This window comes from Juglans regia, chromosome 6 (genome assembly GCF_001411555.2).
Source record: "Juglans regia cultivar Chandler chromosome 6, Walnut 2.0, whole genome shotgun sequence".
Taxonomy (NCBI): Eukaryota; Viridiplantae; Streptophyta; class Magnoliopsida; order Fagales; family Juglandaceae; genus Juglans; species Juglans regia.
In genome coordinates, this window is record NC_049906.1 from 1,713,874 (window position 1) to 1,969,859 (window position 255,986).

The window sequence follows — 255,986 nt, forward strand, 5'->3', positions numbered from 1 at the left end:
TGAACCAAGTATCCTAAATAGAGACAAGAAAATGATTAGTTGTCTTTTTCGTTGAAGTATTGGGAGGTTGTTTGGAATTTTCTCTACCAAACCCACTGTGTGCCATCCCTTAATTTCTTCTACAATGTGTCAACCATTAATTGCATGGGGTTCCAAATAATTGAAGGTTCTCGTTATACGAAGAAACCAACTTCCATGAGCTCTCATAAACAAGGAGGGAAAAAAACTACGTTTGAGAGAGAGAGGGAGGTTTGGACAAAAACAAGGGAGAACAGATCTTCATCGTGAAGAAGATGAAATTCGACGGGAAACAAGGAAGAGGAAAAAACTACATTTTTATGATAGAGGGAGACTTGGACGGAAACAAGGGAGAGCAGATCTTCATCGTGAAGGAGATGAAATTCGACGGAAGAGAGGGAAAAGCTACGTTTTCGGCTTCTTCAAACTTCAGAGAGGCTTTTTCAAGTTTTTTCACGTTTTCAAGAGGGAGGTTTGGATTCAAGAATCACTTCCTCCCATCTCATTATTATCCAAATATAATAAATAATTTAATTTTTTTAAGTACCAAAATAATAATAATATTAAAAAATAATATTCTAATAATATTTTATTTAAATTTAACATTTCATCTAAAATCATCTTATCTGATTTTACTATCCAATAGGCTGTCACGTCAAACGGGATGGTGAAGTGGTGAGCGTAGCTTTTTCCTTGATTGTAACTCTGTCCCAGCATACCAAGAATCACATCGAATTTGAATGTATTTCTAATTATTATTTTGTAATTCTAAATTACAAATGAGGTGGTATTCTCATTTTATCGCAGACCATTAAAATTACCAGAATTTTTCAGTGGGGTGAAGAAGGGGATGACCATTTAGAAACGATACCAAACCAACTTCAAAAGAAATACTCTGAAATCCAAAGATAGTTTAGGCACTCAATAAATCACCACTCTCACTTCTTATTCTCCCTTCGCTGTGTTTAAGCTCCATCAAGCTCATGCTTGATACAGTTCTCAAATTATTGATGGACGGTATGCCATTTCAACCCTTTCTCCATTGCAATGAAACATTCACAAACTGTGTGGGTGAGAGAGCGAGAGAGCGAGAGAGAGAGAGAGAGGAGGACGAAGAATAAGATAGGAGGAGAAGAGGAAACGCCTTATACCTCAAATGGGAGACAAGCAAAGAACATATATCAATCTTTCACACAGAGAAGCGGATGAAGGAGAAGGAGAAAAGGAGAAGGGAGAAGGGAGAAGGGGATAGTTTCAAGAAGTTTCTCATAAATCAATTGACAGGAAATAAAAAAGGGTGTTGATTAAGATACAACAGAGATGGCCCGATTAGCCTGAATTACAAGACATACAACCAAGATACATAGGAGGTCCCTCTCCCTGAAAAGGCAAAATATCTTCCCCCTCTTTCTTCCTCCTGTCCTTCAAAACTGTGCCCATCCGCAATCATAAATCTACCCCAACTAATAAAGAAACCTCAATAAGAAAGAATTGATGCAAGCAATTGAGATAAGAAAGATAAGAGTTAGAGAAATCGAAACAGAAGATCCCACCAGTAAAAAAAGCAATCAAAAGCACATTGTCAGAAAAGAGTGTAGAAGACCATCAGCTGCATAAAAATATCCCTCCCAATTTTAATCCTTACACCTAGTATCCTTAGGGATGCTTACCCTGGTTATCCTTCTACAATAACGCCACTTAAATAGACTGTAACTGGGAAAAAGAAATCCGGATTATTGATCCAGCAAGCGAAGTAGCATGCTTGCACACTAGGGCTTCAGTAGCCTGCTCCTCAGTTTCAAACATAACTAGGGCCTGCTTCTTCCCATTCATCTCAAAAAGCTTAGTGTTGAGAATGGTGCCATGTTCTTCCAAGTGGCTCACAATCTCCTCTTCAGTGATTTCCAGGGGAAGTGTTGACAGGTGGATCATTTTTGTAGGGGAGCAGCAGTAGCGGTAATTCTTAGCAGCATTACGGTTGAAGCGGTTGAGATTTGAGTTTATGTACTCGTGTGTCTCAGCACCTTGGGTTATGTTTGGATGCTTTGAGAAGTTGACCTCTAACTGCTTCCCAAATATCAGTGCTCCCTATATCTCAAATGAGAAAAGGTTTTAGTGTGTCCAGATCCAATATAGTTTCCACTCACATTTTATCAGTTCGCTCATCATTCCAATATTGCAGGGTCTAATACTCTAAATCATAACCTGATTACCTCATCAGGCCTAATAAATTGACATGCCATTACAATTCAATGAAAAAGAGACAACTGACTCAGCATAACGAACATGGCTTGATAAGTTAATGCAAAAACAAACCTTCAAAAAGTGTACTGCCAGTTCGGCCTGGAAACCATCCCCCATCTGAATAAGCGCATGATCTGGTTTGTTGCGGAGAAGTTTAATTCTCACAATGTTTCCGTATATGGAGAAAAGGTTGAAGAGCTTATCCTCATCTATTCTCTGAAACAAAGTATGGTATGTGAAAACAAGAATTGAACAAAGCCTTTGAATTATAAATAAGAAAGTTTCTCTTACATCAGGATTTAGATTGGAGACAAGGACTGTACACCTGTCATTTGTCCCACTTATTCCAGGAGGCAGACCTCCTCCAAAGGCAGCTGCAATTGCTTCTGCATTGGCCATCTAGATTGCCAGAGGAAACAAAATTCATCAATCATGGGCATGTTTAGAGCCAAACTAATACAACTGTGGAGAAGTGCAATGTACACTAAAGATGATATGACTGTCATGAAGTTAAACAAGTTGAGTAATTGTCTTGACAAGAGCCAACCATCAACAGACCCTTACAATATAATCTCTTGGCAGGACATATGCTCCAAGAGAAGATAATATTGCAATAAAGACTTTAACACCCCACCCCAGATACACCCAATCAATGACCCACCCCCCCACACATCAACACAAAAAGATTAAATTGAAAGATAGATCTCCCTAATCGCAAGTTTAGGGAAAATGACCACTTGCAAGCTAGGAGATAAGAAGATGGAATTCTTAGGCAATCATGGTATACTTATAACATATTCACTTGCAAAGAGAGACTTGGAAGTTCCATATAATCCACCACGAGATACAAATAAATGCAGCCTCCAACACTGTTATAATTAACTTGTATACAAGACATCACGGCCTGAGCAATACTGACCTGTGGAAATGCAACTGGAAGGAAAAGAAAAACATACACATCAGTAAATGATAGAAAATCACATAATTACAATAAACTTATTATAACAATTTGCAAATGCCTAATTAAGCACCTCCCCGTCCAGTAGCTTGAAGGCCATACGTGCCCCCTGCCTCGCCATACCCTGGCTGTCAAAACAAAAAGAATTACTTAAATTAAAAGGCAAGGGACAGCAATTTCATAAATGTTCATATTATTAACATCAAAGGACGAGTACATACTTGTGAAGATCTGCCTTTCTGTTCTGTGGGCAGATTTGGGTTCGTGAAATCCCTAATTTAATGATGGAATAAATAACTAAATTCAGCAACAAGGGAGAGTTAATTTCAAAACGTAAAGGAGTGACAGAAGTCAGAGCCCATATGCGACCAGCCCACCTAGAACGCTCATTATTGTAGTTTACTTGCAACTCGTCAAGGCTGGATTACAGAAAAAAGAAAAATAAATCAACATAGAAAGCAGATGATTTAAAGGACCAAACATACACCCAAAGACAAAAATGTGGACACTCAGCTGCGTGCAACCAAGTACATGGAAAGTAAAATAAAAATTCTAAAATGTTTCAAAACCTACTTTGAGAACTGAATGTCCAGTTGACAGCAACCGTCATAAATATTACGTCCCTAAAACATAACAAGAATAAGTGTTAAACCTCGTTTTGGAAATCAAACCAGACTGTAGACATCAACAAAGTCTCCAGTTCAAACTAACTAGAAAAACAGAGGATGTAATACTACCTGAAGTGCAGTTCTAGCAACAACAGCATTCTGGCGTGATTGATACTGAATAAGTGCTTGAAAACCTACGTAAATTGTAAATACAAGACGAAAACACCATTAAGGGAAAAAGGATATGCATGCATTTATAGTGAATATCTTCTTCTAGATTAAAAGGCATATGAATATGCACACAAAAAGACACCAGGACATTTTAAGATATTGAAAATACAGCATTTCTCATCTAAAGCCAACTTATAGGAAATTCTGGTGCCCAACCATAAGAAATTCGTTGAAATTAAATTCTCTCCAAAAAACAATACTGATCTATTCAGCCAATGCTTAATAGCTGAAGAAAGAAATTTTCAATTATAAACAGAGACAGAGAAAGAAAGAGAGAGAAAACTAGAAGAAGCTGACCAGCTGACTTTTGAAAAGTTACGATCTTCTCTACAAATCCATGAGGAGAAAACACTTGATGCAGCACGTCCACCGTTATTGGATATAGCATGTGATGAATAGTAACTAGGAGAATTCGATTTGGCTGAGTATCCAGAAAGTGCAGACAGCGGAATAGCATAGAGACAAGAGGGAGAAGACAATAAATAGAGGGATATGGATAGAGAAATGATCCTTAGAAATAAAATCTACTACTCCAAAGCCCAGATAATTTAAAAAGTCATGAAGATGAAGAAAAAAATAAAGAAGAGTAAACTAAGGTGAGATTTCATGAGAATCACGAAAAAAAATATTAAGAAAATCAAGTGAAAAAAGAACGATATATTATTCATTTTAATCGAGCCACACAATAATCCTCACCAAAAAGTATCATTTTCCTCTTTTCCTTTGGAGACAAACCCACCGAGAGCTCTCATAGAATGTAACACAATGATGGAAGCCCAGTAGCTTTACAGAGTATGCAATAATATCACTGGTTATGTAAACTACACAATAATTTTCTAAATTACAGTCAAGAATGATATTGAAAACTATAAATGACAATCTATCCGTGTTGGATGTTCAATGAGAAGCTCAGCAGGAACCTTTTTTATTTGTTAGTGAAGTTTTTTTTTTTTTTTTTTTTTACTTGAAGGAGAATAGCAGTAACTGTGAGCATAAAGCATATTAATACTATTTTCTTACATAGCCTTTAAAAAGGCATCTCAGCAAGTAATTGATTAAGCAGTATGTAATCAAGTCAACATTCAAGAAACAGTTATTTTAGCCATAAAAAAGAATTCCTCCATTCATTGCTTTATTCCATAGAAATCAACAAGATAAATTGATTACAATGATCAAATCTCATTTAAGAATATACCAACCTCATCTCCTCTTCCTTGAGTATTTTGATCCATTGTTGTTAGTTCCTGATGTGATGAGAATTGGACATAAACATTCCTCCCCCTGGGGCAAAATGTAAAGACATACATATCATATATGAAATCTTAAAATAATGTCTGCCAATTAAGGTGATATTGAAAATTAGAAATGCCTTACTTCCGCAGAAAATTTAAATTAGAAAAAGTAAACAATCTGTTCATACCTTATGCTTGGCTGAACATTTGCATAGAATTGCAGAGCATTGACTGCGGTAGGAATATCTTGCATTTGGATCAGAGCCTGCATGCATGGAAAACATAACAAAATGTGTCACATCCAAGGTTTTACTTTTTTTTATAAGTAAAAAGCAAGTTATTAAACATCCAAGGTTTTACTTAAGTTCACAACGAAAACAAATGCCTCTACATAGTGGCAAAGTCAAGACCTGATTTTTTGCACGAAGCATCACAAGCTTAGTAATGACTCCAAATGGCTGGAATAGCTGAAGCAAATCATTCTGGCATGAAAAGTATTACCGGTGTCAAAGGATATATGAGATAGAAATAGGAGAGAACACTAAAAAAAATATAAATATAACTGGCAAAAAGCATAATGAAACACAATATAGAACTCTACTTAAAATAGAAAAGAAATACAATATACATTTATGTTCATTTTAAACAAAGGCACTTTCCAAAGGTCATAAAAAATATATGAATTTTTTTTTTTTTATAAGTACAAAAATATATGAATTTGTGATGACATGGAACCTCAACAAGGCAGATCCATCCTTGGGGAGTAAACCCCGGAAACAAGACTCTGCCCGTTAGAACTGTGTATTAGGTAATTTAGGGGAATTCGTACTTTGGAATCATTTTTTTTTTACAAGTAATCAAGTTGTATTAATAAAAGAATAGGCAAAGCCATGTGTAGTACAAAAATAACAAACTTTGGAATCATACCTAGGTTGTCTGAGTCTACAACTCATCTCAAGTCCACCCTTTGATCACTGGGCTGCACCCTGACAGGTCTTATTTGTAACAGATTTATGAATGCTCTCACAATGTGGGTGGCGATGAAGAGAATGAAGTTTTAAAGGTTCTTATTGAACATATATACCAAAGATTAATCTTATATATGGATTAATTTCGAAATGGATAATAAAGGTCATAGTTTCTCATTTCATTTGGGTTCATAGTTGTGCTTCTTCCTGATGATAGCATCAATCTTCAATCATAAGCAGTGACGTGAGTAGAAAATTGTTGTGCCATGGAGGGGATGTTGAGACGGCATTATTTCATACCATGGATTTTATAGACTGCATACTATTTCTATGCAGGGATACATTAAAGAGGTGATTCAAGAGGGTAACCCTTCTTAAGAACGAATGGATTTCATAGTATTATCTTAACATTTCTCACCTATTATTTGCTGATGACACTCTAATTTTTTGCGGTGCACATATTGGTCAAATCCAAGCCTTGAAGGCGCTACTCCTTTGCTTTGAAGCTACATCAGACTTGAGTATTAACCTTTCAAAGTCTTAATTAGTGCCAGTGGGGGCCGTTCATGAAGCAGAATCATTAGCTACACTCTTGGGATGCAAGGTATCTTCACTGCCTCTAAAATACCTTGGTTTACCATTGGGTGCCTATTTTAAATCTGAAAAGATCTAGGATGGAGTGGTCGAAAGGGTGGAGCGCAGGTTGGCTTCTTGGAAGAGATTATATTTGTCGAAAGGTGGTAGGTTGACTTTGATTAAAAGCACTCTTTCAAACTTACCCACGTATTTTTTGTCTTTGTTTCCGCTTCCCATAAAGGTAGCTAATTGTATTGAAAAATTACAAAGGGATTTCTTGTGGAGTGGTTTGGGGGATGAGTTTAAATTTCATCTGGTCAATTGGTCAACAGTTTGTACACCTATTTGTGGGGGAGGGTTGGGAATTCGTCAATTGACAAAATTCAATCAAGCTCTTTTGGGAAAATGGTTGTAGAGGTACCAACTTGAAAGGGAGGCTTTATGGAAGTCGGTTATAGACTCTAAATTTGGAAAGGCTTGGGGAGGTTTGTGCTCGAATGAAGTACGAGGCACATATGGAGTGGGGTTATGGAAATATATAAAGGGACATTGGGAGACATTTAGAGGACATGAACATTTGGTGGTGGGTGATGGTTCTTGCGTCAGTTTTTGGTATGATAAATGGTGTGGTGATCATAGCCTTCAAGTCACATTCCCTGCTATTTTTGAGCTAGCAATACAAAAGGATGCAACGATTGCTGATCTTTTGGTCCTTTCAAGTGGCCCCCCTCAATGGAATATTGATTTCATTAGGGCAGCCCAAGATTGGGAGGTCAAAATTATTTTAGAGTTCTTTGCGACATTGTATTCAGTAAGTATACCAGGGGATACCGGGGACAAGATGCATTGGAGTCATTCTAAGAAAGGCAACTTCACTGTTAGATTATTTTACCAAGCTCTAACGAGTCCTGGTTTGACCATGTTCTCATGGAAGAGTATATGGCAGACAAAAGCTCCTTCAAAAGCGGCTTTTTTTGTTTGGACAGCAACACTGGACAAAGTTCCTAACTACAGATAACTTGAGGAAGCGCCGGGTAATTGTGACTAATTGGTGTTGTATGTGTATGAAGCAGGGGGAATTAGTAGATCATTTGCTTCTACATTGCGAGGTGGCCAGGGTTGTGGGATGATTTTTTCACGAGAGTCGGTTTGTCTTGGGTCATGCCTCTTAGATTGGTGGATTTCCTTGTAAGTTGGAGAGGCATTCAGGGTAACTCTCAGGTGGTGGTCATTTGGCGTATGGTTCCTGTTTGTATGTGTTGGTGTATCTGGAGGGAAAGAAATGCAAGAAGCTTTGACGACTTTGAGAGAACAACGGAGGAACTTAAACTTTTCTTCTTTAAGTCTTTGCTTTTATGGGCAGGAAACATTGTTTGTAATGGACTAAATATTCATGACTTGCTTCTTTCGATCGTAAACCCTAACTAGGTGTTTCTCATGTATATTACCTGTGTACCTGGGCTTTGCCTATTTCTATTACTAAAATTCCTATGATTACCTATCAAAAAAAAAAAAAAAAAAGATTTCATAGTATATTAGACTTGAACTGCTCAAGGCACAAGAAAGGACTACTGTAAATTTAATTTTCACATTTCACTTTCATGTCTCCACTTAAATGATCAATTCTTCCTTGCTTCCTAATTTCCATGTCTACAAAAATATGCCATGAACATGTCAAATAAACTTGAATAGCATATTAGTTTTCTTTTATTGGCATCGGGTATTCGGAACAAATCCTTGACTAATCTCAAGGGTGCAGCACAAGTCGTTCGCAAGGAGTTTTCAGTAACTGCATCTCGGTTAATTCAAGGATATTTTCACGTAAGGGCTCAAACCCTAGATTTAAAGGGAGCATACCACCAAGACCAACGTTCTTACCACTAGAGCCAACCCCTAGGGGTTCGGGTAAGTAAAAATAATTGTTAAGCATTTTGTTTTAATAAGTATTTATATTTATGCAGAGATACATTAATGTCATTTGCTCATTTTCAACTTTAAGGTTGCAATATATTTAAACAGTGGTGGCTATCCAAGTAAGGCCACAACCTCATTTATTTTCTTCATTTCTATCTCTTCAAAATAGATGCGATTAATAAAATATTTTTTCCTCCTACCGTCAGTATTTTTTACTGTATAATCTAATATCAGAGAAAATAAACAGGAAGAGAGAGAAGAAAATATAGTGAGAGTATACTTCAGATATCTCATGGCCCACATTGCGAACGTGAATGACCTTAGAAGGGTCTGTCATTGTGAACCAACCTGTAACAAAACCCAAACATAATTTTAGCTTTTCTTAGAATTTAGGTCCACTATCACTCCCAACACTCTTCTATTTCAAAATGCCAACAAATAAAATTATTTTCTTCTGCCGGTATGTATACCAATGCACTCTGTATAGCCCAATAGCAATGCTAAGTACATAGCACACTTAATACCATTGTTCAAGTGCCTTCAGAAATCCAATTCCTTTTAAAGAAAAAGTTAAATGAATCTGAAATCTAGCATTGAATTTAGTTCCGCAATCAATGTGATATAAGAATGCCTAAATAATTATTTCTTTAAATATTTCTTTTAATAAATAATTATTTCTTTAATTATTTCTTTTAAAGCAAAACAGAGAGAATAGTGTCCCCAGGTCAAACCCTAAAGTTCCGTTTGGTCGCAAAGAAATCCCAGGGACAAAAAAAAAAAAGATAAAAAAGAAACTCGAATGTTTTCTCATAGAGCTAAAGCAAACACGGTCAGTTGAAGATTCCGAATTCGAAAGTTCTCAGCTTTACTTTTTCCAGAGAGATTTCTCGGAAACCAAACGGATCGCACGTTGAAAGTAGTATAAATTAAACCAAAAAAGAAGCCAAAGGGAGGGCTTGGCATACCTGTGAGAGAGAGAGAGAGAGAGAGAGAGAGAGAGAGAGAGGACTATGAGAGCTACAATCGCGAATATCCCCTGCTTCGCTTTTTTACTGCCCTTGCCTCCTCCTCCCTGTTTGGCACTTCCTCTCTATCTCACGGATTATATATACGGCCTTTCACATTTATATGATTTTTTTATTTAAAAAAAAAAGGAGCAAATTAAAAATTAATTTTATTTACTTATATAATATAATTGTATTTTGCTAAAAATTGTCTTGCAATGGAGATATACCTATAACTAAATTTTTTTAGATATGTTTTGTAGGAATTTTGAAAAAAAAAAAAATGCATCATTTGGGATTATATGGCTTCAAACATAGTGAAATTATAAGTTTGATGTAGTTTTATCATAGAAATAAATTTTATTCCCGTTAACTTTAATGCAAGATTATTAGATAGTTTCATAATAGAATTGGCTATTAATAAATTTTGTTGTAATAAAGAATTAAACAAAAATATCGAATACGTCGAATAAATAAATTAAAATGTCATTTGGATAGTGAATTGAGATGATATTAGTTGAGATAAAAGTTAAATAAAATATTATGATTGTTTTAAGATTTAAAAATATTAAATTATTTATTATATATTACGTAAGAATTTAAAAATTTTATAATAATAAAATAAGAAAAAATGAAATGAGTTGAAATCACTTTTCAATCAAAATGAGACCTTAACAATCGATCATAATAAATGTATAAATAAATATTATTTAGTATTTTATTAATAAGATAGTTGTTGAAGATAATAAAATTAAGATAAAAAATATTATTTTTTATAATTAAGAACCCTATTTGAATAACAATGATTTAAAATATTTACGTAATTAAGATAACAACAATTATTTCTATATATATCCGTGGACCCCAGCCACGTCATCAGCCAATATCCCTTTGTCAGTTTTTACAAGGCGGTCTTCACGGCGCCACGACCGCTCTCGTAAGCCCTATTAATCTCTCTCTCTCTCGCTCTCCTACTCTTTTTCAGATTGAAATCGGCTCTATCTGTCTGCAACAAGAAGTAACTCCGAAATCTCGTAGTGTTCATTGCTCCCCGCGACCGAACAAAATTACTGAGAAAAAGAGAGATATCAAGGCAAACGCGGGCTTCTCTCTAGCTTCGTTCAGCTGGTTTTTTTTTTAATTCTGTTACTCTTTCTTTGCTGAACAACTTAACAGTATCTAGAACCCTACGGTTTTGTGGGTTTTCTGAATTTTTTTCTTTTTAGTTATTGTTTCATATATTTGGATCTATAAACTTGAAAATTTGGTGGTTTTTATTTTCGGTTTTTAGCAAATGGATCGGTACCAGAGGGTGGAGAAGCCGAGGCCAGAGACGTCTATTAACGAGAATGAGATTCGCATTACCACTCAGGGAAGGATGAGGAACTACATTACCTATGCCACCACTCTACTTCAGGTCGAAACCCTCTATCTCTCTCTCTCCACCTCTCTATACGCCTTTATTTAGTATATGTATGATTCATATGCTCCTACATTACTTATGGATGTTTCTATCTCCGGATATAGTGTGTATGTGCTTATGGATGCGTGTTTATATGTATTGCATGTACTTATTATTTTAGCAATGCTGGTGTGTTTCTATGCTTATGGGTAAGATTACATTTTGCACACTCGGAATTAGCACCTTTTTTCATTTCCATTTGCAACATAAACTTCCGAGATTGGCAAATTGAATGCCAAGCTACCAAATTTTGGCAATTGTAACTTCAATTAAGATTTGATTGTTAAGGTAGATGAAAAAATAGGGCACATGACAGAGTCCTAAGGTTTAATCTTAACTAAATGTGTAAATTGATCAAATTTCATACTTTAGGGTGCAGATTGCCAGTTTAGTTTAAGGCACGTTCAGTAAAAAAGAATAGTAGTTTAAGGTACATATTGCAGAAGCGGCGGTAGTTTTAAGAGTTTAAAGTGTAATTTCCCTAATTTATACCCCTCTTCTGCTGTTAGGCCAGTTAACTTTAGGGTTTTTTTTGCTGAAATTTTCTGTAATGAACCAAACTCGTGGTGTTGGCTTCCTTTTGTGTAGGTAGGCATTATTTGGAAAAGAAAGTTATGTTTGCATAAATTATTTGGTAGCATTTATTTTTTCACCTCATCTTACCCATTATGCATTCTGTGATTTTTATTTTGTAAAAAACAAAAGAACATTTTGTTTTATATAGTAGTTAGTTATATTCTGACTTCTATGGTAGGTATGTTCGTACATACTTCTTATCTTACTGTTTGTTTTGCTCTATTTTTTATATAGGAAAAGGGATCTAATGAAATCGCTCTTAAAGCCATGGGCAGAGCGATCAGCAAGACTGTGATGATTGCTGAATTGATTAAGGTAGTTCGCTAGAATATCGCTCCTTTTTTCCACTCTTCCCCTGTTCAGTCTACGTAAAAGATTGTTGTTCTAATAGTACTTTATCAGTATTGATGTTACTGTTTGTGCCTGCTTGCAATGTATATTATTTACCTGCCATAATTTGTTTTCTTTGGTAGAGAAGGATAGCTGGTCTTCATCAGAACACAGCAGTTGGTTCTACTGATATTACTGACTTGTGGGAGCCTCTAGAAGAGGGACTTCTTCCGTAAGGATATTATAAAAGGAATCTTTCACTTACAGAACATAATCATTTTGATCCCTTTTGAGCTGGTTGTTTCCGATGATGCAGCCTGGAAACTACTCGCCACGTATCGGTTATAACAATTACTTTGTCCAAGAATGAACTAGATACATCATCCTCAGGGTACCTCTCTTGTCCCATTGTATGACCAGCAGACAACTTTCATTCTTTGTTTTGTAATTTTTTTTATTAATACTCTGTTATTTGCTTTTTATGGGAAATATCTATTGTGGGTGTATAGTCATTCCTTATTAAAAATAATGATTAATTGAGACTATGACTCAGTTGTCTAATGAAATACCTGCCATTTTCCTGGATTCTTATGATTCTGGGTCACAAGTATTTATATTATATATTTAATGGTGGATATCGCGTGTCAAAATGAATTTTTTTTATGGTGGAGTTCTCATTCTTTTATGAATAGAAGCTTTGCTCTTCTTTCTCGAATGTTTTGTGTTGGTCCATTGGTGCGTTGTTAGAAACTTATGGGCACAGTTGCACTGATCATTCACGTGACCATCCTTTGAGCTTTTCAAGTAGGAACTTATGGAACTTCAAAAGAACCAAAGATAGTTGATTATGTGAATATGGTGCAGTATGAGTTTCTATATTTCTTGGTCAACCGTCTCTCTATTTCTCTCTATACACATTCAACACACATGAACACATTCTGTGAGTCTTTGTATTTGTATGGGTGATTGGTAGTCATAGTATCATACGCAAAAGGTAACTGATAACTATGTTGGATTTCTTTTTGGTGTATTCTTCCTTGGCCTCTTTCGTTATCGTTAATGCTTGTACTATGATGTAGTTACCAACCACCTATTCCAGCTGATCAAGTGAAGCCCTGGACTGAATATGATTATGACGGAGGTAAAGCGATAAACTTTATGTATTTTAATCCTTCTAAAGCATATTAGTCAATGTTGCTTTGTTTCTCGTGGAAATAGAGGGCTCTCCTAGAATGCGTGGTAGAGGCCGTGGTGGTCGAGGAAGGGGCAGAGGAAGAGGTAATACTCTTGAAATTGATATTTTATTTTGATTCCTCTTTATTGCTAGTATTTAATTTTTACACTTAAATTTTTACCAAGTTGTGTGGGGATTTCTGGTTTGAGTTTTGAATCCCCCCTTAAGCACCTTATACCCTGTGGATTTTGCATGCCAGTGGGTGATTGGGACTTTATTCTGTTTTTCTTAAGTAATGTTGGTAAAAGCACACTTAAGCACTAAGCTTCAAGACCGAAGTGCTTTGCTTACCAAAAGTAAAGCTCATTTATAAGAGCGCGTTCCTTTTTGGCAACACCAATTGCAGCACCAACAATTGTGATTTACTGTATTTACAGGGAGTTATAATAATGGAGTTGTAGAGTACAATGGAGATAATGGCCTGGATGGTGGACGATATTATGGAGGCAGGGGTCGAGGTCGTGGAAGAAGCCATGGCTACCGTGGGCGCGGAAGGGGGTACGGTGGTGGGAGCACGCAGCAGGAATTCAGTGATTATAATAACTATGGGAATAACTATGGGGGAGGGCCGACTCCTGCACAAGGTCGTGGTAACCTTTATTTGCTTTTATACCATCTTACGTGTAACAAATGATGACATTTACGTGAAAAACCATTTCCTTACATATTCCATACTCTTCCTTGTTTAGAGGCTTTCTTAATATTTGTACTCATGCATAATATTTGTAAGTGAGACTGCTATATGTCATCTAGAATTGTTATGATTAACTTTTATAATATTAGCAACATGATTAGTCTTATTTTGAAATTTTCTTTTTGTTTGCCAAGTAAAATTACTGTATCAATATTGTACTTTGTAAAACCTCCTCTTAGATGCATGGCTTTAGATAATAGAAATTTGGAAGGAGAAAATAGGAAAAGGTTTTAGGCCTCTCATACTTGTGGTTGGTGTTTTCATTTATTTTGGTCATTGGATTTGTTGCCGCAAAAAGACATGGCGGCAAATTTGCAGTGATGGAATTTTTCTATTTTTGTGTGTATTGGGTGAGTTTCCATTTCAAAATACAAGTGATAGTTTCTAAATAATAATAAATAAAAAATCTCATGTCTTGCAGGACGAGGACGAGGACAAGGACGTGGACGTGGACGTGGACGTGGACGTGGACGTGGCTGGGGCAGGGGTCGTGGGCGTGGTCGGGGTTTCATGTTAGATGGCCAGGCAAATGTGAGAGCCCTAGACACGGTATAAAGTGTGGTTTAGGTTTCTGAGAGTTCTGGATGCCAGCTCTTCTGATTTCTTTTCCCGGGGGAAGAAGAGAGAAAAGGCAAAAGAAGGAAAATTTGGATTTTCACTTCTTAATATATCTAAACATTTTAGCTATAGTGAGTTGCCACATGTAATGTGGTGGGGCATGTTTTGTAGTTTGAAATAGGATTTTAGCCATAGCACATGATCTCGTAAAACCGTACCAAGTAAGGTAGGCTAATTTTTATTTAAGCGCTTACAAAACTTTGGAACGTTTTTACACCCTCATCTTTTTCTTTTAGATAAATAATATAGTACGGAAGTGCATTACATTCTTTAATTTGTAATTAGTACATTTCTTTGTTTCCTTCAATGGGGAGGGACATCACAAGATTTTCAGTGTATCATTATCGTTCTTTGGTGTTTTGAGCTTTGTATCCAAAGTTCTAAGACTTTCATGTGCAATGAAATTTCAGGTTCACTTAAAATGACAAGGGTCTTTTTACATACCCTTGAGCTAAGATATTTCTTTATAAGTAAACAAGATAATAATAGACAAATACACGGACATTCGACCTTGAACTAATATGTAAACGGTAAACTCCTCACAATTTCCACTTCGGAGTGGAAAAGCTCAAAAAAGAAGAAAATGGGGAACAGAAAACCAAAACCATGACGATGCCCCAACTCATGAAATAGCAGATTGGCCAAAATTTTGAAGCAATACTAATTATTTAAGATGAAAAAGATATCCTCGTCAAAATAAAACTTGACAAAATACCGTCCAAAATCCTCAAACAAACCACATAAATTTCGATGACGCAATTGTCCTGAAGAAAAAATTGCATTGCATAAAAACGACATTAACTTGATGGCCAAAAACATCTGACATGCTTGCATAATTATGCCTTGACCCGTCCATAAAACTTCTGTTTCTCTTGAGTTGTCTGGAATCGGCCATGCCCAAACTTTGAGGAGGTGTCGATGAACTTGAGCTTGATCTCCTCGAGAGCAAGACGCGATGTTTGCTTGAGCAGAGACTGGCGAAGCGTAACAACCCTCTTCTTTGGACCAACACAGCAACCCTTGATCATGAGATAATCATCCTTCACTATACCATAATGAGGGAAGCCACCCATTGGAGTAATGTCCTTCTCAGTCCTAAACCATCAAAACAAAGCCATAAATTGTTAGCCAACAACATCAAGTATTACTAACACCAGAATGAAAAATGAAACATTCAAAATCGCCTCCTGGTGTGTAGGCTGACTCCCCTCAAATATTACTTAAGGCCAAAATATTCTTACTACTGAAACCAGAGAATGGAGTGTCTATCTTTTGCTTTATAAAAAGATTTCACAAGTCATTCAACCAACAAACCTGTCAAACTCAGTGAGAGCAGCATGTGACTCCACCCCATTCTTGCCGAGCTTGTAGATCTTCTTGTTCATCTCGGTACGGTGGTGGTATCCATTCTGACCAGCCCTTGCAACTGTGAATGAGACTCTAGCAGGATGCCAAGCACCAATACATGCCACCTTCCTTAGACCCCTGTGAGTCTTCCGGGGAAGGCGGGTGACACCCCAACGAGTGACAACACCTTCATAACCTTTACCCTTCGTTACACCAATGATGTCAATCATCTCATCCTTCTGGAAAACAGCATCCACAGGAATCTGTTTCTCAAAGAAGCCATATGCATAGTCTACTTTCTGAGCCACAGTTCCTCCATTGACCTGGATCTCCATCAGGTGTGCTTTCTTCTGCTTCAATCCCTTCATTTTCCTAATCTGCAGCAGATCAGCCAGAAGCACTCGTGTATTAGACTAAGACCATTTAGAAGTAAAAAAGGAACAAAACACACAGTTAATGAAACCATGTCAAACTGAAGTTCAGGAACCATGACATATACAGGTGTATTTATTTATTTTTTATCGGTAAACAAGATTTTATTGATCATAAGAATCGACAAGAGCCCATGTCTATGGGATACAGGTATATTTATTATATATGCAAGACTACATTCTTTTTTATGAGTAACTACATTCTTTTTTTTTATCAGTACATGTAAGAGTACATTATTAATTGATAAATGAAGTGTTGGTACCTGAGTGTGAGCCAAAACACGAATAACAGTAGCATATTTTTTCATTTTCTCCAGCTGTGATTGGATATTTTTCTTCCCTTCTTCAGATTCATACTGCTTTGAGTATTTTGTGAAAGCCTTCTTCTTGGACTTACACCAATTCTTGTAGAACCTCCGCTTCACCTCTTCACTCAAATGCTGAGCCCAAACGGTGTTCAAAGTGCGAAGTCCACGTGGTGTCCTCACATAGCCCACAACTCCGACAACAACCATAGGAGGAGTCTCAATAACGGTAACAGCCTCACAAGTCTCCTTCTTGTGAAGTTCTAAAAAATTAAAATAAAAAAGATTAAATAAAGCCCACAAAAATTAAAGGCCAGAAAAATTCCATGGCACAAGGAATCAGATAGGACATACAAGTACTAATTCGAAAAAAGAAAATAATTTAATGTCATAACAAACAATTCTGTTAAAAACTTGAATAATTATGTTAAAATATAACTGGATGCTATATTTATTATTCAATTAGTTATATGCCTTCACAAACTTATAAGGAACATCATGGTTGAAAAATATAGAGCAACAAAATGTGCAAGAGACATATCTGAATAGAAAATGAAAGCTCAAGACCTTGTAAAGCATATAAAATGTATCGATGACCAAACAAATTTGGCTTTTGGGCTATATAAAAGATAAGAAACTTTCATAGCCACCCCATCATTTAAAGCAACTATCTGTTATTGTGTTTCCCTTTCCCTCTTTTTACTGAATATAAACTCAAGAATGCTTCACTACTTCAGCATGGTGTGATGGTTAAAAAATATAGGACTAAGAAATGCTTATAAAAAAAATATAGGACTAAGAAATGAACTCACTTGATCCAGGTTTTTCAACCTCCCTGACAATGTGAGTCATCCCAGCCTTGTAGCCCAAAAATGCAGTAAGTCTGCATGGCTTGGTTGGGTCATCCTTAGGAAAAGCCTTCACTGCATGGGTCAAAGCCACCAATAATCATTAGATGGAAAAAAAAAAAAACATTAATTTCAGGATGAAACACCTTTCTTTCTATGAAAGATCGATCAAGATTACACTCCATACCAGATAATGAAGAATCTAATCACATACCCTTTCCCCTGTGACGAGCAGCTCGCTTCCTTGGAAGAAACCCAAGGGACCCGTGCCTAGGGTGCTCAAACTTCCTGTGAGACATTCTCCTCCTTCAATCACAGAAAACATCAAGCCATTAATAAACCATATAAAATGCGTCAAGTTTGATCAGTATAGCTCTATACGGACGAGTTGTAGAAGCACCAGATGAATAACACGTGAACCCACTCGAGCAGGTTAAACTTGATCTACCGCTCACTGACATATCTCAAACTTGATATATTCTTGGTTTAACATATATAAACAAAAACACCATTATATCACTAAACTAATATAACTACAAAAATCATTTTAAATAAAAGCATTTCGAAACAATAATTATGCTTTGAATACGAATTTAAATTTAGTGTCAATCTAGCGAAAAAAGCTTACACATTTAAAACAACGTATTTTTAAAATTGAAAAAAATTACCAATATAAGTTGAAAACTTCATCAATAAATGCAAACACGGACAGACAATTATATAATACATCAGATTCATGCAAATGATTAAAGAACCAGATCTTGTAAGAGAGACAAAATCCTGACAGCAACACGAATCTAATACGCGAACTGAGACTATGGTAACAAAAAACTACAAATGCTATATAATTGCCAAGGAAATGAACGTTAAAAACAGAACAAAGCCAAAATAATGAAGATAAAAAGAATCCGTTTCTCTTCATTTTCTCCAGTTTCTCAGCAACCAAACAAGAGAGGGAGAAAGAAATAGAGAGAATGGAGATAGAAAGCGAGAGAGATACCTGAGCCTCGGCTTACGGCGACTGCACCCGCAACAGAGTTCGTAATAAACCCTAGGTTGTGTTTTTATAACAAAAGGATTTACATAAACCGCCCCCTGTGGTTTTGTCGAATTATAAATTTATAATAGGGGCCTTGCTCTTAAATTTCAATCCACTTAAAAAAGTGGCCCAAATCTAACTAAATGTGGGCCGTGGATATCCAACTTTGTGGGCTTTTTTTGATAGTCTCGAATTATTGAGACAGCCCACCAACGCAAGTCTCCGAAAACAATTCAAATTAGGGCTACGTCAGGTCATCACCCGTACGGCTGCTGCTTATATATATGTATATAAAGACCTGCTCGGCCTTGAAGATCTCTTTCATGGACGAGTTACGAGGTTAGGTTTTTCCGGTTACATCCGAGATTATTTTGTTTTCAAATTTAAAGATAATTTTAGTTGTTGAAGAGAATGATGAAAATCTCTGTTCCGTGCTAACGCAGCACCGTCGTAGAGGTGCTATGAGCGGCACTTTTCCACACGAGATTTCTGACTCTACCTTTAACTATTGTTTGGTTGCCTAGAAAAAAGAAAAAAAGATGGGAAAACGATAATCGGCGGGAGAGAATACCTGACTCGTTATTTTTCATTTTCCCTCTCATTGGTTTCAGTGGGTACAAGCTCATATTTACAATGTTAGATCTAAAAAGAATTAGCATTTTCTTATCGCTGTGATGAAAGTTTGTTATTTTGTTCGTGCTTACCTTGGCTGAGAATTTTAGATTTATCTGCATATTCGTATCAGTCTATTTTGACTGATGTATCGGACATCGTTTTAATGGCTTCAACATCAAGATTTTCGTTTTAGGGCCCAAACATTTTTCAGACATAAGCTGCAAACAATATAAATTATGAGAACGTGTTTTCTTGAAGTGTTAAAGATTTTAATCCACTCGCTTAATGATTTATCTTTAGTTTGGTTATCATATATTGTAGTGCCACTTCCCCCACGAAGTTTCTGACTGTCCGTCTACAGTTATTGTAGTGTTGGGTTCCATATAAAGAGCTTGGAAATAGATATCGAAAAGGATATAAAATATTTGGCTCTTTTCAAGTTTGCGTGTAATCTATTCATCCTGTTCTTTTAATATGTGAGGATGTAGAATTTGAACTAAGAACTCAGTTCCTTTTAGCAAGACTAATCCATTAGATGCTGTTGAGTAGATTCAAAAGTATATTTTTTCTAGTGTCCAAATGAGATTTTATTAGTACTGTTGGGTGATGGGGATATCAATGCATAAGTCCTGCTATCAATCTGGCTTTTTCAAAGAAAATGAAAAGAAAGAAGGAATGTAGTTTCTTTTGGTTAATGATATCCAAACTTTGTTGCTTCTTTAATTGGCGCACCCTGTGTTGATGGGTTGGAGACATATGGGTAGAGGCTTTTGTTAGCATGTTGGTTTGAAATACTTGTTATTTGATGAATTTTCTGCTCATATGGGTAGACATTTGATGAATGTTGGTTTGTTAGCATTCACACAAGCTCACACACATATGGTCTTGATATACAATACTCTTATTTAAATCATATTTGGATTGCTGGGAGTTCATATACTTCGGATTATCCATGTATGTGGGTCTCACTTTCAAGAGTCCACTTGCATGAATGGTATTAGACTCAGGTACTTGAAAGCGGTATAGATTGTAGAAGATATGATCCTTTTTCTTTGGAATTAGGCTTTGTGAAAACATGTCCCGTATAAGTGTCTTTTGATCTTTGTTCGATTCAAATCCTTGGAGACTCTGATGTTTAATCCAAAGTATGGTGCTACCCATGATTCAAGTAGGCATTTCATCTTGGAAGTGCTTTTGTTGATACTCACTTGCACGCATACTTTCTTAGCTAGGCCCTTAAAAGCCTTGGATATGTTAATACAGATGGTTACGTTGGTCATTTGGCTTGGTTAGAAAGCTTCTCATAAGCCTACAGGTCTCTCCTTGCATTGCCGATGGGCATCTTTGGAGAAATTTATATTTTTTGTGCTTAAAATACAGGTATAATCCAGTTATTTATTTGTATCAATGCTGATATGATGCATGCGTCTGTGGCAAGTCCTCTTTATGACTCGTTTCATCCTCACACACCTTGTCCCACACAATTGAGGCCCTTTTACCTCGTGCTGCTTGCATCCTTATTGTAGTATAATTTGGTTATTCAAAGAATAATAGCCGTGTGGTTTTCATAATGGGAAAGCAAAGGCAACTTGCAAGGTATGGATGCAGAAGAGCTTTTGTGAGGCTGATAAGTTTTAGCTACTTAGATTTAGGCTGCAGCAGTCCGAATTCTTGATTCCGCAACAGATCACATCGAACAAGATGTCTTTTGATGTTGAATAATTTCAAAGTTTTCCACTGGTGTTAGAATTTTCATTTTTGGGAACACTTGTAATTTTAAAAAGGAAATATTTACATTTTCTTGGAGTTCCTGAGTGATGGTATGTAACTGTTGATGGCAATATTTGGTTATATTTTTCATGTAGTGTACTAATTCTGCTTATATTTTGATTGTTATATTGGACACAATGACTGTTCGTAGTTGTAACTGTCCAAGCTTCTTTTTCTTTCTTCAACAAGCGATTGAAGACTAGGTCTGGTTTGTTTTCACTAGATGAGATGAAACATTTTCAACGGGGTCCCAGGCATGTTTGGCAGTAGGGCTGCAACCCAACCAACCCGATCCATGTTTGGGTCCGATCCGACCCGATCCGCATCAAGGACAAGCCAACCCAATATGGGCCGACCTGACCCGAGATTGGAAGCAGCCAAACGAATCAACTCCAGATCAATGCAAAACCCAAATCTCTCTCGTTCTCGCATTCCATTTGCCTTTGGTTTCACTTCAAAAATTCGATTCAAAAGCTCGATAACAATGCACATGCAGCTAAAGATGTAAAGATAACAAAGGAAAGAAATAAAGAAAGGAAAATAGTATTAAAAATCAATGCTTTACATAGGAAATGGTGCACTATGATCTTCATCATCACCGGTGGAGAAAAGGTGAGAAAAATATTGAAGAAGATGAGGAGTAGATCGGAATCCAAAAGAAAAGTCTGGGTCAAGCAAAAATGGCTGCAGCCGCCCAACAGACTAGACCCTCTTCTTCCACTAGACCACTCCAACCACCTCCTCCTCTTCAGTCCAGGGCTCCACCGCCACTTCCTACTTGCCCTTGCTTTGAACTCGTCGAAGGTGGAAAACTCGTCGATGGTGGAAAAACTCACTCGTCGATGGTCGAAAAACTCGTCGATGGTGGAAAGGTCTCCTTCTCCGAGTTCTCTCCCACTCCCCTTCTCTGTCGGCTTCCTCTAGGGTTTGTTTACCACAGAGCATTTTAAATTCACCTGTGAACAGATTAATATGTATTTCCAATTTAAAACGTCAATATGCGGTTTCAGCGGGTTCGACCCGCATGTTTCCTCAACCCGTTTTTTTGATCGGGTCGGGTCGGTTCGTACGGACGGATCGGGTTATAGAATTTTCTGCACAGCCCTATTTGGCAGATATGGGAGAAATCTTCAGAACTTCTGATAATTTCTTTTTCAAACATCATTTAAACACAAACCGACTTTATATGAAAAGTCTTGGGAGGGGAGAACAAATGTGGATCAAATTAAACTTTTATTATCATCTTTCGGGATTACATAGAGATCATCAGAATACAATCAACCCTCCAACCCACAATCATGCAATATATTCTTCTACGATCAGAAAATAACTTTGCCTACCATTGCTGTCGGCATAGAACTCTTTAACTTCAATTTTCTTTGTTGTGCATCTTAGTCACAATCCAAACCGCAAACTTCTAGTACAATGCCGCCTTTCGACAGAAACGGGTTGATTCGGACCCATAAAAGGGAGAAGATTGATGCTAGGAGGATTGCCCAGACCACAACAATGGTGGGAACCCTGTCCTGCTTCCCCATCAACCCCTTAAGGAATGGGTAAAGATGGACAATGACCCATAGTGCGAAAAACAGCTTACCAAATAGTGCACCCCATGAATCATAACCATTAATGATGGCATCTAAGACCCCAACTGCAACTCCGATTATGTTTATGATCAGCAAGGACATTGGAGGGATCAACAAAGATGTCCACTTGAAGAGGTAGAGTTCAGAAAACTCTCCATCGTCTGCAGCTTTAGATGTAATGGTGAGGTTTGTTTCAACCCCAGCCAAAACCTTAAGCAAGCCTTGGAAAAGAGCAAATAGGTGTGATGAGACACCGCCAATAACCCAGAATTGTTCATTCCTCCACCAGTCGTGTATGCCGACCCTTCCCCACTGCATCTCAAGGATACTAGTTGCAGCTATGGATATGAAGAGGGCCACGAAAATAAGACTAGCATGGTTGCTTATCTGTTAACAAAATGAAAAATATCATAGTTTAAAAGCCTTGCAGATTTTGAATACTTTTTAAGTTTAAAGATATCACATATATTTAGGAGTCTAAAGCACGTATTACCTCCGGAACCATGAACTTTCCAGTAAGGAGGCAGACAGCCGGCAAGGTATAATAAGCAAGCAAAGGAATCGATGTCAAAGGATAAACCACTGAATTGATATAAGAAAAGCGCTCCAACCCTTTCAAGCCACACCCATATCCATACCATATCGGACAATGCCTGCTGAAGAAAATCTCAACGGATCCTAGGGCCCACCTTAGAACCTGGTGTAGTCGATCTGAAAGGTTTATAGGAGCTGAACCCTTAAATGCGGGCCTTTTTGGCATGCAATACACTGATCTCCAGCCATGACAGTGCATCTTGAAGCCTGTCAGTACATCCTCAGTAATCGAGCCATATATCCAGCCAACCTGAAACATTAGTGGAATTTAGCCAACATGACATTATAATCTTTCATATAGAGCTAAAGAAAGAGAGGGAAAAGAAAAAGACTTGTTAAACTTAAAAAGCAAAATTCCAGCATACCTCTTTTCCCCATTCTGTTTTATCTTCATAACCACAGCTAATGACATGGATTGCTTCTTTCAACAGAGATGCAGAACTTGCTCCATTTGGAACCCCTCCATCTTCCATTAGTGTAGAAGCTATGAAGACAGGCGATTGTCCAAATTTTTTCACAAATTTCATTAGGGGCATTAGGTAGGATTTTTCATTATCTATTCTTGCAGTGTAGGGTACAGTAGAAGCATATGTGATATTAGTTTACTGCAATCTACAACGAGTGAACAGGGGACCAAACCCCATACTGAAAGATTTGGGACTAATTTGGTTAGTAGAAAAGATTTGCAACTCATTGCGAATCTGAAGTCACTTCTTACCTTCAATTCCCTCCTCAATATTCTCTAGTGCATGTATATGACTTGAAGCCTCCCTGTTTTTCAACATCTTTTTGTCATTGGACTTCTTTTTCTTGTTCTTCTTTCTAGATCCACAGCAGAAGCAGCACCATTTTGGCCAACAATTACATGTCTTCCCAGGAGGTTTCTTCTTGATTGGGGCATCATATCCATAGAGTGCCAGCCTACTGAAAACACACCCAGTTCCAACATAAATTGGTCCTTGGATCCCATCTAATCCTTTCATATTGATCTAGATTCAGTTAAAATAATTAGCTCTTGCATAGTAAACAATTGTTAATAGAAAACGGGTATGCATGTATGTGATACACCAGAACCAAGTTATTCTACTTACATCAAAGAATACAACGTTCCGATTGGAGTATCTATCATGACGATCAACCCCATCAAATCTTTGAGGAAATTGTACATAACAGATTTTCTTTCCAGATGTAGGGTCCATCAGGAAGCACATAGCTTCACGAAGTGCCTTGCTGTTGTTTATATAGTGATCACAATCGACATTCAGGAGGTAAGGAGCATTTGATATGATTGCTGAGACCCTCACCTTGATTTATCAGCCAAAACGATTATTAATACTAAGAGAAATGGCAAACCAACAAATATGCCTGAAACACAACTTAAGAGAAGAAAGTGAGAGAGACCTACCAGAGCATTCATGGCCCCAGCCTTTTTGTGGTGATCAAATCCTGGTCTCTTCTCCCGAGATACATAAATCAGGCGAGGTAGTTCATTTCCTTCTACATCAAGAACACCATTTTGACCAAGGAAAACCTGTATAAGACCATTAAGATTAAAATCCATACATTTTAATTGTCTGAATGCACATAAAGGCCAGCTAGATGAACATTCCATGGAAGTTTTAAGAAAATATCTCACCTGGATCATTCCAGGATGATCCCTGACATTGTTCCCAGGCCATGGATTCCCATCCTGCATTGTCCACCCCTCCTCAGGAACCTTTTGTGCTATGGTTACCAACCCATTAATCTGAATTTTGAACTCTTCATATTCCCTCTATAACAACAAATGAGAATAGCCATGTTCTCAGTAGAGGTAATTGTACATTATTGAAGATGAAAACATTCATTAAGAAAAAAAAAATTAACTTTTTACTAAATGCCTAAATGGGGCCCTCTGCCTGCCATCAGAACCACTATTTGCTTATGGAGCTGAAATTCCAGATAATGGAGAGAAGGAAGCCAACAAACAAAGGGAGAGGTGAAAACCTTCATTGCATGCCGTTCTCTTATAAATTTTGGATCCAATTTGTCTTTCAAATAGTCAACTCTCTGATAAAAATACCATTCTGGGGCCCGTGGCTCAATGTTGAACCTCTTACAAAATGGGACCCACTTACGTGCAAACTCTGATGTCTCAGAGAGGGCTTCAAAAGTAAGCATGGCAGCACCATCATCCGAGACATAGCATGTAACTTTGTCGACCGGATAGTCTACAGCAAGGATGGACAAAACCGTATTTGCAGTGATAAGTGGTGGTTCTTTCATCGGATCTACCGTACTTACAAATATGTCTATATTAGCCAGTTCAGATGGCTTCCCTTCTTTCTCATACCTGAGATGAAATATCACAAGCATGTTACTTAGGAATGGAAAATTGCGCATGCCCCTACACACAAGAAATATTACAGCATGTTGCATACGAATAGATCAGAATCACGTACACAGACATACTACACATACACACATGAGGGTACGTACCTGAGGGACAATCGATCAAGGTATGTCTCTCGCACAATCGGGGACCATTTCGGGAACTGATCCAATATCCAAGATACAGCAAACCATATTTCACAAATCACTAATGTTAACCACAATCCATACGCATCATTGACTGGATGGCTAATTCTATACTGGAAAAAGAAGCCAAGAATCACAATTCGGAGAAGAATTATCATTTGGTATGGATTTATCTTGCTTGAAGGAATTGATAATTTCCTCGAAAGCGGCTGCCTGCCTTCATCTATCCTATAAAAGAGAATAATAATGGAAATAATCCTTGAGTCTTGTTGTCGAGGAAAGAGAATTGTAGATATAGCAGGGCTGAACCATTTATTTCCAAAGAGTATAATAATGGAAATATAGGCTACTACACTTCAAAACCTAGAAGTCCCAGTGTCAGTTAAGTACAGTAATCAGCAATCATTTCTATACTTTAGGTTTATTTCCTCTCTCCCTAGTTCAAGGAATGAACAGACTCAGAAAATTTAGTCTATCATGTGAAAATGCAATATTTTAGGAATAAAATCATAAGGATGAATAAAATCATAAGGACAAACCCAGCAATATGTTTTTTTTTTTTTTGTAAAGGAGGTTAAAACAAATACACCTACATGGGCAAATCAAGATCATCCAACACTTCTCCGGCATTGTTTCCAAGGCCACCACCTCCTCCTTGGTGCTTAACCACCAGAACTTTTTCATTCCGCTTCTTTTTCCACTCTTCCACACGCTCTTTCCATGCAACAGTCCCATATCCATATACGGCTAAGTCTTTATTGGGATCCATAGGTCTGGGCTGAACTGCGTAATCAACACCAGTTATTACACCATAAATTGTCAGAACAACAATAAGAATCACTTAGGACAAAAAAATAGCCATTAGCATCATTATAGAGTTCACAAATATTAGAGCTGATCAATCTAACAAACTGGTCATGTAGTGAATTTTTTTTGCTCGGTATGCAGAAAATAGCCATGCAAGCAATTTGCTGCTTCCATAGCTGATCAATCCACATCTCTAATATTATAGCAATCTCTATAATCGATTAGCTCATTTATATCAGCGACTGCATGACGCTTACGCAGTCTACAACTTTACGTAGCATTACTCTGCTCTGGCAGTGTGGCAATCGCTGAACCATTGACTTGGGAACCTCGGCCGACATTAAGGCGAGCAGAGAGCATGGCAACTGCAATTTGGTGAGCATTGCCTCCAATATCAAATTCGTTCTCCAAATCATCAGTGTCATCTTCTTCTTCATCGCCTTCAACTCTAGCACTCCCTGGAATTGCTTGCATTAATTGTTAGTCAAAATTATCACCAAGTTCGCAATAAAAACACGATGAGCCGATTGAAAGTAATAAATTCCCACCTTTGATGCGCTTGTATCTCGTTTTGCACTGAGGGCAGGCCTGATTGCCTTATCTTCTTTCATACTCGTAGCAATGTCTGCACACAGGGAAGGCACATTCGTTGCAAGCGACAAATGGCTCCCCATCAACTGTGATCTCTATCTCATCCCCACATATCTGGCAAATTTGCCCACTCAATACTTTAACTGATGTCACCTGCAACTCACAATAGCCATAGCAATGTTAACCTCCACCAGGGAATCAGACATTCCCAATACACCCAATAGAAATTTATGCTGCTTAAAAAATATAATTATTTATAACGGCATGAAGTTGGTTAAAACTATTATTATAGAATAAATATAAATATAGATAGAAGTTATTATTGGGAGCATCCATTTTGCACACATGATGTGGCATGATGTGGCATCATGTAGACTACACATCTCTCTTAGTGAGTATTGAGAACAATCAACTAGAAGCAACCACGCAGTGAATGTAAAGTGTGCACTGCTATAATGACTTCTCTCTAGCATTACTCGTCTAAAAACCTAGAGAAAAAACAAGAACCAATAAATACAGGCATAAATACAGTTTCTGTTTCTCTTGGAATTTTTGAAAAGAAGAAATTAGAAGTACTACGATAAGCTTGAGAAAAACGCTGAAAAAATACTCACAAAAAATACGCAGATAAGCAATTTCAGCTTAAAGAGCTACATGAAGATCGGAGGAGGTCGAAACTTGATGAAAACTCACCATCAAAAGAACATAGAAAAAGGAACTCATACCCACTACCCAGAACAAAACGGCAAAAAATAGGAGGTGAAGAAGTTTAGGAAGTAGAAAGAAATAGCCAATGTATATTGCTCGGGAACAGACCCATGTAAGAAAATCCCAAGACGATAAGTACTTGTCTTTAAATTCCACAGAAGGGTGTAGATAAATGAGTTTAAATACAGTAAGGGAAGAAAAAATTTCTTCAAAGAAGTTTAAAGAGGCAATGAGAAAATTAATCACGAACAAAAGGACTTACTCGGGCAACCTCATCAGCATTGATAAGAACAAACTCATTTCTGTTGTGAGAACCCGCAACAAGTCTTCCTTTGGTATCCATCAGAGCCTTAGAGCATTCAGAATCAAAGACACCCACCACACCAAACCTCTGTCTAAGCCTCTAGCACCAGTACTCAAAAGCCCAAAAATAACGCAGGTTTGACTTGACGTTTTCCTTCTCTTCCTCTACCTTCTTCATCTGCCATTAGCCCACTCTCTTAAGGCACCCATTACAGGCAACTCCCACCACAGGCTACTGTCTGTTACAATTAGAGAAGAAGAAAACTTTGTATTTCTGGTAAACGTAATTCGTTCAACTTATTACAGACAAGAAATGAGCTCTGCTATTTATAGAGCTCCAAACTTTACCAAGAAAACTGACTTTTAAGAACGAGTCTTGCTAACCTATCATGTATTAACACGTGTGTGTGCTGACATGTGTTTATTTCTAATACTGTCTACGTTATAAAAGGGACTAATGAAAACCAGGCTAGAAGAGAGTGAGAAACAAATATAGAAATGGTTAAAGGGTTAAGGATTGAAAAGAGAATGATAAAATAATTCTGTGCAGTCACAATTTTGTGTATAGATAGAGGAAGAAAAGGAAACAGAGTGATCACCGATGGTGGCGGCCACAGCAGTATAGGTTTACATATCTATTTAATATTCGATGAGATAGGAAACAGAGTTATGGAGGCATGAGAAAGTGGACGAGAAGAGATCAGATGGTACGTATGCATGCATGCATGTATGCATGTACGTTCGTACCTAGCCATGTACATTTTATGTAGTTTTGACTGAAAGTACTAGAACGGAAAGAACTGCACGCACGCATAGGGATGAGACAGAGTTGTGCATGATCTTTCGCTACGTACCGATCAGTTATCTGTGATTCTGTCTAAAAGGGGTCGTCTCCTGCCAACCAATTTATCCTTACCAACACAACTTTTATGGCTTTTCGATCATTAATCGAGGAGTTTACCCAAAAAAAATCAACTGCTTTAATAGTTTTTTTTCAAAATAATGTCACCATTTTGTTTTATCATTTTACACACCATTTATGGTGGATTTGGATAACGATTCAGATGACATCATTTAAATAATAGTGAGATTTTTTTAAGTTAAGATGAGATTAGATAATTTGTAAAAAAATATATGTTTAAATAGTGAGATGAGATGAGATAATTTTTAATTTTTGAGATTTGAAAAAGACGTGGGTCCCATTGTTTTATAAAGTACTTGAATTGTACACTGCTCATATCAATTTTTATTGTTTATTTAAATGGATGTTTTCAAAACTTAAGAGATAAAATATTGTGTTTGAATAGTCAAAACTATTATACAATACTAATCCAGATGATATGTTTTCATTTGAACTGCATATCCAAACCCACCCTAAATAGTTCTATGTATATTATTTAATGAATTATTTATTTATCAAGAAAAAATCAAATTTCACCATAACTTATTAATTAAATAATAGACCATATATATGGTATATTATAAGTCACGATTGTTTTCTAAAAAATGACTTTATTCATTATATATTTTATGGTAAGACGACTTAAAAAAAAAAAAAAAAAAATTTACTACTTATCATCCCTACATACTATACTTATTTTTTATTTTTTCAAAAAAATTAGTTTTATTCTTCTTAAACTAATTAAATTTATATATTCATCCATCCATACATCACACATTTAGTAAGAGAAAAATAAAAAATTTTATGCACCACACTATCATCTAATTTTTATTTTATTATATAAGATATGACACATTAATTATTATTGGATGATCTTCTATAGAATGATTTTTTATCATCTAATGGCGATAAATATATCACATCTTATATATAGTGAGATGATTGTATAGTATATAGCATTACTCATCTCTGTGACAAATGATAATGATTGGATGAGGAGAATATTTACAAGCCTGCGTAGGATAATTCCAGAGGAATTTGAAGATATTACTCCAATTAAGAATTTTGTTTCCAAATAAAATTAAGGTATGTTTGGGTGTTGAGCTAATTATCTCTATCTATCTCAAACCAATCATTGATAATGCTTATTACTTTTTTAACTTCTCATAAAAATTTAAAACATATCTCAACTCATTTCATACATCCAAACACATCTCAATGAAATCACAAAATCCACTCAAACATTTTAATCTACTATTATTCACATATCAACTCAGATCAATTGAGATCACCTCAACACTTAAATACAGCCTAACATGATTTCTTTTTAAAGAGATGACGTTATTTCAATTTTATTGATAAATCCTCACTTACAATAGAGAAATTATAATTTTTACAAAAAGGAACAAAGAAGATTACAACATCTGAAATCTTAAAAGAACTTTTATAAGGAAAAAAAAACATCATTAAGAACGAACAAGAATGAAAAATAATATAATTTAAATGGATGAGTATTTAGAAAAATACAAACGCTAAAATGAGGCGCGCTTAGAATTAAAAATAAAAAATAAAAGCTCATGCAGATCAAGTTGTTTATAGCATTGTTTAGTCGGTCAAAGTATTTTGTTTTGTTTTCATATATTTTTTTAATCACCTTTAACATTTTTTAAAAAAATAAAAAACTTACAACATCATTAAAAAATAATTTTTTAATTACTAAATTAAAAAAATTAAAATTTTTTATCAAGACCCACCTGGAGATCATAAAGCATTTTCCTTGTTTTAGAGATGAGATTGTGACATGTGACATCTCTAAAAAATGTACAGTGCTAGGGAGCCGCCTAGTTGTTACCACTGGATGTGACCCCTAGTGTATTTCAATTTTTTTTTCATTTTTTTAAGTATTTTTTTTACATCCTTAAGCATTAAGAAAAAATTAAAATATATATAATTTTACTAATAGTCACTTTCTTAATTATTAAATAAAAAACACAAAATTAAAATACTTGAGCGATAACATTGAGTGAGTTAAATAGCATTTTCCCTTAAAAATTAGGGCAAGGCACTTCTTGTGGATGATGGTCTTCATCTAGATGCTTCTATTCTTGGTAGCTAGCATGTCCTCTCATTACGATACAGATTTTCTAAGCTATTTTTTATATCAGAAAATTATTTATAAGAATAATACTTCTATGCCGCCACATTTTGTCCATTTATTTTGACTGTTCATACATTTATTTTTTTTTCTTTTTCTTATTGATTAAAAAAGTGACTATTAAGAAAGTGACTATTAGTGTTTTGGTGTATTTTTTTTATTTTTTAAAAATATTTAAATATGTTAAAAAATGTAAATAAAAAAATAAAAAGAAAAATTTGTACTAATGGGCACGCCCAACGGCCAAAGCTGGTCGGCACACTAGCACTACCCCACAATCAATTGGCCTCTTGGTTCTAGGGCATTCTCAATGTTTGGACTTTGAACATCCAATCAAAAAACATAACTTAACTTGATGGGTTTTCTCCGTTTCAAAGCTAGTCGATCTCCAACATGACAAACTTAGTGCTATACGATTATTAACCAAACTACTAGCTAGTCCTTTTGATGATCATTTCCCATATAAAATTAGCTTGATCTAAAAGAAAATGTAATTAAAGTGAAAGTAGGGAGGGAAAAAAAAAAGAATGAATAATTGCATGCAAATTAAAAAGTTGGAATGGTGAATTGAGTAGCTTTTATATTTCTTTCTTGCAACCCAAACCCTAGGCAAGGGTGGAACTAGGATTTGATGTCGCCGGGGGAGGGGGGGATCGGCAAAGTGTCCGTATGTATCAGCATAAGTAATATGTACTTTTTGCAAATGATTATATAAAAAAATAATCATACGTCATTAAATTATACAATTTTTCTTGACTTACTCATATTTTTCTAAACTTTAAGAAAAATTTATAGATCAAGAATAAACCTAAAAAACTATCTAATAATATAAAAGTCGTTATATTTTTATTGTATAATTGTATTACTATTAATAAGTGAACAAGAAAAAACATGTGAATAACTAATAAATTCTTCACAAAAGAAAATAAATTCTTCACATACTCTCTATCTCTCTATCTCTCTTGAAATTTCTAGCTAGTTAATTGATTAATATGTGCTTAAAAACATCTCAAAGGTTGTAAAGAAAGATTATGTACAGGTGATAGGCAAGAAACTCAATGAAGTCGAGAATGATCCAGATGAAAAAAAATAAATCGCGTAACTATGTAAGCTCAAAAAGACAAGAAAAACTTATATGATATCATTGATATGAAACTAAACAAAACTTATATGATATCATTGATATGAAATTAAACAAACTAAACAAACTTATAGAGATGTCAAATCAAGGCTATTATATTAATGGACTTAAAGATATTTGAGTGATATGTTGTGTGTTTGAGTGTTGGGGGGCAATCTTAAATATTTTAAGAATATTTATACTTAAAATTGTAATTATACAATATCTAAGACTAATTACACGCCCCAACCTACAACATAGTTCAGCCCCTGACCCTAGACGCTACTAGTAGTACTTGTCCATGAATTGCTGCAATATGCTAGACTTCTTTTTTGGAGTATTAGAGATTGAGCAAAGCCTATCACATGTCCATAAAATGGGTTACCTTCCAATTTAAGGGAAATTTCATTCCCCCCTAATATTGGAGGATGGGCATTTTACGTAGTATTATGGTTGGCAGGGGCTAGCTTTTGATGATCATGGTTAAAAAGAAAATGGAGTTGCATAATTTTCATTCTATTTGTCATGAACATTAATCAATTAGTGCCTGCATGCCTTTGCACCAAACTCCATGTTGCAATTCTAAATCATTGGGTAATGCTTTGATCATCTCAACGAAAAACTATCAATTAAGCAAGAAAACGACAAAAAATAAAAAAGCACTTATTTGCAACAACTACTATATATAGATATTTGCAAATTCCTTGTCGGCTCTCCATAGTTGGATGGCCAATTGGAAAGTCATGATCAATCCAAGTGTGGGCACGTGGAGACTATTTAATGTGTGCCTATATGCTCGTCGACGTGGATTTCTTTTAAAAAATAATATAATATTATAGTGTCTATAATTTAAAAGTTAATTTTTTATATGAATTAAATATTTATCTATTTTTAAAAATTAATTTGATTAATAATTATTTTCTTAATCATTAAATAAATAATAAAAATTAAAATTAAAATATTTGAGCAATTACATTGAGAGAATTAAATAATATTTTTCCTTAAAAATTAGGGCATAGCCCTTCTTGTAGATGATGGTCTACATCTAGATGCTTCTTTTCTTTGTAGCTAGCCTGTACACTCATTACGACACAAATTTTCTAAGCCATTTTCTATGTCAGGAAATTATTGACAAGAATAATATTGCTAGTACTATATATGCTGTCTTATTTTGATCCCTAATATATTTATTTATTTTTTAATTTTTTTTATTTACTGATTAAAAAAGTAATTATTAATGTATTAGTTTATTTTTTCATTTTCTAAAAATATTTAAATATGTTTAAAAAATATAAAAAAAATAAGAAGAAAAAATTAAAAAGTAAAATTTGTACTAGTGGGCATGCCCAACAGTCAAAGTTGGGCGGCACACTAGCACTACCCTATTGACAAACTCTAAAATCAATTTTTTATATAGATTTTGTCTAAAAATAAAAATTAATTTATAGATGAAGGCTCGCAATTAATTGGCCTCTTGGTTCTATGTCATTCTATGTTTGGAGTTTTAACATCCAATCAAAAAACATAACTTAACTTGATGGGTTTTCTCCTGTTTCAAAGCTAGCTAGTCTCCAACATATAGCTTGATCTAAAAGAAAATGTAATTAAAGTGAAAGGGAGGGGAAAAAAAAAGGAATGAAGAATTGCATGCAAATTAAGAAGGTGGCCGAATGGTGAATTGAGTAGCTTTCATATTTCTTTCCTGCAACTCAAAGCTCAAACCCTAGCTAGTACTTGTCCATGAATTGCCGCGTGCTAGAGTTTTAGAGATTGAGCAAAGTCTAACACATGTCCATGAAATGGCATTTTACGTAAAAGTACTATGGTTGGCAGGGGCTGCTAGCTTTTGATGATCATGGCTGGCCAAAAAGAAAACGGATGGAGTTGCATAATTTTCATTCTTTTTGTCATTAACATTAATCAATTAGTGCCTGCGCGCATCATGCCTTTGCACCAAACTCCTGCATGTTGCAATTCTAAGTCATTGGGTAATGTACGTTTTGATCATCTCAACCAAAAACTATCAATTAAGTAAGAAATCGACAAAAAAAAAAAAAAATTTTAAAAAGCACTTATTTGTACGTAACAACTACTATATATAGATATATGCAAATTCCTTGTCGGCTGCCATTGTTGGCTGGCCAATTGGAAAGTCATGAATCCAAGAGTGGACACGTGGAGACTATCTAATCATGTGTGCCTATTATATATATATTATGCAGATTTACAATCATGACTCCCTATGGAAAGGAGTTTCGGCGTCCATCATCGATCGATTACATCCACATTGCTTGCTTCCTTTGAAAGCTGAAACAACCAAATAAATATAGTACCCTACCTAGATTGAGGGTGTGTTTGGTTACCAAACTTATCTCAACTCATCTCAACTCATCATTATAATTTTTTCAAATTCTAATACAAAATATAATAAATAATTCAAATTTTTCAAATCTCAAAATAATAATAATATTAAAAAATAATATTCTAACAATATTTTATCATCTCAACTCAACTCACTTCAACATCCAAACACAACCTTAACGTAATTCATCATAGATTTACTGCTGCATCTACAGCTGTAGTCACCGAGTTGAGCCAAACCGGTTTTTGAGTTGTCGAGCTTGATTCGATTTAAAATACTAAAACTCGAATTTGAATTTGAGATTTTTATTTATTCTTTATTCGATCTCAACTCGGTAAGTTAAATTCTCAATTCGAGCTCGAGCTCGTCCAAAAAAGTTCGGTTCATCCAAAAACGAGCTTGAGTTTAGCTCGAATTGTTTATTTTTTTTTATTTTTTAAATAAGATTTTATACTTAATAAATTAGATGAATAAAAAATCTAATATTAAATTTATACAACTAACAAGTAAAACCTCTATCGAATTATAAGATTTTAAAATTTTAAAAATAATTAGTATCTAACTAGTTGATATTTATTCATAATAAAAATATATTATATGCCTACGGTTTTATTAATAGATATACATAATATGATAGTATATATCTATTTCTTATATGGTTTCTACATACTAGTATACCAAATTATTAAATGTTATCGACTAATTATTATACAAATTATAAAATATAGCTATCAAATATATTTAATATATAGACATAAGTAATTAGGTTATATATTATATATTTAATTATAAAAATGCTATGTTTATATTATTATAAGCTAATACACATATAAATACATAGGTGTATGTATATATTTATCAATATATGAATGAGCTTTAATCAAGTCAAACTAACGAGTTGACTCGAGCATAAACGAGCAGGCCTTAACGAGCTTTAATCGAATTGAGTTTTGTTGAGTATGTATCATTTACTAATCAAACGGGTATCTGCTTTCACATGCAAAATTCTTTTTGTTTTCACGAGTCGAGTTCGATTTGAGTTTAACTGAACAAGTATCGAGCATATTATCGAACATACTGGTTCATTTATAAACCTAACTACATCTAACAAAATTTTTGCATAAATTGCATGTTTTTCTTAATCTAAATTTTTATCAAATATTTATTTGAGTAGAGCTAGATTGTACTTACAATTTTATTTATGATTTTACATACACGCTGACTCATTTTCTCAATTTTCTTTTAAACTTCAAATTTCATAATTTTTAACATATCAATAACTGACACGTAGATAAATAAATTTTTTTTATAAGATTTTCTTAAGTACAATTAACATTTTTTACAGTTAGCATTCCTAAATTTTTATCAATGACTGTTGAATAATTTGTTAAGAGTTAATTATTTCTATATTGAGGCGGGTGTCTATTTTTCATTTCATCGTGCTATTGTAGATCCATCATATTTGCAAGGTCGAGCCATATATATATATATATAGAAGCCTACATGATATGGCCCACTTCAATACATTTAAGTCCAAACTCAGCTCGCCAAAGGCCTATGGCCTGATTTGCATAAATTCTCAGCCTCCAAAGTAGAGTTCTAGAGTTCGAAACTCCCCTCCCTAAATGTATCACAAAAACAAAAAAAGTCCAAACTCAGCTGAAACTCAATTCATTGTATCCAAATTAGGCTTCAAACTTAAAACTCAGTGAAATAAAATACTATTTATTGCTGTGAAACTCAAGTTCAATTCTATTATTCTATTGTGGTAAAGTCCTTGTTATTGCATGAATTTGAAAAAAAAAATTGAGGGAGTGATTACTACAAAAAAAAATGCTTTAGGCATAAAGAAATTCTACAAAGGTAAATTCGTAAAATGACGTGGCTTGATGTGTTATGTTTGATTGTAAAATACTACAAGAAAAAGTGGTATTTGTAGCTAAATTTATTTCCAGCGATTGAAATTTAGCCGTAAAAAATTATTTTTACTGTAGCGGGTTTTCCTTTCCAATGAAAGAGGAAAAAGGGCAGAAATTTGACTTTTTGCGACAACCTTTTGTCGCCGCAAAAAAACTCGTTGAGAATGTGACGAATATCATGAATTTTGTGGCGAGAAAATTTTTCTGAAACTTATTGCAGCGATTATTGTCATTTTACGGCGACACTTGACTGCCACTAAAGCTTTTATTGCAAATTAGGAATATTTGTGGCACTAAATAGTCACTGGAAAAAGTCAAGATTTCAAAATTCTGCCTTATATTTTTTTCCCGCATTTTCTTTCTTCCATTTCTCTCCTTTCCCTCCAGCCGACTGACTCCTCTCTTTCTCTCCCGTGGGTTTGCCTTATATTCGTGGTCTTAGTAAGCTGCAGTTGGTTACTCTGTGTTTATTATTGTTTGGTTTTGGTTTTTATTATTTGGTCATTCCTTTCAAGGATTGGTATGTTCATAATGTTTTAATAAGTCTTCTTTGAAAATTCATATAACCACAATATTCCTTTGCAAAAAATGAGGGATATTCAATAAAGATTGGAGATTTCGTCAAAAAAATAAAAAGGTCTGAAGCTCCTTCAAAAAGAGTAATAGAGGTCTGTGTGCAGTCTCTAGAGGCACGGGTAACAAGTAGCATGAATGCTTAAGTTGGAGAAAAACTTCACTAGAGAGGAATTCGAGGTAGCTCTGAAAGAAATGAGGCCTTACAAATCTCCTAGACCTGATAGCTACAGTGCATGTTTCTACCTAACTTTCTGAAGCATAATAGGTGATGATATAAGCGAGGCAGCTCTAAATTTTTTAAATGGAGGTATGTTGGAAGAGTCTTTGAATTTCACCTATGTGGCTCTGATCCCAAAGTTAGCAGATCCAAAAAGGTAGGGGACTTTAGACCTATAAATTTGTGTAATGTGTTATACAAGCTTATAGTTAAGGCCCTTGCAAATAGAATGAAGAAGGTGCTAAATGAAATTGTCTCCCATAATCAAAATGCTTTAATTTTATATCGGAAAGATTGATCTCAGACAACATTGTTGCAGCATATGAGGCATTACATTCTATGAAAACAAGGCTGAAGGAAAGAGTGGGAAGTATGGCCTAAAAGTTAGACATTTCTAAAGCTTATGACATAGTTAAGTAGTCCTATCTGGAAGCTGTGATGGAAAAGTTAGGCTTTGGAGATAGATGGATTAAATTGATAATGGCTTCAAATACTTCAGTTACTTATTCTGTACTTATAAATGAGAAGCCAGGTGAGGTGATATGTCCCTCGAGAGGATTAAGGCAGGGGAATCTTCTCTGCCCATACCTGTTTTTTTTATGTGCTGAAGGTTTGAGCAACTTAGTTAATGGGACAGGAAAAAAAAAAAAAAAGGGGGTGTGGCAATGTCAAGGGGAGGGGTAAAACTTACTCACCTCCTCTTTACAAACGATTGCATAATATTTAGGAGAGCATGTTGTAATGAATGACAGAAAATCAGTAGTATTTTAAAGTTGTATGAGCAGGCATCAGGCTAGTGCTTGAATAAGCAAAAGACTATCATAATGTTTAGCTCAAATGGCATAAATAAAGACTGTGATATAATTATGCAAGAGCTTGGAGCTAGAGTGCAAAATAACTATCAAAAGTATATGGGTCTACCTACAATGGTGGGAAAGTCAAAGTATAATACCTTTCAAGGTATCAAAGATAGAGTCTGGCTTAAGATAAACAATTGGAAGAACTAGTTTCTATCACCTGCTAGGAATGAGGTCTTGTTAAAAGTTGTTATCCAATATATCGCTACCTACTACATGAGTGTGTTTTCTCTACCAAAGAGGTTGTGTAAGGAACTTGCAGCTTTAACGGCAAAGTTCTGGTGGGGTCACAGAGACAATGATAAGAAGATAAAGTAGATGAGATGGGGGAAGATGGGGGCCTTGAAAAGTATTGGAGGACTAGGCTTCAGAGAGTTAGAGAGCTTCAATAAAGCTCTTCCAGCTAAGCAATGCTGGAGAGTTCTAACTAATCCTAGATCCATTGCTACAAGGGTGCTCAAAGACAAATATTTTAAGCAGACTAATGTGCTAGAAGCAAAGATAGGCAATGGACCTTCACTGATTTAGAGAAGCATGTGGGGGATCCCTAGAGTTTTTGAAGGAAGGGCTTGTTTGGAGGGTGGGAAATGGGCAGAGCATAAAAATATGGGGGATAAATGAATCTCCAAACTATCCTATTAGAAAATTCAATCCCCAATAAAGAAGCTCACAACAAATGCTAAGGTGGTCCAGTTGGTTGATGGGAGTTGGCCAATGGGTATGGAATGGTCAGAAAATAGAAGACATTAGAGGAATTCTAGCTAATAGACCTCATTGGAAAGTTCAACATACTTACGAGGAAGGAAATAAGGTTGCTCATTTCTTAGCAAAATTTGCTCATAGTATAAATGAAGAAAAAGTTTGGATAGAAGATAGCCCAAAGGGTTACTATAGTTTTATTTTACAAGACAATACATGATGTATTGATTAATTCTTGATGAATACAGAAGTTATGGTTTTATTAAAAAAAAAAACAGAAGTGATAGATCCATATAATTATTAAGCCGCTGTTTTATTTAGTTATATAATTACAAGACGGAAAAGTTTGATAAGAAAAATTTATAAAAGCTTAAATTAATAATGCAAATATTAATACTAAAATTTTATTACGAATTATAAAATGGTGAAACATAATTAAAATAGAAAGTTAACATGCTCTAGCTACCTATACTATATAATTCATACTGTGCCTACATATATTAAAAGTATAAAGAACATATTTAAATATAAAAAATATAAAGGATGTTTATTACAATTTGACAATTAAAGTTAATATTAATGATAATTTTGTTAGGTTTCTATATAAAAAAAAAAAAAGGAAGGGGTAAATTCATATGGTTACGGGAGAAAACGTTTTTAAATTATGGATTATACTCACAGATTATTGAAAAACTTTTTTGTTTTAATTTTATCTTCTTTATGAGAAGGTAATTTGTTAGTAATTATTAAACATTTATTCATAAATATGTAAAAAAAAATTCCAACATTATATAAACTTTCAGAGAAGGAAAAAATTAAAAATGTTCTAATATATATATATATATATAATATTAACACATTACCATATTATTCAGCACTATAAATAATGATTTAATCATTGCATTACTCCAAAGGCAGTTTAGCTCATAGTTTAAGAATATAAACCAGATCATGATCTTAATTTACTTTAAAAATTTTCATAACCTTTTTTAAATATTACTAAAGCAGAAGCACTTTTTTATTCCAAAGTTCTAACAATTCACATGTAAAACAATCAAAACTAAAAAATATATAATGTCTGTTAGATTAACGGAAAAAAGTGTTATTAATTAATATAATTTAATTTTTCAAAGACACTATAAGAAATAATATATAACAATGAAGAGAACATTAATTTATTTAACATTTTCACACTTGGCAAAATAAAATAGTAATAAAGACATATTATATTTTTAAATTATTAAGAAATTATAAGTTATTTCCTTATGAAAATTGATAATTACACTAACCAACCTACTATTATCACTCTTAACAGTTATAGTTGAATGCGTATGTTGTATGTTTGTTATTTCCAGAATAAATGTATAATGTGTTAATTTTAAAATTCAAAACTAAAGTAGTAAGTATTAAACAATTTAATCATATATTTATAATATAAAGTCTCATCCTTTACATTCCAAAAAAAAAAAATTAAACAAACTATAGTACATTATAAACTCATGTAAATCTACCTCAAATAGTGTAATTAATTTCAGGTTAATTAACAAACTATTCAATTTATCCGGAAATGAAAAAAAAACCCTAAAATCGTTTTCCTTCTTTCTCTCTCTCTCTCGCTCTCTCTCTATTTCCCTTCTGCGGCCATTTAATTGCGACGAAAATATTATTTGTGACTAAAATAGACTCATTTTAACTGTAAATAGTCATTTCGCTGAAATTAACTGACTACAAATAAACAATTTTCTTGTAGTGATCTACCTCAAATAGTGTAATTGATTTCAAGTAAATTAACAAACTATTCAATTTATCCGGAAATGAAAAAAATATTTAAGTTTGAAATTTATATATCTTAATAAATCATTAAACAAAAATATTAATAAAAGGGAAAAAAATTAGATTTATAATAAAATGTAACAATTCAATTCAATATTTACAGAGTTCAAAATTAAAGGAAATAAAATGCTGCACAAAAATAAAGTTTAGTTTTTCAAGATTTTGTTTTTTTATTAGAATTTTATGAAGAGTTAATGGTATCAATTTGTTAAAAAAAAAAATACTATAGGCCAATTGTACAGCTCAAACTGACTGATTTGTAAGATTACCCATTTTTCACATCTAAAGCCCAAAAAGTCAAAAGAACCCTAAAATCGTTTTCCTTCTTTTTGATCTCCCTCTCTATTTCCCTTCTGCGTCGACAGCCTCATCATTTTCTCAAAAATCTCTCTCCTAACATTAACGTCGTGCCTTCCATGTTTCTGTCTTTCTCTTCGTTACTGAACAACGGTGCCTCTTCGATCTCTACTTGCCTCGCCGTCTCGTAATTATTTAAAAAAATAAATAAATAAATACGAAATTTACATAAAAAAAAAAATTAATTTTAAATTTTATTATTTTTCAAAACGAATATTACTGCATGACACTTATACATTCTATAATTGTACGTACGTAGCATTACTCTAACTTTTTATCTTCAAAATTATAATCAAGCACGCCGCTAGCTTCTGTTTTTACGTTCCAAAACTTGTCTTAATTGTCGCCTTGGATGGACCGATTAGCTTGCTAGCTAACTAGCTATGAACATATATTAAGCAGCATGCATGCAGTACTAGTACTCCGAAGGCCATCAACACGTAAGACCAAAAAAGGTGTAGGGCTTATCATGACTTATGGCTCGATCGACCCAATCAAAGAGTTTTCCATTAATCTAAATTAAGGAGGATTATTCAAAGGTATATTAATTCGATCGCTTATAATGATGAACGTACGTAGTACTCCCATTAATTAATTAATGCGATTAATCCAATTAACTGTTTGGATTTCCTTTTATGATATGATTAATGCAATTAGCTTTATAATGATCAAATGTGCACATGATCATAGGTATTACTTATGCATCTATATATAGATCATGATTGATCCCGATCCATCTTGATGTAGAGTACTGATAATCTCCAAACCATATTTTCAAGCTGATCAGTTAATTAATCATTGCCGTAAATATCGGATTACAATATTTACTACAAGAAAATTTTTTATTTATAGTTAATTATATTTTACGAAAAATGATCATTTTTTTATTAAAATAAATTTATTCTCATCACAAATAACTATTTATAAATATTCATTTTTCTTATAGGATAATATTAATCTCACCGCTCTATTCTACCGCTCCATTTTACAGCTATGATTTTTATTTTTTATTTTTATTTTTTTACTTAATGATTAAGGAAATATTTTTTAATAATATTATGATTTTTTTATTTTTTCAAAAAAATATTTAAGAGTATTAAAAAATACATATATGAAAAAGGAAAAAAAAAATAACAAATCTTAGCTCCTAACACTAGCTGGGAGGGGTGATCGTAGTCTGGTCCTTTCTTATAATAATAGTTTATTTCCGTCCTCTATATATATATGGAATTACCCACAAAAGAAAGGATAACGGACCACTTGGATTCTCAGTGTGTATTAATCTTTGCTTAGAGAGACATGACCATGACACCTGATAATATTTTCAAAATTCAACCACCTTTCCAAATAGTACCTGCCATTCCAACTTTCCATTCATCATGATGATGATCGATCTGCTAGATGTACGTGAATTTATAAGGCATAAATTAGTTAGCTTGCTGCTGCAGGACGCTTGAATTGAAAGTATAAAGTGCATGAAGGTTGAACCCAAGGGCGCTAGCTAGCTAGGGTCTGTCAGAGAGAAAAAAAATTAATAGTGTTCATGTCATTCGGCTCCCAGGCGGACTGTGAGGCACCTGATGTTAGCCAGGAGTACTCCCAGAGGAAAATCATCATCGGCTCAATGGTCTCTTTGATGTTCTCTCTTCGGCAGGATCGTACAAAAAGTTACAGGGCAAGATCATCAGACTCATGTATGATTTAATATGACAGACAGATCATAAACACGTTAAGTACTGATCAACCGGCCTATATATAGTATTTAGCAAGCATTATTAAATGCTGGTTGAAAAATTTATCCGGGCAACGACTCTCAGAATGCTTAATTAAAATTCACGTTATGTTTGAGTTTATCTCTCTAAACTCCAAATAAAACTCTAGCTAGCTAGAGTTTGATGATCAATACCAACTTTAGATAATTTGAATCTGAAGTATAACATGGCTGGTTTCGTACGTATGATCAGCTTTACTCTCGCTTGTGGCAGTGGGGGTTTGCTGAGATTTTGCGGTACTGTACGTAGATATCGATGTGAATAACATGGATCATAGAGGTTGATCCATGGCTGGGTCCCTCTTTTTGCCAACATGGCAATCATCATGTGGAAACATGCTTGAATCTCATTGTAAGAAAGGGTACCCGGACATAGTGGACACTTATTTCCTTTCTCTTAGAGATTATATATGAATTGGCTCTTAATTAAGCTATTTCATGAGTTTTGATGATTGGTTTTTAATGGCCAATCGGGGGTTACACTTAGAGAGACTATACATAATGAGGTAGCTAGTCCTGACATCTAGGCTGTAGAATATATGGATGTTGCTCTGGTATATTATAAATATCACGTAGTACACTCCACCATCTCTGAGAAGATTTTGGATGAACAACAACGACGACGGAGAATATGTTGAATATGAACTGCACTAGATCTATGATTTGCCAACTAGGTATAATATCAAATTTCGCTGTGTAATTTGATTTAGTTTTTCTAACACTCATGAACAAGGTTGTTTAATGGAGATGCGGTGACTTATTGAGTCTATAATATATATGATTTTTTAGATTAACACAAAAACTTATAACCTAATCCAAAAAATAATATGATCAGTAGCCTTATCCTGCAAGTAATGAGTAGCATCTCATGGCTAAATTAAAGGCTACAGGTAATATATATTTGAATTTTCCACATAATTGTTGTGGCTTTTGCAGATGATCAGAAGCTTAGAGAAAGAAGATCGACGACTCATGATAGTAAGTACGTACTTTTACAACTTCTCAAATTATATCACACAACATATTTAATTTATTATGAACATTGACAAGATCATTATATTTCACACAGCAAGAGATCATCATGAACAGCTGATTGCCTCTCAGGAAACAAGAAAGAAAAAGGACATTAATTTAATTCCCTCCCAGAAGATCGATCAATCATATTCAGATACTGATCACTCAGAAATATTATTTGAGATATTCTTTTTCTGGCCTGGATCGATCGATTAACATGACGCACGCAAGAACAGACATAGATATTAATTAATTAAGACACACTTAGAAGAGATGGTGGTGCTTCTTTCCATGAGCCTCTTCTTCTTCTTCCTTTGCCTCTTTCTTCTCATGATGCTCATGGAACACATAGCCGCCTGCTCCTATCGCGGCCGCTGCTCCAATCTCCTCCTCTACCTTGTGCTTGTGCGCATGCTCTGGGTCTTTCTTTGCCTCATGCTTCTCATGCTGATTTCAATCAATATTGAAACAAAAGCACACACAATTTTAAGAAGACTAGGCCAAAACAACCATATATATATATATATATATATGCACAAGGAAAATATGAAGGCTAGCTAGCTGCCTGTGATCTGAAATTGATGGCAGATGGAAAACACTATGATCTATCGATCGACAGGAAAACTTTAAGAAAACACAAAGTAAAAATGGTATGATTTTAATCTTAAAAGGCGCATATATATATATATATATATATATATATATATCGATCATGATTAGAGTTTATACCAAGGCATAAGCTCCTGCAGCAGCAGCACCAAGCTCGCCTAGGTGCTCGAGATGCTTATGGTGCTTCTCTTCCTTCTCATAATCGACAGGTTTTTGTTCTGATCCATCTTTGCCGTGGGAAAAGAGGTGGTGGTGGTGGTGCTCCTCAGCCATGGCGATCGATCTTCAGGAAAAAAAATATATATATATATATATATTACAGGATGAATTATTATGCCAAAATTGTGTGAGAATTCAAATGGCTTTGTGGGGTTATTTATAATCGGTACTGCAGGTAGTCATGACCAAATATTGCAAAAGACCAAACGCTCCTGCCTAATTCGTGGCCACTCATATATACATGCATGCATGATTGTTCTAATCTACGGTCTTGGGTGTGCACTTAATTCAACCGATACAGAAATATTTTAACCACAAAAAAAATTTTATAAAAATAAATCTATAAATTAAGAAGATTTGATGTGATATGATATATTATAAAACTATTTTTATTATAAAATAAATATAACATACCACATTAAATCACGTTAATTTATAATATTATTTTTATGAAATCTCATTGTGACTACAGTACTTCTCTTTACATAAATAAATTTATTTGCAACAACTTAATTTATTAACACATAGAGTCATTTGGATTTAAAGATGAGTTGAGATGATTCGTAAATAATAAAAATAGATTAAGATGGTTTGTGTAAAAATTTAAAAAAATTATAACGATAAAATGAGATGAGTTGAAATGTATTACAGCTAGGCTTATAATATAGAATTTGTATGAAAATTATTCAAATAATGATGTAATGATGATGGTGATGATATACTTTTTAATTAATGTTTTCTTTATATACTGTAGACGCTTGTACTATTATAGATATACACGCACACGCACTTCACCTATCATAATGTACAAATTCAAGGACGAATTTAAAGCCGTGGCCCTACAAATTAAGTTTGACAAGATAAAATATTTATGTATTTTCTCCTAAAAGAAATTGAAATAAAATAGTGATTGTACTATATATTTGCGGCTACAATTAATCGGTCGAAACTCGAAATTAGCTTTTGCTTTAACGTTCAAACGTACGTGCCCTTCATTAATTAATTAATATTTGTGTGAAGTTACGAAAGTAGGGTAATTTTCTGAGCCTCTGACTCTTATATTAATGTGTGGCAGTGTGCGGATCCAGCTTCTTTTATATAATATATATATATATATATATGTATATATATATATTTGAAACTAGTAAAATTACGTGCAGTTATAAAATGTATAAATATCGTATAATCATTTTAAAAAAAAATAAAATTTATTATTATATAACTATAACTATCATTTCTCATATATTTATAATGATCAATATATATTGAGTAGTAGTACTACTGATGTTTTACTCAAAGAAATATTTAAAGTAGTACCATATTTAGATCATATTGAAAATGTTTAATCTCATATCATCTTATCATTATAATTTTCTCAAATTTTCATATAAAATATAATAAATAATTCAATTTTTTAATTATTAAAATAATAATAATAATATAAAAAAATAATATTTTATTTAACTTTCATCTCAACTCATTATCCAAATGGGACCTAGCTAAATCATGTTCCTCTCCAACCATATACTTATATCCCATCTGCCGGCCACTACCCAATTATTCATTATTTTAGGACCGGCCATGTGCTAGCTCTTTATGATTAATCTCTGTCCACTTTATAAAGTACTACTCCTTTCGACTAATATATATCCTGGCCTGGATTTTTATCATGGAAATATCAGTACTGTGCAACCATTTTTCATCATCAAATTCAGTGTGTTTTACACGTACGATAGCTAGCTGGGGATCAATTAAATTTGAGTTTTTCTTAACCTGAAAATAATCAGATCATATCTCTGCTGTTATGCTTTACCAATCACAAGAGCAATAACTATCTTGATCTTTATATTTCGATCAGTTTTTCTGACTGTACGTTTATGATCTTTAGAAGATATAAACAGAAATTGATGATCTTCATTTCCATATCATATATATATATATATATATATATAGACGACGAACCAATTGACAATTAATGTTTGAGAAGTGCTACGTGCAGTCATAAAGAGATTTCACACACAATAAACTCACAAAATGACGTGGCTTGATGTGGTACATTATATCTACTTTATAATAAAAGTAATTTTATAATTATCACATCAAGTCATGTGAGTTTGTGTATTTACTTTTATGAGATCTCTTTATAGTTAAAGCATTTCTCTTAATGTATATATAATAATGTCCCTTATAATGATGATCATGATGCATCTTCTAAACCTACTGCAAATATATGATGACATTAATATTATGTAATCATCAAATTATCTCAAGATCGAAGTGAACTTTATAGAAAATTAAAAAAAAAGAATAATGATTTGTAAGTTCTGTGTAATTCCTTTGTAAAAAAGCGGACACTACTATGAAAAAATGTAAAAAAAAAAATTAAAAATTAAAAATTAAAAAAAAAAAAATCTGTTCTTTTTAAGTGAGACTTAGTACTTTTATACAAAAGGTTTGGGTACACTTTAAATTTATATATAGTATTACTCTAAAAAAAACATTATAAATAGCAATATGGACAAGTTCTTTAGATAACATAAACATATCATTATTGACATGATCAATATATATATATATATATATATATATATAGGTCTTGGAATTTCCCAAGCACCCAACGAAACACTACTAGTTAATTAGACTCGGGTTCAGTGAAAAACACATGCACGTACGGATTAAAATGAAAGTGTTTTCTTTTAAAGCCTAAAGATTTGATGATCTGCCTGCAGTTTATAAGCCGGCATGCACAAGGACATGCATGCAATGATTCTCATTGCCTTTATTCAGATAGCTTGTATGTTGGGACTGTAATTAATTAATGGCCTTTGTTTTGAGAAGATATAAGCAAAAAGCGATCTCCATTATTTCCACATGAGCTTGAGCCGGCCACCAATATTTGATTACATCATGTAAATCTCATATCGCCATAGAAGTCAAGTAACCCTAGCATGCATGATCGATGTATCTTCTAAGCCAAACTCCAACAATGTACACTAGTGTGATATCACAGCAAAGAAAAAGATGTCCACGCGTATACGATGGTGATCTTGATCTACTTATAATTAATTAATTAGGATTATATTACAGAAAGAAAGAAAAAAGAAAGACAAACATGATGTCCAATAAAGTAAGTTGTAGTAATTCTAAAAGTATAAAGATATACCTAAAGAGTTATTTTATTCTCAAGTCGGTGCATACAACACACAATCTACATCACTTAATGGTAAAATTTAATTTTTAAATCAAATTATGTCACGTAAAACAGTGTGTTGTGTATAAGTACTAAGACTTAGAATAACAGTACTCCACATGATAAGAAATTACAATATCTAATTAATTTTAGAGCACATTAATATATAATTCATCCGACTCTACCATCAATTTGAGTGACTTAAAATACAGCTAGGCTCAATGATAACAATTGGGAAACTTAACTAGAAATCGAGCCAATTATATAAACTCTATATGTAAGTAGTCGACATGATCTCCTTGAACACCCAACTTTCTTGATGTACACCCAATTAAGAACCATCTAGAGAAGTAATCGTGATGCAATCTTAATCCAAGTCGACAGCAGGATCCATCCAGCTTTTACTACATATACAAGTCACTCGATCGATCTCCATGCAGTACTAGAGGAGCTAGCGAGCTAGCCTAGCTAAATGAGAAAGATACACATGAAGCAACGTGCTAACGTTCTCATGAAACTATCACATATATATAGGGGCCTATTTATCGAAGCATTGGTGCAATTACTTCGATGCTACTATATCCCGGCCCTGATGTTTATTTCAAGTTTACTGTTCTATGAAAGTAATTTATTTTTGTCACTTTAAAGTAATTAGAATGGTATTTTGAATTGTGCATTAAGATGTAGGTCGGTCTCTAATTAATGCTAGCAGCTTTAATTGTTTGTGTTCTAATTAAGAAAGTAAGTTATCTCGGATAGGGGGTTAGTTGTTATGCTACATATGTACAGTTGTAGAATGTATAAGTGTTATGTAGTAGTATTTATTTTAAAAAAGAGTAGAGTCTATTATTAATTTTTTTTTTTTTTTTTATGTAGATTTTGTATTTATTTATTTTTTTTCAAAATGATTGCGAGACAGCGAGGCGAGTAGAAATCGAAGAGGCACCGTTGTTCAGTAATGAAGAGAGAAAGACAGAAACATGGAAGACACGTTGTTAGGAGAGTGATTTTTGAGAAAATGGTGAGGCTGTCGACGCAAAAGGGAAATAGAGACTGGTCCCGATAATTTTTTTTCATTCATTTTTTTTATATTCTTAAATATTTTTTAAAAAAATTCAAAACATCACTAAAAAATATTTTCTTAATCACTAAGTAAAAAAATAAAAAAATTATCGGGACCGACTCTAGCATTTTTCATTTGTCTTAACACTGCCCCCATCATTTATTTTATAAATTTGATGAAAAGAGATAGATTTAACCATTTCTATTTGTCTTAACACTCCCCCATCATTTATATTTGATTTAACACTCTCTTTAATGAGTAGGCATAATATATGGAATATTTAACTAAATTAAGTAAAATATAAGGCTAGGATTCAAACTCAGGATCACCTGATCTACTTTGATATTATGTGAAATTTCTATTTATCTCAAAAATTTAGCTAATGAAAATAGATAGATTTAATCATTTATATTTTTCAGAATTTCGTGACTCTAATACTTGAACTGAGTTTCATTTGTATATATCAGATCCTCCATCGCTCTATATGTATACTTTTTTAACCAGGGCCTTCTCACTCCTGACCAGAAAAAGTGGGGTTTCTAACGTACGAATTAGATATATATCATTTATATTAATGTCACAATTTTCATGTTCATGATCTGGAAAAAAATAATAATAATGAAAATAATAACAGATCAGACAAGTTCTTTAGATAATAAACATGTCATTATTAACATTAATTAGATAATATGAAAACCAGATGAAACCCACTTACAAAAAGAAACAGATGACACCCACACATAATTCATGAAAAGGAAACGTACATATACCAACCAAGGAAGCATTCACAGACTCACCCTCTCTCACAGGTATTATTTAGGGTAGTTGCTCACTGGTGCTATATCCCCCCTTCTTCTTCTTTTTTTTTTTTTTTGATAGATAGATAGATAGTACTGGTTGGCATATCTAAATGCAAGACAAAATAATTAAAAACACGCATATATAGTTCATGAAGACACTAGGAACAGATCGATCATGAAGGATCCTTTCTTCTTCTATTTTTTCAACCAAAAAGGTGGTGGTGCTTCTTTCCTTGAGCCTCTTCCTCCTCTTCCTTAGCCTCCTTCTTCTCATGGTGCTCATGGAAGGCAAATCCACCAGATCCAACTGCAGCCACTGCTGCAACCTCCTCTGCTATCTTATGCCTGTGTGCATTCTCTGGGTCTTTCTTTGCCTCATGCTTCTCATACTGATGTAAAAAAAAGAGCAAAAACCAATGGAATTAGTTCGTCAAGATTCTCAAGCTTTAACCACAACAAATTAGATGTAAAAACCTAAAAAAATTTCACGTTTTCCAACAAAACAAAGAACTTCTTTTAACTTTCTACCCATGACAAGTAAAAGGTTTGGATCCATGGATGTTTGCGGGCCGGTGAGTCGTGCATATATATTTTCAATATGGCTCCATACTATAAGCAAAATATCTAGAACATACTTTATAAAAAGAACGAGATGCTGCATGGTAAAAGCAGAAGTAGATAATTAAATATATACTTACCAAGGCATAAGCACCAGCGGCGGCAGCACCGAGCCCGCCAAGCTCCTCGAGATGCTTGTGGTGCTTCTTTTCCTTGTCGTAGTCAACGTCTTCCTCGTTGGTGTCCTTGTACCCAGCCGGGCGATCAGAATCGGGATAGTCAGTGGTGTCCTTGTACCCACCCGGGCGATCAGAATCGGTGTAAGCAGTGGTCTCACTGTAGCCACCTGGACGATCGCCGGAGTAAGCATTGGTCTCGTTGAAGCCACCAGGGCGATCACCAGAGTAAGCATTGGTCTCGTTGAAGCCACCAGGGCGATCACCAGAGTAAGCATTGGTCTCGTTGAAGCCACCAGGGCGATCACCAGAGTAAGCAGTGGTGTCGGAGTAGCCACCGGGGCGGTCAGAACCGGAGTAATCAGTGGTCTCAGGACGGTTATAGCCACCAGGGCCATCAGTGGAGTAATTACCAGTCTCGGAGTAGACATTATCAACGGGCTTCTCTTCATCATCCTTGTGGTGGTGGAAGAGGCCATGGTGGCGCTTCTCTTCAGCCATATGGATATCTGGTGGTGGTGTTTGAGTGTATGTTTTGAAACGAGTGTGCAGAAAGTGAGGTAAAGGAAAGGATTGAGGAGGTGTTTGATGGGTGGTGGGAGAGGTGTATGTGGGGTTGCTATTTATAGGGGGATGGTGACCAAATGCCATAGATTGAGTTGCTCTTTCTTCATCGTGGGTGGCATAATGTTGCTATGGACGGTCAGGATGTAATCTGTTGGGTTCACTCATCTTCTTTATTATGTCCACCATTTTTTTGATAATGTTTTTTTAAAATTTTTTTTTTAATCTCTCTCTCTCTCTCTCTCTCTCTCTCTCATGCTTTGTTTTCCATGTTTATAAGGAATTCGGTCGATCTTTAATTATTTGCTTTTAATAATTAAAGGGGTTCTTAATTAGATCAATTAAAAACCAACATGCATTAAGTAATTAAAGACCATATATATCTCAATAATCTTAATTTGTAAAAGCTTATTTCATCATGATCACTAGTAAACTTATAATCTCATTTTAATATACAAAGAGCTAGCTAGCTATGCACTGCTAATTATGATCGTGATCATAAAAATCTCACACTAATTATTAAATATAATCATAAAAATAATTATCGTACAATTTTTATTTTTAGTAGATATTATTTGATAATTATCTTGAATTTTTTGGGTATAAAATGAATATTAATATATACTGCTTAATTAATTCATTTGTTTATCTACAAAAAACTGCTTAATTAATTTCTGAAAATCGATCAAGAGCCGTGTGGGAAATGGTACTGCACAAAATCTTGTCTATGAATGCATGGGTTGTTTTATACAAGCAGCTTTACTACTCATCATTTTTATATAATATTACATATTTTTTATTTTTTTTTAAAAAAATTTTATTCTTTTTAAACTAATTAAATTTTTATACTTATCATCTATACATTATATATTTGATAAGAAAAAAAATTAAAAATTAAAAAATAAAAAATTATATATAATATATAATATATGATGTGCGTAGAAATGAAGAATATAATTTTACTTGTACAAATCGATTGTTTGCCTGTCCTCTTCAATCTTCATGTTGATCACGTCCTTTCCCCGTGTGATTAACCCTAGCTGCTAGTACTTCAAGTTTAGGGCACTAGGATTGATGCATGGTTAATGCATGGTTAATGCATGTATGCTTGATAAAAGTGAATTCAAATCATGCTTTTCCGGTGGCCACCGAATTATTTTTATTTTTATTTTTACTTAATGATTAATTAATAATTAAATAAGTATTTTTAAAAGAATATATAATTTTTTCTTATTTTTAAGAATATCTAAATAGTTTAAAAAAATAGTAGAAGTAAAAGTAAAAAAAAAATCAAAAAAAATTTTTAACTGATTGGTAGAAGATTTTGGTATGTGGACATAGCAACGTTCATTCTTATATGAATAGCGCTAGTATAGTTTTGGAATGTATAAGTGTTGTGTAATCTTTTTACAAAATAGTAGGGTTTACTATTAAAATCAATTTTTTATCATATGAGTTTCGTATTTACTCACTTTTTTAAAGAAATTGTTCGGTGCTTACGCATTTCAAGACTACAAATATTATTTCTCTTCTTATATCTGATCTGCATTCGAAAATATTATATATATATTGATATTGAAGTACATATATGAGATCTAATATTTATATACATGCATGTAAACTAAATATTCGAGATTGAAGATTATTCATGTAATTTTATGTTCTAATTAACATATATTCACCATCTTATGATCACATGATCTCTCATGCTGATGGGTTTGAAGGTTTCACATTAACAAGAATGGAAAACCCTAGAGCCGTGGTCATCGAACGAGACCAAGTGTGATAATTGTCGACAAGGAGGAGTTGTGTGACTAGAACAATCCTAAGGTTATCGGTGGGGTGAAGGAAGAAAGGATTCGCAAGATCAGGGGAGGAAGAGGAAAGAGGCGGAGGAGCAGGTGGATTTGTCGGCGCCATGAGAAGAGAAGAAGAATTTCAAGAAACTTCTGATACCATAACAAGAATGAAAAATCCTAGAAGGCAATCGCATTCAAGAAGCCGTTTGGGATTGAACAAAAAATTAACCTAAAAATAAATAGTACAAGTATTTATACAAGGAGGAAAAAGACTAGTTTGCCCTTGCTAAGAACTAAAGACTAAAATGCCCTAACGAAAACTATACAATATAAAATACCATATAAACATAACTGTACACGTGTAAAAAGAATAATTTTACAACTTAATACACATCATGATCCATTGGCCTTTAAAATGGAACATAAGTACTACTCTCGCTTGAGTTAATAACCCCATGATGTTAAGGAATTGTTAGTGCATTAGACACCATGCAAGCACGTACACATTCTTAACTTAAAACACACATAGATCAGTACTTTATATACTACTTATAACTATAAGCCGTCTGTAGATTAATGTGTAAAACATACCACTTACTGTGAAATCTGTTACAAATTTTTAAAATTAGAAAGACATGTTTTATATTATTAGCTGATGCGGCACGCTTGTTCATAATTAGTAATATATGTATTTTATGTGTCACTAAACGAGTATGTAAATAGATTTTTTTCATAATTAATTTAATGATGATCTTATGACTCACATTAAAGTTGACATGAATGACAATCGACCTCTCTCTATCTCTTATGAAACAAAGACGTTATCGTTTGGTTACATATATGAACTAAGATAAGATGATATGAAAATTAAATAAAATATTATTAGAATATAATTTTTTTAATATTATTTTTATTTTAAAAATTAAATTATTTATTATATTTTATATAAAAATTTTAAAACATTATAATAATTAAATGAGATGATTTATCTCACGAGATTATTACATGGCCGGCTACACGTGAATGAAGTTAGATACGACTTTGATGTATGTACGCCCTAGCAAACTAGTACTCTAGTTTATATATATATATATATATATATATATATATATATATATATATATCTATATATTAATGCTCGTAATTGGTCGTTAAGTGTCAGCCTCCTGATCCACCATCTTCTTGCCTTTCACACCTACTCTATATATATATATAATCATAAAAAAATAAAAAATAAAAATTGAAACGGTCCAAATTGAAATAAATTGGAACTATTATGGCAGATCAATGTAGTAAAACCCTACCCCAAAAAAAAAAAAAAATGTAGTAAAACCCTCCACATGTCGCTTACGTGGCTCGAACGTATGTAGATTTTTTCCAAGCAAACCATATAGACGCTGATCATCATCTCTTCCAAAAATATTGTAGTAATAATTATATTTATAATGCTAAATATAGTTTAAGATGTGTAAGTCTCGTATTCTTTTTAAAATTATAAATATTATTTTTTTATTTTTTTATAAATAATTGTATTTTCTCAAATTGAGGATGCCGACTATATATAGTTTGGACCCTTCTAGAGTCACCGCAGGGGGCTCCCGCTGGGAGCTCCCGCTAGTGTATTTGAATTTTTTTTTTTTTTTCATTTTTTACATGTATTTTTTTAATATTTTTAAATATTTTAAAAAAATTAAAAAAAAATCTCATCACTATTAAAAAACATTTTTTAATAAAAAATTAAAATAAAATAAAAAAAATCCCAGCGGGAGCTCCAAGCGGGAGCTCCCATCGGGAAAACTAGCATTTTCCATATAGTTTACTATGTACGCGGAATAACGGATGTCGGCTTAAGCCTCAAGGGGTGTCCCCCTTTTTGTATTTTGTACCTTTTAATATATTTTTCCTCACCAAAAAAAAAAAAAAAAAAAAAGAAAAGAAAAAGAAAAAAGAAATAGGATGTCGGCTAGCTCAATCCAAAGACTTGTAATATATAGCTTTCTTACAAGTGTTTTATTGGACTTGTATTATCAATTATCTTTAATTTATAAAAAAAAAAAAAATTAAAAAAGAAAAAAAAAAATCTCCAAACTTCACTCTACAAACGTGATATACGCGGACTTTTGACTAATTAAAAGGACCTAGTTGTTAGGCATTTTCTTTCTTACTTATTTTTTAATTTTTGGGATCAAATTTAATTTAAAATAATATCATAAAGTGAGTTTAAATAATGGATAAGGCTAGGGGGGACCGGGATATTAATTTTAAAAAAAAAAAGTACTATACTGCAAGCTAGCTAGCTGCTTGATGACCTTTTTTTCGCCCAATAATTTATTATTGTTTGTGACACTTCAACGTCAAGAACTTTCTATTCAAACAGACATTTTCCCGGGAAAAAAAAAGAGGTGGGGGGCCAAGAAAATTAAGGCTGAAGTTGTTTCATTGCTCATGGGTAATAGATGATGGCCGGTGGAGTGGCCCCAATTGAATTGGTTTTTGTGTCGGCAAAGGGTATATTCACCCTTGATACTCATGTCTACTGTTTCTTTCCCTCAAAACTTGGTCATTTTCAATTAATATATATATATATATATCTTGTGGTCTCTCTTTCTCCACACACACCTCCAAAAACAAATACCCAAAAATAAAAAAATAAAAACTATATAATAATTTTCACTTTATAATTATAGTTTAATAAAAAAATAATCATGTATTTCGTTCTTGATATTGAACTGATGATTGTGTCTCAATAGGTAATAGATTATTGAATTTACCACATTTTCTTTGGATTTATTGCCATAGTTAATTAGTTACTTTTTATCCTTTAAATTCACAATTTGCATGCATTTTATACTATTATAATTAATAATTTCTATTAAATAAACATTAATACAATAATCTAATCACTCATATACATGAAATGAATTAAGGGTGTTTGTTTATGGGAGTCATATTCCTCCTGATCCCATTTTACAACACGCCATGGAAAAATTTTATTTATAAGTTGGTATAGATAACACATCTAGCTGTGATGTGCTTACATGGTATAATTTAATTTAAAAGATAAATTTTAAAATTTAAATCTTATAATTTAATTAATATGAATAGTATATTTTATATACCGAGATTTTGAGAATAGAATAATGAACTATTTCCCCTATGTTGTACAGTACTTTACAACATTAATCCCATTTAATTTACAAAAGTGATCATATAAATATTTATATATGGTGTAAATTATAAAAGAAATTATAATAAAATACAAATTAAATGCAAGTAGCTGTGCCGTATCGTGTTATAATCTGATCATTTGGCTTGTTTTGATTGCGATGCACATGAGATGACTCGTTAATTATTATAAAGGCCTAGCTAGCTGCAATATTAGATCATGAATGCACGTACGTACGTGTAATGCCAACTCATCATGTCTGTATTTCCCACATTTTTGAGGCCATTACACGCACACGCATTACACTCGTCGCGGTACTATGGATAGCTATATATGATGAATCAGTGAGAGTGAACATGAGACACATGAATCACATGATGATACATGATCATGACTATTTATCGATCGTTTATGTCCACAGAAAAAAATTATCACAATACATATATATATATATATATATATATATATATTATGGATTACATGAAATTAGATACGAAAAATGTAAGATTTATAAAAATAGATTTTTAAAATAATTATATATATAATATATGATATGTTAGATTTATTTTATATAAAAAAAATTCTTTATAATCTAATATACAATATCGATGCATATTAATTATTTTTTGACAAGATATTTCCTGTCATTTTCCGGCCCAACTCCCTAATTCCTACTGTCTATCTTGAAAACTATATATATTATATACTTTGCATCCTCAAATTGTTGAGTACTTTGTATATTAAATTTTATAAAATTGACATATATATATTATACAGCTTGATTATTAAAAGTTGATCACATTTTTCACTCTTGATCAATTATATATGGCTGTTAAAATGAATGAAAAATAGGCAATATCAAAGAAATATTGCAAATTAAGGAATTAATGAATAGCATTTATTTTTCTTAAATCCTCTTATATATATATATATATATAGGAATTATATATTTGAGAATTGTATAAATCATTAACTACTCTATTTATTTTTTTTATAAGAAACTGGTTAAGTTATATATGGTTAAAGCAGTCACCTATATATACAACCACTTGGATATTTTTATATTTTAAGAAGGAAATTATTATACCATTCAATTTATATATAATAGTAGTTAATAATATAATAATAACAAATAAATCATTCAAGAGAGTGTGTTTTCAAAATCCGATAATAAATTTTTAGAAAATCTAGTCTTTGGTAGTACTCTAAAAAATTGTGATTCCAAGCATGCCTTAAAGACGAACTTCGACCAAGGAGTTGTGAATTTTTTTGATGCACTGATGATGCATATGAGACATGTGATCATGCATGTGATCATGCAAAAAGCTACGCACTCGTATTTAAATCCTATTACATATAATTACTTTTACATATAATTTATATATTTTATTAATATGATTGATTAAAATAATTATTTTATATTTAAAAAAAGTAATGCAACGAATTATATTAATTGAGTACGTAAAAAATAAATAAAAATGACTATACATAAAATTTTTGATATTATTTTGTGATATATGATGCATAAGGATCCAAATAATCTTTAATAATTGAATGTATAATCTTTATTAATATCTAATCATATAAAAAACATTTATTTTAAATCAATATAAAAAGAATAACAATTATTCTGTGGCTCTATTTTTTTTATTTTAAATATTTAAACTTTGTATAAAATAAATTTAAAAAACAAATGTCTATGTCGACAGTTGTATGAATGAGTCAGGATAGTATGGATATGGATTAGGTCAACGGGTCCCATTTGCAATCACGTTCGTGTGGCCACGTTTGCTTCGTTAATACTTCAAACGAAGGAGAGATTGACGGATGGGGCTGGGGGCCACTTTATCTTTAACCACGTGGCTACACCGCTGGAAACTTCAGTAGCTTTCATTGGCCTTCAACGTAACCTACTAGTCTTTACTGTTTCTTTTGTAATCTACTCGTCAGACATTGAAGTCACTTGTCTTGCCACCGTGGGCAGATGACTGACTATTGGACCACGTCGGAAAATAGGCTTGTGACCACGATGGACTTATTGAACAGGTTGGTTTCGAATTGTCGACAATCGTGTGTGTATCTAAGATGCCTATCCAAGTATTGTTTGGATTGAGTGTATTTCTCAATTTTTTTTCAATTCATTTTATTTTATATAATTTTTATAATTTTTTTAAATTTTTACATAAAATATAATAAATAATTCAAATTTTTTAAATTTTAAAATAAAAATAATATTCTAATAATATTTAATTTAACTTTCAACTTTTATCTCATCTCATTTTAATTCACATTCCAAACCTAACCAAAATGGTAATTTCTCCCTTAAATTTCTCAAAATGCTATGGGAGTAATTCCTATAAAAATATTACAATATTGTGAATAATGCTAATATGCCTCATCATTTTGTCCTCTCGTTTTGATCGTTTATATATTTATTTATTTTTTTAAAAAAAAAAAACTTCTTCTTAATGGTTAAGGAAGTGACTATTAATGTATTGGTATTTTTTTTAATTTTTTAAAAATGTTTAAAAATATTAAAAATATATTGGAAAAGAAAAAGAAAAAGAAAATACATTTTACACGAGACAGCATACCGAGTGAGCACATAGAGACAGCAGAGTAGCACTATTGTTTTAAACTTTATCATACATCAAAGTAATTATAAAGGAAAAACCCAGTGATCATAATATATACTCTGAGGGAAAACCAAGAGTAGTTTACCGTCATAGATGATTATATATATATATATATGTATGTATGTATATTCAGCTCGTTCTACCCTCTTTGATCTAAGTCCAAGGCAAGGGAATGCGACTTTTATTTTTATATACAACGGGATTTGACTTTGAAACTAACTTAAAAGAGTTTGACTGTAATCTTGGAATTAAGATCTTATAAAGTAATAGAGAAATAGATATATAAATACATGGTTAGTCTTACAATATTTATTTCGATTTGTATGCTTTTTTTTAGTAATATTACAAACTCAATAAATATATATAATAAAACTCAATTCACCTGTTTATCTTTCTCCCACTTTAGATCTTAAAATTTAGACCAAGAATTTAGAGAATCTTGATTTACTTATTTCACTATTCTTATAATGGAAATTGCTTTAAAACTTATTTTAAATCCTAAATTATCTATCATAGTTAACTGAATTTTTAATAGATTATATATGGTAATAAATTAAACTCATTGCAAAGTCTTGGCCATATCATATAGGTCTTAGATTTAGTTCATGGAGGAACTAACATATGAAGAAAGGGTTGCTTCTATCACCCTTGAACTCCAAAGTCAGAAGTGATATTTTGAATTAGTTAGGCTGCTAAGCTGGGTTGGCAGCTTGAAAGAAGAAACAAGCCCCGCATCTAGGGCCTCGTTTGTTTTCACAACCATTCTAATCTAATCATTACAAGTTTTTCAAATTTCCATACAAAATAAGATAAACAATTCTATTTTTTCAAATCTCAAAACAAAAATAATATTAATAAAATATATTCTAATAATATTTTATTCAACTTTTAACTTTTATCTCAACTTATCTCATTTCATCTCACTGCGAAAACAAATGAGGCCCAAGACTGCATGATAGAATTGGCTGCAAAGAACTTAGGCATCGTTTGGTAACACAGATGAGATGAGATGAAAGTTGAATAAAATATTATTAAAATATATTTTTTTAATATTAGTTTTGTTTTTAAGATTTAAAAAAAATGAATTATTTTTTGTATCTCGATTATGTGTTTGGAAAAGTTGTAATGACTAGATGAGATGAGAGGCCCAAGTAAACTATTGATACAAAGTAAAAGATTTTCTCCAAATTGGGTGATAAGAAGTTTCATTATGCCAGGAAACTCTGCTTGGTGGACTCATTAGCTTACACCAACCAATCTACAATTATATAAAGTTATCACATCCAAGACCTAATAGCAAGGAACCTGAGATCATTAACCATATTGGAATGTAAGATACATAAAATGTTCACTGCCATCAAAAAGGAAGTTCTGGTTTTTTTCCTGGTCAAAATTTCAATGGAGACAATTTTTGTGCAGATCTACAAAAGTCCAAGCAATCTGTCACCAAAGTTTGTTTGGCTTGGCTTATTAACATAATCCAAGGTAACATGGCAGAAATAAACCATTTTTTTGGTACAACATCAGTTTATAAAAAAAGAAAAAAGAAAAAGTGAAGGCAGCGCTGAAAGAAAGATAAGAGCAATCTAATGTGCAATCTTCATTTACGAAATCCAGTTTGCCAATCTAAAAGCTTGATTTCGCTGCTGAACTGATACAATGAACAGAAAATAAGATAGGCGGGGGTCTGAGCGACAGAAAGAAGACGGAAGAAAAGCAAGACAAAAAGAAAAGATAATTGCGTAGTGTCACTTTGAATTCAAGCTAGATATAGGAAAACTTCATAAAAGAGGAAAATAAGAGGCTTACCTTATCTATTGCTTAACTTTCAGAGAGTTTTCAATTCGTTGGATGAGCTGATCTGCAGTCAAAGCACCCTCCTGAAAATGATTAAACCAATACTCTTAGATCAAAAGCATAATAGTATTTCTCAAGAACTTAACATAGAACAAAGGAATGAAACGGTTACTAAGCAGCAGACCTCAATTTTTCCAGATCGGACCATTAAAAGGAATTACACACTTGCACAAAAATATTTCAAAATGAAACTAGTCACTGTCATATTTTGACCCAGATTAAAGAGTGTAAATAATTAGACAAATCATGTAACTGAAGGTAACACAGTCTCAGGCATCAGTGTGATCTATTGAACCTTGAAGAAGTGTAAGATGAGACTTCAATGCACTTTCATAAGTTAAAAAACAAACATCCAAAAGATGTTCAAAGTTCAACTTTGATATGAGAGCAAGACAGATGAAAATTCAACTTACAAAGCGATCATAAGGTTCTCCGTCCTTAAACATGATGAAAGTAGGCAATGCTTCTATTCTGTACTTATCAGCGATGCTAGGGTACTTCTCGGTGTCTATTTTCACCACTTGGATCTTATCTTTCAACCGAGCACTGACTTCACTGAGGACAGGAGCCATGAATTGACAAGGACCACACCTGGAAACCAGAGATTGGGTTACTCATTCTTCAGTTTTAATTTCAAATCCTCCAGCTGCTAGCCTAAAGGTTACTCAAAATAAAGAATTCATGAAGTTAGATCTTCACCCCACTCAGTAGCCTATTGGGTGAAAAATTACCACATTCATTTGAAGTAACGATTTATTCACAAGGCAACCAAATTCTACGAAGTTTCTGAAATAAGTTAACATTTTTCCACTTTATCACTTCAGGTGATAAGACGGGTTAACAACATGTCCAGAGACCATCTCAGCCTATGTGCATTTTTCTCCAAAATTTGAAAAGCAAAAGAAGGGAATAATATACAAAAGCAGGGATAACGCACCAGGTAGCATAGAAGTCAACCAATACAGGTTTGTCAGTATTAGCCAGCAAATCGTCAAAGGAGGAGAATGTTTGCTTAGCGGCTTTGACCTACAGGAAAAGTTTGTAGGACATACATATTGACTGTTATATCAGAAGAGTAGTTCAAACTTAGAAGTTCATAGCACAGAAATATTTAAGAAAAGCCAATTTTTAGCTCCAGATAGCCACAATACAGTCAAATTCGATAACCGCTTTGTTGCATCCAATTTACTGATATTTATAAAATTTCTTTGAAAGGTATAAAGACAAAGGTGAACTCTTTTAATTAACAAGAAATAAGAATTAGAAGAGAGAGAGAGAGCAAGAGAGAGAGAGAGAGAGAGAGAGAGCATCATCCTCAATAGAACCTTCACTTATAACGTATCAGAGGGGACACCAAATGATGGATATGCCATAGCTTACATACAAATATGAATTCCATTTAGGTCAGGTGATAAAGAATTGTACTAAAAGCACGAGTTTCCAATGGGCGTTCAAATCAAAAGTTAAATATCTTTTCAGAAACCTTTCTAGGTGTAATACACATAAAGAACAGGAAACAAAGACAGAGAATACTGCCATCCACTTCATACCAGAACTCACGTCATGAAACATCGAAAGAACTCCTAATTCCTGACTTTTGACCACTGATTACCACTTGAATGATCCCCCTACCCTATGGCTATGTGATTTAGAGAAGTTAATCAGAGCTCCCTACAAACCGAAAATTGAGAATTAATAAGGAAATGTAGATTATAATTCAATGAAGATCTAGTTGCCAGACAGAAAGCTCAAGATTATTGGATTATCCCGTCACTTAAAATACAGATATAACCAGGGGCAGAACTGTGTTGTAGATTTTGGGGGGGGGGGGGGGGGTTTAAAGTTTTAAAAATTAAGCTTATATACTGTATAATTACAATTTTAAGTTATATTCTTAAAATATTTAAGATTCCTCCACCCTAACACTCAAACACATGGTGTATCAGTCAAATATTCTTAAGTCCATTAACATAATTGCTTTGATTTGATGTACTAAAAAATCTAACTCACTTTTAGGTCACACATGACACGATGTGCTTTCAGCTTTCCCCATTTGAGCCTGAGAGGGTAGCACTGACACAGCCAAACAAATTTGAGAGTAGCACTGACACAACCTGAGAGAGTAGCATTGACATGACATGCTAAAAAGCATACTTGACTACCTATATGCCATGTACCCAGCCAAATGCCATTCCTTTTACCAGACCAAACGGATTTGAGAGAGAGCAGAAACAATTCTTTTCTCAGATTTGAGATTTAGAGGAAGCAAAGCAAGAACAAAATCCACAGAATTTGAAAGTCTACCCCAACACCATAGACATGAAAAGATTGAGAGGAAGCAAAGCAAGAACAAAATCCACAGAATTCGAAACTCTACCCCAACACCATAGACACGAAAAGTAGAAACGGTAAAATATTTTATCTCTCTCTTTATTTGTCTTTGGTGTGCGCTATGTGAGTTGTTTAGTTTCATATCAATGATATCATATAAGTTTTTCTTGTCTTTTTGAGCTTACATAGTTACATGATTTTTTATTTTTTTTTCTCGTCTGGATTATTCCAAGATGACATTTCAGTTTGAAGGGAAAATCCTTAGATGACATTTCAGTTTCTTTTCTTTTTGTAAAGTTCTTTAGCAAACTAAGGAAATCCTGAAGAAAATTATCTTATAAGATAATTTATAGATAAGAAGACAGGGCAGGGACCAACTATGTTGGAGTCAAACAGCCTCTAAAAAATTTACAGTTCGGTCATTTTATAAGGTGATACTAAATCAGCACCATATTGGCTTTCCTTGGAAGAGGATTTGGAAGGCTCATGTTCCGTCAAGGGTGGCTTTTTTTTGTATGGACAGCAGCAATAGGGAATATTCAGACTATAGATAACTTGAGGAAGCGCGGAATGATTGTTGTGGATTGTTGCTTTATGTGCAAGAAAGAAGTGGAATCAGTGAACCACCTACTACTTCATTGTGAAATGGCTAAAGTGCTATGGGATGGTGTGTTTGGAAGGGTTGGGCTATGCTGGGTTATGCCAGAAGCAGTGGTCGATTTCCTAACATGCTGGACCAACTTTCAAATACATACTTGTTCCCAAGTGGCAACTGCATGGAAAATGATGCCTTTGTGTATTATGTGGTGTATTTGGTTGGAGAGAAATGAGAGGTGCTTTAATGATCAGGAACGCAATAGAGATGCATTTTGGAAGTTTTTTATAAGCACTCTACTTAGCTGGCTCTCTGCTATTGTACTGAAGGGTGGGGCTGTAAACGAGTTCTTGTCTTCGTTTTTCTAAGTTCTAGAATGTACTAGGTGTTTCTTGTGTATACGACCTGTGTACTCGGGCTTTGCCTATTACATTGTGCTTAATAAAGCTTTTACTTATAAAAAAAAAAAAAAAACATAATTTATAGACATTTTTTATATACAATTTTGAGATGTATGATTTTTTTTTTTTATAATCACATGTAAAAAAATACATATTACTTATGCTGACACATACCACACACTTTGCCAATCGCCCTCCAGACACCAAATCCTAGTTCCGCCCCTAGATATAACATCTCCAATCACAAAGTACCAACCTGTTATCGCTCATTTGTTTCCCACACAAAAGAAACTCGCTGATGTATCAGTCTACTCTCCTCTTTCCAAATACAGCCATACATTGCTCTTTTTGTTTCCGAAGACATCATCTTGAACTAGTGCAGTTATTTGGCTTGCGTTTCTTAAAACCACGGAAACAATCCTAAATGACTCTTTAAGGACCTCGGAGCATAACTTAGTTTTTTCTATTGCGTATGGTCTACTATATGATGACAATAATAAATTGGTGATTGTTTATACCATTACAATGTTCCATCGATAGAGCAGCCAATGTGACATATTTTCGTAGCAAAATCTGAGGATATTAAGCTCGAGAATAATATTATAACAGTAAAAAAATACAAATTTGCAGCCAAATAAGTTTAAAAGATCAGGAATTTAAAAGCAAATACAAAAGAAAAACAAAACAAAACTTTCTTTTATTCTTCCCAATTTTCTAGGCAAACAAACAGAGCAAGGTCCATGAAATTCGAAACCGTTACCAAAAGGACTCGAGGGCGTGAAGGAGAGCACACCCCCGTGGTTCCGATTCGAACTTGCGGAACCCGTAGAGGGAATTGCAGAGAAGACGACGACGAAGACGGAGCGGCCAAACGATTAGAGCACCCCGAATTCAAAGAAGGAATCGTCGACGTCGAAATTGAAACCGCCATTAGAAGCAGAGCTGCAAAAGAGAGAAACTTGGGCTACTGTTCGGATTATCCGACTCGAAAGGAATGGGAAATATCTGTTTGAGAGGAAACTGAAATCCGAGAAAGAAACAAATCAGGTATCCTTCATCCAAGAGCGAGGAGCAACGAACATTAGAGGTAAGTTGGTGGCCGTTGGATGGCTGAACATTTTAGTATTCAGATCGGACGGGCGGATAAACCCAATCTTTGACTTTCACAGTTCCACTCACGTGTCGGCGAAGAAGATTAGATTCGGTGACCGTAGGTTCTACTCTACCTCCTTGTCTCCTGTCATCCTGGAGACTATTAATCCCACGCGCCTTTGGAAGCTTTGAAGTCCACTTTCTTTTTTTCTTTTCCTTTTTTTTTTCAAAATTCTTTTAAAGATAAAATATAATTTGGAGCTTTTCTACATTCCATTTTTTTTCCCTGCTGGAAACAGCATCTAGTGTTATAAAAGAAAGTCCTCTGCATTAAGCAGCCAAGCCAAATCACAACATAAAAGGTGGGTCTTTCTTTGAAAAGTTGATAAAGAAGGTGGAATTGCAATAAGTGAAGTATTTCCAAACATATTTTTGGAGGCAGCCCATTGTACAATTAAATGCGTGCATCAATTTTCATCTCGATGTATTTTCCTGAGTTCTCATTTCTCAAAATTTTTTAGCACAAGCTTGATATCATGTATTACTGGTTGCACTTTCCAGTCAAGAATATAAGTAGAATTCTTCACCGCTTTGAGGGTATTGAGAGAGTCTCCTACAATCACAATTCTCCCAATCTTTCTTTATTTCTTTGGCTTCTTTCACTCCCATAAGCATTGTTGTTGCTTCCCAATGATTTGAATTTTGACTGTTGATATGCTTTGTAATAAAAAAAAGAATGGATCCTTATGTTGTCTAGTATACAGTTGCCACAATGCTTCCATTTTGTCTGACCGCAACATCAAAGGTGACTAGATAGTGATCCTTTGGCAAAATCCCCCATTGTTTGCTAGAAGCCTTAAGCATCACAATGATCTTTGAAAATCTTTTTAGTGGAAGACATAAAAGCAAATAAGTCAAGTTTGAAATCTTCATGAAGGACTTTATTTCTAAGGAACCACATACTATCCATAGCCACAATTGCAAAAATTTGGAAATGATGTTCTTCCTTTGTGGGAATTCCTAAAGTTCTGGATGGGTCAAGGATGTAGTTAATCCACAAGCTAGTGTCATTTTGAGCACAAGAGGAAATATTTAATGGCCAAGGGGAGTGAAGCCACAAAATTCTAGTGACGCTGCAATTTAAGAAAATATGAGATTGAGTTTCTTCAACAAGACAATCTATGCTTTCAAGATTCACAAAATTCCTAATGCAAGATCGAGTTGGAATGATATTATTAAGAATTTTCCAACAGAGGAATTTAAGCCTATCCTGAATCTTGAGTTTCCAAAGATTTTCCACATGTCAGCTTGAGTGATGCTATTATCCATCCTATTCTGGTCATGAGATAAACTATTGGCAGCATAGGCTGACTTAACACTAAACAAACCATAATTGTGATAAGTCCAGACAGGTTTATCAATGAGAGTATGGAAGCCTTGTTGAGCAAGAGAGATTTTTTCTATCTCATTCACTGAACTTGGATTGAAGAGCGCTTGAAAAAGGATGGTATTCCATCTCCTAAATTCTTTCATCATTAATTCTAACACTCTAAGAATGGGGTCTTTTGGAGTATTTAAGTCTTTTCGAATTGGAGTGAAGTTTGGATTGTTAGGAATCCAAGGATCATTTCATACTCGAGTGTTCACTCCATTGTTGATCTGAGAGTATAATCCTTTCTTCAGAAAATATTTTTGCTTAAAAATTCCTTTTCATATCCACGAATTAGTAGATTTTTTATTGGTATTAAAAAAGGAAGTCATTTTCAAATACTTCCCTGCAAGAACTCTACTCCAAATAGCATTAGCATTGATGATCATCTGCCATCCAATTTTTGAAAGGAAAACTTGATTAAAATCATAGACTAGTCTAACACCCAATCCACCCATAGACTTTGGTTTACAAATGGAATTCCAAGATTTGAGTGTTAGATTGTGAGATTTTTCTTCCGGGAAACCCCACCAAACTCTCATGAAAGTTCGATCAATATTACTAGCAACACTTTTTGGAATCAAGATACAGGACATGATATAGGAAGAGATTGAACTAGAAACTATTCTTATGAGAGTAATGTGTCTTGCTTGAGAAAGAAGTTTTGTTTTCCAACCCGCCAATTTTTGGGAGATTTTTTGCTGAATTTCTTAGAAATAGATTTTCTTTGAGCCATTGAAAGACAGAGGAAGACCTAAGTACTTAATTGTAGGAGAAGCATCCTTTAAGTCGAAAACTTCCTTGACTCTTTGTTTTTTTCTAGGCTAAGTGTTTTCACTGAACTTTATAGAGGATTTCCTAGCATGAACTTTTTGTCCTGACCATGAGGAATACTTCTCCAAGCAATTGTTAAAACTATTTGCAGTGGTATTATTGGTCTTCCCAAAAAGAATAAGATCATCGGCAAAAAGAAGATGAGAGATGGAGAGATTGTTTCGACTAATGGCAATCCCATAAATGTTTCCCAGATTTTCCTCACGAGTAATGAGCCTAGTAAGAACTTATGTACCCAGAATAAAAAGGAATGACAAAAGGGGATTACCCTGTCTCAACCCTCTACTAGGCGTAATAAAACCTCTTGAAGTACCATTAATAATGACAGAATAAGAGACCGTAGTGATACATTTTTTTATCCAGTTAACCCATTTTTCACTGAAACCCAGATTATCCATTATCCTCATAATAAACCCCCATTCCATGAAATCGAACGCCTTTTCCATATCAATCTTAATCACCATGATTCCATCCTTTCATTTTTTCCTTTTCAAGAAATGGAAAAGTTCTTGGGCCAGAATAGTGTTCTCCTGAATAGTTCTACCAGGGACAAAAACTGTTTGTTAAAGGGAGATGATTTTTGGGAGGATTTTCTTTAATCTATTCCCCATAATTCTTGCAATCACTTTGTAGTAAATATTAGAAAGACTAATAGGTCTAAAGTGATGAACAGTATTAGGATTATTAGTCTTTGGAATTAAAGCAATGTGGGTATGATTTAACTCTTTGAGAAGATTACCACTATGGAAAAAATTCTGAACCATTTTAATGAAATCATTTTTGACAATATCCCAATAATGCTTATAAAAGAGGTCAGTGAAACCATCTAGCCCAGGGGCTTTTCTGGAGGGGTTTGCCTAAGAATATGAAGAATCTCTACCTCGGAAGAAATTTCACAAAGCATGATATTTTCTTGATCAGTAACCTTTTCAAAAAATAGGGACTTTAATACCGAACCTATACTTGGATTAGAAGTTGTGTAGACCATTTTAAAATGGTCCAAGAAAGAGTTCTGGATGACATGTTGGTCCTCAGTCCAAATCTGACCTAATTTGAGACTATCAATGGAATTATGACGTCTCCTCACAATGGTAGAAAGATGGAAGAATTTAGTATTCAAGTTCGTTGTGGTTAACCATTGGACTCTGGATTTTTGTCTCCAAAGTATTTCTTCTCTCCTTAACAATTCATTCAAATTGGCTTTTAGGTCAGCCTCCATGATCATAGAAGCATGCTTAGGGTCATTAGCTTGAATATTCGAGAGAGCTCTGGTGGTGTCTCTGATGGAAGATTGAATGTGCCTTTAATGTGACCTATTCCAATATTTTAAGTCTCTCTGAACCACTTTGAGTTTTCTTTGGAGGATGTAGCTCGAGTTATCAAAGAATTCACTTTTCCAATTATTTTGAACGACCATTTGACTAGTTTGATCTCTAATCCAAAATTCTTCAAACTTGAAGTTAGGACTATGTTTTCTTCTTCCCATAGTATCAAGCACAATGGATGAATGGTCAGAAGCACTTATGGGTAGATGCTGAAGAGATGAGTTTGGAAACAATTCCATCCAAGGTTGATTTGCTACACCTCTATCAAGGATCTCTCTAATTTGACCCATTCCATGCCTATTATTGGTCCAAGTGTATTTGGGCCCATGATAACCTAGGTCAATCATTCCATTCCTATTCTTGTACAAGCTCATACCATTCGAATTAGAGGAATTAACATAGGGTCAACTACCAAATTTTTCATTCTAGCTACAGATAGAGTTGAAATCCCTTATAATAAGTCTTGGTCCCTCAAAATCAGTTCCACTCAGCATTAAGTTGTTCCAAAAATTTTCTTTTTTACTGTTGTGCAGGGCAATAAACTAAATTAAGCAACCAAGGGGTGTGCATAGGATCCGAATACACAAGCATAGTGATTATATTACAGTGAACACTTATTGGTTCCACCTTTAGTCCATCCATCCAAAGTACCAAACCAAAAGCCCCCCCCCCCCCCAAAAAAAAAAAAAAAATCATTGGAAGGAGCATACACAAAATTTACAGTAGAAAACCCTAGCCTATGTACAATACTAGACATATTCGAATTAACCAAGAAGACTAAATCAAGTTTATGATTCCTGATTATGGCCCTTAAGCTTCTGATTGCACGGGGTCGAGCCATACCCCTACAATTCCATGAAATTATTTTCATTTCTTCCTTGGTGGCAATATCGACTCTACCACGATAGCCTCATCATCAAAAGTAAGAGAGTTGAAAGGCTGGGTACGAGTTTCATTACCAGTTGTGATCTCAGATTTTTTGTATGGTGTAAACCTGATTCTCGTTGACCTCCTGCAAACCACGTCATTCCTTTTCGTTTTGGCTAATTTCGTTGGAATTTCAAGAGCTAATGCACCTTCTGCTTGTGAAGAATGTTGGTATTCCTCTCCTATCACAGAGTTTCCCCCATCTCCCATAGGAATAAAATCAAAACTGAGTGGAGTCTTTGGAGTCTTTCCTAATTTAATCGAAGCTTGATGAAGGGAGGTCAGGGTTTGGACATTTTCAGCAAAGGGTAAATTATGGAAAGAGGAAATGTGTTTGCTTGGCTCCCTGAGGTGAATGGGGATGAATATTCAACTGACTTGGATTGTTGAGTTGGGCTTGATGGGTGCTTCATGGGAGAAAGACTTTCATGAGAAGGGCCTGTCATCTTAAGAGAAGAATAGGTATCTGATGGATTATTGATCAGCTGGGGTGGGCTAGCTATTATGACATTGTAAATAGTAGATGGGCTAGACGATTTGCTTACAGACATTGAGCTTTTGAGCTGGATTTCATTTGTTTGGCCTAATTGCCAAAACTAACTTCCCTAATGGGCTTACAAGAAGCATTTGGGCTCTGTAGATTCTTAAACTGGACTAGTATTTGCTGAAAAAGTCTTTTATCTACCTCCTAGTTTTTGTAGTATTCAGACAAAGCCTCACTATTGTTTGAACTGATGTGCATTAAAAAATCTTGGCTGCTTGTAAATGAAGAGGGTGCTGTCAGTTTAGATGGACAAAACCCTACGGTCAAGATTTTCTCTACATTTGGTATTAACTTCTCGAAGGATGACGGTAGAAAATGAGCAGATGTACTTTCATTAAGTGATCCTGTCAGCTTTGTCTCCTTAGTTGAAACGTTGCCACCTGTCCCTTCCTTCATCTCGTCTAGACGCTTGCATGACAAGCTTCCATGAATAACTGGAAAATTATTGTTGAGACCACCTGAGAGGAGCTGAACCACCTGAGAATTTATCTTACACTGGTCTTCCTGCTGGTATTTCACTTCCTTTCCTTTACTTGACACCAATGGGAAAAAATTCCTTGTTTCATTTGAAGAGGAGAGGTCCTCCTACTGTTGAACATTAATATGTTTTAGGTCTAAAGGGAATGACTAAGAATCATAATAAGTGGTCCTTTTACTGGCTTGTGTTTCTGTGCGCATCCAGGGCCCATAGTTTGATACTTCAGTTTTGGTTTGAAGATATGGACACTTATTGAAGATGACCTAAACATCCACAGCAGTAGCAGAACTCCGATAATTGCTCATACTTAAAACTAATCCATGTAGCTGGCTTACTTTTGCGGATCAGTGGGAAACCTTCAGGCAATAGTTTTTCTACATTTATTTCAACTTGTATGCGCATGTATCGTCGAAAAAGTATACATGGGCCTGCAGCTTTCTCAACTTGTATGAAATTTCCAAGCTTGGAAGCGATCTTCTCTGCATTTACGTTAGTCATGAACTCCAGAGGAAGCCCATGAATCTGTACCCAAAATACAGACATTTTTGTATTAACTTCGAGGAGCCTTAAACCAGGTGGCCAACCGCAGATGACCATATGGAATCCTTTAACATTCCATGGCCTTTGGTCCAAAACCCTTTGCTTTTCATTCTCATTTAAAAAAGTAAACAAAAACATGTTGACATCCAAGTTTTCTATGTTAGGCCCTGTCGAGAAACTCCATGCCCATTTAATGGTTGCATGAAGAGCATGCTTATTGAGAGGGCGAGATGATATTACCCTGCCAATAAGGACATGCAATGATAATTGCGATGCTATGTCTATTTCAGGCTCAAGATTAAGATCATTCCAGTTTACTGGGATAGCACTCTCAGTTGACGACCCTGCCATGCTTTCCTTAAGGAAAAGAGAAAGGATTCATGATATTCTAAAAATAGAGTTGAAAGTACGGAGGGAACAAAGATTTAATGGTTTTGTGGGTGGGGAGTTAATGCTAGAAAAAGAGGGAGTTAATGATGGAAGAGAGAGTTGGTTGGATTTCAAGCTAAATTCAGAAGACTCCATTTAGGAAGGATTCAACTCACTAGAGAGATGGGGAGAACTCATCGTGGAGCTGGAACAAATCATCTTCTAGATTTCATTGTTAACACTTCACTTGTAAACTTTCTCTCTATATATATATATATATATATTTCATTTTTACTCTTCTATTTAAACACATATTTTTTTTATAGATAAAACACACACATATTTAAACATTAACATAAAATGACAAAAATGATAAATCACGTGTTGATTAGGTGGATGTGTGTGGTGTAAGGCTTCCATTTAAAATTTTTCAAAATCGAAATATTACCCTTATATTTACAAAATTTAGCTTATATCTTATGAAAAAATTATTAGATATATTATATATCTCATTATGAAAATGAGAAACGAGATTGATTGAGATGAATAAGGAATAAATCTTATATGTTAATAGCTCTTTGTGGTCCGATGAATATCATTAGATCTATAGGTGACACAAGGAAGGTTAGTCCTCTAGAGGTGCCTTTATAATTTACTTACTGAAAAGTACAAAATAAATAAATAAATAAATTTATTAGCTTGAAAGATCTTTTGTATTGGGGAAGGATCGATCACCAAGAGATGAACCTTAAAAACAATCCACAGATGACAGAAGACCAGTACTTCAGCAAAGTAACATCCACGGAATGCAATCAAATTGGGATGTTTACCAGTCTTTTAGCTTTTTCTGCAAGCATATATTGCAATTAACTGCTGAATATTGGTCGACAAAACAGGGGCCAAATCCCCCTTTGAACTTTTGAAAAAACATTCATACAACAGTTAAAAATCTAGACATGTCAAAAGAATAGTCTCCATTGAAAATTTAATCAAGGAACAACAAAGCAGCCATGTCTTTGAATGGCAACCCCCATGCACTTGCTGTCTGGTCTTATATATATATATATATAATTCAGTTGCTTACAGAAGAGAACTCACCATATTTGTTGCAGAGTGATCAGGATATTACATTAATTGCAATGAAAACTTCAGTCTACTGCAGCATTCTAGTCGTGCTAATTCTTGCGAGCTTTTTGGAAAATGGCCACCTTTGTGTTGCAGATCCTACTGATGGATTCACCCCTGTGCCTCTAACTGATGCCAACTTTAAACTGCAGAAACCATATGACATACCACTTGAGGATCGTTACACTTATAAAGATGGTGTTCATAGATTTTGGGTCTACAACAAAGACAAGCCTTTCAAGCCTGATAGCACCACCAGACCACGCACTGAAATTCGCATCTCTGTAAATTCCCTCTCTCTCTCTCTCTCTCTCTCTCTCTCTCTGCATGCACGCACTATTTTCAATTAGAAGTATATCTCTAATTCTGCATGATTTGCAGAACCTGACACAACTTCAAACTGTTTCATTTTAAATTGTCATTTTCAGACATACCATGTGTGACTGATGATAAGAAAATATAGAATAAAGGGTAGCATTACTGGCTTCTAATAGCTGTTCGATTAGTTTTAGTTAATATATTGTTAACTCTCCCGGGGTTGTATATGATCTAGGGACATGACTACTCATCAGGAGTTTGGCAATTCGAAGGCTACACTTTTGTGCCGAGTGGAACCTCCGGCGTGACGATAATGCAGATTCATGGCGCAACCGTGGGAGCCACAACGCTGCAGCTAAGGATGTACAAGCCTGGAGACATAAGGTATTATCGGTACAACTTGGTGGCTGCTGATCTCTACGATAGGTGGGTCAGAGTGAATGTAATCCACGATGTGGATAAGGGAAAAGTTACAGTTTTCATCGATGGAGTCAAGAAGTTTGTGGTGAAAGATCAAGGGCCAGGGGACCTGTATTTCAAATGTGGAGTTTATGCTGCGCCATTTGGTTCCAGCAATTACATGGAATCAAGGTGGAAAGGGATCAAACTTTTCAAAAAATGACTTGAATAAACGTTTCAACTATATCTACGAGACCTAAAAGAGTTTATCATATATGGTGTGAGAGAGTGAAAGATGTAGAGTTTGTAATCTGCTTGTATATTTGGGTTCCTACGTTATGAAATATAAACCAGTGATTTGATGAGGTTTCTTTCCCTCTTCTTTGTATTGGTGTTGGGTAGGTTGATCATATGCATCCAGAAGTTGAAAAAAATCAGACCGTTAATAAGCTGTGTAGAGTTATCTTCTAATGGGTACTCACCTACACTTGTTCCAACGATACAGTAGGAAACCAATTCCCGTTTGCAGCAAACTTATCTAAACAACACCAATATCTATAAGCACGTTACCAAACCACATAAATCTCGTATGTTACATGTGATTGATTCCCTTTTTGCTTTACTTTTTCGCTTATCGTTCCTCGCAAAGTGGTGGAGTGGACTACATATCTATAAGCACGTCATTAGCTCTATATGCCTATAACAATTTGAGGAGGAAAATGAAAAGAAAAGAATATATTGCTGATGAATAGAGAATCAATATCATATAAAGAAAATGATAAGAGACAAGCGCAACCCATAAAAAGGTCTGAAATGAAGAAACTCAACTCCTATAACTCTACCCTCATTATGTGTTACAAATCAAGAAAGAAACCAAACACTCTTAGACAAGCAGGGAGAAAAACCTATGCTAACTTGTAATATCACTTTTTATCTAAACTATGTTGAGTCTAGCCCTTAAAGAGGCCCTTGAATGAAATGAATGGAATGAGAGGTAAAATGATATATTAAAAAAAAAAAAAAAAAAAAGAACAGGACTATACAAACACGACAATATGACAATGACTCTACAAACCACAAGGCAGGCAGCACCACTTCTCAATTTGAATAAAAATCCACTGCAGGGGATTTGGTTGCTCATCTTCCTCCAAAGATGCAGTGGGCAAGGGTAGCTCTGGAGGTAATTGCCGATGAAAAGCATCAACCGCAGCAGCAACACCATCTTCATTCTCTATCAACCTTGCCAGTTCCATTGCTCGAGACTTAACCTGGAAGTGTTTAAACTCATCAAGGACCAAAATATGTCTGAGTAGGCCTGGTAACTTCCCATGAAAGTTTATACATAGGACTATAATTGAGGGACAAACTGGAGAGACTCGTGACATATGCCAACAAGGGATGAGCAAATTGCTTAAAAGCAAGATTTCTTCCCTGATTTTTCATTTTTCTGGTTCTTGTCTCTCCCTAACGAAAAGTAACTAATGGACAACAATAAAGACTAACTTGAGATGACAAACAAAGACTGCTGTATGACTTTATAATCATACACGTGATCCTTCAGTATAGTATGCAAATGTAGTCATCTCTTATAAAAAAAAAAAAAAAAAAGTATGCAAATGTAGTCATCAGATGTACCTCAGGCTGAAGCATGAAATTTATCGCATTTGAAAGGCTCTCAACACTGAACTGAGATATTGGGATTGGGGCAGGTCCAAGCCCTTTTTGATGCACTCTATCACCCCAGAAGAACTGATCTCCAAAGAACGGAACTATGGTTGTTGGGCACTGTAATTCATAAGCTGGGAATTAGATTCGCCTAGAAATGAGAAAGTACTTTGACTCTACTTGAAGTTGAATCATGTTACTCCAAAATAGCAAGCAACCATATTACTTAAATTCATTCCCCATGACATCATATAATAATACGACCCATTCACACTTCTTTCAAGATCTTAATCACTAATATCTAAAAGATATGTTGAAACATTCATATCATTTCAATCTCAGACTATCAGAGATATTAGTGAAACAGAACTTAATAAGTATATTACCGCAGCTTTTAGCCCTGTAGCCGTTGTTCCAGCACCACCGTGATGAACCTGCACGTTTGTGGCAATTCAAGTTCCAGTTATGGTCCCTACTAAAGACATAAACTTCATGATAAAGAAGATTGCATCAACAACTCTGTCATTATACTAAATCTATAAGGTTTGGGGACGCAATAACAAATTTTTAAATGATTGACAACTTATAATCCCAAAAGCTTAGGCTGATGCTTTGTACCCCTTATCCTGATACCAATATAATTTACACTTTATCCCAAACTTTAGACTAACCAAAAATGATAAATTAAATTTTTTTTTTGATAGAGGTAATAATCAAAGCAGCACTTGCCCAGTTGCTCTGCATGTAGTAGTTATGGAATGAGAGTGTTTTTGCATGGAGCCATATGCTAAAGAAGGGTGTAAATTTCTTAATCTACATAATCAGAGCACAACAATTACATTTACCCACATCCAAAAGTTTTCTTATTGGAACATAAAGTGAAACTCACCACAGCAGAACACTGGGGAAACAACCAATCGTGAGGGCATTCCTCTAAGAGGAAAATATTGTCAGGAATCTCTGTAACTGCAAGAGACATAATTGTTAGAATATTGATGCACGTTTATCACTTAAAAAAGAAATCAAACGAAACTATTTTGTGAGGAATATTAGTGGTAGGCATTTGAAATGTCACTACTTTTAACAGTGGGAGAGTGTTATCTATGGATGAGAGGAAGAGAGAAGCTACAAATTATTTTGAAGAAAATGTGCAGTAGGTTTCAAATGAGATTATAGATACACTATAAGGGGGATTAACAAAACTATCTCGCAACTAATTTAAAATATTGGCACGTATTGTCCCTTCATAAAAGATGCATGGTATAATCCTTCATTACAAGTATATATAAATATATGTATATATATAGACACCCAAACACAACAAAGAAAAAAGAACCTTTCAGTGGCAGGGATAGAATCTTTGAGGCTCTCAAAAGCTCCACAGGACCACAATGCCAAGTAGAGCAAGGAAGGTGATAAGCTGAATTCTCGTATTGTCAATACATCTTTTACAGCAGTTCACCTTTTATTATATCCTACTGATATGGGGTGGTTCATGGCATTAGGTGGTAGAGTCCCATCCTTTCGATGTTTAGTTTGCTAGCAGACGTCTTGGGATAATACCATAGAGTGACTAAAGTGACTAAAGGGCAAGTGGTAGGCAACCATGGAGTTCACATTTTCTACCTAGAACAAGAGACAACTTGAGTCTTTCCTCTTCCACTATGGCTGATAGAATTAGCAAAACTGATTCTTTGTTTCTTTCAAACTAAATCATTTAAGCTTTGGAATATGGTCCAGTCCAGTATATTATCTAGTAAAACTAAATATTCATGATATTGCTCAAGGAAGTTAAAATCTAAGGTATGCTTCAATAGACAGGCCACTCTGATATTAGTCTTCTGTCTTACATATTAACCCATGACCAAAAAGGTTTCAACTTGGTTGTGAAAACAATAAAAGGTGCTTCACTCTAGGTCTTAGAATTATTTGTAGTCCATAACCAAAAGTGAGAATTTGGAGGAAATCCACAGATGAGAAACATAAAAAAATTCAACCAAAAGTGAATTACTTACGATGCCCAAGACCTCCCCAGCCTCGGTCAATTATTCCTCTTTGTCCTGTGTCTTTTAAAGCCTCCAACACGGTATCCGTTATTTTCTTGGGATCTTCGAGAGGCTTAAACAAACAGATAAAAGCACTATCAATTATTGTCTCTCCAAAAGTTCCTTAAGAAAAGCACATTCTCCAAAGTCAATTAGAAGTGTAGAAGAAGACTGATAGAGTATTGACAGATGGGTTTCCCTTTCCCCTCTATTTTTCTTTTCTTTTTTCTTTTTCTAAATATTTTCCCGTCATACTACCCTTGAATGAATTTTTCCTGTCAAACATACCACCTTGACACCAAACAGTTATGAGCACAAACGATAGGATGATCACAATGGACTATTCAGGGTAAGGTATACAGAGAAACGATGGAAGACAATTTAAGATTTCAGTCCAAGAAAAGGCAGAAAGATAACTAACAACAACAAACAAGAATATGTAATAATGAAAATTCGTTTCATATCAAATAATTTCATGAAGTTATATATTTTGATAAGTATTCCATTAAGTTATATATGTAACAATGAAACTACTTTTAATGTATCAGGAGTTCTGCTAATATGAACCACATCAGGGATCTTGGGTTATTAGGTTAACACAATATGGGGAAGTATTTGTCAACTATTTTTTCTCTGTACAATTATCTTCAGTTACTAACAGAAGAAGTGGTCTAAAAATATAAGTATTGACCTTGCGAAGTTATATAACCAATTCATATCTGATTTCTTCCAACATCCAATTGGCCAAATTAAAAAATAACTGTGGACACGTACTAAAACTGAGATTGGTTGAAAAGTGAACTCGATCCTATGTTTTTATTGCAAAAATCATCCATTAATTTCAGTCCTTTTCAGCCCCTGTAACCAACTATGGGGCAAATGTACTCCTATGCATAAGATACAAAATATAATGCATGAAAGTAAAACATAAAGACCCAGGAAAGGTCAAACCCTGCCACGACTTGTTCAAGATCCACAAGCGAAGTCACATAATTAGAAATTAATAAGAACATTAAAAGTAATAATATGTAGATATATAAGTGGCAAGCATATAAAATCACTGATTTGGCTAAGGAATATCAGGCGATAAGATACTATTCTTCATCAATCTATGAAAGACATAATCCTAAAGGGTCAAGGTGAAAAATACATGAAAATCTAAATAAATTCTCCAAAAGTTTTAGTGAGTTCACCATACCATGCTCCCAAACCCGATATATATAGGTTCAGGTCCTTTTTGAATCCACTGAACAAATTCTTCTTGAGGCTGATACTTTGACCCAAGGTTTAAGAAACAAAATCCAACAACATCAACTAAAGTTCCCCAATCTGCAAAATAGTCAGTGAGGTCAGCCTCTAGCATATTTGTCATATATAAAGCATGGACATTAGTGCTGGGCATTCCAGATGAATATTATTAAGACCATAAATATGAATAAACTTGAGAACTTATAATTAACAAATATCATGAGTATGTGCAATTGAGAGTTTTCTATACGATTGTGTAGTGGGAAGTACTTGCCCTAAAAAAAAGTAAAAAATAGGATTTCGGGTTAAAACGTTTTATAGACAATGAGTGCACATGGTAGTTTCAGTTTTATAGCTAAATGAGACTAATCAAATGCATGCCCCTATTCCTTGGTTCAAGTGTTGAAGAGGGTGGTGGGGAGAGGAAGGAGGTAGGAAGCAATAGTAGGAGTATTGGCTTAGGACCCATCACAAAATGGTATAATTTATAAATTAACCAGTGAATGTGAATAGTTAAAGTTTCATCGTCATTCTCAAAACACTTTGAAGTTGTCAACCAGGTACTTAATAAAGACAACACCATTCTAGCATCAAACTTGATGTTTCCTGCTTATATAATGCCCCTGTCATTATTTAGATGTTGCAAGTTTTTGTAATCTTCAGAGGCATCAAACTTAACCTAATTGATGTGATATGTCCATCAATAGAAAAGTATGAACGACATGGCAAGTGATCAAGCCACCAAAAACTAGGATAAACTACATACAGAGATGTGGAGAAAACGCTGATAAAAGCTTCAATTCATTGAAAATATTGAACAAAAAAGTAGCTAGAAAATACATGTGATGCTTGGAAGAGTTCTCCTTGTTTCAATGAGGTGGAGGGTAACGTGGAAGAAATGTATTTAATTACTGGGCTATTCTAGCTTGATTAGAAGAAAGAACTGATATTTGAGTGGTGCGGAGACAATACCAGCTCTGTCATGTTTAGTTCTTCTATAAACTATGTAATACCCATATGAGGGAACCAACATTGAATATTCTTTTTCTTTTATGGGTAACGAACGATGAATATTCTTCTTTATATTTCTACGGCAATTGCACAAGTATACTAAAGGATACACCAAACTAACAAGAAGAAGAAACAAGTATCTACATTGTTTAAAGCAATGAAATGAGTGAACACTGACCAAAATAGAATCATCGTCTGACTAACATATATTATAGTACAAACAAGATGATCCCTACCATTCGGCTTTGGTACAAGATGGGGACTCCACATATAGCCTGTAGGCAAATGAGATATTGACCCACGGTAAGTGCTGAAATATGCAATAGGAGCAAGCTTCAATTTCCGTTTCCTGAAGTTGTTAATATATGACCTTATGCCCCACCATATCAGTAAATCCACGACTATATATGAAAGCTGGATACAGTAAGCACAAATGGAAACAAAATTGTTGGTGAAATCAATCCAATGATTCATTCAATAAAATTAAATGTATGTATGATGAGGGACTCTAAGGGAGACTTATATCTTAAAATTCAAGTACAAATTCTAAACACAACCTAAATGAGATTGTGGAAGGCAACCAGGAAACATACCCAATAACCAGCACTTTGAGGTACACGCGCCAATGGATGAGGGAATTCATAAGTGGGCCTGCCTATTAAAAACAGGTTTAAGAAGGTATAACTTAAAATATAAATTAAAATAAAAAACAGTAGCCATGAGCATAAGATGCTTTTGAAGTTCAAAATCACTCTTTGATTCAGTATGGTGTTTTCATTCATGTCAATCCCAAATTACCAACACAACCTAATGTAACTAAGAACCTTGCGTCAATTACTTCCCCCATGTTATGTGTGCCAGACATGGCAAGCCACCTTCCCCATACAAATTAGGAACTCCTATTATCAAAAGTTGCCATGTATAATGCTTTCATAATGTCATTGTTCTTGACAAATAATTCCATATGTTTCTTAAACACAAGATATACCACTTATTTTCCAACTGAATTGTTATTCATGAATGTAATACATTATACACTCCAGAAAAAACTTGTCTGTATAAGTAAAAGTGGAATCTGTTATAATGAATTAAATGACGAAGGTTGTTATCCTATCAGAACAGGAAGAGGATGCCCTTTTGTGGTACTGTCAGGAAGGGGATGCCCTTTGGCGGACTGTTATTGATGTCAAATATGGGAGTATTTGGGGAGATTGGTGCTCAAACGAAGTAAGAGGGGCGTATGATGTAGAAGTGTGGAAATTTATTCAGAATGGATGGGGGGATTTCTTCAGAAATTTCAAATTTGAGGTGGGTAGGGGTACTCAGATCAGATTTTGGCCTGATTTATGGTGTGGAGAGGATGCTCTGAAGAATGTCTTCCCTTCTCTTTTCAGGATTGCTTTGGATAAAGGTGCTTCTGTGGGTATTATATGGATAATTCTACCAGTTTCCTTCAGAGATCTGTGAGGTTCATTAGAGCTGTCCAGGATTGGGAAGTGGGGGATATCGTTGATTTTTACAGCTTGTTATATGCACCTAATATAAAGTCAGGAGGGGAGGATAGGTTGCTTAGGATTCATCCTGGAAATAAGAATTTTTCAGTCAGATCTTGTACAAGGTTATGTCAATCCATTCTCGTATTGATTTTCCTTGGAAATGTATTTGGAGAAGCAAAGTGCCTCTCAAGGTTGTTTTTTTGGCTGGTTGGCTTCTCATGGGAAAATTCTAATTATTGATAAGCTAAGAAAGCACGGTATTGTTATAATGGATTGGTTCTTTATGTGCAAAAGGAATGGAGAATTGGCGGATCACCTTCTCCTCCATTGTGATGTGGTTAAGGTTTTATGGGATGAGATTTTTGTTAGGCTTGGCGTTGCTTGGATCATGCCCAGGAGGGTGGTGAATCTTTTGGCTTGTTGGAGAGGAATTTAGGGCAATTGACAAATTGTGGCTGTTTGGAAGATGGTGCAATTATGCCTTATGTGGTATATTTGGAATGAGAGGAATGGTCGCTGTTTTAATATAGAGAACGTTCAGTGGGAGGGATTAGAGATTTTTTCTTTCATACGTTGTTATTTAGGCCTCGGCTATTCTATTGGATGGGACCAGTTTAATGACTTTTACGCAGTTTTTTTCTAGCTCTTAGCTTGTAATTAGGTGTCTTCCTCTTATATATTCCTTGTGTGCTTGGGCTATGCCTAATTATATGGATTAACAAAATTTTCTTAATTAAAAAAAAAAAAGAACAGGAAAAGCATAATGCTATAACAAGGCCAAGTTGAAAATATTACTGATAAAAAAAAAAAGATAAGTTAAAAATATTAGATATTCAAAATACACTATATTAGATGCAAATAATATGATAAATATAATCAAAACTCACGTCCAAGGCATTGTGAAGAAAATGTGAAGGGGAACACCAAGAGCTTCAGCAACATGTGTGTGTCCTGTAAAGCATAGCTCAAGTTAAAAGTTGATCTCCACTATTGTGGAAAATATATTCTTAACTATGATAACAGTTACAAAGTCGAACGCCGTTATGAAATACTGATCAGACAGCAGTTTATAATTTCACCTATATTATTCAGAATCACACAAAGGTGATTACTGAAAGAATCTTTAATTCTACACAATTAGAGATGAAAGTCATTAAATTTAAGTACCTCCATTTAAGATGTTTTATCAGACTGTTTCTGCCCGTTGCATTTGTTCCTCAATAACTGAAGATGAAAGCTATAATTCTTCAATGTTTCTATAGTTACAAGATCTTTTATCTACAGCATTCTTTTTTTTTTCTTTATGTCCTCATTGTTAAGATTGGCTAACATCCACACTAGCTAGCCATAACCAATTCTAGAGGTACTTAGAAGACATGGACAGGCAGATAAGTTAAAGACAAAAATTGTTAGGCATCAGTAAATAATTGTTACAGTTGGCTTTTATAAAAATGTGATTCAAGGGAAAGATGGTGAAATCAAGTGACAAAATATTAGCTTTGTATGAACTCACCATAAGCAGGAGGGTTTGCAATGATAGCCTGAGCTCTAAAAGGAACACCAGTTTCCAAATCTGCTTCTGTACATGCTGGAAGGAGAGATTCAATAATGGCTTTCAGTTGCTTCCTTTGTATGGATATTTCTCCTGGTCCAGATGGTATGAAACCTTTATTTCTGGCCATATCTGAAGTTAAAAATCACTCATATTTAGTATAAAAACTTTGTGTCGTAAAAGAGAAAAAAGAATTAACTCTACAGTACCAAACAAATGCGAACAAGTTTGAGACAGGAATAGGATTGAAATTAAATTGGAGTTCCAAGAGAAATATGATATTTTTATCAGATCTCTAGAGAAAATGGCCTTTGGACCAAATGGCAACTCCATCTTCTTTGTATGGGGGGGTGGTTGCTGAGGTCAAGCGCTCAAATCCCCTTGGTTGGGTGAGTGAATTACCAAGCAGAGATAATAAGGATGGCCATTTGACAGTCGTAAGAGAAAAAGGATTTTGCCAACAAGGTGTTAATGCATTCTGTTATGGGCCACTAACTGCCACAGAAAACTAGTAAGAAAACAAGGTAAAAAAAAAAAAAAAACAGTGCACAAAGCAGTAAAAATGAGCAACAAAACATTTATATGACAGTATTTTCCACATTAGGGACCTCTTACATCCTGCCAAAACTCGAGGATCACCACCCAAAGGATAGAAGGCCACCCCGGCTGACCTTACGAAGTTGCTGAAGTTAGCATGAGCAGCCAACCTGACACAATGACCAAACTCCTGCAAATAGACAATGAATCGTTTCAACAATTTACAGATTATTAAACATAATGCAGAGCAGAATTTTTTTTTTTTTTTGATAGGTAAAAGTAAGTTTTATTTTTTTTTATTTTTATAAGTAAAAGTAAGTTTTATTGATATAAGAATAGAAACAAAGTACTCCAAAAGTATACAAACAGATCATGAAACCTAATTACATCCAGGTACTAGTGAGAGATACAAGCAGGTCATGGAAAGTATATGTATTATAAATAATGGCCGAAGCCCAAGAAAATAAAGTATTGTAAAAAATCGCTTCAGCTCCTCCAAAGAATGCTCCATGTCTTCAAAGCACCTCTAATTTCTCCCTAGCCACAAGCACCACATAATGCAATGAGGAATCATTCCCCACACAGCAGCTATACGTGAATTTCCCCTAATTCCTGTCCAGCACCCCAGAATATCTCTAACTGTTCTGGGCATAACCCAAGCCACCCTGTCCTATTAAGGATCTCATTCCATAAACACCTTGCCACCTCACAATGTAACATAAGATGATCCATTGATTCCCCATCACTCTTGCACAAGCACCAATCTACTATGATAAGACCATGTTTTCTCAACTTATCCGACATGAGGATCCGCCCAAGAGATGCAGTCCATACGAAGAAAGCAATCTTAGACGGTACTTTACATTGCCAAATGGCCTTCCAAGGAAAGTTATGATCATTAGAAACTCCCAAGAGGGCCTTTATAGAAAGAGTGCACTGAAAATTTGTTATTGCTATTCAAAATCCAGATCAGATTATCCTCCAACTCACTGCCCATCGCTATTGCATGTAGCGAGTCAAAAAATTCAGCAAGCATATCCAGCTCCCAATCATGACCAGCTCTCGAGAAGCTTACATCCCAATGGACAACACCATTAAAAATTACCACTAAGTCAGCCACGGCAGCCTCTTTGTCGCTGGAAATCTGATAAAGCGTGGGAAACACCTGCTTTAGGACCCGTTCACCACACCAAGCATCGTGCCAAAAGAAAACTCTATCACCTCTTCCAATTGCAAATCTAAAGTACTTGGAGAATCTATCCCATCCCGCTCAAATATTTTTTCACAAGCGCACCCCATGTGTTCCCCTAGCTTCCTTAGAACACCAGCCCTCCCTCATACTCCCATATTTAGCATCTATGACTTCTCGCCATAAACCCTCCCCTTCCTTATGGTATCTCCACAACCATTTCCCCAATAGTGCTTTATTGAAAGCCCTCACGTTACACACCACCAACCCACCACATTGAATGGGTAAGCAAACTTTATCCCAACTCGCAAGATGGAACTTCATTTCTTCCCTCATACCTCCCCATAGAAAGTTGCAAAAGATTTTCTCCATACAAGAGGCCACACTTGCCAGTAATGGAAAAAGGGATAAGAAATAAGTAGGAAGATTAGAAAGAATGCTCTTGATAAGAGTCAAACGACCACCTTTGGACAAATATATCTGTTTCCACCCAGTCAATCATCTTTCAATTCTTTCTAACACACCATCCCAGATGGTTTTTGTCTTGAAAGCAGCCCCCAACAGTAGGCCCAAATATTTCAAGGGCAGCGAGGCAACCTTGCAACCCAAAATGTTCGCCAAACCATGGATATTATGTACACTACTCACAGGAACCATTTCAGACTTTGATAGGTTTACCTTTAAGCCTGACACCGCATCGAAACAAAGTAGTACAGCCCTCAAAACAATAGTGTGTCATCAGCAAATAAAAATGAGATATGGAAACCCCATCCATTGAAAATCCAGCAAGAAAGCCTCCATTCAACGCCGCACGCAACATTCGACTCAGTGCTTCCATAACAACCACAAATAGCAAAGGGGAGAGTGGGCCCCCTTGCAAGAGGCCCCTAGAGCTATTAAAAAATCCTTTCGGTACTCCATTTACCAAAACCGAGAATTGAGCCGTAGATATACAATGCCTAATCCATTTAATCCATCTATCACCAAAACCACACCTCCCAAGTAAATAACACAAAAAGTCCCAATTAACATGGTCATAAGCCTTTTCCATGTCTAACTTGCACAAGAGTCCGGGTAAGCCCTCCTTGATTCTACAATCCAAGCATTCATTAGCTATCAATACCGAATCCAGAATTTGTCTCCCCTTCACAAAAACATTTTGAGATTTAGAAATAATGCTACTCATAATTGTGTTCATGCGACTAGCGAGCAACTTTGATGTGATCTTATAAACTCCATTTATAAGACTAATAGGCTGAAAGTCCTTCACATCTACAGCACCAACTTTTTTAGGGATAAGAGGAATAAAAGACACATTAATGCTTTTTTCGAATTTTCCAAAAGTGTATAGTTTCTGAAAAACCTGCATAATATCACCACCCACTACCTCCCAACAATCATGATAAAAAGCCATCGAAAACCCATCCGGACCCGGGACTTTATCCTTGGCCATCCCATGAATCACCTGAAAAACCTCCTCCGACTCAAATGGCCTCTCCAACCACGTAGAGCTTAGCTGGTCAATAGTCTCGAAAGGCATACCATCAAGTTTGGGTTGGGTCTCCAAGCAGCTGTTTCAGCAAGAAGATCTGTATAAAAGTTAACAATTTGATTCTTAACAGCATCATGAATTGAGTAAACCTGACCCTCAACCTGAATCAACTTGATAGCATTATTTCTACGATGAGAATTGGCCACCCGATGAAAGAATTTAGTGCATTTGTCACCTTCTTTTAGCCATAGGGCTTGTGATTTTTGTCTACAAGAGATTTCCTCCATAAGAAGCACCTTCTCCAATTCCAAAGTGATGGCTGCTTTCCTACATGAGTCCTCAACCGAAAGAGGGAGGTACATCGCCCTTTCCTCCAAACCACTTAGAGCCTCCGAGAGGGACAATTTTTTAGTATAAATGTCACCAAAGACTTCAATATTCCACCTTTTCAAGATTCCACCTTTTCAAGTCAGTCTTTAGGGCTTTCAGCTTACCCGCCAAAGTGAAGCTTGGTGATCCCTCAAAGGAGTACGAGGACCACCATGTCCTCACCTTCTCCACAAAGCCCTCAATTTTCATCCACATGTTCTTGAACTTAAAATATCTTTTTCCTTCACGAATACTTCCACAATCCAGAACAAAGGGAAAGTGATCCAAGCATACTCTACACAATCGTTTTTGAAGCAAGGTAGAATAATGTGCCTCCCATGCGGGGACACCAAAAATCTGCCCAAGCAAGACCACACCCAGTTATTGGACCAAGTATGCACACCACCTACATGAGGTAGGTCCACCAAGTCCATCTCGAAAATAAAATCAGCAAACTCCTCCATTGCCTGACTGAACCTAACTTCATCCGATATTTCACTAGGGAACCGAGTAATGTTGAAATCGCCCCCAATGCACCACGGTAAATTCCACCAACTGCCCACACCAACTGCCCAATCCCGCTAGTTCCTCCCATAACAACTTCCTAAGTGTGTCCACATTTGGCCCATATACACCAGCAAAGGCCCAACAAAAACCGTCATCTACATTTTTGAATGAGCGCGCCACTGTATAATTCCCAACACACTCTTCAATGGATTCAATCACCCTTGAATCCCACATGACAAGGATACCCCCTGATGCTCCCTTAGATGACAAGTACGCCCATCTCACAAATGGACAACCCCAAATATTAACGATGATGCTACGATCTATGAACTCCATTTTGGTTTCCTGCAAACACACAATATCCAACTTCCAATGCCGTAGAAGATTCTTCACCCGTAGCCGCTTATTGGGATCATTAAGACCCCGAATATTCCAAGAAAGAATTCTAGGCTTCATGGATCGACACAGCCTTTCCCTTGATTCTACTCTTGTTAATACTCCATTCCCTTCCATCATAGTTAATGGAGCAAGTGAGGTGCCTTAGTTCCCTGTTTTTCCTAAAGACGGATCTAAGAGATTGAACCCAACCTTCTTCGATAGCAATGAGTAATGCCCTGAATTGCCCCTCAAATTCGTCACAAGAAATCCCCACATATTGTTGGAGATCCTTCACTTTTTGAATCACCCACTCTGAAGGCACACCCACTGTAGAGATCAAAGGAGACAAAGTGCGTAACGGTACAGGGTCCACCTCTGCCTCCTCGTTAACCAACTGGTTCAGTTCCTCCTGCCTATCCGAGAGGTTAAGTGGTTTCAATACAGAGTCCTTCCTTGGAGTGGAAAACACTTCCCCACAACCCCTCGAACCAGGAGGTTCCACCACTAACAATGAAGAAGAAGCCTGAGGCCCATTCCCACTACCCATCAACTCTGTCTGTGGCTGTTGTGACTGAGTATCTGATGTCGCTGGCGAGAAAACACTGAGACCCATCGTTGAGTCACCCAACGAAAGCACATAGAGCTCCTCTTGGACCACCTTCGATGTTTCCTCAACCCTTCGCACCCCCACCATCAGTAACCCATCCTCTTTAGACCCTCGCGGCCCCTCGACTTTGACATCTCCAACTCTCGAATCCTCCTTCACTGTCGTTGAGCTTCTCGAGGGGTCCCTTGGGTTCGCCATGCGAGCTCCCGTTGCTATATTTACAGTAGGAGCCCCGGCAACCACCCTTGAACTGGTCTGTGCTGAGCCCATTGCAATAGGATCAAAGGTGGCGCAGGAAAGCTCAAAAAGTGGCTCTGCAGGTGCAACCTCCGGCATTGGAGTTCCCATCAATGGTTCTGCAACCTTCGTCGGCGTCCTCTGTCCCTTCGCTGGTGCAGAAGGTTGCCACCTGACGCTATCAACAATGCCCAACGCAGCTGTGTTCCATTTCCTCCAAACGGGCCCGATAGGTTCCTGAGCCCGCTGGGTGTCCCCTACGAGCATGGGCTCTTTTACTTTGCTAGGCTGCCCATAGGGCCCAATTGCATGTGGCCCAACCCCAGTTTCCTTAACAGTTGCATCCCCTTTATTTTCGAAAGGCCCAACTTCCAGACCCAGGCCCACCCCCACCCCCTTTCCCTCTTCAATGCACTGTTTCAACCAGTTTAAATTAAACTGAAGATCCCCCAGCTGCTTTTTCAGTTCAGACATTGCCCGAAGGATACTTTCATTTTGGAGACAGACCACTCCCCCGTCGCCCCCCTCACTTCCCTATTTTTCTGCATAAACAGCGGCCCTTTCACGCAGCCACTGTGCAACTCCTGTAGAACTGACATCCTGTCTGGCGTGGTGACGAGACAAGTCCGCCCATCTCGGTTGTTGAAGAACTGCCAAGTACGACCAGGAAGAAGACTGAATCGACTCTACCGACGCCGCTATCGGTGCCTCCCCACCCAAACAACCTTCACGTTCAATTTCCCTCAACGCCTTTGCCACTTTCTGCCATCCCCTTCCATCAATACCTTCAAGGATGAAAATGCAATTTTGGCACCCACCACGTCAGTACTCTACTAGTGCCATGAAAACTCCCTGTGAGTTTGAAGCCCTCTATGCAATAGAGCCTCTATCACCTTCTAGATGGCCTGCATAAAACTCCTTCCTCCCACCCTTCACACAATCCTCCAACGCCTTGGTAAACCAACGAGCCGTGACTAACTCCAAACTGATGTTTTTCACAAACTTCCATCCTTTTTCAATAATGTTCAACCATTGGCCTTCCCTTGATACTTCAAACGTCTTAAGTTCTACAACAATGGATTCTAAATGACCCATTTTCCTACCCATACAAGCAAAATCATATACACTCACACACCCATGAACATCAGACTTCCTATCCACCAAAACATGTTTTCGAGAAAAAATCGCACCGTATGGAGAGAAAAAGTTTGCACCACATACTGCATTATACTTAATGTGGGCAAGGTTTGCTGGCTGCAGAGAAGAAATTACCAAGTCTTTTCTTCCTATAAATTATATTTATTATGTCTACCAAAGAGCAATAATATAAGACCAGTTTCAATTTGACAAGGAAAATAGTTGTAACTAAAAAGCTTTCCACTGTGCATTAACCTTAAATTCGAAAAATATGAGATGGAGAATACCGAATTTGCAATTGGGAGAAAAAATGTTATCACACACTCATTTACAGAAAGGGTATAATCATCTGTGGATTACCTTGAATAACTTACAACTGAGAAACCCAGACAACTTAATAAGACAGAGCCCAACTATACAAAAACAAATTTCCCATGGCATGTTTGTATATTGTCACTGTAACCTTGAATTATTTTATCATTAAATTTGAATTTTGTTAGAAGCTGACTCCCCTAGCGGTATGTGCATAATAGAAAATCAGCAAATACCTGAAGTCTCTTTGCTACAGCAAGGAAAGGCTGTACATCTCCTCTTGTGCCAACTACAAGAATGGCAATTTTCAATCTAGGAATTGATTTATTAGATTCAGAAGTAATATCAGCGACTCCGACAGGTGTCATTTCAGCAGTATGAAGCTCCAACAATTCAGAAGCTACAGGTGCACTTTTAGTGATATCAACTTCTACCGTCCCATCCTTTTGTATCTTGACTAGGTTAGCGATTAGCTTTATCTAAAAAACCAACAGAAGAAGTAATCATGAGTAAAAAGAACCGCATACAGGAACCACAAAGACAAGACAGGGGGCAAGTAAAAAGAACAAAAGAGCCAGATGTGCTATGATCTTCTCAACAAAGCCCTCAACAGATACAGGGTCATCAAAATTGCAGGAAGAGTAGTACAGAGAGTAACGGAGCAAGTAAATGGTTCATAATTTCCAACTTTGCAGACAGATAAGGCGGGATGGCTATGTAGCAACCTCAACCATTGCAGCTATTTCATCACTAGATAATATTATTGATGGCGATACTATGCTTTTATTCTTCTTTAAACACCAGGATAGAAATAAATACAATAAGGAATGCCATGATAAAGAGACACAGTACTCAAAAGAAGAAAAGAATAATAAAATAGAGATTGCATTTGAGATGCACCTACTCAGCATGCAACTATGAAGACATAACCATCTGGTTATGCATGTTTTGGATGTGTAAACAATGCACTCTCATCTAGGCACAAATAATAGAAACTTGAATTGCGTATGACTCAGTGTCTACCTTTTCACGCTCTGACAGCCTATCCAACTTTAGGTCATGCCTTGGAACCTCCTTCTTCTCTGTCATGGATCTAGAGAATGTGACTGCATGGTCATCAGTGAGCAGACTTCTGTCAATGCAGACAGGAGCAGTGACACAATGATCCAGGCCTGCAAGAACAGATGCTTTGAAATCAGTGAGTGTATGGAATAACCTTTACAAGAAATAAAATGAGAACATGCGCCCGTGTGGTCCTGCATAGTGGTATGGACTGAATACATTTGTAGAGGGTAGTGGCTGGTATGGCTTCTTGGATTCACTTGTCACAACTAAACCAAATAGATAAATACGTAAATAAAATAGAAACATTCATAATGTGCTGGAACATCTTTATTGTAGCTGATTTGGCTTGGATTTGAAATTGGGAATTTAAGAATAGATGAAACCAAATAATTAGCTTTCCTTCATTAGTGAGTTACAAACGCACACGCACGCACACTCCTGGAGGGCCTTGAACCCACGAATTCAGCCTCACTCATTCCTCCAAGGGGGAAGAGACACTGCTTGAGGAAGAGCGCACTGGAAAACTGTTGTGAATAGCAGTGGTATATACATATCGCTTGATCGAAGGCATAAGCCAAAAGGTGGAATGTGACATGAGATATGAAACCTCCAAATTCTAAGCTGAATGCTGAAGTTTTTTAGTCCCATAATGCAGCTGCTTTTAGGTGAGTGGTGATCTTTGGCCTTTTGGGGGTAGTTTGGGTTATGCCCTCCTGAGTAGCAGATATTCTAGCATGCTGGAAAGGCCAGTTTGGTAGCATCTTGGGGTACGCTCTAGAGACCAAATGCATATGAGGCAGTAAATATAACAGTTTTGTCACTGGTTTGCCCCAGTGATATTTGCAAGGTTACCGTGTTACCAGAAATATAATCTGGAGTAAAAAGGAAGCTTATATGTATTCAGAAACAAAACTCTGACCTTCATTTAATTGAGATTCTTCCTTACCAAATAGCCCATGGATAGAGACTTATAGTGGGAAAACCAGATAAACATTTGCTTCTAGTTAATAGTTATTGTGGTTGGCTTTACTTATTTCCTCTATTCTTGCTGTCTTTTCTCCCATGCAAAACCTAGGGATATCAGAATGCTTTGGGATGTGAGAAACCAAATGTTTGGCACGCTTATTGCAGAAGCTTTATTTATGCCACAGGTTTGCCGCCATCTTAACAAATAGTTTTCTGAAAAAGCATACGGCCCCAGTGCTTAAGCTTTTAGTCTAATGTTCTGCAGGCAGTATTGAGTGCACATTTGGGACAAATGAGTAAAATCAAATGTAAAAGTAAAAGCTATTATAAATGACAGGAGCAGCACAAACCAATCCTTCCTTTGTCAGGTCATTCTAGCTCACTACTTCAATCTGAATGTTTATAAAAAGGATATAACCCCAGGATTAGCTTAATTAAGTAGTTGCTTAGTACAAAACTAAATGTGCAAGATGGACATTTCCAAGTACTACAAATGTAGTCCAGGAATTGAACCTTAGGTCCCCTACAACCAAATGAAGTGTAGGCAAGAGAGAGAACACTTATGTTTCGTGTGGTAAAATTGGACAAATATTACTTACCAAAAAAATTGAACATATATGATGATTTGGTGATGCCCAGTACTTTCAGTAAAATAACTTGGTGATACCCAATGGCCTAAAGTGAAGAAAATTGTATTACTATATTCACTGAAATACTTTCAGGAGGGTAGAAATCAATGAACAGAAGACCCTTTGGGACTATCTACATTGCTCAAATTTTGATTCATAGATGCATAAACAAATACAGGAGAAGAAAAAGTTTCTTTCAAGTAATTAGGATACCATAACTTGAGGTGGTCGCACTAACCTCTTCGAGGTGAAGAACTAACAATCAATTCCTTCGACTGAGAAATCTCTAAACTGGGTGAATTATTCTGATTATCTGCCTTCTCGAAAGAACCTGCATTGCACTGTTCATCGGGGCACTGCTTTTGCGCCACTGACCCATAAACAATGCCACTCTGCCCAACACCTGTATCCACTTCTTGGCTGCTAAGAGCCTCTTCTACTAAATCATTTGACAAATGACCAACCCCGTTACTCTCCATGATACCAAGTGCACAACTTCAACAACTAAATCCCTCCAAACCCGCAACTCCCCGAACCTTTAATATCACGCTCCAATATACAAACTCTTGAATAACCAATAATTAAAGTTGAAAATGTATTGTAGCAGAATCCAGAAGTAAAACCCACCAGCCCCACAACCGTAGAACCATTTAACTACGGTTACCAATCTCTAATTTCTCGTAATCACCACTGACTAGAGTCCAGAAAATGCACAAAAACACCATCAAGAAGCAAACATCAGCATAGTCACAACTTCAAAAACCTGGAACAACAATACCCTGTATCCAAATTAACGAATTTTCCATGACAATTAAAACTTCATGCGCTGAAGAACAAAAGAAGGACGACTAGGCAGTTTTGAAAGTCCAGAAGAAGGCTTTAATTGAGTCCCTTTAATGTTAAATTTACTTCTCGAACACACAAAACCAACCAACAAGTCAATAAAACAAGTTGAACGTTTGTTGAGCTAAAGTATTAAAGTTTAAACTCGCTTTACCGCCGACCCAATACAAGAATCAAGGCAAACTTCAAGTTAAGCACGAGGAGGGGGTGAAACTGAAGGCAAAGAACACGCACACAACTGATAGGTACTTCCCAAACTCCATGAGCAAAGAACAACGTAGCGCACTTCAAATCAAAGAGAACTAAGCAATCAGCGGCTTCAGCAATCCAGGGAGTGGTCCAGCAAGCAAATAGAACTTGATGAAAAATATGGGTAAAAGAACAAGATGACAAATTGAGGGGGTTTAAGGTGGTTGGTGGGGTTGTGTTGAACCATTAGACAGAGGCTTTGGAAGAACTAAGAAAGTTCTCAGTGTCTGGAGTTGAACTATTAGGAGCCCGAAAAATACAGACTTGTAGAGTCTGCTAGAAATTGGGAATTAAATATTTTAATGGCCTTTTGGATCGAAAGTGAGATGGAAAAGGTGAAGAACGTGAGAAGGATACGGTATCTTCGCAGAGAAGTGAAGAGGCGCTGAAGAAATGGGAATATCGTACATGCGTGGCTTTGTTGGCTTAACGGGTCAATCCTAATATTAAAGTATGCATTAATGATCTTCCTAACACCTAATCAAGTCAAAAGTGTGACGTTACTACGTCTTCCTTATTCAATTTTCTTGAGAAGATTATATGAGGTCGAACAATATTAAATTTTGAACAATATTAAATTTATAGATAATTATAAAAATAAATTTAATTTTATATAATAGGTTAGAAAATAAAAGACCTTTGACGAAACCGTTTTGAATCTATGAAATGAAAAGAAACTGTTAGATTCTTCGATATGGTATGGCATCCCCACAAAAGTCCTCCCTTCCTTCTAAAACCTATACAACAGAGTCCACCAACCAATAAGAGGAATGCATTCCACCTAAATCAGTAGCTACAACGTGCATTTCTGACAAAGCTGTTGGCAGATTCACCAAGCTTAGTTTAATGCGTAGCTGGCATTTCATTCCAAAACTACTCATTTTTTCGTACCCTTCTTAATGTATGCAAATGTCTTTTAAGAGTGATTTGAATTTAGAGATGAGTTGAAATGAATTGAGATGATTTATAAATAATAGAATAAAAATTAAATTATTTATTATATTTTATATAAAAATTTGAGAAAATTATTTTAAAATTTAAAAAAATTGAATTGTTTATTATATTTTGTGCAGGAATTTAGAAAAGTTGTTTTGAAATTTGAAAAAGTTGAATTATTTATTATATTTTATGTGAGAATTTGATAAAATTGTAATGATGAGATGAGATGGATTGAGATGGATTACGAATACAAACAAGGCCTTAAGGCTGCGATGTTAAATTAAATTGAATTGAGATGATAAAATATTATTTTTTTAATATTATTAATAATTTAAAATTTAAAAAAATTAAATTATTTATTATATTTTATATTAAAATTTAAAATTTAAAAAATTTATAATAATGAATTTAATAACCAAACGAAACCTAAAGAAACAAGAATCAGTTTGTGATCATTACATACAAAAAAGCTTAAATTTACATAAAAGACAACCAAAAAGCTTCTGAAAATTCATTAATGGCTAATACAATTTTCAAGATATATACAAGATGATGATCTATATACAACTCTGTACAGACCCAAATATGGTAATCAAGAACCCTTTTTCTCTGCACAAGATCATGAGGTCATCTCCTTAATAAACAAGGCTCTAGCCCTATTAATGGTGACAAGGCACAAATATACATGCTCTTCAAGCTCCTGCACTTGCTTCCTGAACCCTACATCACTTTTCTTAATCTCCTTCACTACTTGCAGAGAAAATTTATCGTCTCGCCTCTCCAAAAAGAACTGTATCATTGATTTCTTGTGTTCAACCTCGTCATGAAGTCTAGCCACAAGTCTACTCACTGTGTCCAAACTTCTGTTCAAAATATACGTTCCCTTTGCTGCTACATCAATCTGCTCCCTCACTTTGCTGAGAATCCCACTTCTTAAGAATCCAAAGCTCAACATCTTGATCCTCTTTGAGCGCTTCATGGGGAAGCTGATGAAAAGTGCAGGCCCGGCCAGGAGCAGTGCGGCAAGAATGTGAAATGCCAGAACAATGGCTGCAACTGCTATCAAGCCACTGGCTGCGGTTATGCATATCTCAAATGCCTTCTTGAAATACTTTATCAGCTTGAGTTTTCTTGCCACCTTTTTTCTCATTGTCTTCAGGTGGTTCAGCAGGGATGAGTACTTGTTGTTTATCTGCTTAAAATCATGCTTGTCAGGATTGGAAAACGGGTTGTTTAGGATGATGAACGCCTTTAGCTCTGAAATAATCAGTTTGAGTTGGTCGGGAGAGTAATCATCAAAGGTATCAAGTGCACGTTGGATGAATTGGTAGTTAGATTGGACAGAGTTGATGCTTTTGAGGAGGTGGCTGCAGATGTTTGAAGCCTCAGCACTGATGTCAAAGTACATGAGCATAAGGACTTTTAATTCAGGTATCTTTGAAAGAATTGCAGAATCAAGAACAGTCATTATCGTTTCTTGACCTGGTTCGAGAAGAACTTCAGAGAATTCATGGTGGCAACATGATGGAAAGGATGGCTGGTTTACCACTAATTGAGCTTTAGTGAAGAATTCACCATAGGATTTGGTTCTTAATGCACTAAGGTACTCCTCGTTGACATTTAAGCTCTTGTGGGCATCTCTCAGTTCCTTGCCATCTGATGAAAGTACCCAAAATGTCAAGAACTGTAAAATTATCTAAAAAATAAAGATAGATAACTAATGGAACCCGACTACACATGACATAGCATCTTAAATTATTTGATAAAGCAGCAGTAGTTTAGGATGTTAATCTATGTGTCCAAACACATGACTGCATAGACAAATTAGCATGAAAAATTATTATTCGTCGTCTTTTTAATCATCGTTGTACAATCCTTTGATGTTATATGAGAGGATGATAAAATAATGAAAAATAAAAATTTTCAAGTACTATGAGGGGACATATATATATATATATATATATATATATATATTTATATGGACATGTGGGGCAAAACATGAGATTAACTGATTAAGGGCTGATTTGGATTAAGAGATGAGATAAGATGATTTTAAATTAAAGTTAAAAAAAATATTGTTAGAATATTATTTTTTAATATTATTATTATTTTAAAATTTGAAAAAGTTGAATTGTTTATTATATTTTGTGTGTAAATTTGAAAAGGTTATAATGATGAGATGAAACGGGACCTAATTATCTGACATAGAAAAAGAAAGAGTAATTATAATTAGCAAGAACGAAAGAGGAATGATTTTAAAACAGGAAGAGTTACTTGAAATGCAAACACAAATTGAACAATTCAACCAAAACAAATGCCAGAAGAAATATTGAAAGGAAATTTAAAGTTGAAACTGAAGAAAATATAAAAACATGCCAAACCTTTCTTGATCTTTGAAGCTGCTGATCTAGACTTTGCCCACATCTTGAAGACAATATTTTAAGAACCAACTTATAATTGCAGTATATATGTTCTTGGGCTGAGATCGAAGGACAGCTAAATAGCTCTAATTAATATTCTAAAGTACTGAGTACTAATTTTTGATATCAAACTTGGAAATATTCCTTAAAAAACCTTGAAGTTCGATCGACAGAATGATTAATGAAGGTGGTAATAGCTATTCAACTTCCTTGGCAGTCGGTTGCAATTGGCATGTTTTTTTCTCTCTTTATAAAGCCCTCTATAAAGATGGATTGTTCTTTACGTTATTTTTCTGGGTAACACTAATCTCATCAGAAGAGAGACAGATCATGATCAGAAGATAGATGATCAGAATTTAGTTCTCCAATTTGTTTGCAAACTTTAAGGCTGAATTTGCTGAAGAGCCTCCTCTTTTTGGGGACCTTTATTGCATTTGGTAGTTTATATATTTTGTCCTTACTAAGTAACATAACTTAGAAGCTGCCTCCATGCACATTAACCGTACGTAAACCAAGAGGCCTTAATAAATTACGCCCTATTACTAGTAATGTTAGGTACAAACTTCAAATAGACAAATTTTTTTGTAAAAAAGTGAGTCTGACTAATAAATAATAATTTTTTTTTATATATTTTGTAGGTAGGATTCACTTTTTTACAAAAACTTTTATAAGACTTATCTATTTAGGATTTGTATATATTATTTCTCTAATTTAACAAAAGAGAAATAAATAAATAATGAATATGCCTGCGTGTATTTATAAAAAAAATTATTGTTTATGAAAAATTATTTATGACGAGAATGATTATTTGCAAGTGAAACTTGGTCATCTCACGTTCGTAGAACCATAATTTTTTTGAAAATTGATGATGTAAATGACGTGTTTCACACCACCAACTACTCGGATGACCTGCAACAGATGAGAGGGCAGCACTAGATGCCCAGAGGAGCTCCAATGCCTAAGTTAGAAAGATGTAATCTCAATATAAATATATAAGTAATAATCATGCATTATAAGTTATCTTTATGTGTTATTTATAGAGGTGATAAGGACGTAGATAACCATTAATTATCTTTTAATAAGTCGACAAGATAACCACCCTGATATATTGGCGTTATCATATCACACGGTTGGTGCCATGGGTTCCATGGGCTCTTGGGCTGTGGTCCCCTAGTCGTGGGCTTATTGCCAAGGGACCTAAACATTTCTTCCAGTTACCCCGCTAATTTCCTTTATGCCAGCATATAGGAAATTAATTTATTTTATATCCTTTTAATTCGCATGAAGGCACCTTACTCCACTAGCTTGGGGCAGGTAGGCGGCCACTCAAACTTCCTTTCCTTTTACCTCACTGAGGATCCATGTTAACTAAGATGTGGGTCCAAACTTATCACTGTATCCCAAAAACGTGGCCCACATAACTATTCACGTGCTTTCATTCTCTTCCATTCGAAAGAATGGTAATCGTCGACGCTGTCACCCGTTTGGATTCCCAAGAACCTCCTCATCATTACATTTTCCTCTCTTTCATTTTCGTGATTCATTTCCTCTCCCCCATCAGCGCCAAATTTCTTCTTCTTGCTGTCTACATTTCCTCTCATTTTCCTTCCAGTTTCTCCTTTTTCATTTCTCACATTCTCTTTCATGGCTAACCGCGGCTCATCACGTACTCCTAACCAACCTTCAACCCAGACTCCTGCAAGGGCCTCCTCCCACTTAGCCACGTAGTCTTCTGACGGCCGAGCCCCTCCATTCTTTGAAGGGTTCACTTGGTGTTCCACCCTTACTGAGTGGGACCTGACGAAGCTGAGGTTCACCTATCAAATCCCAGATTCTGTAGAGCTCTCTATTCCAAATGGAGGATGTGTCGATAAGGAAGGGTACGCGGGATCTATTGCCCTTTTTGGTTTGTGTCATAACACCCGGCTTGTGATTCCCTTTCAATCGCCTAGTCCACAATGTCTTGAAATTTCTGGGGTTGGCTCCTGCTCAACTTCATTCACATGCGTGGCGTGTTCTACTATGCTCATGCGTGGTCTTCTGCATGACCTTGGAGCCCTTGGGGGAGACGTACTCAAATTTGACCGCCAAGGAATTCCTATATTTTTATTCCGTAAAGGAATTGCCAAGTAACATATGTAACTTCTGCGTTCGTTCACAACGCTTGGCGGCGTTTAAGCACCACCACTTTAATGCCAAACAATGGCAAAGAAAAAATTTCTTTATTTTTTGTGGAGGTTGGGAATTTCCTGCCTTCAAAAGGCACATTCAAGATTTCCCCGTTCATGTGAATTGGGGCAAAGTCCCCGACGACAAAAGTCTCTTGCTAGAGCTAACTGATAAAGAACACTCCCGCGTTGATATAGTCCTCAACTGGGCTAAAGAAAATGATGGTGGCCTGGGGACAGAGCAACTCCTGACCGCCGCTAACATTGACAGGTTCCTCGTGGTGCCTGATCGTGCCTATGTCAGGGGGCATAAACTTAAGGTCGTGAAGCCTTCGACAAAGAGACATGCTTCTTAGTCTGATGAGCGTCCCCAAAAACGTCCTTGTCATAATGAAGGCGGCGATGGTGAACTATAAATCCCGCTGTGGGAGTGGAGGTGGAATCAGAAGGGGCCATGGCTTCTGGTTCCAAACCTGTTGTTGCGAGTGAGATGCCCGAAGCCTCTCTTTTGAGGGTGTCGCCGCCAACATCACCAGGTCTTGACGACCTCAATGGGCTAATGGGGCAAGTCCTTGTTGACTTGGCGACGACCTTTGACTTGCCCTCTAAGCAGTCCGGTTCAATGGGTACTCCACCTTTCGAGTTCCATTCCCTTCTCTCCTCGACTTTGATTCCCAGTGGCGGCGAGATATTTGAAGACATTTATGACACCTTTTTCCATGGGTGTGTCTAGGATGGCCACGTCTGAAGCTGTTGATGCCTTAGTTGGCGACGCCCAGATCAATGTTGAAGGCGGCGACGTTGAAACCCGTAGGGGCAATATTCCACGCTAAGTTCCCTTTCTGCAACCATCTTAGGGGTGAAACCCCACCGACGGATCAAGAGAGTCTATATTTCCTCCCCTTCTCCCTCTTCCTTCAGCAGTAATGGGGACTTCATGACTTCCAGGGAGGGGGGTGGTTCCTCCTTGGAAGAGGTTAGTGAAGAGGATGTGGTTGGCAACGAGATTCCTGGTAACCATGGGGAATGGGCCAAGGTGGAGGCCACACTGCATTTATATCTGAGTTGGGAGTTCCAGCTGCCCCTTTCTTGCCTTTGGTGCATTCCTCATTAGGGGGAACGCATAAGGCTGCTAGAGCAAGTGGGGTTGAGGGGGCTGCACCCAAGTGTCCTCCTCCTCCCTCCGAGCCAGTAACGAAGATGTCACAACACTTGAAGAATCTCCTGTCCCCGGTATTAACTTGATTTCTACCTGATCTTTTTATCTGATAGTGTGATGTTCTTGCTTGTAATGACCATCTCATTTGGCCTTTTATGTTGTGCAGGGCGTGGATGACTTAGCGGCTTAGATTTTAAATGATCGCGCCCACTTGGAAGATGGGGTGTGAAAGAGGCAGATTTGCGGGTTCTTCGCCAAAAAGGAGATAACTCAACTTCTAGCCGAGAAGACTGAGGAGTGCTAATTGGAACAGGCTGATGGGCACATCGTGCCTTAGAAGCCGACCTTAAGTCTCTCCGCGATGAGTCGTGTAAGCTTCGCGATGAATTGTTTCACGCCCAGTCCCTCCAAACTCGTGACAGTTTTGCTCTACAACTGAAGGATTCGGAACAGGCGTTTGCTAGGGCTTAGGTATCCCACCTAAGTAAGGCACTGGCCTCCTTTCAGCGGTCGTAGGCAGACGCTAAGTAGCGTTGCCGGGAGTCTTCTCAAACAATTACCTTCTTCTGAAGTGGAGTGCAAGAGACTTGCCCTTGAGCTATTAGAGGTGAAAGCATCACATGTAGGGGAACGTAGGCAGTTCAACCTTCAAGTGTTCGAGGTACAAGGAATTTATGAAAGGTTGGAGTTGAGGTTCGCTGCCTATAAGAAGAATAGGGAGGACCCTGATGCCATGCTGGATAAGATGAACAAAACCATGATGTGCTTGGACACTACGATCAAAGAACAGAAGGCGAAGCTACACGAGTTGGAGTCCTAATTGGCTTCTACCAATGATGAGTTGATTCGTTTGCATCCTTAGGTGGTCGCCGCCAGGGCTGTTAGAGACCAGGCCTTTGGGTACAACAAAGGGGCTGGTATGACTTGCTTACGAGACCATTTGCTGGCAAACCCTCGAGCCAACCTAAGGAGGCTGGATCTGAGCGTCTTCAAACTTGACACGGCTTCGTGCCAATTTGTGGACACCCTTGGGTGCAACACCATGTCTGATGCCTTTCCTGCCTCACTTCTTCTTCCAAGCCTAGCGGGACTTCGTCGTCGCAGAAATAGCATCTCCTCGCTGAACGACCTCCTCATTGTTAATGTTGTTTACTTTACTCCTTCTGTTTTCTTTGTTTGACAATGTTGGCCCTCGGTTTGACCCTTTTTGTACATTGGTATAACTTTGGCCCTCGGTTTGGCCCTTTTTATTAATTCAATGTTGATGCGCCGCTTTCTGATGTGAGTCTGTTGGACTTAATAAGGGTCGTGGGGCCTTCTGGCCGTTACCCCCATTCGTTGCACCGCGAGTCTTTGGACTCGACCCTGGTGGCTAAGTGTTAGGGTTGTGGAGTCTTTTGATCTCCATGCCCATTCATTGCACCGTGATTCTTTGAACTCGACATTGGTGGCTAAGTGTGGGGGTTGTGGGGTCTATTGACCTCCACGCCCATTCTTTGCATCGTGAGTCTTTGGACTTTATCTTGGTAGCTAAGTGTGGGGGTCATGGGGTCTTATGACCTCTATACCCATTTGTTGCACCGCGAGTCTTTGGGCTCGACACTGATGGTTAAGTGTGGGGGTTGTGGGGTCTATTGACCTCCACTCTCATTCGTTGCACCACAAGTCTTTGGATTCGACACTGGTGGCTAATTGTGAGGGTTGTGAGGTATATTAAACACATGCTCATTTGTTACACTGCAAGTCTTTAGACTCGACATTGGTGGCTAAGCGTGGGGGTCGTGGGGTCTATTGACCTCCACGACCATTCGTTGCACCGTGAGTCTTTGGACTCGACAATGGTGGATAAATGTGGGGGTCGTGGGGTCTATTGACCTCCACGCCCATTCGTTGCTCCGCGAGTCTTTGGACTCGACACTAGTGGCTAAGTGTGGGGTTGTAGGGTCTTATGACCTTCACTCCCATTTGTTACACTGTGGGTCTTTGGGCTCAACACTGGTGGCTAATTGTGAGCAAACACGTTATCTAAACAACCATTCGCCTTTATTGACTTGTCTCTTATCAACCAAACAAAAATTTTGCAAAAATATAACCAAACACAAATTTTGCAAAAATGTCTAGGGGTAAAACCTATTTAGATGCTCGGTATTCCAAGGATACTGCAACTCCCTTCCCTGACTATCCTTCAGGCAGTAGGAACCTGGTCTATTATTGGCGGCGACCACTTAAGGTCCTTCCCATTGTGGGCCAAGCATTCCCTCATCTTGGGTTATCACTCATGTCCCTTTAAGCACCAAGTCACCCATTTTGAAGGACCTGGGCTTGACCCACTTATTGAAGTAGTGCTCGGCTTTTCTTTTGTTGAGGATGTTTTGGATCTCCGCTTCTTCCCTCTTTTCTTCTAGTAGGCCAAGGTGTTCTTCAAGTGCTTCGTTGTTTTCAACTTGGTTAAAGTGGCTGGGCCAGTATGTAGGGAAGCCGAGTTCTACAGGAGCGACTGCTTCGCTCTCGAAGGCCAGGGTGAATGGTGTCTTGCCTGTTGTGGTCTTCACGGTTGTTCTATATGCCCGCAGAACTCCTAGGATTTCTTCCACCCATTCTCCCTTCTTGTCGCCAAACTTCTTTTTTACGATCCGTAGCAGGGGCTTGTTTGTTGACTCTGCTTGTCTGTTGGCTTGTGGGTGTCCTGGTGACGAGTATTTTACTTAGATGCCCAACTCTCGACACCATTCCTTATAATGTTCTGAGTCAAACTGTTTTCCGTTGTCAGAGACTATACTGCTGGGGACGCCAAACCTATAGAAATCCGGTGATGGTATTTGTTGTTATGGTTGCGAGGGGCTCTGCTTCTGCCCATTTAGTGAAGTAGTCTACTGCGACGACTATGTGCTTTACCTCGTCCTTCCCTGGCGGAAGGGGGCCGACAAGATCAATCCTCCATTAGGCAAACGGCCATGGGGGCAGTGATGGAAAGCAGTTTCTCAAGCGAATAGTGTGGAATAAAGGCGTAGACCTAGTACTGAGTGCACTTTTTCGCAAACTGTTTGGGTCCCTTAAGACATTGGGCCAATAGTAGCCTGCCCTGGGGGCTTTCCTTGCTAAAGCCTTTCTGTCTGCCCGAATGGTTGCCGTAGATGCCTTTGAGTATTTCTGCCAAGACATACTATGCTTCCTCGGGCAAGATGCACCTTAGCAGGGGGCAGCGAAGCTATTCTTGTACAGGATTCCATCAACTTTAATAAACCACGCCGCATTCCTTCTAATCACCCTCGTCGCCTCCTTCCCTTCTGAGAGCCTACCAGTATCTAGGTACTCCTATATTTCTTTAGCCCATTCTGACCCCGAGGGCGCAATTTGGTTCATTTGGACCCCGATTGCTGGAACCTCTATCACCCTTCTTTGAACTTCCCAAGGCAAGTCCATGTCATCTCTTGCAGAGGCTGCTTTGGCTAGCATATCCGCTATTGCGTTATCCTCCCTTGGCACTTGCCCAAGGCTAAAATAAGTGAGCTAGTCGTTGATTTCCAGTACCTGGTTTGATACATTTTCAGTTTTTCCCCTTTCGTGGTATAAACCCCATTTACTTGGTTTACTACTATTTGGGAGTCAGCTCTGGCTTCAATCTCGCTGACGACCAAAGTCTTTGCAACTGAGAGTCCCGCTATTAGGGCCTCATACTCGGCTTCTTTATTGGTGGTTTTGAAAGTAAGTGAAGACATGTAGTAGTACTCCTGACCTGCCTCACTAACGATGTAGATCCCTATACCTCATTCCTTATGGCAGATGAATCCATCCACAAACACTACCCAGGGTTGACTGGGATGCGCAATTTCAATATCTGTCAAAAAATTGATGAATTCTGCAACAAAGTCTGCTAGGGCTTGCCCCTTCACTGCACTTCTGGGTGCATAGTCGATATCAAACTCGTTGAGCTCCATCGACCATGCGACCAATCTTCCTGAACTATTCGGCTTCTGTAGTATTCTACCGAGGGGTTGCGCTATTAGTACTTTTATTGGGTGGGCCTAAAAATACAGTCATAACCTCCTGACAGCTGTCACCAATGCAAATGTCAACATTTCCATCCACGGGTACCTGATCTCAATGACTCTTAGCGCACGACTTGTGTAGTATTCCGGCACTTGTGTTGCTTCTTGTTCTTTGATTAAAATCACTGAGACGACATGGGGGGATGCTGCTAGGTACACATATAAAATGTCCCTTTGATTGGGTTGTTTTTAATAAAGGCAGGTTGGCCAAATATTGCTTCAGCTCCTGGAAGGCTCTGTCGCATTCCTCATTCCATGGGTGTGCTTTTCACAGGACCCTAAAGAAAGGAAGGCACTTGTCTGTAGACCTCGATACGAATCTATTCAAGGCAGCTACTCCACCTGCCCACCATTGGGCATTGTTAATACTTTTTGCAGCGCCATCTTTAAGATGGCGTCGATCTTTTCTGTGTTTGCCTCAATATCTCTCTCCGGGACAATAAAGCCCAAAAGCTTTCTCGAGTTGACCTCGAAGGCGCACTTAGCTGGGTTTAACTTCTTCTTGTATTTGCGTAGCACCGTGAAGGATTCTTTGAGGTATGCTAGGTGCTGGGCAGGTTCCTTACTCTTCACCATGAAGGATTCTCTATAGTCTTCTCAATTTGATGCTTGAACATCCGATTGACTAGCCTTTGATAGGTCGTCCCAGCGTTCTTCAACCTGAAGGGCATCACTCGATAACAATAAAGACATCTGTCAGTGATGAATATCGTTTTCTCCTCATCTGCCTTATTCATTCAGATTTGATTGTACCCCAAATATGCGTCCATAAAGCTTAAAACTTTGTGTCCAGTCGTGCGTCTACAATGATATCGATTCGTGGCAGTGGAAAACTGTTTTTGGGGCAGGCTTGTTAGGTCAGTGAAGTCTACACACATTCTCCACTTCCTGTTAGCTTTCTTAACTAGTACTACATTGGAGAACCACTTTGGGCAGTACGTTTCTTTTATAAATCCCGCCGCCAAGAGACAGTCTATCTCCTCAGCTATGGTCGTGCACTTCTCAATATTGAACGACCTTCTCTTTTGGCGCACCTTTTTGGATTCTGAGTTGAGGATAACTTGTGCTCTATGATGGCGTTGTCAATCCCTGGCATATCTTCGTGTCTCCAGGCGAACACATCTCAGTATTCGATCAGCAATTGTTTCAACGCCTCTCTGTGTTCTGACGGGAGCCTTGTCCCGACCCTTGTCATGGTATTTGGGCACTTTGGATGTAAGGCTACTATTTCTAGTGGTTCATTTGCCTCTGCCTGAATCAAGTTATTCTCCTTTCTCGATTCTATGTTCTGGCTTACTTTTACTAAGGGCGGGGGTTGTAGCCTTTTGTTCAGACCATCCACGGCACACACGCTAGGCGCCCCTACTTTCAGCTCCTGAACATAACATTCCCGCGCAAGAATTTGCTCTCCACGAACCTCGTCGACGCCTTTTTTCTTTGAAAATTTCATCTTTAAGTGGTAGGTAGAGTTGACTATCTTTAAGTCTTTCAGGGTTGGTCTCCCCAATATGGCCTTGTAAGACGACGGAGCCTTGACCACCAAGAAATCCGTCGTTGTGGTATCTATGTGGGAGCCTTGGCCAGCTGGGACTGGCAGCGCAATGGCACCCATGGGTTGGACAACTTCTCTTGAGAACCCCTTCAGAGGAGATGGCGAAAGGCGTAGCCTATCAGGGCTAATGCCCATTTTGATGAAAGCATCCCAAAATAAGATGTTGGCTAAGCTCCTGTTGTCAACTAGAATCCGCCTAATTGTGTAGTTGGCTATCAGGAGGGTGAAGACCAAGATGTGGTCGTGGGGGTACAGGGCCCTTTGGCAGTCTTTATCTCCGAATGAGATGGTATGAGTGGTATTTAGTCTGGGGTGTTTAAGAGGCTTATTCGCCATATACACCTCGTGATACATTGCTATAAGGGTGTGAGCCTTTTTGTTGGACGTTGTTGCACCCCTGCCGGTGAACCCTCCCGTTATGGTGCAGATCTCCCCAAAAAGAGCTTGGTCTCTATCACATGGCTGCCAAAGGTTGTTGTGTCTCTGTTCCCTCTCCTGTTTTTGTCATTTGGGACTTATGCTTCATCTGGGTTCATGCTCACGACCTTCTTCTCTCATAAGCTTGAGATATTCGGCCAACATTCGTTCAAGCTCCCTGCTTCCTGCCAGGCTGGCAACCCTCTTTTTCAACATCAAATAGTCTTATGTCCAATGAATGTCCGACTAGTGGTACTTGCAATAGCACTGCCCTCTCACCGACGGGCGCTCTTTCTTCTTTGCCACCTAGTTGTTTTCTTGCATACTTAGATTATTGTGGATAAGGAGGTGCCCCTGCTCTCGTTGATTGGAGTATCTTTCATGCCTCTCATCTTGATGACCTTGCCCTGTCTTTTTGTCTTTGGTGCCTTTTGAGTTTCTAGTCTCTGACTTTACTTTATGTTTCCTGGGCTCCAAAAGAGCCTGCAACGTGTCCTCAGCATTAATGAAGTCGTCTGTCCTGTCCATGAACTCCCTCGAGGTGGAGTGGATCCTCTTGGCCAGCTCAACCATAGAAGGGCTCCGAGACCATATGCCCCCAAGAGGGCGGCTAGTGTGATCTTTTTGTCTTGATCATCCGTGGTCAACTTCTCCCTGTTGAAGCTGGTTAGATATGCTTTCAGGTTCTCTCATTCTCTTTGTTTGATGGTGAGCAGATAGGTGGATGTTCTTCGGTGCCTCCTACTTGCCATGAACTGCGTTAGGAACTGCTTGGCTAATTCATTGAAACTGCTAATGGATCCTAGACGCAAAGTCTCGAACCAACCCTGTACTATTCCCTTTAACGTTAACGGGAAAGCCTGGCAAGCCACCTCTCTAGAAAAGTTATGGATAGTCATGTGCGCTTTGAAGTTCTCCAGGTGATTTATAGGGTCCCGCGACCCATCATACATGTTGATCCGAGGAATCTTAAACTTGGGTGGGAGGGGCACTCCCATTACTTCCTCGCTATAAGGAAGGCCGATTTGGTTAAGTAGTTGTTCAACGGAAGAGGACCCTCCCATCCTTTTTGTCATCTCCTTATATTTGTCAATGAGGCTACACAATTCGTCATGTAACTTCTTCCTTTCCAGCTCTTTACCGTTCATTTCTCATGTACTATGTGCATCTCCTTCCACTTGCCCATTCTAGACAGGTGGTGTAGCGGCGTTCTACCGCTTCAACTCTTCATTCTCATTCTGTAACTGCTCCATTACTGCCACAGTCTTTCTCAACTTCTCATCGGCTTTTGCCAACCTTGCTTCTACCTCTGCCATATTCATCTTTTGATCGCTGGTTGCTTGAGATCACGTAATAGTTGGCATATGAAAATCACGTTGAAGTCTATAAAGATCCCACAGATGGTGCCACTATAAACGATGTGTTTCATTCCACCAATTACTCGGATGACTTGCAACAGATGAGAGAGCGGCATTAGATGCCCAAATGAGCTCTGATGCCTAAGTTAGAGAGATGTAATCTCGATATAAATATATAAGTAATAATCATGCATTATTTATTATATTTAGGTGTTATTTATAGAGGTGTTGAGAACGTAGATAACTATTAATTATCTCTTAATAAGTGGATGAGATAATCACCCCGATCTATCAGCGTTATCATATCACACAGTTGGTGCCATAATTTCCATGGGCTCTTGGGCTGTAAGTCTCCCAGTCTTGGGCTCATAGGTTGAACATGTCCTCTAGTCATGCGCTTATTGCTAAAGGACCTAAACATCCCTTCCAGATGGTGATGGCCCGATCATGATCATCAATTTGTCATCGTAGTTTCGAGTCAAACATGTTCACGTACGTCATTAACTCACTCTTGCTGATCATGATAGCTAGCTAGTGCCATTTTTATTGAGAGAGTACTCGTCATCTTTCGGCAGGATCATGATGATCTGCATGCATGGATTATATATGGATATCATGCATGCATGTGGTTGAACTTTAATTTTTATCATTATTATTCTTATTATTTTGTTGTTATCATCATCAATAATAATAATAATAATAATAATAATAATAAAACCTTCGCTATTATTGATCTAGATTAATATATATTGCAGCAGCATCAAATATCTTAGAAAAATAAAAACAAAAAGATAAAGATCAGAAAGAGAAGACAAACGCTAGTTTACAAATGATAAAGATCGAGAATATTAATCAGCAATATAATATATATATATATATATATATATGTGGAATTATACGTAATCAAGTTGCTAGCCCAGAGAGAGAGAGAGAGAGAGAGAGAGTTGCATGTATATGAATTCAACTACTTTTGATTGAGGAGTATGCATGTACATTTATATATTTGTCTTTCATTTGAATTTCTGCGCGTAGGTTGCTTCGGGTATGAGTTTTACTTGTGGACCGAGTACTCTATATAGGCCCATTGACTCTTTTTAAGAGAGGGTCGTTGGCCCCGAATGCCTTTGAGATTCATGATATCACTTAGAACACAGGAAAGTTTGGGGGTAGATTTATATAGCTGTTGAAGCAAAGGAAAGGTTGGTCCCAGCTTATACGTTATGTCAATTACAGTTACAACTAATTTTATTTTATGGTATTCGATTTCGACCGTATTTGTTTCGTATTAAACTTGTTTAACGTACCAGATTTTTCATGAAATGGCATGCATACTGTTTATAGCTCTTTTGACGTGACATGCTTTATTAAAAAAATAAAAAAAACATAAACATAAAAGTGATATAAGGAATCTAGATTTCAATTTTTTTCTTTCTGTGTATTCATAACCATAAGTTTCAAATGATCCCGTTGCAGTATTCATCTCGAAATATAAATGACGTAATATTTTTATTATCATAATATGTTATTTTATTTATGATAAAATAAAAATAACGTGTATTCATGGTAATATGCATACAATTCCTTTTATGTGATTCATTTTAACGTTAAAATGAGTAGTATTTATATAAAATTTCATATTTAAATAAAACATTTTTTTTTATGAAGTGGTACTACCAGATTAATTAATTTTAAAACTAGATTGTAAAATAGTTTTAAAAATATAATTACTCCCTTATCCAATGTTTATAATTTATTTTTTTTTACTTCTAAAACTCACTACAAATATCAATATTGGAGAAAATAAATAAATAAATAACCCGCCATAATAAGTTTTATATTACTCATATTTTTATATGTGAGTTTAGATTAATTATAAAAAATATTACTATTCTGTTGTCTGAGTAGCACATCTCAATTGTATTGTTAGTTTACTTTTAATTTTATTTTTAATTTTTTTCACATTTTTTTAATATATTTAAATATTTAAAATATATATATACGAATACATTTAAAATTAATTTTTTAATAATTAAATTAAAAAATTAAAAAAAAAATCTCTTATGAAAATTCTGAGCACGAGGTACAGTCATGGAAGTTCTATTTACCAATCACTGTACGACACCACACCCGATAAACACAACTGATTATCCAACAAAACATCACAGTCTGTCAGCACGCAACCCCATCTCCAGCATCACTGTCAGACCCAATCCACGGCGTAAAACTCCACCAAAACTCACAGCAGCCGCAGCCGCCAGTGACGTTATAATTCCCCAGCTAACAATCCCCAAATAATCGCTCAACCGGTCACCGGCAATCCCCCTTTCCGGTCTCTCGGTTCCCATTTTCCCAACAAATCTCTCTCAGGCCCTCTCTCCCTCTTGCCGATACTAACCGAATCACAAGTCCGAAATCCCGAAACCGAAAATCAGTGACAGACTCAGAGAGAGAGAGAGAGCGTGAGTGTGTGTGTGAAGCCCGTTGTATTTGGCGAAAATGGCGTCGTCGAAGGTGATGACTTCAACGAACTCTAATTCGAGGAAACCGGATCAACCTCGACGCGCTTCTTCTTCCTCAGTTACAAAAGCCCAATCACTCTCCGATCACGGCAGAAACACAAGTGCCAAAGCCAACAATCTCGGATCCTCCTCAATGACCGTCGATGGACTTCTTCGCACTGTTTACGACTCCAACCCTTCCACCACCGAATCCACCCTCCTCGACGCCCAAATCACCGTGATGGAAACCCCGACCCCGGTCCCCTCAGATTCCCATCCAAACGGTTCCTCCCATGCTCCAAAAACAGTGGACGAGGTCTGGAACGAGATCGTCTCGGGCGACAGGAAGGAGTGCAAGGTTGAGGCGCCGGATGAGATGATGACTCTGGAGGATTTTCTGGCCAAGGCCGGGGCCGTGGAGGAAGAGGACATGAAGGTCGTGCCTTCCGAGCGGCTCAGCGGAGGGGTTTTCGCGTTCGATTCAGTCACACCGAGCCCGTTCGCGGCTTTGGATAGCGTCGACGGGGCCATTGTAGGGTTTGGAAATGGGGTGGATGTGATTGCAGGTGCAGGTGCAGGTGCAGGTGCAGGGAGAGGGAAGAGGGGCCGCGCGGTCTTGGAGCCGTTGGATAAGGCGGCCCAGCAGAGGCAACGGCGGATGATCAAGAACCGGGAGTCCGCCGCAAGGTCCAGGGAGAGGAAACAGGTATTTGATGCCATAATAATTATTCTTTACGATTCTGTTTTCCATTGATGGGCTTGAATTTTTTTCCCTCCTAATGTATATTAGTGTAATGTGGTATGGGGGTTTTGGATTATAGGCGTATCAAGTCGAATTAGAGTCGATAGCGACGAGACTAGAGGAGGAGAATGAGCAGCTGTTGAAAGAGAAGGTATTAGGTTTTAAAAACTTCTAGAAATGTTGGATATTTTATCTATTTAAGAATGAAAGACCGTAAAATTTTCCTTTTTATTTTTCTTTCAATCTTACTAACGAGTGATGCTGTGGTTATCTTGTGGAGTAGCATTTCGTGTCATGTTGAACAGTGATGCTGAGAGATGATTATGTTCTGTGCTGTATACCCCATTATATTATGGTAATCCTTTACAATTGTTTTGTTCAAAATTGGGGCCGCATTTCTCTTGTTGGTGTGTCGAGGTATTAGTTACCACATCTTGCTTGGCACTAGGGTTGATGGTATAGTTTGATATTTACAGTTTTACAATGTAATCCCTGGGGTATATCTAGCTTGAATTAACTCGGCCTGTCTAGTTATTGGTTTTCTCTAAAGTAGAGAAAATATTCTGGTCAGTGATTTGTCCTCGCCTATAGGCTACCAATTCATTTCATTTCGAATGTTTGTTTGCGATCTCGTTGCTCAAGTATTCTTAGGAACATAACTCATCTCATCTCATCTCGAAATTTCTCATAATTTTATTTTCAAACATCTTCTCATAATTTTATTTTCAAACATCACTCAAACACAAACACTTTTTAATTTTAAATCTTCAACTTTTTAATTACCATACAACTTCCCAATATTTTAACTTTATAATATTTTTTAATTTTTATTCAATTTTTTCTCTCTCATTTCCCAAAACCCAATTGAAATCTTAACTCAAACCATTTCGCTACTATTCACAAAATTCTGTTCTCATCTCATTCCCCAAGCATCCCTTAGTATCAATCTTGCATCCTTGTCTCAGGCAGATGCATGTCATGACTATGTTGCTTCTTGCCTGACATTTTGTTGTGGAGTATGGTGATTGTTCATATATATGATCCTAGTAAAAATACTTTTTTGGTCCTGGGACCCTGGGTTTTATTGTAATTTTGTCCCAAAATTATTGATTTTCTTTTCTTACTGTTGCCAAATGAATGATAATGCTCATGTATCTGATTCTTTTAACGTTCTTATAGTGCTGACATGGTGATGGTAAGATAATCAGAATATGTGAAGATACAATATATGCAATCGTTCTGTTTATTTTACTATTTTCTCCCACATTAGTAATTTCTCTTGGCATAGTGATGGAAAATGTAGCAATATAGATCAGGTACCAATGTTATATTTTGACTGATGATGTCTCTATAAAGATTCCGGAAGCATGATTCATACTCATCAGAAAAAATTAAAAAAAAAAAAAAATCACAATAGCAAGATTCATATTGATATTGTGTCCTTCAGACAGTTTATAGAGCTTATCTTGCTTGGTTATACATATATAGGTATGAATGTTGCCCTAACTCTTAACGCTCACTTTTTCCATGGGTCAAGGTCTAAGAAGACAACTGCTTGGAAAACTATTTCTTACAAAATGTATCTCACAGCCAAATTATTGGTATCATGTTTCATGTTTCTATTTTTGTCTTGACATTCTAATTCCATTGAATTAATCTCGTTCAACCTATATTCTACATACTACTTCATTATTTGGCACTGTACTGCACTAAGTCATTTACAAGTTGCATGTATCAATAGCATGCCCTAAAAAAAGTTCAATTGGATATGAAATATTAATTGGCTTAATTTTTCTTTTGTTGTTTTTGTATACACTCTTTTCTTGGAGACATTCCAAATTCAGTCCCTTTAATTCTTATCCATTGTCATCTGGCTTTGTAGAGAAACAAGTATTTGATTTAAACTAAAAAACAGACAAAAAGGTTACAGCTAATAAATATGATAACTAGGATTTGGTCAAGCTTTTGCTTGATTTGATGTGTTTAATTCTTCCCAGTTATTTTTCAAAAATTAGTTCCCTTGGTATAGGTGTTCATTTGTTCTCTCTTGATACATATGAGTTCATGGTGACAAGATTTTCTTTTGCAGGCTGAGAGGGCTAAGGAAAGGTTTAAGCAGGTAGTGGTTTTTCCTTTTATTCTAGTATTCTTTTAGAAGTATGGGAAATGTTTGCGTTTGGGTAGTAGATTTTATGTTGATTGATTTGAGGAAAAGTTTTTTTTTTTTTTTTTTATGAGTGATTTGAGGGAGAAGCACTTGAAACTGGAAACTCCTTGTTTTGCACTTGTGTTTTTGTTTTCAGTTACCAATAATAAAAAAAAAAAAAAAATCAGTTAAATATTGTGCAGCGCATGAAAATTACGGGCTGAGAATGATTTATTGCAGATTGAGAAATTTTATGGTATTGTTAAGAGTCTTCTTTTGGATTTACAGTTTTTGTCTACAATTGGATGGTTGTTAATGGTGTCTCATCTCTAGGTAGTAGAATGGGAGGATTTTCTAATCAGGTTTTCTGTAGTCTTTGAGAGAGAGAGAGAGAGAGAGAGAGGTGGAGTTGAGAGTTTCATATCACCTTACTTTTGACCATGAAAAGTTCAATTTGGTCTAAATGGTAAAGAGAGTTATTGACACTATTGGCTTTACTGCTAAAGTAACAGAGAAGTTTCTACTTAACAAAAGTTGGCAACTATTTTACATCATGAATCTACTGGTTCATGATTTGACCTTGGAGCATGAGTGCTTTGTTCATGTGACCATTTACAATTTACATGATAGAAACTAGAAAGGATGAGGAAGTTTGGGTGACCAGATAAAGAAAATTAAGAGTCTGTTAAATTATTGGTGCATAAAAATGGTTCTGTAAAATAACTATACATTTAACATTTTCTCCTGCAGATCATGGAAAAAGTTATTCCAGTGGTGGAGAAGCGAAGACCACCACGTGAGCTTCGAAGAGTTCATTCGATGCAGTGGTAGATTTTATATGCTCAGCAGTGTGGACAAAAAAAGGAAACAACCTTCAGTGGAATAGGGAGGAAAAAGGAAACAATGTAATTGGAAATCAATAATCTTTTAGGTAAATATTTGAACCCGATGGTTCGTCCAAAGAGCAATCGTGGTTAGTGATTACAAGAGTGATAGGGATTGCAAGCAGAGTCTTAAGGGAAATTCCTTATACAGCTGAAGAAAGAGGATTTCTATTGAAGAAATAGGCAGAAATTTTGAAGTTGAATTATGTAGTTGGCGTGCTATATGATTTTTTTAAATTTATTTGTTACTGTGAAACTTGATTGCCTTGTCATGGGAGAAATCAAGGTAGCCTGTATTATAGCTTTGAAGGTAGCAGTTCTAATAGCAGATTATTGCAGTAGACTCGTGATAAAACCCTGTGAGTCCATCTCTTTAACACCTAAAGTCAAAATAACAAGCAACTGTTATGATATGGTATTATATCAATTGTACTTTATAATCCTAAGAGTTTTATAATCATAATCTATTTATAAGCCTGATGTTATTGGTAAAATCACCCTACTTAATTTTTTCTTTTTTACCTTTTTTGGTTTTCCTTGTATAGATTCCATTGGAATTGTTTTAAATAGTTTATGAATAATGCTAGAGCCACCACTGGGGCTCCTGCTGGGCTCTAATGTGTATTTTTTTATATGTTTTTTTTATTTTTTATTTTTTATTTTTTATATAGATTTTTTTAACAATTTTAAATATTTGTAAAAAAATAAAAAATATTCACAACATCATTAAAAAATATTTTCTATTATCATTTTTTATTTTATTTTGTGATTAAAGAAGTATTTTTTAATAATTTTTTTAATTTTTTTATTAAAAAAATATTTTTTTAATGATGTTCTAAATTTATGTTATATTTTTAAAATTTTTGAAAGTGTTCAAAACATCTATATAAAAAATAATTTAAAAAAATACATAAATAAATATATGCTAGAACCACTGGAAGCCCCAAGCGGTGGCTTTAATATTGTCCATGGTTTATTGGAACTTCAGAGCTCTTTTTACAGTTCCTTTTGTCTTTTCCTAGTCTTGTATTATACCATAGATCTTTTTGGTACTAAAAATCTGCCACATAGAGAGAAAGTTATGAGCTTGGACCTTTCTTGCATTCAAATGTTCTTAGGAATTTTGTCCTGGTCTTTTTATCTTGTTCCTTCTTTTTACAGACTGCAATTCAATGAAGGAAAATAAAAGAGAGAGGAATAAAAAAAAAAGGAAAAGGAATAAAGAGAAACCCCCATTTTCCTAGCTTCACTGAATTAGAGTTTCAGATTCAAGGCAATTGAAATGCCTTTTTTATTCATCCTTTTGTAGAATTCCTTTTGTCTTTGCATTCAATTCACAGAGCATCATCTTCGATAGTACCATGTCACTTGCCACAACTGATGGCATCTTCAATGATACCATCATCTTCATTCGAATATGGCATAGCTTTTTGACATTCAAGTCATTTGGCCAAATCCGTCATATTTCACTTGTCAACCTATCATTTAATGTCACATTATGGAATGATGAGATAATAATGAGAAAATAGATGATGAATAAATTTTTTTTTAGAAGCAAACTTCTTCAAGTTATTTATTTCCAAAGACGAAAGGAAAAATCCAAAACCTCTTCTACCATTATGGAAAAAACGAAGGATGAAAAAGTATTTTAGCTTCTGCATAAGCTACAACAATTCTACAAAAAGTTCTGCCATTGTTGGGTATGATTGTTGTACATGTTAGCCAAATTACAACAAAGTACAAGGCTGAATTGGAGCATTCTCTTAACCTTAAACATGGAACTATGAAAAATTCTCATTGATATTAGTTAATGGTACCATGGATTTTCTTCACAAGGGATATCATCTTTATTAGGGTTCTTATTCCCCTTGTGTATCAAAGTATGAGCATCAATACATTGTATAAAGTGAAGAGGTAAGCTAAAAGAAAGTAAAATTTGGATTCCCCCATCTCCCAATAGAAAGATTATTTAATCCAAAAATAGAGGGCATAACAGGCTGTAATCACAGAACTAATCATTTTTGAATAATAATCCCCATCATCATCATCATCATCATCGTCCTTGGTAGAGCCACCCAAAACTCTCCTTCCCTCGTGCTTCTGCATCAACTTTAGCCTTTAACCATCTCTTTTTCTTGAAACCCCCCTGAGGCATTTGTTTTTTCCTCAAACAAAATCATTCCAACTTTTACTGTTTAAAATAATAAATCACACAATCTCCAATATATATGTCTGTCACCCATTCAAACTCCTCCCAATGTAAAGCCAAACACTTCAGACATTTAACAGTCTCTCGTCCCACTTTCTCTCTCTCTCTCTCTCTCTCTCTCTCTCATCACACATTTTTCAAAACCCTCTTTACCTTCTCAATGACCCAGAGACCAGGGGCCACGGATAAAGCTACAATTACTAATTAAAACCCTTCTTAAGTGAATCTACTGCCTCTTTATGTTTTCCCCTCTCGAACTAAAACAGGAACAGCCTTATGAAGGCCTCCTCAATGCTCTTCTTCTTCTCCTTCATTTTCCTTCTATGTTCACTTCTCCAGCCTTCTCACTCCATAAAAATACTTGTAGATGGAGTTTCAAAATGGAAGAATCCCACTGTTCATATAGGAGACTCCATCGGTAAGTATTAAATATCCACACACAGAAACATAGATTAAATATTTTTATCTATTGTGTTTTTTTATACAATTGTTGGGGTCAAACTAACGTACCTCTGCTTTGTCTTTTCCACCTTCTCAGTTTTTAAACACAAGTATCACTACAATCTCTACATTTTCCAGAACCAAAGAGCCTTCAATGTCTGCAATTTCACTCAAGCCACACTTCTCAACAAATCCAATTCCACATCCTATACGGTATCTCTCTCTCTCTCTCTCTCTCTCTCTCTCTCTCTCTCTCTCTCTCTCTCTCTCTCTCTCATCTTCATTTGGCTTTAAAAATAGCTTTAAGTGCTTGTTTCCTCTGATCTTTTAGCTGGGTACTTGAGAAATGTCTCAAAAACTGAGACTTTAACCAATTTTTTCTTATATTTCTAAGTGGCAACCATCACGCCCGGGTTTCTTCTACTTTACATTCAACAATGGGTCTTTCAAAGCATGCCAAGCTTCTGAAAAGCTCGCCATAAAGGTCTTCACACCACCATCTGAATCTTCCATAATGCCTCCGGAAGTCCCTCCACTGTCAGCTCCAGCACCCTCTTCTGGTGGAGTCGTATCGTCCTCTCCGTTGTCTCCGACATTCCCGTGGCCGTTCCAGCCTCACCAAGCGGCTACTCCAACTCCGGCACCCACCGCAAGTTCTCCGTTGAATGTGCCGTCCACGGTCCCTGATAAAGGTGGTGGTATGCCATTTATTAACAGTAACCCTGCGGTTCCTCTGCCTACTGGGGAAGTGGACTCTGCTACTATACGTCCTTTACCCACCTCTGGGCATGGAGGAAAGGTATGCAAATGTCTCTCTACATATATGTGTACTTTTGTATATGTACATGTACATGAGCTTATAGTATGCTCTACTTTTTAGTTTTATCAACTCCACTATTCACGTACAAGTAAAAGGGGAAGTGCAAAACTTTACTGTGGTTATTCATATGATCACTTGCTAGAAAATAGGTTCCTTCTTTTCTTTTCACTTTTTCTTTTGTATGAGAGTTTTGATGGGTTGTTGATTGGGTACTCTTTTTGAAATCCGGTGGGAATGCAGGTGATGGTGGGCTTATTTGCAGTTCAAATGGCTCTATCTTGTGTGGTTTTCCTGATGCTGTAGAGAGAGAGAGAGAGAGAGAGAGAGAGAGAGAGAATTGCAGCTAATGTTTGTAAAATAGATCAGGATAATGAGCACCATGTACCGTGGTTCGAGTCTAAAGTAGCTTTAAGGATGATGATTATACTATGTATTATGGATCTGTAATGATGTTAGCCTATTTAGACCCTTGCTTTGGAATCATTGGCACTTTTGGTCTTTAGTTTTGCCACGCAATCAAGCACTGTTCACTACTACTTTTTCTTTTTCTCTGTCTATCGCTCTACTCTTTTTTCCTCTTTTTATTTTGAAGCTCCAAGACCAATGAACCTCTTGGCCAAGTGACTCCAAAAATAGTGGTACAATGCAGCTTGGTGCAAGGGAAGAAGTAAGATCTAGAGCCCCTAGGAAGCGAACAGTTTATAGTTTATAATGATCTTATGGTCCTTTGATGGAAGTCTAATGTCTGCAACAAAACCCTGTTTCATCTTCAGTTTCAGTTTTCTCCATAGAGAGAAGGAGAAGAAGGTAAGGGTGGAGGGTAGTCTTTGCTGCAAATTTATAAATGGTTGAACCTCTGATATACCTTGAATCCTACTATCATCCTAGGGTGAAGTGGTGAGAAACAAAGTCATAGTAATACCAATAATAATAAATCAGAAAAACCAGCAAGGTTTTAGTAATCAGGAATATAATCTTAGAAAAATGGCCTCAGATATATTTAGAAACTAGAAAGGAAAAAAGAGAGGGAGACCATCACTGCCCTGCAGGATAAAAGATCTTCTGGCACAGTTACTTGAATTCCTCCCAACACTGACTGACATGTTTTACACCTACTTTCCTTTTTCACTGTCTATCCCCACTCTCTTTTCATCTTTTCTTATTGAAGTTCCAAGACCAATGAACCTCTTGGCCAAGTGACTATAGAAATAGTGGTCCAATGCAGCTTGGTGCAAGGGAATGGGTAAGATCTAGAGCCCCTTAGAAAATGAATAGTTTATAATCACACTGTAGTCCTTTGATGAAACTTTATTGTCTCGTGAACAACCCCTCTTTCCCACAGTAGTTTCAGTGGAAATATCAAGAATTCAAGCCACTATCTGTGTCCCACTGGTAGGTAAAGAAAGAGATGTAGTTGGATAAATTGCTGTGCAAAAGGGTGTCTGTGATCAATGCCATCCAACAAAATACACAGTCCCCTGTCCCCATTCAGTAACTCAAGGGACCAAGGAGAACATGTTAGTTGCAATAATAATTGAATCAATTGTCTTCTCCTGGGGAAAAAATTCTTGAATATCATTAGTTTTCCATCTTGTGAGATTTGAGATCTTGAGATTTGTCTCTTTTATTGTAATAGATAATCACTTGTTACAAATGTTTAACTCAATAAAAAAATAATAAATTTAATTGTCACTCATATTCTAACACTCCCCTCACAAGTGGACTTAGACTCTATGACGAACGAGTTAGTTTTAATCTTAAAATAGGAGTAAAGTTTAGGATTAAAACTAGAAAACCAAAGTTTATTTGTTTAATCTAATGCTTATGAAAGCTATTTCTTCATAGGGTTCTTTTCTAATCACATTTATAAGCTCTTTAATTGTCTCTAAAATTCCATGACCTTACAAGACATTGGTTACAAAATTGAAAAATGACGTGAGTATTTGAGAAAATGAAAAAGTCATGCATTAGAAAAATTCAAAAACTATTAACAGTACGTGAAAAGTAATAATTCAATATGATATATTATTTTTCCTTTAGGTTTTACTTAATTATGTATATTAATAATGTAATGGAAATGTGGCTGAGCAGGAATAAACGTCACTGTTTCCAAAATTATATCTTGCAATAAATTGTCATTCAAAATCTCACAACATGAGTTAGACTCATATATAGCCAAACAATTACCAGATATATCTGTTAGAAAAATTCTATATATCAGATACTATTCACTTTCACACTCCACACCTATATCTTTTTTTTTCATAGGGTGTGGCCCGTGAGGTGTTTTTCATAAGATGTAGAGTGTGGGGTAGTGAATAGTGGCTGATGCATAGAATTCTTCTATCTGTTAAACTTTTGAATTCAGCAATTATAACAGCAAAATCAAAAGAACAAAAAGAGTCAATATATACATCATTACCTATCAATAATTTACTCCTCTTACTAACTACTTTTAAAAACTAATTGACACAGAAAGGTGAGGACTTCTAGTTATTTTTCAACTCTCATGAATTATTATTTCAAGGAAAAGAACAAAGATATGATCATCTTTTACAACTTTTTTACAACGAGTAAATCATGTCAAACGAATAACGAAGACCAATGTGAACTTCTTCCAGAATAGTTTCCAAATGCAAGAACTGAAGATCACTGTAGAATTGGTTCAAAAACTCAATCTTAATGCTAATAGCAACATCTTAAAATGGTTCTTAATTCCTCTTGCTGCACGTTAGGAGCTTCTTGGAACATAACTGGGCCCACGATTATGCCTTTTTTGGTATGGAAGGAAGCCTGTTATTAGCTTTCCGCCAAGAAAAAACATACGAGGAAAAGCAACCGAATTCAACCGTTTTAACCGCCTCGTATCCCCCATTACAAAATACCCACTTTAACAAGCAATGAATATGTGCTTTAGTCATTTTCTCAAACCTTTTTATGCTCTTTCTATAATGGAAATCCCTCTTAGCAGTCACTCACCAATGTGCTCCTATATAACCTCTTTCTGAATTAACAGAAAATGGAAGGCCTTTTATTCACCGAAAAAACATTGATAGTGATCAGAGTATCAGCTATGGATGTGGAATTTGGACTCAAGCTCACAAAAACCATGGATGATCTCGCTTCTTTCGCCGACTTTCAGCTCAGCAAAGGCCGAGCAGGTCCTGTTTTCTTGTCTAGAGAAGATGTCAACATGTTCATCCTCACTGTCCATCTCCGAGGTCAATGTTTTTTCGTCTCACAAACTCTTTCCCATTTTAAATTTTGTCTAATTTGTTTTTTCCTTTTTTCTCAGCTTGAGATATTGCCCTAAAGTTTATGTACAAAATGTAGGTTTTAAGAAAGAGAACATTAATATCAAGATAAGTGAAGATGGGACACAAATTACAGTTCATGCAGAGAAGCCGGTGCAGCAAACGGTAATGATAGGTCGCATGGTACACAAGGAATGGACAGAACTCAAGGTGTTTAGGAAGGTTTTCAAGATTCCTGATGGGGTGGTTTTGGATCTGATCAAGGCGGGGTTCAAAGAAGAAGGATCAATCTTGACGATCATCATGCCTAAACAGGAGAAAGGAATTCATGGGGTTGGGGTTGAGGAAGTGATGGAAGAAGAAGTTGGGAGAGTCACAGCAAAATCAGAAAGGGAGGTAGTTGTAGCTGATGAGTTCGCTGAAAGAGACAAGGTAGGAGTGAGAATTAAGAAAGAATATGAAGTGCCCAAGATTAAAACAATAGAAGCTGACCATGTTGTAGAGAAGGAGATAGATAGGTGGGGATCAAAAAAGACTCAAACCGTTGAAGATGCTCCCAGAAAAAATCTTATTGGAGAGAGAATTCATTGGAAAAAACCGGTAGCCGAGGAGTTCCCTAAGAAAGAATACATAGGAAAAACACTACCGGAGAAAACTGAAGAGCCTAAGGTTGAAAGCACTGAAGAAACTGATAGGGCTGTGAAAGAGCCACTTAAAAGAGAGAAAGAAACCCGAGAGCCTGTGAGTAAACTTGCAGAAGAAACTAAACATCAAGAAGTGTCAACCATAGAACCTATGTTGGTTGAACCCAGGAATGAGACTGCTACGCCACGGAAAGAGCTTCCCGCATTGATAGAGCAGAGAAAGAAACAGGAGATTCCAGAGGTAGAGAAAGTAGAACAAAGAGGATTGGAGGAAGAAAAGAGCATAAAGGATGAAGGTAGACAAAAAATACCTCAAGAACCACAAAGGCAGGTGTCACATACAGATGTTACAGATTCAATGAAATCCAAACCTGATCAAGAACTAGAACAAGCAGCAACTCCACAGCTACAATATCCTGCCGAACAGCATGGCAAAGATGAAGTTACAGAACGAGAAAAAACTTCCAGTATAGGAGACGAGATTCTAGAAGCGAGTAACGAAAGAAGTTCTCAAGAGAAAGAAGGTGAATCGTCTGAAGCAGAAAGACAGAAAGATCTTGGTGAGGGAGCAGCTCAGGAGAAGAAGGTCGCTTCAACAAGGTGTAAGCTCTTTGCTCCTTGTGTTGTTGCAGGATCGGCCATTCTCGTCTCTTTTATAGCTCTTGTTATTCACAGTGCAAAGAGAAGACAAGTAAAAAGTGCATGATTAATCTTAAAAGCACATTGGTTGGACTTAATATAGTGGGAAACACTTCAAAGCCAAAATGACAAATCTGATCTCTTATGCCTATATTGTTAATCTGGTTTGCTGGTTTTATGCCTTGTCCTAGAAAATTGACCAAGTACTCGATCAACTAAGTGTCTATTCTTCTTTAGATATATCAAAGAGAAGTCAGAATCAATGATGTATACCAAATGCAAGCTGTTATTTCACAAGTAGACACGATTCATACAGTTGGAAATTATTTGGGGGTTGTGGGTTATGGTACCATCAAACATTTGCATCTTTATCTCGAGAATTTTCTAGGAAGTTTGTATACATGAATTATTATATTCTCAAGCCGATGTATAGAGCACACCATCAACATCACTGAAATGATAAGATTTGATTTATAAGATTCAAAGTAAAAATGACAGAATTAACATATAACAAAGTAAAAATGACTCGAACCTAATAGTATGGGTTACTTTTGATTCAAGATGCGAGACCAAAATTCAAACCAATTTAATTTTAACCTTATTGATTCAGGTAAGACGTTTATCTCTGAGTAAGGTTCTCTCTTATCATACACTACTTGATAGTTGTGGTACTCAAAGGATTATAAGATAAATGGAAGTTACTCATACTATTTACCTGTCAAGGTGTAGTCTAATAAATTCTAATGATGTTTAGAATCAATGGTAGACTCAGATATTCTGGGTTTAATTCTGCATTTGGAGTTCCTCTAGATTACCCAATTCATGATTCTCACGAGTAAGGTCATACACCTTTCCTAATCTGGTCTTTCCAATCATCTTACTAAAGTTCCTCAAAATAATATGACGAAGTTGTTCTTTTCTTCAGCATTGTACTATATTCTGATTACATACAAATAACCTAAAGTTTCCCTGATAAGGTGGGTCTTGATAATTGGCAGTTGGTGAGCTGCTTGATTGAACTGCTTATCTCAACTATGGGACCCAAGTATCCATGTGGACCAGGTCTCCTACCCTATACCAACCAAAACCCACATTAGCCTCCCAAGTTAGTAGGGCACCCTCTTCATCATTTGCCAGGTTTCTTGACCTGGACTTTAACAGATTCACATCATTAGCCTCCCAAGTTAGTAGGGCACCCTCTTCATCATTTGCCAGGTTTCTTGACCTGGACTTCAACAGATTCACATCATTAGCCTCCCAAGTTAGTAGGGCACCCTCCCAAGTTTGTGTTTGTGTGTGTGTGTGTGTCATCATTAGCCTCCCAAGTTAGTAGGGCACCCTCCCAAGGTGTGTGTGTGTGTGTGGCATCCTCATATTCTGATCAGTTTGGCTGGTATTTCTAAAATGTAATTGAGTAGTAGTAGACATTATTTTTAGGAAAACTTACACTTTGCACCCTTGAATTATTAGACATTTTATATTTTGCATTCTAAATTATCAAACTAACACATTACATCTTCAAATTACTAAAAATTTCGATGTGCACCATATGTTAATATTCCATGAATATTATACCCCGTTATCTATACTTAGCGTTAGAATTAGAATTAGATCCTTTTTTTTTTTTTTTTTTTTTTTTGCCCCTTTTGGTAGGCCTTGGTGCCTAAAATAACGCCAGTTTCCAAGGCTGAAGTGATATAATCAATTGCGAGTTTGCAAGAGGGCACCCAGATCCACTGGTTGCAAGGTATCTCGACCTTCAAAGATTTCTTTAGCATCTGTAAAAAGGTCTTTAGATCAAACCAAGAAAGCCATAGATGGCTAGGCAGTGATAGATTTCTGCTGATTGAATAACATAAAAGCTAAATCCAAAAGATGGGTTAGTTAGCTATGAAATTAATCTACTTTGGTTATTTAGATATTCAATTGTCAATTCTCTGAACTAGTAGATCAATTGTCAATTAATCTACTAGTTCAGGACTCCATTAGTTTTGCTTCAAAATAGAAAAGCATGATAAGTACGTGTATTTAGCTAGCCTGTTAAACAAAATTGCAAAAATACATGTTGCGTGAGCAATGGCTTATCTACTAGACGGCTTGAAATGACTGCTTCAGATTTGATGAGGATTTCTGATTTAACAGAATTCCTTGGGAGTGTGAAGTCATATGCAAGAAGTAATTTCCATGTAAACAGATAAGACCAAATACTAGGGATACCCGTTGACGAAACCTTTCGGCATTTACATTTCACTTTCTTTAGCTACAACATCAGCCACAAGGATGCTGCCTGAGTCGCACCATCCGCCTAAAACATCCCTGTTGGGGCACTGCAAGATGGGGTGAATGCAAAACTGTGAGATGACAAAACATTTCTGTTATCTTATGACAGCAAGCTGCATTTATATTGACTCAAAGGGCAACTTAATTGATGCTGAGAATTGCTAATAATAAAAGCATCTTGTATGTATGCTTGATGTAAAATTATTTGCAACACAAACTCAAAAGTCGGTTTCAAAATATGGTTCTATATACATTTTTCGAGTCAAATTATATTAGGAAGAAATCAGATGTTATGTGTGAACCTCAAGTGTAAAGTGAATTTTTTATGGAAAACACATCCCGGCAACGTTGGTTCCACCAGATCATCCAAACTGAGTTGCATGCTAACCTTTAGAAATATGCGAAGCTAATATTTGGTCTAACTTCTTTATAAAAGCACATGCTTATATGTGCTAGAATGGAGAATTCGCAAGTGCATAGTACCTTACTGAAACCAAGCCAGTTTGAGTCACCCCTAAATGAAAACACCTTTTTGCTTTCTTTCCACTGTCCACAAAAAACCTGCAAAATAACATTTTTGATATTGAAGTTGCAGAGTACAATGAGAATCTAGAGAAACTTTAACAGTCATCTATGCAGAAATATGTTCCATGTGACAGGGTCATAACAAGACCAGTAGTACATCAGCTATTTGACCAATTCCCTATTACATTTCCTTTGCTAGATGCCTCTAGAGCATATAACCTCATCCACCATTCCCCTCTCTACAACCCAATCCAAAAACACAAGGGTTACCTGGAAGGGAAACTAGAGAGAAGAAGAATTTTACAAGCATAAGCTTGCATTTTCCATGTTTGCAGCATGTGCATGCAGCCCAATGTTGTAGTTTGGGATCATGATGGGAGTTTTCTACCTAAAGATGTTTACTTAGGGCCCACAAGTACGAAAATAAACTCGCCTTGCAATTTATAATGCGACAAAAAATGAAAAATTCATATCACCTTGCAATTTATAATAAAAAAAGGACCCAATTAGAGCATATAACCTCATCCACCATCCCCCTCTCTCCAACCCAATCCACAAACCCAAGGGGTACCCGAAAGGGAAACTGGAGAGAAGAAGAATTTTACAAGCATAAGCTAGCATTTTCCATGTTTGTAGCATGTGCATGCAGCCCAATGTTGTAGTTTGGGATCATGATGGGAATTTTCTACTTAAAGATGTTTACTTAGGGCCCACAAGTATGAAAAATAAACTTTCCTTGCAATTTATAATGCGACAAAAAATGAAAAATTTATATCACCTTGCAACTTATAATAAAAAAAGGACCCGATTAGTTAAGTACCTATCATCTGTTATAAAAGTGGTAAATACATCAAAGCAATTTCTGCTTTCCAAAAAACAAAACAAAACCAATCAAGACCATATAAACAAACATTTTTCTCGTTAGATTAAACCATCTAGAGCTAAAAGTACCAAATAGCCAGAGCAACAAAGAGAAAAATGATTTAAGCTCCAGTATCGACAAGACCAATTACCTCATAGTCAACCCCTTGTATGTAGATATGGTCAGGATCAATTGATGAAAAAGCAAGCCCAGTAATCTGCAGTAAGAATGACACAACAGTTATCCCTACCCACAGTATCAAATACCAAAAGAACATGAGACTCTCTGAAACTTCCGCAGCTTGATGACAACAAGTGGAAATTTAATTGACCTTGGCAAAAACAAACTCTACACCATAAAAATAAATGCTGCGAACTGTTTACATGTCCATCCTAAAATTCTTCACAGTTAATCCTTTTTATGTGAACCAACTAACATATCATTTGGCCCAAAAAACCTCCTCTCTTCACTCTAAAATTTCTAACCGGCTCCATAAAAAATAATAGCAACCATTTATCTCGGAATGAACTGATCACTAAGGTTTGAGTCCCTAAACTTGTTTGACACTGACCAAGGTACTGACTGGGTAGAGTGAGGTCCTTGAACAACCCCCCCCCAAAAAAAAAAAAAAAAGATAAGAAAAAGAGAGAGATAACCGATTACACATTCACAGCCTATTTTGAACTTGTAACTCCCCCCACCCCCAAAAGGTAATATTAATGGATAAGAAAGCAGATTTTATAGGGAAAAAACAAAAGTAGGAAAAATATCTTGCATAATCAAGTCAACTTCTCCAGAAAATCATGGCTCTTGCATGGAACAGATAAACAAATATGTAGTAGAATACTCGTCATTGATTCCAATGAAAATGCAGTAAGGACAACAACTGTCCTTGAATCTTCGAAAGTTTCACAGATTTGTTTAAGAGATACATTGTTTTAAGGGCCCAAACAATGATAAAGACCAAGGTAGAGCAATTCATCTAATATATTGGCTGACCTCATATTTTGAGCAGTGCACCCATCTTGATAATGCTGACCATCTACATTCAAGATGTAAAAGACAAATCAGACTCATTCTGTGAAGTGCAGAAAAACTTAGTATTCCAATTTCTGTTCATGCATCTTCTGCGAAACCAAGTGGAACGTGGGAAATAAACATATACACTAACATGCAGAACAAAATTGATTTGCAAGTTGCAGCCATCATCAATATGTGCCATGCCATGCACTACTTGCAGGAAGCACAATGAACAGGCTACACATAGTTAGCACTGATGTATTTTTGCTTTTGGTGACCAACCTGCGAGGATCATAGATGGTCACCGTACGATCAGCCCCACCCACTGCAACATTACCAGCTGAAGAACAACAGACAGCATAGAAGATGTCACCAGGTGAACTACAGATACGTTGTAGACAACCCCCATTTTCTTTCATTCTTAAGTCCCATATAGTCAGCTGCAGTACACCAGCAGATGAAGCAATGAAATCATGCAAATAAATCTCAAAGGAGCAGAGCTCATCAGGACATAGGGTAAAATAAAATGTATTAAAGCACAAAGTTGTACCTGGCAGCCTTCAGCAACAATTAATATAGAACTTTCATTCGCTAGACACTGATTTTGTATAAAGTTCAATGAAGATGGGTACCAGAGCCTGTAACATAGCCACACACAATGTCCGAGAAGAAACATTCACATATTGGTAACAAAACTCAAGGCAGTGCTCTGACAACTAAGAGAATCTTAGGCAAAACATTCATTTTAAAAAGGATTCTATTAAAAACAAAAGGGCTTGGCCCTACTATGTCCTTGGTAATAACCTTCGATTATATGGAAGTAGCAAGACAGTCCAAGGCTAGTTCGAAATTTTCACTTCCATGCTCATCAAGGAGCACTTCATTTAAATAAAAAAATCATATGGATGTAGTTATAAATAGGATTAAAGAAAACATAATGGAAGACTAATGATGATCCTATTACTTGCATATTACTTAAGGGAAAATAAATGAGAACATTTAAACATCATACATATTACTTACGTACGTAATGTTCGGACATGGATATCCTGGTCGTAAACATCAACAGTTTTGCAGAAGCTACGTGCCACTGCAGCCTGGAATGAGATCATTCAGCACAATGAGGACGGCCAGTGGGAAAAATCTAGAAGCATATAGAAATTCTAAACCAGAAATGGAGAAAATGTTTGGAAAAGAATATATCCTTTTAGTTATAAGAACTATAAAAAAAATAGTCATATTTTCCCTTTATAATTTTTATGAATGGATCCCATATATGTTTCCAATTGACAAATAAAAAAAATTAGCCTTTGTTACTACACAGCTTTCCTGTTTCCAATAAAAAGGAGCTAAAGAAGTATTACAGTAAACCCTGAGCAACTATCCAATAAAGCAAAGAACTGCATTATATAGAATGGATCTGTTAGCACTGGTCTTCTAGTTCAAAAATATTCGTAGTTGATTTCAGCATGATTGTACCAACTGATACGCAAGATGCAAAATTTACAATATGCTTTCAGATAGAAAATTGTAAGATGTAAATAATGATTCTAATCAAGAAAAATGGAGGCAACATACTCAATATTTTAACAAGGTTAAACTTAAGTAGTTTGAGTTTCCCTGCTGCTAACTCATGGATATTGATGTTTACTAGATTATGCATGTTAAAGCTTAAATGAATTAATGAGAGAAATGTGGTACCATAGACCATTGACTTGGACTGAAACAGAGCCCTGCCCAACTGCCCTCACCAACACCACCGTCTCGAGGCAATACTGAATATGTGACCCTGTTAATATCTGAAATTTCAGCAGTATTATATTACAAATAATCACTTCAACCATTCTTTTTATTAGCAAATCACTTCAGCCATTTAAAAGATTAAAATACAAAATAGAAATGAATTGAAAGCCAGCAGGAAAGCAAGAAGTATACATATAGTTTTAATAATTGAAATGGTATTCAATATACAGCATTAGACTGGCATCCATCAAACTGAAAAACTAAGCTTTACAAGAGTTCAGAACTCAAAATGCTGCAAAAAGTCCATGATTGCGTTAATAAGAGCTGAAGGAGCTCTTGATGACTTTTTGACATGATGGAATATCAATAATTGAATTAATCCAAACTAGCAAGCTTTGAAGAAACCCAAACTGGCATATTAGGCTCAAGTCACATACAGAACACCAGTACAAGGAGGATGAAAGAGGAGGGGAAAGCAGTTACTAGAAAATAAATTGGTCTACTATATATATTTAAAATAAATTTAGTTTAATTGTTGGAAGAGGGGTGCTGTTGCCAAGTGAAATGACTAAAATATCATATGTTTTACACTTAATGGATGCAATCCATTTCAAATGAAATGGAGAGGATCTATTCGATATTGAGGAAGGTCCCACCTGCCTGTATCCACCGCCACTACCAACTTGACATAAGTAACAATCAACCTTTACTTTCCCCAAAAGAAAACTAGATATTTCTACTTATTTTTGGGTAGGCAATTCAAGTATGCTACCTATCAAACGGAAAGAGGGGCTGAACAAATGATCCCACAAAAAATTGCAAAAAGGAGAAGCAATATGAAATTTCATAATCTTTTAATTACAATGGAAGAAAGCCATAAAGGTTTAACATAAAATCTTCATTACCCGAAGTATAAACATCAATTAATTATAAAGAGAAACCTACCTTTACCAGTTGTATCTTGTTTAGATACGATAAGGTGACCAAACGAATCTACACTTCCCAACATTAAGTAGCCAGAGCCTGAAAATATCAAATCTAGTCAATTAGCAAATGTATCAATGCAAGACATGCTTCAACATTAGCAAATGGCCTTGAGCAAAGTGCAGGATCCACTTACTCTCAGTTTCTGTAAGCACAATACTCTGAATTTCTGAACGATGGGGACAGCGGTTAACCATGAAAGAGTCCATAACCTTAATGAAGCCATATCATAGATAAGCGTTAACACATTAATAAAATAATAGAGACAAACATTAAAAGAAGCAGGTATGGAGTCACATGCATCCGACATGTCAAGTAATATCAAGCCTATATGAAGATGGCCAATAGCAAATGATTTCATACCTGAGTCTGCACGGGGATCAGAAGGCTTTCCTTTCCTTTGCTCACAAAAGTATCTTCCAGAGGTATCTAAAAAAAATATCAATAATAAATCATTTCCATAACAATCATTGTTAGAAGAGCTTCCCCACTCGACACATCAAATGAAAGAAATTACTTGGAACATATCCAAGAAAGAAAAAGAAAAACCCATCAGAATAATGCCTATGATAAACAAACCAACAGTTTGTTCCAAAATAACTCTACTAAAGGTTTTTCTTTCATTTGTAGAGCGCACACAAATTAAAGTTAGCGCCAAAGTTTAACATTTTACAAACAGCTGATTAATAAAAAAAGGTTAATACTCATTAACACTAAAAACTTTACACCAAGTTCAAAACCCAAAAGCAAGCATTCATATCCACTCGACTTCTGTATGAACCGGATTAAACCCGATATAATGTGGCCGCTATCGCACAAACACGCAAGCAGCGTCTGTTTGTGTACCTGGAGTTTGTAAATGTGGCAACCAGAGGCGACGTAGGCCCAACAGGAAGAACCGTCCACACTAACCTGCCGAGGCAACAAACAGTATTAAAGTGAATCAAATGGCACCATAGAAAAAGAGAAGAGCATACATGGAGGGCGAGACGCGTGGACTGGAGGTTTCCAGGAGAGGGATTCTCAATAAGCGCAGACGGCACCACCGCCTTCCTCAGACTCTGCGCCTCCAACATATTTCCGTCTGTCTGTGTGGAAGTGTCTGTCACTCTGTGTGTATGTGACAGTTGGGGGGAGGGACGCTGCTAGAGGAACCGATGAACGACCGATAAAATCTGACCGATAAGTGCAAATGTTTTTTTTTTCCTTCTTTTATTTCAATTATTTTTTATATATATTTAAATATTTTTAAAAAATTAAAAATAAATAAAAATTCTATTACATAATTATTAAGTATAAAAATAAAAGATAAAAAAGTCAATCAATTAGGTCAAAATTACCGGTTCAAATAGCATTTTCTATTTGAAAATTTTTTTAGCAGATTACATAAAAGTAAATTCATAAATCAACATGATTTGATGATCAAATTATAAAATTAATTTTAATATAAAGTAAATCTCACACATCACGTGAAAACACGTCAATTTATAAATTTATTTTTATATAAAATCTCTTTTAAGTTTTAAGCATCCTGCACATCATCTTTACGAGCATCATGCTTTTTTCTTTTTATTTATTCTTATTCTTATAAAATTCCTCGTAAGAAAAATAAAAAAAAGAAATCATGTTTAGTCCCTTTTGAATTGATTCATCGAACTAAAGATGAATGCTATAGCACAATTTAGTATTATGATCCCTTTACACTAATTTTTTTTTCCTCCTATAATTTTGAAAACAAAATGCAGTTTTTTTAAAAACTTATTGATCATGCCAAATTTTGAGTGACCCGAACGAATTAAATTACTGTCAATAAGACCCTTTCACTGTTAAATAAGGAACGAACATCTCCCACACACTTCCAACCCCAAAATCCAATTACTAGATCTGGCACACTGCACCAGTCCTGGGATATGAGAAGAATTATTCAAGAACACATCATTAATTCAATGGTGAACATGGTACTTGTCAATCCAGAGTGCACTACATTAATTAATTGAAAGATAACAACCTTTTAATAGTACATACAAAGTACATTATGTTTATCCAACCTGTGAAGAATATTGTAGAATACAGGGGAGCAAACAAAGCATTCATTATTCAACACATAGCATGTGCAAATGCGTCTATCCCATGACCGGAAAATTGCACCATTTCATCAGTAGGGACCTCCAACAATCCTTCAGAAGAACATCCCCGAGTCCATGGAAGTGGGAACAATGTCTTGCTCAATATCTCAGATTGTATGCATTCCCGGGACCAATCTTCTACCACCCCATTTCCTCCTGAGCAGCCACGACTGCAACCATGATCTTTCTCTTATCTATTTGAACTGATTGAGGAACAGAAAGCCTCCAAAAGAACTAACCACTCGAAATAAAAGATTTTTGACAAGACCAAGAGAGATTGGTGTAAAAGCAATGCCCTCAGATCTCATAGCTTAGAAAAGATCATCTACGGTTAAAGCTATTGGCTTTCATGATAGACCTCTTCACACCATCACATTACACACACACACAAAGGGAATTTCATTTTTAAAAGGGGGACTGATGGTGCAAAAAGCCCAACCAAGAATAAAACCATGCGACCGTTCAATACACAATAAATTATCCATCATCGGGCAAACTGGGTGAGGGGTATGGATCTGAATTGAATCCATCAGGTCAAACCCATGGGCTATATTCAACAAACCTATGAGTAACTCCCAAGTGCTCAGGTAGGGAAGTGAATGCTAGAGATTTTAATAATCTCTTCAACTAGAACTTGGAAAATACAATACATCAGGGTTAAAGAAAAAAAGCATTGAGCTCAACCCCTCAGATCTCAGAGCTAGAAGAAGCTTATGATTCTCATTGAAAGCCATTCAACATCTCAAATGGTTATGTAAAGAACAATAACCACCACCATCTGTACCAAAACCTGATAATAATAATAATAATAATAACAATAATACAGCGACAGCAGTAGGAGTAGCAGTAGAAGAAGAAGAAGAAGAAGAAGAAGCAGTAGCAGCAAGTTTATGGTACGCAGGTGTCGAGATGGAGGCTAATAATGAAAAATCAAAGCATCTCTTCAATGAGTGCTCATCATCAGGCTGATGTAAATGATTATAAAGCTTCAATCATACATACCATAGAGTTATCATAAGTATTTTACCTTCAACTAAAAGGTTCAGCAACACTTACAATAAGCAATTACATGGAAGGCATTTTGAAAACACGTGTGACCATCTTCAAATGCACAACAAATCTAAACCAGAAAAAGGGAGGGGGGGGACTACATCCCAACGAGGTATGTATGCAAGTAAAAATCAAACAAGTGAGCTGCAACATATAGTAGCAGATGAAGTAAAATAGTGGACCACTTAAAGAAAATAGGCATTTTAAGATTCATAGAATTTACACCACATTAAATTTAAAATTGATCGGGCTAAAGGAATCATCCAGCTAAAGTAGATGACGAGGTAATTTAGACGAGAAGATCTAACACTCAAATAGCATCGCATACATGTAAATGTCATGTTAAAAGCCCTCAGATCTCATAGCTATATAAGGTCATTGTCGGTATAAACATCAGAATTTCACCAAGAGCCCTTCCAAATCTTCAATCACCATAATGAAAAGAAAAGAAAAGAAAAGAAAGAAAGAGAGAGAGAGAGAGAGAGAGAGAGAATGATGATGATGATAGTAAGGCTCGTAATGAAAATCGATGCAACCACTCCATAAGTTGAGTTTTCAATCATTGGGCAAATGAGGATGCATTTACACATAAAAAAGAGTTCTATGGCTACTTAAGGTTCAATTACGGAGCTTATAAAAAAAAAAAGGTTCAATTACTGCAAAGATGCAAATAACAGCATCACCAACCCAACAATATATTCTCATACGTTAATCAATTACTATGATTCAATGCACAAATGTGAGCTGAGAAACTCTAGTTACCAATATCTAGTTAGACCCAAACAAAAAGAAAAGAAAATTCATCCGTACACGGCTTTATGATGCTATACTTCAAACAAAAACATCGTTAAAACAACGGGTAAATGATATCAACTGAGTCAGATATAGCTTTCTAGGCTGCATTTCCATCAATAATGCAGTAAAAACCTGCTCAGAGCCCAGTGCATATATCATCATTCACTATATACCCGAGATCATACCCTAAAAGCCCAATATAAATCTAGCCGCGAAAACTACCTAAAAGGCTAAAACACAGAGGAAGGGTTTGCTTTTGCAACACATGCATGGCAATCACTGCGTCTAAAAACCATCAGATCTCATAGCTTTGGACAGAATCATCCACGGTTTTTTAAGCGAATGACATTCATCGAAAGCCTTTATAAACCACCACGGAGTCAGAATATGGATGTGAATATGTATGTGCGTGTATAAATAAATATATATATATATGCATGTATGTATAAAGAATGGGTGGCGTAGATGGCGGTGAGTAAAGGCTAGAAATGAATAAAAACCATGCGGACCGCTCAATACATCATCGGGAAAGTTAAGGGCTGGTTGGTTGTTGCTGAATGCAAACACCTCCCATAAATCGACAAATAAATAGTTCTTTCAACATCACAAAAGAACCTGAGACCCCAACCAGAGAAAGACCAGCGAGCTAATCGGTGAGGGATCCTTCACATTCTACAGATAGCGCATAAACGGCAGCACAGAGAGAGAGAGAGAGAGAGAGAGAGAGGGGAAGGGGGGGCGGGGACGCAAGAAGAGCAAGGAGAATCTAGTTAGGGTTTGGCGGTATTGGGAATTTAAAGGCTAAAAAGTTGGGCTTTGGGTACTCTAGGAACGGGCTTTGCTTGGGGACAAATGCATTGCTCCTTGCAAAAGCCCACAAACAGGCCCAATATTACCTCTAAACGGTGCCTATACATATAATAATATATTTTTGTTATTTTTATTGCTATAATTTTTTTTTAAGTTTATAATAAAATTATATTTAAATAAATTTTAACTTTTTCTTATTTGTACTTAATTTTTTTTCTCTAATTTTTCAACACTCAATAAAATTAAAATATATTATATTGAGATATCTTAGAAGAGTATTGATTGGTGTAATTTCTCCCTTATTTAGTGTTGGGATTCCAAATTATCTTAAGAGTATGCACTTGAAGATTATAAGATTATAAGAAGATAATCAGACTGATATTATACACGAATTAGCCTTTTAATTAGGGTCTGTAACTTCGTCTCAAAAGTGTCTCTAGATTGTGTGTGTGTATATATATACATATATGATTTACAAATGGACAGTTAAAACTCTTGATTGAGATTAGAACTCTTGACCTCATCCTCTCCTTTACCACTTTCTATAAAACAAAACAATAACATGATATTGATTGAGCTGCAACTCATGAAGTACTGATAAAATGACTGTTTAATTCCTGTGTTAATGTTGGTTAAGCTGTTCAAGTTTCTCAATCAAGCTGTGCATGGTGTTTAGATGAGAAAAATCATATATATATATATATATATATACACACGCGCAAGAAAAGATATTTACAACCGTGAATTGCATAACCGTCGCGTAATCACTTTGAAAAAAATGAATAAAACATAAGATCTACGTGAAAAAAAAAAATAATAATTTTCTAATAATAGACCTTACTCTTTTTCAAAATAATTATGCAAAATTTACGCACTTCACAGTTGTATGTAGAATTACTCCATGTATATATACATATCTCATGAGCATAAATCAGAATATTCAAATAATGGTACATTAATGATCTGAAAAACTTTGGTGGAACAAGTTACATGCATTAATTCATATATGCCCAGTACCACAAAAAAGCAGGCATCAAAATATTCTTTTGGTTACCCAAGTAATTTGCATGATCCCACACAATTAATAAGAAACTCACACCTAACAAACGCATGCATATATATAATACATATATATACAAACATGACACTCATATATATATAGATACATATATATACAGACATGACACTGATGGTGCGAAAAGCCCAACATGAATAAAACCATGCGACCGTTCAATACTCAATAAGTTATCCATCATCGGGCAAAATGGGTGAGGCGTATGGATCTGAATTGAATCCATCAGGCCAAACCCATGGGCTATATTCAACAAACCTATGAGTAACTCCCAAGTGCTCAGGTAGGGAAGTGAATACTAGAGATTTTAATAATCTCTTCAACTAGAACTTGAAAAATACAATGCATCAGGGTTAAAGAAAAAAAGCATTGAGCTCAAACCCTCAGATCTCAGAGCTAGAAGAAGCTTATGATTCTCATTGAAAGCCATTCAACATCTCAAATGGTTATGTAAAGAACAATAACCACCACCATCTGTACCAAAACCTGATAATAATAATATTAATAATAATAACAATAATAACAGCGACAGGAGTAGGAGTAGAAGAAGAAGAAGAAGAAGCAGCAGTAGTGGCAGCAGCAAGTAAATGGTAAGCAGGTGTCGAGATGGAGGCTAATAATGAAAAATCAAAGATCTCTTCAATGAGTGCTCATCATCAGGCTGATGTAAATGATTGTAAAGCTTCAATCATACATCCCATAGAATTATCATAAGTATGTTACCTTCAACTAAAAGGTTCAGCAACACCTACAATAAGCAATTACATGTAAGGCATTTTGAAAACACGTGTGACCATCTTCAAATGCACAACAAATCTAAACCAGAAAATGTATGCAAGTAAAAATCAAACAAGTGAGCTGCAACATATTGTAGCAGATGAAGTAAAATAGTGGACCACTTAAAGACAAAAGCCATTTTAAGATTCATAGAATTTACACCACATTAGATTTAAAATTGATCGGGATAAAGGAATCATCCAGCTAAAGTAGATGACAAGGTAATTTAGACGAGAAGATCTAACACTCAAATAGCATCGCATATATGTAAATGTCATTTTAAAAGCCCTCAGATCTCATAGCTATATAAGGTCATTGTCGGTATAAACATCAGAATTTCACCAAGAGCCCTTCCACATCTTCAATCACCATAATGAAAAATAAAGAAAGAAAGAAAAAGAGGGAGAGAGAGAGAGAGAGAGTGATGATGATGATGATGATGATAGTAAGGCTCGTAATGAAAATCGATGCAACCACTCCATAAATTGAGTTTTCCATCATTGGGCAAATGTGGATGCATTCACACATAAAAAAGAGTTCTATGGCTACTTAAGGTTCAATTACTGCACTTATAAAAAAAAGGTTCAATTACTAAAAAGATGCAAATAACAGCATCACCAACCCAACAATATATTCTCGTACATTAATCAATTACTATGATTCAATGCACAAATGTGAGCTGAGAAACTCTAGTTACCAATATCTAGTTAGACCCAAATCAAAAAATTCAACCGTACACGGCTTCATGATGCTATACTTAAAACAAAAAAATCGTTAAAACAACGGATAAATGATATCAACTGAGTCAGATATAGCTTTCTAGGCTGCATTTCCATCAATAATGCAGTAAAAACCTGCTCAGAGCCCAGTGCATATATCATCATTCACTATACACCCGAAATCATACCCCAAAAGCCCAATACAGATCTAGCCGCAAAAACTACCTAAAAGGCTAAAACACAGAGGAAAGGGTTTGCTTTTGCAACACATGCATGTCAATCACTGCGTCTAAAAACCATCAGATCTCATAGCTTTGGACAGAATCATCCACGGTTTTTAAGCGAATGACATTCATCGAAAGCCTTCATAAACCACCACAGAGTCAGAATATGGATGCGTATATGTATGTGCGCGTATAAATAAATAAATAAATAATATTTATATATATATATATATATATATGCATGTATGTATAAAGAATGGGTGGCGTAGATGGCGGTGAGTAAAGGCTAGAAATGAATAAAAACCATGCGGACCGCTCAATACATCATCGGGAAAGTTAAGGGCTGGTTGGTTGTTGCTGAATGCAAACACCTCCATAAATCGACAAAAAAAAAAGTTCTTTCAACATCACAAAAGAACCTGAGACCCCCCAACCAGAGAAAGACCAGCGAACTACTCGGTGAGGGATCCTTCACATTCTACAGATAGCGCATAAACGGCAGCACACAGAGAGAGAGAGAGAGGGGGGGGGGAAGGGGGGCGGGGACGCAAGAAGAGTAGTAGAATCCAATTAGGGTTTGGTGGTATTGCGAATTTAAAGTCCAAAACGTTGGGCTTTGGGTACTCTAGGAACGGGCTTTCCTTGGAGACTAAATGCATTGCTCCTTGCAAAATCCCACAAACAGGCCCAATATTACCTAAGACTCTTTGCTTACGTTGAAGAAGTGACTATTAGGGGTGCTATCCGCCTCCTACGGGGCGGGGGTAGGGTTTTCACCCATGTCCCCCTCCCCCGGGATGCGGGGCGGGATGCAGGGCAGATTTTCAATCCATTCTGCTTCTTTTCACTTAAAAAAAATATTACATTTATTTGATTTAAAAATTATTTATAAGTATAAAAGTAATTAAAAATATATTTTTAGGTCCAAATTATAAATTTAAATTTTATAAATATGACCATAATTTAAAAATTATGTAATTTTTAAATTTGTTAGTGCATATTTTGTGTAAATTGTAGTGTATTAGTTTTTAAACTATATAGTTTTTAAATTTGTCAATACATATTTTGTGAACAAGTCTAACAAATTGTAATATATATTTATATATACATAATTTTTAAAACATAAATATATATTTATGTTTATATATATATATATATATATGTATATAATATATATATATATATAATGGGGGAGGGGGCGGAGTTGGGGCCTCCCCGCCACTCGCTCCTGCTAGGGGCCTAGATGCGGGGCGGGGGGCCTCGCCCTAGCATGGGCAGAGCAGGGTTACCCGCCCCGCCATGCGGGGGCGGAGCAGAAGCGGGGCAGGCCCCCGCTGCCCACCCCTTGTGACTATATATATAATAATATGTTTTTGTTGTTTTTATTGCTATTATTATTTTAAATTTTAAAATAAAAATTATATTTAAATAATTTTTTTAACTTTATAATATTTGTACTTAATTTCTTTCTCTTATTTTCTAAAACATAATAAAACATCTTAATTTAAACCATTACACTACTATTCATAGATATTATACTGATATATTTTACAAGAGTATTGTTGATTGGTGTAATTTCTCCCGTTTTTAGTGTTTGGATATTGATTGCTAAATTATCATGGTGTTAGAAAAAACCAATTTCAAATTATCTTGTTAGAATAGTAAGATGAGATGAGATGGTTTTAAATGAAAATTAGAAGTTGAATAAAATATTGTCAGAATATTATTTTTTAATATTATTGTTATTTTGATATTTGAAAAATTGAATTATTTATTATATTTGATATGAAAATTTAAAAAAATTGTAATGATGAAATAAAATGAGATGAGATAAAACACTCTCTGAATCCAAACGAGCCCGGCCATAGAGTTTGCCCAAGATTTTAAGAAGATAATTAGACTGATATTATACACGAATTAGCCTTTTTGAGGTCTGTAACTTCGTCTCAAAAGTGTCTGATCTCTATATTGTGTGTATATGATTTACAAATGGACATTTAGCGTACATTTCTCTCTTGATCTTTTATTCTTCTAAAACACGTACGTATGGAGATTAGAACTCTTGACTTCATCCTCTCCTTTTTACCACTTGCTATAAAACAAAACAATAACATGATATTGATTGAGCTGCAACTCATGAAGTACTGATAAAATGACTGTACGTGTTTAATTCCTGAGTTAATGTTGGTCGAGGTTCAAGTTCCTGATCAACCATGCTAGCTGCATGGTGTTTAGATGAGAAAGATCATATATATATATATATATATATATATTAGAAATGTTTCGTCAGTTAGTAGTAGGCCATGGCAGCACTGAAAACTGAAAAGGGAGCCGGCCAATATAAATTTCGAAGTGCTTTATCTGATCTAGAATGTTGCACTAGTGACCACTATGAGAATCCAATTGCAATCCATTAATCTTACATATTGTCAGCCACTATTTATGAATATGTTCTTAGTAATTCAAATTCATCCATCAGATCTAGTGCTCCACCAAACTCTCTCTCTCTCTCTCTAAATTTCATAATGAATACACGCAAAAAATGGATATCAAAGGGCCATCATGATTCTTTCACCTATCTTCTGAGTCATGATCCATGAGATCATTCACCTTTTTGTACATGCCAGTGAAAGGTGCTTTGAAAGCAAGTTGCTAGCTTCATGATCAATATCTTTATGATTTCATGAATGCCAGGTGGATCCCTAGGGAGAGGATCAATTTTTGTCCTAAAGACGTTGTTATATTGGTAGAGACATGTCTCCAACTAGGCCCGGCCCTAACTGTAGCATATATATTCTTGCCCAACTCGAAATCTTATAATTGTTTTTTTTCAGATATATTTGGAGAAGGGGTTTCGAACTCAAAACCTCTATTTTGAAGACTGGGAGTTTATGTCAATTAGGCCACAGGCGTTTGGCCGAAATCCTATAATTAAGGCAATTATTTCACATAAAATTCTGAACCCCAAACCATACTGCATGCTACTATATAAAGATTCAGTGAGCATTCTTTGATATTTTTTTATATAATGTTACATCTACATGTTTTGATTGGTATGCGACAAGAATGCTACAAGATAAGGCAATTTTCTCCCACCCAAAACCTCCCACAACATTAATGCAAACTTTTTGAGTTATATATATATATATATATATATATGAGATGCATGCTCTACTTGCGTTAGCCGGCGCGGATATTGTGCAATGCACCTTCTTAGAACCTGAATGGTTGTTTGACCTGAATTCTATCTTTTAATACATAACATATAATTTCACAAAAGTTGCAATATAATAGCACGTTATACGTACATATATAAAGATATTTATATCTTCTTATGTCTTTGTGCTTTTGTGAGCGTACTCTTTCTCACAGAGAGAGAGAGAGAGAGAGAGAGAGAGCTCTGAGTCCCTTTTGGCCCCCCCAAATGCTTGGAGTCGTCGTATTCCAAATCTCGGATTCTCAGAAGCTAATGATCGGAGTAACCCTGATGGATAGAGAGGATTGGAACATAAAAATGCCTCCATGAGAAGCCAAGAACTTACGCTCAAAGTTCTGATCAGGTGCAGCTTGACGTGCGCACGCGCATGCTCACTTCCGTCAGCTAGCTAGGATGGCAAACACTAGTGCTCACTTCTCGCAAGTCTGTCAGGCGTTCGGTAGACCGCCGAGCCCCAAGGCTCAATCAGTCCTTTTCTTTATAGCATACAGTCACGTCGTGTTTGTAAGTCATGTCGCTCTTGTATATATAATATAAATTTGTCTAGGACAACGTACGTACGTACGTTCGTTTGCTGCATATCGGAAACTTTTTTGTGTCGTTGGCTTTGTTTTCCGAGCAGAACTCGTCTGAGATTTGAGGCTGCGTATTGATCACCGTGCACGAGTATGCAACTTTGGCTCTTTGAATGGTTATTCTAGTTAAAAAAAAAAACAAAATGCAAGAATCGAGTTGTTCCAACACGACCTAGACAGTCATGAAGTCAAAGTCCTTCAACCACAATGTTCTCTGCAATTAAAGTTCTTTGACCACCCTCTTTAATGTTTCTTTACTTTGAGTACCCACTTTGAACCAGAAAAAAAAGTTGATTTATAAGCAAAACCAATGCAAGGGGGTTTGAAAGCTCGAAATTAATACACTGATATCTAGGCATAAAAAGGAACAAAAGCAGATTCTTTAGCTTCGAAAACTCTTTCGTGAAATGGAAAACATTATTATGCCCACTTTATTTGACACTTCTATTTGACCGCTGGTCAATTTTTTTTTTTTTTTTTTAACTTAGTAATTAAGGAAATGATTTTAAATGTATTGGTGTATTTCTTTTATTTTTTAAATATATTTAAATATGTTAAAAAAATGTGAGAAGAAAAAAAAAAAATTTTACGCTGGGCGGTATGCCTAGCGGTCAAATTGAGGCGGCAGAGTAGCCGCACCCTTCGTGAAATATACAGTGTGCCATTTTTTTTTTCCTACCAGGAGCATGATTTGTGTAGTGCTCGGGAGTATGCAAATTTTGCGTATTTACCTTCAAAATAAAAGATAAATATGAGATATATATGAAAATACTCTTTTTTTAACGATGAATTCCAATTTTTTTCAAAATAAATGTGTAAGATTTACAGCTCCTTATACCCCCACCTCTTCAGGCAATGGGATGAAATGAGAGGGACAAATCTATGCATGGTTTCTAAGCCGAGTAACAACAGAACCAGGGGCCTGACCCCCCAATGGTAGATGGGGGTCATAGGATTCCTGAACTTCTTGGCATGTATCCTGGCTTCAGCCTCGTTTCCTCAGTTTCCTTTTGGTACCACTCATTAGCCAATTAAATTAAGAGACATTTATAGCTCTATGAAGAAGTGACTTGATTTGATATTTTTCCGATCAATTTTACCACTTTTATATGTAAAACTTTCATAGAACACTTTTATCATGGTAGAGTACCGGAACTTCTCATTCATCCAAGAAAAAGAACAAAAATTATAGGAAGAAGAGAGAAAATTGCGTGCATGGCTGCAAGCATCGTCAGAAAAACTCCTCCAGCAAAGAAAAAACGCAGACAAAAGGACGAGTCGGAATTTTTTTTGTTCTTTTAAGGCATTGTTGACTCCGACTGGGCGTAAATCCAACAAGCAACACAAGGGCTTTAACAGAAGGTGGATATAGTGAACTGCATAATATCACAAAACCAACTGTGCATGACAAACCAAAGTGCATCCACTTGGCTCACTTATCTACTTTGATAGAATTCATGAATTGCAAGTAAAAGGGGTCAAGACTGACAATACAACCATCAACCATAAGATAGGAACCTAACAAAGATTAAACAACTGTCATGACTGTATGAGAAACTTAGTTTTAATAACAAAAGACAGACAATGGAACCACAGGAAGCAAACAAACATGGATGAAAGAAAGGGAAAAAGCGGGGGAGAAAACAAAAGATCGTCCAGTGTGAATGAGTATTGTTCTGCACTTCTTCGAGGGCATTGAATAATACGACTGCATACAAACACCCCCATCCTATAAAACCCTAAAAAAGATGAAAGAGATTACCATCTAGAATTTCTATTTCTCAACAAATTGTGTCTTCTATTCACATGCCAACTTAGTGTCAAAGCTGCTCAAGCAAATGGCAAAAGCCTGAAATGCAGACACAGGATATCGGTAATCCATGGTAAACATATCCTTGCCAACCTTACCAAACTGCAGAATTATCTTATCATGATCGGATTGAGTTGGTTGTGATGGTGCTAGTGTTGGTGCTGGTGCAGGCTGTGTTTGTGTTGGTGCACCAGCAGCAGGGTGTGTTGCAGCAATCAGCTGAAAGTTCTTAACAGAGGCAACTGTCACCCTGCCACGGAAGTTGAGACACCAACACTGCAACTGTTCATGCCATCTTGGTGCCTTGTTTCGGAGAACCAAGAGTCTCTCCTTTCCCTCATCTTCATCACGGGACCCAATAATATCAGAGAACCTAGAGCTGCTAAACTCAGTCGAGTTGTCAATTGATTTTGAAAAGGAAATACTCCGAAATGAGTCTTCGAGGGACCGAGGGAGGAGCTCAGGTTGGCCAGGAACACTGCCACCTGGCTCAAGTGCTGAGGCAGGGATTGAGTGCATTGTGCATTGCATCCTGCGTGGACCCCTAGTGCCTAGCACATTGAGCTCATATATTACCTGAGCAATATTGTAGCTGCCGGTGGGGACCTTTGGAGAAACTTTTTTTGAATAGAACCTACGGCTTCGGCCAGGAGGGGACAACTGCCCATTGTGGTAGGGAGGCTGTGTATCATAAACTATGAATTTGGTGCCCAGAAAATTTGACCTGAAATAAAGACCAGTAAGCATTTTAATAGAAGAGATAGATACATGGTCACCTGAGGTATCAACTTCACCACAGGCAAGAAATTATAAAGTGAAGACTACTAAAACGATGAATATGGTGGGTTCTGGTCATCATACTAATTCAGGTGGAAGCACTTTGATAATTAGATAATGTCACTAAATTTCAGTTTCTACGTCTATAATGGTGTAAACGCTAAAAGACTTGAAACAAGTCTAATAAAGGATCATACGCCAAATGAGGGTGCCAATATAAATAAGAGGCTACACAACAACTTACAAATTTATACATGCATTAATCCGAAATTTGATGCATGGAAACCAATTATAGATGCACTCAAAGAAATACATCTAATATAGTGATCTGATGTGCAACAAATACCCCTATTCTGTGGCACTTAAGTTTAATTAGCTCAAGAATGGGGCAATAAGGGTTATATAGACAAAAGTGGAATGGACGTCCAGGATATGAAAACCAGACAAGTTTTGACTACAATCTAACAGAGCCATCTATAGATATAGACAGTGAAAGGGCATAGGCTGAATGGTCTTTGTATGCGTTTTTCATGCCATAAACTTGCAATCAAATCCTTAAAAGACTATATATATATCATTATTCATATATATATATATATATTTCTATGTCACAGTTCGTCCCAGTTCAATAATATATGGAGTTCGTCCCAGTTCAAGATAGTTAAGAGAATTGTATTGCAGAAAGAATTACAAGGTTGAACAAGACCTACCTCAGTTTACCAATGTAAGTGCTGCTTGATTTTGAAATGTTATCGGCATCCATGGAAATCACATACTCTGTGCAAGTTGTTCGCCGGGTCCGTCTCGCAGAGAGAAGAAACTTTCCGTTTTCAACAAGCAAAGCTGCAGGTCCATAGATTGGTTAAAAGCACATCCCAGAGAGAACGATAACCACTAATGCAAGAGGGAAGATGCTGATACACATACAAGGAAAGAAATAGTTCTTTATATGGAAAAAGGTTGGCCAGCAAGTTACCAAATAAAGATGCAATCACAGGGCATAGATAATTGATGCAAGCACTAAACTAATTCAATCATAAATGTAGTAGATACTCAAGTCAACACAGAACAAAAGGACTGCAGTCTGCACAGCCCATAGAATATATGGCTCGATACAAACGCTCAGCTCAAAATATTGCAACTGGAATACAACTTGAAGTCCATGAAGTATGCGGAATGAAGTTTTTATAAACCTAATGTGGTTCATCGCATGGTCATTCAGGAAACCGTACAGAGCGGGTCTCCAGTTACTGTAGTCTGTACCCAATACCACAAGACTTCATTAGAAAATTACATATTGAACTAAAATGACCTTGGTTGATTACAAGTATTATGATTGATTTGAAGGAAAGGAAGAGAAAATATTTTTTGCATGATGAAAAAATAAGAGAGAAACTATTGTGACGTATACAGGTATCAAGGAAAACAAATAATTAATGGTATAAAAAGGCTACATTTAGAGAAAAAAAAAATAGAATTTTTTTTGCCTTTTTTATTCTCTTTTAATATTATTTGCTAATTGTTTACGTTTATGGGTAGATTTCCTCTTTTTTTTTTTTTTTGGGGATTGATAAACTTCAATTAAATTTATCTTTTCTATCCCAAATAGCCAGCACTTCCATTTTGTTTTAGGGCCATTATTTTTCTTCCTTCTTTGGGGGCCATCTCACAGAAGTGGATGCAGTTGCCTTGGTTGCCTCCCTCTTTCAGCTGACCCTAGTGAATACTACAGCAAATTCATTTCAAAGGATGGTACACCCACAGAGAGAAAACTTGCATGCCCAATATATATTAATCTAAAATTTAGATACTTGGAGGATGTCAAGGCTGTTTCTGAACAAATATTTCAGTATTACAGTTGCAAAGAAGAGTTCATTATAATTATTGACCATCAATCATGACTGATAAAAAAAGGTAAATGCAGTCCAATCTAAATATCACAAATGTTCTTAACAAATACGGAAACCATATAGATATGAGCTGCATTGGAACACATTTAATGCCATTTTACAAAATTGTCAATTATATTGAAAACTATAGAGCAATAGTAAGGTAAGAGCAAACATCACTATAAGATTCCAATCAATCCCAAAACAAGGGAGTTCATATGAAATCAACAAAATATTCGCCGGAGTCAAAGTGTAGGAAGCTGTGCTTACCAGGGCTAAGACAAAGGAAAAGGTGGTAAGTTAAATTTGATTTGTCCCTCTTAATGAAGCATTGAATGATTCCATCCCTAGGCCCTGGCTGTCAACAAAAAATAATAATAATAATAATTAAGACCTTGTCAGTTGTCAGCCTACTATCATAGAAGACCTCTTTTCTAAAATGAAGTACTGTAAATTCCAGATATAGAAACCAAGTAACAACGTTAAGACAGAGGTATTTGAGCAATCATGGTGTGTATTCAATTGATAGGCAAGATAAAAAAAATCACAAAGATCTTACCTGCTTTAGGGAGACAGGGAAGGTAATCTTCCCCGAGAATTCAGGATTTTTGACAATTTCTTGGCACATTTCCCTCCAGGACCTGCAGACAGCAGCACATGCAACAACATGCTTCCGAGCAGGCCATGTATTCTCACTTGCTTCCAATCTTTTGATCACATCACGCAAAAGCTCAGGTGGGAGGCTAGCCCAATGGCTGTTCTGGATTATCAAAGGCTGATCATGCAACTCATGGACCGAGCCATGTGATTTCCCCCTGTGATGACTGGGCAGCCTCACCTCAAAACTTCTTCTTGATAAGCTTCCTAATCCGTCCCTTACATCACGAACTATACTTCGGAACGACATTTACTCCAATATACTGATAATCCCAGATATCATATATCTTCAATATGGTTACATATATTTTAATCCACTTTTAAGTAAAAGGATGATCAGTGATCACAAACTCTTGTTTTCAAGTACAACTGCAAATCAAATTCAGCTATTCAAATTCCGATCACCATGCTTGATAACAAAGAAAGAAAAGAGAAAAGAAGACAGATGGGGAAAAGCACAAAGCAAGAAAAAGAGATTCTCAGAAAAGAAGGCTGACATGGAACTAAAGCAGCATAAAATACCAGGCTTTTATCAGAATCGTCTTTTGGCTGGTTTTAAACTACGATCCAGAATTCTAAACGACCATTAATTCAAATAAACTTCTTATTCGGTACAATGTAATTTAAATGGAGAATCTATCCGAAAGAATTACGCTCACAGGTAAAGCCAGATGCATATTTCTCCCAACCAAAAAGCATCCACCAAAACAAATAAAGTAACATTTTCTGAACCATATCCGTATTTATTAATTGAAAAACCTTCACAGGAGAAAAGAGGTAGAGAAGAAAAAAATAAGTCTTACCAAAAAAATACGTAATGCAGGCTCAATATCTAGAAGTCAATAACCAGGGAGAATTCTATACAGTTGGTTACAGTTATACCGAATCAAATTGCTTCACATCCTTAAATCAGTGTTTTAGAAGAAAATGACAAGTTAAGAAAAGGAATCTTCTGGGGAAAAAACCTTTAAACTTAAAAATCATCATATTATAGAGCAAAGAGACTAGGTGCGTATGCCTTGTAACTGATTGAAGATCCGTTCCTCCGCTCCTAAGGCTTTCATAGATCAGTGAAGAACATACAAAGATCAAATCTAGAAAAAAAAAAAACTATATTGGAAATGCAACATAAAAATGATTCATTTTTATCCAACTAAGCACCAAACCAGACAATTTAAAAGAAAAGCGGTAAAAGCAATCAAAATCTCAGTTATAAGCGAAAAAACCAACAATGTTAGCCACTAAAAGTTGCAGAACACAAATTGAAATGTCATGCTACAAACACCTCGAGGCAAAACCCAACATAAATTTTCAGAATTATGTTTTAAGAAGATTAAAAATTATCATCAGCTGATGAAAACCTGTCAAAGGCTTTCAAACACCCAAAACTTTTAAGACCCTTTTACCAGTTCTATAAAAACCTACCCACCAACACAGAAACAAACTCCAGATTCCGAAAACTTTCCTGGGAGCCGAACAGAAACTCAACAGAACCCAGAAAAGGAGTTAGAAAACCAGATATAGACGTACCCAGAGTGAAGATCACGCGCAGCTCACTGTCTTCTTCTCTGTCCTCACTCCCCAGACACGCTCACTCAGATGCTTCCATTTTTTATCCCACACACACACAACACTCTACTCTCTCTCTCTCTCTCTCTCACAGACTCGGACTTGAAGCCTTTATTAAATCGAATTCACGAACTAACATAAAGAAAAGCTTCTTAATTTTTAATCTCTGATTATCACTAAATAATCACAACTAATTTTATCTTTCCATTTTGTTTAATCTCGACTAGAACCAGAGGCTGTTTTTTAATATTACTGTTTTGCCCTTAGCGGTTGACCATTTCGTTTCTTTTTTAACTCCCGTTACGGAACCCAACTAACGGTCCATGTATTCTACGCCTTGTTTTATATTTTTTAGAATTGTTTTTAGAAAAATCCTATTTATAAATTCACGTGGATAACATATATAAAAAAATATTTATTTGATATAATTTAATTTAAAAAATAAATTCTAAAATTTAAATATTATAAATCAAATGTTATCATTTAAGTGACGTAGATAGTGTACTAACACAATTTAAAAATAAAATAAATGAAACAGCCAAAAAAGTGCAATCACATTAAGGGTCTGTTTGGGGTTATGGTATGAGTTTTAAAAAATGTTTAAATAGCCTTAAAAACTCATTAATAGAAAAATTAGATTGTTTGAGTGTTATATATTAAAACACTTTTCATCTCAAATAAGCCAAAAAGTATGTTTGATGTTTTCCCTCAAACGTGTTTTTCCGAATAATCTGGAACGTAATTTAAATTTTAAAAAGACTGTTAATGGATGAAAATATCCTTACAATTTTCAAATAATCTTTAAAAATTTAAATAATCTCCATTCTACCTCATAAAATATTTTTTTAATTTGTAAACAAAAGTAACGTGTTTGAAAATGTTTTAAACATATAGTCATTAAATAGTAAATAAATTTTTAAAAGTAGAATTTACTTAAGTTATAAGCTATAAGCCATAAAATTATAAGTTATATTTCTCACTGCAATCCCAAATATGTACTAAAGAAAATGGATTATAAAATTGTAAACATGAAATATAGTATTACAATCACATTATGATGAAAAGTTTTTCAAAACTCATTGCATAAATTTGAAAGTTCCAAATGGCCGGAAAGATAAACATGTGAATGGACTTGCACAATATTTTTTTGGACAATATTAAATATTTAATAACTATTAGAAGTTCTACTTCGTGTCTATCTCTCTCATTTGAAATGAGAGTTCTTATCCATGCGTGTTATCGTCGGTTTTATTATTGTTTTTTTTTTAACAAAAACACAACAAATGAATAGATTTTAGTATCTAGAGCCCTATGGAATAACATCCTTTCTCTTTGTCATGTTTTCGATTAACTTGTGGTTCCAATAGCATACGTGGGTAGGTGTGGGTGGAGAGAGAGAGAGAGATGGCAAATAAGTTAGGGGTGTTATCCACACCTCTCAAGTAGACAGTCCTTGCCCGCCACATCCCTTGTGGGCGGGAACACCCGTCTGGATGTCAAGGACGGATTGGCCCCTATACCATTTGTCCACAATCTATGACGCCCATTAGCAAGAAATCAGACAAAATATGAAAAATTTAAGATGTATGAATAATGAAAAACAAAATTTTTCATGAGGATGGCTCTTGCATGAATAACTAGAAACAAAACAAAACTTGATCGGAGAGAGATACCTGAGGCTAGGGGTGCTGGACCGGGGGGTGGTGGGCGGGACGTTGGATGTAATGGCTCGCCGCCCAGCCCTTAGCATAAGTGATTTAGGTATGTTACAATGTTTTGGCCTAAATATCTTCTACTATTTAAAAAAAAGATAGAAATAATATATGGATCCTACTATTTTAATGTTATCTCAATAATGTCTATGAACAATATTTAATATAAGTTATGATATTCATATGTTGTATCTATATTTTTCTTATTTGAATCTTTTAATCCAAAAATGAGATCGATGGAAGCTTCTGCGCAATTGCATGCTCTACCTTATATATATATATATATAAATATATATATATATATATATATATATTGATATTGGAGTTGGGGAAATATATAAGTACTTTGCGGTACGTTAATTTCATGGAATAATTATATGGTTGTGTTCTAAGTGATAATCAATGCAATTGTCCTATGGCAAATAATACACCTTTTGAATATATATATATATATATACACATATACATACTACAAAGCATATGAATCTTTAGCTGTCTCTCTTAATAATTAGTAACATTAATAGTTGAGGACGTACTAGTGTTAGGCCGATTGATTTGATGAAGATGATCAGCTAGCGAGTGGTATATATAATGACTTACATGTGATCCCACGCGAGGTGTACGTACGTACTTGTGTATAATAACCCTAAACTCCAGTGATCTACTACTTGACCTTAACCTACCTAGTACCTACCTAGCCACTTTCTTTCTTTGTATAAAAAAAAATAATTACAAAAAGATTATACAAAAATAATTCTACAAACTAACGTTGTCTAATGTAATTCGTTAAATTATAAAATTATTTTTATTATAAAATAGATTTAACTTACAACATGAAACCATACCAATTTATAAGATTATTTTTATATAATTTCTTTATAACTTTAACAATAATCTTTTACAAAACCCACGTACATTCCCTACTAATATATGATGAGTCACATGAACAACATAAAAAGCCATAGATTTCATATTTAATTTATTTTTGTTAATTGGGATCTCATCGATCATGCATTTTCTCTCTCTCACACGCACACACAAATAATTTGAATATAAGATTCAAAATTTTATCTTTAAAATTAAATTATACTATTTAAATTATGTGTGACGTAAAAAAGTTTAAATAGAATTATTCATATATATATATATATATATATATATATGAATATTCATCCGTCGTGGTTAGTTTTCTTATGTATACTGTAAACATGACCATAAGCATGCAATACCCTTAAACGATACCAGCATTAATTGACACATACGTATTACGTACGTACCCATAAATATAGATGGGTGGTATATTATAAGAAAACTGTTTATTTGTGACCATTTAATTCCAGCGAAATGATTATTTACAGTTAAAATGAATCTGTTTTGATCACAAATAATCTTTTCGTCGCAATTAAATGGTCACAAAAGTCTATTTTTCTTATAGTGGTGTTTGTTTATGGTGTGGTATTGGGATATGTAGGAGGGAGGGGTCGTGAAAGGCCATGATTTGTTTGTTTAATTAGGAAATGCAGTAGGTTTCATGTGAGAAAAATTATGGCATGGAGCACGCTGTCATCATGGAACCAGATAGCTACATCTCTGCAACAAGATCAAAATGTCCACCTTTGTTACTCTCTCTTTCTAAATATATATATATTTAAAAATTCTGTGTGCAGTTATTTTTTTATATTTCTGACACACTCTACTAATATAATTGGTTGTATTATTTTTTTTAAAATATAAAATAACTGTTTTGACTAATCATATCAGTGAAATACGTAATAAATACGTAAAAATCACTGTATATAACAGAACACATGTGAATAGTAATTTATGTTTGATGGAAAATTATCATTTTGCCTTTGGGGTTGCCCAATGCTTTTGATTAGCAAACAATGTAGACTTTTTATCCTCTATATAGCTTGATCATGTATGAAACAAATACGTCATATGTGGCCACGGCTAACAAATATTAAACTTTACAATAGTTTTATATATACATTTTGATTTAACTTGTTAAAAAATTATGCTTTGATTCACATATCTATCATGGTTTACTATTACTGATTTAATAATTATTTTGTATAATTGACAAAACTTTAAAACACTTTCACATTTTTTAGTTCATTATCATATTAATAGTTATTATTTTTCCTCAATGACTCTCAGTCATTATGATTACTTCTTATTAATATGCATTTTAAAGAATATACTTTTTCATATAAAAAATGAAGGAACACTTTTACATGGACATGTGTATCTTGCACAGTTGAACCAACACATTGCACAAGAATTTAGTTCTTGCCCATGATCACTGAGCAAATCTAGTTTGACCGAAACATTGCTCTAAAATTTTGAGCATCTCAAGAAAATAAACCTTACTCGAGATCACCAAGCAAGTCCAATCCGATGGACACATTGTTTGGTAATTTTGAACATGATAAGAAAATAAACTTTGCTGAGGATAACTGAGTAAGGTCATTCCAACCAACACATTACTCGGTAATTTCGAGCATCACAATAAAGTAACATTTGCTCGGAATCACCTAATAAGTCCCGTATGACGGACACATTGGTTGGTAATACCGAGCAATGCAAGAATTTAACCCTTACCTGGGATCATTGAGCAAGGCAAGTCCAACTGACACATTGCTCGAAAACTCCAAGCATCGCAAGAAAATAATCCTTGCTTGAAATCACTGAACAAATCCAATCCGATGGACATACTACTTGGAGATTTTGAGCATCATAAGAAAATAACTTCTGCTTGAGATCACCGAAAAAGACCAATCTGACCAACATACTGCTCAATTACACCATCTTCAATTGAGTGGAATCACTAAGCTATAGATTAGCACCATCGAGATGGTGGCTTAATGGTCATTTGTTACTCTCAAGTAGTATGACATGTATTATTGTCCTAATTTTAACTTTGAGTATATAATCATCTTAAAGTATTGATATTAGCTAATTAAGGATTCATTGAATTCTATCATGGGGTTGAGATTTAAGATATGACTTAAGCCTGACTTTCGGTAGCACGACCTGCTATTTTTTGCTATCTAGCTTCATCTTGTTTGGTTCTTAACAGGTAGAATGCTACTATAGTTACGTCTAGATAGAAAACTCATTTTCAATTGGTTCTTCCTATCCAACTGAACAGATTAAAAAGAAGGATCTAGGAACTTTTCCAAATCTCTTTTGGGTTAGTACTTGATCACTTGCAAATTAAGGATTAAGAAGAAAATATAAAATTAGAATTAACTTCTTTAAAATCTATTAAATAATCAAAATTACATCCATAAGGGTAATTATAATCACTAGGTTGATGTTTTTTTCCCTTTTACGGATTAGGTTTATGTTTTTACGTTTGTCTTTAACAAGATATAAAGTCTTGTAATTTGATCGAAAATTGACCAAACAATGATGCGTTGGTCACCTACAAATTAAGCACATTAATGCATTGAAGAAGGTAGGTGATGGCAAAACAAAAAGTAGGGACAAAAAATATGTATGTAAAATGTATGCATGGATGTTCGATGGTATCATGAACATGGTTTTTAATTTATTATTTATAAAATAATGCTACATACAGTCGTGAATTGTGTAAATATTACGTAATTATTTTAAAAAAAAGTGGGGGTCCATTTTTAAAATTTTTTATTTTATTTCATATGTATCTCATATTTACTCAATTTTTTCAAAAAAATTGTGCAGTTCTAGTTTGCGCACTCTATGATTGCCGATATAATTTCTCTATTGAATATTTTATGTAATGGGATATATAATACTTTTTTTACAAAACTAAAATACTCTACATTTATATGTTTAAGTTTTAAAATATTTTATGTAATGGGAAACTAAGATAAATAAACATAAATCATTGATCTTACATTATTTAATGTTATCCACTGTTAATGTGTATTTCGGTGTGAAATGACCATATATTAAAAGTTGAATAAAATATTATTTTTATTTTAAAATTTAAAAAATTTAAATTATTTATTATATTTTATATTAAAATGTAAAAAAATTAAAAAAATAAAATAGTTTGATTCTTTGTAATCAATACCAACCCAATTTTCAACATATTTGATTTCTAGTGGGGTTCCTGCCCATATCACATCAAATGTTAATAATAAATTAAGACGTGTCGGCACACGTACAATTGACCCTGAACTTTTATATTCAGAGTATTGCTATATACTGTTCCTCTTGGTACGTAGTTTATTAAGAAAATATAAATATATTTTTAAATTAAAATAACATCCGAAAATATAAAATAATAAAAACTGAAATTCTATACTTCCTCTATCTTTTCAATTTTGTGTTTATATTTTTAATTTTTCTAATAAACTGCATGACATCACTCAATTAGAATAATACTATTTGGCTACATGAAATTTACCGCTCAGATTTATCCATGCATAACATGTAGGATCAGAAAATCTAATTTTAATGAAGAAATAAAAAAGAAAAACTGAAGGAATGGAGATGAGATTTTCTAGAATTTATCTTATAATAAAAATTAAAACATTTAGTTTTTTAAAATTTTTTGTGTCAAGCCTCCGACACTAGACATTCTATTATTTGTTGTTTCAAACTGTGTGGACTCTGGGAAAAGATTTGGATAATGAGTTAAGTTGAGATGAAATAAAATAATATTATTAGAATATTATTTTTTAATATTATTTTTATTTTAAAATTTAAAAAAGTTGAATTATTTATTATATTTTATTTTAAAAAATTATAATAATTAAATAAAATGAAATGAGATAAGATAATTTTCAAAAACAAACGAGACTTAAATAATTGCTAGTCTAAGGTGGCATTTTATAGTTGCTACTCTAATATTTGTTTTAGAAAGATTATAGCTTAGACCAAATTTTTTTTTTAAAAAAAATAATAGTTACTGTCGTGAGTGTGTAAGTACCATGTAATCACTTTGAAAAGAATGAATAAATACGAAATTTACATAAAAAAAAATTAATTTTTTAATAATAGATTTCATTTTTTTTTTAAAAAAAATGATTGTATGATATTTATATACTCCACGACTATATGTAACATTATTTTTAAAAAAATAAAAATAAAAAGCTAGCTAAGTGAGAAGCTATAAATAATCTGACTTTGTCAATCTTTTGCAATCTATACTTAACATGTAATCGAAGATCACATCATGTTGATGTAAACCCTTCTGATTATTGCATAGACTTTCTTTCCACCCACTTGGCTTGGGTCAAGCAAAATAGGTTATTGAAAATGAAAAAAGCGCGCACACGCGCATGTATATTCATTACCAATAGTTTCGTAAATATTACTTGAGAGATGGAGTCGAAGTGGGGACAGTACTTGTACCAAAACTTTGAACAATTATTAATTAAAAATTACATTAATATTTATAATGTTTAATTAATACATATGTATTTGCTAATTAATGGGGGTGATGTTACATAAGCTTATATTGTAAATCATGCCTAAAGCCAGTTTGATGAGGATGAAGATGATAAATAAAAGCGATTGGAGGAATAAATTAGATCATGGGTAACAAAGTTTGAAAGGAAAGATATATTTTTATACCAAACAAGCATGCATGATGAATCAATTAACACAATTATATAATTATGCTACACTTTTGGGATGCATATATATATATATTATATATAATTGTGCCACTATAGTTTGTAGTCACAAAAAGATGAAAAAATGGACCTTAATCATGCACAAATAATTACTTACTTTAAATTGATAGATATATAATCATTTTTACAACATTTTATATAACTATGTTTTAAATGAGAGACAGTTTCATAAAATAACTTATAATAGTAGCATTATTTTACATAAATACGCTCATTTTAAAATATGATTACATAAATAATTATAAAAAGAGCTATATGTTTATCATATAATTACTCATGTATGTGATTATGCAAGAGTAAGAATCATGGGTTGAAAGGAGATGCTAGCTTTTTGACCTTCCGAATGATGGTAGATGGGAGGTTGTTGATGATTAGCATTACTTAGGATCACAGCATTAGGTAGAAACCAAGACTTCCTATGTTGTCTCTTCTATTAACGCCGGAATGATTCACTTTAAATGGAGAAACCAAGTGAAAGGAAAGCATGCAGAATCATGAACACCTATATCTCATATGAATGATTTTGTGTTCATTTGTGTTTTTGTATTATTATTATTTTTTTAAGAAATGCTTTAAAAAAAAAAAACTAATAAATCAACGTGACTTGATGTAATACATTATATTGTAAATATATTTGTATTGTAAAATAGATTTAACGTATCATTTCATGAATCCATGTCGATTTATAAATTTACTTTTATGAGATTTTTTTTGTGGCTGTAACAATATTTCTCTAATTTTATGTAAGATTTTTTTTGTTCAAACTCTAATATTTGAAGTGGAGAAGAGATTCACGTCCCATGTAAAATCAAATATTGAAAAACATTTGTAGTACTCGTTTTATGGATTTATGTTTCTCTTACTTCTATAAATCTTAGAGTCGAGACAATAATTCTAGAAGATCTTGATTCATTTCTCTATCATGTTATTGGAACAAAAGCAAATCAATATTTATAATAATTTTAGACATTCATGACACACACACACACACACACACATATATATATATATATATATATATATATGAACTTGAACATTGAAACAGGAAAAAAGAAAGAAAGAAAGAAAGAAAGAAAGAGAGAGAAAATGATGGAGAAGAGAACGAGCTCAAAAAATATCTTTTGGGTTTCTCAAAATATAGCTCTTCTAAGGCTACTTGATGCATATTATATTGACTGTTTTCAAGTAGCATACACAGTAAACCTAGCTTGAGAAAGAGTTTTTATTTCAAGATGAAATTCAATGCAATCAAAGAAGACAAAAGTAAGCAACAAATCACGTCCAACAAGGTTGTTGATTTTGTGTGGGCTTCCATTGTTGTTGTTGATCTTGGGCCCAAGCTTTTTATCTTGAACTTTGGGAAGAAGTTGACAAAAGGCATCATGGATGGTGAAATGGAGCCAACTTCCACTACTTTGTCTGCACTTTCAGATTCCTGGCTACTGGCTAGTTAATGGCATTTTGGCCTAGACCTTGATTCAAGGACAAGGAGTTCCAAAACCAGAACTCTACCAGAAATCTCGATTTTTTAACCTCTAATTTCTTAAATCACCATTTATATTAATGTAGAGACAGAATTCAAACTCAAGATTTCTGTTCTGATATCATATTAATTATTAGTTAATCTAAAAATTTAAACTGATGAAAATATGTAGATTGTTTTTGTTTAACTTATATATTTAACGTAATCTTGTTCAAGAGTTGATTCAATTATTTGGGCAGTTTTCAGAAGTCCCACAACGTATACAGACCAGTATTCTTTTCCAGCATGCAATGCTTTCCTTTTGTCTTTTCCTTTTGTTTCTTCTTGGACTTCAACTTTATATAACATCTTTCTCATATTTTTCTCTCTTTTGCTTGGCAGGTGTGGTAGTAGATTCTGAAAGATCTTCTCCATTATGTAGGAAAAATTAAAAGCATTATAGGGCCATGAAGAGCATGGTATGCAAAGTGTAAAGTTTAGGACCCCAGTTGTCTGTTATGTTTCTCACAAGAGAACTAATCACCTCTGTGACATCATTTCCCACCTTCCCTACTGGAAACAGGTAACGTGCTGTCAGGCTCAACTCAGTACAGAGCCGCTTAAGGCCCATTAGAGGTGAAAAACACACGTGTCCTAAATGAAGAGCAATGCTACGTAACCTTTTCAATATCTACACATCACATTTTTTTTTAAATTTTAATATTTTTTAACATATTTTTTTAAATTTTTTTGAGTTTATTATTTTTAAAATAATTTAATTTTTCTATTCATTATTCATTTATTAAATATTTAATAAAAGAAAAAAATAATACAAATTAAAAAATATGTGATGTGTGGAGGTTGTGTGAATAGTAGGAGGTTGTATAGATTTTTTTCTAAACGAATACCCCAGCTTGCTTGAGACAAAGGATAGAATGAGGAAAAGGTTGTGAAATCACCGCTTGTTCTAAAAATTTAAGTTGATAGGAAGATGTATATTTTATTATTTATTTTATATCTTAACACAGGGGTGGGGTAGAAGTAGAACTTTTGAGTAATTATTTTGGGTACTGAGAGTAACTGACTTATTCTCATAATATCTCATTACTATTTATTATTTTATTATTACTTTTTACTACTATTTAATATTCTATCATTAATTTTATGCGAATTTTTTTTTAAAATTTTAAGTGAAAGAGAGTAATATCATCTTTTCTATTTGGTATTCGGAAAAAAAATTTTGGGAGATTTTTTTTTCTTAAACGACTGTGTCAAGCAAAGTGCTCTGAAGATGAATTTTCAACCATTTTCATTCGAAGTTCCTTTCAATGGACCAAGACGCCTTAAGCGAGTTGCTTGAGAATGCAATTTCCCTTTCAATGGATCAAGACAATTGTCCTGAAGTAGATGTACAAACTTAGAAATGAATCTTTTTATTTGCTAGCTTCCCAACTGCCTATATTTGCACTTGTCTGCATATTCTTCTGCAAATTTTATCACAATACCAATCATTGATTGATGACATGATAAGTTTAACCATTATATCAAAGAGAAGTTTAATTAATGAAATGGTTTTATATGATACGCGGTTAGATCTACTTTATAATAAAAGTAGTTTTACAATTTAATGTATCACATCAAACTATGTGCTTTTATGAAATATCTTTGTAGCTAAAACATGATTTCTCTATATTAAATACCATTAGCGTCAAGGATTCTCTCTCTCTCTCTGTACCTTTACCAAGGAAATCCTAAGTTTATAAGTGGTGCCTAGGGACCTAAGTATGATTGCAAAGAGATTTCCAAGGCTATAATTGTGCCCAACATTCATTGGATGACTCTCCTACTGCCCTTCTCATTTGAAGAAATTTCTTGATTAGAAAACTGAAAAGGGCTTCTCTTTTTAACCATAATTGGGCTATATTTATCTTCCAGACGGGACTTGATGTCTAACGTTCTGAAAAAGTGTTCTCCAGCCTATCACTTAAGGGAGTACGTCCAATTTAACTTGGCCGGGCTCGTGAATAGGTCCTTAAATAAATAACTTGGTTTCAAAGGTGGTTGATTGTGTTAATGTGTTGTGTTCTTCTATGGCTTCTTGTGTTTTATCACTCTCTATTTGTGGCACTCTTTTTGAACCAGCTGCAGTAGTACTTAACTGCGTGTACTTTTGTGCATTTGCTGGTGTAGATGCGGTTCGTGTTTCAAAAATTTTATGTGCAGTCACTTTTGTATACTCTTTATGCACTCCATTATTGTGATTGGCTGCATCACTTTTTTTAATATTAAAATAACTTGTTTTGACCAATCACATCAATAGAGTGTATACGGAGTATATAAAAGTAACTGTATGTATATTTATGGTTGTTTTGCAGCTATATGCTGTTGTTATTAAGGGTTAGCATTCTATCTGCTTTTGCAATGAATACACTCTACTTACCTAAACAAGAAAAAGTTTCTCATAAGAGATTAAGAACCAAGGTTACAACATGATCATTCTATTAAAACTTTTATACAAACTTAAAAGAAACAAAGTGGAAAAGAATAAAGTTAAATAGCTTCAAAAGTTTGAGTCAAAAGGAAGCTCCAATTGTGATAATGTCTTGACCAGAAACTCTCCTTGTGGGAGTGCGCACCTTTTATATATTAAAGCCATTATTGGACACGACCTCATTCCATCACTCAGTCGTGTGTAATGCACTCCAATATGACTTCCTCTTTGGTCACTTGCCTTTGCTTGTCCATTTCACTTTTGCTATCCTCTTTGTTCTTCCCCCACAAGACGCTATAGAGGCCCCCCACCAGCAAAATAGCCCCACCAATACTGCAAATTAGAATAAAAACAATGGACCTTGGTAAATTTCTATGTGCTAATTAATAACCTTTTCTTTCATAAGACGATGTCATTGGCCCATATGCTAATAACTAAGACTGAATCATGGGATCTTTTGTTACAGTATCTAGCTAACAGTACGAACCTTCCACAATATAGGCTCTCTTTCCACAGAAATGCAGAGATGATTGCTGTAATAATAAGTGCCAATGGAGTGAACATTGACGTGAAAACTGGGCCTTTCTTCTCTATAGCCCAAACTTGAAGCCAATATGTAATTCCTGTAACGATTATTCCCTGCCATTTCCATTAAAACTGTTAGTGAATAAAAATGAAATTTATTTCTCTGTACAAAGCTAATTCTGAGTCTTTATTTGAAGAAAAATTCTTCATATAGTCACTATTCATTATCCTACATTCTATGAAAAATATCCATATACTATATGAAAAAATTATAAATATTAAGTGTGAGAATGAATAAGAGTATAAATAAGAGAGAAATTAAAAAAAAAAGAAAAAAGAAAAAAAAGTAGGTCGTATAGTATTTTGCACTTTTTAACAGTAAATGCTATGAAGAGGTGTCCTAAAATAATTGGCTAATAAATATGTCGGCATAGCATTGGCCTGCTGTCAAATTGATGTGACAGAGCAATATGTTCATCTCATGATGAGTAGATGATGAACCAACCAGCAGCTTGTCAGGATAAAAGATATTGTCCTATCCTAGGGAGGGAAATGCAACCACGCTTGGACCCAAATTAAGATCCCTCTTATGGCACTATATAATTTTTAAAATGATGGGTTTTGGCTAAAAAGCTGATTTGATGGAATGACAAAGCAGAGTTTCCAATTATATATCCATGTGATATGATTATTTGATCAATGATGTATCTTTACTGCTAGGACATTGCATTAAGGGAAAAAAGAGAGAATAAAATTCATTGTCCAGACAGACCATGTTGGTTGAGAGAGCAGTGATGTTTTCCTTTCTTTTTCTTTTTAATGATCATCATCGCCTGTATTTATGATGAATATATAATGCATTGATCAGCTTTGTTCATGGGTTTGAATATGATTATGGCTGTGGAAATAAAGAAACATACACAGTATGCCACTGAGAGAAGATGGATATCCCATCCAATTTTCCATGCTGATGGATGCCTCTCCACTGCAATGGCTACAACTGTAGACTGCAAGCAGCTAAAGAAGCATTGTAGAGCAGTAAGCCGTAGTTTCGCTTGATACTGTTTAATAATGGGACCCTGAAACAGGAAAAAAGATCAAACCAAAATGGAACAAATAAATCTAAAAGAATAACAAGAAAACTATCATTGGTGTGAAAGGGAAACCTGCAAAACAAGCCACAAAGACCAAGCAGAGTTGGCTAAGAGCATGAAAAGAGAGCCTTTTATCCATTCCACTCCCGAGGAACCCAGAATCGATGAGTTTGAACTTGACTTTTCAGTTCTTGAATACCAGTACAACTTTATAGGAGGCCCCTTGACAAAAGCAAACACAAGCGCCCCACAAACACCTACAGTAGCGCCCAGCACCTTGGCCATTCCGTGCAAATGCTTTACGGTAATGCTTTCCATCCTGTTGCATAAGCAAAACCAATTTAAGTATTGGGATTGGTTAAAAGAAGAGCAGTACTAACTCTATTATTACCTCAATAAAGCAGCCATTATGAAAGTGATGGCAGGAATTAGGTTAGTGGTGGCCGCAGCAAATGTTGCAGAAGTGTAGTTGATAGCGACGTAGTAGAGGTTCAAACTGAGGGTAATCCTAGAAGTTGTTCAACAAGAAATCATGTTGTTTTCAGCTTCTTCATCTTTATGGTAATTTTCAGAAATAAAACATCAATATTAATAAGCCCAAGTACACACCCACAAAGTGAAATGAAGAAGATTTTGCAGAGCAAGTTGTAAGATAAGGGAGCATCCTTCTTTCTGTACATCAATAGCACCAGTTGTTAAAAAACATGAGTTAATTAGATCTATAGACAGGAGAAAAAATTAAGAGTGGAGGCAGAATATATATAAGGGTAAACCTTTCGAAGAAGAAAGCAATAGGAGCCAAGGCAAGTGAGGCAAAAGCTTGTCTATAAACAACAAACACATAAGGGTTCATCCCTTTAGCAATTGCTGCCTTGGAGAACAGGGCCATGCCTGCATACACAAACTGAATGAAAAGCATTGCAAGATAAGGCTTTTGGCCCTCCATAGCCACATCACAACAAAGGAAACTCTTCATGTTTTCTTGGGTACTACATTTTCAATCGGGAAACACTTCAATTTATAGTGAAGTGAAGCATGCAGAGCACTAAGAGGATAATGCCTTTTGCATGAATGCTTTTCTCTGCCTACATGCATTATCTCTTAGGGCCGTATGGTACAAAGATATTAAGATAGGGTGCGAAAATAGTTTCATCTGACAATTTCAAATCAATCAATCAGTAAAGATGCATGCTTGGTACTACCATGTATAGCTAAAAGTTTACACCATTGGACCCGCCCATAATACAAGTGTCGAGATATTTCCTTTTTTCGCTTTAGCTTTACGTATTCGAAGCAAAACAAACAAATTGAAGTATTGAACTTATAAGAAATTTTCACCCATAGTGGGCACTCATTTCTCTCTTTTGGGATTATGAAGAGTCACATCATGAGTTTTAATGGTTGACCCTTAATGATTAGTCAGGGATTATACTTAGAAGGACTATTTACATAGCTCCTCCCCTTTTGTGGATGAAAGACTTGTGTAAATGGTGTGTCAATACGTTTATTTGTTGCCTTTTATTTTTGATATGCTTTTCTTTTATGTGAATAAGTGAATGATGGACAAGTAGCTAAATCTGGACCCTTGAAGCTTAATGAAGCAGGGCTAGTTGATCACGTGAGAAGTTCGTGACTCGTGAGCTGCATCATCAAGTGATTGAGCCGTAGGATTGCGACACATGTTGGCATCTGCTCAATAACATATATTTGTAGTTGAGGGATACCGATGGTCATTCGATTCAATCATTCTTTTTGGTTTGTATTATTGAGAGACTTCGAGAGAGAGAGTCTGAGAGGAAGAAAATAGGATTTCTACCTAGGGTTTCACTGAGAGAGAAAATCTGTGCGATTTTTTGGTTTGTGAGAGAGGGTTTGTAAACTAGTTGTTCTAAGGCTTTTATGTGAAGGACATTGATCATCAATAAAGCTCTGAGGCCATTCCTGCCGTGGACGTAGAACATTAGGGTCGAACCACGTAAATCAGTTGTGTTCTTTCTTTACTTTCTTTATTTTATGGTTTTCTTTGATCAATGCATTATATTCTTGTTAATTTCTTGTTCTATCTTGCGATCTGATTCAATGCTTTAAATTGTTGGATCTGTAAGTCTGTTTTTGGTATCAAACTGGAGTTCTTGAGTTCTGTTTTTGTAAAGAGGGATTTGAGAAGTTGCATAACAACTTGCATCACAAACAAATTCTCTCTCAAATGGTTCTCTATAGTCCCGACATCTAGGTTGTGGAATTTGTGAATGTTGCTCTGGTCTTACCACGTAGCACACTACACTATCGCCAGAAGGATTATGGATGAACAATAACGAGAATGAAGAATCTATAAAACAACTGCACTAGATCTAAGATATTTCCGATGAGATAATTATCACTTCCGCTATGTATTCTAATATAATATTTCTAACAGAGCTTATAGTTAAGCTTTCAAAACTAAAGCTTGTCTCCAGCATTTTAACCCATAAACATTTTTCCCACTTGGGATAGTGGTATGTATATTTTCTATTGTACACTTTGACACCTTCCGCAGAGATCACTGGAGGGATCGATTTTAATCGAATAATGCATATAAGTTTTGATAATCTGATGATGCAATGTGTCAAATTGGGACTTGCTCTGCCATATAGTGTAAAAATGTGATAATTTGGGATGCAAAGTGTAATTACTCTTGATTGTTTTTTCGCCTTTTTCCTTTTTAGCATGGATATCTCAAAATTTGCTTAGCTGTTTAAGAACAAGATCCGTTGCACATATGACCATGTCACAACTCACAAGCATTCCAAAAACAAGTCATTTTGGGGGAGCAGAATTACCAATATAATCATATATATGGAAGAACCAAAATGGTCCTATTTTGATGTTTTATGTAAATGGCTCCTGAGAAATCAACATCATATTTACACCCTCAAGGCAAGTTATCTGAGAAAAATGATAAAAAGCATTTTGAGATTTTGAGTATCGAACTAATGTTTATGTAATAACTAGAAGGTTTTTGTGGAGGTTTTAAGCTGCCGTAACAAGTGATTTTACCAGAACCCGCGTCCTGCAACAAGAGACGGGGCGCCGCTACAAGTGACATTAACAATATTTAACAAAACGGTGAAAGTTATAAGATCTTTACATATAGATAAGTGAAATCTTGAGTCCAGATGGTTACAGATACATATAGATAAGTCATCGACTAACACATCAGTCCGTGCCTGTAGCATGACTCGAGTTGCAAGACAGCTACCACAAATACAGATGACTAGGGCAACCAACGCTTTGCTTTGCGCCATGCTCTTTGGGCTGATTCGATTAATCCGATCCCCCTACTTTCCATCATGACCAATCACTATATGTTTTCAATGACTCTCTGCATTACCCTGTTTGGCTTCTAAATCTTTGCATCATTGCTCTTAAATATAGTGTAACTGATATTTGTATTGTCTGCATTATTCTGTTTCATTGTGCTATATGCATGTATAGATGAAATGGTGCATCATGCATGCCAATGTGAAAGATTGGCTATCATGGGATTGTCAATTTTCTTTCTAGAAATTCTTAACACTAGATAAGCTAGGCAGAAATTTTCTGCTATATTATGATAAATGAGCATATTTACTTAATAAATCTTGCCATTACTGTTGCATCATTGTGCATTATAAGTCAAGGAGGGAATCATCAATAATAATGAGGAATGCTTGCTGCAATATGGCCAAGTATTTTGATTTGCAGCATATCCTTTTCCTTTGTAAATGAACATGTGCTCTTAATCCCGCACATTTTTGGGATATATTCAGTCAATAGACTACTTGGTGGAGTGGCATTCATCATGCCCTACCATGGAAAGCCATCAGTGACATGTTCAGTCTGGTTAATGTCATGTTCAATATTGCACACAGTAGATTGGTCTATTTGTTTTGCATGTTGCCACTTAATTGCTATGCAATTATCCACTCTGTGCAGTGTGCCCTTACCTGACATGGTAAAAAGTTGTTTACTTCAATTGTTTTTTGAATTTTTACCTTTTTTTCACTAGATGATTTAGTTGTCTTGTTTCATCTTCTCTTATTTATTTATTTCTTTGTTTTGATTGCATTAATTGATAGGATTTTATTAGAAATATGGCTCTATAATTGGTGTGTAGTCTAGTACTGGTACTCCATATATATAACACAAATTCATTGGTATGGTTGCTAGTAAATGAGTGGAAGGTGAGGTAAGAGGTGTGTGTTTGTTCCATTTCCACTCAACAACTTAATTCTCTGAACTTTTCAGGTATATATGAACTTGTGGGGTTTAGATCAGAGATAATTTAGACCTATAAACAAAGATAATAACTTTACAAAGCTACATAGTTTAATGGGAATGCCAATATGTGTAAATAAATATGACATATTATATCAAGTCACGTCTCTTCCTTTGTTCTTGCAAAAAACTAGTTATGAAAGCCTACATATTTTTTGTATTCTTATCAAGTTTACTTTTCAAATATCATTTACTAGTTTTCTTTTTCCACAATGTCTTCTAAATGTAACTGCATTAATACTCAAACAATGTTCTCTGACAATGTCATCAATCAATAAGGGTGTTGTCCTGCAATAGAGAGCCCAATATCCTTTAGTCAACGTAGGCACCAAGTAAGCCCTACCATCTCTTAAAAGGTGTTTTTTTGGGTTGTCTGAGATTGTATGGACATGTAAATAAGAAAAGATTCAGATTTGCTTTCAACTTTCTTTATGGATGTGCAAGATTGTTATACTCAGCATATCCTTGTTAGTTTTCTTGATTTATATTATTCTGGTCATACAGCATACTATTGGGATTGTCCCACATCGGTTGTGGAAATGGTTGGTGGTCAGTTTATAAGTGTGAGGGAAAATCTCACCTCTTGAGCTAGCTTTTGAAGTTGAGAGAGGTCCAAGACTACCCAATACTGGTATCAGAGCTTAGGTATACTAACAGTCTCAAGACCAACAGTCTGCGGGAGAAACGGGCTTTCGCTGCTTCGACCCAGGGCCCGATGTGTGCGGAAGAGGTTGTTGGGGTTGTCCCACATTGGTTGTAGAAGGAGTGGTCAATTTATAAGTTTGAGAGAAAGCCTCACCTCTTGAGCCAGCTTTTGAGGTTAAGAGAGACCCATGACCACGCAACACTTACATCGTATCTAATTAAATCAAACTCTTCCAATCATATTAAGGTGAGATGGATAATGATTAATATGATATTAAAAGAGAAGTCTCGAGTTAGAACTTATACTTAATTGTACTATTATATAAGCTTCAAAATACCAACAGATCAAAAAAACTGTTGATATATAAACGAGCTATATAAATTGACTAGTTGTGATGATTTTTTCTACTAGAGATCAAACGATAATGCCCATGATTTTCCACTCCATCCCAACCAAATTTATGAATTAATACACCTTCGCTGAAGACAAATCCAAACCTCGTGCCTGAAAAGGAAAAGAAGCACACGAACAGTTGTATATTGCGCTTTGTTATATTGTTGCAGCAGTTCATAAAGAACAGTATGATGTATGAAAAGAATTTAAATATTAGCTTCTAGCTTCTTCTTTTTCTCTTTTTATGATAGAGATCTCCTTCCACACAAATGAGCATGTGTTGAATATGTTAGTGCAATACTACTATTGTAGTTTAATAGCATGTACTATAGCACCTCATCACTCCCAAGAAAGTGTTTTGTAAACCCTACCACTAGCATATTGTCCAATATTGATAATTGACTATCATGTCACCATCATGAGATCATAGGCCATGGATATTATCTAATTACACTGATTAATCTCCCAACAATACTGGGCATTATGATCATGATCAGTTTAGGGAGCTTGAGGTAAGAAAGAATATTATATATTATTATCTAGAGAGTATGCTAGCTTGACCCTCGTGAGACTCTTGTGAATTAATACACCCTCGCTGAAGACAAATCCAAACCTCATGCCTGAAAAGAAAAAGAAGCACACGAACAGTTGTATATTGTGCTTTGATATATTGTTGCAGTAGTTCATAAAGAACAATATGATGTATGAAAAGAATTTAAATATTAGCTTCTAGCTTCTTCTTTTTCTCTTTTTATGATAGAGATCTCATTCCACACAAATGAGCATGTGTTGAATATGTTAGTGCAATACTACTACTGTAGTTTAATAGCATGTACTACAACACCTCATCACTCCCAAGAGAGTGTTTTGTAAACCCTACCACTAGAATATTGTCCAATATTGATAATTGACTATCATGTCAACATCATGAGATCATAGGCCATGGGTATTATCTAATTACACTGATTAATCTCCCAACAATACTGGGCATTATGATCATGATCAGTTTAGGGAGCTTGAGGTAAGAAAGAATATTATATATTATTATCTAGAGAGTATGCTAGCTTGACCCTCGTGAGACTCTTGGTCGAATGAACATGCTAATTGTCAGCAATCTGCAGTCAGCATGCAACCTCTTATTATGATCAAAGAATGATACTGAACATGAGTGATCAAATTCGGAAAAGCCAATCCATAAATTAAGGAGGAGCCACACCAGCACTGATCTATGAGATCAGGACTCTGAACTGACCCCTTTGTTTTGCTATAAATTAACTGCATGCAGCCAAGTAGTTTGCGGGCCTTTTCAAGCTTTAAAAGGTTGATACCGGCCTTGATCTACCACATCCACCTATCAATTATCATGTTCATGATGATGCCGACCTTTATTTTATTTTTTGTTTGTTTTACATCTAATAAAAATGACTGACTAGATGAATTAATACTACTTATACCATGGCTAAAGGTTCTTACATATATTTCTCTCCAACTATATGCAAAAATGACAGACGGACTTGTTAGTTGCATATTTCTTTTCCTTTAACTCTTTATAAATGATATTCACCAATATCGTTAATCTTTCAGCAAAGTTCCTTCAAGGTTCCATGCATTGTGTACCTAAACAAAAAGAATAAAGGTGGCCACATGAGCTGGTCCTTTGTGTGGACAGAATATGGATTGGTCTTTTAATGATAATCTTCCTAGCCAACTCCAAGGTCTTCTTCGTATGAACATAATTGATTTTTTCTATTTGCGCATCTCGTAGTCCATGGTACGTTTTCTATCTTTATTTGAGTTTGAGCTTATTATGACTGTGTGTTCTTTTTTGCAGGTGATTAGTATCCTTGGTTTTGGTCTTGGTTTTTCTTTTGCCTTGTCTTAGGCTTGTTACAAATTGTTTTTATGGTTTTTTTTTTGTTGGTTTTGACACTTGGTTTTTGGTTAGTTCCTAACATTTATCTTGTAAACTCCCAAGTGTATTGATGTTATCACAGTATTCTTCTGTCATAAGTGAGAATTTTTTTAATAAAATTGGGACGACGCCGCTATGTGTGTGGCTACCTGCTCTTCTTAAAAAAAAAAAAAAAAAGAAAAAAAAGAAAAGAAAAAAAAGCTTGTCCTTTGTCCTAATGACGCTCAGTACTCATCATCAAAATGGGCTTATTGCCATGCTTGTTCTAGCCCAGTGTGCTCATTCAGATCGGTAACTCATCAGGAAAACTTGTGTCTCATCATGAGCAAGTCTATGCACTTCGATCCTTCACATGGTGGTGTTTGTCACTCTAATAATGAAATAATTTATATATGTAGTGTTCCAGATGTACGTCAAGGATTATTCTTTAGAAAATTCTACGAGCCACACTTTTATATATTATATTTTCATCGCATTATGATGAGGTGACATTGTCTATTAACTTTTAAATTTTTTCTTTACAAAATTAAAAAATTGTTTAAAAATGTCACAGTTTATACAGTAAACTAAGAGTGTGGTTGCATGTAACATTATTACAAAACATAATGATCAAGATCTTGGCCTTCTCTCTAAACTTTTATATATGCAAGCTAGTCATGTAGCTTCACATCATGCATGCCCTCCATGTTAAGCACACTTTTCTCCAACATGTAGCTTTAAATGGTAGGCAGCTAGTATTATGGTAGAATCAAATAGTCTCGCATGCAGTTGCCACGTTCACACACACATATATATATATATATATATATATATATATCAGTAAACCATTTATAAATTCGAGAAATAATATACAAGTTTCGTACAAGTCTTTCATAAAAAAGTGGACATCAGTATTATAGAAAAGTATGCAAAAATCATTTTTTCTTGATGTGACTTACATTTTTACAAAAGATTTATACATTTGGAACTTATACCACTACAACAAAAAGGCTTTTTACGGACGAAACTTTTTGTCCCAATAGCCATTTCATTCCAAAAAATTTTTTGAGATAAAAAAATCGATCCCGAGCTCGTTCCAACAACACTATGTCAAAAGATATATTAGGATGAAAATAACCATTTTGTGCCAAAAAATATATTTTGGGACGAATTTGAAGGAAACTGTTCGAACACGTTCGAACGAGAATTTCTTTTGTCACGGTTGAAATTCGTCTCAGAATATCGTTCGAACGGTTATAATTTTACGTTCGAACATGATTAATGTGTTTGAACGATTGCAAAATACGTTAAAAAAAAAATACACATGTTCAAACTGTATTAATTTAGCTTTTCGTTCGAATATTAAAGGATCAGATTGAACGGTATAAGCATTCGAACAGTATATGTTATGTTCGAACACTACGGAAATAAATAACGTTCGAACGTTATGTGATCGTTCGAACTCTATGAAAATAAATTGCGTTCAAACATTATGTGATCGTTCGAACGATAAATATTTTTTTAACAGTTCGAATGGTTTGGTAAATGTTTAATAATATTATTTTTACACTATACTTTCAAATAAAAGAATAACATTAATATATATAGACAAATTAGATGATATTATAGTTTAGTAACATAGTAATATCGTATTATAATATATAATTGAGCATATTATATATTATATTATAGTAAAGAATATATGAATATATAATATCATACTAATTAAATTATAAGTAACATATATATAGTATCAACATATTGTCTCATCTATGGTACTAGTATATACAGTGTCATCTAATTACACTATAACTAAAATATATTATGTTAATATATTAAACTACATATAACATATATATAGTATCATATGTAGTGTCATCTATAGTACTAGCATAGATAGTGTCATCTAATTAGACCATAACTAAAATATAATATGTTAATATATTAGACTATAGATAATACAGTATCATATATAGTGTCATCTATAGTACTAGTATAGATAGTGTCATCTAATTAGACCATAACTAAAATATAATATGTTAATATATTAGACTATAGATAATACAGTATCATATATAGTGTCATCTATAGTACTAGTATAGATAGTGTCATCTAATTAGACCATAACTAAAATATAATATGTTAATATATTAGACTATAGATAATACAGTATCATATATAGTGTCATCTATAGTACTAGTATAGATAGTGTCATCTAATTAGACCATAACTAAAATATAATATGTTAATATATTAGACTATAGATAGCATATATATAGTATCATATATATATATATATAGTCTAATATATAGTGTCATCTAATTAGACTATAACTAAAATATATTATGTTAATATATTAGACTATATATAACATATATATAATATCATATATAGTGTCATATAATTAGACTATAACTAAAATATAATATGTTAATATATTAATATAGTATTTAAATGTATTGAAGTAAACCGTTCGAACGGTCTTGCATATATAAGTTGTCGCAGACGGTCATTTTCACGGATGCTAAACTGCTAACAAAACGTCATTTTTCCCAACATAACCATCCATCTTTGCCGTTTAAAGCCGTAATTGCCACAGTGAACAGTAACCAGTCGAAGCCTCTTCCTCTAAGTACCGGTATGCTATTTTAAATTTTTATATAAAATATAATAAATAATTTAACTTTTTCAAATTCTAAAATAATAATATTATTATTAAAAAATAATATTTTATTTAACTCAATTAAAATCTTCTCATTTCACTTTTCAAACCAGCCCATGATATTCATATATAATATATTATCCAATTGATTGGTTGGGTCCAACTCATTGCATTATTATACGTACGTACATTGCCCCCTCCATTGGTTTTCCTAGCGGCTCCATAATTGAGTCAATGGAAATGCACGAATACTTCTGATAATTATCTTCCTTTAACTAAATACTTGGATAAACATTAATATATATAATTGTCTTCTAAATTGGAACTTTGAAAGTTTCTAACCCCATAAAATATTTCTTGAATCCACAAAGCTGTCCACACCACACTCAAGCACGTGGTGGGTGCAATTAATTAATGGGTGTTTTTAGATTATTTAATTTTTACACAAAAATATATTTATAAGTTTTTGTTTATTGATACATCAAATATATATATGATATTGTTGATCTAGCATGCTATATATACATAGCATAAAACTTAAATGTGCGGATTATGTATTTATAAAAAATAAATGATATTTTAATTTACACATCAATTTTTAAATAATAGAACTCAAATTCAAATAGATGATCTCTAGAGATGATCATGTTCATCCAAAAGGAGTAAAAAACAAAGAGTACTTTGCCACTTCCTCGATCCAAATTTAGGTATGGAATTTCGTTTTTTTCAAAGTACTGATCGATCCTGATCTGGCTTTTGGAATTATGATCTGAAACTTGTATTTACATCTCTAAATTGACACCAAAATGATAAGAAAAGTTGGGGGTTTGAACAGTCAAAGCTCAGCAGCTGGATGCTTCAAGCTATTAATTTCAGCAAGGCAAGTAATTAAAGCATTAATACTATTCCACGATCTGATATCATGCAAGCACCGGCCATCCAGGAATAATATGAAAACTAAGAAGGAAATTTGAACATTCTACCATTCTACTTCATGAACAACGCAACAATTCACATGCTAGCTACACGCGGCCTTACTTAATTACATGGTCCCCTGCAGAATCATGATGTGAATTAATTAGAAAAATCATGACAAGTTATATCATCTTAGCTACCACCAAAATTTCAATCCCCATGCCATTAACCTATCAGAATTATTGGTCGCCTCGCCATTTACTTCCCCTTCATGAATGGCTGGAGCTAGCTAATAACTTGTTCGATCTTCAATATCTAAACTAGTCTCATTCAGCAATAACGTCTTGTCCACGTATTGCTTGCTACCACTCTAAAAATTGGCTGTCTTTGTGCAAGCTGAGGTAGTTTAGAAAGTACACCAACTCTCAACTGCGGTGAATCCAGAAAGCAAAGCTGACCTACAAAGGGACCAACTAATTAATTATTATCCCCATAGTCGCTATCTGCAGCTGTTGCCACTGCTACACATGATCTTACATTTTCCAGGTTCTGTAAATATAACACATATTATATATATTATATAAATTTATTATATTTCAACTACTATTTATTTTGATATTTTACATCTATAATTTTTTCATAAAATGTGAGAATACTTTTATAAAATATATAAATATTTTTTATAAGGTGTAGAGTATGAGATGATAAATAAGAAGAATTTTCATATATATTATATATATATTATATATATATATATATATATTTTTGTATGTAAAATTCCTTTTAGGCACTGTTTTTTTCACTCATGTGATGATGTATAAAAGAGAACCCCTGCAAGTGAGCATTATATATATATATATATATATATATATATATATATATATATATATATATTCTTTTCCCTATCAAACAATAAATAACTGGAGAAAAAAACTTTGGGGTCTTTCTCCTCACTGTCATTCTTTTCTTTATTCTTATTTTTTTTTTCGAAAGTTCATCTTCCTTGCTGAGATTGATGGGCACATCCCACCGAAATAAACAAAGAAAATCACCCCCCATATGTACCTAGCTAGCTATTATCTTCATTAAACCCTTGAGAATTCAGTACTTGCTATATAGATCTTTTGATATAATTTCTAGGAGAGCTCCATGATGGGGGGTTCAGATGTTTTAGGAAGCTCTGGCGGCGAGATCAGGGAAGTGGTTGCCGGAGCTCATGATGATGATGACGGCGATGAGGGGGTTGTTGTTGGGTCTAATTCCGGCGAAGAAGATCATAATAAGGTTAACGGAGGAAATCATGAGGGTGGTGAGAGCATGAGTAACTGCGGTGGAAACCGATGGCCTCGACAGGAAACGTTGGCACTCTTGAAGATACGGTCTGATATTGATGTGGTGTTTCGAGACTCAAATCTTAAAGGTCCATTATGGGAAGAGATTGCAAGGTGCATGATTCTTTTTCTTCTTTCTACTAGTTTTATTTATTTTTTGAAGAAAATAATTATGCTGTTTAATTAAGATCCAGAAATATTTGGTTTTCCACTGAATTTTTCTTTGTAATTTCCTTTTCTTGATTTTTTGCGTCACTCATAGTACTGGGACATTTGCAGTTGTCGTAACTAGTATTTTCACTGCGGATGTTCCTTAAATCAATTTCAAAAACTCAACACCCACATGTTCTTTTGTTTGTTTTTGGGTCGGTAATATTTCTATTTAGATATATATTTGAGAAAATCCAAACCCCACATGAACACCTAAAACAAAATATATACTTTTAGTTATTCTTTTTAATAACGCTAACTTCAATTATTAGGGACATGAGAAACATATATAGATCGATGGTGTTTTTCTTTGCAAATGTTGTTATCATCAGGAAACTAGCAGATCTTGGTTATAATCGAAGCGCCAAGAAATGCAAGGAGAAATTCGAGAATGTCTGCAAATACCACAAAAGAACAAAAGAAGGTCGAACTGGGAAGCCAGAGGGAAAGGCCTATCGGTTTTTTGATCAATTACAAGCATTCGAGAGACAACCTAGTAGTAGTAGTACTGTCGGACACCCTAAACCTAAAGCAGCTTCTTCCACCAGTACTACTGTTTCTCAGATAACTGTTCCATTGAAAACAAACCCTACATTCATTTCTCAGAGTCTGAATATTGCTGTGTTTCCAACAATATCAAACTCAACAGTTTCTCCAGCACCAGTAATAGAACCTGCAAAATTTTCAGCACAAACAAACAACCCACGACGACGTGATCCTTTCCAAAGCACAATATCTGCAAATCTTTTTTCTCGTACATCTACCTCCTCTTCAACCGAGTCTGATCAAGAACTCAAAGCAAGCTATATGAGAAAGAGGAAATGGAAGGGCTTTTTCCGGAGGATAGCCAAGGAGGTGATCGAGAAGCAAGAGAAGCTGCAGCAGAAATTCTTGGAAGCCATAGATAAACAGGAAAACGAAAGAACGGTTAGAGAAGAAGCATGGAGGATGCAAGAGATGGAAAGAATCAATCAAGAACATGAAGTGTTAGTCCGAGAATGTTCCACGGCAGCAGCAAATGACGCAGCAATAATTGCATTCTTGCAAAAGATATCCGGACAAAGCCACCCAACACAAGCACATGATGACAACAACACCGTGCTGTCACTGACATTATTGCCTCGGCCACTGCCGCCACAATTGTCGAACAGCTCCGATCTTCAGAAAATGGGTAGCTTTGAGAATATTTCTACACCAACGAGCTCATCTAGATGGCCGAAGGCTGAAGTTCAGGCTCTGATAAGGATTCGGAAAAGCCTTGAACTGAAGTATCAGGAAAGTGGAACAAAAGGGCAAATGTGGGAGGACATCTCAGCAGGCATGCGCAGGCTTGGATACATCCGGAGTGCGAAGAGATGCAAGGAGAAATGGGAAAACATTAACAAGTACTTCAAGAAGGTGAAGGATAGAAACTTGAAACGGCGAGAGGATTCGAATACATGTCCGTACTTCCAACAGTTGGATGCACTATACAAAGACAAGAACAAGATCAATAGCTCAGTCGTCAGTACTCCTCCTGGACGTAGTGTGAAGCCGGCCAGTAGCGGCCTGATGGAGCCATTGATGGTGCAGCCAGAGCGACAGTGGCGTCCTATACAAGAAGATATATTTAACCTACCGCAGTCGACGGCGCCAGATATTTATCATGATGATCATAGGGAAAATGTGGAACAAAATCAAGAAGAAGATAGAGATGCAGATGATGATAGTGATGAGGAAGAAGATCAAGATGGTGGCGGCGGTTATGAGATGGTAATAAACAAACCTTCTTTAATGGAAAATACTGAATGACACAACTCACAAGATAGGGAAGATTCTTATAAGTTAATTAATATTGTTATTGGTGTTATTTATTCACAATAATATATATATATATATATAATATAATTCCCTCCAAAAAAATGAAGGGAGCTGGTGTCCGGCCATGATCTAGATCTCCATTTTCAGATTTCGGTCTGCAGATTGGGTGGAGGAACACGAGTTTATTCTGATCGCATTTGTACCAGTACATGACCTGAATGGTGTGTAGTATAGATCAGTAGTTTGGATTATTGCTTAATATTAAATATTCATATTATTGTTTGCCAAAGTAATTAAATTATGTACACATCATGCATGTGATTGAGCCTATATAAGTTGCTTGATTTGTGCAAAATTATATGTTACATATTTATTTTAATTTTCCAAATTAATTAAATAGTCAATTATATTAGTTCTACTTACTTTCATAAATTTACTAATTCAATAGCTAGCAAAATGAGGGAAAAGAACCTCTTTTTTCCATGGCATATCCCAATATTAGACTAAAGAAGGCCGGAGCTAGGTTGCCATGAAAGTGGGAGCTAGCCAGTTGTCTCTCCATTTAATTTGCCTCCAAGTGTAAAAGTTGTCTAGTTGTTTTCAAGCCGGAGTCCCAAGGTTGATTTCACAGGGACAATGGTGATAAGAAAAAATAATTTCAATGCAAAACAATATGAGAAAACCCTTTTCTATTACTAAAAAAAGAACAAAAAAATTAGCTGTGAAACTATAGGATGTAATGGTCTAATCTAATTCTAAAAGCCGAACTTAAAAGAATGTGTATATATGCAAAGTAATGATTTAGAAAAGTACTTTGCCAATTCAGATTAGTTACTCAAATTTCTTAGAATGTTTAGACTTTAAAACAACAACTATGTATGTAAATCAATCTGTATGCAAATTTTTATGTCTAAAAAACAAATTATGAATGAACACCTAAGCTGCAGATTTCTTTTTCATGGGTTGGTTTCAAAATGGGTTCCAATTCTCCCAATTGCTTCAAATACAATTTCAATACTAAAGAAAAAAATGCTCGGATGCAGATTTGTAAATATCTTGCAGTTCCCAAATGATACTAAAGCCTCTATTGAATTAATAAACAATCTAATTGAAATAGATCTCATCAAAATAGGTTTTTTGTACAATCCAAGCATCCACCGCTCCTTTTGTCAACAATGAATTAAAGATCAACAAGAAAAACCTAATTTAAACTCATGTAAATATTGTTTGCAAATCCATAGAGACAGAAATTCATACCAAACAGAATTTGAACCCACTGAAACACAACCCAATCAAAATATTTCCGAGCTTGGGTTTGGAAAATTACTCGAGCATAATGTAGTGAAAAGACATTTTCTATTGAAGCATAGAAACTGAAATCTAAAACTAAAATGGATGAAAACCAAAAATCAGCACTCTGTTTCCCCAATTTCTAGCCCAAAATTGATCTGCCCTCTCCTTGCTCTCCTCTCCTACTTTTATGCTTGTTCATCGCATCCTTTGTTGCGTGTGTAACCAACCTCACTGTCTGGATCACCAAATTTTTCATTTCTTCCCTTGCAGTTGTTGATTGTCTGCTGATTCCTCACTCAACTCGTGGTCTACCTATGATGGTTTAGGGGTATGAGGCAGAAGGAAGGAGATGGGTTAAACTTTAGAGTAGAATCCTTTAGAGTTCTGATTCTATCACATGGGTGCGCGCATGAGCTATAATACGTCCATTCACTTAAAATAAATGTAAAGTCCCAATTTTTGCTAGACCATAATTAATTTCAGTAGCCTTTTCTTCACATTAATGTATAAATTAATAGGCATATGTAGCAGGTATTTTATTTATTATTTGCTCAATTAACATGCTTAATTTATACAATATGATCTCCTTAATTATCACTAGCTGTGAGTTTTAAGGCTATATATTTGCGTGCAAATGATTCACGCATAAAACCAGACTCGCCATGAGAGTGATATAAGATCGATACAAATAATAGGAGGCAATGCTTACAATCCTTATGAGATCGGTCTGTAAAAATTAAGGGTCATCCATGCATATTATAATATATAGTACTTCAGCGGTAAAAGGCTCAGCTCTCTTTCAAATAAATTAAACACATTTTCCTACCCATTAAGCTCATATTAATAGCTTAAGTACTATCGAAGCCCTCAGTTCGTACGTACTATCGATTCTAACTGCAAAAAGTAAAGCAAAGAATTGAAGAAAACGAAGAGATCAGGATAGCATTGCTGTGGATATATATATATAAAGCTAGCTAGCTTAATTTATCCTACATATGGTGCTGCATGGGGGTAACTTTGCTTTGCCATGTAAGGTCCATTTACTTTTGACTTATATACTGAGAGATGATGAGGCCCCAGAATTTGAAAGGTCGACATTATCTACGGATAAGATCATATATATTTGATATTCCTCCGAAATTGTTGGTGCAAGTAATTAGAAACAAAAAGGCTAGCTAGCTTCTTTCGCCATCAGTACTAGTACTGCACATGCTCGCTCTCTCTCTCTCAACGCTTGAGTAATATCACAATGAATACTAGGATAAACATATACTGCTTGATCATATCATCTCAGCAATAATATTGCTTGCTTGCTCGGTTTGTGGACATGAGCAACCCCGGCAGGATCGATCGATCGAGACCCACGGGAGGAGCAGTGCATGCCGACCCCACCGGCAACGTGCATGCAAGCTTGTGTCCAAATGAATGATCGATGTATGCAAACTTAAAATATTATTTATAAATTGGGATCGATCGATCGATCCTAAATTCCTAATTGTAAGGTTCGGTATTATAAGTCAGTTGTGTTTAAATTATTATTAATTTTGTATTTTAGTATCCTGTTTATATGGCGCATTATAAGTTTAAAGGATAATTTTAAGATTCTGATCTAACCTAAATTAGGTCAGTGATCAGCATCTTGAGATCATATTTAAAGATCATATATATAGATTCGTGTTTTCGATTAAAAAAATGGCAACAATTTATTTGAAGATAAATTAACGAGTTCATATAACGATCGACGTAGATAACTGACCATGATCATGAGTAATAGTACTCTAGCTAGCTAGCAGTTAATTAAGCTACCTAATTATATCGATCTCCGTTACTTAATTATATATAAGAAAATTGTTTATTTGTAACGAGTTATTTTTAGTAAAAATAATTATTTTCTGTCAAAATGAGTCTATATTTTTATCGTAAATAGTCGTTATCGTCATAAATAATCTGTCACAAATATTAATTTTTCTTGTAGAATTCAAACTTCTGAAAATTATCTTCTAGTATATACATATCGATCGGCCAATATCCTCCAACAAATTAAAGAGCTCAAAGATGATCATTTACGGAGATATAATTTTAAGCCAGTTGAAAGAGGAACAATTTTTTTTTTCTTTTTTTCTCCCCTTTTTTATGTATTAGGCCTGGTAAGAAAAAATCATTATAATTTTATGGCAGCAAAAGGCGTACAACAGAATTGATGAAAAAATAAAAATAAGGACAAATGGGACAAAAAACTTGGTTGCATGGTCATTTCAAATCATGAGCAAGACAAGAAATTAAGACTATATAATATTATATAATATCTTGGGACTCTTAAAAAGCATCGACCAATATTAATGTTAGATCGATGGACTAAAACCTAACATTTAATATTATAATTTGTCATTTTCTTCCTATTTCTTCTGATCTAATAATTAAGCTACACTAATATTATTTAATATTTTATATACTACAAGATCGATCAACAGGTCTCTTCAATGAATGAGACCCTTTTGAAAGCGAATTTATATTAATTAACTTTCCCTTATTTTTTCAAAACAAATTATTTACCTTTTTTTTAAACTAATTTCTTGACTACAAGAAAATTATTTATTTGTGGTCAGTTCTTTTATGTGAAAATGACTATTTTTTGTTAAAATGAGTTTATTTTCGTCGCAAATAATCATGATTATCATCACAAATACTCATTTTTCTTGTAGTACTACTTGGAGTACTCATCATATACATCTGATCGATCCTCCAATAATATTAGGCAATAATATCTAATTATTTGCTGTGGAATCAAATATGAATTAGCTAGGCTCTTTTCAAGCTGATGAGCTATATATAAGCCTATCATGACTAGATCAATATTACTGTAACAATCAGTATTTATAACGAGTTATTTGTGATGAGATCAATTGACTCGTTTTAGTATAAAATTGTCATTATAATGAGTTCTAACAGGCCTTGTGTTTTATTCAAGTTATAATTAAGTATGTAAATAATCGATCTTTTAGATGGAAATCTACCAAAATCTCTTCTTCAGTTGGAGAAAAATATATATTGAATATAATGATCAGCATAAATATGAAACTCCTCTTGATTATGCAGTTCATGGCAAACAATTAATGATTGTTTCATGATCGATCCCAGAAGAAATAGACTAAAATAGGACTCAGATCAGATCATGTTCTGATCATTCTCCCAAAATTCAGCGGGATTAGATCGATGATCAACTAAACATAATATTTAATTAGGACAATTGAGAGCTATTGATCAATGATCCATAAAATTAGGGATTAATACACTTGTTCAGTACTACTTGTAAAATGCCAATTTAATTTCTACCTTAGAGTACTAGGACTACATGTGTCTGTCTCTCTATATACATATCCTCCTATTATATTGTATTTATATCTAGTGTAATTAATCAAAATAAATGTAGTGTTGCTGTAAGCCTGTATATATATACTAGTTGTAGTGTAACGTGAAATGCACGATTTCCTAGTTGGGGAAAAAATATTGTGAAAATAATATGTTTAAACAATAAGTAAAATGTAATTGGAAATAAGCTAATGTAGAGGAGGATAAAAACATGATATATACAAGTATCTATTGAAATTGCTTGTACTGAAGATGAATGGAGTGATTAATATGATGCATGAAGAGATTGTAATGATAGGTTAAAGATGCATAATAATTACATTCTAATTGGGAAGTACTAAGCAAAAGACTAATAGGTCAAAACAGATCATAGTTGGACATAAGTCTAGTAAAAAAAGCAACACATAGGAATTGAAATTATAGTTTTTATCCTAAAAGCAGCACATAACATGTAAATGTTTTATAGAACCATCAAAGTGGCTGTTACATAGTTTGGGGGGTGCATGCATTCAAGAGTTATGTAGTTGTTTCATCTATTGTATGAATGGAAAGGATGTTGAATTTTTTGTGGCGTACTTGTTGCCACCATTGATCTACATCTACAATAAGTTGAATGATCTGTTCTTTTTTAGAAGTATGGGTTGTCTTGTCTTGCAAATAGGACAGATGCTCCTATATAGAATGAATTTGGAGTCTTTACATCATCAATATAGAAACAAAATAAGACAAGTACAAAAAATAGGAAGCATGCTAAATAAATATAAATTGTGCAATTTGGTGGGTGCTCTTAGTTTCATTTAGATGCCAAAGATAGGTGGATTGCATGTAAATACAGATTTCTTATGTTTGGTTGGAAAATTTGTACAATTGAAATGTATAAAAGTAAACAGTAATCAAAGTAATTGATTATCTAGGGAAGAACTGAATGAGACTTTATAATGTTTTTCTTTAATTACATTTGTAATTACGACAGATTGTTATTGTTTCATCAGTATCGGTGTAACACTCAGGACCATTAAACCCAAACCCTAACCCGAGGCCAAGGGCCTAAGCCAAGACCAAGCCCATGAAAAATCAGCCCTTGAGAGGGATTGAACGACGCCATTTTTTTTGTAAGTCTTATTTTCCCTATTCTTCCTTCTCTCATCCCGATGGTTTCTCCCTCTCGGTTTTCTCTTCTCCCCATTTCTACCTTCCCCCAAGTCTCTCAAACTCTCTCTCAAATTCTCTCATTCCCCACAATTGCTCTCCCTGCCCTACTCCCTTAGATTTTTTCTTAGTTTTCTCTCTCTCCACATCTTGGTTTCTACGTCGCCCTCTATCAGTTTCTCTTCTCGTTTCCCCTCTTCCTCTATGATTGCCTCCGCCTCCTTCTTCTAGTTCATCGATGCCGTGGCCATTTCTGCCAGGTCTTCACGCCGCCCTAGCCCATCATACTGAGCCACTGCATCTCCTCACACCACCTCTTCTTCCCATAGAAAACCACCTAGCTAGATGCCACCTCAAAACAAATCCTCTCCTCCCACAGTCACCTTGGCCTCCACACACACCCGGCAGGCCACCATATGTCCTCCACACTGTGAGCCCTTCTTCCACACAAAACCAACATCACAGCTCAGCCACGATCCACCCACTCACTGTTGCGCACCACACCCATATCATCGTAAGCCACCGCACCCATATCCCACGCACATAGAAACATGAATGTTGCCCCCACCATGCAACGCCAAAAATCCTCCACGGCGTTACCCATGCACCACCAGCCCACAACCAACAAAAGTAAGCCTATGTTTTTACTCACAAAAACATAGCAGCAATCATGCACCACGTGAGCCACAAAGCTGCGATCAACCTCCTCCGATTGGCCACCACGCAACCACCGTGATACTCACCTTGCACTACATCACCCAGCTATTGTCGTCACTCCTTTGTGTCGCCAACAAAATGCTCCCTCTAACTCTCTCGATCTCTACCTCTCTCTTAACGTAAACTCTAGCTCTCTCTCTCTGAACTCCACCATGTGCCACGAAGGATGGCGCCGTGAGTGCATCTTTGCCAACCCCTAGATTTACTTTGCTTGGTGCCTGGTTTCCTCTCGGTGAGCATCTGCTACATAAGTCTTCTATCATGTGTGTTGGCTTTCAGACGAGGACTCTTAGCAGTAGCTCTAGTGTGTGTAATTACCTTAAGTCCATTTATGTGTGTCATGGTCTGATGGGTTTAGATGTTAACGTGTTCTGGTTTGATTTTGTGGTAGTTTCTAATGAGCCCAAATTTTTATGAGGAACTTGATTTCTTAGGTGGACTTGGGTTTAATTATTTCTGGAAATTAATATGTTATTTTGTTTTGGGTTATGGGCTGCACAGTTTACGGGCCACTGGTGGATATCATAATTTAATATGATCTTAGGATTTAATTAAGTAATTGTTTGGAGAAATTATGTACAAAATCATAGTATTTGGAAAGTGATGATATTTTAGGGTTCGAGGATTTTAGACTTTAGGGGAATATAGATTTTTCTTAATATCTCGAATTTTAATTATGAAGTACATGTTCAATTGGAAATTTATGCAAGTTACGTGACTATTTATAGGTGACGATTGATATTCGTTAAGCTCAGTTGTGGAAAACAAATCAGAAAAAAGTTAAAAAGTTCAGGTAAATTGGCTTCTTATGTTAGATTTTGTATAAAAAAAAATTAACTGAGGTTGATTTGTGAAAAATATGCATGCTATGTTTTGAAAAGAAATGTGAAAATAACATCAGTTATGTGTTCTAAATTACTTATGAAGTCTGTATAAAAGAGAAAGCATTTTCTGAAATAACAGGTGTAGACATGAGTAAAAATTTTAGCATTCTATTTCTAACCTATGCAAAAAAGAGCGATTATGAAATTTAAAAATTTGTACTTGTTATATGAAGATGCTCTTAATCTGTTTTGATATGTGAAAATGATATGAATCTGTTCAGTACTCTATTTGATATGATCTCACATCTGAAAAACCTTTGGTATGACATTCTGATTCTGGTTCTGATACGATGATTCTGATTCTGTTATATGGTTGGCACCAACATCTCTGATATGAGTGTACCTACTTTGGAAATAAAGTAATTTTTTTACGTGGTCTTTTTTGTGTGCACACTTGAGACTCCAAGAATGAATAAGGGGAAATATTTACATTTTGATATTGCCTAGTTTGGTCACCGGGAATAGCACAATCCTACTACGGGGGTTAAATATGGTCTCTGATATGATATGGTGATATAATACGATATGATAAGTTATTAATGTTTAGTCATATTATGCCAAAGAGTTTTGAATATGAACATTTGAACTCCAAGTTTTTTGAGAATCTGAACATTGAAACTAAAATGTTTTGGTGCTACATTCTTAACTCTTTAAAAAGGCTCATGTTTACACACTATTATATATTTTCTATTTACTGAGTTGTTGATAACTCACCCCTTATTTCCCATCACAAGAACTCGTTTTTTCCTGGTTAGTTGTTGTGTTTCTTCCTCCTCTTGCTTCTAGGTTTTCTAGTTCCAAAAATTAAAGAAACAGAGTGAGTGAGAGACCGAGAGAGAGAGAGAGACTGACTAACTAACTGATCTGAATGGATTTAGATAAGAAGTACTTTCTACAACGATGAACACTTCTGCAAGGGCGATGGATCTCTGGGTGGGACTTGAACGAACAAAAGAACGAAAAAGAAGAAAAGAATTCCCATCTTAACTTTCGGATTCACACGACAAGAGAAAGAAGAACATAATGCAAGGAAAAAATACAACAAATAGAAAATTAAACGAATAAAAATTCCAAAATAGATCTTTAAATCAAGAAGCAACAAAACGGGAAACACATTTCAAGCTACCCATCAGAATCACATCCTAGATACACAAGAGAAAAATGATCGGACATGAACACCCCACACCACACCGGAACCAACATCGAACAAAAGCAACCGACACAGTTGTGAACCGGAACTCCTCTTCGGCACCTCACCTCCGAAATCCCTCTCACAGATTGCCAAGAAAAATAACCTGCAACTCTAAACTAGAACCCTCCCATCAATCGATAAATACATCTCCTTATCCTGATAACCAGCACACTGTAGAATGCTAAAAGGGCGTCAATTTAGTCTTCAAAGCATAAAATAATCTATTACAAAAGAACGGAAAAGAGAACAACTGAGCCCCTACTCGGTCAAAAACCAACTAAATCGAAAAGACCCAAAAAAATATGACAGCTAGCCAAACAAAGCCAAAAACATAAACAAGGACAAAACGGGAAAACGAGAAACACATAGGGACAAAATTGAAAACCAGAATTTGGAGAAAAAGCATTGTTCATCAACAGATAGGCTCTTTACTAAGCCCCTACCCGGTCAAAAACTAACTAAATCGAAAAGATCCAAAAAAATATGACAGCCAAGTCAAACAGGAGCAAAAATGTAAACATGAAAATAAAACAAAGCCAAACAAAAGGATAAAATGGGGAAACGAGAAACATATAGGGACAAAATTGGAAATCAAAATTTGAAGAAAAAATATTGTTCATCAATGGATCATAGGTTCTTTTATAATAGAGTAGATATAATAACTTCAGTTCCTAGTCTTCCTGACCTTAATTAGGCCTGGCCAACCCATGCCCAGCCTTATGATCAAACACTTGGGCCCAACCTTGGCTCATCGGTCAATTTTTTTTATCTATTTTCTTTTATATATTCCCGTTTTTTAATTAACATGTGTGTATATATTATGAGCAAGATGAAGTTAAAATTGAGGAGTAATTATATATAACAACTCTTTGAAGATGAGGAAACAGTACTACAAGTGATCTTATATATGAACAAAGGACATTCTGGATCAGAGATCTACACTTCTTGTCGCAACCTTTGTTTTGGTCTCTGTCGTAGCCATTAGACTTGTACTCACGACAGACCAAGAGCTAAAGTTTTCCCTATATTATTTATGTTGCATTTATTATAGTTGTTTAAATATTCCTAGATGCTATGATCCTAATTTATATGCTACATGAGTACTCAATATCCTGTCTTTTAATATCCTTTTCTTTTAGATTATTATTAATATTTTATTGAAAGGACATTAATACATTCCATTAACTACAACTCATAAACAAAAGTTGTAGTGCTTCAAATTGAAGCCCTTACTCTAACCTTATAATGGAAGCTAAAGATATAGTAAAGTAATGAGGAATCAAATTAACTTGTGACAGAATTAAAGTAGTACTACTACAAACATTAATATATTTTGTTTATCCTTTTTTTATACATGATGAGTAGTAGTACTTAATCTTGTTAGATCAGCAACATTAACATGCAGCATTAATATTAATTATATATATATTTGTGAGCCTTTTGGGTAATCTGCATATGCGGCAAGAGTAGCTCAATTGATCTGGACGCGGTTCGCCGCGCGCAGTTTTACATGAATAATATTCCTTTTGATTCCTAATTTATAATTCCTGATCATGTCGTATGCACGCATGTCAGCCGCCATTTCTTGGGGAAATTAAATAGATTTGTTCTTATACTGATCTTAAGCCTTGTCAATTGGTTTTGGCTCCCTAGAGCGCTGGTCCAAGATCGAAAGAACAGCATGCATATACTGATTAAGCTATAGATACCTCATCCAGATCTCAATGCATCCAATGAGGCTGCATTTGGATGTTGAGTTGAATTGAGTTTTTCTATAAATAGTAGTGAATTGAAATGATGAAATGAGTCTTGTGGAGTCTACTTAAGATGAATTTAGATGTGTTTGGATGTTAACATGAGTTTAAAAATATTTATGAAAAGTTGAAAAAGGTTGTGGGTCCTGCGTGTAAAGAGGAGTTAAGTTGAAAAAAGTTGTGAATTTCGCGTATAAAAAGGTGTTGAGTTGAAATGAATTTAGTGATTTGAAAATTGAATATTTAAATGTAAGAAGATGTTTAAATCTAAACCGAACTCAGCTGATCAATACATATTTTGATATTGTTGGTCTTCATGAATATATATTACAATATTTTGCCTGCTTTTTATGTCTTCAAAAAATGATAGCTAGCTATCTAGAGAAGTGACTTTTTCTCAGTCAAGAATTGCCTCAAATTTTCTAGGAAATCTTTTCCAAATTCCTCCCAATTAATGTTAAATTAAAGAGACGTAATTAATTTCAACCCTTTATATCAACGTACGTTCTGATACCAGCCTCTTCTTTTACCAAAGCCACTTTCCTCCCCTTCCCACCACCCTTTGTTCCCCCAGTACTCTTTTTCTAGGTAGACATGAGCTAGAAGTCATCGATCAAAGACAACTTGTGAGATGTAACAAACGAAAAAAAACAAATAACGATGTACATATCCTTTCATTTTGCATCTTTTTTATATCACATCATGATCCAAATCCATGATTACCGGCCACAATAATGGTGACAACAAAGCTTATATATATGAGCTAATTAACCTGATATCCTAGTGATCCTCATGATCACTGCATCAACATTAAGATTTTTGCTCGTATTTCTTTAAGATTTTTGCCACTTTAAAAGGGATCGATGGGGGAAGATATTCTAGTTTGTACAAGTATAAATCTGGAGAGAGCTAGCTACCATGATCCAATGAATGCAGACTTGCAGCTGGCTATATATGTGTGAGTGTGTGTGTGTGTGTATGTATGTATATATATATAGATCAAAATACTAGCTAGCTTTTCGGTCTTTTGCAAAGCTCGCATGCAGTTAATTAATTAAGCGCTTGATTGCATGCATGCATGGTATAAGGTAGGTAGGAGCAGAGCCAGTACCTTCTACAACAAATGAAGACCGGAGACGCAAAAGTACGTACTTGTGGAATAATCGAAGGTTAAGGCCGGCCGATCGATCGAGGTCATATTATATATATATATATATATATATACACACACACACACACTAGTAGTGGGGCTAACGTGCTATATATAGGATTTATTCATGTGATAAATATTTCTAAACCAAAATAGATTGACTATATCTAGAGTTAGTTTACAGACAATCAACCTGATAGGCTAACTCATAGCTAGACACCATTAACTACTTCTAATGAACAACCAAATCGTATATGCTGGAATGCCACATGCATCAAGAACATCATAGAAAACATCATAGGAAGATAATCAAGTAGGCCACAGTTCATTTGTTGGTCAATGAAATAAAAGAGAATAGAATAATGATAGAGCGAAACATAAATTCATATGACAACCAGTAGTTTTGATTGTTACGCTGTCGATAAATAGTACTTTTGAAGACACCCATGGTTATCACCTGCAACCACTTATGTATGGTTATGATAATAATTGAATCTATACGGTTTTTGACTCCCATAAGTTTAATTATCATTATTGCTATTTTAGATTTCTCAAAACAAGGACGAATAATATAATCTCTCCATACCTTAAAAGATAAATGTAAAGTAGATGAAGAGCATAATAAATGAGAAATCCCGAAAAAAAATTTAGAAGCCAGTTATAAACCGATTACCGGTTACTCTCATAAATCTATCACTAATAGTCACTTTTTTAATTATTAAATAAAACAAAAAATCTTAAAAAAAAAATACTAAATAGATGATAGGAGAGTAATAAGTTTATGATTATCCTTAACAAATTATTTGATCATACAAACGTACCTACCGGTTTTGTTTTGCTGCCATATGGCAACCTATTGTTAAAAGAAGTGGTATTTGTTTGTTGAGATATTCGATGACTAGGCCAGATCAACCAACTTCTCCATGATCTATTCCGTAAAGTTCTATTCACACAGGGGTATAAAAGGAATGAAAGGTGTCAAACAAAATTTACTGTTCATTTATGTTCAATTACTGATAAGCTCTTTTAAGTACAAGAAGATATAGACTAATCTCTGAAGTTATGGAATGATCAAGATCAATTTAGGTATAGGGAGCTGATTCGATCTGGAATTAATAATAAAATATCGGATTAATTTGGAGATTAATTAGAACTGCAATTAATTAATATTATTTATGAATTAAGGAAAATGATGTTCTAGCTAGCTAGCTAGGACCCAATCGATGGTTACAATTAATTCGAGTTCTTTAAGAAAGTTTAGGATGTATTGGCCTGGAAATCATTAATTAATTATACATATATATAATTAATATAATTTGGCTCAGGCAGTGTTGTGTGTGTGTGATCCAGATGAAATCACATATCCGGATATTTCGCGGTGACAATTATATATATTCACAAGATATTGACCAAAACACAAGGCTATTTTCACCTAGCTAGCTAGTGTACTGTGTGTATATATATAAATATATGTATGTATATATATTTGTGTGTATATATATATATATACGTGTATGTATATGTACAGATTAAACAATAAATAAATAAATTAAAACGATCGGTTACGAGGCCGTGATACGATTCTAGAACCGGATCATATTCGATCCGGCACCATAAAATTTCTTTTTTTTTTCATTGCTTTCTTTCAGCTTTCTTGATTTTCTTCTTCTTTTGTTTTTTGTTTTTTGTTTTTTTTTTTTTGGGGAAAGGATATAATCCAGCTCACAACTTGCATATTTTCTATATATATATATATATTCTTATCAAAACTTATGAACACGCGGAGTAGTAATATTTTTTTTTCAATAGAATCTTGAGGGTTTATTAAAGCTCTCTTATGGCGAAAAGAAAACATTAGATAAAATTTCTTTTTTTTCATTGCTTTCTTTCAGCTTTCTTGATTTTCTTCTTCTTTTGTTTTTTGTTTTTTGTTTTTTTTTTTTGGGGGGGGGGGGAAAGGATATAATCCAGCTCACAACTTGCATATATTTTCTATATATATATATATATATTCTTATCAAAACTTATGAACACGCCGGAAGTAGTAATATTTTTTTTTTCAATAGAATCTTCGGAGTTTATTAAAGCTCTCACTTATGGCGAAAGAAAACATTAGATAAAATTTCTTTTTTTTTCATTGCTTTCTTTCAGCTTTCTTGATTTTCTTCTTCTTTTGTTTTTTGTTTTTTGTTTTTTTTTTTTGGGGGGGGGGGGAAAGGATATATATAATCCAGCTCACAACTTGCATATATTTTCTATATATATATATATATATTCTTATCAAAACTTATGAACACGCCGGAAGTAGTAATATTTTTTTTTTCAATAGAATCTTCGGAGTTTATTAAAGCTCTCACTTATGGCGAAAGAAAACATTAGATACAAGGACACCATCCTCAAAGAAAACACAAGTGAAAAACAAAATTACCAACCAAACCTACAACTTAAGACACTCTCAAATGAGGAAGCTTCATTTTGTCCGTTTTGAGCAAACCTTTTAAGAAGCGTGGAAAATCGTTATAATTATTCCAAATGCATTTGCGTCCCTCAGCTCCAAAGGTCGTCGGGCAGTAGTACTACTCATCAATTGAAGATATATCCTCAACTTAATTTCCTTGATCTCTAGCATATCATATATGAAAAATTCTACTTATCATCCTCACCATGTATCAATATGTTTTTTTTTTTTTTTAAAAAAAGGACGATACTCTAATTTTATTGATAACCCTTACTTGTGGTAAAGGAAAACCGTGGTTACAATAAGACACCTAGGGGATACATAATAATCAAGAAAGACCAAACCTAAGCATAAAAAATGACTAAGACATCCTGATTACAAAACATAGGTTTGAAAAATTACATTAGGCCAAAACTATATTTTAAAGCCCCAACCATAGACAAAACAATAAAACATGCAAACAAAACACATGCAAGTAAAGATTAGAGGAACAAATAAAGCAGAAAAAATATGTACCAAGAAACTCCTTAGGAGATCTGCAAATAAGGAAAACCAATTATGTCCAGGCGAAGAAAACCTCTGAGATTACTAGGCAGCAAATGATCTCCAGACCAGTCTAAATTAGAGCCACCAGCTCCCCACTTAGCAAAAAGGTCAGCCATGACATTACTTTCTCAAAAAATATGTCTTATCTTATACTCCATGCAATTCAAATACACATGTAATTCATCCAAGAAATTCTCTAAATACCAGATATTACAATTACCCTTGATGATCCAATTAAAGAGGATTTGATAATCAGTCTTAATCTCAACCCGAGAAAAACCAAGTGGTAGCATCTACGGACACCTTCCAACAAACTTCTCATTTTAACAAAATTATTAGAACCCAATCCCAGAACCACAGAATAAGTTGCAAGTAATCGACCACAATCATCACGAATGACACCCCCTGCTCCTGCTAGTCCAGAGTTACTAAAACTACTGTCATCCGTATTAAACTTAAACCAATCCTAATGAGGCCGAATCCACCTCACCATACGAACCTTCTTAGGTCTAGGTTCTAGGAAATAGATTTCCAATCTTTTTAAAATAGCAATATCCTTGGAAGAAATGGTCAAACTTTCATGATCAAATCCATATATAAAATATGATTTGTCATTTTTATCCCTCTAGCTTTATATATAGCTACGACTGATACAATATGATCTACCTGGCCACATTCCCAGCTAGCTAGCTAGCTAACTCCTACGATCCTGCATATCCAATCCAGTACTACCTAATTTCGCAAATGGAAGCTACATTTTATCAACATTTATATATATATATATATATATATATATATGCAGATAATGACAAAGACAATTAATTACAAACTTTCGAATTAGTCTAATTAAGGAGATCAAACGTCTTTTTTGGAGCTCGCCAAAATGATATTGATCATGATCACGATCACGATCGAGAAGATCAAGATCAGAAGACTTCCGCATGCATTATATATATATATATATAGGTTATCTCAATGTATATACGTAGCTAAATCAACACGTACGTACATTATACATGACAATGGCCAATTAATTTATTGTTAATGTTAGTGCATAATATTTATGAGTCCCGGGCCAACAATGATTATCACTTGAAGTACGTACGTACGCAGCTATATATATAGCTTAATTTGGGGAAAGAAGTTGGCATTTTTGTAACATGAGCTAATTACCCAATTAAGCTGATCATGAATTAATTAGCACTGATAAAAAGAAATATAAACGTACGTAGTACTGATAAAGTGCTAATATATATATATATATATATATATATATATATATATATATATATATATATATATTGTTCTCCTTGTCCCCCACGCTGGCCTTTCTCATTTGCTAATAGATCGGTGATCGTCATCATGTACTGGAATATATAAGAGTACGTACACGTGAAGCCGACTACTGAATTGGCCGTCGAAATCAAACTTGAATGTTTTCTCCGAATTCTAACTTCTTTTGTCTTAACGTATCTTTGCTTCAAGTCATTATCAACTCCGCTTAAATTGGTTAGACTAGTAGTACACATGATGATCATGAGCTAGCTAGCTTTTCCTTTTTCAACGGGAGACGCTTTTTTTTTTTTTTTTTTTGAAATCATGTTTAAATCGATAGATCAATTACTATCCATGCAAGTTTCAGATTGAAAATTGCTCCAAATGCTTCAAGTGGGGTTATATATATATATATATATATATATATATATGAATTATGCTACATACAGTCACTTTTACGTATTCTTAATGCATTTTGATACTGATGTGCAATTAAGAGTCTGCAAAAAAACTGTACATAAAATTTTTGTATATATATCTATATATATAGTCGCATTTCCTTCTTATTTTTTCATTTCAGTATACTTTTATAAATTAGGTCTTAAAGTCGTTGATGCAGAACAAGAGTAGTTTTGAAATCATGAAGTTAAACCAAGTTGACACAGAATATATTGGATAAGATTAATCAACCAAGTTGGTCCTGTCCCACTACTTCTATTACAAGAGATCAGGAAGATCATACTGCATGGACTTTTCTGCATATATGTGTCAGGGCAGGCAATAAGAGCTAGCCTTTATGTCATGAACTGTAAACAGAAACAGAATATTTATTCTTATCCATATATAAATATATATATATATATATATATATATATATATACACAATATGACCCAGGCCAATCAATTTATGTGGGGCATATCTTTATTGCACAAAATTCATGTAGTATTTTCATAAAATGGACAAAACTGTAGGGCATGCACAAGTCAAAGAGAGATCAATGCATCATTGGTGAGGAAAGAATGGCAATATTGCAGAGTGATCTGCTATATATATATATATCATGCAGGCCGGGTCTAACTAAAGGATAGATTACGTACATGCATTACTAGCTGTATTAATTAATTTTACTTTATTGTGCAAAGATTAATGATCATGAGAGAGATCGCCTGATCACGGAGATCATTGGAATATATTCATGTGATAAAATGGTACATATCATGTTTAAATATTTGGTTGGAAGAAAACTAGATCAAAAGATCACTTTGCCAAAGTTTTCCTGCTGATCAACTTATATTATTATATATTAATATGAGTGGTGGAAGTTTAAAGAAAACTGAGGAAAACATGAAAAACAGATGAGCAGTGGATGCAGCCGACATCATGTTCCTATGAATTTAAAGGGCGGAAGTATTATCTACTTTACTCTTTGTATAGTGAGATTCCACGGGTGTTTCTGATCTTTAATGCATGCCAAACTTCACTTTAAATGATCTGGTTCATTATATATACGGGCGACGAACTTCTGATGATCATTGGTACATTCTTGTATATATGATCTAAAACTACTGGTATTTTATTTTATTTTATTTTATTTTATTAAGACTATGTCACTTTCTATGTTAAAAGAAAAATTTTATTGATTATCATCTTTATATAATATATTATACATAATTTTAAAATTTTTTATTAAACATGTAATACGAATGATGAGTAAAATAAATTAATTAATTTAAAAAAATAAAATCGATTAAAGGCTGAAATATCAAAAACCTCTTATAACAATGAGCTGATTTTTATGCACATCTGATCAGTCTCAGAGAACTAAATCCAAGTCCCTAGTTCCCTCCCTCTGCATGATCATCATTTTCTTGCTACTGACACCATGATTATGAATTTAATGAAAACTATCTATCAAGCTGCTAGCTAGCTCCTTGTACAAGGATAGACTGCGCGTGTGTACGTGTAAGTTAGGTCTTTAAGATGAAGAAAACTTGAAAAAGATTCCTTTTTTGGTGGACCCTTTTGTAAGGCTCATGACACCATGTGATGTTGGCATTTTGTGGAAAGGTCTCTGTTGCAAAGGGCAGGCATGGCGTCCCCCCATTTTAAGCTTTTGCACTCTATATATCAGAGCCCCATCCTAAACTGTTTCTGCATTTTCTCTGCAAAACCATCATATCGATGCCTCCCTGTGACTCTGATCTCTAGATCTGTGCTTTTTTATTTTTTATTTTTGTGAAATTATGTATGAAATTATAAGTCAATATAAATCTTAAAAAGAAAAACACAAACTACTAACCATTTCTCACATTTACACCACCATGCATGCATGAAACATAACAAAAATACATTATCACTGAAGTCTCCTCTTTTTAATTATCTTTATTCCTGTGGAATCTGATGATGAACCTCTCTCTCTTTCTCTTATGATCAACTTAATTATTATTTAACCCAAAAAATTAAAAAATCTATAGAAATTATAATTAAACATATAATCCCACCGACTATATGCCATAGTAACCCCCCCCTTCCCCCATGTGTTTTTGCCGTATATTTTCAAAGTAATTCCTCATTCTCCAATAAATTCACCACCGCCGGTACCCGGGCCGCTTCCCCGCGGGACCGAAACATGTCCAGATCGACCCGACACACATTTCCTCGAGCTTTTCTTCTCTGAGGCTAAGCCTTACTCAGCTGCACCCATTGAAGCAGGCCGTTTGCTTGCCACAATCTCAAAATTACCACCCCCATCTTCATCTTCATCTTCATCTTCCTCCTCCTCGTCTCCTTCCTTATCGTCCTCCTCTTGATTTTGATCCATCGGCTCGCTTTCGACATCATCCATTGCCGCGTCGTCCGATGGGTGTTCCTGCTGAGGCGGCCATTGCTGCTCCGGCCTTACCATCAATGGCACCATATTAGTGTTTCCGGGCTTTAGTACTTGAGTTGGTGATGGGTTTTCGAACTTGTTCCTCTCTCTGTATAGAGCATCTAGCTGGTGAAAGTACGGACAAGTTTTTGAATCCTCGGGCCTTTTCTTGTTGCTCTCCTTGACCTTCTTGAAGTATTTGTTGATGTTCTCCCACTTCTCTTTGCATCTCTTCGCGCTTCTGTTGTATCCAATCTTTCTCATAGCGGCCGAGATCTCCTCCCACAAAGGCCCTTTTGGCCCATTGTCTTGATACTTCGCATCAAGATTGGTCCGTAGCTTGATCAAGGCTTGTACCTCGACTTTCGGCCATCTCGAAGAGCTTGTCGGTGTGCAGTTCTCCCCATTATCGAACTTCTGGATTTCAAAACCAGTCACTGTGTGTGGAAGTACTGTTGCTGGGGCCGATACTGGTGCTGGCTGTGTTACTGCTACTACTAATGCCGGTTGTGGCGCCGGAGGTGGTGCTGTTTGTACTGCTGGGTGCGGTTGCGGCAGGTCGTATTGAAATGCTTGACCTGGGCTTTGCTGTTCGGATATCTTTTGCAAGAATGTCATCACTGCAGCGTCCTTTGCCGCCGCTATCGATCTTTCCTGGGCTAATATTTCTCGTTCTCTATTGATTCTAGACATTTCTTGCATTCTCCAAGCTTCTTCGCGAATCATGCGTTCATGTTCGCGCTTCTCTATGGCTTCCAAGAACTTCCTTTGCAGCTCCTCTTGCTTTTGTATCACCTCTTTCATTAGCCTCTCGAAGAAGTCCTTCCATTTCCTCTTTCTCTTGCGCCTCATGACTTGAAGTTCTTCGTCCGAGGAAGTTGAGGAAGATGTGGAATTGGAAAGAAGATCGGTAGAAAGATTCGGAAAAGAGGATGGAATGGTTGCTGTGTGAGAAGGATTTGTCGTTGTCGGTGGCGGTGGCGGTGGGAGAATTGTAGGGTTTGTGAGTGGAAACGAAGGAATCGTAAGGTTTACGGCTGGTGCGACATTAATGCCTTGAGACATATTCATAGTACTATGTGACACTGATGTAACAGTGACCTGAGGAAGTCTAATTGGAGGGTTCGGCGCCAATGGTCGCATGGCTACGGACGTCTCCGTCGATGCCACCGTTGCCGGAACAATATTCTGCTGAGGCTTTACCGGTGTGGACGATTGAATATTTGAAGCAGGATGATTTTCGAGTGCTTCCAATTGATCAAAAAAACGATAAGTCTTTCCATCAGATTTCCCCGTGCGGCCTTCTTTGGTTCTCTTGTGGTATTTGTACACGTTCTCGAACTTCTCCTTGCATTTCTTGGCGCTTCGATGATAACCAAGCTCTGCTAGCTTCCTGACATTAAAAACAGGTCCATAAAACGAAACCCAACCAAAAAAAAAAAAAAGGGAAACGAAATCTCCCCTTTTCGTTTATGAAAGCATTGCCACATATAGAAACGAGAAAATTATGATAACTAGACAATAATAATTATGTCATAATGAAAGCAAGAAATGAGTTGTCATTAATTTGATCAGCTAGCTAGCAGCAGTACTCTATAAAAGTAGCAGTACTGGAGGTTATATGTGTGTGTGTGTATATATATATATATAGCCCAAGTTGAGATCACATGAACATATATGATATTTTGTTGCAGTTTCTATTCTTCAAGAACTGAAATTGAATGAGAGTGAAGAAGTGAGATAGAAGGGAGAAACATTCATTCATGTTCAGAGATCGAATTTTTATAATTTTTATTCAGTGTTTGGGATGTCAGATCAAAAGAACTAAATTCTAAATTCTATTACTCAGAATTTTCTTTGTGGATGCTGAGTTCCCACGAAATGAACTGAGAAACTATGCAGCAAAGGAAAACAAAAGAAAATAAATTTACTCTGCAACAGTAGGAGTACTAGCCGGCCCTTAAATTCAGATAGCGAGAAAAATGTGAACTGCTCGCAAGCGTACAAACTGTGAACTACCGAAACAAACTAGCTCGAAACAAAGAAGTAGATCGAAAACAAAAACAAACACCGTAGATCTCGAACCCAAGCAGGTCAGATTCTTATGGAAATTCACCAAAAACTAGCTAAAATATGAGAAGGCAAAATTGAAGAATATATGTATATATATATATATATATATATATACATATCAATCACCTGGAAACATCTTCCCACAATGGACCCTTAACACTTGCATCCTTGAACGCCACGTCCATGTCGGACCGTATCTTCAAGAGTGCCAAAGTTTCCTGTCGAGGCCACCGATTTCCGCCGTAACTGCGGTCACCCTCATCGCCTTTATAACCTTTATCTTCTTCACCGGAGTTTGATCCAACGCCACCAACCTCGGCGCTGTCATGAGCTGGCACGGCGGCTGCCATGTGCTCTGCCACCGCATCAGTACCGGAGCTCCCCAACACGCTGCTTCCCGAGTCCCCTAGCATAGGAGTACTCTCTTCTCTCTCTCTCTCTCTCTCCCCCCCAGCAATTACAATTACAGTACTATAGCTGACCGGAAGAAAGAAAGAAAAATAAAAATAAAAATATCAAACAGAAGAAGAAGGTGAATTCAGGGTTTTATGAAGATGGGTTGTATGGTGAATCTATTAATTTATTATGGTGGGGGATCAGCTTGTCAATCTCAAGAAGTTGTTTTTATTTTCTGGTCATCATGTATATAATATATCTCTTCTTTTCTTTTCAGCTATGGAATCTTTAATTTATTTATATATATATATATTTTAGTAATTTCCCTTTCTGGGTATGTGTGGAGGAAAATAAAAATAAAAAAGAACAGTGGGATAAGGGATGGAGATCACCAGCTGAGCTGGGTTTCTTTATTTCTCTATCAGTAATAATTAATAAAACTGGCACAGAAAGATACATAAAATAATTTATGTTACAGAAAAGGATAAAAATAAGTTCTGCAGAAAATTTTGAGATAATGATAATAAATTAGATTTTATTTATTTATTTATTTATTTATTTATTACTTTTTTGGTCGGTCTGTACAGCTAAATTTAGTTAAAAGCCGGCTAATGTAGGTCAGCTTTTTATTTCTTTTATTTATAATATTTATTTTCATTTATTTTTTGGTGGATATATATCATCAGCTTTGCTTTTTTGTGAAGAAGGGGTGTTTGATCTTTGAAATTACCGAACAAACCCTAACATGGACGACACCATTGAGTCATTGACCTTTAATCATTAAAGCTAATTTTAAGATGATATTTTATTAGATCATCCTCCCTTTGTGATCTGGGTTTGTCTGTTTAGTTCATAGGCTTTTAATACCCAAAACGCCCCTAGATTTTGGATTTTATGAAAAATAAATAATAAATAATTGGGTTTTATTAATAATTTTTAAGACTTGTTGGGTTGGACTGTGGTACTCCATATGTGGCGTAATTGGGTCCTACATTGATAGAGACCATGGTAGTTTTTGACATTTCAAATTAAAAAAAATAAAAACTTTAGGTTATAAAAGAAAAATTTAGATAGTGGGATCCACTGTTGAATGTAACGGGTTAGATGTAGGTCATGTTATTAGGAAAGGTATTTATGAATAGAAGTAAATGGTGGCCAATTCTGTTGGATTGCAAACCTACCCTAATAAATGGTATCAAAGTTTCGATCGATGGCCTTGATTAATTCAGCTGATCTTATAATTAGTATCTATTAAAAGATAAAAATAAAAGATTATTTGGGAGGGACCAATATAATTACATATGGTAGATTTTGATAATTTAATTGTATTTTTAATCAAATTGTATCTCAAATACTTGGCCTTGAACAATTTGAAGATCATGACACAACCTCATGTATTGATCATAAGGTTGTACGTTGAAATATAATCTTCTAATGCATGATCTTGATCTTATATTTTGATAGAGTTAGTCTATATACAGTCTCCAAACATGAACGGCTCATACAAGCCCATACAGCTATATTTAAAAAAAAAATTAAAATTACAATAATATTATTTTTAAAATGATTTTTTTTCTCTTTTATCACAATCATCAATGAGATTACACACGCAGTCCCCCACTCAAAACTGTAACAACTCTCATCTTCTTTAATCTTCGCTTACCTCAAGTACATTTTGTTTGAAAAATGAATACTAGTGGATATATATATATATATATATATATATATATATATATATATATATATATATAAGCTAGCCAAAGTCATCTTTTCCATACATAATTTTCAACATATATACTCAATGTGAACTGATCTGAAAATAGAATATGAAGTTTCAAATGCTCTTTAAATGTCGTGGACTTTTCATTTCAATAAATTATAAAGGGATTAACAGATCAAAAGGCCAACCCCATGCACGGTTTTAGTGGGTGTTGGAAATGGTTGAGAAGAGAGAAAAAATAAAAGGGGGAAAAGGAGGGATATATATATACATATATATATATTTATATATATGTTTTGGGGTGAGAAGAGAAAAAGAACAGATCGGGGTTAATTTGTTCAATCAATTTCAGAAACTCAATTATTGGGAGTCCAAAACCAAGTGGCCTGATTAATGCCCAACACATAATAACATTAATAATATTAATAACAATAATAATGATAATAATGCAAGGGATTGTAGGACCCATCCAATCAATAAGCCATTTAATGCACAAATCATCAAAGATTTAAAAAAAAAAAAAATCATGTGCCAAAGTACTATGCTATTTAAACCATGAGAACCCTGTCATAGGGGTAGTTTGGTCAACTGAAATACCTAACCCCATTGGTAAAATATATGTCCATAATTTTCTAATATATATATATATATATATATATATATGTATATTATATCTACTAAATTATCTGAAATTTACTACGTAGATAAGTGTTAAAGTTACGAAAAGATTTCATAAAAATAAATTTATAAATTGATATAATTTTATATAATACGTTAAATTTATTTAATAATAAAAATATATTTACAATCTAACGTAATATATCAAATAATATAAATTTATAAATTTAATTTTAAGAGATTTTTTAATTATTATTAAATGTTCCTTATATAAGTGCTTTTTAAAATGTTAATAATAATCATGTGGGTAGCTCTCCGCCTACAATCTTTGAAAGAAAGGGATCGAAGGTAAGAGTATACATCATGTAAATAACAAAAGTGGGCACGCACTGTCATGATAACTTTATTGTTTTTTTTTTTTTCTCCTTTTCTAAAAAACTTTTTTATTTTACTTTATTTTTTATTTTATTTTATTTTATTTTATTTTATTTTATTTTGTTTGCTTATGCATGTATATTGCTTGTGTTACAAAACATTAGATTTACTAGTTAGCTAGGGCTAGTTTAGTTTGATGTCGGGTTGCTTGGCTGTCAGAACATCTAAATAGCTGGATACACACACATAATATATAAAATATATAGCTGCTACTTTGTCCCGAAAGTACTGATAGTTAATTTTGACTTTAGTGTAATTTTCTTTTTTAATGTTAAAAAAAAAGTAATGTTAGATTTACGTAATTATACATTACACAAACGTCGTATTTTTTTTTTTAAGTAGTAAAATTTATTATTAAAAATTTAATTTTTTTATGTAAATCTTATATTTATTTTTTTTTAAAAGATCGAATATGCGACATGATTTGCGCATTCTAAAATTATAAATATTATTTTTTTAAAAAAATATATATTTTTACACTAGCGATCAAAATAAACAATCCTTTTGGAAGCCAAAATAGCATTTTTCTATATCTATATACACGCATATATACATACACATGCAGAAGATCAGTAGAGAGAGAGATGCTTGTAGAACTTCTCTAACTATTGCTGGAACAGATGCTTTTCCCACTATCTCCCACTACTTGGAATTTACAGCCTAACAGCTACTGCTGCTGTAAATCTCTCTCTCTCTCTCTCTCTCTCTCTCTCTCTGGAGCAGGCTGGCATATGATATCATTATACAAAGTAGTCGGATGGTAGCTTTGTATATATTGGTAGCTTTGAGAATTTCATAAAAAGATGAGATATATACAACAAGTTGACAACAAAATGGGGACCCCTTTGATGTATCATATATATATATATATAGAGATTAATTAGAAGGGAAATCATATATAATATCTGCAGAAAGTTTGGAGGCCCACCAAGAAAACTAGCTATTGCTGCATGCAACAGTGATGGATTCCTTGACAGTAGTACTAATTAATGGAGTGATCATCAAAGTCTTTGTTGTTTGAAATACAATGGTAATTAATGTCAATGGTTTTTTCTATCAAACCCTACCTATAATAAGCTCCTGTCTCTCTAATTTCGTCTCCAAGCCAAGGAAACAAAAAAAAAAAAAAAACCTGTCCACACTCTTTCTTTGTGTTATAAGTACGAATTAAGTGAAACTCTCCAAACTTTAAAAATGGAACAAAAAAGAGTTTTATTAAAGGGATCGAAATGATTTGTACAGTCTCAGGTGTATAAGTTTCGCGTATGCACTCCCTTTGAAAAAAGTGAATAAATCTTAAACTCACGTGAAGAAATCTACTTTTTAATGGTGAGGTCCACTATGTCTCAAAAAAGTACGAACATTCTAAGACTCTATATAATATTACTCTATATAACGCATATAAATACGTTATATAAATATATTATTTATTGTGAAATTTATAACAATTAAAAGAGAAAGTAAAAACATTTTTACCTTAACATGAGTATATTGGGTCTATAAATATTGGGTTGATTTACTTATTTATTTATTTTTATTATATATAATTATAGAAAACTACTGGTCCCTTTGTACTTCCATAAAACTGGAATCTTATCTACTCATAATGTGAGCCAAACAGTCAACTTTGCATCAGCACAAGAGTGCCATTTGCCTATACACTGCATGCCATATTGATATTCAATCCAAAATGAATGGACCCAAATAGAATATGTTATAAAAAATATAACTTTTTTAAAAAATTAAAAAAAAAAAAAAAAGAAATATTTGGTGGATGGAAAAGAGAAAATACATGATATCATGCACACATTTAATAAATATGTAACAAGGATGTGGAGGTGGCTAGCTCATGACTACCTTTTTTATTTTTTTTATTTTACAGGTCCATATGAAAAAAGTTTGCATGTGTAGACAAAAAAAGGTTTTATTTTCACATGGGTGGGCATGTGATGTGAATGTACACTTCCATCTTGTCTACCATGTGGATTAACCCGGCCTGCATTTATCTGTCACCAGCTAAGCAGCCCACCAAATTTGATTCCCTTCTCCCCTAAAATTGATTTTTGTTTTTCATTTTTTATTTTTTTTTTATATTTTTGTAATTTTCTATCCATATGGTAAGCACTTGAATGTGACCCATCAACAAAAGCTTAACTAATGTTACAAAATACTCCCATGCTCCCACATAACATCATGCGATTTGTCGCTTTTCCTACTTGTTACACTTTTCTTCCTTATATTTCGCAACGAAAAATACGACTTTTCGATAAATAGTATCAATTTCAAGTGAAATGGAGAGTATTCGATCGAAGATAATTTTATATCTTCACAAATGGATTCCATTTGAGTTTAAACTACTTCAAATGAGATTCAAGCTAATTAGTGGCAAAAAGAGTGGAAGCCCAAGAGAGAGAGTTTTGAGGCATATATATATATATATATATATATATATATATCCAATTTCTCAAACACATGATAAATGGAAGATAATATATAGACATCACAAGGATTAATTTTCTCTAACAATTCCTTCCTTGTTTTCTACACTTAGGGTAGATAGAACCTTCCATACTTGCTGATTTAATCCATATTTATTTATTTATTTATTTATTTTTCTTGCAAGAATCCTTCAACCGTACGTATAACATAAAGCTTATATCTTGGAGTAAATTACAACAATATATATATTAATTTGGGAGTGAATTGCAAGCAATCATAACCACGTGCATAGATTTTGCTAGTAATAATATTTATTTTTAAAGCCTCTTAGAGTTTGCCTATCATGGCAAAATGCCACTTAAGTAGTACATCATTGGAACATGGAAGCATGTGCGGCCACAAAACGATGTCACACGTGGTAAAGACGTAAACGATCCCGAGAGATAATTTAAGTAACTATTTTATAAGTTGGTGTGGAAACACACTATTTAAAACTTTTTTATCTATAATTTTATATTAAATTAATTATTGAATTCCTCATAATAATAATATAATATTTTTTTTTTAATAATAATATTTTATTTTATTTTATTTTCATATTTTATAATTACACTAATCATATGTTAATTAATAATTTAATTTAATTCATACATTATTATTACAAGATAGTTAGAGATTAAACGTGAATAAAAAGAATCATTGGAGATTAAAAGTGAATAAAAAATAGATTTGATGAGTGAATAGTAGCTTTTCAAATTTGAAGAAACCTATAAATTTACTGTAACTCAAAGTTTAACATTTATCTCTTTGGCTAATCTAATGCAGCTCTCTTTTGATGAAATTCATTATATTTTACATTTGACTAGACTTTTGATGAAATCAATACCAATGCTCTTACAGTATCTGATGTAACAGACTTCTATTTCAACAGTATTATATTTCGTATATCAATAAGCATATACTTACAAATAGAATTTTTTTTTTTTTTTTTCTTCTTATATTTAAAACGGTCGGTTAATGTGAAGAGGACGACCCCTCATGATGTGGGGGCAAAAAGAAAGCATTAAAAAAAAAAGACCGCAATGAACAAAGGAGGGTGGGGAGGCCCCCATGTGCCACAAACAACAACTTACAATGGGGGAAGAAAGTGAGAGAGTAGTAACAAAAAACCACGTTCCTCTCACGTCCACTTCTCTGCTTTTCTCTTTCTTTCTTTTTTTTTTTTTTGTTTTTTCCCATTTTTACTTCTGTCCACTTGATCTCTGATGTTAAGACTCTTAAAATGGATAACAGGATAAGCTTTTGCCATTAAAGTTTTGAAAGTGTGCTCTGTTAATACACCTTGTGTGCTATCTTCCAAAAGGCCCACGTGGACAAGACTCTAATCCTACTTCAATTATGGAAACTAATGCTACCCTAAAACCCAACTGCTCAAGTTATTTTGTAAGTACCTGGTCATCAATTCAGAAATTATTTTCTAGTAGTAATAATAGTGTCCTTAAATGCTAGGGTAGTGACACTTACCAGGATAATGAACCGTGCTATGTAGCTGCAGAAAACAAACAGGATTATCTTGATCATGCTAAAAAGAGTAATGCTAGATATAGTCTTAAATTATGCAAGTTTTAAATATTTTTTTCAAAAAAAAAAAATGAGATCTATCATTAAAAAAATGATTTTCTCATGTGGATATCAGATTTATCTATATTTTTCAAAAGAAGTGCGCGGGTTTACACACACCTTAAGACTATAAATATCATTTCTCATCTTGAAAACATGCCTCACTGGGCAAGATTGACACCTATTCTATCTCATATCAACTGGTGACAGACCTAGACATGAGTCTCCCAGCAGTAAAGAACCTGAATCACTACTAATATGAATCCCCCTCAAATATTTAACCAAACATTAAGCCCAAAGATTAGTAATAAGCAGATGCATATCTCATGGAACTTTAGAAAAGTAGGCAATTACATGACAAGAATTGAAACGAAAGAAACACAGATTATAAGAAAAAAGGGTATCAGAGTCTTCCCTTTCACAGTCCTCTAATGGTCCAATCTTGAAGAACCAACAGTTTTTATATAGCATTAAAATGTCAGTTAATAGCAATCAATAATACTTTTTTCCGTAACCAGTGAAAATAGAAATGGGATTAAATGAAGACATCAAGTAGCATAAGAGTGCCAACATACTGAAAAACTAACAACATCATTCTGGGGAAGGCGGTTTGCTGCTTGAGGCTGTCTGATGGGATTATAATACTTTCAGTTTGCACAGGATCAATAAATATTAAATCCTACTGAATAACTAACTCTAATTACTAAATACTTAAAACTGATCAACCGCAGACCAACTTTTGTAGTCTATGAATCAAGTGACAGCTGCTAATTACAGTTCATATCAGTGAGTAAACATACAATAAACCAATACACATCATGTAAGATGGGGGTTTATGGATGTTCTAGAAAAAATTCAAGTATAGTAGGGAGTTTGTTTTATTACAAACTGCAACCACCCCTTTCCTTCTGCTACAAACAGAAGTTTGAAGAGAAGTCAAGTAAATCTTACAGCACCATCAAACGTAGCTGCATGAAGTAAAATATAAATCCTTGGAAAATAACTTCTACCGGTAAGAAAAAATCCAAGTGCAATACATTTCTTTTTCAAACAAATATACGGGAGAAAAAAAGAATTATCTGAAAGTATAAATCTATTCCTATATTCAGCTACCTGTCATGTTGAACCACATAAACAACCTAGGTCACTTCAGAGTTAGATTCAAGCTAGATTTAGAAAATAATAATCTTCTCATAAAATCCTGTCAAATAGCAGGTTTACAAACAGTGGACAGAGTCTATGGCTCATTTGGATGTTGAGATGAGATGAGAAATCTCTCATTTCATCTCGAATATCACTCAAACATAAACACTTTTCAATTTCAAATCTTCAACTTTTTCATTTAATCATTACCTAATCATTACAAATTTTTCATTAGACTTCCAAACAAAACACAAAAAACAATTCAACTTTTTCAAATCTCAGAACAAAAATTATATTTAAAAATTATATTCTAATAATATTTTAATTTTATAACATTTTTATTCAATTTTTCCTCTCTTCTTTCCCAAAACCCCATAAAACACCTTAACTCAAATCATCTAACTACTATTCACAAACCATTTCACTACTATTCACAAATTTTTCATCTCATCTCAACATTCAAATGAGGCCTAAGAGTTCGCACATCATATACCCCACAAACCACATCGCCAGATATTTGATCATTTACTAAAGCCATTACAGACCATTTGCAAAATCTAGCTTTATCCAATTATTGAGCTGCAGTTTTCACTTTCAGAATCAAGAGCAACTATCTATTTACAATTTCTTCCCAGTTTCTTTTATTTGTTCAATTTGGATATAAAACAAATGCAGGATACTAGGATAGATAAGAAGTGCATGTGATTTCTAGCTTAATACCCATGTTAGAACTGATGGAGATGTTACAAGCCAAGTTGTATTTATACGACAAGTGTGGATGCATAAACTGTTGATCAACAAACAAGTTCAAATGGCCAACGAGTTAGGCTCCAAGAACATGCTTCATAGAGACAACTCGAATGCTGAGAATGATTATTCATATATGCACACGTGCGCATCTCTGTGTATGTGTGTGTGTGTGTGTGTGTGTGAGAGAGAGAGAGAGAGAGGCTAGATGATGACATTTCAGGAGAAGGGTGTAATTAGTTTGGTATTCTATACAGTTACATGAAAGAACAAGTTGCAATATTTCATAGAGAAGCACACGCTAAATGAGAACAGTGGTCTCTAGCTAACCAGCAATGTGCGGGCAAGTATTGTCATTAGTATGCATAACAAGCATAACACTGCACACCTAACCCAGAACAACTAGTATGGTCTATAATCTGATAATGGCACGTTGGCGTATTGATGTAAACCTTGTGTTAATTGGTGTTTGAATTTCAAAATTATATAGAACAGCATCCAAAAGCAAGATTCCACCCTATAAATGGCTGACAGTGCATCAATAGTCATATCTATAAAGGGTAATCTCATATCGTTATTGCCTGAGCTCCTGCTTGCAATCATAATTGTCCTACTGAGTAATCCTTGGAGCCATAATCATCCTACCTATATATGCATGTGGGTCAAAGCCACAATTTAAATATTTATATTATAGTCTTCTTAAGTTACCACAGAGAACAGTTATTCAAATAAAAAACATATTATCTGAATTTCATGAAGAGTAACAACAACATACATATAGTATTAAATATCGAAACTTAAAAAGTAAAAACAGGAAATGCTAGCCACATAACTCTTCAACTACAGGCAATACCATTTCATTTTAGGCAATGAATGAGAATAAGCCATTGGTATTGTCATAATCCCACATTTACAGAGGATAGGAAGGCAGCATCATAGTTAACAAGGTTTCCCAAACCAATATGTGGTACTCCCCTTGAAAACAAACTGCAGCTTACTAGTAGCAGAAGGAGACTCTAGCAAGTATGTACCTATTGCCTAATTAAAGTTCGACAAGACCAGCTAACTAGTTAAAGCCAGCACTCATTTCCTTCCGCTTCAATTCTAGTGCCATTTGTTCATTCTCAAGTTTCATCCTCTCATTTTCCATCCTCAGCTTTTCCAACTCACGGTCTCTTTTCCTGCTAAATCTCTGCCATTTGAGCTGCTGTTTCTCCAATTCCAACATCTCAACTTGAATGTGTAGCTTCTGTTCTTCTAACTGAAGTGAACGAGATTCAATCCACTGTTTTTGTAACCAAGCTGGTCTCGTGCTGTCAGGCAAGGCTTGATTCATATCAGCTTGGGCAATTTGTGAAGGAGAATAAGTAATTTTGTTGTAATCCTGGGAATTCAAGGAATTCCCAAAACTAGCATCTTCATGAGCACGCACTTGTCTCAATTTCTTCGCTGACCCTAACACTCCATAGATGCCCCTGTTATCCACATGAGAAGCATGATTTTCTTCAAAGTCATCACGATAATCAGTTTCCATATCTTGATCATCTTCATCGAGATCATCATGTTGGTGCCTCCTTGCCTCATCGTTATCATGATCATATCTACTTCTAAGAGCCAAATGTAATGCACTCTGCAATTCTGGATCATGAGGCAGATGCAATCTGTTACCATTATGGTAAGAACACATCTCTTCATAGAATAACTGCTTTGAGCTTAGTATTTTTCGCACATCATCCTTCTCTTTCTCTGTCAGGTAATCAATCACATCCAAAAGCACCGGGTTCTCCACAACATGGCAAGAAGTGCCCCTCCCAAGCATATCATTAAGCCTCTTATACCTTTTGTTGAGGTCATTGAATTTATCCTCACACTGCTGAGGGGAAACATGATAACCCCTGTCAGCCATAACCTTTGAGATAGATTTCCACTTACCCTTCTTTTGTAGTACCACAAATTTCCTTCTGCCCGCACCACCACAATCTGAAGCAGCATCCTCACCTATATAAGAAACAGCAGTAATCAAAAGCCTCACCATCTTATCAGTCCACTTCACACGATGCCACGTCGATCCCTTCTTCCCTCTGTTTCCTTCATTAAGACCATCAACACCCTCTTCAGTAAAACTTGGCTCATCCTCATCACTCGCTGAGTTTTTGCTCCGCTCTCCACTATTGAAATCTGCCACTGGAATGGTTTGATCACAGTTTTGTATAGATCCCATTGAAAGTGGAAGCCCCACATGAACCGACGGGTGTACGGAAGTTCCTTGGCCAGGTCGAGATTGATGGTGATGTATTGTATGTGGGTGTTGTGCTTGATGATGAACTCTCATTGATCCTTGCAAGTCAAACCCTCCATAGGAAGCGCCACCTGTAATCATGCCTCCTTGTGATAAATTTCCTTCCATTGCTTGTTCCCAACAACAATTCAAATCAGACCCATAAACCCTATAACCCTAGTTCATCTGACTTTCCCACTCTGTCGAAGCCACTCGTATAAACTCCATGGACTCTCCTTCCTAGAGCATTTTCAATTTACTTGTACAACCTTCCTGGGACTATTCAAATTATCAAGCAAGCAAACCCATTTCCCCTGTAGATCAAACCAGAATAGAAACCCACTTCCAAAACCTCAATACCAATCACAAAGCCCACAAAATATGTAAAATCTTCATATACCGACATAGAAACCCACCCAAATCATTCACCAAAACCAGCAGCAAATAAAATCACCCGACAAACTCGAGACAAACAAAAACAACCAATCCTAAGAATTCATTCACAGAGAAGCCAGAAATACTTATCTGCGCCAAATCTTCAAGTTGCTCAACCCCAAAAAGCAACAGGCAGAACACCCGGTAAATAAGCCGAGAATCCAGGGTACAAGTTCACGAAAAACATCTTCTATATCGAAAACAAAGCGAGTTAACGAAGATCTAGCCAGTCCGGCGGTGGCTCTTTATATGTTCTACGATACGCTGGTTGTCTTGTCTCCTCTCGCCTATATGGTTTAAGGCGGAAAGCCAATGTGGGCTTTAGCTGGTTCAATGTATGGAAAGATTCGGTGGGTCCAATATGACACATATTTTACGTTTTCCCTCTAATTTAATTCTCTCTATAGATAATAACAACAAAATTAAGAGCAAAGACAATGTTCATATTTAATATAATATGATACTTTTAACACAAATTGGGGGTGGCTAATATCCTACTTGTTTGATAAAAAAATGGTCATCTAGGCCAAGTTCATGTATGTGAGACTTAGTGCTTAAATTTCTTAAGCATATTATAAGGCACTTGAAAGGTTATGGTCCACTTTTGATTTTCTTTTTTTATTTTTTGTTCCTTTTTATAATCTTGAGCTTGTGCCAATCTTGATATGGATTTGAGTCTTTAATACGCCATGTGAGACAATTAGCACTAGATTCCTCATCCAAAAATAAAAGATTATCTCCAAGAATCAAGATCTTTTGGATCAATTCGTAACGAAAAAGTCTTATTACAATCGATTTTGAGTACTAAATCGCATATCAATATTAAATGTAAGGTATTTTTTTAATAAAACAATGCAAATTAAAGACGAAAATTATTTTCGTAAAACAGAAGACCATATTCTTATCTAAAAAAAAAATTCTTTTATTATTATTTTTTATAATAAAAAAATTATGTGAGTGTTGGTACGTAGTTTGAACCACTTGTACCTAGCAAATCCTATTGGCAACACCTTAGTTTCTTACTAAGAGAACCAATAATCGAATCCTATGTATAAAAAAAAATAGAAGATCATTGTAACAATCTGTTAATCTTATTGAATTGGTCAAGATCTTCAGATGATTTTTCAATTCATTTTATAGATTTGTTTGTTTATCTATGATTATAGTATTCAATCAGTGTTTTGGTATTTCATCATAGATACATGAATTTTGCCTTTTAGCCTCAAATAATTGATGGGTCTATTTGAACCTTGGGATGATTTATTGGATAAGTAGAGATTTATTAAGAGAATTATTTAAAAACAAAAAAAACAAATCTACTGAACTAATTACTTTGACATGTGATTTTGGTGGGAATATGGTCAATGACAGTACTTTGACATCAAGAGTTTCCCATTTTACAATTCCAAAACCTAAGTTGAATGTTGAATGACGAGACACAAAATGTAGACTTGCATGAATAATTTTCCCATGTCGCCAATGACTTTCCTTCTCCACGTCATATTTTTTTTTTATTTTTTTTTATTTCTGTTAAATTAATTGAATTATTCTACTCATCATTCCTACACCATATATTTGTTAAGAGAAAATTTTTTTTAAAAAAATAAAAAATAAAAACAGATGTATGACGTAGGGATGATGAAAAGAATGTTTCTTCGGCCATGATCTGATGATCTTCATTGTTGCACTATCTCAAAGGGAATTTACTTTTCTTTTAAGTTATAAGCCAATGTATTACATTCTTTTAAAAAAAATAGCAAAAAGATTGGTTCCTTCTGCCATATAAATGCTCTGATAATGTTCTCTTTGCCTGACTTTTTGGAGCAAGTTGTTTCATGATAGGCATCTCAATTCCATATCTCAAAGACAAAAATAACATCATATATTGCCCATTGCGGAATCCAGCAAGTTCAGTTGAAGGTGCTAAAAAAGTAATTTGCAAATTATTTTATTGTATAATCTGCAATTTGATTCCTTTCCCACCATTTTATTTTTCTAATATAGTTCATAGATCCACCTTTAAATATTACTACAAAAAAAATATTTATTTACGATTAGTTATTTATTACAAAAATTATTATTTTTTATAAAAATGAGTTTTTTTTTATTATAAATAATTATTTTTATTATAAATAATTCGTTATAAATATTATTTTTTTAACGTCCCATAATTTAGTGACTTCGGGTGAGTCTGGATCCCAAACTTATCTCAACTCATTTCAATTCATCATTACAATTTTTTTAAATCTCAATACAAAATATAATAAACAATTTAACTTTTTCAAATTCTAAAATAATAATAATATTAAAAAATAATATTTTAATAATATTTTATCATCTCAACTTAACTCAACTCACTTCAACATCTAAACACATCATTCAACTCCACTAATCTTACCCACAATATTTTTATGTGTATTATTACTTCATGCATGCTTGGGTAGCCATGCCTAATTGCCTCATTCCATCCATGTTGCATGCATTGTCCCGATTTTGGAATTTTAAAAAATGATAAATGTAATATTTGTTATAATACTTTAAAAATATTTTTATAAAATAATTCATAAAAATAATATCATTCTATAAAAATATTATTATTATAAAAATATAATTATAAAATATATATATATGGTAAAATTATACATGAAAAATTGCTTAATGCAATGCTGTATCCAATGTAGAGTGATTGGACATTTCCTTTTTCAATGAAGCATGTATCATTTTAACTGGATGGAGGGACAAGCCTATAAAATAGGCTCATTAAAGGTCAATTTAGCTTGGTGGTGATTAAAGCCATCTGAATCAGGATTGGCCAAACAATTCTCCATGAAATGAGTTGGAATCTCTCGTGAATGATTGGACATGTTTTTCTGTTTTTGACAAAAACATTCATTTTATTAACCTTAGTCAATAAAACATCCTTTCAGCCTTATGAAAGGTTGAATACAAAAGCAGAAAGGGGATTCAATTTCTACTGCATCAAATTGACATTTTAATGCCTCTTCTTCTGATAATGTGTGCTGTACCATTGATCTCTCTTTCGGCATGTTGTAGCTGTAGAGAGCTGAGTATTGATAATTACTTATGCACCTTTATATTTATATAATATTTTTTTAAATTGATTTATATTAAATTATATATTTTTAAAATTTTACATAGCTTTTTTTTTTAAATTTAAAAAAATAATATTCACTCTCTAAATATTATTTTATTATTTTTTGTCTCTCTCATACCCATTAAAATTAACTTTGTAGAATTTGTATTAAGATGATTTTGATATATAAAATTTGTATTAAATTGATGATACAAAATGTTTTTTTAGTACATATTAATATTTATTGATAAAATTGATCATTTTGATATATGAAATTGATAATATTTAGATATATGGAATTGGTATTTTTGAGCATATGGTGCTAATTGTAAAATATATAAAAATAATAATAATTTTAAGAAAAAACAAAAAAAATAATATTTTATTATTATTTAGTTCAAATATGCATAATCTAATGTGAGAGCTTTTCTTGATATGCAAAATCAATTTTTAAAATATGTGATTTTGAAAATGCATATAGAGAAACCAATGCTAGTGCTCTAAGAGTTCACATTGTGTCTTTCTATCATTTGCCCATATTCACATAGATTAGGCCAAGTCAGCTTCGTTGCATAACTACCTATGTAGCATCTCCTTTCAATATCACATTTTGGAGCATAGGATCAAGGCAAAAGACATGATAACAACCACAATTGTTTCAACTGAAGTTGGGATTGTAATAGAATACTTCATCGGTATGTTTCTTAGTCATTTAATATATGCATGACACTGAAAATATATGTCACATCATGAGCTTAAAAGTTTGGAAGATCTGAAAACTTATCAAAATCAAAATTTATTGACGTATTCAGTGACGCAATAGGCTACAAGTCCAATATTCTTAATAATATACCCCTAAACGAATTCTCCCATGTCTTTTTCATTTCATAGTGGTAAAGACTCATTTCTAACTATATATTATGTAACTCATTTCAAACTTAATATGTTTTGCAATGCTAGACATGTTTTTTTTTTTTTTAAATAGTTATATATGATATTGTAACACCCCATCCCAGGCCCTAAAACCCAAGTACTAAACCCAGCCAAAAAAAAAAAGGTGCAAAACGCACCGTTTCACCCAAGACCCTCAGTCTTCCCCCTCTTCTTTCTTCTCCCATTCCATGATAACCCCCTTACCCTTTTCACGCATACACAACTAAGAGTCACCTTTTCTCCCACACCACCACTCTCTGCACGTTCTCCTCCTCTCTATCTCACCTTGCCCAACTCCCTCTCAAGTCCATTATGAAATTCACACCCTCACTTTCCTGTGATTTTCTTCGTTGCGGTTTGGTGTTGTAATTTGTTGGCCCTTCTCGAAGTCTTGTCACCGTCGAGCCTCCTCATCGGAGCGGTATTGAACAAAGGTAACCTTTGGTTCACTCCCTCTTCGTTCACATGAGCCCTTGCATCGAGCGCCACCATGCGTCCTTCGATTCTAGTTGCTAGCCACTATTCGTTTTTGTTGTGCCGTCGTGTGGCAGTGGCTACCCTCTCCACGTAGTCAGCCCTTGCTTTGTTAGTCGGTAAGCCTTACTTCTTCATCTCTCTCTCTCTCTCTCTCTCTCTCTCTCTCTCTCTCTCTCTCTCTCTCTCTCTCACGAATTCTCTATTACATTCTCCTATTTTCTATTAGCTTTTTTTCCGTGTTGTTGTGCCTTACTCATCCCTCGATTCTCTAGTTTGTCATTGTTTCGATTCTAGCCAACATACATCGCCACATGTTATCAAGTTGTCGGCCACCCCACGTCGTTCGCCAAGCCACACCACCACCACACAAACTCGGGTTGGCATTGTCTAGCACAGGGTATTGAAATCAATCCTTGACATCGTCCCTCATCCTCGAGTTTGACAGATCACCGGAACAAAATTTAGATAAGTTTCAATTTAAAAATTGTATTATTATTGTGTGATGTATGCTGGTGTCTACTGGAATTTGTATTGTCTCTGGTTGTGTGTTTGAAATTTGTAGAGATTGTGAATACACAGTGGGAGGTGTGTGGAGACATTCTTGAATGTAATGTGAGAAACTGATGTAAGGAAGTGACTTGTAAATATGGGCTGTTTGGGATTGCTGATATGTCAGCTTGCAGGATGTTTGTTGTGTGACTTGTTAGGAGTTGCTGGTTGTAGTACTGGGGGTGGGTAAGATTTGACAGTGTGGCTATGTGGTCGTCGGGCATGTCAGTCTGACATGTTAGGGATAATTTGCATGATGTTTATTTGTTAGATAAGTCAGGTGTAAGTTATTTTTGAACGTATAGGCTGATTGTTGGCTATTGGATATGTCGTGATCAATTTCATTTTTACTTAAAAGTGTAAGTTGTGGCTCGATGTGTGTGTGGTGAATGATTAAGGGAAATCCAAGGAAGTTGGGTTAATTTATTGGTGTAATGCATGGACATTGTACTTGGACCATTATTAGTGTAGTGCGTGGACATAGTTTTACAATTTTGTTAGTCAATTGGTTTTGTACGTGTACAAGTTATTAACATGTTAGTGATATTTTTGGATTAGGTCATGACTCTACTACAATTCAGGTTCCGATCTTAGAGAATACGTTACAAGAGTCAGGTAAACGGGATTCCTATGCTAGACTTTGCATAAAAAGAACATGAACTGGGGTTGATTTTATGAAAAATGTATATGTTATGTTTTGATAAGAAATTTGAAAACAACCTCAATTATGTGTTTTGCATTACTCATGAAATCTGTATAAAAAAAAAAAATGTTACAGTCACGACTGGTGTAGACATGAACTATTTTTGGCATGCTGTTTATGAACTGTGTAAAAATAGAGCAAATATGAAATCAGAAAATTTATACATGTTATGTGAAGATGTTCAGATTCTCTGAATTTGTTTAAATATGTGAAAATGATCTGAATCTATTCAATACTTTATTTTGATATGATTAGACATCTGAAAACCTTTGGTATAACTTTTTGATACTATATCTAATTTTATTTCTGGTTTTGATCCGATGATTCTGTTTATGTGATTGTGATGGTACCAACAATTCTATTCTGCTCTAATATATGGCCCCGTCATGGGATATAATGGTGGTCTTTGGCCTTGTCATGAGATATAATAGTAACATCTGGCCCTTGTTACAGGATATAATACAATACTGGCCTCTGCCCCTGTCTTGGGATATAATAATGACACCTGGTTTTGTCACAAGATATAATAATGGTCTCCAACCCTGCCACGAGATACATTAATGGTCTCTAGCTCCGTCACGAGATATAATAGTGGTCTCTATTATGAGTGCATTACTTTGAGTGACGAACAATGATAGATTTTGCTTCGTTAACCGCATACATGCACAACCCTACCATGAGGGTTAAGCATGGCCTCTGATATGATATGATGCTCTGATATGGTATAACAGGATGATGATGCTTAGTTATGCTATGTCAAATGATACTTTTGAATATGAATATTTTTGAAATTTTTGCTCTAATATTTTTTATACATGTTTTCTTTTTGCATTTTGAAATTAATGGTTTTTGTTCTACATTATGAACTCTGTAAATACTCATATTTATATACTGGTATATGATATCTGATAACTGAGTTGTTGATAACTCATCTATTATCTCCACAACATTTTTAGATGACGTGAATGTGTCGATTGAGGATCAAAAATAAAATGCAGGAACAAAATTGTTGTATGTAGGGGATAAGTACTAAGATTTTTGGAGACTACTATCTGTTAGATTGATTTGTTATCGATTTGGTTTATTAGAAAGTTGACACTTTTATTAAGTCTTAATGAGTTGATTTATTTGTTAGATTATTATTTTGATGACCTTGTAAAGGAAGATACATGTATATTTGGTGGAAATAGATGAATTTATATTTATGGAGTTTTTGAAAATAAATGAGGTTATGTTTATGGAGTTTTTTGAAATATCAATGTGTATTGTGAAAGATGGTTTTAGGCGACAGGTAGTAACTCTTCGACTCTTCTGGAATATGGGCATTACAGATAAAAGCATGAATTATAAAATGACATGCATGAGTTAGAAAAGTCCTCAATTACGAAAGAAAATACACTTTATAAACATGCACTATAAAGTATCAAATTGATAATTAAAACCATAAATCATGTTTGTAAATTACACCCTCTATTAGTATTTGACCTTTGATGTCGGTGAAAAAACAGATACAGCATAATGTTCACGATCATATTTTAATCAAAGGTGAGGCAAAATATGGATGCTACCAAAACTTTTAGTCTCTCAAATTTTTATTTTATATAATTATTTGCTTCAGTTTTCATGGAAACAAATTTTTCATTCCATGTACCAATTTTCATAAAACTCAATATAAAATGAATCTCAATAAATTTTATACCAACAAAACTTTAATTTTTTTAACAATTTTAAAAAAAAATCCAACAATTCATAATTTCGAAGTACTCATAAGATGACAATATTTTTCATTAAAAGAGAAGAAAATGAAAAAGGACTTGTCTTTGGTTTGGATCGAGTAGCGTTTCTCTGGTGTATACATTAGACCGCAAAAGAGAACAAAGTGAGAGTGGTGCTGTGAGCTTTGTATTCAGTAAAACTGTAAAAGAAGAATATATAAACAAAGAATGGCGACCGAGGAAGATAGCGCTGTGAAGGAGCCTTTGGATCTCATTAGGCTCAGCCTCGACGAGCGCATTTATGTCAAGCTTCGATCCAATTGTGAACTCCGAGGAAAACTCCATGTGTGTACCTCTCTCTCTCTCTGCTCTATGTGTTGCAAGCACGAACACAAACACATGGTTCTGATTTTTGAAATATTGTCACAATGCTTTGTGGGTCCCTTTGTTTTACGTTTGCTGTATTTGTATCATTTGTCTACGCCTTATGCTCCTAGGGTTTTGCTTTACGGACCTGGAACCATGAAGATCAGGGTTTCAATAGTGAATGATCGTGTTATACTGTCTTCAATCAAAAAAGATTTTTAAGAAATAGCTGAAGATGGAACGTATTTATGGGCATGTGTAATTTCAAGCGAGTTGTTAACATGATTGGATTTTTTCTCCTCAAGAAATTGGTGGCCCACATGGCTCAGCTTGATGAAATTGTTTAAAAGTTTTCATTTTTCCATTAGGTTGCCGGTTCTTACTTGAAAATTAGAGAGTGGATAAAGATAATGTTTTTTCTGTGCAATTAAGGTGGTCATATGACCGTTGGTTTTTGGTGAAGTGATTGAATGCTGAATGCTTAAAGCTGTAGCTGAGATAAATGTATATCGAAAGAGTGTATATGGTTGAGAAAGCTTACTTTTTAGGAAATTGGTACATTTGTACAACTTTTGAGGTCTTCAAATTGTTAGAATATTGTACATGAAATCGTGTTGTGGATCATCAACCAGAAAAGATACCCAGGTTCAACCTTAAGCCTCTCAACTTTGCTCTTAAACCAAAATCATCCATCCTGAATATGTAAGAGTAGAGTTAGCCAAGATCTATTTGTCCAAGTTTGGTTCAAACTTTTCTAATTCATCTCTTTTCAGTCCCACTAGACCTTTGCTACAGTTCTCTGTAAACCAAAAGAAATTTCCACAAGAATTTGTATTTTCTTGTAGATCTTTTATTGAAGCAATTTAGCCTGGGAAAAGAAAACTGTCAAAATAATGGTTTGATTCTTCAGTTTGCGAGCACAATGTACTTGAGTTTAGCATATTTGAATTAGATAATTTCTTTTTGCAAGAAGACAATTGTAATGAAGAAATAAAGAAAATAAAGAGAGGGAGAAAACGAGACTTTTTGTATACTCGTTAGTCAGTTTGCAATATGTTCATTACACATCAGATCTGCATATATAACCGGGTTTTCTTTTTGTGATTGAACATGGCTTACAGGCTTATGATCAGCACTTGAATATGATCCTTGGTGACGTTGAAGAAATTGTTACCACTGTTGAAATCGATGATGAAACATATGAAGAGATAGTTCGGGTATGTTTTAATCTCAACTTGTTTCTTTATATTAATATTTTGTATTCTGAGAAAGTTATCTTAACTCCACTGGAAGCTAAATATGGAAGTGGAAGAGTAAGGGGAAAATGTTAGTCCCTGGATAGAGGTGCCACTGTAGTGTTTTTTGTAGCTCCTATTGTTATTCAACCTTTCATTATTCTCAACAATCATCTTCCCCACATCGTCTTTTTTCCCTAATTCTTTATATATATATATATATATATATATATATAAAGAACCTTTCATTATTCAGGATAGCAACATTTATTTTCTATGTAACAGAAAAATATTTGCTCACTTAGATAGTGAAATGCTTGCTTCTTAATTATGAAGTTAGACTCACTCTCTTTTAAGTTTGTTTCTCTTTTTCCATTAGAGAGTTAGGTTCCCACATAACCACTGGTCCTAAGAGTTCAAATTCACGTTTTTCATGTCTAACCTTCGAGAGAACATGGCAGAATTTGTTCAAGAAGTAACTAATGTTAATAATCTTTATCACTTTATAGTAAATTTGGCAAATCTACTGGAGCTTCATGTAAGTGAAACTTGGTTGAAGGAATGAGCACTAAAAATACCTCCTGAACATATTAACACAAATGGCACCCCACTACTCTGTGTTGCAATGTCTAGTAACGTTTCTGTTGATTTATCCCTTGATAGGAGCATGTTTATCAGAGCTTATGATTGATTATTTTGGTTGAAATTCTAATAGTGGAAAAGCTAAATACCTTTCAAAATTTAGCAGAGCCGAGTGATAGGTTTACTGTTGTTGTGTGGAAATGCATGAATACAAATCAATCAAGTTACTCAGTCGCATTGCTTTTGGTTGAGAAGTTTATATACTTGGGCATGTAATGTTTTGCACTAATGGCATATTTACCTTTTTCTTCCAACACATACTACAAGGCACACGGTGCCATTCCTCTTCGTTAGAGGAAATGGTGTGATATTGGTTTCTCCGTCACTGAGGATAGCTTGATTTCGAGACTCGAGAGGGAGTGTACCATTAACTCATATAGGACATTGCTGTCACGTGCTTTATGCCCCTGTATTCTTAACCTCATCACGCTTTTCTCGAGTCTCACTGAATGAATATTTAGGAGCTAAGGATTATTCTGGAGTTTTCTTATCGATTCAGACTACTGTTGATTCCATTTTCATTTTTGCATAAAAACATCAGGCTAATGTGTTAGTGCACTACACAGGATTAAGTAGATAAGGCTGATATGTTGGACCAGACCCATGATAATACTTTTGGATAGCTAAAAGAGACCTTAAGAATCTGTAACTATGGAACCCTTTGGTGCAACCACTGTAACATCGCAAGTTGCACCACCTTCACCAACGTTAGTCAGAGTCCTCTGTTATCTATGAATAACCGGTGTATAACTAGTATACAAACATATGAATGATAGGTAATTAAGATCAGGGGATGGGTCGTTGGTGCATATAAGCATATGTAGCTTGTATGACGAAGAATTGCATCTTAGTGAAGTTTAAAGAACATAAATGATTCACAAAATCTTGGGGAGCTCGCATCATAAATCAAACTTGGGTCAAGCGCTTATTGGGTTTATTCAATCACCTACTCACATGGCTAAGGGAGAAGCAAATAGATCATTGCTGATTTTTTTATTTATTGACATAGGTGTTTGAAAACAGTGTCCTGACTAATCTCGGGAGTGCACAAGTCTTTGACAAAGAGTTTTCCACAAGTACATCTTAGGTAATTCAATAGGAAAATCATTCAATCTGATGGATTTTAGAGATATTAGTAATAATTTAGTATCAATGTATTATTATATAATATATATTTCATAATATGTAACATATAGTATTAGTATATTGACATACTCTAAATTAGTAATAAATTAGCAATTAACATCATAAATAATTTTCTTTTTATTGCAAATTTTTTGTATAACATTTTGTTTTATAGCAACTTTTTTATAGCAGAATTTTTTTACATAGTAGATTTTTTTTTTTATAAAGTAGATTTACGTAAATGGTAACAGATTATTAATAGATTTTTTTAAAGAAGCTTTTTTTTTCTTTTTTATAAACATATTTTTTATGACAAATTTGTAAATTATTTAAACCGAAAAAGGGGACTGAACCTGACCTGAAATCGGTAAAATTGGATGTACTGATTTATAAGGGTAATTGATGCGTAATTAGTTTTGAAAAATACAAAATCGGTATATATCGGTTCGATTCTAAATTTTATCCAAAACCGAATTGGACCGGACTGATTACACCCTTACTCGACAAGGACCGTGAGGTTGAGATGCACGAGTCACACACGATCACACACCTCTTGCATGTTGTGATAACAAGTGTGTGCTCACATGGTCAATAAAAGTGTACAATTAATTCACAATAGTAAAATAAAATGGCATAATTAATTCCAATCAGCAGTATCAGAGAAAATTAAATACATCACAACCACAATATCCATAAGTCACGTGTCTGCAAACCATAAGCTAAATAAAGTCTTACAGTCATTTTGTTGTCCAGTAAAATTTAAACGTAACAACTTAACAAAGCATGAAAAGACTCAATCCTCAATTTTTGGAATGTGCTGGATCTCCATGTCCATAACTATCACCAAAGTCTCAATCTGAGTCCAAATCTACGATTTCTGGGAATGAGACCATAGTGAGACTATTAAGGTGAGATTTCAAAAAATCACAATAAGTAAAACAAGGACCAACACTTAAAAATACATGCCAATGAAGATGAAGATATGCAAGTAATTGATGAAAATGTGACATTGCACATTTAACAAAATTAAGTATAATCGAGTAATAGTCAACTTTATCCAAAAGTTTACCACATAACAAATATTAAGTGCACAACCCAATTTTCCACGTAATTTGGAGCACACCCAAAATTTGGTTTTTAGAATATCTATTTTATTAATGTGTGTACTATGGTCTTCCTTAAATGGACCATCCCACACACAGACTCTCTCTACCACACCATGGGTAACAACCGTGCGTGTGACTTTGTTCCAAGTAATGCTTGGCGTCACACCTCGTCCTTGACCACGACATCCTCTAGCATTCACCATTAGAGGGGCCATAGTTTCGGTCCAAGAGCATTACCATCTCGCCTGACTCCGTTGTTGCCCAACGACAATTCAAAGGACGTCACTCAGTATTATGTACTACAGAGTGACCAGATAAGCTCCACCTAGATATTGTCCTATCTCGACTTAGGGTCGTGATACTCACATACCCACGAAAAATTCATTTTTTAACCCTTAAACCAGCAGTATCCCATAATCTAATTTACATGTAAAATCATCATCCGATAGTAAAAATTCAACAAAAAATTACAAGTTTTAAAGCAATACAATGATAAAATTTCAGCAAATAATTTACATATTTAAACCCAAAAATAAGAAATTCAACAACAATTATATGATGAAAAATAATACAAGTTGAGAAGTTTCTAGGAATCATTCACAAGCTGTAAATCAGTGCAAGGGAGGGAATTTCCAGCAAACATTCATAAGCTATAAATCAGTGCAAAAGTAGGAAATTCTAGCACCTATTGACAGGCTGTAAAACAGTGTGAATGAGAGAAAAATTCCAACAACATAACTTGGTAACAACAAGAATTAAAACAAGAATTTACAGCACCATTTACCTCCAACAACATCTACACAATCAAATAAATTCTACAATCATATAATAGAGGTGTAGGACCATAACCGGACCACCATGGAAAGTTCACAATTCTTAACACAGAGGCGCAAGGCCAAACTAGAAATCGACACAACAAGTTCACAACTCTCAGCACATCGACACAAGGCCAAATCAGAGACCAATAACTCTTATCTCACAATCCACGTAACATAGGCTATCACATGTACAACAAGCATATTCTCACAAAGTTCGGCAACACTCATTTTCAAACTCGATTAAGAGAGTCACTTACCATAAATTCAACACCAAACAGTGACCAAAACACCTAATCAATCTCCACTCACGAAACACAGACACAATACCAAAATACATTGTTAAGGACGTGTTTAACTGTTACACACTCCCGATCTCCTACAACCAAAGAGTAAGGTGGCTTGGAGGGTTCGAGGAGGCGCCTCTGATGTCTAAGTTAGTAATGATAGGACTTTTCTTATAATCACTCGGACTAACTGTTCCGCCCACTATTTGAAATTTGAACCCTAAACATTCATGCTATTTACTCACTTTGAATGTGTGAATATCCCAATTTTCCTAAGATAAGCGGGCGAGCGTTCATGTCTTTAACAAACTAGCATGAGCCTTATCGGGCCAGAGAGGTTTGAGCCTTGAGTGAACTGATTCATTGAACCAACATTACCCAGCCCATGGTAGCACCCTGCGAGCCCTTATGGTGATATTAAAGCCCTTCCAGTTACCCCACAAAGTCTCATCATGCATTGTGTGATGGGACTTACACTAGATGTCATTGGGCCCTTCCGGTAGAATTGAAGCCCCTCTAATTACCCCGCGAAGCCTCATCATGCATTGTGCGATGAGGCTTTTATGCAAAGAGATGTTGGGTCTTTTGGATTGGGCCATAGCCCTCCTAGTTACCCCGCGAGTCCTCGTCACACGCGGTGCGATGAGACTCATACTTGGGGCAACGTTTGGGTCTTGCTCGTTATTCCTCCTACATCTGTCAGATTTGTTTCACCCTCACATCGATACGCATGCCCCTTCATCAACCACCTCAAGTCTTTATTGCTCCCTGACATTTTATTTCTCCCCCTCACTTCTTATCTTCTTGTGCAAGTTTCGTTTTCACTTATTCTCTTGCTTCGCGTCCGAAACCTTTCGTGCTTTCTGCTCTGCAAACCCTCTCATCCTTCTTCCTGCATTGATTTCCTCTACTTTCAGTGTACCCATGGCTGCTGGAAGAAACCAAGGTTTGAGCCCCTCTCGTGTTGGTGGTTTTTCGAGACCCTGCGATCCCCCTGTCAATTGTGAAGATATTGCGGCTAACCCTAGCGTAGAAGGAGATGCTCCCCGTTCAATCTTTGAAGGTCATCACTGGGTTTCCACCTTCTTATGTCGAGAACTAGATGTTGCGAGGGACCACCTCAACATTCTCGATTCGGTGGGGCTGTCATTGCCCGGCCAGCGACGTGGGGTTGTTGATGTCAGAGGTATGGTAGTTTCTGTTGCCCTCTATTTAACCATGTTTACAATAGGGCTTTGTCTGCCTTTCATGCGGTCTATTTGTGACGTCTTAGGTGTTGCGTTGGCCCAATTGGTGCCTAATGGACTGCTGTGTTCTATGACGACGGATCTTGAAGCCCACTATCTTGACCTTACAGCTCGAGTGTTCTTTTCTCTTCATGGGTTTAGGTGTTTAGATGGGAACAAAGATGATCACTCCCAGAGGCAGGGGTAAAAAGAAGAAAGTCCGCCTTGGGGCCAAGCCCTCGGATGCATCCAGCTCTTCCAGGGGTGTCCATTCGTCCCCTCCGATGGGTGTTGGAGAGGGCTCGGGCAACCCTAAAGTGCCCAGGACTAGTTCATTAGAGGACATCATGGACCAGGCAGATGCCGAATTAGAATTCATAGTGGAGGCTGAGGCAAGCATGAGATCAGAGGCTCCCTCTGGAAAGACAGCCCAAAGTTTTGGGTAAGCAGTCAACCTCGAAGGTGACCTCATCTGGAGGGGGTGACTTTGTCTCTGTTTTGGACCCAGACTTCTTTAATTCACCTCATACGAGCAGCCTTCCTTCCTCACTGGATGGCTTTGGTGACTCGTTTCATCTTGAAGAAGTTGGCAAGCCATCTCCTGCTGCCTTGACGACTTCGGGTGGGGATACTCTTGAGTTGCCCTTTATCTTCCCAAACTTATCTTTCGCTAGCAAGAGCAGAGTGTCAATCCCTTTGTACTCCCCGATAAGGGGTGAGGAACCTTCTCCAACTTTTCATACAGACTATCTTCAAATTGGCCCTCCTAGAGGATCTCCATTCCAGGAGGAGGTCGCCATGCCTCAATTTGATCAAACAGTCGGGACATCAACCAAGGCGACTGGTGGCACGTCACCTTAGACTACTTGGGAGTCGTTTACCCCAGAGGGTGCTGCTGGGGTCTCCTTCCAGATTTCGAGTGCTCGCCACAGTGCTTCCTCTTCTCGCCCTGGCGACACCTTTCAGGCCACCAGGTCGCGTCGCGATGAGGCTTTCCATTCCATTATCCTTAACCTTCGTCGTATCCTTTCGCCAGTGAGCTTCATTTTTCTTTAGTTTAACTTGTTGTTGGGTTGTTACCTTTTTGTCCTGATTGGGTTTTTGCATGGAGTTGACAAGTTGGCTGATGCACTGGTGAAAGATCATATGAGACTTGAGGAGGAAAATGACTCCATGCGCGCGTTCATTGGCAAAGCCCACGGGGCAGTTGACGCCGTCTGTGGGATTTGTTCTATCCTGAAATTAATATGCTTTTCACATGCCCACTACAACTCAATCTCAGGTAACTAGAGATCAGGAAGAGGTTTCATGAAACATGTAAGGAAGGCTCACGGAGATGGAGGAAGTAGCGAGGAGGCTCACCACCAAAATCGAATCGTTGTAGAAGGAGAATGAGGCTTTCGAGGCAAAGAACGGGCCATCAGGAGAAGACACAATGCCCAGTTTGGTTGGCAAGGTGGAAATGGAGGCCCACAACACTGGCGAGGGCAAAGCACCTCAGGAGAACGAGGAGACAAAGAAGATACATCATCATTTGCGCAACCTGATGGACAAATATAAGGAAATGACCATGAAGATAGGGACCTTGTCTTCAATTGATCAGCTGCTCAAAGATCATGGGCGGTACCTTTACCACCAAAGTTTAAGGTCCTATCAATAGACATGTACGACTGCTCCAAGGACCCGATGGAGCACTTGGAGACTTTTAAAACCCACATGACTCTACATGGGTTCCCAAGGGAGATTGCATGTAAGGCTTTTCCTTTGACATTGAAAGGAGCAGCCGGGGGTTGGTTTGGAGCATGGCAGGCTGCAGCCAGGCTCCATTGAGAGTTTTGAGGAATTGGGAAGGCAGTTCATTACTCAGTTTATGGCTAGTCGACGACGGCTAGCAGCATACTTGTTGACTGTAAAGCAGAGGGCGAATGAGAGTTTGAAGGCGTATTTGGCATGACTCAATAAGAAAAGAATGACCGTCGACAACCAAGATGAGAAAATCATGTTGGTCACACTACTCAGGAATAATTTGGCTCTAAGAAGATTCCTATCATTATTAACTTATGCATCGGAGGCGCCCCATCAAACCCCCCAAGCCACCTTACTCTTTGGTTGCAGGAGATCGGGAGTGCGTAGTAGTAAAACACGTCCTTAACACACATAGTCCATTAGTAAAAATTTCACAACATACGTAACAAAGGAATCAATGGACAATAAGCAAAAGTTTCTTTAATCAGATTATCAACAACTCAGAGGCATGTAAAAAGGGTAATCAATCAACACACAAAAGTTTCAAACCAAAAACAACATTTTTGGAGCCTAATACAGATTATCACTTACCACCATGTGCAGGGGAGAATTTTTGGATGGTTGTTGGTGTCTTGAGCTTCACGTCGTATGCTTCCCAACATTGTTCTTGTCGGCTGGAGGAGCAAGAGTCTCCTAGGTGGTGGTTGTGTTTGGGGTAGAGAGGGAAATGAGAGCATTTGGGCGAATAGGAGGTGGGTCTCGGTTTGGGGTGGTTGGAAATTGTAGGGGTGTTGGCTTCAGATGGAGGGAAAGAATGGGTGATTGGTGGGCGGTGGCTAGAGAGAGAGAGAGAGTGCATAGGAGAAATGAAATGGAGGGAGAGAAAGGTTGAGGGGCTTACCAATCTGGTCTCGACAGTGGTGCAACCATATATGCGAGTTAAAAATGCATATATATATATATAGAGAGAGAGAGAGAGAGATGAAGGCATAGAAACTTACTGGCGGTGGAGTAGAGAACAACAATGAGGCAGAGGGCGATAAGGGAAAGGTGTCGGGGAAAAAGGGCTAGACAACGAAAGCTAACAAAGAATGAGAGAGAGATGTATCGAGCTGGAGAAGAAGGGTTTTTGTCAAAGGAAAACTATGTATGTAGGAGAGTTGGCGCAGGGATGCGCGCGAATAAACGCAGGAGGTCTATGTGGAAATCAATATGATGCGTTTTAGAATCTTTCCCCTCCCAATTTTTGAGACCCATCTCATGCTCCCCATCCATGTCGCGCCCCGTGATGGGTTTTTAAACCTTGACTCCTCCATCTCCTTCCTCCATGTTGCGACCCCGTGATGGGTTTGTTCTACTGTTCAGTTATCCTCATTTCCTCCATTGGGTAGTGATAGTAAAGCCAAGAAAGGCTGTAAGACTTGATAAGTTTCCTTTGCTTTCTCCTTAGTCATGGATACATGCAACTCGAGTGGCACGAATGGATTTTCCAAATCATATGTGCGGCTCATAGGAATCCAATGTAGCCTATAGACTTTGCTGGAGCCACCTAACCTCACCTCATCATTTTCCATTAGCTCCACGCATTTCCCCGACTCCTCCTTCTTCTCCGAGACTCAGGTCCCATGCACTGAATGACCAAGAAACCATCATGAGCTGGGTTTTTATCATAAAAGAAAACCCAATATCACAAACCGAAGAAAAACGTTGTTAAGTGAGAAGAAAGAATTATCGGAAAATAAGTCCATGACATAGAGCTGTTGCTTAGAATTCGTGAGGATTTTCAGTTGGGAGAAAGAAACAGAGACGGATATATGGGGAAAATTTTTTTTTTTTACAAATGGGGGAAATGAACCCATTTATGAAAAATGATGATGAAGACTAGTAAAGATGAAGTGTTCAAAATTGCCAGAGATAACGCCGATGATGACTTGCAACCATGAAATGTTGGGATCGAAAATGCTAGACGCACAATGGAGAACGAGAACTGCGTCTTTTCCTCCTCGTGTATTTCTTTTTCATGTATTTCCTATGCTTCTTCTATTTTTTATTTTTTTAAAACATGCTGACATGGCAATCTGCGCAAAATAACTTGCCTGTAATAGAGTTGTTTGTCAAAATAGTGACCAGCAACTTCTTACTCCTCTTCTTCTTCTTTTTAATCCAGGATGGGCTTGAGTTTTTGAGGGACTTGGGCCTGGGCCCATTGGCCTGGTCATTACAGCAAGTCCAAACAAGCACTAAGTAAATGATTTATAACATTAAACCATTTCCTTTTAAGAAATTTTATAACCTGTATATACCCATTATGTATTTTAGGTAGGTAATGTTTTTTAATCCAACAGGTTTGATTTTCATGCATGGATTAATAATATTAACAAGATGTTCGAATATCTCGCTGTCAAATTAAAATATTTTCTAATCATATTAAATGCTTCAATTAAAGAAAAATAAATGTAATATTAAACATTTATGTGCTGTATATAATGTCCAAAATTTTTAAAAGAATAACCTTAAACTATAAATAATGTATTTATCTAACTTTTTTAATTAGTCTATACAACAATTATTTATATATTATTTAATTATATTTTTTGTTAATTTATAAATTTAATTTTATAAAATTATTGAAGAAATTTAACACTTTCTCGTACTTTAAAGTTACCCAACACCTCAACTTTGACATCAATCGTACACAAATAGTACGGCTGCCAGCAACACCTTGTCAAGGCTCGTTAATTTCTTCGAACTCCGGCGTTCACCGGCAAAGATTCTTTCCGACCGGTTTCCTCTCTGTGAAAGGAAAGTATCGCCTGTAATTACAGTCCACCCGTTGAATACCTAAACTACCCTTCATATTTGTGCCGCCAACGAAACTTTTTACGGGGCCACAACCGCCATTCCATTATCTGCCCCTGTGCTAATGCATCGCGACGGGCATACGAGAGCCCCTGGAACTTGCTCCCCTCTTTTAAGTACTCCATTTCGTTCGTCGTCGTCGTCTTCTTCTTCTTCTCCTCCTTCTCTTTTGCCTGCAAGCAAGCCCTTTGTACTACTCTTCGTACAACTCGTTCGGTTCTTGTTGAGCAGCGATTCGATGATGGATTTTTATGTGGAATTGTTTTGAATTCCCGGAGAAGCCCTAGTTTTGACAATTCATTTCGGTTTACATTGGTTTCGGATCTGTGAGGAGGGTTTCAATGGCTGATCAGGAAGAGGAGGACCTGCGAATGGCCATGAGGATGAGTATGCAGTACTCTCCGCCTGAGCCGAAGCGGAGCAAACCCAGGGACGCCCCAGTGGGAGCTCCGGATGGCTTGTCGAAGGAGTCACCGGAGGCAAAGAGCCGGCGGATGAAGCGGGAGCTCATGGCCACAGCCGCAGAGAAGCGAATGCTTGCATCCAGGATCGCCACCCCCTCGGTGGGCTTGGGTTCGGCATCGAAGATTGAGAAGAAAGAGAATGAATTGGGTGCGGAGGGTGTCTGTTCGGGGAGGGAGCTATCAGAGAACGAGGCAAAGCAGTTATTTTCAATGGTGTTTGGGAGTGAGGCTTCGAAGGACATTCTTGCACAATGGACTAATCAAGGAATAAGGTAATGATATGGTTGGTGATCGTGGTTTTTTAAAGGGTGAAGGCTTTATCTCTTCGATGCAAGTCTGTAAATTAGTGATCGTTTCATTGCTCAGCCCTTTGTTAGGACATTGCGATTTCAAGCTCTAAAATGGATCAAAATTCACTCCCATTTGTGCTGTTCCTCTTACCTAAATATTATGGACGGACTGTTCTGAAAACAGGTCTTTTCTTATTTGTGATACTTTGTTACCTTTTTTCTCCTGCGTGGTGAATATTTGGTTATTATTACCAGTCATTTTTCATTTCTCTTCATTATTTTCAATCATGCTTACGATGTCTGCTTCTGTTCAAAAGGTGGAAACTTCTAGAAGATTTGGTTAGCCTTTCGTTGGTGTGTATTTGCTCTATAGTCTGGACTTCAATTTTTCATATGAATTTCTCATGTAACAGTTGAGACCTTGAAAATAAATTGCGAACATGAGTTACTACACATATTTTACACACAATAGCGAGGCATTACTACCTACTCATATGGTGATTTTGTTATGGAAGATTGCAGATTTTGTTATGGAAGATTGCATTTTTGCGCATTGATCTGATGGATGTTTGGAACTATTATGTCTTAAAACGCTAATCCGTGTTTAGGAATCTTCAATATTTTTGGTAGTTATGTCTTCTTGCACTTTTTTAGCTAATATTACAAAAAATTGGTATAGGTTTAGTCCTGATCCCGAAACATCTATGGGACTAGTGCAGCATGAAGGTGGGCCCTGTGGCGTCTTAGCAGCTATACAAGTAATGCCCTTATTACTCAAAATAGTGCTTATTGTTTCCTGTTTCATGCAAAGTTTGACTAGCAATTTTTGTTATGAATTGTGCCTATTGACATATCATGTATGCTCTCAGTTGAGGTATCCTGTTTCACGTTGGCTAGTTTTGTGATATGATGCCTACTACGATATGATAAGTTGGCAGTTTTGTTTGATGTCAGAGTTTAAATCTACTTCTTTAGGCGAATCAAGTCGCAGAATAGATGAATTGGTGAAAGATTCTGTTTTTTTAAATCAACTAAACTGTAGCAGATGAACATAATGTTTTCAGATTTATTTAACCCATCGATTGGTGGAACTTTACAGGAGATTTAAAAGTGTGAAGCGTGGTTGAAGAAGACATATGACATCCTTCGAAACTGGGTGGACTTGTTGAAATTTATTAATAGCTCATCTAAGTTTGTTTATGTGCTGAATTTCTCTGAATGTGACTAACATAATTTGTTCCAGTATTATTATGTATCACTGGGTGTTAAAATTTTATTTTCTTCTTGGCTGGGTTTCATTTTTCTGTCTGTTACTCAGTGATATGCTAACTCTTGCTATTTACTTCCATAAACATGATGTTTCTGTACTTACATGGGTGCACTACTTTCTGTTGGGGTTTTGCAGGCATATGTTCTCAAATACATCCTTTTCTTCCCAAATGAATTAGGTAATGTTCCACCAGGCATGACACAGAACTTTGGTTCAAGGAGATTGTCTGAAAGCCAATGTGTTGCATCAAATAATTTTCCTTCTCTTTCTGAAGATGCAAAAGCAAGGTGATTAATAATTGCATGGTAAAGTATATTATACATCATGTCTTAGTCTAGGTACGAACTTCATGCAAAAAAAGACTGTAGACGCATAAAAGACTTGAATGCATAATTCATTCTGTGCCATTTGTGTTTCTGGTGCATTGTTCAATTGCATGTTGATTGCGGGTGTGATTAGTGTTTGAGCTCTGTTATAATCATAATTTATAACATGGTCTTTTTTGTTAAGCCAGACATTGGCTTCCCCTTCTTTCATAATGATTTGAATCTCCTACATATATGATGCCTCTGTTTTGTTAAGTTTTTCAATATCATTAATATTTTCATGATACTTTTCATATAACAAAAAACGAAAAATTTGGTGGTTGTTTCATGACTGAGAGTTGATTACTGTTATTGATGGGATATGGTTTTCAAAACCCGTGTTTAATTTTGTTAACAGGGCCCTGGTTAGAAGTATGGGCGAGATATTGTTTTTGTGCGGAGATAATAAAAGTATTTCTGTAGCAAGTTTGACTGTCATAACCCACAACGTTCAGAGGTCTGAAGACGGCTTAAAGGAAGAGGTAACTTGAATTTGCGTTGTTAGTAATACACTTGTAAATAATTAGTTGAAAATTGGATTGAATTGAATGTCCAACCTTGTCATTGCTTTCTCTTTTCTGAACTCCTTTTGTGTTTCTTATTTTCTGATTGGTAATTCACTCTATTTCACAGATCATTGCTAAAGCACTTGAAGGTCTGTCAATTGAATCGGCTTCTGACTTGAAGAAAATTTTAAGAGTTGACGCATGCACATCGCAAGCAAGTGCATTTCTGAGGCTCCAGAAAATGATCCCGCTTTTCAAAAGTCGTATGGGAGCGATGCTATTTCTTATTTCCGCTTTACTTTCTCGAGGACTGGTATGTTTTTCCGTGTGGAGTTTTTTTTTTTCCTTAAATAAATCTACTGAAGTCCTTTGTTATCCTTTGGGACTATTATTAACCTCAAAGCATTAAAAAATTAAGTCTATGGATAAAACTTATTCTTTGTGAATTTGATTCTCTGATCTATTATTTACCAACCTGAGTTGTAGAGCCCAAGTATCAGGTGCATATATTTTACCTTCTTGCAATATGTGAACAATGTCTAACACACTCACTCTTAAAAGTATATTCAAGACCCACCTTTTGACTAGTCCCAATGAATAAGATAAGCCAAAGAAGTCTATTTAAAACTATTAACATGTATTATTCTGCCAGTCTTTTCAATGGCTCAAATTGGTTCCCTTAATTTAAGCTGACTAAATGTATGAGACCTTCCAATTCAAATGGATGCTCCATGAGAAATGGGTGGTATAGATTTTTTTAATCAATTTAATTGGTATAATGATATAAAATCCAGAACCCCATCAGGAGTCCACATTTTACTTTAGGTACCTCTAGATTTTTAAATAGCAATCAATTTGAGGTCATAAGGGCTTAAGTGGATCAGTAGATGTGTATGCCCATATCTTACACTTGCAGTAACATAATGTTTTTCACTCCCTGAATTTCACAATATGGTGGGATAATGTTGTCAATTGAATGCAGTTACTGTAATTGTTCTGAAGTTTTCTGTTTGGCATGGCAATGTTACTAATTTTTCTGAAACTCTTTTCTTGCTAGGACTTTGTTCAAGCTGACAGGGATGATCCCAGCCTACCTTTAGTAACTGCTCCATTTGGGCACGCCTCTCAGGTATAAGCCCATCCTATCTTGTCTGATTTGGTGCTTCAGCAATTGATCGATTGGATGCTTTCCCCCATAAATATTGCATCACTCTTGGACCATGCATAATATTAGGCCCTTCTCCTGAATGTTATGGAACAGGAAATTGTAAACCTACTGCTCTGCGGGCAGGCTGTTCCTAATGTGTTTGATGGGAAGATGGACTTGGGTGGTGACATGTTCCTAAAGGGCATATCCAGAAATGTGGAGGTTGGATTCCTCACTCTGCTTGAATCCCTCAATTTCTGTAAGGTTGGTCAGTATTTGAAATGCCCAAAATGGCCGATATGGGTTGTTGGGAGTGAGTCCCATTATACAGTCCTATTTGCTCTTGATACCACTGTTCAAGATGAGAATGAACTGGAAGAAAGGGAATCACAGATTCGGAAAGCTTTCGATGCTCAAGATCAGAGTGGAGGTGGTGGCTTTATTAGTGTGGAAGGCTTCCATCAAGTTCTCAGGGACACCAATATCAAACTACCCCCTGAGAAGGTTGATCACCTTTGCAACACAGGTTTTATTGTATGGAGTGAATTCTGGCAGGTTATTCTAGATTTGGACCAGAGCTTGGGTGGTCTGAAGGATTCATCTGGATTGATGGGTAAGAAGGTGTTTGATCTTTACCATTTTAATGGGATTGCAAAATCAGATTTGAATGGAAGCCACTTAACGTCTGGAGGCGAGACTCCCGTGCAAAGACCAAGGCTTACAAAATTGAGGGTTTCGGTACCCCCAAGGTGGACACCTGAGGAATTCATGGCCGACGTACCTGTGTCCTCTGCTTCAGGTGGAAATGAATCCAGTGGGAAAGATGCTGAAGTGGCTAAACCAGAGCCTTCTCAGCATGCACCTTTGGCAGACTGCATTAGAACGCGCTGGCCCCGAGCCGTTTGCAATTGGGTGGGGGATCCCCCTAGTATCGTCTAATGGTTTATCAATTCTGTCCTGCGTCCTTAGTTGTGGGAATCATAGACAGCAGCATGAATAGAAAAGCATGCACAGATTAAGTGAGGAGAAATTTTCTTGTTTCGACTGGTTTTTGTCAGTCTCAAGTATGCCCATAGCTGTCTCACTCTCAATTAGATCATGATATGTCAACACTACCAAGTGGAAGGAATGGTGATATTTATTGTCACTAAGAGAGGTAAATTCCATTCATGTCTACCTTCATTGTTGATTAGAGCAACTTTTTTTTTCCCTTGTTAAAATGATTTGTAATACTTTGGCCTTTGCTTTTTGAGGCTTTCTATGCCCATAAATTTTCCCCCACTGCTGTTTGGGTGGAGAAGTTTCCTGAGCTACTATTATGCAAACGGTATACACCTTTCTTTTCTACTGTTTGTTTATGCATCATTTCATGTTTCTCTATATTTTGCGTTTGCTTTATTTTGTTTTCAAAATGCTGGAAGAGTTGCTTATTTTAGAGCGCTATTTGTTTTACCGATGATACCTTCCACCTCCATTGTCATCCCATGCCATTTTTTACTCTCTGAATGCTTTGTTAATGGCCAGTGGGTTAATAAGCAAAGAAAAGAAGGGTGATCAAACTTGACTTAATGCTGTAATTATTCCATAAAAATTAAAATAAATGAACTCTTATGGCTTTTCTTTAAAAAAAAAGAATGGAAAATAACTTTTCGGTGTTTTACCAACACATTTTTTAATGAAAAATGATAGTCATACCGATGATCGGTACCGACCAATGTTTTTTTTTTATTAAAGCATTTGTATATTTAGTTTTTAGTATTTTTTTTAAATACTAACACAAATGATTTTAAAAAAAAATTAATATTAACATATTAGATTCTCAAATTAACAAAACGTTTGTAGTGTAAACTTTTCTTTAGTAGTCATAATTTTAAAAAATAGTACTACTACACTTATACAAGGGGTGAATGAAAAATGACTTGATTAGGGTATATGAACGGTAAATATTTTCCCTATAATTCCGTCCCTGTAAAACAGTAAGCAAATTAGGTTAATTTTCTAACAGCAATTAAAGGAGGTGCCTAACTACTAGGGGTGTTGTTCGGTCTAGTCCGAAAAAATGATTGACCGGTTTGTCTGTCTTGATCTAATTATTATTTTTTTATTTTTTTCAAATCAATTAATAAATAAAATTTATTTAAAATATTAAATTAAAGTTAAGTGAATTATTAATGTGGATTATCTAACTAACTCAATAAAAAAATATTTTATATGATCAATAATGATAAATTATATAATAATTACATTATTAACTTATATAATTACTATATAATTAGTTAATTAATATTATACATTAGTTAATTGATAGAATATTAATTTGTTAATAATATATTTAAGATTTTATATTGTTAATAGTGATAGTTTAGATAAAAATTACATAATTAACTATATAATTATTATATAAATAATATTTAAAATATATATATTTTATTTTTTGAATTCGATCCATTCGATTTGGTCGGGGTGGGAAAATTTTGGACCGGGACCAAATCGAAACTTTTTGGTCTTGGGTTTCATGGAATGAGACTAACTGGTCTTAGTCTCGGTTCAATCCAATCCGGTTGGTTTTTTTGGTTTGGATTGACCGACTTTCACCCCTACTAATTACATATTTTTAAGAAATTTATGTATTAATTTTTAAAAATTTAAAATTGAGACATTGAATTGTAAAATGTGAAAATCTTAATATTGATTTTAAAACTTTTAATATGGGAAGTGTATTTTAAAAAAATAAATATAAACAGCACACGTTATAAAATAAATAGAGATGCTGAAACTTTCTTAGATCGGTTTAGATACATAAATAATTTCATTTCATCTCGTTATTATAATTTTTTTAAAATTTTTACATAAAATATAATAAATAATTTAAAATTTTAAAATTATAAATTAATAATAATATTAAAAAATAATATTATAATAATATTTTATTTAACTTTAATTTTTATCTAAAATTATTTTCGGAGCTTAGAACCCCTTAGAACCCTAGAACACGTATATATTTTGCTTTCTCCTTTATTCATATTTCTCTCTCTCTGTTTCTCGCAAGCACTCACCCTTCTCAGCTATCCATTTCTTCGAATTTACTTCGTCATTTTTCATCCTTTCATTTTCTTCGCCATCGCTCCAACTCTCGTTTCTCTCTTTCCGCCGTGACCCCAGGTAAGCTCTCTTTCTGTGTCCATTTCTCTGTTTATGCATTCTTTAATACACATATACATATGAAGACACACACACATATATAGACGTGCGTGCGCGTGCGATTTTAAGTAATTAGGGCTTTCTTGACGTAGATTATTTTCCGTATTTCAGTGATAAACTTCACCTGTTTTACAGGCGGAATTCTTTCAAGTACAGATCTGATTCCATAGGCTTTGATTCTTGGTTTTGCGGTTGTTAGGGTATCTGGAGTCCTGGTTTTTGTTCTAGTGAATCCAATTCTTCGCAAAGAAAGAACAAATATTCGATGGGTCGAAAGAAGCCGACCGCTCGTGGGGACGACGAGAGCGCCCCTGCTGCCGTGTCGAAATCGAAGAAGAAGGCGGTCGTCATCGATGATGACGAGTACTCCATCGGAGTTGAGCTGTCCGAGGAGCCAGAGGTTCAAGAGAATGTTGTAATTACTGGGAAGAAGAAGGGTAAGAGGGGGGGCGCAAAAGCTGCGAAACCCAAAGACGATGACGATGAAGATATTGAAAATGAAGAGGACGAAGTTTCCGAGATAGTGTTCACTGGGAAGAAGAAAGGGAAGTCGAAGAAGGGCGGTGGGAACAGTGTGTTTAGCGCGTCTGGTTTCGGGTTGTTGGGAGAGGATGATGATGAGGGGGAGGATGGACGGTCCGGACTAAATGGTGATAAAGATAGTGAGGATGATGATGATGATGAAACATTGGTGAGTTTTTCAGGGAAGAAGAAGAAGAAGCCGTCCAAGGACTCGAACAAGAGTGGTGGTAGTTTGTTTAATGCATCAGCGTTTGATGCTATCGATGATGATGTAGATAATCTTGATGAATACGAAGGTGAGGAGGGGGATAATTCTGTGGGAGAGACTAAGATCAAGGATGACGATGATGAGGATGAGCAGGTAATTGCTTTTACAGGGAAGAAAAAGAAGTCATCCAAAGGTAAAGGTGGAAACAAAGGTGGTGGTAGCGGTAGCGTGTTTACGGCTTCTGGTTTTGATGGGCTCGATGATGGGGATGAGGAGAGGGGTGAGAAAAAAGAAGAGGACGAAGATGTTGCTCAGAATACTTTCTCAGGTAAGAAAAAGAAGTCTTCAAAGAAGACCGGTGGTAGTTTCTTGAGTGTTGCGTCGGCTGATGAGGAGAACGATGAAGATGCTTCTGCCTCTGGGGTTTCCAGAGCTGGTGATGATGCTGTTGGGGATGAAGATGTCTCAGCATTCGCATTTATGGGTAAGAAGAAGTCTTCAAAGAAAAAGAGTAATAGTGTTTCTACCGAACTAGGAGAAGAATCTGACGTCAGGGATGTAGGTGAACCTGAACAACCAAGGGCGGGAACTAATAATGTGGAAGCTGATAATTCTAAAGTTAACAAAAGTGAAGAGCTGAAGGAAACTTCTAAAAACAAAAAGAAGAAGAAGAAGAGTGGAAGGACAGCTGAAGAGGAGGATGATTTGGATAAGATTCTTGCAGAGCTCAGTCTGGGGCCTCCTGTATCAAAGCCGGCTGCTCCTCCACAAGAGGAGAAAATTGAGGTTCAGTCTGAATCAGTTGCTTTGGCTGAAGAGAAGGAAGGTGAAGAAGAGAGTGTGGAGTCTGCTGCTGCAAAGAAGAAGAAGAAGAAGAAGGAGAAGGAAAAGGAGAAGAAGGCAGCAGCAGCTGCTGCCACCGTCTCAGAGGTGAAGGATGAAAAGCTGGATGAAACTATTACTGAATTGACAGAGCCAAGAAAAAACGAAGCTAAGAGTAGAGCTGCAGACAAGAAAGTGCCAAAACATGTTAGAGAGATGCAAGAAGCACTTGCTCGTAGGAAAGAGGCTGAAGAGAGGAAGAAAAGGGAAGAAGAGGAGAGGTTGAGAAAGGAAGAGGAGGAGCGGCGGAGGCAGGAAGAACTTGATAGGCTAGCAGAAGAAGCTAAGCGGAGAAAGAAGGAAAAGGAAAAAGAGAAATTGCAGAGAAAAAAAGCAGAAGGAAAGCTTTTGACCACGAGGCAGCGGGAAGAAGCCAGAAGGTTGGAAGCAATGAGGAACCAGATACTTGCTAATGCAGGGGTGTTTCCCCCTTCTACAGACACTGTTGCACAAACTAAACGTCCCAAGTATCAGAATAAGAAGAAACCAACTCACCATCAAACAAATGGTGCTGACCCTGACAAGGCAGTGGAAAATGTTGAAGTGACGGAAGAATCACAAGAGACTCTGACCAAGATGGATAGCATAGATTCAGAGAAAGTTGATGAGGAGACAGTGGATGTGGAGGAGAAATCTGAACTGGCTGAGACTGTCGAAGAGAATGGAATGGAAGAAGAAGATGATGATGAGGATGAATGGGATGCAAAGAGCTGGGATGATGTTGCTGTTAATCTATCTATTAAAAGTGCGTTTGCTGATGAAGAGGCTGAGCCTGAATCAATGGTTAAAAAAGTGAAAGGTACTATTCCAAATTCTCACATTGCGGGTTAGGTTTATGTTTGTGTTTGTGTTTGTGTTTGTGTTTGTGTTTTCTAATTGCCATATTGTTATGATGTGTTCTACTTGGTTCTCTGCACATTTCTACATTCACCTGCAAGGGTATGTTGAAAGATAGGATTTTCAAAATCTGGACAGGTGCAGTTTTGTGGTTGATATTTTCTGTTTTTTTTTCTCCATGGGCAGAACTCTAAAGGTATAATAGCAATGCGGCATACAAGGCTATGTTCTGCACAATTGGCTTGTATATACTTGTGAAGTCTTGTTAGACAGTCAGCGAGAAATAAATAATTAAATAAAAATTGGACTTGTAAAAAAAATATACTGTGAAATAACAGTTACGAAAAAAAAGAATCAAGAAGTCTACAACCATAGGAATGAGTTGAGCAACATTTAGTATTATATGTCTGGGATATCAGTGAAGATGAAATTAGCAAGTCCGACCCAGCCTGTTTTGGCATTTTTGTTATTTTTATGGACTTCAAAATCTCTACGGTCCCTAAAAAAAATCTCTATAACTATTGTTTCTTAATAGAAACTTTGATATTCGTTTGTACTACTTCTTGTGTAGCGTTCTAGATCTTTTTCCGTATAAAGAAGAAAAGAAAGTATTAATACATGCATTTTTATATTTTATGCTTGTCTTGGTAAGGTGGTTCTTGTAAATTTAGAGTAACTGGAAAATGTCCTACTACGGGTCTTATTCTCTCTCTCTCTCTTTGAACTATGTCATCTTAGATCTAAATAGCTAGTGCCAAATGAGACAGGAATTGATGGTCCTACTTTCCAGATATATTTGCTTTGTGCACAAGTGGTAAGTTATTGGCGAGGAGTATGGTCATAGTGCTATTAGATCTTCCAATAATAATTCTAGCAGCAGTGTGGAGGATGATTCTCTTATGTTTGTTTTGGTGCTTATGGTTGAAAGAAATGGGAGGTGTTTTGAAAATTGCGAACGTTCTATGGGGGAGTTTAGGGATTTTTTCTTTAGCACTTTTAAGTTTTTGGTGAAGAACCTTGTAAGGGATGGGAACATTTTTCATGTTTTATTTTAGTACTGTTTTTGCTTTAGCTTGTATTTAGGTGTACTCACTTGTATACATCTTGTATACTTAGGGCTATGCCTATTTACTTGGAATAAAATCTCTTATTAACTATAAAAAAAAAAAGAATTATTTCATGGGATTGACTTTTAAAAAAAAAAAAGAATTATTTCATTGGATTGCTAGGAATTTCCTTGCCAAGATATATTGTCTTTGGAGTAAAGTTTGTCCCTTCATCTTTTCATTTGTCCTACCACTGTCTACCAATTGCTTTTCTTGGGTTTTTCAATCTACAGCACCTCCTGCAACTTCCAAGCCAGCAGTTGCTGCTAAGAAAACCACTCCTTCCCAGCCAATAGCATCTCCAAATCTTGAGAACAAGAAAAAACAGGAGGCTGAAGTTTTGGAAAAAAATAAGAGAAAAGATGTCTCCTTGAAAAAAGAAGCTTCAAGTTCAGATGCTACCTCCAAACCAAGTGAAGATAACCTTCGTTCCCCAATTTGCTGCATCATGGGTCATGTTGATACTGGTAAAACCAAGTTGCTGGATTGTATCCGGGGTACTAATGTTCAGGAAGGTGAAGCTGGAGGTATCACTCAACAAATTGGTGCAACCTATTTTCCTGCTGAGAACATACGCGAGAGAACCAAGGAACTGAAAGCTGATGCTAAGCTGAAGGTCCCAGGTCTATTGGTTATTGATACCCCTGGGCACGAGTCATTTACTAATTTAAGGTCACGGGGTTCAGGTTTATGTGATATTGCAATTTTGGTTGTCGACATTATGCATGGCTTGGAGCCACAAACAATAGAATCACTTAACCTTTTAAAAATGAGGAATACAGAATTCATTGTTGCATTGAATAAGGTGAGGTTCGTTATGTAATTTGCAATTGGTGTAGGCATCCCCTCTCCTTGTTGATGTTTATTTTTCTTTTTTTCTTTTTCCAATTCTGCAGGTGGACAGGCTCTATGGCTGGAAAACATGTCGCAATGCGCCAATTGTAAAGACCATGAAGCAACAATCTAAGGATGTACAAAATGAATTCAATATGAGGGTCACTCAGGTTTTGTACATTCTTCCATTTCTCTTTGCTTCATTCTTTTCAGTTTGGCTCATTACATTGCATTAATATTGTTTCTTTTTATTGATTGTCAGATTGTAACTCAGTTCAAGGAGCAAGGTTTAAATACTGAGTTGTATTATAAAAATAAGGAAATGGGGGAAACTTTTAGCATTGTTCCTACAAGTGCTATTAGGTACTTCTCGTGTGCTTTAGTCTTGTATTGACATAATATTCTAGGCATTTCAGCTGCAAAACTTTTTATATTATTGTCCTGAAAGTTTGGCTTTGTGGATAATGCAGTGGTGAAGGCATCCCAGACTTGTTACTATTATTGGTTCAATGGACTCAGAAAACTATGGTTGAGAAACTTACATTTAGCAATGAAGTGCAGGTGTGCAATCATCTCACATAATTTCATTTTCTCAAGTGCTTCATGATAGTAGTGTGGAAATCTGATTGTGGGTAAATTGTGCACCAGTGTACTGTGTTGGAAGTCAAGGTCATTGAAGGCCATGGGACAACTATTGATGTTGTATTAGTCAATGGAGTACTTCATGAAGGAGATCAAATAGTTGTTTGTGGCATGCAGGCAAGCACCTAAAAAACTTGTTTCCGCGTGATCTCATGCTAGCTTTCAAATTCATACAAATTTATTTCGTGTTTTAGGGACCTATTGTTGCCACAATTCGAGCTTTATTGACGCCCCATCCAATGAAGGAACTTCGAGTTAAGGTATGGTTCTCTGTTTTGGCATCTTGATTTTGTTTTGTAGTTTTGGATTAGGAAAAATAGACCTCCAGATATGTGGGTCATACTCGAAAATGACTAGTTAAAGATACAATTGAAGTCTCATTGGAATCATTGTAAAGATCAAGAACTTTTTCCTCTCAAGCAATGTGGGATCTCATATACCACCTAGACTCATCACTCAGAATGGATATCACGATCTCCTCCCTTTAATTCCCGAGGTCCTTGTCAGGCCATTCCACGTGCCTAGGATTGAATTTCATTTGCCCTCTACAAATCTACTTCTAATGTTCAGTTGGACGCAATTTTAGATGGTACACTTGGCAGTATCTGACTGTTTTGAAATGCTAGATTTTGTTACTTCTCTTTGTTTCTTTCAACAGGAGGTCATGAGGGTCAAGCCACCCCTTCTCTTCTGAAGTTTGTGTTGATTGAGTGAAATAGTTTCCAAGTGTTTTTTAAAGTATTCTGTATCTATCAAGGCTTAGGTTGGGTTATTTATCCAAAAAGAAAAAGATAAAAGTTCCACATTGGGTTGGGGAATTATGATGGAGGTGCATGGGCATGGTATATGTGTATTAAGTGGAAGTCCTACATTGGCTCTTTATGAGATAGAGCTAGGATTTATAATGATTCCAAGTAGCTTCAATTTAAACCTTGACTAGTCTTTTTGAAGTGTAAGTGCAGATGCCAGCAGTTTCCTTGGATCTTTACTGTTTATTTATTTTCTTTTTCGTTTTACTGTAAATTTAAGTTATGTTGTGTTTGTTAGGCCTTGGTATAAGTTATGCTGCTTTAAATGGAAACACTGTTGTGGTTTCAGGGGACTTATCTGCATCATAAGGAAATCAAGGCTGCAATGGGTATCAAAATTAGTGCACAGGTATTTTTGCACATCTCGAAGTCAAGGCCAATACAGACTAATTTCGCTTGCACAACTAATGTGAACGTGTTGGTTCTTTTGAAGGAAGTTCCTGATTTCTCGTGTTTATTTTAATGCAGGGCCTTGAGCATGCTATTGCTGGCACTGGTCTTTATGTTGTAGGGCCAGATGATGATTTAGAGGATGTTAAGGAAGCAACCATGGAAGATATGAAGTCGGTCATGAGCAGGATTGACAGGAGTGGTGAGGGAGTTTATGTACAAGCATCTACCTTAGGCTCATTAGAAGCATTGCTGGAGTTTTTGAAGTCCCCAGCTGTAAACATTCCTGTTAGTGGCATAGGCATAGGGCCGGTACATAAAAAGGATGTCATGAAGGCCAGTGTAATGCTTGAAAAGAAAAGGGAATATGCTACCATCTTGGCCTTTGACATCAAACTTATGCCGGATGCTGAGGAACTTGCAAAGGACTTGGGTGTGACTATTTTTCAGGCTGATATCATTTATCACTTATTCGATCAATTTAAGGCCTATATTGACAATCTTAAGGAGGAAAAGAAGAAGGAGGCTGCTGATGATGCAGTCTTCCCGTGTGTGCTTAAAATATTACCAAACTGCATTTTCAACAAGAAGGATCCAATTGTATTGGGGGTTGATATACTTGAAGGCATTGCTAAGGTAATTATTTTCCGGCTGATTTGGCTTATTTTATGATTTTTAAGGGAGATTATAGTGTTTGTGAAGTATCATTGTTTGTCAGGATAAGTCCTACACTTATCAAAAAAAGGATAAGTCCTACACTTTATCCTTCCACATATCTTCAAGAAATAGGAGATCTAATCAACTCGGGCTTCTTTCATATCTTAGTTAAGTTGAGAAAGGGGAAAGGGAATTCGCAGTGGTCAAGTATGGTAGACTTTAATGAATTGAATATCCATAATTTCCTGTATTGTTGTTAGTTTTGCTTGGGTGTCTCTCTTGAATATTTGAATATATCCCGTGTACATGGGTGATGCCTGTTGTTTTCATCAATAAAATTTGTGAGACACATGGAGAGCGAAAAGAGCTATGGGGAAGGAAAGGGAAGTGAGAGGAGTTTATCACTGAGCAGGATGCAGATAACCCCCCCAAGCCCAGAACAATGCTATTATAGAGAACTTAACATAGCTTTGGAGGATTGAGTATCTTTTAAACTCACTCGAGCATTTGATGATATTAAAATCAACCTCAATACAATATGGAATATTTCACTGACTACTTGATCCAGCTAGTTCATCCCAAAGTAGTCTTCAATCACCGTCTACATTAGGGCCGTAGACACCTGCAAAAGTCACTCAAAATTATCAGCAACATTTTTTTTAAGGTGCATGTCATGTAGGGGTGAAAGCCGGCCGGTCCGGACCGGAAAAACTGACCGGACCGAAGCTTGGACCGGTCGGTCTCGGTCCAAGTATTTCTCAACTTTCGGTCTGGTCCCGGGGTGGGGTTTCCTTGGACAGACTGAATTGGGAAAATATATATTTTTTAATTTTTAAATATATTTTATATAATAATTATATAATTAATTATGTAATTTTCATCTAATTTAGTATCATTGAATGTATAAAATATTTTTTTAATGAGTTAGTTATATAATTCACATTAATAATTCACTTAATTTTAATTTAGTAATTTAAATAATTTTTTTTATTAATTTATTTGAAAAAAAAAAGAAGAAAATAAAATAATTAGGCCGGACAGAACGGACTGACTGGACCGATAACTACCAGTCCAGGAAAAATGATGGACTGGAAATTTCGGTCCATCACCCGGACTGGACCGGACCAACCGTTTTACACCACTAAATTGTCATGGTATATTCTCCCATACTTTCAATTTTTTCCACCTCCCTCCTATCCTACATAAGTAATATCCCTCCAGACACCCCTTTTTTCGAACAAATAACACCAATGCAATTTTTCACAACTCCATAAGCTAAAGTAACGAACCTCAACACAAGTTTCAACTTAGTCTCTTGTGAACACATTTATCCATCTCTGGGTAGATTCCTAGTCCTCAATCTTTCATCCATTTCATTTAGCCCCCTCACATTCCAAGACTATCTTGTGCTTCATCAGGAGTTGATAGAGACCTTGAGTTGGATGCTGTCAGCTACAGTGAACAAGTGGTTTCTATCAGACTTCTTGGTGGGGTCCAAGCAAAATGAAGAGATATCCGTGTCTCATTTTCTTGTCATGTATGTACTTTGATCTTTTGTGAGTCTATGCCGGACCATGGTGGCCGTATGAGATGTCTATTCTTATGCTCTGAAGCCATTTTAGGGCTGAAAATCAACTTGGTCAAGTTAGAACCAGTCCCAGTTGGAGCAGTGGATGCAATTGGAGGATTGGCTTGTATCCTAGGATGCCATCTCTGCCTATGATGTACTTGTGCCTAAAGTTAGGGGTGGCATTTAAAGCAAAATCCAATTTGATGGAATTTGGTATGTTTGGTATGAGTTTTGTAGTATGTGTGGAGGATGGGTTCAAATGAGCTCAATCAGCCTTTATCAGACTCTGGAAAAATATCAGAATTTGTTAGAGGGATTTTTTGTTTTGTCAATTTTGAGATGGGGGATGGTCGAAGGCTAGATTTTGGTACAATGCTTGGTGTGGAGATTAGTCTTTGAAAGTGGAGATTAGTCTTTGAAAATTAATTTCCTGAATTTTTTGTTTATAATTTCTACTTGTAAGGAGGCTTTGCTTGCAGAACTTGTGCAGATTCCTGACAATAGACCATAGTGGAACATTACATTTATCAGATCAGCACATGATTGAGACACTGAGGCAATCTATTCTTTGTGTGCATCAAGTGTGTTCTTTTAGGGTGAGAGGAGGGGTACGATGAAATACGTTGGATTCCCTTAAAAAAATGGACTTCCAAAGGCAAATCCTTTTACCATGTGCCGAACCCCAGGTTGGAGGTTCATTCCCTTCATAGGGCATTTGGGGGCATAAGGCTCCTTCAAGGGTAATATTGTTTGGGTCATCGGCAACCTTTGGGAAGATTCTTTCAGTGTATAATTTAAGAGAGAGAAGGGTTATAATAATAGATTTGTGGTGTATGTCCTAGTAGAGCAGGAAGCCATTGATCACATTTTGCTTCACTGTGAAGTGGTTAAAGAGTATTGGGTATTACTTATAAAAAAAAAAGTTATATGGGTATTAATCTTTCATCTTTTTGGATTTGAGTGGGTTATGCACCATTGTGTGGTGGTGGAGTTGTAGGCTTGTTGACTAAGCTCTTTGGGAAGTGATGGTATGATATTTTTTTTTATTATTAGTAAAAGATTATATTAATAATACCCATCCGTGGGTAGCCCAAGTGGTAAGGCGAAATTTTGTGCGTGATCCCCATGTCATAGGTTCGATTCCCCTGGATCAAACTACGATTTAAGTGGGAGGCCATGGCGGTGGGTTGCTATGCTAGTCTCCCCGGGAGTTTAGGTTCCATGGTTGAGTCCTAAGGGCTCTGCTGTGGGGTGGTTCCCCGTCATAAAAAAAAAATATTATATTAATAAGTATAGGCATTGCCCAAGTATACAAGAAGTATACAAGTGGAAACACCTAGCTAAGAGGAAGAAATAGAAACAAGAAAATCATGAAAATCTAGCCCATTGAGGTCAACCGCTTTAGCCCATAGGAATAATGTATTAACAAAGAACAATCTAATCTCCTCCGGTGAGTGTTCCCTATCTTCAAATTTTGATCATTTCATTCCTTCCGTATGCACCATAAAATACAATCTAATCTCCTCCATGGTAATATTGAAGTTTGGAGGAGGGTCCTTTGTATTTAATGCGGTGTATTTGACAAGCGCAATGTTAGAACCTATGAGGATGGTGTTAAGAGTTAAAAGTCAATATGCACGACTCCCTTCATAGTTGGATGGCAGCTGCCCACAACAGCTCTTGATTTGTTAGTGTTTTGGATTTATGGACTCTTAATTTTTTTCCACTATTCGGTAGGGTGTTTCTCTTGTATATTCTCTGTGTGCATGGGATGTGTACCTTTGTGATATTAATAAGATTGACTTAGTTTTCACGGAGGAGTTTATCCCTTGTGCGTCTGGTTGGAGAAAAGAAGGAAAGAGGGAGATGGTAAAGTTCTAACATGTTTCTGAATGGTCTGGGTTCAAGATCTTGCTCATCAAGTAGCATAACTTTTGAGAAGTATTTAGCAATTTTATGCAAGAAACTTCTATTTATCATCCTTTTACTATCATCCTCTCAACATCCCTTGGTGTGGCATCATATGATTGGTCCATAAGTGGAATATAACAAATAGTCTTCAATCATTTTATATCACATCATTAGATGGTGAGAGGATAGTGGTAGAAGAGATGGTGAGAAGCATTACTCTTCGTGTATTGTTGTTTATCTTAATACTGTGTTGAAGGGTTTGAACTTATTTTAACGTGCCTTTCTAACAGATCCAGAATTCAACTGTATCTGCTTTAAGTTTATTTTTTGGTCTTGAATTGAGGTCGGGATACACCATCTTCTCTATCTAGTTTTTCGACTGAGGCCACCTTAGTGTTCTTCATCTCTTGCCTTGATTTATGGCTTGTTTATCGCCATAAATATCTTGTATGGCACAGAATTCCCTTTTTTTAATCAGTTTGTATGGCAAAGAATTCCTGAGTGGTCTTGAGGCCAATGAAGGCCAATCCTGACATTTCTCTGCAATGTCAGCTTTAATGGATGATGCTTATTATCAGATGCCCCTAGAGTTTGTGGTACACTGAAGTATACCACAAACTTATCAAAAAAGTTTTGTGGTACACAGAAGTATATTTGGTTTATACTTTTGTGCACATCTGATATCATCTGCTTTCTGCACAGGTTGGTACTCCGATTTGTATTCCGCAGCGGGATTTCATTGATATTGGACGAATTTCATCCATCGAAAATAATCATAAACCTGTGGATATTGCAAAGAAAGGGCAGAAGGTTGCAATAAAGGTAGATACTTGTACTTGTGATGCAGTATTACTTGTGATGCAGTATTGAATGCTTTATCAATTTACCTTAGAGTGTGCTTGTCTGTCCCATAGAATTAAATGGATTCATCATGTTTCATGGAACATTTGAACACAAGGGCAGGTAGAAAAAAGTTTAAAGACCCAAGTAATTTAAAGATACGAAATAGTTTTTTGGTACCTAATTGGCATCCTTGATTCAACTTCGTTAAAATTGATTCTTAGCATCAAGTTTCTTTAGCTTTGAAAATAGGTGGTTCGATTTAATTGAGTTTTAATAAACTAGGGGTAGTTTGATAGTCTAACCATCCATAAGTTGTGCATATCCCTAACGCTTGCTTATTTATTTATTTATTTATTTTTTTGTGCAGTATTGTTAATATTATTGTTTATATTTTCACTAGGCACATACTGTTTGTCATGAAATTTACACTTTATAAATAGTATGCCAATTTTCACTAGGCACATACTTGTGTTCAGGAACAACTTGCTTGACCAGCCTCTTTTTTGTATGATACTTTCCAAGGGAAAGAGGGATATCTGAAGGGATATGTCTGAACTCTAGTTGGAAATTTAGCCACCAAGAGAACTTGTCTTGCTATATCGAGCCAACTTAACTGGAAGTTGGCTTATTGTTTCCTTTTCTTTGTGCGTTTACAGATACTTGGCACAAATCCTGAGGAGCAGCAAAAGATGTTTGGTAGACACTTTGAGCTTGATGATGAGCTTGTCAGCCACATCTCACGAAAATCAATTGATGTACTTAAAGCCAATTACAGGGTAAGTGAATCAAATCTCACAGATGGTGTATGCTAACCCAATCGGCTAGCTAACCCTAGTGGGGTCTGGTCGGGTGGCTCATTTCATTTCTAGCACCCCCATATATTCACTCAATTTGCTATGCTTCATGGATTTACAATTATTGCCCAATTGTAACTTTGAAATATGCAGGATGATCTGTCAATTGAGGAGTGGAAGTTGGTTGTGAAATTGAAGACTCTTTTCAAGATACAATGATGATGCATATCACTAAAAGTAACTTTTCAAGAACAAAGGAGCTCCGCCGACTGGTTTGTTTCATGCAAAGATGCGAAAAGAATTTGGTGGAAAAGAGGTTTTGGTCCGCCACTCGGTTGACACAAGGGCGGAATTAAGATCTATCAACTGGATTTTATGTGAAAAGGAGGAGGTGCAAGGTTGTACTGTCTACCTGTCTTACAGCCTTTGTCCAAAAGTCACCACTGGAATTGGTCTGATTTTTGTGAAATAATCATGTTGATGTTATTTTTTGGAGTGGTATAAGAAAAAGGGATTTTTTTTTTTTTTTTTTTTTTTTTTAGTAAAAGGAGGCAATTGCGGGAATGTAATCTGGGACTGTGGTTATATAGAGGTGTCACCTGTCGGTCTGACACCAAAATTACCAAATTCATGGATAATAAGTCGTCTTCACTGAGAAATATCACAAGTTATCATCTTCATTTTTATTTTGTCGTCTTTCCTTATTATATATCTTCGTTTTAAATTGTCATGTTAATCATATAATCGTTCGAAGTTTGTAGAAGCTGTTGGCTGATCGATGCTCTCAGTTGGAAGTCTTTAGTTGGTACAGGGCAAAAGCTACTTTTGCTTTGTCATATTTTGAGCATTCCAAGAAAGATAAATGTCCAAATCCAAGAAAGATAAATGTCCGATGGAGACGTGCTCAAATTGTAGTTTTTATATGAATGTGGTACGTAGATATACTATTTATTATAATTATAATATAAAAGTTAAAACTCTAATATTTTTTTAGGGAGAATACTCTAGTCTTGGATTATACAAAAATAAATTTACAAATTAATGTCACTTGTCATATTATAAAATGGATTTAACGGACCTCATGAAATCATATTCGAGCAAATGACCTTGGCTCCCCCTCTCTCTATCCTTAAGGAAGTCATGCTTTTGCCCTTTTGAGTGAGTCCTTCGTTGACACCTAGGTGTGAGAGATCTTCCTTCGGTTCTAGTCAATATTTATGGTAGCTTGAGGTCTCCTATTTCACTTTCAGCCATTGGAAACTTTACTTTTATATAATCTCTTTGTATTTGTAACAGTTCTATTTTTTTAGAAGTGTTACATACACAAATAGATTATATAAAAGTAAACCCAACAATATAATGCACAAACTAACGTTACTTCATGTGATCTATTAGATTATTTATTTTACAATAAAAATAAATTTACAATATGACGTACCACATCAAGTCACGTCAGATTGTGAGTTTATTTTTATTTAATAATCTTTTTATGGTTAAAATATTTCTCTTTTTATATTATCTGGTGTGAGAGATCTTTACATAATAATATATTTAGTGTGTCAATAGATCAACTTGAAAGATTAAATATTATAATAGAATCCGTATGAATTGGTTAAGAAGGAAGGAGATTAATATAAATTCTTAGTTATATAATAAGCTCCTTTATCTTCTTTTCTACTTTTAGGTAAATAAAAGTTATAGCTTTATGAAAATAGTGCACTGGAAAAGCAGACTCTCACTTTAGCATCCTTTCTACACCTTGCATATATGCTAAAGCGAATATCAATTCATAGTTAATCATCAATGCATTATAGGCTGATAAATTCAAGATATATACAGATCATAATCGATAACTCGACCTATGAAAGTTTGTTTGCATATAATTGTTTATTTCGCAAATAAACCAAGTTCAAGTAGTACTACTTCTTCTCAGCGATTTGATTAACATGATGATAAACAACCCAAGCTTATAATATAATAATAATAGTAATAATAATTAATGTATTTGTGAATAGACTCTTGATGATCAAGGGAACTCCACTTATTTATTTGTATATTTTATATACATACCACTAGAACAGATTATTTAACTAATTTTAGGGACGAAATTAAGTTTTTAAGGACTCTTTTTTCTTTTTTCGTTTCTAAAAGTGATTTTTTGGGATAAAATTTAAATTTCGTCTAAAAAACTGTAAATTATATGAAGATTGGAGTGAATTTAAATATGTAAATAATTTCATGAGATAGCAAAGAATTAAGAGTATTTAGTTCATTAATTAATTAAGGTCGTAATACCATTAATATAAGTTGCATTATTTATGCCATTCTAACATAGATCAGTGACTGAAATTTAAATAGTTGTGACTATTTAAAACATGATATTATATATTATGAGTTCAAACTTTTTGAAGCTCACAAATATTATGAAAAAATATACTACTATATATATATATATATATATATATATATATTTATCCCATGGATTTATTGTCCCTAGTCGTTTAAGTGGCTTTTTAATTATGTCAACTACTTAAATGAAGAAGAAAAACTATACTATGAACAAAGAGAAAAATTATCTACCTAATAATATATAGCTCAACTAATTATATATATATATATATATATATATATATATATGATCTTATATAACTATATAGTAGTTAACCATTAGCTAGCTTTGTTGTATTATGGGTACATATAATTTCTAATTTTGAAATTAATAGCATTTAGGGATCGAGCTTTTATTGATCATTTTATCCACATAATATTTTCCCTAGCTATTATATATATATATATATATATATATATATGTAGATACTCGTTTAATTCGCGAATGTTAAATAGAGCCTTTTAGTTTAATTTCCTAACGATATCTCTTAATTAATTAGGCTTCTCATGAATTCATGTATTTTTAGTTTTTTACGTAATCAATAGATTTATAATAAAGATTATTGAATTTTAGTTTTTTACGTAATCAAAGATCATGATTTTCTTTTTGAAGAGTTATTTTAGCACACCATAATATAATAAGTAATTTTTCGTCCCTTGCTAGTAGTTCTTTCCATTCAAGCAAAGTACATAAATTATATATGACCACTATGATATAAACCTAAATAGAATAAGGGAGAAAAGATTATTTTGCTCAATCAAATTAAATTAGAAAAGTTAAGATACTAACATTAACACTCACATAAACTAGGTTTCATCTATTAATTTTAATTGTATATATAATGGCTTCTATAAGATATCCTGATTTAGTTATTTCTGCGTATCGCACGTGTTAACGACTAGTACTATATATATACATACATAACTATATACATATATATATATATATATAGAGAGAGAGAGAGAGAGAGAATATAAAGCTAGGATATATGTATATTGATCCACGTTTGGTTGATCCCCTCCACCTATATATATATATATATCATTAACTAAGAACATTAAGTTGGAGACAAAGTACGGTAGCTTATATTACCATGAGGCTGAAGAAACACACACATGTACACACACACGTACTATATATAAGGCCAAGGGATCAACATGAAGGAGATCGAGAGTGAGAAGATCATATTACCATGAGGCTGGAGATTGGTGGTATAAATTATTACAGGCCACTTGACCCTATTAACTTAGTCAACCCAAAGGTTATAGCCATGGCTAGCAAACCTCCAACCAAAACCCTAACGACAGACTTAAACGCAGGGACCTTACCTAAGAGAGCCCCCAGCCACCCAAAAACCAACAAAGCCAGGCTCACTGCCCCCACCACCATCCCCACCCTCACCTTATACTCCTTTATAAACGAAGCTGCTAGGAGTGGAACCAATGCACCCACAGAAAACGCAAGTGCTGATGCTGCCGCAGCTTGCATGGGGTTTGGCAAACTCTGATCTTTCTCTTCCTCTTCTGATCTCTGTCCATCAATATCCCCCCTATGCTGCTTCTGATCTCTTTTCATTTGTGCCACTTCTATGTCCAACTGTGAGTACACCGACACAAACTCTCCTATGGCCATGCTGCAGGCACCAGCAACAAGACCTGCAAACCCAGTAAGTATCATGGCCTTTACGTCTTGTTTTACTGCTCCAACCCCCATCATTAACGAGGCTGTTGAGACCAACCCATCATTTGCTCCTAAGACAGCCGCACGTAGCCATTGAGATCTTTTAGAGTAGTCAAATTCCTCGGTTTCGAGCTCTAACTTCGACTGTTGCTCGAGGTCTGTGGAGGAAGTGGTGAATTTGGCAGTATTGAGAGATGGTTGGTTAGATGCCATGGTTGGAAGAAAAATTATATAAGTATCTATGCTGAGAAAGAAGGAGAGGGAGAAGTGTACGTGGAGGACACACGCCTTGGAGAAGGGTATTTATGAGTGAAGATCTCTAACTATGGTGGAGGCAAAGGTGGGGTACTATATACACATCATGCCCACTAGTAGTTGACAAAAGAATTCAGCATGCAGTACTATTTACGAAAAAGAGTTAGAAAACTACCCTTGTATATGGGCCAACAAAAAAAAAAAAAAAACAATGGAAATGGCTAATTCCACATTCACTAACGAATGTTTGAAACACTGATCATGAGGGATTAATCGATATATAGTACAGCCATATATATATATATTGGGATCGAATAGTACTGGCAAATGGGACCTAGCTAGATTAGGCGGCCAAGTGATTGGAAATTCCAAATCTTGGTAAATCATAACTTTTGAAGTGAAATCTTTGTGCCCTTTGTCAAATTGGGCTGTCACCCAATTGTTAATTTACCACCACACATGCATGCACCTGGCCGCCACCTGAACTTGTGGCATTATTTCCTCAGTCCTCCAGAAAAATCCAGATAAAAAGTCATCACAAGACTATCCTAGAAATAGATTGAACGAAGAAACCATGAATATGGATGACATAAGTTATGTTGCATCCTGAAACACTAATTAGGTTATATATATATATATGTGTATATATATATATATATATATATATAATTAATTAGTGACATGCATACAAAAGGCAAATAATATTTGTTCCGAAACAAGATCAAGAATTAATGATTAATTAGATAGATAATGTTAAACGAGAAAGTAAACAAAAGAATAATATATAGATTATGAAGCAGTTTGAAATGAAACAGATCAATTATCCACCGTCAAGATGATTAGCATGATTGAACAAATTAACTTGGTGCATGCATGCCTTATAGTATATTAATGCGCGTCCTAGCTGCCCATTAAATTGTGTATGATAGATCAGTTTCAGATCAATGAAGACACGGCAAATATTTAATCATCCTAAAGAAAGGAAGAAACAACTCTGGAAAAATTTTTCTTAAGGAAAGTGATCAGCAGTACTAGGAAATTATAGAAAAGAAAATTCCGGCAGGCCAGGTGATAGATCATTTAATTTGTTGGCTGTATTACTTTCTCTTATATATAATGAAGAATATCGAGAGGATACCGACGATCCCAAAATAGGAAAACTAGGCAAGGAGATACTGTTTATGGCGGTCACGTACATGCACCATGCATGCAGGAGTACTGATCTTATGGTTCATGACTGGCTAAAGCATGACAAGCTAGCAAGATGACATGAAATAATAAAACAGATAAAAAGGATAGAGTTCTAGCTTAAGTGTCCAATATCCTTGGAAAGTATTTATAACCTCGATCCGAAGAACTCCAGCAATTGAAAAAATCTCGTTAGCTTTTCTTCCATAATATACGCATGTTAGAATATATATATTTATATATATATATATATAAATATATGTATGTATGTACATGTTAAGAATATTCAAATTTACCGTGCCTCGACCACACAGCTCCAAGTCCTTACACACACGCATAAGGTGATCCTGTCAAGCAAATTAGAGAACTAAACTATATTAGATATTTTCAAATAAAAGCAACTTTAAGAATACTGATCATACATTATATGCTCCAGTTATTTATGATGATCATCCATGCAAGCATGTGTAATGCGCTTATTAGCTAGGTCATCCTCTTAAGCAGAAACTATCAACTTTTTGTGTCCATGCACCATCATCGATCGATCATGTACGTCATGACCAACTTCTTAGGTTGATTACCTTGCCGGCCTTTTCTCCCTTTAAGAACTGGCCTACCGAATAAACAAAGTCTCATAAATGGATTGCTGAAGAGGAAAGCACTAATTAGTGTGAGAACCTTCATCCAAAAAAGTAGTGGTGAGACGAAGATTAGAATTGAGATAATATAAGAAATTGAAGGGAGTGTGTGCAATCCACACGACTGCCACCAACTCCCATTATCTTATTGAATCCATTAACACTAGAAATCAGTACTATTCTATATTCTCTAATTCTTAATTCCATTTAATTTCTCACGCACATACAATTATTATGTGGTTTTTTAACTATTCTCATGATTTAAAGCCACCGGAGGGAGATTCTCATTGCTTTGTTTGAATGATCAGTGGGTTTGACGTACAAACCTAGCTAGCTAGCTATGACCTCTATTTGAAGAAGAAAAATTTTGTTTTACATCTAATTTAGAACTAATTTTATCATTTTTAGTCACATTAATTAATAATCGACATCGACATATCACATGACAATTTAAGTACGTAGATGACTTTGGAAACGATTTAAAATCATGTATCACATGATCGATTGATCATGTGAACGAGCTAGGTAGCAAATTTTAAAATAGAGATCAGTAGTTTACCGCATTTCTATATATAAGGCCTTGCTAGCTGTGTTTTCAAACCTCACATATAAGATTGTTAGACATGATCACCATTAATAGACTTAGAAGTTGACATTGTGGTTGATCAGTACTTGATCTCAACCAAATTTGGTTAATGTACGTGCTCGTGGAAAACGAAATAAAACAAATGAAGTTATAATTAGTACTTAGCCTTGAGACTCTTAATTCCTTGTTCTTGAAAGCACTATATATATAATAAAAGGACATGATATTTTTAATCCTACCAATATTATTTAGCAGTAACATGATGTAATTTATTTCTGGTTATCTTGTTGTTCACTTTTTCTTCCTAAACGTACGTACATGAGCTAATTAATTATACAGGGAAATATTCTAGCAACAAATAAGAGATTATATAAAATTAATCCCACAAACTAACGTGACTTGATGTGATTCGTCAGATTATAAATTTACTTTTATTGTAAAGTAGATATAACGAATCAGATGAAAACCACATCAATTTGTGTTATTGTTTTTGTATAATTCCTTTGTGGATGTAGCAGTACTCTAGTTATAAAGATCATGTAGAGATATAACAGAAAACTAACACTTTTTTAAGTATATAATCAAGCAATATTAATGAAATTTGAATTACCCTCAAAATTTTTATTTTTCTCCAAGCGTTGCTTTGTTTTATATAAGTGCATACGTACGCATCATCGATCTGTAGCTTCGCGTCTTGATCATCCTGTATCTTCCTTAAATATTTACTACCACACAAAGAAGAATATTATATACATGCATGCCAGTTAAACTAATACAATTATATCGATATCAAAATTTATTTTGTTACTATAAGCTTAATTTAAAAACATATATACAGAATGACAAATCAGTAGTGTTAACGTCCCAAAACGTACAAAACCTAGAGGGTGGTGAATATGTGTAATTCAACTTTACTACACTATTTAAAAATGTTGTCAAACAAGCAATTAATCAATGAAACAATTCATATAAAAATAATCAATACAGCAATTTGGTCACGAAGTGAAAATTCATTTGAAAAACGTTTTCAAAATAAAAAAATCACTCCGGTGTAAGTCACCACCTAAAATTCACTATAGAAATATAGTTTGTTACAACTAATTTAGAAATACTCATAAGACCCTTGTAGTAGCTAAATCTGACTTGCAACATCACGAGTGATCCACTCGATCTCTGCATGCATGCAGCTCCGAAACTCCGGCCTTTCAATAACTTCACCACAAGAACCTATCGATCTCTACTTCAACGGCAGCTCCGAAATCCCTTCCAACCAATAAACACATCCACACCAATGAACTCAACAGTGTTTGATCTTAAGTGCAGTAAGATGAAGATATATTTTTCAAGAGAAAATGAGCTTTGGATGTGGAATGGTATTTCTCTCAAGTGTTCTTAAAAGGCCTTTTTTTTTTTTTGCTCTGTATCTCCACACGTTTGAATTGAGTTGAATTTTTCTTTTATAGCCATAATGGAACACGTCGCTGAAACCCTAGTCAAAATCATATTTTTTAACATTTGCTCAAGTGAGTGTTGAGCGCACTTTGTTTCCAAGCATCGCTGGAGCAGAGAGTCGCGTGTATGTCGAGCAGACTTTCTGTCTTAGATACCACTCAAGTGCCATGTCAAGCGGGTGTCGAGCAAACATTTTGTCTGAGATTCGCTCAAGCAAGTGTTGAGCGAACTCTCCTTGAGCAACGGATCGAGCGCATGCAGGTCGAGTGAACTTTTTGTATGAAGCTTAGCGCGCTCGAACCATGTTGAGTGAAGATCGAGCAAACTTCAATCCCTGGTCATTTTATCCCACTTGACACTATTACAACACAATTTAACACATGTACTTGTCACCATGAATATGTCAACACACTTATTTTATATTAACACAAAATATAGTATATGATCACGTACGACTGTAACAATTCTAGCATTAATTAAGTATATGATCATTCCCACCATGGAAATTATAAGTAAGAAAGAATATTATGGGTGCTAGCTTGTACAACAACATATATGCATGGGTGTGACCATCGATCAAAGTAGACATGCGTATAAGAAGAGACATCAGTACACTAATTTAGTGGTTCATATGGTGGCTTCATGTGCAGATTGAGGGTGCACCTGGAAGGCTGTGAGTGGAGAAAGCCATGGTGGTTAATTTTGGGCAAATCAAAACCAATCTAGTGGTGATTTCTTGCCTTCTGTTTATCCCAATAAAGTGTCTTTTGGTACGTAGTGGGCTCAATTATGCCCTCTATATACCTTCCTGTTATATATTGTGGTGTATGATTTGCAGAAGCCGATAGGCCCCCATCGATTTATCTCTTGTCTAGTTGGATTGGATTAATTTAGTGGAATTAATAGACCATAAAAATCAAGATGGGCCCTAGTTCATGGTAGGAAGACCCATATCTATAGCTTTTGATCTTTCTGGTGTCTTGGCTAGCTATTATTGCTGTACGCGCGCGCGCGCGCGCTCACACATATGTATATATATATATATATATATATATATATATATATAATATCTGCAGTACTGCATATATATATAAATAATTAATGTATTGTGAATATATCGTATTGCAGTCATGTTATATGCATAGAACTTTACCTTATTCAGATCAGTTTTAGCCAAGAATATTTCACTATATAAAAATTAGCAATATGAAAAGAGAGACTAGCTAGTGGATCGATCGGGGAGTTCCAACAAACATCATTTTATATCAAATACTAAACATGGAAACAGGGCCATAAATTGAAACGTTGTTTTCTCGATCCGATGCATAGCTAATATGTCGTGTGACGAAACTTTGGCATCCTAGAAGGGCTACGTACGTACGTACTCTTCGATCTTCTAATTATGATCTGTAAGAGACTAATTCATAATATACAGTGCCATAGTTGGAGCTAAATAGGGGATGGGAGAGAATACATGATTATATATATATATAAAGCATGCATGCATGCAGGACCTATAAATTCATGATAATCTCTAAGCATATATAAATGCTTGCTGACTGGTAGAGGATGAATCCATGACATAATGACTCTCGATCCCACTCCAATCCGAGCATGCAGTACTATTATAACATATATAATAAGGACGAAGAGTACTCATTTTCGGTAGGAAAAATAAGGGCATTAATTGGCAGCCATATATGGATAACCTAAATAAAATGTTAAAGAAATACAAAACTTATACATATCTATTCTTGTTCAGTTCATGTTCATGATCTTGCAGTTCTAATTTGATCGAAAAACATGAAAGATAACCTAAATAAAATGTTAAAGAAATACGAAAAAAGGAAGAGTACTGCGTAGGGACGTTTTTCGGTTGAACTGATCTTATAGGGATTAATTCACCAAAAGATGCAGCCCAAAATTACAGACACAAATATATGGATACGACAAGTGATCAGTAGCTAGGGCAACGTGTCAAAAAGATGAACAAATTTCAAGGCTTTACGTTATCTTTGTTTATGTCACACTGCAAGGTCAAAAGTAATGACTATATACTTGTACAGTTTTGAACCGTTCGTCTCTATTGGATATATATATATATATATAGAGAGAGAGAGAGAGAGAGAGAGAGAGAGAGAGAGAGAGCGCAGTACAAGTATATATATATATATAAATCACTAATCATATTTTTGAGCCAAAAATCAAACAACTCGATCTCATGATCCACATTATATATATATATATATATGTTGAGGAAAATATCAACCACACTTTCAGTATGTTGATTCTCTTAGTAATAATGAAGCTGTTGAATACAAACGTAATAGTTGTAGGACTCATAACAAACACTGACTAGAAGGAAAATAACAGAACAATTCTATCTAGATAACTACGTCTACTGAGGATGAGCTAGCTTCTGGTCTTGATCTACTGATGTTGAACTTCTAGTCTTCTAGTCTTCTACGACTTCTACAGCATCTTTATCTTCTTCAGCATCCTGATCCACATATATATATATATTATACATCGAGTTGCAGGGAGCTAGTAGGAGATCATCGAGATAATGATTTATCCTATATATAGATGCAATATCTATTCAACTCCATCTAATTTTGCTTGAGTGGATTAGCATGATCGATCTTTTAATCCATTGGTTGAGTTTGAATAATTTTGCCATATGGTTATCATTTTTTAATTTTAAATTAGTATTAATTCATTACATATATACGATATTAATTAATTGATTGTATAAGCGTCAAAACAAATGCATGAACTGGTCGCGTCGAGATATGATGCACTAATTATATTGTGAGTTACAGTACCCTACATGATATTAATTAATGTATTACGTACATGATTAATTAATCCGATGTAATGATCTTTAATTCCGCGTTCACATCTAGATATTACCAACCTTCCAACTACCAAATCGACGCACACGATGATGATCTCATGTATATATAGCATGATTGTTAACAAAAATAAATCTATATATGGTACTAAATACACTTTTGATACGTAAACAGCATACCTCATCAGCTAATTAAGTAATTAGGTCATGTTTGGATGTTGAGTTGAGTTGAAAAGAATTGAATTCTTTATAAATAGTAGTAAGTTGAGATGGTATAGTGAGTTTTATAAGACCCATCTAGGATGAATTTAACTGTGTTTAGATATTAAGATGAGTTTAGATATATATATTTATGATATATAAGTTCAAAAATATTATGAATCTTGCGTGTAAATAGATATTGAGTTGAAAAAAAATATAAATTCTATATTTAAAGAGATTTTGAATTGAGATAAGTTTATAAGTAATTTAAGAATTGTGTATTTATATATTAGATTTAATTTAAAATTAATTAAATTGAACTGAATTGATCTCAGTTTAATCTAAATTTCAAATGGAACCTCGGAATGAGTTAAATGAACTATAATA

The 255,986-nt window shown here is 35.4% G+C and overlaps 22 protein-coding genes, 1 long non-coding RNA gene, 2 other non-coding genes and 1 pseudogene across 44 annotated transcripts; 9 read left to right on the forward strand and 17 right to left on the reverse strand.

Moving 5' to 3' along the window:
• Positions 1 to 1,522: 1,522 nt before the first annotated feature.
• LOC109011401 (polypyrimidine tract-binding protein homolog 3-like) lies at positions 1,523 to 9,833 on the reverse strand. 3 transcript variants are annotated; one of them, XM_035691060.1, is made up of 15 exons: positions 9,727 to 9,833; positions 9,030 to 9,101; positions 5,702 to 5,773; positions 5,480 to 5,556; positions 5,259 to 5,340; positions 4,357 to 4,480; positions 3,958 to 4,022; positions 3,794 to 3,843; positions 3,598 to 3,639; positions 3,442 to 3,493; positions 3,294 to 3,348; positions 3,182 to 3,195; positions 2,554 to 2,661; positions 2,335 to 2,478; positions 1,523 to 2,106 (listed from the first exon to the last, which is right to left on the reverse strand). In XM_035691060.1, the coding sequence occupies exons 2-15, from the start codon at positions 9,084 to 9,086 to the stop codon at positions 1,717 to 1,719; spliced, it is 1,332 nt and encodes a 443-aa protein (XP_035546953.1). In that variant the 5' UTR covers positions 9,087 to 9,101; positions 9,727 to 9,833; the 3' UTR covers positions 1,523 to 1,716. The 3 variants fall into 3 exon arrangements, with proteins under 3 accessions (XP_035546953.1, XP_035546954.1, XP_018848136.1); XM_035691061.1 differs by having other exon boundaries at positions 9,721 to 9,833; XM_018992591.2 differs by having other exon boundaries at positions 9,030 to 9,097; positions 9,715 to 9,833.
• An 835-nt stretch (positions 9,834 to 10,668) lies between these two features.
• LOC109011402 lies at positions 10,669 to 14,941 on the forward strand. Of its 6 annotated transcripts, none has more exons than XM_018992597.2 (9): positions 10,669 to 10,881; positions 11,045 to 11,170; positions 12,026 to 12,106; positions 12,265 to 12,353; positions 12,438 to 12,512; positions 13,201 to 13,262; positions 13,340 to 13,399; positions 13,733 to 13,945; positions 14,471 to 14,941. In XM_018992597.2, the coding sequence occupies exons 2-9, from the start codon at positions 11,048 to 11,050 to the stop codon at positions 14,602 to 14,604; spliced, it is 837 nt and encodes a 278-aa protein (XP_018848142.1). In that variant the 5' UTR covers positions 10,669 to 10,881; positions 11,045 to 11,047; the 3' UTR covers positions 14,605 to 14,941. The 6 variants fall into 6 exon arrangements, with proteins under 6 accessions (XP_018848142.1, XP_018848141.1, XP_035546460.1 ...); XM_018992596.2 differs by having other exon boundaries at positions 10,669 to 10,846; XM_035690567.1 differs by having other exon boundaries at positions 10,669 to 10,846; positions 13,733 to 13,942.
• Positions 14,942 to 15,304: 363 nt separating this feature from the next.
• On the reverse strand, positions 15,305 to 18,707 carry LOC109011404 (60S ribosomal protein L3). The gene is made up of 6 exons (XM_018992607.2): positions 18,599 to 18,707; positions 17,813 to 17,904; positions 17,563 to 17,673; positions 16,709 to 17,013; positions 15,982 to 16,391; positions 15,305 to 15,762 (listed from the first exon to the last, which is right to left on the reverse strand). Exons 2-6 carry the CDS (start codon positions 17,895 to 17,897, stop codon positions 15,504 to 15,506), a joined length of 1,170 nt encoding a protein of 389 aa, XP_018848152.1. The 5' UTR covers positions 17,898 to 17,904; positions 18,599 to 18,707; the 3' UTR covers positions 15,305 to 15,503.
• A 3,706-nt stretch (positions 18,708 to 22,413) lies between these two features.
• On the reverse strand, positions 22,414 to 28,168 carry LOC109011442 (annotated as a pseudogene).
• Positions 28,169 to 43,868: 15,700 nt separating this feature from the next.
• LOC109011409 (abscisic stress-ripening protein 1-like) lies at positions 43,869 to 44,871 on the reverse strand. The gene is made up of 2 exons (XM_018992610.2): positions 44,639 to 44,871; positions 43,869 to 44,356 (listed from the first exon to the last, which is right to left on the reverse strand). The coding sequence occupies exons 1-2, from the start codon at positions 44,789 to 44,791 to the stop codon at positions 44,174 to 44,176; spliced, it is 336 nt and encodes a 111-aa protein (XP_018848155.1). The 5' UTR covers positions 44,792 to 44,871; the 3' UTR covers positions 43,869 to 44,173.
• Positions 44,872 to 49,637: 4,766 nt separating this feature from the next.
• Positions 49,638 to 51,231, reverse strand: LOC109011406. The gene is made up of 2 exons (XM_018992608.2): positions 50,489 to 51,231; positions 49,638 to 50,179 (listed from the first exon to the last, which is right to left on the reverse strand). The coding sequence occupies exons 1-2, from the start codon at positions 51,173 to 51,175 to the stop codon at positions 49,994 to 49,996; spliced, it is 873 nt and encodes a 290-aa protein (XP_018848153.2). The 5' UTR covers positions 51,176 to 51,231; the 3' UTR covers positions 49,638 to 49,993.
• Positions 51,232 to 59,983: 8,752 nt separating this feature from the next.
• LOC109011407 (thioredoxin Y1, chloroplastic-like) lies at positions 59,984 to 64,962 on the reverse strand. The gene is made up of 5 exons (XM_018992609.2): positions 64,634 to 64,962; positions 61,484 to 61,572; positions 60,960 to 61,137; positions 60,499 to 60,569; positions 59,984 to 60,340 (listed from the first exon to the last, which is right to left on the reverse strand). The coding sequence occupies exons 1-4, from the start codon at positions 64,802 to 64,804 to the stop codon at positions 60,504 to 60,506; spliced, it is 504 nt and encodes a 167-aa protein (XP_018848154.1). The 5' UTR covers positions 64,805 to 64,962; the 3' UTR covers positions 59,984 to 60,340; positions 60,499 to 60,503.
• A 7,588-nt stretch (positions 64,963 to 72,550) lies between these two features.
• LOC109011434 (citrate-binding protein-like) lies at positions 72,551 to 73,476 on the forward strand. The gene is made up of 2 exons (XM_018992649.1): positions 72,551 to 72,820; positions 73,090 to 73,476. Exons 1-2 carry the CDS (start codon positions 72,551 to 72,553, stop codon positions 73,474 to 73,476), a joined length of 657 nt encoding a protein of 218 aa, XP_018848194.1.
• A 515-nt stretch (positions 73,477 to 73,991) lies between these two features.
• LOC109011410 (sterol 3-beta-glucosyltransferase UGT80B1) lies at positions 73,992 to 93,196 on the reverse strand. Of its 3 annotated transcripts, none has more exons than XM_018992615.2 (15): positions 92,773 to 93,196; positions 91,934 to 92,458; positions 90,059 to 90,207; positions 89,272 to 89,514; positions 82,886 to 82,997; positions 82,232 to 82,402; positions 81,606 to 81,669; positions 79,816 to 79,873; positions 79,459 to 79,636; positions 78,162 to 78,292; positions 76,934 to 77,036; positions 75,808 to 75,884; positions 75,305 to 75,352; positions 74,889 to 75,038; positions 73,992 to 74,521 (listed from the first exon to the last, which is right to left on the reverse strand). In XM_018992615.2, exons 2-15 carry the CDS (start codon positions 92,172 to 92,174, stop codon positions 74,321 to 74,323), a joined length of 1,926 nt encoding a protein of 641 aa, XP_018848160.1. In that variant the 5' UTR covers positions 92,175 to 92,458; positions 92,773 to 93,196; the 3' UTR covers positions 73,992 to 74,320. The 3 variants fall into 3 exon arrangements, with proteins under 3 accessions (XP_018848160.1, XP_035546912.1, XP_018848158.1); XM_035691019.1 differs by having other exon boundaries at positions 91,934 to 92,474; XM_018992613.2 differs by having other exon boundaries at positions 92,693 to 93,196.
• A 1,149-nt stretch (positions 93,197 to 94,345) lies between these two features.
• LOC109011446 (UPF0496 protein At1g20180-like) lies at positions 94,346 to 96,150 on the reverse strand. Its single transcript, XM_018992657.1, has 2 exons — positions 96,108 to 96,150; positions 94,346 to 95,382 (listed from the first exon to the last, which is right to left on the reverse strand). The coding sequence occupies exons 1-2, from the start codon at positions 96,148 to 96,150 to the stop codon at positions 94,346 to 94,348; spliced, it is 1,080 nt and encodes a 359-aa protein (XP_018848202.1).
• A 12,860-nt stretch (positions 96,151 to 109,010) lies between these two features.
• LOC109011411 (G-box-binding factor 4) lies at positions 109,011 to 113,457 on the forward strand. Of its 5 annotated transcripts, XR_001999330.2 has the most exons (5): positions 109,011 to 110,053; positions 110,169 to 110,240; positions 110,373 to 110,444; positions 112,179 to 112,208; positions 112,986 to 113,457. XR_001999330.2 is itself a non-coding variant. In XM_018992617.2 (4 exons), the coding sequence occupies exons 1-4, from the start codon at positions 109,346 to 109,348 to the stop codon at positions 113,064 to 113,066; spliced, it is 891 nt and encodes a 296-aa protein (XP_018848162.1). In that variant the 5' UTR covers positions 109,012 to 109,345; the 3' UTR covers positions 113,067 to 113,457. The 5 variants fall into 5 exon arrangements, 4 of the variants coding, with proteins under 4 accessions (XP_018848164.1, XP_035546913.1, XP_018848165.1 ...); XM_018992617.2 differs by lacking the exon at positions 110,373 to 110,444 and having other exon boundaries at positions 109,012 to 110,053; XM_018992619.2 differs by lacking the exons at positions 110,169 to 110,240; positions 110,373 to 110,444.
• A 1,864-nt stretch (positions 113,458 to 115,321) lies between these two features.
• On the forward strand, positions 115,322 to 117,125 carry LOC109011412. Its single transcript, XM_018992621.2, has 4 exons — positions 115,322 to 115,746; positions 115,867 to 115,982; positions 116,164 to 116,568; positions 116,830 to 117,125. The coding sequence occupies exons 1-4, from the start codon at positions 115,605 to 115,607 to the stop codon at positions 116,890 to 116,892; spliced, it is 726 nt and encodes a 241-aa protein (XP_018848166.1). The 5' UTR covers positions 115,322 to 115,604; the 3' UTR covers positions 116,893 to 117,125.
• Positions 117,126 to 119,471: 2,346 nt separating this feature from the next.
• LOC109011413 (neurofilament medium polypeptide-like) lies at positions 119,472 to 121,557 on the forward strand. The gene is made up of 2 exons (XM_018992622.2): positions 119,472 to 119,810; positions 119,923 to 121,557. The coding sequence occupies exons 1-2, from the start codon at positions 119,609 to 119,611 to the stop codon at positions 121,191 to 121,193; spliced, it is 1,473 nt and encodes a 490-aa protein (XP_018848167.1). The 5' UTR covers positions 119,472 to 119,608; the 3' UTR covers positions 121,194 to 121,557.
• Positions 121,558 to 123,145: 1,588 nt separating this feature from the next.
• On the reverse strand, positions 123,146 to 129,709 carry LOC109011415. The gene is made up of 13 exons (XM_018992624.1): positions 129,518 to 129,709; positions 129,387 to 129,452; positions 128,904 to 128,969; positions 128,677 to 128,752; positions 128,502 to 128,579; positions 127,515 to 127,612; positions 126,837 to 126,910; positions 126,364 to 126,451; positions 126,096 to 126,253; positions 125,793 to 125,835; positions 124,945 to 125,010; positions 123,890 to 123,967; positions 123,146 to 123,453 (listed from the first exon to the last, which is right to left on the reverse strand). Exons 1-13 carry the CDS (start codon positions 129,614 to 129,616, stop codon positions 123,367 to 123,369), a joined length of 1,077 nt encoding a protein of 358 aa, XP_018848169.1. The 5' UTR covers positions 129,617 to 129,709; the 3' UTR covers positions 123,146 to 123,366.
• A 2,882-nt stretch (positions 129,710 to 132,591) lies between these two features.
• Positions 132,592 to 132,677, reverse strand: LOC118348803. Its single transcript, XR_004801810.1, has one exon. It is a non-coding gene; the product is annotated as a small nucleolar RNA snoR118 (small nucleolar RNA).
• A 1,571-nt stretch (positions 132,678 to 134,248) lies between these two features.
• LOC118348742 lies at positions 134,249 to 136,623 on the reverse strand. The gene is made up of 2 exons (XR_004801725.1): positions 136,427 to 136,623; positions 134,249 to 135,141 (listed from the first exon to the last, which is right to left on the reverse strand). It is a non-coding gene; the product is annotated as an uncharacterized LOC118348742 (long non-coding RNA).
• On the reverse strand, positions 135,973 to 136,058 carry LOC118348804. Its single transcript, XR_004801811.1, has one exon. It is a non-coding gene; the product is annotated as a small nucleolar RNA snoR118 (small nucleolar RNA).
• Positions 136,624 to 141,396: 4,773 nt separating the features above from the next.
• On the reverse strand, positions 141,397 to 146,710 carry LOC109011416 (tubby-like F-box protein 8). 3 transcript variants are annotated; one of them, XM_035691021.1, is made up of 5 exons: positions 146,569 to 146,710; positions 144,941 to 145,301; positions 144,652 to 144,739; positions 143,203 to 143,335; positions 141,397 to 142,439 (listed from the first exon to the last, which is right to left on the reverse strand). In XM_035691021.1, the coding sequence occupies exons 2-5, from the start codon at positions 145,286 to 145,288 to the stop codon at positions 141,704 to 141,706; spliced, it is 1,305 nt and encodes a 434-aa protein (XP_035546914.1). In that variant the 5' UTR covers positions 145,289 to 145,301; positions 146,569 to 146,710; the 3' UTR covers positions 141,397 to 141,703. The 3 variants fall into 3 exon arrangements, with proteins under 3 accessions (XP_035546914.1, XP_018848170.1, XP_018848171.1); XM_018992625.2 differs by having other exon boundaries at positions 144,941 to 145,407; XM_018992626.2 differs by lacking the exon at positions 146,569 to 146,710 and adding an exon at positions 146,464 to 146,524 and having other exon boundaries at positions 144,941 to 145,407.
• An 11,157-nt stretch (positions 146,711 to 157,867) lies between these two features.
• On the reverse strand, positions 157,868 to 160,571 carry LOC109011417 (WAT1-related protein At1g43650). Its single transcript, XM_018992627.2, has 7 exons — positions 160,298 to 160,571; positions 160,134 to 160,196; positions 159,916 to 160,032; positions 159,597 to 159,843; positions 159,351 to 159,509; positions 158,393 to 158,544; positions 157,868 to 158,238 (listed from the first exon to the last, which is right to left on the reverse strand). Exons 1-7 carry the CDS (start codon positions 160,498 to 160,500, stop codon positions 158,097 to 158,099), a joined length of 1,083 nt encoding a protein of 360 aa, XP_018848172.1. The 5' UTR covers positions 160,501 to 160,571; the 3' UTR covers positions 157,868 to 158,096.
• A 10,689-nt stretch (positions 160,572 to 171,260) lies between these two features.
• Positions 171,261 to 173,951, forward strand: LOC109011418 (trihelix transcription factor GT-2-like). Of its 2 annotated transcripts, none has more exons than XM_018992628.2 (2): positions 171,261 to 171,773; positions 172,142 to 173,951. In XM_018992628.2, exons 1-2 carry the CDS (start codon positions 171,478 to 171,480, stop codon positions 173,658 to 173,660), a joined length of 1,815 nt encoding a protein of 604 aa, XP_018848173.1. In that variant the 5' UTR covers positions 171,261 to 171,477; the 3' UTR covers positions 173,661 to 173,951. The 2 variants fall into 2 exon arrangements, with proteins under 2 accessions (XP_018848173.1, XP_018848174.1); XM_018992629.2 differs by having other exon boundaries at positions 172,202 to 173,951.
• A 17,856-nt stretch (positions 173,952 to 191,807) lies between these two features.
• Positions 191,808 to 195,012, reverse strand: LOC109011419 (trihelix transcription factor GT-2-like). The gene is made up of 2 exons (XM_018992630.2): positions 194,526 to 195,012; positions 191,808 to 193,719 (listed from the first exon to the last, which is right to left on the reverse strand). Exons 1-2 carry the CDS (start codon positions 194,810 to 194,812, stop codon positions 192,144 to 192,146), a joined length of 1,863 nt encoding a protein of 620 aa, XP_018848175.1. The 5' UTR covers positions 194,813 to 195,012; the 3' UTR covers positions 191,808 to 192,143.
• A 9,266-nt stretch (positions 195,013 to 204,278) lies between these two features.
• LOC109011420 lies at positions 204,279 to 206,532 on the reverse strand. Its single transcript, XM_018992631.2, has one exon. It carries the CDS (start codon positions 205,922 to 205,924, stop codon positions 204,584 to 204,586), a length of 1,341 nt encoding a protein of 446 aa, XP_018848176.1. The 5' UTR covers positions 205,925 to 206,532; the 3' UTR covers positions 204,279 to 204,583.
• A 7,394-nt stretch (positions 206,533 to 213,926) lies between these two features.
• On the forward strand, positions 213,927 to 216,284 carry LOC109011422 (sm-like protein LSM3A). The gene is made up of 3 exons (XM_035691022.1): positions 213,927 to 214,046; positions 215,189 to 215,286; positions 216,206 to 216,284. The coding sequence occupies exons 1-3, from the start codon at positions 213,930 to 213,932 to the stop codon at positions 216,282 to 216,284; spliced, it is 294 nt and encodes a 97-aa protein (XP_035546915.1). The 5' UTR covers positions 213,927 to 213,929.
• An 8,676-nt stretch (positions 216,285 to 224,960) lies between these two features.
• LOC109011423 (ubiquitin carboxyl-terminal hydrolase MINDY-3-like) lies at positions 224,961 to 230,515 on the forward strand. 2 transcript variants are annotated; one of them, XM_018992633.2, is made up of 7 exons: positions 224,961 to 225,844; positions 226,542 to 226,620; positions 227,268 to 227,419; positions 227,856 to 227,979; positions 228,131 to 228,316; positions 229,061 to 229,132; positions 229,265 to 230,515. In XM_018992633.2, exons 1-7 carry the CDS (start codon positions 225,450 to 225,452, stop codon positions 230,087 to 230,089), a joined length of 1,833 nt encoding a protein of 610 aa, XP_018848178.1. In that variant the 5' UTR covers positions 224,961 to 225,449; the 3' UTR covers positions 230,090 to 230,515. The 2 variants fall into 2 exon arrangements, with proteins under 2 accessions (XP_018848178.1, XP_018848179.1); XM_018992634.2 differs by having other exon boundaries at positions 226,548 to 226,620.
• A 1,652-nt stretch (positions 230,516 to 232,167) lies between these two features.
• Positions 232,168 to 245,008, forward strand: LOC109011424 (eukaryotic translation initiation factor 5B). Of its 3 annotated transcripts, none has more exons than XM_035691023.1 (13): positions 232,168 to 232,312; positions 232,463 to 234,762; positions 236,140 to 236,711; positions 236,803 to 236,910; positions 237,003 to 237,103; positions 237,211 to 237,301; positions 237,389 to 237,499; positions 237,577 to 237,642; positions 238,481 to 238,540; positions 238,660 to 239,217; positions 243,422 to 243,541; positions 244,219 to 244,338; positions 244,510 to 245,008. In XM_035691023.1, the coding sequence occupies exons 2-13, from the start codon at positions 232,617 to 232,619 to the stop codon at positions 244,573 to 244,575; spliced, it is 4,119 nt and encodes a 1,372-aa protein (XP_035546916.1). In that variant the 5' UTR covers positions 232,168 to 232,312; positions 232,463 to 232,616; the 3' UTR covers positions 244,576 to 245,008. The 3 variants fall into 3 exon arrangements, with proteins under 3 accessions (XP_035546916.1, XP_018848181.1, XP_018848182.1); XM_018992636.2 differs by having other exon boundaries at positions 232,487 to 234,762; XM_018992637.2 differs by having other exon boundaries at positions 232,551 to 234,762.
• Positions 245,009 to 247,807: 2,799 nt separating this feature from the next.
• LOC109011425 (vacuolar iron transporter homolog 4-like) lies at positions 247,808 to 248,672 on the reverse strand. The gene has a single exon (XM_018992638.2). The coding sequence runs from the start codon at positions 248,636 to 248,638 to the stop codon at positions 247,967 to 247,969; it is 672 nt and encodes a 223-aa protein (XP_018848183.1). The 5' UTR covers positions 248,639 to 248,672; the 3' UTR covers positions 247,808 to 247,966.
• Positions 248,673 to 255,986: the final 7,314 nt, after the last annotated feature.

Excerpts from the sequence above, each read along its gene's own strand:
- LOC109011412 (XM_018992621.2), top strand. The coding sequence starts at position 115,605 with ATGAAGGCCTCCTCAATGCTCTTCTTCTTCTCCTTCATTTTCCTTCTA. Across the intron at positions 115,747-115,866 it reads TCATATAGGAGACTCCATCG|TTTTTAAACACAAGTATCAC; the intron begins GTAAGTATTAAA and ends CCACCTTCTCAG. Across the intron at positions 116,569-116,829 it reads CCTCTGGGCATGGAGGAAAG|GTGATGGTGGGCTTATTTGC; the intron begins GTATGCAAATGT and ends GTGGGAATGCAG.
- LOC109011446 (XM_018992657.1), bottom strand. The coding sequence starts at position 96,150 with ATGTGGGCAAAGTCTAGATCAGCAGCTTCAAAGATCAAGAAAG. Across the intron at positions 95,383-96,107 it reads AGCTTCAAAGATCAAGAAAG|ATGGCAAGGAACTGAGAGAT; the intron begins GTTTGGCATGTT and ends TACTTTCATCAG.
- LOC109011411 (XM_018992617.2), top strand. The coding sequence starts at position 109,346 with ATGGCGTCGTCGAAGGTGATGACTTCAACGAACTCTAATTCGAGGAAA. Across the intron at positions 110,054-110,168 it reads GGTCCAGGGAGAGGAAACAG|GCGTATCAAGTCGAATTAGA; the intron begins GTATTTGATGCC and ends TTTGGATTATAG. Across the intron at positions 112,209-112,985 it reads CTAAGGAAAGGTTTAAGCAG|ATCATGGAAAAAGTTATTCC; the intron begins GTAGTGGTTTTT and ends TTTCTCCTGCAG.
- LOC109011420 (XM_018992631.2), bottom strand. The coding sequence starts at position 205,924 with ATGGAAGGAAATTTATCACAAGGAGGCATGATTACAGGTGGCGCTTCC.
- LOC109011410 (XM_018992615.2), bottom strand. The coding sequence starts at position 92,174 with ATGGAGAGTAACGGGGTTGGTCATTTGTCAAATGATTTAGTAGAAGAG. Across the intron at positions 82,403-82,885 it reads TCCTCGAGTTTTGGCAGGAT|ATATGGCCAGAAATAAAGGT; the intron begins GTAAGAGGTCCC and ends TTTTAACTTCAG. Across the intron at positions 78,293-79,458 it reads TCTTGTACCAAAGCCGAATG|ATTGGGGAACTTTAGTTGAT; the intron begins GTAGGGATCATC and ends ACTATTTTGCAG.
- LOC109011419 (XM_018992630.2), bottom strand. The coding sequence starts at position 194,812 with ATGCTAGGGGACTCGGGAAGCAGCGTGTTGGGGAGCTCCGGTACTGAT. Across the intron at positions 193,720-194,525 it reads TTGTGGGAAGATGTTTCCAG|GAAGCTAGCAGAGCTTGGTT; the intron begins GTGATTGATATG and ends TTTTAATGTCAG.
- LOC109011417 (XM_018992627.2), bottom strand. The coding sequence starts at position 160,500 with ATGAAGAGTTTCCTTTGTTGTGATGTGGCTATGGAGGGCCAAAAGCCT. Across the intron at positions 159,510-159,596 it reads CTTTGTGGCTTGTTTTGCAG|GGTCCCATTATTAAACAGTA; the intron begins GTTTCCCTTTCA and ends TTCCTGTTTCAG. Across the intron at positions 158,545-159,350 it reads TTCTCTCAGTGGCATACTGT|GGAATAATCGTTACAGGAAT; the intron begins GTATGTTTCTTT and ends TGGAAATGGCAG.
- LOC109011401 (XM_035691060.1), bottom strand. The coding sequence starts at position 9,086 with ATGACAGACCCTTCTAAGGTCATTCACGTTCGCAATGTGGGCCATGAG. Across the intron at positions 4,023-4,356 it reads AACTTTTCAAAAGTCAGCTG|GTTTTCAAGCACTTATTCAG; the intron begins GTCAGCTTCTTC and ends CAATTTACGTAG. Across the intron at positions 2,479-2,553 it reads TCTCCAATCTAAATCCTGAT|AGAATAGATGAGGATAAGCT; the intron begins GTAAGAGAAACT and ends ACTTTGTTTCAG.
- LOC109011418 (XM_018992628.2), top strand. The coding sequence starts at position 171,478 with ATGATGGGGGGTTCAGATGTTTTAGGAAGCTCTGGCGGCGAGATCAGG. Across the intron at positions 171,774-172,141 it reads TTATGGGAAGAGATTGCAAG|GGACATGAGAAACATATATA; the intron begins GTGCATGATTCT and ends TTCAATTATTAG.
- LOC109011404 (XM_018992607.2), bottom strand. The coding sequence starts at position 17,897 with ATGTCTCACAGGAAGTTTGAGCACCCTAGGCACGGGTCCCTTGGGTTT. Across the intron at positions 17,674-17,812 it reads TGCTCGTCACAGGGGAAAGG|TGAAGGCTTTTCCTAAGGAT; the intron begins GTATGTGATTAG and ends TGACCCATGCAG. Across the intron at positions 17,014-17,562 it reads GGTTGAAAAACCTGGATCAA|AACTTCACAAGAAGGAGACT; the intron begins GTGAGTTCATTT and ends TTAATTTTTTAG.
- LOC109011407 (XM_018992609.2), bottom strand. The coding sequence starts at position 64,804 with ATGGCGGTTTCAATTTCGACGTCGACGATTCCTTCTTTGAATTCGGGG. Across the intron at positions 61,573-64,633 it reads CACGCCCTCGAGTCCTTTTG|GTCAAAGCCGCTAAGCAAAC; the intron begins GTAACGGTTTCG and ends CTTTTCCTGTAG. Across the intron at positions 61,138-61,483 it reads GTTGACTTCTATGCTACCTG|GTGTGGTCCTTGTCAATTCA; the intron begins GTGCGTTATCCC and ends TCTGGTTTCCAG.
- LOC109011422 (XM_035691022.1), top strand. The coding sequence starts at position 213,930 with ATGGCGACCGAGGAAGATAGCGCTGTGAAGGAGCCTTTGGATCTCATT. Across the intron at positions 214,047-215,188 it reads AACTCCGAGGAAAACTCCAT|GCTTATGATCAGCACTTGAA; the intron begins GTGTGTACCTCT and ends CATGGCTTACAG. Across the intron at positions 215,287-216,205 it reads TATGAAGAGATAGTTCGGGT|TACAAGGCACACGGTGCCAT; the intron begins ATGTTTTAATCT and ends TCCAACACATAC.
- LOC109011415 (XM_018992624.1), bottom strand. The coding sequence starts at position 129,616 with ATGTTGGAGGCGCAGAGTCTGAGGAAGGCGGTGGTGCCGTCTGCGCTT. Across the intron at positions 126,452-126,836 it reads CATGTCCGAACATTACGTAC|GCTCTGGTACCCATCTTCAT; the intron begins GTAAGTAATATG and ends GCTATGTTACAG. Across the intron at positions 126,254-126,363 it reads TTGTTGCTGAAGGCTGCCAG|CTGACTATATGGGACTTAAG; the intron begins GTACAACTTTGT and ends GGTGTACTGCAG.
- LOC109011402 (XM_018992597.2), top strand. The coding sequence starts at position 11,048 with ATGGATCGGTACCAGAGGGTGGAGAAGCCGAGGCCAGAGACGTCTATT. Across the intron at positions 12,107-12,264 it reads TGATTGCTGAATTGATTAAG|AGAAGGATAGCTGGTCTTCA; the intron begins GTAGTTCGCTAG and ends TTTCTTTGGTAG. Across the intron at positions 12,354-12,437 it reads CTAGAAGAGGGACTTCTTCC|CCTGGAAACTACTCGCCACG; the intron begins GTAAGGATATTA and ends CCGATGATGCAG.
- LOC109011434 (XM_018992649.1), top strand. The coding sequence starts at position 72,551 with ATGAAAACTTCAGTCTACTGCAGCATTCTAGTCGTGCTAATTCTTGCG. Across the intron at positions 72,821-73,089 it reads GCACTGAAATTCGCATCTCT|GGACATGACTACTCATCAGG; the intron begins GTAAATTCCCTC and ends TATATGATCTAG.
- LOC109011406 (XM_018992608.2), bottom strand. The coding sequence starts at position 51,175 with ATGGCATTTGGTCACCATCCCCCTATAAATAGCAACCCCACATACACC. Across the intron at positions 50,180-50,488 it reads CCGCTGGTGCTTATGCCTTG|TATGAGAAGCATGAGGCAAA; the intron begins GTAAGTATATAT and ends TTTTTACATCAG.
- LOC109011413 (XM_018992622.2), top strand. The coding sequence starts at position 119,609 with ATGGAAGGCCTTTTATTCACCGAAAAAACATTGATAGTGATCAGAGTA. Across the intron at positions 119,811-119,922 it reads CCTCACTGTCCATCTCCGAG|GTTTTAAGAAAGAGAACATT; the intron begins GTCAATGTTTTT and ends TACAAAATGTAG.
- LOC109011416 (XM_035691021.1), bottom strand. The coding sequence starts at position 145,288 with ATGTCGTTCCGAAGTATAGTTCGTGATGTAAGGGACGGATTAGGAAGC. Across the intron at positions 144,740-144,940 it reads TCCCTGTCTCCCTAAAGCAG|CCAGGGCCTAGGGATGGAAT; the intron begins GTAAGATCTTTG and ends TTTTGTTGACAG. Across the intron at positions 143,336-144,651 it reads TTTCCTTTGTCTTAGCCCTG|CTTTGCTTGTTGAAAACGGA; the intron begins GTAAGCACAGCT and ends ATGGACCTGCAG.
- LOC109011425 (XM_018992638.2), bottom strand. The coding sequence starts at position 248,638 with ATGGCATCTAACCAACCATCTCTCAATACTGCCAAATTCACCACTTCC.
- LOC109011424 (XM_035691023.1), top strand. The coding sequence starts at position 232,617 with ATGGGTCGAAAGAAGCCGACCGCTCGTGGGGACGACGAGAGCGCCCCT. Across the intron at positions 234,763-236,139 it reads AATGGTTAAAAAAGTGAAAG|CACCTCCTGCAACTTCCAAG; the intron begins GTACTATTCCAA and ends TTCAATCTACAG. Across the intron at positions 238,541-238,659 it reads GTATCAAAATTAGTGCACAG|GGCCTTGAGCATGCTATTGC; the intron begins GTATTTTTGCAC and ends ATTTTAATGCAG.
- LOC109011409 (XM_018992610.2), bottom strand. The coding sequence starts at position 44,791 with ATGGCTGAGGAGCACCACCACCACCACCTCTTTTCCCACGGCAAAGAT. Across the intron at positions 44,357-44,638 it reads CTGCAGGAGCTTATGCCTTG|CATGAGAAGCATGAGGCAAA; the intron begins GTATAAACTCTA and ends GATTGAAATCAG.
- LOC109011423 (XM_018992633.2), top strand. The coding sequence starts at position 225,450 with ATGGCTGATCAGGAAGAGGAGGACCTGCGAATGGCCATGAGGATGAGT. Across the intron at positions 225,845-226,541 it reads TGGACTAATCAAGGAATAAG|GTTTAGTCCTGATCCCGAAA; the intron begins GTAATGATATGG and ends AAATTGGTATAG. Across the intron at positions 229,133-229,264 it reads CATTTGGGCACGCCTCTCAG|GAAATTGTAAACCTACTGCT; the intron begins GTATAAGCCCAT and ends GTTATGGAACAG.